This window comes from Marmota flaviventris, chromosome 17 (assembly GCF_047511675.1).
Source record: "Marmota flaviventris isolate mMarFla1 chromosome 17, mMarFla1.hap1, whole genome shotgun sequence".
Taxonomy (NCBI): Eukaryota; Metazoa; Chordata; class Mammalia; order Rodentia; family Sciuridae; genus Marmota; species Marmota flaviventris.
The window spans coordinates 40,511,806-40,764,406 of record NC_092514.1 but is presented as its reverse complement, the minus strand read 5'-3'; the positions used below and the strand labels follow the sequence as shown (position 1 = coordinate 40,764,406).

At 41.0% G+C, this 252,601-nt stretch overlaps 4 protein-coding genes and 3 pseudogenes across 25 annotated transcripts; 1 reads left to right on the top strand and 6 right to left on the bottom strand.

The window, feature by feature from the left end:
* The first annotated feature begins 9,019 nt into the window (after positions 1-9,019).
* On the top strand, positions 9,020-27,919 carry Dusp14 (dual specificity phosphatase 14). Of its 2 annotated transcripts, none has more exons than XM_027950295.2 (3): positions 9,020-9,093; positions 25,489-25,580; positions 26,626-27,919. In XM_027950295.2, exon 3 carries the CDS (start codon positions 26,717-26,719, stop codon positions 27,311-27,313), a length of 597 nt encoding a protein of 198 aa, XP_027806096.1. In that variant the 5' UTR covers positions 9,020-9,093; positions 25,489-25,580; positions 26,626-26,716; the 3' UTR covers positions 27,314-27,919. The 2 variants fall into 2 exon arrangements, with proteins under 2 accessions (XP_027806096.1, XP_071459110.1); XM_071603009.1 differs by lacking the exon at positions 9,020-9,093 and adding an exon at positions 18,015-19,174.
* Positions 23,628-23,758, bottom strand: LOC114104303 (U2 spliceosomal RNA; annotated as a pseudogene).
* Positions 27,920-28,841: 922 nt separating the features above from the next.
* On the bottom strand, positions 28,842-101,754 carry Synrg (synergin gamma). 18 transcript variants are annotated; one of them, XM_071602994.1, is made up of 23 exons: positions 101,646-101,754; positions 94,842-94,882; positions 90,118-90,239; positions 86,959-87,089; positions 86,036-86,141; positions 85,014-85,125; positions 81,527-81,829; positions 80,394-80,627; positions 78,890-78,967; positions 76,273-76,469; positions 75,257-75,505; positions 71,703-71,836; positions 68,809-68,927; positions 68,325-68,387; positions 62,441-63,388; positions 51,569-52,162; positions 49,903-50,066; positions 48,567-48,620; positions 47,976-48,072; positions 45,747-45,895; positions 34,968-35,078; positions 34,592-34,627; positions 28,842-33,067 (listed from the first exon to the last, which is right to left on the bottom strand). In XM_071602994.1, the coding sequence occupies exons 1-23, from the start codon at positions 101,720-101,722 to the stop codon at positions 32,936-32,938; spliced, it is 4,251 nt and encodes a 1,416-aa protein (XP_071459095.1). In that variant the 5' UTR covers positions 101,723-101,754; the 3' UTR covers positions 28,842-32,935. The 18 variants fall into 18 exon arrangements, with proteins under 18 accessions (XP_071459095.1, XP_071459097.1, XP_071459100.1 ...); XM_071602996.1 differs by having other exon boundaries at positions 45,792-45,895; XM_071602999.1 differs by having other exon boundaries at positions 51,569-52,027.
* Positions 41,511-41,683, bottom strand: LOC114104302 (U2 spliceosomal RNA; annotated as a pseudogene).
* On the bottom strand, positions 73,254-74,472 carry LOC114104210 (glycosaminoglycan xylosylkinase pseudogene; annotated as a pseudogene).
* Positions 101,755-104,465: 2,711 nt separating the features above from the next.
* Ddx52 (DExD-box helicase 52) lies at positions 104,466-127,202 on the bottom strand. Its single transcript, XM_027950342.2, is given in 16 exon segments — positions 104,466-104,895; positions 104,897-104,921; positions 108,070-108,162; positions 110,075-110,146; positions 110,824-110,899; positions 111,059-111,209; positions 111,322-111,444; positions 113,388-113,478; positions 114,824-115,027; positions 115,536-115,608; positions 116,930-117,041; positions 117,721-117,864; positions 119,308-119,493; positions 120,510-120,640; positions 125,827-126,025; positions 127,103-127,202. Coding segments are annotated over 16 exon segments (1,800 nt in total). The 5' UTR covers positions 127,190-127,202; the 3' UTR covers positions 104,466-104,862.
* A 35,730-nt stretch (positions 127,203-162,932) lies between these two features.
* On the bottom strand, positions 162,933-214,327 carry Hnf1b (HNF1 homeobox B). 4 transcript variants are annotated; one of them, XM_027950266.2, is made up of 9 exons: positions 213,984-214,327; positions 209,207-209,406; positions 203,938-204,202; positions 202,298-202,533; positions 183,665-183,825; positions 178,481-178,613; positions 174,599-174,793; positions 171,799-171,917; positions 163,859-163,978 (listed from the first exon to the last, which is right to left on the bottom strand). In XM_027950266.2, exons 1-9 carry the CDS (start codon positions 214,325-214,327, stop codon positions 163,958-163,960), a joined length of 1,674 nt encoding a protein of 557 aa, XP_027806067.1. In that variant the 3' UTR covers positions 163,859-163,957. The 4 variants fall into 4 exon arrangements, with proteins under 4 accessions (XP_027806070.1, XP_071460031.1, XP_027806067.1 ...); XM_027950268.3 differs by having other exon boundaries at positions 203,938-204,124; XM_071603930.1 differs by lacking the exon at positions 171,799-171,917 and having other exon boundaries at positions 162,934-163,978.
* Between the last annotated feature and the right edge of the window lie 38,274 nt (positions 214,328-252,601).

The window sequence follows — 252,601 nt, the reverse complement described above, 5'->3', positions numbered from 1 at the left end:
GCTCCCCCCACCCCATTATCACCCTTCATGTAGGGAATTTCTTGAAAACAGAAATGTTTTAAGAAATAAAAATGTAATGGATTCTGGGATGTGGAACTTATTTATTTATTGTTTTGGTACTGGGCTTGGAACCTGGGACCTTGCATGTGCTAGGCAAATACACTACCACTGAGCTACAGCCACAGCCCCACCCCACCCCCCACCCCCCACCCCCGCCGGCCTTTTTTTTTAATCAATCATTGTAATTTATTCATTAACCATTGGTTAAGCTCGCTCGCGCTCGCTCTCTCTCTCTCTCTCTCTCTCTCTTTCTTCTTTTGTGGTGCTTGGGCCACAGCCCTTTTTGAGACATGGTCTTGCTAAGTTGTCCTTGCCCAGGCTGGTCTTGACTTATCATGTTCCTCCCTTGGCCTTTTGAGTATCTGGGATCACATTGTTGTGCCTATTCCCAGTAAGAAAAGTGATTTTGAATTGGAGCTAAGATATCTTTTTTCCCTCCAGTTTCTGATGTTAGAAAGTTGTCAAAGGTGAAATAGGCAACATTCAGGGTAATTGAATAGTTTCTCCCAAAAATTATTGAAAAGGAGTGTACAAAAAGTTCAGATATGCCTTGAAGGCACTGGCTGCCAAGTATCAAGGATGGGTGGGCTGATGTGAATCTTCTGTGACTGAGGGCAGCAGTGTTCTGACCCTGATAACATAGGCATTTGCTGTTGGAGAGATGGGAAACAGCTCTTCCACTTGTTACCACCTTGTCCCATGTTAGAATCCTCTTTTTAATCAAGAGCAATCCGCAGCAGATAAAGCTACTCTGCTGGGGGATAGGAGCCAGAGCCCCCATGTACCTAAACTGCAGCCAGACAGCTGAGAGCAATGTCAACTTTTCCTTGATCCCCCCACTCCCCTCCCCCCAAAATAATAATCTTCTAGTTCTGAGTGTACACAGCTTCAGATTCAGGACACCTGTCAGATCTAAGTCAGGGCCTGGGTTTTAACTTCATGATGTAAAGCAAAAAACGCTTTTGAAAGCACAGTCTCCCAGGAGTGCCTCCGCCCCCAGCAACTGCAGAAAAGAAGGCGTCCGTCTGTGGGAGAGAAGTCTGTGGGAGAGAAGGGTGGCTATAGACGTCATTGCATCATCCAGATCCCAGCTGTGACCTGGCTCAGAGTTTTCCAGTTAAAAATAACCATGGCTAAGACTTGGGGGAAAAAAGTAAATTGTTGGGTCTCCATGGAAACTAGGAAGAGGAAAGACAAAGCATGGGATTTCCAGCACAGGTGGCAAGATTGGGGAGGATATAGGAGCCCTAAGCTTAGAAGCCCTCTGATGAAAAGGGATACCCCTAATTAGCATCCAGGATATAGCCAGACACTGCCCCAGGGCTCTGGAGACACACAATGCAGAGGGTATGTTTACATGGAAGTATGCTTCTTGAGTCTGGTGAAGAATTATTTGAGGTTACTGACTTTCTGTTACAAATTTGCTACTATTTAGCAAAGCAAGAGCAGATGGGCAACTCAGGAGGTTAGATGTTGCCTTTTAACCCATCTGGGAACCTTTGCTGCTCTACTGTCACATTCCACTTCATCATTTGCATACTCAGCGGCTTTGGATGTTATGGGTAGCATTCCATAACCACAGGGAAATCTCCAAGCTTTTGGGCTGACGTGTACATGTACTTCCCTTTTGTAGGACCAGGTTTTTCCTCTTTGGTGTGGTAGGAAGTTATGCAAAGCAGCATTAATTACATTGGGTGTCTTTAAAAGCATGTCTTTTACCTTTTATGGTGGTGTTATCATTACTACAGGTAACTAACTCTTGGGGGAGGGGAATATTTTCTTTCTTCACTCTACTTAAAAAAAATTTTTTTTAGTTGTAGATGGACACAATACCTTTATTTATTTTTATATGATTCTGACAATGGAACCCAGTGCCTCACATGTGCTACGCAAGCACTGTACCACTGAGCCACAACCTCAGCCCTCTTTGTTCTACTATTTTTTTTAAATTTATTTTTTAGTTGTAGTTGGACACAATACCTTTTATTTTGTTTATTTATTTTTATGTGGTGCTGAGGCTCAAACCCAGCACCTAGCACACTGCTGAGCCACAACCCCAGCCCTTCGTTCTACTTTTTAAAGAAGATTTTTAAAAAATATTTTTTCCTTTCAAGAAATACTAGAATACATTCTAGTTATTAAAAAAAAAAAGTACCAATGCCATGAAGGGGGGTGGGGGGCACTTAACTCCTGAGCCACATTCCCAGCCCTTTTTATTTTATATTTTGAGACAGGATTTCACTAAGTTGGTTAGAGTCTTGCTAAGTTGCTGAGGCTGGCATTAAACTTGTGATCCTTCTGCCTCAGGTTCCTGAGCTGCTAGGATTAAAGGTATGCTCCACCATGCCTGGCTTAAACACTCACTTTTGTTTTGTGTGGGGTTTTTTGGTGGTGCTACTAGGGATAGAACCCAGGGCCTTGTGCATTCAAGGCAAGCACTCTACCAACTGAGCTATATCCCTAGCCCTCTTAAACACTCACTTTTAATGAAGGGTTTATGCAAGAAATAATTGAGGAAAAAGTACGATTTTTTACTTTTGACATTACTGACATGATCAGTACGGATACATGATCTCTTGTTTACCTGCCTGGTGTGTTAGAAAAATCTGAGTACTAATCCTTGTTCTGCTATTTAGTAGTATGCAACCTTGGGCAAGTTTCTTAACCCTCCTGTCTAAAGTGTGGTTGATAATCCCTACCTGACTGGGTTTGGTGAAGATTAAATGGGATAAATAAAGCTGAGGGATGTGATCAGTGCTGGAGCATCTGCCTAGCAAGTGTGAGGCCCTGGGTTCCACTCACAAGTACTGCAAAAGAAAAAGATGAACAGTGGGGGGATAAGGTATATATCACATAAGGTATACAACACAACTGGCATCTCCCTTTCTTTCCCTTTGAGCCTTTGCTAGTTCTGTTTAACTGCATTCAGGTTGTACCACATAATTCACATCATGCTAAAGTCACATGGAAGGACACTGAAATCTGAGCCACAGAATATAAAAAGAGGCAGATGTGTATTGTGCATGGATGCTGTTTATCTTCAAATTCTCATCACTGCATCATTGCCGTAGCCCTGGTATTGAATTAAAGGTAGAAAATTTCAGAGACAGATTTCAAATTACCTAGTTATCCTTGACATGTTGTAATGTTCCCTTATGTAATGCCTAGTCCCAGAAACTTGATGTTGGTTACAGAACTATATATTATGATTGTAACTGTGTAAAGAAAACTAAAAAATCTTTCATAGAAAAAAGACAAATTCAGGTGCTAATCACTGTTTTGTTAATAAAGTGATGGTGATGCTTTTTCTCTTTTATTTTCCTTTTTTCGTTTGTAATATGACATTTATTACTAGAAAATTAATTTTATGAGAACTATGAAACTAAAAATAGAAGATTAAAGCATTTTTTCATGTAATAAAACCTAGTTAGTCCTTATATAGGTGTTCTTACATCTTCTGAAATAGCACACACCTTAGGCAAACCTCTGTAGTAGATGAAATGTATCTTAAGACTTCTGTCCTGCTAATTCTTTTATTTTTCCCACATGCATAGAGTTTTCTCCCAGGTACCCAGTGACCACTGTTCCTCTCAAACCTGTCAAAGGACAGTAGTTTTAAAAATGTTTGCTTCTGGGGCTGGGGATGTGGCTCAAGCGGTAGCGCGCTCGCCTGGCATGTGTGCGGCCCGGGTTTGATCCTCAGCACCACATACAAACAAAGATGTTGTGTCTGCCGATAACTAGAAAATAAATATTAAAAATCTCTCTCTCTCTCTCCCCCTCTCTTAAAAAAAAAAAATGTTTGCTTCTCTTAGGGTATTTGCATCTTTATAGAAATCAGTGGCATATATATATAAACTGTAATTACAGTCACTAGTGAGCACGCTTTGAAATACCTGTGAGGCACAAGACCTAATGGCTCCCTGAAATCAAACTTCTGTAGACTGGAGTGTCCTGATCACTGCTCTTATCCAATTCTGACAGGTAAATCAAAGCTGTTGCCAGGTTTTGTTTTTGTTTTTTGGTATTGAATCCAGGGGTACTGTACCACTGACATCCCCACCCCCCTTTTTAAATTTTTTTGTCGTTTTGTTTTTGTACAGGGGATTGTACCCTAAAGCTGCTTAACTACTGAGTCTCATTACCTGTAGTTAATTTTTTTTTATTTTGCTGGGTGTGGTGGCGCACACCTGTAACCCCAGTGGCTTGGGAGGCGGAGGCAGGAGGATTGCAAGTTCAAAGCCAGCCTCAGCAAGAGGCACTAAGGAATTCAGTGAGACCCTGTCTCTAAATAAAACACAAAATAGGACTGGGGATGTGGCTCAGTGGTCGGGTGCCCCTGAGTTCAATCCCCAGTACCCCAAACAAAAATTTTTTTTATTTTTTTATTTTAAGTGTATCACTAAAAGGCTTACAGCCTCGCTAAGGTGCTGATGCTGTCCTCAAACTTGGAGTATTCCTGTCTCAGCCTCCTGAGAATTTTAGGTATACACCATCACACCCAACTTTTTAAATATTTTATTTTGAGACAGGGTCTCACTAAATTCTCAGGCTGGCCTTAAACTTGCCATCCTCCTGTCTGAGCCTCTTAAGTAGCTGGGATTACAGGTGGGTGCCCTATGCTCAGTTTATTGCCAGTTTGTTAGCAAGAGGCAATTAAATGAATGGAAGATGCAACCATTCTTTCTTAGGGATCCATAAAATTGTATTCTAAGTGGCCCATTGCCCAACCAGTGAGAATATGTTCAGAAAAAAAAGACATTAGGGCTGGGGATATAGCTCAGTTGGTAGAGTGCTTTCCTCGCATGCACAACACCCTGGGTTCAATCCTCAGTACCAAAAAAAAAAAAAAAAGAAAGAAAGAAAGAAGGCATCAGAAGCTAATTGGAGAAGAAGTCTCCACTCTTTATTTGCTTACTCAAATCAATTCTCATCTAGCACAGATGCTGCAGTGTTCTAAAGAACTGTTTACTTAGTTTTAGACAGGAAGACCCAAACTCTTGCTGGGCCCAAATCATACTTTTGTAGGAGATGACCCCTAAAATAATAGACACCCATAAACTCACATATTTATATTCTAGAAAGTGCTGTCCAGACCAAGTGCAGTAGTGCATGCCTATAATCCCAGTGACTTGAGAATCTAAGGCTGGAGGATCAAAAATTTGAGGCCAGATTCAATTATTCAGTGAAAACCTCAACAATTTAGTGAGATCATGCCTCAAAAAAGTAAAGGGGCTAGGATGTAACTCAGTGATAAAGCACCTTGGGGTTCAATTCCCGGTACCAAACCAAATCAAACAAAGCTGGGCCCCATCATGCACACCTGTAGAACCAGAGGCTCGGGAGACTGAGGCAGGAGGATCGCAAGTCCAAAGCTAGCCTCAGCAATTTAGCTAGGTCCTAAAGCAACTCAGCAAGACCCTGTCTCTAAATAAAATATAAAAAAGGGCTGGAGTTTAGGGCTTCATCATGTCTTTTGGGGGGGACACAATTCAGTTAATAACAGGGAGATAATGTTTTGCTTAATTGGTGTTCAAGGTGGGTGCTCCCTATCAAATTGATAACAAACATTCATCTGTAAAAAAACATTCTCAACTTTGGTCATACATACATAGGCAGTGCTCAGATTTGGCTTGTGGGCCATAGTTTGCTGACCCCTGGTTAAGATATAGATATACAGATAGTAGAAATGATTTAAACAACAGCGGCAACAAGGGAAGAATGATAATATTTAAGGTAGTTTTTACTTGTGGGGTGGGACAAGGAAGGAGGATAGAGTGGAGAGGAATAGACAGGTGGCTTCTAGGGTGGTGGCAATATTTTATTTCTTGGTTATACCACCGTTCATTTTGTGGCTCAGTGGTTAACCGCCCCTGGGTTCAATCCCTGGTACCACCTCTCCCCACAAAAAAAAGTGTTGTCCAGTAAGATTTAAATTTGAACTGATTAAAATAGAATAAAATAACAAATTTAGTTCCTTGTTCACCCTAACTACATTTAAAGTGCTCAGTAGCTCCCTAAGGCTAGTGGGGCTACTATATTGGTACTGTATTGGACAGTGAAGATGTTGGTGGTCACATCAAGTTCTATTGGACAGTGCTAGTCTGGAATGGCATACCTTTACAGACCTTTTTTTTTTTTTTTTTTTGCAGAGACAAACATAAGTCCACACTTCCTCATCTGTAAAGACAGAAAGCACCTCCCTCCCCACAGGCATATGTACAATCATTACATGGTTATTACTTGACTTCAGCAGTTCTTCCTACTTTTCTTAATCTCTCGATCTTTAAGTCAACAGCACACTCCACATGTACTCTATTTTAGCCCATCTTCCTCCTCTTCACTGATGATGATTCTTCATGCTAGGTTTAGTTCCCATAGTCCATGAAATGCCTAACTCCTTGTCACTACTTAGAGATTGTTTTGGAAACCTATGTTAACAAACAAGCTGGAATCTGATGGGCGATATGACTCTTTGTCCTGCTGAGTCATTGAATTGGCTGAAGGAAGGACTGTAGGGAGAAAAGCTGCATACAATCATTTCTATTAGAGATTTTGCTATTTTGGTATTGGCATGTCAAAAATAAGTCACTGTATGAACTGCTGGAACAATTTGGTGCTGGGAAGATGCCTTTCCTAGGCAAGATTTGAACTCCCAGTGTTTACTCTGAATTGTATTCTGCTTTGTTCTCTCAGAAAGATTAATTTTGCCTAATTTTAAAGCTTTGATTTTTTTTTTTTTTTTGAGAAAAAGGAAAAAGGTTTAGGTTTATTGCTTTGCTAGCAAAGGAGAAACACAGGGAATTCCTGTCCCAAAAGCTGTGATTCTGCCTGTCCATAGGGATACAGTTAAAGCATCAAGTGAACCCCTATCACAAAATCAAACTCATGGCATTAAAAAAAATTGTAAGATATGAAAAATTTAGTTTCTATCAAAATAGGTTCCTGCTCTCATAATGTTAGGTTAAAAAAGTATAAATTTACTGGAATTTTAAAACAAGAAACTGACTGGGCCTCTCAGCACACGCCTGTAATCCCTGTGATTCCAGAGGTTGATGCAGGAGAATTGCAAGTTCAAAGTGAGGCTCAGCAATTTAGCAAGGCCCTGAGTAACTTAATGAGACCCTGTCTCTAAATAAAAATATTTAAAAAGGGCTGGGGATGTGGCTCAGTGGTTAAGTGACCCTGGGTTCAATACCCAATACCAAAAACAACAACTAAATAAAGGCAGAGCTGCATGTGCCCATCCACCCCTCTAATCCCAGAAATTTAGTGGCTAAGGTAAGAGGAGGATCACATGTTTGAGGCCAGCCTCAGGTAATTTAATGAGACCCTCTCTCAAAAAAAAAAAAAAAAAAAAAAATCAAAAGGGCACGGGTGTAGCTCAGTAGTATATAATACCTCTGGATTCAATTCCCAATAACACAGAAAACTGAAATAACAACAAAAAGCACCAGAGGCAGAGAAGATTTGTCAGCACAGAGAAGGCAGTGTTGTTGATGAAAGCTTGGTCCTGGTCGCCGATGCCAATCCAATAACAAGGACACCGTTTTGAGAAAAAGGAAAAAGACGGGTTATTGCTTTGCTAGCAAAGGAGAAACACAGGGGACTCCTTTCCCAAAGACTGTGGTTCTAGCTTTGATTCTTTTTATGGAGGCAAAAATAAATCTCTACCATCTAGGCCTTTTTCGCTTTCCCAGGATTATCACTAAAGTGTCTTTGATGTTATATTTTTATCCAGGAAGCAGACAAAACTTCTAGATATTCCAGCACCCACAGGATGAGTCTGAATCTGGTTGGCCAATGGCGATCAGGAAGAGCATTTAAAAAGCCTCAAAGCTTTTGCTTCAAGCTGTAGAGAAATGTAAACCCAAGCGCTGTTTATGCTCCCCCTTTAACCCCTCCCCCCAAACCTATGACTACTCGTTTGACTGTTCAGCAATTCTGATGCCAACGATTTACAACGGTGAGGAGCTGGGTCTGGTTGAGTACAGGACTGGGCATGGAGTCGGCACTCCGGTGTCTGACTCACTGCAGAGCTTGAGGAAGTCGCTCTTACCTCCCCCGTGTTGCCCCTCACCTGCTGGAGGTGGGAGGGCGGGGAGGGTTGTGCTGAAGAAAGTCCGTTTTGCATCTACTCACGCTATGGATGGGCAGACCTAAATAAAAAAGGACCCCCCCCCCCCCGCAGAGTGTCACAACAAATAAACCTTCAATGAATCCATGTGTCCAGCCTGGACTCCTGAGACCCTACCTGCCCACTCTAGCAGCACTGATGGACACTCGCGCTGGGGTGCCGGTGGTTTGGGCGTCTTGGAGCAGGCAGATCATACCTTTACCTCCGTTTGACAAGATAGCTTTCCACAACAGATACTAGAAACTGCCCACACCTGTCCAAGCAAAATTAACCCAACAGTTGCCATGAGACTTATTTTTCCTTCAACCTTCCATCCTAACTCCTGGGTTCTCCCGCGCCGCCAGGAAGGTGGGGGTGGGGAGAGAGGCGGTGATTAGTCACTCTCTGCGGTGCTCGCACCTTTTTATATTTGTATTGTTTTGTTGCCTTTAATACTCTCCCATCCAGAAAGTAGTACCCAAGTACACTACCCCTGCACCCCTTCTCAAAATCAGCTGGTGGGCAAACGCCTAAGTGGGATGGAGGGGGTCTATGTATGAGAGACAGGTGAGAAAACTACACCTGACCCCCCTAGACTGAAGCGGAGGAGCTGGGAGGAGCGGCTGACCCCTGAGTCCTAGGGCGCGACCCGCCGCAACGCTAGGCCGGGAGACTCAGCGCGCACGCGCAGCGACGGACGCCCCGCGCGTCCTCCTCGGGCTCCCCCCGCCCATACCACTCCTCCCCCGCCCCGGGTTCACCCCCTCGGGAGAGGGCGACGGGGCGCAGGGAGCGTGCGCGCGGCCCGCCCCGGGCGCGGGCGGAGAGGAGAAGGAGGGGCGCGCGCGGCTCCCAGCCCGCAGAAGCCGGGAGCCGCGCAGGAGGACGGAGCGCCAGCAGCGAGCCGCGCCGCGCCGGTAGGGGGCCCTGAGGCCCGGGGGGTGGGGGCTGTGCGGGCGGGCGGTGCGGAACTTCGCGCCTACCGGGCCCGGGTCCTGGCGAGACTAGGGACCCGGGACTCGTTCGACCCTCGTCTCTGGAAACTTTGTGCCGGCGAACCTACCTTCTCCCGGGCGGTCTGGCGTCCTGGAGGCAGTGTGGAGTGGAGAGGGGGCCCGGAGCCCTCCGCCGCGCCCCCTCCTCCCGGGACGTCGGCGCGCACCCCTGTTGCTCAGCAGCTGCCGCCGATGCGCCAGCCCAGGGACCCCGACCCTTTTCGCTATGCCACCAGCATCCTGGTCTGCTTCTCCCCTCTGACTCCTCTCGCCAGCCTCGCCATGGCCTTTCTACCTCCTCACCCCACCGTGAGCATCCACTTGCGGCGGATCTTCAGGAGCCGCGGAGGCTTTTTCCATCTTCCAAAGGTTTCTAGTGCATTGGTAGAAACAACTTGACTTTCAGCGATGCCAAGTATTCAACTTGAGTATTTTTCTGGTGTGCACGACACCAATAAATAGCTTTTAAAATTTCTCCTAAGTACCCTTGCTCCGGAGCGAAGTTGAGTTGTGTGAGGTGGGGGTGGGGGAAATGAGTGCTGTAGCCACCTTAAGTGGATTGTATAATTATATTTTATTTAGGTGGATGTTGCCAATGGTATCAGCCAGTGTTATGGTAACTGGGCATCCCGGAGGCAAGGGAAGGAGGAGTGACTTAAACATACAGTTTTACTGTGTAGGGATTTTTTTTTTTTTAACCACCTTGTACTTTCCACCCAGCAGGACCTTAAGGCATTTGGCGTGTGTTAACTCGTTAGCTGTTCATTATAGTTTATAAGAGGAAGGTGGAGAGCATTACCTTCCCGTTTTACAAATGCAAAAACGGAGGCAAAGAGCAAACTTCTGATTCTTGACTGTCCTTAGAGGAATAATGGACCGTAAGATTTAACCCAGAGTTTGCTGGAATTCCTCCCCCTAAGTAGCCACTCCGAAGTATAAATGGAACGTTGAAAAGTCTTCCCTTAAGATTGTACATTTCAATGAAAAAAGAGGCCAGTGATTAGCAGCCCCGTGAATGCTACTGCTACAAAGTTAAGTGACATCTGACAAGTCACAACTTCTCTGTTAATTTCCTGCTCTTTAAATGAAGGGAGCATAAGTACTGTATTCTTTGTAAAGTTGTGTGTGTGTAGGCTCCATTCCCTGGAGCTGAGTTTGGTTATTGTTACTTGTAGACTCATAAAGGTCCCCAGTCTGGGCTCCCTTGAGAAACACAGGGAATGAGGCACTCGCAGAATGAATTACCACCTCTTCTTCGCCAGAGACATCTTGAGAATTCACATCAGGCTGGGTGAGAGCTGCGAATTGAGAATTCCCAGGAGGAGGCAGGAAGGAGCCCTACACAGGCGGCTTGACACATGGGCCCCATTCCTGCCTCCAGCTCTGACTCACCTTCTGACGCTTGGGGGAGGAGAGATAGCTGCTTGGTATTTTTGGCTTTCCCCCATAAAACAGGAGACAGTTTCCTTCATTTCAAGCCTTAACATCAGTGTAGAAGGTGTCCCTGTTGAGTTCTCTCTGAAATCTTTCATATTGGTTGACTGCAGGTATGAATTCTGTGATGTTCTTTAATAGAATGGCATATATATATATGTGTGTGTGTGTGTGTATATATAATATCATTTAAAAAATTGGCCAGGTATACAAGTACAACAAATCCTTTAAGATCTTAGCATAAAAACTAACATTTTAAAAAGATGGGCATTAGGAAGGGAACTGTTTGATGGATTCTTTTACAATAGGGATTTTGTTCTAAGACAAGGGGGATTAAAAATATGTTTTTCCAATATCACAAGAAATGCTTTAATTATTCTCTGTGTAAAAATTGAAAGTTTACCAATAGGTTATAGCTTTCTTTTGGACATCTTTCTCAAAAGTAACTGCTGTGTCTGTCTATATTGGTTTGTGTTATCCTTCAGACTTTTCTCAGCATCTTCATAAATGTCTATTGCACAAAGTGAATATCTAGCTGAAATTAATTATTTTACAGTTGTCTGGTTCTGTTTATAGAGATTTTATTTCAGTCCAGAATAAGCAGCGTGCTTTTTTTTTTTTAGTTCTAGATGGACACACTATATTTATTTATTTATTTTTATGTGGTGCTGAGGATCCAACCCAGCACCACATAAAAATGAATAAATAAATATAGGGCCTCACACCTGTGAGGCAACCGCTCTCCCACTGAGGTACCACCCCAGCCCCAAGCAGCATGCTTTTTAAGTACAACTGATTGTAAAGTTTTATTAACCCTGATGGCATGGTGGTATTTCTGAAGGCAGTAGGTAAATGATCTCTTTATAAACAACTTCAAAGTAATTGAATCATTATGATCCTTACTTTACTCTCAGATGCAAATGAAAACTTTCCCATAAAAAGAAATCTAAGACTAGGGTGTTCATCATGTCTTTGCTTAAAGGAGGCACAAAAGGTAGTGGAAGGCCGGGAGAGTTGCTAAAGCAACAAGGTGTAAACTTACAGAGCTAACATTTAAGGTGGTAGCTTTATTATTTATGAAAGCTTCAGAGGGTGAAGACAAAGGAAAGTGTTAATGGTTGTACAGTTCAAGTAGGTAATTTCAAGAAATGAGTGAGTTAAGTTCATATCAGCAGTTTATGCACTTATGTAGGAAATATTTTTTGAACTTTTACCATGCCAAAGGTACTGTGATGAATATCAGGGTAGAAGGCAAATAAGGTCCCTGGCATTATGAAGCTGATAGGCTCATAGTAACATTCAGAGAGGAAGTATTCTTTCCAGACTGGCCAGAGTTGTAATGGTTCTGAATTTCTGGAAATCAACATTATATTTATTTAATCTTTTAAATTGTGAATTATAACATGAAGAAGAAGGAGGTATAAAACAAATGGGTAAATTGATAAATTATTTTAAAGAAAACTCAAGTGTAACTAATCATCTTGCAAGTCGAGAAGCGTCCTCTCCCTGTTCTTTCCTAAGGACAATAGGTAACCTAGCCAGTGACTACCCTGGTTTTTATGAAAAAAAATATCCTTTCTTTTCTATAGTTTTTGTCTTCTAAATAGCATAGTTGTTTTTGCTTGTTTTTCACCTCTATAAATAAAATCGAGTGAGTAGTCTTTTGGATTTTTTTCTTTTGGTTAATATATAATGCTGTAAAAAGTATATATATAATTGCTGCAGCATGCTCTTTTTAAAAATTCATCCACATTGTTGCCTGTGACTCTAACTCGTTTATTTTTGTATGACCTCCCACCAGTTGTCTATTATTGAGGGACATCTGGATTGTTTCTGATCTTGGGCAATTATGTCAGGTGTGCATATTTTTAGCTTTACTAATTGATGCTTTTTGCCCAAAGTAATTGTACCAATTTTCATTCTTGCATTGGTGTCTGCCTTGAATCTATAATCCAGTATATTTGCTGTTTAACCACAATATGCTTGCATACTTCTTAAATGAATAAATAAATGACACTTGTGTAGTCTGCAGTACGTTTATATTTACTTCTGTTTAGTTACATAGTTTGGACTAACATACTGCCCAAACCCTAGAAGTGTTTTTCCATTGTGTTTGGTTGACAGATGCCCACTAGAATCCATCCATTGGTTTTTTTTTTTTTTTTTTTTTTTTAAGATAGATGACTAGTTATAGAAAATTGAACTACGCAAAATGCAGACTGGAAATAAAAGTGTCTAGTACCTTGAAACCTTTTAAAGGTCTTGAGTGAATCCTACTTCTGGTGAATGCTTGCCTGAGCCCAGCTCTGAATATAGAACAGTGAGTGTATCGTGGGTGCAGGAGCTTGGGCCTATCCTTATTAAAAGTACCTTAGGACAGGGACTCACACATTGTGTGTATACACACATTCCCTACGGGGCAGGGGGGATAGATTATTAAATTCAGGTACTTGTCCCTTTCTTTTCCTATGAGCAGAATGTTATATACATCTGTAGGTTTTTACTAGTTGCTCTGGGGTAGGGGGAATGATGGAAGAGCCCAAAGGACCTGAGATTTATAGTTCATTTTTATTTCTTTTCTTTTCTGTGTTTATTTACATAGATCACAATTTTTTTGTTTGTTTACTAAAGTTTTTTTTTCCCCAGATCTTCCAATCATAATGTAAAAAACCACATACATATAAATTGGAATTTTTTAAGAAAAGATGATGGGAGGTGGATTAAAAAGCATTGTTGGAACCTTTTAATTTGAGTGATAAAGGAAAAGATCCTGCTCGTGTGCTTTGATATCCCCTTGGCCTTCCAGGGGCTGCCCAGGTCACTGCCAGGGACCTGCTCAAGTCACTGCTGGGCATCCCATCCAGCACACCTGGACACATGGAATTCCTGCTCATAACTTAAACTGACAGAGCAACTTCTTATCCCCTTTGGTCAGCTTTTGCATTCCCCTTGCCTGTATTGAAGTCTCAAGACTTCAGTTGATAAAAGGGCTCTTTTGAAATTCATAGTTAACTACTGGGCTGGCTTCTGCCTTTGTCCAGTTTCATCATGGATGGTCCTGGCATGTTTTCTTTTTTACTTCTTAGGTCATTAAGTTTGTGTGTACATATGATAATACTCTTTTTGTTTGGTTTTGAGGTGCTGGGGATTGAACCCAGGACCTTGAGTATACTAGGCAAATGCTCTACTACTGAGCTATACACCCCAAGCACAAGAAAACTTTTTTTTTTTTTAGGCAAAAAAGAAAACTTTTTTTTTTTGTTTGTTTGTTTTGTTTTATTTTGTTTTTGTTGGTGCTGGGGATTGAACCCAGAGCCTTGGGCATGCAAGGCAAGCACTCTACCAACTGAGCTATGTCCCCAGCTCTTTAGTTGTAGTTGGACACAATACATTTACTTTATTTTTATGTGGTGCTGAGGATTGAACCCAGTGCGCTCCGCACATGCTAGGTGAGTGCTCTACTGCTGAGCCACAACCCCATCCTCAAGAATATTCTTTTTTTTTTTTAACTAGAAAATTTTGTTCCCGTTGACTGGTAGAAATTTGTGTGGCCAAGAGAATGTGTGAAGTTCTGGCCTTTCTCAGTTGGAAGATGACCTTTCTGGAAGTTCACGAAAGCACTGGTGAAAAGAAAGGCAGGAAGAATACTGCGAATACACAAGTTACATACAAACTAGAAATAAAAAAAAATTTTTTTTTTTTTATCTTACTATGGTTTGAACCCAGGGCCTCTCATGTGCTAGGCAAGCACTCTAGTACTGAGCTGCCTCTCCATTAACTTTTTAAATTTTATTTTGAGACAGAGTGTTGCCAAATTAGGTTGGTGTTGAATTTGTTATTCTCTTATCTCAGTGCTGTGGGCCCCCTTCCCCCTTAGTAGCTGGGACTATAGTTATATGTCACTGGTGCCCAGTGAAACCAAGATTTTTAATTAAGAATTTTGCTGATGTATCTGTTGGGGCATGCTAGTATCTTTGACAGATTTTTTTCACTAAACAACTTGTTATTCTATTCCCATATGAAGAGTACTTCCATGTGCAGGCCAGAGACTGGAAGCGGATTTGGATGGACAGCTGTTCCTAGTAGTTCATTTTCTTCTATTAAAAGTAATTTTGGAAGCCAGGCTTGGTGGAGCGTGCCTGTGATCCCAGCAGCTTGGGAGACTGAGGAAAGAAAATCATAAATTCAAAGCCATCCTCACAATCGTGAGGCACTAAGCAACTTATGAGACTCTGTCTCTAAATAAAATACAAAACAGGGCTGGGGATGTGGCTCATTTGTCGAGTGCCCCTGAGTTCAATCCCTAGTACCAAAAAAAAAAAAAAGAAAAAAGAATAGTATTAATAATTAATAATTTTGGATCCTGGGACTGTTGCTCAGCTTGCCTAACATGTGCAAGACCCTTGGTTCAGTCCCTAGCACCACAAAAAAGATGGACAGGGATGGAGCTCTGGTAGAGCTCTTGGCTAACATATTGGAGATCCTTAATATTATTTTTGGAGTGTTACATGCTAGAAATACAGAATCCTAGACCTTCGTCTCCCCCTCCCCAAATTCTGATTAATTAGATCCCGAGTGGAGTCTAGGAGTCTGCAGTCTAACAAGCAGGTGATTTTGATGTAAGGCATCTTAGCACCACACTTTGAGCAATACAGTTTACTATACCATGATGGTTTTATAATGTACTAATTTCAACCAGGTTTGGTAGCCTTCTTCTGTAAAAGGCCTCCTAATAAATATTTAGCTTCTGGGCCATGGCGGTTTTTGTTGCAGCTACTTAACTCTGCCATTGTAGTCAGAAAGCAGCCGCAGTTAATATGTAACAAATGAGTGTGGCTATGTTCCAATAGAACATAATTCGTGAATGCTGAAATTTGAATTTCATGGAATTTTTATGTGCCAAAGTACTGTTCTTTTGATGTTTTTCCCCAACCAACTAGAAAATGACTAAATGATTCTTAAATCATGAGTGATACAAAAACAAGTGGTGGACCCAGGCTATTCTTGGTTGACACCTGATTGGAACAAGAATAAAGTTCAGATGCCATTGCATCCTCTTATGGAATATGAATAGCAATATAGAAAATTTTTTAACATTTAATAATACAGTCTTCTAATGGGGCCTGTGTATATGTATTTTTAATTCTTTTTAGATATACATGACAGTAGAGTGTATTTTGACATATATACATGGAATATACCTTCCCATTCTTGTGGTTGTACATGATGTGGAGTTACACTGGTCGTGTATTCATATATAAACATAGGAAAGTTATGTCCGATTCATTCTACTGCCTTCCCTATTGCCATCCCTCTCCCTTCCCTTCATTCACTTTGTCTAATCCATTGAATTTTTCTCCCTCATCTGTGTATATTATCTTTTTTACCTTTTTTTTTTTTTTTGTCTTATTTTGTTAAGACATTATTTTTTCAGGAGATTGTTAAGGCCACTGGAATAATCGGGAGCCTCTGCCTTTTGACTCAAGTTCAGCTTAAAATTCAGTTCCTCCCTTTGCTATATGTTGGTTCAGATACCCAGTTGCCTTCAGAGGGCTACTGGTCTGTTGTCTCTCAGTATGAGAGGATGTGGGGCAAGAGACTTTATTTATTTTTGGTACTCAGTGTGGAACCCAGGGGCACTCTACCACTGATCTACATCCTCGCCCTTTTTATTTTATTTATTTTTGTTATTATTATTTGTTCTACTTGTACATGACAGCAGAATGCATTTCAATTCATCATACACAAATGGAATGCAACATTTCAATTTTCTGGTTGTACACAGTGTAGATGCACCATTTGTGCAATCATACATGTACCTAGGGTAATGATGTCCATATCATTCTGCCATCTTTCGTACCCCCATAACCCCTCCCCACCCGCCCCTTTGCCCAATCCAAAGTTCCTCCATTCTTTCCATGCCCCCCACCCCCATCATAGATCAGCATCCACTAATCAGAGAAAACATTTGTCCTTTAGTTTTTTGGGATTGCCTTACTTCGCTTAGCATAATATTCTCCAATTCCATCCATTTACCTGCAAATGCCATAATTTTATTCTCTTTTAATGCTGAGTAATATTCCATTGTGTATATATACCAGTTTCTTTATCCATTCATCTATTGATGGACAGTAGTTTAGCTATAAACATTGGTGTGGCTGTATCGCTATAGTATACTGATTTTTAAGTCCTTTGGGTATATTGATTGGGTTGTTTGGTTTTTTGGTATTTAGTCTTTTGAGTTCTTTATATATAATCGTGGAGATTAGTGCTCTGAGATGCATGTGTTAAAAATTTGCTCCCATACTGTAGGCTCTCTTTTTTCCTCAATGATTGTTTCCTTTGCTGAGAAGAAGCTTTTTAGTTTGAATCCATCCCATTTCTTGATTCTCAATTTTATTTCTTGCACTTTAGGAGTCTTGTTAAGGAAGTTGGGGCCTAATCTGACATGATGAAGATTTGGACCTACTTTTTCTTCTGTTAGGCGCAGGGTCTCTGGTCTAATTCCTAGGTCTTTGATCCATTTTAGTTGAGCTTTGTACATGGTGAGAGATGGAGGTTTAATTTCATTTTGCTACATATGGACTTCCGGTTTTCCCAGCACCATTTGTTGAAGAGGCTGTCCTTTTTCTCCAATGTATGTTTTTGGTGCCTTTGTCTCATATAACTATATTCATGTGGGTTGGTATCTGTGTCTTCTATTCTGAGAAATGGTCTTGCTAAGTTGCTCAGGTTGACCTCTTAAGTTGCTATCCTCCTGCCTCAGCTTCTTGAGTTTTGGGGATTATAGGCATGTGCCACCATACCTGGCAAGACTGCACTGTTTTTATCTCATCCTGCTCAGAAATTCTTATGGGTTTAATGCTTTTGATTTTTAAAGAAAAAATGGGAAATTAATGTATCAGTATTTCATATATGTTATTAATTTAGCATAAAATCACACACAAAAAAAGTGGAATTGGACCAGGTGCATGATGAAGAAGTGCTTGTAGGGAAATGGGTGAAATTCACTGCTGGAGTGTTGAGAATTTGATATGTCCTATGAGATATCAAAGGGTAAGGTGATCAAAGGGTGATTATTAACTCAGATCTTCTCCTATGAACTTAATTCTAATTGGCAAATTCCTTTTTTGTTTTCTTTAAAATAATGAACTTTCAAGAATTGAGATATTTTTTAAAAAATGTTTTTATTTATTTTTATGCAGTGCAAGCATCAAACCCAGTGCCTCACACATGCTAGGCAAGTAAGTGCTCCTTACAAAAATATCTGAGACCTTACAAAAGTATCTGCATTTTCTGGTCCTGCTTCTCGGAGGTCACTAATAACTTTGGCAATTTTTTTGCTGATTTGTGATTTTTTTATTTTTATTTTTTTTTTTTAGGTACTTTGCCTCTCAGGATTCTGACTTATAAAAATCAAAGTTATCCAAGTGTCTATGATTCACTTTTAATTTTTACCTCTTACTCCTGTAAGATTTTAAAATACTATTTGTGTAAGTGGTTGCACAAATTGGTTTGTGGTTATCATTAAGCAAGGGTAATGTAAGTAATGTAATTGTAGACATTTGCAGGCATTTTCTTGGTTCAGTTTTATCAGATTTTTTTTTACTTAAAAATCATAGCACCAGCAGTTTAGGATTTTGGGAGATTAATTCCTAGATTATAGATAAAGCACAGACTGATCTTATGTTCCTTAATTCGTTTCTCTTTGCAATTTTTACTTGTTTTCCCCAAGGAAATGTACATTTCTGTAGTCTTTAGTTTGGTTGGTCTGTTGTGGTCAGGTTGTATGACTGATCAACCATGGACTGCTCATGGAAGGAGGGTTCTGGTCCCAGAGGGGCTACTGATTTTCTGTCTAGAGTCTGGGAAAGCCTCTTAACCTCCATTTACCTCTGATACCTCATCTGGGAGCGAAGACAGCAGAATGATACTAATCTGGGAAAAGCTCAGCAGGCTCATGTGGCTTAAAAAGGGCAGGTGCTCTAGCTTGCTTCAGGAAGTTCCTTGAGATAGTGAGGTAGATGAATGAGTGGCACTGGTCACTTTACTATGTATACAGTGACTTGGGATCTTGTTCTGTAGGTTTTGGGATGGTCCCTGAAATTCTTTCTATCAATGCTATTAGGCCTTTGGTCACCTCTTTTGAGTAGTGCAGACAGAAATGGATTGGAGAAAGCCTGATAATCTAAAGACACCTATGGTTTGAGTGTCTCTCCTAGAGGTTCATGTGCTGGAGGGTTGGTCCTTAGTGTGGTACTTTTGAAGCGGTGGAGTCTTTGAGAGGTTGGGTCTATTACAAGGTAATTGGGTCATGAGGGCATTGCCCTGGGAAGGATTAGGGATTAATGCTGGTCTTGGAGTGAATTCTCATGAGAGCAAATTTTATAAAAAGCAACACTTGACCCTTCCTGGTGTCTAGCTTCCTGTTTTGCCATGTGATTTCTCCCCCTCTCCAGTGCTCCCACCATGAGATGCCATTGTCATGTTGTCATATAGCCCCAGGAGCCCTCAACAGAGGCTGAACAGATGGAGCTGCCTAATATTGGACTTTTTGTCCTCCAAATCTGTAAGCTAAATAAATCTTTTCTGGGGAATGGGGAGAGATATGAAGAGAATGTTTTGGGATTGAATGCAGGGCCTCTTGCATGCTAGACAAGAGTTCTGCCACTGAGATAATACCCCCAGTCACCCCTGCTCCTTTTTTTTCAGTACTAGGGATTAAACTGAGGGTCTCATGAATGCTATGCAAGTGCTGTACTACTTAGTACATTCCCAGCCTATTTTGAGACAGTCTCACTAAGTTGCCCAGGTTGGCCTCAAACTTGCCATCTTCCTGCCTCAGCCTCCAGGTAGCTGGGATTATAGTCACCTGCCACTGTGCATGGTGCACCATCTCTTTAAGATAATCAAATCTAGCAGTGTTATATCTTGTTACTTTTATGTTCCCTGTTCTACTTTGTGTTGCTGTGTAACATAATCCCAGAACTCAGTGGTATAAAATAACTATCTGTATTATGCTCACAGATCCTATAGGTTAGGTCAGGAATTTGAACCTTATAGGGTGGGGACAGTTCGGTGGCCGGCCGCTTGAATGTCAGTGAAGTGTCTTTACTCACATATATCTTGGCTATCACCAGGGCTATTGATTGGATCACCCACATATGGCTTTTCCATGCATAGCTCTGTTGAGCTAATTTGGTTTTCCTCACAGCATGGCAGTTGAGTTGCAAAAGCAGATCTCAAGAGAACAAGGTAGAAAGAAGTATGTGGCATGTTAGTAAGCATCATTTCTACTGTTTTCTTTGGGCTCAGGCAGTTGGGAAGGTTTCTCCAGGTTCAAGGGCAGGAGATACCATCTAACATTGGATAGGTGGAATGTCAAGATTATACTGTAAGAACTTCATGTAGGGCAGGGCATGGAGGTACAAGCCTGTAATCCCAGTGACTTGGACTTGTCAAGTGGAAGGAAGCAGGAGGATTGCAAGTTTGAGGCTAGCCTCAGCAATTTAGTGAGACCTCAGGCAACTTAGCAAGACCCTGTCTTAGAATAAAAAATAAATAAGTAAAAGGGACTGGAAATGTAGTTTAGTGGTAAAGCACCCCTGGTTTTAATCCTCAGGACCAATAAAATGTCTTGTAGGATGGGTATTGTGTCCATCTCGGCAAATACATTTTGCAGCAGTCTGCAACAACATTTAGTATTGAACACGGCACGGATTCAGCAAACACTGTTGTATGGGTGAGTGATGAGTAATTTAAACATTTAGTTGGGCAAGGAACAAATTTAAAATTGCAATTCCAGATGTGGTACTCAAATGAATATGTGTACCTTCATCTTTAATAGTTATTGATAGTGTCTTTGCCATCCTCATTCTATTCCAACATGGAAGATACATGAATTTATCATGTGGAACTAAGTTCTTAAAATCACTGCCTTGGCATGTTTTTTTTTGTTTTTTCCTTTCTCCTGTGCTCATGATGTGGCCAGCTTGTCTCCTCCTTTGGACTGTGGCATGTTCCACATCCATCAGCTGGCTGGTATCTTACAATGATGGGCTTTTGTTAAGTTTAGCAAGTGTCATGTTAAGGGGTTAGAGTCCACTTGTGGTCATTGAGATGGGCAGGTTGGTCACCACTGCATAGGCAGTTGCTTGGTAGCTATGTGTCACACTGGGGGAGGATGTGGCTAAACAAAAATGGTACTCTTCAGTCTTTAGCTTTATGTGTATGATGTGTATTTAACTTCATGTCCAAACACTAACATATCAGTTAATTAATCTGATGGGTGGCCTTGTCTTCAAATATAAGATGTTGTGCTGCTTCAGCCAACCGCTGAGGCTTTTCAGGTGTCTGAGGACAATTGGTGAATATCTTTTACTTCATTTTACTTGGACATGAATATTAGTCAATATTTGTTTGACTTTTTTTTTTCCTATATTTTTTAGTTGTAAATTGATCATTTATTTATTTATATGCGGTGCTGAGGATAGAACCCAGAGCCTCACACATGCCAGGCAAGTGCTTTACCACTGAGCCACAACTCCAGCCCCTGAATTTTATTCTTAATGTTCTATCAGAAAGTTACTTTTCTTTAATGAAGGATTGCCACATTGTGATTTTATTTTTATTTTATAAGAGTGAATATCTTAACTCTTCCCCCAGTGGAATACATTTCTGATTTAATAATGACAGTGAATTAAAAAGTAATGTTATGACAGTACAGGCTAAAATGTTTCTTTTTTAAAAAGAATGACTTCAAGGTGTTTGTTTATTTTTTTATGCATGCCATATTGGAAGCTGAAGCAGGGGTGCTGTACCACTAAGCTACATCCTAAATCCTTTTTATTTTTGAGACAGGGTCTTGCAAAGTTGCCCAGACTGACCTTGAACTTGTGATCCTCCTGCCTCAGCCTTCTGAGTAGCTGGGGTTACAGATGTGTGCCACCATGCAGTTTGTTTTTTTAAAAAAGAATTATGCATTAATGGAAGGAGAAAATGTGATTTCGTGAGCTTTTCTCAGTATAAAATAGTGACGGTGTAAACCTCTAGTATTCTGACCCTCTGAAATTCCTAAAGCCAAAAATATTTTAGATAATTTTATATTCTCTGGCACCATTGTGACCATTTTCTGCTTGTTCAACATGAGAAGAGAAAGCAGTAAGTAGAATTTTAATTCTTTAACTGCTGATTCTAGTGGTGGTTATCTAGAGAAAGAGAAGGAAAAGTAGCCCCTGATGGCACTGGGGTGGATGCTGTGAATAGGCTGGGACCCCAGATAGCACTTCCCAGAGGCACCATCAGTGTGGATGCTGGTGCTAACCTCAGGACTGGTGCTCTTGTACCAAAGAGAGCAAGCAGCTGGTAGGTTATGGATTATTGAGATTATAGGTGGCTGGGCAGATACTAATTCTATACTTTGGTTAGCATTTAATGCTTGATGCTTATTATTCTAAGAGTTCAGCATCATTTTTAAAAAAGTATTTTTTAATTATAAACAGACACAGTAACTTTATTTTATTTATTTATGTGGTGCTGAGGATTAAACTCAGTGCCTCACACGTGCCAGGCAAGTACTCTACCACTGAGTCACAATACCAGTCCTCAGCATCATTTTGACAAGACATTTCTTATAGCTTGTTAGAAAAAAAAAATCCAAAAAGCAATAATTAAAAATCCCCCTAACCTTCTGGGGTTGGTGTAGGACAGCTCTTCCTTTCTGTGTTTAATACTACCTCACCTCCATCCTCCTGGCTAGGAAAGCATTTTTCCCTCCAAGAAGTGAATGCAGTTGAACACCTTGGAGCTGCATGGATGTTCTGTGTCCTCTGACCACCCTCATCCCGGACACCATTGTGCTGTAGCACGAGTGTCATGTTCTCTCAGAGCACCATGCCATCTTTTATCTCTCAGATATGGGCCAGACTCTCCTAATAGATCTCCTTTCTGTCTTCTGGTACACATTTACTAAGTTGATTTTGATGCAACTGTGATGTAATACCCATGGGTTTTTTTAAAGAAATTTCTTTATGATCAAGTTCTGCTAATCTTAGAAATGGACCAAACTAGGGCTTCTTGTTGTGACCATCCTGGGACTGTTCCTGGACTCCTCCTCTGCTGTGAGGAAGTCTGTCTGTGACCAAAAGGTGGCTGTGGCAGCTCTCTATTTTGGACACTAGATAAAACTGGAACACCTCCGCCCATCTGGGCCTAGTCTTTTTTCTGTAAGTAGCATTTAAACATGTTCTTAGGCAGGTACAAGACCCCTCTGTGGCACTGCAGGTGCTGACTGGTGGTGTTAGAACCCTGCAAGCTGGGTAATGAGGGCACAGCTGCCCCACACCATCCACAGAGAAGACGTGTGGTCTAGAGCTAGAAACTGAGCACCTTGGATCTTTTCCTGTCTTTTTAAAAGCTTGTCTTCTCCAAGTTGCAGTCATCTTGCTGTTTCTCACCTGGTATTGTCCAGTCTGTAAAGGGGGTCAAGAGGATCTGTCAGAGGAGCATCTGTAGTATCTGCCCTCTGAGTGCTCTCTGGCAGAAGTTGTTTTTCTGAAACTGTGGACCAGCTTTGGCATTTTAAGCAGATTTGTTGGCACCAGATTGACTAGCAGCAGCAGGGATGGAGCATCTTGTCTGTCTCACTTGGATTCTGCCCTAAGGACTCACAGTCTGTTTTCCCTGCAGCACCAAATACCCTATCACTGTTCAACGAATGAGGTAACTGAAGCAGCCAGGCTTCCAGCCCTCCATTGCACAGCCATGGTCCCTCATGAAGCCCTTTCTGCAGAAAAGGCCAGTGAGCCTGGGCACCCAGCTCAGGAGGGCAGATGACTTCCAGTCGGTATAATTATCTGGGAGGACACAGAACCAAGTCCTTCCTAATTAGAAAACCAAATAACCTACTTGAATATTTGATTAGCATCTTCCAGATTTTCTTCAGTGAGGAGAGAGTCCCCAGCAGTTTGAAGGCCTAATTTTGTGTTTGTTACCACAGTGACTTTGCTTTTTAAACTGCCAGGAAAGAGTGTTCTGCTGTAGGGAAGCATGTATTCACCTAAGTTACTGTCCTGTTCATGTTTTACACCGAACACACCTTTCCTGATAAGAACAGATACTACACTTGATCTTAGCCAAAAGGCCGAGAAGCGATAACACACCTTTCCTTATGTGACTACCTCCTTGTGCCTCCTCATGATGCAGTTTTACCTGCAGCCCTGGTTGTACCCCTGTGCATGAATTAGTCATCTGGTGAGGGCCCCCACAGAGGGGTGTAACCTTGGGTGAGCCAGCACTGATACTAGGAGCTGTCAGATACAGCACTCTTATGCCTCAGTCTTGAATAGGGGATCTTGCAGCGCCCCACCCCAGCTACTTCTGCAGTTGTTCTCAGTGTGTGTCACTAGCCAGTAGCTTCAGCATTACCTGGGTATTGCAGATTCTTGAGCCCCACTCTGGATGTACTGGATCAGATTGGGGCAGGGCCCAATGATCCATGTTTTAACAAGCCCTCCAGGTGATTTTGATAGTTTGAAGACTGCATTATAATGATATAACCATGTTTTGATATTTTTTTTTTAAATCTTTGGGGCCTAATGTGTGCTAGTAAGCACACTACTGCTGAGCTAAGCTCCAGCCCTTCAGGTTTTCTTTTAACCTATTGTTTTTTTGAGGCGGGATCTAGAGTCTAGAAAATGCAAACTGTAGTAACAAATAACTGATCAAAAGTTGCTTGAAAATGAGGGAAAGGGTAAGGGAGTGAATTATAAAGGAATATGAACTTGGGGGGGATTGTTTTGAGGTCACAGTGTCTTGAGTATATCTATATGTCAAAACTCAGCAAGTTGATTAAATCACACAGCTGTCTGTTATTTACACCTCCACAATGCTATAAAAAAATTTAAAGTGATACTTACCTGGGAAAGGCAAGGGACCAAGTGAGAAGAACACATTTTTTATGATGTTCACAGGTTCTCATCATATTGTTACATAAATGAGTAAAATAAGAAGGCTAACATGAAAACAAAATGGAATTTGCTCTCCTGAACACCATCATTGCTTGCAGCTGGCATTGGTGGCTAAAGCCCTGCTGCCTGTGAAACTGTCCTCAGTGCCGTGTTCAAAGACAACACTCCTGGCCATTCCCCTCCTCCCCCATCTTAGATCTCCCTGTATTGTCCTCCACTGTTAGTCACATGTCTGCTCATCTTTCCTTGCATCTTGCATAGCCTTTCTGCCCGATGTGGTATCCAGCCCAGATCCTCACTCTCCTGGGTTAGTTGAGGGTACCAGGAAGAAACTGGATCAATTTTGCATCTTTTACAGACCTAGTGAAAGGGGCATTCTGCAGTGTTTTACATTTCATTGATATGGTCTCTGAATTATTGTATTAAACATTTATACACCACGGTTACTAATAAAAAGCTGAGACTTAGGTTGACTTTTTCTTTTTTTTTTTTTTTTAGTACTGGGGATGGAACCCAGGGGTCCTTTACTGCTGAGTTACATTCCCAGCTCATATGTTGAGACAGTCTTGCTATTTGCTGAGGCTGATGTCAAACTTGTGATCCTCCTGCCTCAGCCTTCCAAGCAGCTGGGATTATAGGCTTGCACCATTGCACCTGGCTTTAGATTGATATTTCTTAGCAGTGCATTCTTTGGATGCAATATTTAGGAGGACTTCTGCTTCCTAAATTTATTCCAGTCAAACTAGATTTAGTAGTAAAAACCCAGGGGGAATTTTTCCCCCTCAATATGGGGATTGAACCCAAGACCTCACGCATACTAAGCTAACCCTTTACCACTGAGCTCCATTCCTAGCCCCAGGGGAAATTCTGTGAACTTCCTGACAGGCTGTGTCCTTGCTTCCTTGTCTTCCTGCAGATCTGAATTTTATCCACTGTAATCAGCACTGCTCACCTAAGAATTTCTGGATCCAGACCAAGGGCTCCAGCATTTACAGGATTCTGCAGCAAGTGAGTGGCCGCAGCATTACCTCTGTAGAACCTGGGGATATTGAGCACTATAGTCTTCCTGTGGTATCTAGGTGTGCATGATATACTTCCCAGTGGGCAGACTATAAAGCATTGTGACTTTGCAATGAGAGAAACTGATACACCCAAAATCTCAAGAAACTAATAGTTTTCTTTTCTGTGATTATTAATACTCTTTATAGTAAGCATGTACTCATGAGAGTGAACTATATTAATTTTAGTTCCAATATATTTGAAGCCAATAGGATTCACTTGAGAGCTTAGAATTGGCCGAGGAAGGTAGTTACCATTTAGCTCTACCCAGGATCAGGTCAGGTCAGGTCAGGTCAGACGCCCATTTAATTTATAGGAATGAACTTTTAAGACCATGGCCTTCAGATTGCCTAGGATTTTTTCCATGGAAATGCCACAGCACATTACCCAAATTTAATTGGATTTCCAATGTGTTCATGTGTCACAAATATGATAGGAAATAGTTGTTTTTAATAATAAAGGAATGAGGTGATCTGGCTTTTCTGTTTTGATCCAATTCAGTATCTTTTTAGTCTATAAAGGTGGATCACTAAATACTTAATCTAATGTGAGGTCCATTTTTGCTTTTGTAAGATCTCTGGGTCTGGAATTAGATTTAGGAAAATACAGCCACCATAGCTGCGGGAGTAGGCAAAGTATGAGAACATGACTATCGGGAGATGAAAATTTCTGATTTCTAATCAACGTGGAATGCCATTCCCTTTAGTAGGGGCAGGGCCCTGCAAGATGGTTCTTCAGGAACTAGTTGGGCCTGTTTCTTCTGTCTTTAACTTTTCTGAAAATAGGATGACTAGTTCCACTTAGAGCTGAGTTTTATGTTGATTTTACATATTGGGGTCTTAGGCTACCTGTTAATCAATAGAAAATGATTTTTCTTCATTCTATTATAGAAAATAATTTCTCACCCTTTCCCCTTCCTACTTCACGAAACACTGCAGAAGGCTGTGATACATCAATAGCTTTTGAAGTACTGACAGATACCTGTATTTTGCAGGAAGGATATTGTGACTTAGGATTCCCTGGTGGAAGACAACCACACACTCTGGTCTTACCCCAACGATGCAAGTGTGACTGCTGGCATCTTCATGAGCTCCAGAGGTCACAGCACACTACCACGGACTCTCATGGCTCCTCGGATGATTTCCGAGGGAGATGTAGGAGGCATTGCTCAAATCACCTCCTCTCTCTTCCTGGGCAGAGGCAGTGTGGCCTCCAACCGGCACCTCCTCCAGGCTCGTGGCATCACCTGCATTGTTAATGCTACCATTGAGATCCCCAATTTCAACTGGCCCCAATTTGAATACGTCAAAGTGCCTCTGGCTGACATGCCTCATGCCCCCATCGGACTGTACTTTGACACTGTGGCTGACAAGATCCACAGTGTGAGCAGGAAGCATGGGGCTACCTTGGTGCACTGTGCTGCAGGGGTGAGCCGCTCGGCCACTCTCTGCATTGCCTACCTGATGAAGTTCCACAACGTGTGCCTGCTGGAGGCGTACAACTGGGTGAAAGCCCGGAGGCCTGTTATACGGCCCAACGTGGGCTTCTGGAGGCAGCTGATAGACTACGAGCGACAGCTCTTTGGGAAGTCTACAGTTAAGATGGTACAGACACCTTACGGCATAGTTCCAGATGTTTACGAGAAAGAGTCCCGACACCTGATGCCTTACTGGGGGATTTAATGCCACCAAAGCCTGCATCGGCAGCCCCCGAGCAGTACCAGCGTCTGCTACACACTGTCTGCTCCCCTCTTCATCTTTCTTTTCAAATTGTTGACTTTTGGTTCCCCCTTAAAAGAATTTTTAAATTGGGTGTGAAGTTTATTTTAAGAGAGAGGGAGGGGACATAGGGGAATGCATTTGTTGCTAGTAACATTTTTAAAACTAGCATTTTGAAATAGTGTTTATGAAAATCTTTAACTGGCTTTTAATCATTTTTAACAATTTGAACAGTTTAATAAGCTGTTTGGTTCTGCTTTTGGCACCGTGGCAGGTGCAGGAACAACTCAGTGCAAACATCACTATGGGTCCTGACCAACCCTTTAAACAGGCTTTGCCCATGGCTGCCCACCAAACAGATGCTTAGAGAAGACTGATACCAGCTTCAGTCTCTACTGGATTAGCTCTCTTTCCTTTCTCATTATTTAGTGACTCTGTAAGTTAAAATAACACTAACCTTTATTATTTAGTTGATAACTACAATGAAATCTGCTGCAAAAACCCTCTTGAAATCAATGTGCCCAGGATTATATTAGCATTATTTTTAATAAATATATCTGCTTAACAGAACTTTTACTAATTTGGGGGTGTGTATGTATGTGCATGTGTTGACAGTGGAAGATGATATCCAATAACTGCTAACCTATGGCTCTAATGACAACTATGAACACTGCTTGAAATAGACCTCCCAGTCATGTCAGTGTTACACGTCCTTGTGGAAGGCAGACATTAATATTCATGTTGGAACAGTGGAAGGTTTTTGTACTAGGGATTTACCTAGGATGCTTTACCTTTGGGTCAACCTAAATTACTTAGGGCCTAAGTTGCTGAGGCTAGCCTCAAACTGTGTTCCCTCCTGCCTCAGCCTCTCAAGTCATGGCTAGAGTGTTATGTTCTGATAAATGATATGGTTTTCTCTTTTCTCTTGGTATATGGAATGCACCAAAGTATCGAGTCCTTCATCAAAGAAATCAGTTTTGTTTTGTTTTTTCCCCGGTACCCAGGATTGAACTCGGGGGCATCTGACCTGACCTAAGCCACATCACCAGCCCTTTTTTTTTTTTTTTTTTTTTTTTGTGTGTGTGTGTGTGTGTGAAGTGTGAATGGACCTTTATTTTGTGGTGCTGAGAATTGAACCCAGTGCCTCACACATGCTAGGTAAGCACTCTACCACTGAGCCACATCCCCAGCCCTATTGTATTTTATTTAAAGACAGGGTCTCACCGAGTTCTTTAGTCCTCACTTTTGCTGAGGCTGGCTTTGAACTCATGATCCTGCTTTAACTTCCTTAGCCACTGGTGTTACAGGTGTGCATCACCATGCCCAGCTAAAGAAATCAGTTCTTAACAGTCAAGCAGACACATACCTTCTGTTAACACAAAAATGCTCTAAACCAAACCTTAAGTATAAATGATAAACAAATAATGGCCTCCTTTAACCTTAGGTGTGTCACTCAGTTTCCTGCTCCCAATAAATTCGACAACACAATCCATGAGAGTTGGGATAGAAGTTTAATGACCAGGTTGCCCCTTGTTTTGAATGAGAGAGTCATCCAGAAATCTGTACCACACAGCAGGAAAGTCCCATCACTGCCTCATTTTACTTGGTCTGTTTTGGCAGGAAGCCACTGACAGGCCAGCAGGTAGGCACATGTTTAGACAAAAAAGTCAAAGATAAAATCTCCTGATTTCACCTGCTTTGTGGCAATGGTTTTCCATCTAAAAATCCTACCTTATTTTATACCATTTGCCCACTCTTATAAAAGTACATCATTCTTGCCTAAACAGGAAAATTAAAGTTTATATGGAGATTCAAAGGAACACAAATGTAACATTAGCACATGATCAAAGACAAAATCCAGGGATTGAGTCTATTAGGAAGCCCAGTTTGAGAACTGATAGTCTTTGAGTAACAGCTCAAAAATAATCATTGTACTATGAGGAAAACAGCTGGTCACAGGTATTATTAAAGAAAATTTCCTGTAGAAATCCTAGCAAACTCCACTACTGAGCTGTGAGAAAGAAAGAAAGCTTTCTTTGCGTTCTCAAAGCCTGATAACCTAAGTGCTTTGGCCGTAATTCATTCTGCTTGCTTTGCATGTGCTATTGGGGATTAAACCCAGGGGTGTTCTCCCTTTGAGCTGCCTCTCAGCCTTTTTTATTTTGAGACGGTCTCACTGAGTTTCACAGGCTGGTCCTGAACTTGGAGTCCTGCCTCCGCCTCCAGAGAAGCTAGGGTTACAGGTGTGTGCCTCCACACCTGTTAGAAAAGACCAAAAGACTAGTAGCTTGAGATTTTTCTACAGTTGGCTTTTCTGTTAGAGAAGCTTAACACATGCTTAATTCAGAACAAACCCTGACAATATTTTAGAGATCAATCTTTATAATGTCTAAACATGGCAGTTAGGGCAATTGTTTATTAAAATGTAAGCAAAAGGAAAAAGCCATACCATCTTTTAAAATACAGGACCAAATTCCACATCACACCCAACTCATTTCACTATGGATGTGCAGCACTAGTTAATATGGCCACCACTACAAAATAATGAGATGCACCCCCATAAATGCTTTTTCAAAAAAAAAAAAAAAAACCCACTTTCTTACACATCAACATGAAGAATGGACTTAAGTAAAAATTTTGATATATTTTGTTAGAAAGGTATTTGTAAAGTGGCATTTTTCACCCTAGGGCTATTTAAGATTTTTTTTTTTTTCAGCTTGACCTAAGGGCTTTTCAATATTTTTTTTGGCCCATACTTCTCCAAAGAAATACTCCCCAACCTAAACAAAATAGGCTAAACTCATCCTGCCCTGCATTCTAACATTTGCCAGAATGGTCTACAACAGACTATAATGCTCCCTTCTAAATGGCAAATATCTTTGAAAATGTCAGTTTATTAGCTGTTCACACAAAGTAACGTGGTTGACCTAGAAGGTATAAAGGGGAATTTTCATAGTGGTCCCAGTACAGAGCAAGCATTTCAAACGTATAGGTTATATAGCTCCTCATAATCTTTTTATAGCTTTAGGAACATGCTAATTAAATAGGAAAGTAGAACATATCTTTAAACAAATCAGACCAAAAAACAAAACACCCAAAGTGCCCACAATATGTGTATATATACAAAATATTCAAATAATTTAGAATATGCAACCCATATATAATGTTAACTAGTAACCATAGGAAAAACATGGAAACTGTCCTAGTATACCTTGTACTTTTTCTATCTCAAGCGTGTCCAGACAAAAGTTAAATTACACAATAAGCCATAGAAATTTTAAAGCTAAAATGCAATGCCAAAAAGAAAAGTGCTTATTAATCACCATTCAAGCAGCGGGGTGAAGCTGCCCGACACAATACACAGTATGGAAATAAGTAACCTTGGTTACTGTTTCCAAGGACACTGGGCTCTTGGCTAACAGGAGCCGAGGTGAGGCTGAATGCAAAGATGAGTCATTTTAACAAACATGTACAAAGAAAAATCAGCCTGATGGTATTCCACACTTAGCGAATCCTTATTGGTGGCAGATAACTAAACACTTCAAGTATTAAAGCAGATATTAAAAGTAGTGAACACTTTTCATAACAAAAGGTTTTTGTTGACATCTACTGAATTTTCTTCTGGCACCTCCCAAAGAGTCACTGAACCTATCACACTTGATAAACACAGCTGTGATTATATGCAGGAATTTAATCTGATGCATTCTGGAGTCAATCTAGGAAGGGAAACCAATCTAGTGAACAGGTACTTTAAAAAATATCATTGACATAGGCCACTGTGTCCATACAGCCTTCTCCCCAAAGTACTTCAGCAATATAAATTCCATCAAACTGGGAAACATTCTTGCTAAGGTAGATTCTATTATGGAGTCTGCAAGACAGTTAAGCCTGCGTGTTATTTTAGTGCCATAATGAAAACTGTTGCAGTCCAGGATGAAGTGGGGCAGAGACCTCAGGAAGTCTGCTAAACACCAGCTCACCTGTCCCGTTACAAACACCACACTCACCTTGCAAAGGCAGAAGGCTCTAGGTGACAATTCAGACAGCCATCTCAGTTATAAATAGCTGGAGATGGCGTCATTCAGAGCAAATGAGAAAAACAGACTTATCTCATCAACACTTCTCTGTGCACCCTGTATACAGTAGGGTAAAGCAGAAGCCACATCAACAGCTGTTTAAAATGTTCTACGACTTTCTTAAAGAATATGTAAAAGGTGTAAGATGAAACAGCACAATTCCTCCAAGTTTTGTCCCAAAAAGAGAAAACAATTATGTAAAAACAGCAGATATCCAGACAAAAAAATGCAACCTTCTCAAAGTTTACAAATAAAAAACAAGCCTAGGTCAGAAAGCCTAAGTCATACAAAGTGAAACATACTAGATTCAAAATGTCTTCATGGAGCACAAAAGCAACAGAGAAATGTGTGTCCTAGATTGGTCCATTCTTCCTAGAAATAACAGCCTTTAACATTTGGCTCTGGGTCCTCTGATTTTATGCATTCGGTATAAGCGGCAAAGAAAATCTTACACCAGAGAACATGAGCCTCTTCCTTCTAAAATTTAGTGAGGTTGATGAACAGTTTCCTTCCATGCTTCTACGGCATGTATCTCTACCATAAATAGACACGTATCTTACTATCCTGTTCACTAGGCTGGGAGTTCCTCTCTCACCCTGAGTTAATTTTCAGATCTCTCACAGATATGCAGTGCTGGCCCCTATGCAGTCATCTTTGGAAATGTGGAGAGATGCCACTGCAGAGAGATTTTGTTTCAGCCTTTCCAGATCTTGTCTGGAAAAATAACTAGCCTTTTTGTGGGGCAAAAAATGGTTTTCAATGAAGGCTTCAAAGGGGAAGCATATTTATCCTGATGGGCCTCTGTCAGAAGTGGATGCTCCTCTCCACTGCAAAGGACTCAGGCATGTTTTGGGAAAGAGTTTTCTTGAAAGGTGACAAGGGTCAGAGGTTCAGTTGTGACAACAAAGATGGTACATCTGCCTTCACTGCCTGCTACTGTCCAATGGAGATGAGCAAAGTTTTTTTCTTTAAGAACATAGAGTATCAGTTTAATCACAATTTCCAGTTTATTCATTACAGATATTTACAAACCAAGTGCAGAGAAATGCGTTCTACTTCACAGGACCACGTGTTCTAGATATAAAATAAGCACTGGCTTGAACAGTCCTGCCAATACCAGTACACAATAATAAGTTATTTTTCTTCAAATGTTGAATTCTTCACAGTTTCAGTACTGCAGCAGCAAAACATTCTTTAAAGAAAACTGTGGTCCATATTTTCAAATATCTTTAAGAGAACTAGAAATAAGTGCGTGAACTTCTGTTGTCACATGTGGTTTAGGTAGGCAATTTTATCTCAAATCCAAGAGACTGGCAGTAGGAATCAGAGATCAAAGGTGGTGTATAGGAATGACGGGGAACTTCTATTGCGTTTTCTTTACCTCTTGGGGAATTCATAGATCCATGCAGGTGAACCTTGCAGTACTCATATTCTGTTTATTGACCCTGTCACCCTCAGAGGTGTGACAGAAAAAACACAAAAACAAAACAGTGCTTCCTAAAGGACCTTTTCAGAGCAAGTCAGGCAGGATGAGACCAGGAGGCTTTGGTTCAACACAGTTGATCCAGAAGTTTGCACAGCTGGCGTGATACTGGTGCCCTCCGTAGGCCAGCTTGAAACTGTCTGTTTCTGAGTTGAACGCCTGCCGGAAACAGAGATGTGGGGCAAGTCAGGTGTTTTCTGCTCTCAAGTGCTTATTAGCAACCAACACATACACCTCACCAGGTGTCACAGAGGCTGAGGCCTGAATGGCACACACACAAAAGCTGAGAAAGTAGCTATGGGAATTCAAGTAACAAAGTTGTTTACTGCTAATTAAAGGTAGAAAAATTGTTACTATTCAACCTAGTTTCAGCAAAAGAAGGCCAAGTCTTTCCTAGAAAAGGCAGACAGAGGCTGTGGGGATTGGGGAGAGATCATGACACGGAACTAAAATTGCCAACGGCCACAGATAATTGCCATCCCTTATTGTGCTGAAGGATGCCCTCTAATTGTAACCCCTTAAAATTCTGTGGCTGATTACAGTCCATTTATGGCAGAAAAATTATAGGAGAGTTAGAAAAGAATCAACAACTCTTAGGTCTAATGCCAATAGGAACAGTCCCTCTTATTTGCAGTTCTGCATTCTGCAGTTTCCGTTATCCACAGTGAACTGTGGTTCCACAAAATGAACACCCATCCTCACTCTTTTGAGAGAGCGAAACCACATTCACCTGACTTATTATAGTGTATTGCTATAATTATTTTGTTATTGTAACCATTCTCTTACATTAAACTTTATCATAGGTATGTGCATATAGAAAAAAACATGGCATATGTTGGGCTCAGTACTATCTGAGGTTTCAGGTATCCCCTGGGTGTCTTGGAACATATTCCTTTAGAACAAGGGGAGACTACTGTAGTTAAAAAGTCCCAACAGGTATAGGGGTTATAAAAAATAATGAACTTCAGGGCTGGGGATGTGGCTCAAGCAGTAGCGCACTCGCCTGGCATGCGTGTGGCCCGGGTTCGATCCTCAGTACCACATACAAACAAAGATGTTGTGTCCACCAAAAACTAAAAAATAAATATTAAAAATTCTCTCTCTCTCTCTCTCTCTCTCTCTCTCTCTCTCTCTCTCTCTCTCTCTCTCCCACCCCCCCTCTCTTTCTCTCAAAAAAAAAAAAATAATGAACTTCAAACTCACAAGACTTATTTCCAGATTAGTGATTTCTAAAGGTAGGTTATAGTCAACTGGGGAAAAGTAGTACCAACCTGGACCACTCCCTGTGATTAGTTTCCTAAAATGCTAAAAGTAAGTAAATAAAACTCTAAAACCCATGGATTTGTTTTTGTCTGTTAACAGTTAATTCCTGAAGCTCTCTGATCTTATTCTGTGTGTCATACAACTTCCAGTCTTCCAGAAGTTGCTCATTCTGTTACCCTGTTCACTGCAGAGAAAAATAGCTATAACACCAGAAGCCAATTATGAGACACAAGCATGCAAACAAGACAGCAGTGGTCCACACAGATATGTTAGTTGATTCAATCAAACATTATGGGAACAGAGATGACTCAGTAAAGGATCATGATTGGAACGGTCCAGGATGGCAACAGAATCGTCTGTTTGCCTTCCACACTCAAAATTAAGATGGACACGCTAAGATAATGTGTAACTGGTTCATACTTTTTTAGGATGTTCTTCTGCAGGCTTCTCTTCTTTCTGAAATAATGTTGAAACCATAAAGTCAAAAAAAAAAAAAAACCCCAAAACAGGGCTTCTTGCCTCCACATAAATCCTCATAGGAAACCTTTCCTCTTTTCCACCCCAGGGTGCAATGCAGACAGCATGCTTATTAGAAAGGGAAGGACCACATCTGCTCCTTCAACAGCACCCCCGACTGCCCTTGGAAAGAAAGGTATTCCCTATTACCTTGGCTTTCACGATTTTTTCAAATCCCCACCTGTAGTCACAAACCTTGCACTGAAGCATGCTACATGACGCTGTCACCCAGGTCAAGTTAGGGAAGCACTCTGCCCTCTTTGGAAGGCATATGACTTACCCGGCTCCTAGAATCCACATTTAAGAGGCACACCCCACAAGCAAGTTCCTGAGCATTTTTAATCCCAGGTCGCAGCATACAAGAAGAAAAATCCAGGGAATTTTCATCTGGCTGTAAGTGACAAGACAAATGGGTAAGAGTCCAGCAATTTCAAGTGTTGTTTGCTTCACTCCCTGATCATTCATCCTCCGGAGGTCTGGCAACAAATTAAGCCAAGTCTCTAATACCACCAATATCATCATAGTTTTTTTTTTCCCCAAGCACTTGCCAAATACCTGCTATATTCTAGGTAGTAGGGATGCCACCATGAGTAAAAAAATGCTCCCTGTACTTTGAGGACTCATGGTCTACAGAGGGGTCAGGTGGGTATCAGGCAATTCAGGGTCATAATTATAGCCAGTGCTTACTCAGAGGCAAGCACTGAGGGAGGGGCACCTCGCTCAACCTCAGGAGAAGGAGCCTGAGGTCAGGAAAAGCTTCTTGGAACTTGGAATCATCTTGGCCGAGTACAGACGGATGTGTTAGGTGAGGTAGGGGAGCAAAGGGTATTAAATGTATGATAAGTGGCACAAGGCAAAGGCCTCTAAGCATGGATGTGGGCAAGAAGCTAGAGGGTGGGGGTCATGCTTATTAAAGGCGGGAGGAAGTGAGGCTAGAACACGAAGGGCCTTCAAAGGGATGTAAGGAGCACTCTAACCAGATCACAGCAGGATCATGTATCATGGCCAGATCCTTCTCTCTGCATGGTAGGCAATGAGTTGGGGGTGGCCACCCTCAAGGTATAGCCTGTTAGAAGGCTGCTGTGGCAATCCAGGGGACATACTAAAGGTTAGAGCTATGGCAGCAACAGTGGGGAAGAGAAGAGAATGGACACATGGAAAAGCTTTGAAGGCAGTGGAATCAAGGACTGAGCGATCTGTTGGATGTGAGAGGAGGATCAGGCTTGGAAGTAGAGGGTGGGAGAAGAGTTCAGTTTGGTACAGCTGAGCTGAAGCTGGAGTTGCTGTGGGACAGCTAAGGTCAGGTGCTCTGTGTGCAGGTGGCTGGCTGGCTGGGCCTAGTCCTGAGAATGAGATTTGAAAAGTCAGCAGCTAGAGGTCAGTAGTCCAAGATCTGAAAGTCAAGCCTTGCTTGCACTAGGCATTATGCTTTTTTTTTTTTTCCTTTTGGTACCAGTGATTGAACTCAAGGGCACTTGACCACTGAGCCCCACCCCCAGCCCTATTTTGTATTTTATTTAGAAACAGGGTCTCACTGAGTTGCTAAGTGCCTCACCATTGCTGAGGCTGGCTTTGAACTTGCAATCCTCCTGTCTTAGCCTCCAGAGCTGCTGGGATTACAGGCATGTGCCCCACACCCAGCTATTATGCTCACTCTTTATAGGCCTTATCTAATGCACTCCTCCAAAATAAATCTATGAAATATGGAATATAATACAGTGTTTAAAAGGGCAAGGTCTCTATTTTGGAAAGTTGTCAATTTCTTTCCTTTTTTGGTACTCAGGATTGAACCCAGGGGCTCTTAACCCCTGAGCTGCCTCCCTAGCCATTCTTATTTTTTTGAGGCTGGACTTGAATTTGAGTTCCTCTTGCCTTAGCCTCCTGACCCTTTGGGATTACAGGCATGCGCCACCACACCCAGTTAGAAGTGTTGGACTCTTAATGTGAAGAAGTTTGGTTCTTTTAAATATTTTTTTAGATGTTGATAGACCTTTATTTTATTCATTTATTTATATGAAGTACTGACAATCTAACCCTCACGCATGCTAGGCAAGTACTCTACCACTGAGCCACAACCCAAGTCCTGAAGAAGTTTTTAAAATATCTAAAGCAATTTATTTTCTGGCATTTTAGGCTAGATAATCCTTTGTTGCAGGGACTCTGCCCTGCCCGGTAGGGTGTTCAGCAGCATCCTTGGCTTCCTTAGAAGCAAAATCGTCCCATTCCCTGCCATCAAGAACTGATCTTCCAAAAAGAAAATAGCATGCATACAAACACTCACAATTTACTATAAACTTAACTGCCATAAAGGGTGTGCAGCAAATAGTTTACAAATAATAAAATATATAATCATCTTTATTGTAAATTCCATCAGTCAATTGATTCTCATGGAATGTTTTCTTTGATTTTGCCAACTCTTGGATTCATAGTCATTCTTTGGTTACTTTCACAAATGTGTAGTTTTGAAATAAATACTGGTTGATATCTTCATGTTAAAAAGACTAAGACTAAAGTGAAACAACAAAGACATTATCTCAGAACTTCACTCGTCTGTCAAAGACTGAGTAACTTCTTTGCTGAACATTGGGGAATATTTTCTCAACTTTGTTGTATTCACAATACAATCCCTATAGACACAGCACGCTTAAATTTAATGCACGTTAATATTTTTTTTTTCTTTTTTTGGTACAAGGATTGAACCCAGAGGTGCCTAACCCCTAAGCCATATCCCCAGCCATTTTTATTTGTTGAGACAGGGTCTTATGAAATTGCTTAGGGTCTTGCTAAATTGCTGAGGCTGTCCTTGAACTTGTGATCTTCCTGCCTCAGCCTCCCAAACCTCTGGGATTACAGGCATGCACCACCACACTGGGCTTCTCGGACACCATTTTAAATCTAAATAATCAGCAAAAAAATAAAGCAAGACCTGATATAAAGCATTTGCAGGTTTCCATGATACAAATACTCCCACTATGGCTGATTTCAAGCTTTTAAAAGTGATGTCAATGAACAAGGAATTGGGAAGAGATGTACAATCATATCATTACCTAGTATCTGCATCATGTTATACAATATTCTATGGTGACTAACTGTCTTGGTTTGTGGAAGACTGTTCTGGTTTTAGCACTGAAGAAATCCTTAGTCCTGAGCAAACAGAGACAGTTGGTTGTCCTATGACGAACACAAATAACCCACAAAGCTAGATAATGGTAAGATATAATAAAAGAACTAGAGAGTCTTGAGTATTTGTCCTTTTTTTTTTTTTTTTTTTTGTATTTTTTAACCTCTGTTCCTACTTTTTAACTGCAAATTTATATAATTTTAATAATGGCTGTGTTTAACAAACCGACTTTAAAAATTCCTGAAAATTTAACAATCAGTTCTTATAAGCTGGGAAGAGTTGGCTCCAACACACCACTGCAATGGGAGGAAACTCTCTATAGGAGGTGGTGAGATTATCAGTAGCATATAAATGGCAGTGGCCTTGAGAACTGATCAAGGGCAGCAAACTGCAGTGGTGGGAGTCCCTGTACCAGCAGTGGGTCAAGCATGCTGTGAGAAGGAAAATGGCTGCACATATCTGGGCTGGCTGTCTGATGAGCCTGACTGAAGGGAGGGAGTCAGGCACACAGGGATTAGCAGGTGGGAAAGGAAGTGAAGACAGACAGGAGTTGAAAGGAACAAAGTAAATGGTCCAGGCAGTGTCCTGTCCTAAGAACCAAGAACAAGGGCAGTGCAGGTGGAGTGTGGGGAGAGTGGAGGCTTGCCAGCTTGGCTGGGCTCAGAAAGTCAGCTGTCTGAACTGAGGACTGCAGACGCACTGCAGTCTGACATGGGAACACAGTCCCCAGGGATCATGCACGCAGGTGAAGCCAGTAAGTGGACACAAGGGCCCTAAGTCCAAATAGTCAAGGACCTGGGAACCTGGCACGGTGTTGGTTTATCCTCATGGACACTGAGGTGATCCGGGATGATGGCAAACTCCTACCAAAGTAGTAGCTACATTTTCTGAAGTTACTCTAGGTTGAACCACAGAGAGTTACCAGACTCTTTTTGAACAACAAAGGAAAGCTGTATTATATACTTTTAGTTTTCTTCCCTAGAGAAAAAAAAAAGCAGCTTCTTCCTAGAAAAAATGTGTGAACTACATATCATATTTCTCCATCCCTTTCTATTCTGAAATAACAAAGTATTAAGTAGTTTCACAAATTGTTCTTAAACTCCAGGTAGGGCAGGAAAAATGTGTGTGTGTGTGTGTGTGTGTGTGTGTGTGGTATTTCAATTATATACAGAGGATTCTGCAATAAACTCACATGGCCTTAGCCAAGTCAGAGGATAAATTTTCTTTTCTCCCTTTCCTTTTTTAGTGTAATCATGGGCACTTTGGTCAAATGTTGAGCAACTGGTACTGTTACTTGTTTGTTCTCCAGTTCTATCATCTGCAAATGATAATAATTTCACTTGCGCTAGCTTACTTCCTTAGTCGGTGTTGAGACTCTCAGAGATATTGAAAAATGTACTTTGAAGGATTCGATTCCCAGCACCACACCAAAAACATGCAACCAAACAACAACAGACCAAAAAATAAAACTGCTCTGGAAAGTAAAAAATAGTCTAAATGATTATCACAATCATTCACTTTGATAAACTAAAGCTTTCCAAAGAAGTTAAAAATACATTACCATCTCCATCATCTACATTACAGACATTCATCATCTTACTGAATCAGGACTATTTGAGAAATAATTAGAATCTGGGAAAACTGTGAATTTGAAATCAAATTAATAAAAGCCCTTTAATATCTGTTTACTGAGGGCATTAGAAAAGTGGAGGAAAAGGTCATACTGTAATCTCCAATGAAAATCATAAGGCTCTGCATAAATTACCCTGTGATCAAATTAATCTTTCAAATGACAAAATTAACCTTCCTAAATACACCTCTATAAGCAGGGGATTATTGTAGTGTATGTAGCAGTTTGACACCAATCAGTAGCTGAAGTTATGCTTTCAACAGGCCACCATGATTATTTACTTTAATTAGAAGATGTTTCATGTATTTAGCAAGGATTTTTTAAAAACATATTATATATGACCTGCTTATACTGACAAGTCCCAGAGTTAGACTGAGATACACAGTATTGAATCCTTAGCTAGTAATGACCTGCTAAAATGGTGTCCAAGAAAATCATTATTAAGGAAGAAGAGTTTGGTGGTAATTAGTATTCCTTACCAATATTCTCAGTCTCCTTTTCTGGAAAAGTGATACCCTGATCTTCTCTGTTTCCTTGAAATTAGTCATGGCCATGTAACTTGCCATGGTCAACAGACCATAAGTCACATGTATCACCTCTGAAAGGATGCCTGTAAGACCAATGTGCTATTTGTCAGGTTAGGTCCTAGACCCTTCCTCTATTTCACATGGTGGAGGTTCTGTCTACCTGGGTCTCTGAGTGAGAAGAACATGGCATAGAGCCCCCTTGAACTTGAGATGAACACACAGCATGAGCAAGAAAAAAAAGTGTGGTAGTAGTATATTGCTAAGATTGGCAAGGGGGTGTTTGTTACTGCAGCATAACCTGGTCTAAGTTGACAGATATGAAGAATGATCTACACACGTTTCAAAAGCAATTCTAGACTTTTGGATATTGGTTTCATTACAAGGTTTTGTGTAATACTCTCCTAGTCTTCTGTGACAAACTAGTGCAAATTTAAAGGCTTAAGACATAAATTTACCCTCTTACAGTTCTGGAGGTCAAAGTCTAAGATGGCTTGGAAGAGCTGCCTTCCTTCTGGAAGTTTTAGGGAAGAATCTCTTTCTTTGCCTTTTCTAGCTTCTAGAAACTGCCTGTGCATTCTTTGGCTCCAGGTCCCATCTCCAAAACCAGTAGGGATAACACCTGCCAATTTCTCTCTGCTTTTGTTGTTACATGACTTTTTCCTTCCTCTTACTCTCCTACCTTCCTCCTATAAAGATGCTTAGGATGACACTAGGCCCAACCAGATAATCCAGGATCATTTCCCCACCTGAAGCTACTTAACTTATCGCCATCTGCAAAGTTACTATTTCTAGTAACATCTTCACAGGTATCAGGGATGGGGGCATTTTTGTGGGGCCATTATTCTGTCTACCACTGCCACCTACTGTCAGCTGAGGATTGCCATACAGAGACATGGTAAAGATGTTTTCTCTAAAACACTGCACATACTGGCAAGAGAAAAAAATGCGATCATTAAACTGTTCTCTTGATATGCCACAGCAATCGGAAATGAATCTGAAATTCACTGCTTAGTTTACACTGAAAGGCATTGTCAAACAAACAGCCTGTATCATACTCACGATAGCAGTGAGATCAAAGAGGCTGAGTGATTTCTAGTTGACTACAGGTCTGAGGAAAACAGTCCTTTCTCTTCTTGTAGATTTTATATGGCAAAATTGATTGGTTTTGTTTTCCAGGACTGAAGTTTTTTTGTTCCAAACCTACTGAACTTCAACCCACACCCATGAGATAAAAGCTTAGGTAACTTTTTTCTTTTGTATCAGTTCCTTCTTGGTCTGGGTGCTCAGAGGGGAAAATGCTTCTACCAAGGGGGAGTCTTAGTTCAAGGGCAGAGGAAATATTTAAGGGAAGCAGGGGTTGGGGGAGGGGTACAAGCACCTTTTTGTCTCATCAACATCCAGTTTAAATACCAAGGAGTCCCAATTTGAAATTTAAGACTCTGTACCCTGCTTTCCTTAGCCAAGAATCCCTACCTACTGTGAAGCACACTATACCTGGGACTTTTTTCCATTTCTTTTTTTTAAATTTTTTTGATGTTCCCTTGAAGGGGTTGCACCATTTCTGTAGGTACTATGATATTAGATGGATGTGTGGAGCTGGGTCCTTCCTACTCCATCTCCCTCCTCCAAAAATCCATTTAACATTTTGTTCTTGGACAGAGGATATATCATATATTAAACTGTAATAAATAGATACTACACTTGATCTTAGAAGCAACCTAGGGGACTTTTTCAGTGGAAGAAAACAGTGCAGTGAAGATTTTTTTTTTTTTTTTGCACTGGGGAATTGAATCCTGTTTATGCTAAACACATGCTCTACCACTGAGCTCCACCCTGGCCCCGCTGCAGCTGTCTTTCAAAGGGAACAGTCCCATGTAATCTTCACAGCAGAAACAAGTCTACTTCAGCATCTTGCAAGCTAGAAATAACATAGCAGGAAGAAATAATTTCAAAACGATGTGGATTCAAATCTCAGATTTGTCAGTTTCAGTCAGGTTTTATCTTCTCTGAGCCCTAATTTCTTCACCTGTAAAAATAGGGTTTAGGGGGGGCAGGGGATATAGCTCAGTTGGCAAAGTGCTTGCCTTGCATGCACAAGGCCCTGAATTCAATCCCCAGCACCACACACACACACACACACACACACACACACACAAAAAGGGTTTATGCTAATGACCTTTAGGGTTGTTACCAGGATTAAATGTGAATGGATGTAAAGATCATAGCACAATACCCAGCAGGTCTAGGTACAGAACAAATGGCAACTCTTTGCTGCTAGCAGTATTAAATTCAAAGCACCTCACCATGGCAGTGTGGTCCATGAGGAGCTTATTTACCTAAAATGAAGAAATGGTATAAAGAGCAAAAAGTTTCCTATACAACCTCCATGAGGATGCTGTAAGAAACTATTGAATGAAACCTATTATTTTATTAATTGAAAGGGTATTTTTTGAAGATAATGTTGGTTACATTAGTTTTCTTTTGTTGCTGTTGTTTCTGGAAGTTTTCTCCTAATGAGAATTCACAAAAAAAATTACTTTCTGATATTAGTGCCAGCAGTAATTATGCTGCTTCTGAGTATTAAGTTATGAACGCAGTGAATCATGGAACTGGCCATGTCTTATAAAATCCTAGAACACATAATGTTACTGTACAGCTCACCAATAATAAATACAAACACTTTAAGCACATATTTTTGTACAATTAACTTCATTCTTGGTTTTACCTTCCCTATTTGTTTTCCTTTTGTTTCATTTTTCCTTTTCATTTCCTTTATCCATTTACTAAAACAAAAAAGTCCCATCAAACATTGTATCAGAATACCAATAAAGAAATAAAAGACACAATCCTGTTTTTAAGGAATTGACAAGCTAGGGGGCAAATGACAAGAAAACACACAATTATCAATAAGCACAGTAAATGCTATGAGAATTGAGAGAAATGTGCTAAGGACACACACAGGAAAAGCTCTTGGAACACCTTTTGGGGAAAGGCAGCCAAACAGTGAGGCAAATGCAGTCCAACAACAGAAAGATCTTCATTGGGCTAAGAAATCTGAACTTGATCCTGAAGACCATGGCGAGCTCACGACAGGATTTTAAATTGGATTTAAATGGCATGATCAGATCTGCATCTTGGAAAGAACAGTCTAGTAATGGTATAGAGAAGAGATTGAAATGGAATTTAAAAATGGAATCATCACTCTAACTATAAGGTCAGAAGTTCAGTAGTGACAAGGGCCTGAATGATTTAATACTTAAAAAAAGATTTTCCACTTTCATTATATTTTCCAGCTCTTGTTAATTTGTAGGAACACTATGATTTTTTAATTTATTTTTATGGTACTGGGGGGTTGAACCACTGAGCTATATCACTAGCCCTTTTTATTTCTTGAGATAGTCTCATTAAGTTGCCCAGGCTGGCCTTGAACTTGTGATCCTCCTGCCTCAGCTCCCCAGTTAGGTGGGATGGCAAGAGTGTACCACAAAGCCCAGCTGGAATGCTGTGAGTTTTTGTTAACTTATACATTTAACCTCTAGAAGAATTCCATATTACCAAATGAACATACTTTCATATCTTTTTTCCAAATGTTTGCATTCCATTTCTTATTGTATTATCTAGGAGAGTTATCTGTTTTTTTTTAAATACCCAAGTTGTACAATTTTAGGTTATAAATTGAAAAATCATTCTAAAGAACAAAATAGGGATTTTGGAAACTATGTAAACTCTTTAATAACTTAATATTGTAATCCAGAAGCAACATAACAATGGTGAGAAGATTTGCTATTTAATACATGTTGTTGGGACAACTGGGTTCTTAGTTCAAAGCAGTAAGAATTGCTTCCTACCACAGCTGCAAGCTGCAATCCTTTTCAGATGGGTCACAAAGTTAAATATAAAAAAAAGAAAAAAAATAGCATATTTATTCCAGCTGTAGAAGGAAGATAACTTTCTAACTATTGTGAAATAAAGAATATCCTAAGAGACAAACTGAATAAGTATGAATACATAAGCATAAAATACTTTTGCACAATGAAATTAAAAAGGTGACAGTAATAAAGGAGGAAAAAAACTGATAAAAGTTTACTAGCCTATATATATGTATATAAATCTATCACAAATATGAAATGTGTAAGGTCAATAACCAATATATTTTCTCAGTTTATACATGATGGAAATAAAAACAGCAAATTATTATTTTGCAAAGCCTCTTACGAAATTAAATGCTATCTGGAAAATCATCTAAAAAAATGCAACAGCAGCTATAAATGCTGCATGCATATACACATGCAGCCCCACACTCTGGCCTCTTAAATGCACTTCGAGGAAATTTATCACAAAAAAAACTAATCATTTGTTTATTTGGAACAGAACTACTCATAACAGGAAAAAATGAAAATAACTCAAGAATCTAAGAAAGGTAGTAAACTATAAGACAGCAACATGACATTTATCTATCATATAGCTTTTTAGAAGGACACATATGAGGACATAAATAATTAGAAGTGCAAAGGGAGGAATTCAAACCAATGCTTTTTTGCAAAATTTGAATATATGTATGTGATTTAAGAAGGATGTAGATAGAGGAAATGTCCTCTACCCCCTTTTAAATTTTTCCTAATTAGTTATACATGACAACAGAATGCATTTCATTTCATTGTACACAAATGGAGCACAATTTTTCATTTCTCTGGTTGTACACAATGTAGAGTCGCACTATTTGTGCAAACATACATATGGCTAGGGTAATGATGTCCTTCTCATTTTACCACCTTTCCTACCTCCATACCCCCCCTTCCTTCCCCTCCCTCCCCTTTGCCCAATCCAAAGTTCCTCCATTCTTCCCATACCCCCTCCCCCATTATGGATCAACATCCACTTATCAGAACATTTCAGCCTTTGTTTTTTTGGGATTGGCTTACTTTGCTTAGCACAATATTTTCAAACTCCACCCATTTACCTAAAAATGCCATAATTTTATTCATTTTTAATGCTGAGTAATATTCCACTGTGTATATATACCACAGCTTCTTTATCCATTCATCTAATTGAAGGGCATCTAGGTTGGTTCCACTGTTTAGCTATTGTGAATTGAGCTGCAATGAACATTGGTGTGACTACATCACTGTAGTATGCTGATTTTAAGTCCTTTGGGTATAAACCAAGGAGTGAGATAGCTGGGTCAAATGATGGTTCTATTCCAAGTTTTCTAAGTAATTTCCATACTGCTTTCCAGAGTGGTTACACCATTTTGCTGTGCCACCAGCAATGTATGAGTGTATCTTTTCCCCATATCCTCGCCAACACTTACTGTTGCTTGTATTCTTTTTTTTTTTTTTTAGTTGTATATGGACACAATACCTTTATTTATTTACTTTATTTTTATTTTTATTTGGTGCCAGGAATCGAACCCAGTCCCTCACACATGCTAGGCAAGCACTCTACCACTTAGCCATAGCCCAGGCCCTGTTGCTTGTATTCTTGATAACTGCCATTCTGACTGGAGTGAGATGAAATCTTAGAGTAGTTTTGATTTGCATTTCTCTAATTACTAGATGTCCTTTACTCTCATTTTATCTAGGTACAGTGGGCTCTGAAGCTATCCCAAAGTCCACCCAGCACCACTCAACTGCCCACACAAACATTCTTTCCTCCTTTAACATGAGGGATCCAGTGGGCACCTTCATCCTCCTGTAAGTGCCAGCATAGGAATATATTTGCTGCTGTGCAACATAGGTTTCTGGAAAGAAAAGCAACTACTGAATTGTTCACCAGGCTTACTGTGAGTGTGGCGAGGGACATGAAGCCCATGAGGTTATTCCATACTTTATCAATGTCCTTCAGCAACTGCTGCAGTTTCTCACTGCACACCGCAGTGGCTTTTATTCCCAGCTCCACGCGCTTGGTTACTCTGTACACTTCAACAACACCTGACCGGCAAGAGAAGAGAGAGTTAAGAGTTGCAAGTGCAGAAAAAGACATGAGCAAGATAGGGCAGCACTGCTACTTGCTGGCACACTGGCTGGAATTAAGGAATGTATCTAGACAGAGGGGAGCCTACTATTCTTAGGGACCAATCTACCTCTCAATGCTGCAGGACAGTTTACTGGTAAAAACAGACACTCTAGGGTGACACTGCTTGGGTTCGTCTTTATTCTGTCCTTTACTAGGCATGTAACCTTGAGCAAGTCACATAAACTGCTTTCTGCCTCAGTTTCCTCATCTGTAAAGTTGGGATAATAATGATACCTCTTCCAAGGATGGTTGAAAGGATGAAATGAGTTAATGTTCTAAACTAAGGCCTAGAATAGTGCCTGGAGAACAACACGCATTAGGCAAGTTATTAGCTTTTTTTTTCCCCTTCCAGGTTTATGAGTTTCTGTTTGAATCTAGGAAATCCCATTAAATTGACTGAAAATAGGAATAATAAAAGTTTAAAAGAATCTAAATGTTAATATCATCATAGAGTAATTAAAGAAATATCTCACTCCTCTGAATCCTCAAGGATTTACAAACTCACTGGCTTCACGTATCTTTTATACACTTAATAGATGCAGAATGGTTCTTTTCCTTCTAACCCTGCATTGGGCTGAAATCTTCAAGTAAGGATGAGAGGTACCAAATACCTCCACATTCTAAAGACAGCTACCAGGAATACCCGGACTCCTACAACGTGACAGTCACTAGATAGATTATCCCAGCCTCTAAGTGAATGCTGGAGAATCCGGGGTGGGGGGAGGGCACAGCCTTGTGTACAGCACTATGGCTTTTCCTCTTCTTTCCCCAAGGGAAAGGGAGAAATTATGTCTATCCTAAAAAGTGAGTGGGCTTTTAAGAGAATCTTCCACTACTAGAGGGAAAGACAGGTACCCCGTTTCCTGGTGGATATCTGCTAATGCAGTAGAATTGTGTCTATCTGAACAGGAAAAAGGGAACTAGAGCGAGGTGTCAAGAGTCTGGCAGAGACTCCAGCCCTTCACTATCTACTTGTCCAGCAAATCCTTTGAGTGACTTCCATGTGTCGGGTACTAGATGAAGTGTTGGGGGCACAGCAGTGAACAAAACATACCCAAATCCCTGCCTTCATGGAGGTTCATCCTAGCAAAGGGAGACAGACAGTAAAACAAGGATAAGTAAAATATATAAGATATTAAAGGTGACAGGATTAGGTTCGATCCCCAGCACCACAGGGGGAAAAGATGGATAAAGCTAAGGAGAAAACCAAGCAGAGAGGGGCACAGGGAAAGGAGTGCTAGGGGCAGGAGAAGAGATACCATTTTGAGAAAGAATACAGAGAAACCTCAGTGAGAAGGTGACATTTAAGTGAAGATTTGAAAATGATTATTAGGCTAGTACATGTGGCCCTGGCCACAGATCAGGTATGAACTTGGGGAGGGGAGGAACACTGAACTGGACAGAGACTGAGGTTTCAAGTTGGGTTGGAATGTTTAATAGTTGAAAATGACCAGGAAGTTAAGGAAATCTGTTTATGCCATTAAGGGGTAAGAAGGAAGAACCTATTGAGTATAGTAAGGAACTGATAAGAAATATATTTTTTCAATATGGGAGATTGAACCAGGGGGTGCTTTACCCTTGAGCTACTCCCCCAGTTTTATTTTGAGACAGATTCTCACTAAGTTGCCCAGCTGGAGCCTTGAACTTGTGATCCTCCTGCCTTAGCCTCCCAAGTTCCTGGGATTATAGGCATGCACCAATGCGCCTGGCTAATAATTTCACTTTAATGCCTCATTAATACAAACTCTTGGGTAAACTAGTTAAGTAGGTATAATTTATATTGCTTTTATATATATATAAAACAAAGACTTAAAACTTGGCCCTAGAGTCAAAGTTACTGCCTATGAATTAAGTGTCTTATATTCAAATGCAGATGCCACTTAGTGAAGTTGTATATGGCTTGAGAGATCCAGCTTCAAAATACTTAACATAAGCAAAAACCGATAATAATGCATTGTCATGATTTCAAATAAGTAAAATACAAAACGAAGATACCTAATAAATATTCCATGCCTTGAGCTGACTGAATAACTTCTGTGCAAACAGCACTACTACTAATTCCATTTAAGGTGTCATTTGCCTTCTTAATGACCTACAAGAAATGAAATCACATTACATTATGTAACCAAAAAAGGTCACTGCAAAACAAATTTATTATTAGTAGAAAACCCAACCAGGAAGTGTGAAAAACCATGACTGACTGGCATATTATACACTGAAACAAATCTGAGAATTTAAGTTTAATCTTAAAGAAACCATCCTCCATTACATTGGCAGAAAAAAGATTGAGGTTCTTTAGTTTAAATCTTATTTTGATTTAGGCAGAGATAATGATATCACTTTGTTATTTCTCAAACATAGTGACAGTCAAAGAGACAGCTGACAGGTGAGCCAGCGTTTTTAATAATTTTTGCCATATGAACATGAAGGAAGTCTTCCTTATGACCTATGACTTTCACAATCTAAGGGCCATAGGAGTAAGGCTCCCCTCAAGTTTTCCTCTGTTGGTTCAAAGGAACCAAGAAGAAGGCAAAATGATACAAAAGAACACTTATGTTTGTTTGAACACAAAGGTGACATACTCACATCCAGGGCACTCCCTAGGCATCTCTGCCATTCATACGCGTATCTCTCATTTTCCTGTGAATTTTGGTAGAAAGAACTAGGTTATAAGGCAAGCCTAGGATCCTGTAATTAATAACTTCTGTCAAAAAAAAGAGCTTTTAAGACTTTTTATAAAAATCATTTTTGTAAAAGCAGTTTACCCGTGTGTGTGTGTGTATTTGTTTTTTTTTTATTCTAGTCCTGGTGATTGAACCAGAGTGTTCTACAACTGAGCTATGTTCTCAGCCCTTTTTATTTATTTATTTTTAACTTTTTAAAAATATTTATTTTGGGGCTGGGGATATGGCTCAAGTAGTGGTGCGCTTACCTGGCATGCGTGAGGCACTGGGTTCGATTCTCAGCACCACATAAAAATAAAATATTGTGTCAACCTAAAGCTAAAAAATAAATATTTAAAAAATATTTATTTCTTTTAGTTGTATACAATATCTTTGTTTTTATTTATTTATTTTTATGTGCTGCTGAGGATCGAACCCAGTGCCTCACGTGTGCTAGGCAAGTGCTCTACCACTGAGCCACAACCCCAGGCCCTGAAGCAAATTTCTGAGGCTGGCCTTGAATATGTCAACCTTCTGCCTCAGCCTCCCCAGTTGCTGGTATACAGACATGTGCCACTGCATCTAACAATAATTATTTTAAATTATTAATAAATGTAACTTCCGAGCACATGACTTGTGAATCTGAGGTAAATGTTTAATAGCAGCTTCCCTCTACAAATGCTGCCTCATTTGTTTTAGTAACAGTGTAGGCCTTTTTCAAAGGTACTCACCTTGGAGGTTTCTAGTGTGAGAGTTCATGTCAAATCACTGACTTCCACTTCAGTCACAGTGCTGTGTGAGAGTGTGTGTGTGTGTGTGTGTGTGTGTGTGTATGTAGCAAAGAGAGTTAAGTGTGTTGGTCATAGGAGGAAGATAGCATGAGACTAAGAAGCAGTAAACAGAAGACTCAGAATATTTCCCTTCTCTCCTCTATTTTGACATTTTAAAATTCAGTAGGATGATATATAACTATGAACTCAAAATTTAAGTCCCAAGAATTTTCCTCCTTGTAAAGTCCCCCAAATAATTTCAGTTTTAGGGTCTCTGACTATTTCCAGTGGATGCTACATCTAGGAGGTATTTCATCCAGGCAGGGCCATGTTCCAGTGTCTCACTTTAATTATGTATTTTATGTGTGGTGCCTTGTGTCTTTCTCCCCCTCATATTCCTAGGTGAAAGCTGAAAGGACTCTTTTCCTGGAGTTCTTAGGGCTCAGCTACTCTTTTATTTGTTCCTCTGCAGAAAACTACCCCACTCACCTCCACCTCTCCGGTCAGATCTTTGTACTTATCACGAATAACAGGCAGAGCAGGCTTCTCACTCAGAGTATTGGAACGGTCTCTGAAAGGTTGCTCCAGGGCTGGAGAAGGAGAGGACCGGCTTATTTCTTTATCACCAAGGCTCAAGCTCCTCTTGTGTGATCCTGGGAGAAGTGGATGGTACAGTTGGACCTTTTGATTACTCAGTTTAGCTCAAGCAGAGGCTCCTGCCTGTTGACAGGACTCTCCTTTTCAGATGGTTATGTCATGAGGCATTTAGAAAAACAATCTCATTTATTCTTTCTAGAAAGCTACTTGTCAGATCCCTTTTACTGTTTTTTCTTGCTTGGTTTCCCTGCACTGGTTTTCTTCCTTACTCTGATCTATTGTAGCTCTTCTATAACTCTAAGTGCAGAATCATCAGAGTCTAGAGGACAGCAGTGCATTTCTAAATATCAGTGCACATGAGCTGTGCTGCTTTTCCACTTACTGGTCATGGATTTGTACCTGAGCTCCTACATGCTCTCTCAATCCCTGAAGTCAAAGATCTCATTAGGATGGGATTAAAGCAGAAGAGGCAAATTTGAATGTCATCTGAAACAGGCAAGCAGTGTGAGGCAGAAAGTGGGGGGACAATCACAAATTGGGAGAATGAACCCCACTTATGGGGGGTAATGCTAATCACCTACGGCTGATTGTCAAGACATGGGAATGCAGGCCTAGTTTTGCCAGATAATATGACTTTTCAAGAAAAGCTAGAAATAGAGATTGTGAAATCTCATAATTTTTAAATATTGGCAATTGCTTCCTACTTTATGGATCAACCAAAACAGATCTGCAAATTAAAGGCAGATCCACAGCCACCATACTGAAGTTTCTGGATTAAAAGACACTGTAGCCAGGGAACAAGAGCAAAGCTAACTTGTCCACAAGTGAAGCAAATCCATTTCTCTAGCTATTTTAAACAGCTTACCACTTCAGGGGCTGAGACTGTGGTTCAGTGGTAGAGTGCTCGCCTGGCATGTGTGAGGCACTGGGTTTGATTCTCAGCACCGTATATAATAAAATAAAAGTCTATCAACAACTTAAAAAAAAAAAATATATATATATATATATATATATATATATATATATATATATATATATATATATTTTTTTTTTTTTTTTTTAATTAAAGAAAAAAAACCCAGCATACCACTTCATTAATGAACAACAGATACTTGTGTTTCATACAAAAGTGGTTAAAATATTCTAACAATAATGTCAATTCAGTTTCAGGGAAAACTTTATTAGAGCTATCATAATTGACCCTGATGTCAAAAGTTGGAAAATCTATTTCTTGCTAAACCCAAAACTTTCTTTTTCTTTTCTCTCTTTTTTTTAAAAATTATTTTTTGATATGGGGGATTGAACCCAGGGGTACTTCACCACTAAGCTACATCCCCAGCCCTTTCTTTATTTTTTGTTTTTAGACAGGGTCTCACTAGGTTGCTTAAGGGCCTTACTAGTTGCTAAGTCTGATCTCGAACTTGGGATCTTCCTGCCTCAGGAGGGATTATAGGTGTGCTCGACCACACCTGGTAGAACACTTTTTTCTAAGAAAGGTTATCTAAACATCTCAGTGGAATAAACCCACAATAATAAAATCTACCTTGAAGTTACTTACCTTGAACAGAAAGGTCAAAGGTTGCCAGCTCACTTTTGATCATTTCTTCACTGGATTTCATTTTGCTTTGCGAATTGGCTACTAAAAAGTCAAATTTGCTGATTTTGGGCTTTTCACTTTGAAACTCTCCAAAGTCATCTGAACATTCTTTGGGGGTTTCATGAGAGGTGCCACTGGAAGCTGGGCTTGAACATGTGGCCTCTTGGCTCTGTTCAGCTATAGATAGGTCTTGTCTTATAAAATTTTTATAGTCCCCACTTTCGTATTCCTTTTGCTCACTGCTCTGGGGAATCATGTCTTTAAAACTGGCAAAAGCTGGGAAGGTAGTTTCTGGAAGAGCATCTTCACTTGCAAAAGTCGTTACTTTGGAGACAGAGGTCATGGTGATGTTTTCAGAACTGCCAAATGATGTCTCTTTCTTTTGAAGAATTGAGGCAGCTGAGGAGGATCCACTTCCTGCTGAGAGGACAAATGGAGAGAGTTTTCTGCCCTGAGATGCATCATCCCTGTCTGACCAGTCATAGCTTGTAAGGGTGCTCATTGTAAAAGTGCTACTGTAGCTCCCAAAAGCAGCATATTTTAAGTCCTCTATATCTGAAAGGGAAATAAGACCCCACAATTAGAGGCAAACTCACAATTTGGGCAAAATGCCCTGAACTCTGCAGAAGCAAAATGCCTAGCACATTTGACTAGTTTTCTACTATGTTGAAGAATAACTAAATTTAGAGCTTCTACTAAAGGAGTTGGGCTGTAATATCTGATCTGATCTTATAAAAAAAAAACCTGCAATAGTTTTGAGTTGGTATTTACATTTAGTTTAAAGGGATCACTTTGTCTGGCTATAAAAATTACTAAAAATGATGAGAGGTTCATCTATCAGGGTACATACTGTTGAATATAAGATTAAAGTAATTTAATACATTGTCTATTTCCTTATAAACTTTAAAATGTATAACATATTCCCTGCTTCCTCTGGACTTTGTTGGAAAATATTCCCCGAAGACATGGTCATATAAAATGTACATGGCAAACTGGTTAAAAGTTAACAGTTTCTCAAAACGAAAGTGAAAGTAGTGTCACCTCACTTTAATAAATTAGGAATTTCTGTCTCAGGTAAGGCCAAATATGAGATTTGAATTAAGCAATTACTTACCTAATTGTTATTTTGGTCAATGTGGACGTCATATTGCTGTGGTAGATTATGAGAAAAGAAAAATCAATCTAATCTACTTTGGCCCTTAAAAAATGGAATCAAAGGTCTGGGTTCTATTGGGCTCCCATGTCAGCTTTAGTTATGTAGCTACTCCCCCCATCCCTCCAACCATTGAAAAAAAAGAGAAAAAAGAAAAAAAAAATGATTTGGGGCATTAAGACTTATTATATGAAACATTCTTAATACGTGTTTAAATAATTTAAGAGGAGCATAAGTAACAGAAAGAATGTAGGATTTTTTTTTTTTAAATTTAGAGAGACCTGAGTTCAACTCTGTCACCTACTTACTTGTGGGTCACTAAGCAAATCACTTCACATTTCTGAATCTTGGTTTGCTGATCTTTCAAATTAGGAGAAAACCATGTACTTGGACAGACTGTGTCCAGGATGACCAACTGTGATAATGTGTGTGGAAGGCCAGCGCAGGGCCTGGCGAGCAATACATAACAGCTAGTGGTTGTTCAGCATAGCTGCCACCACTCAATTTGGCATTTAGTTACTAGTTTATGGCCTAAGATGAAATTATTTCAAACTAAAAAGTAAAAGTCAATTTATCATGTTAGGGAAAATTTCTTGCTGTTTCTAAAAGCACAATCAGCTGAGGCTGAACATGGCTGGTGTGGAAAAGCCACTTTCACAGCCGTGCTGTCCAAATCTGTCAGGCTGAGCAGTGCTGGGTTTCATTTTAGACACGGGTTCAAGGCAAGCTAAATGCCCCTCTGAAAACCACGTATGTGATTTTCAAGGAAAATGTTCGAAAGTTTTGTGACCCAGATTTTCACAATTAAGTCAAAACACTGGGTCATTTCTTTTACAACAAATCTATTTTACAAGGTGAAGGGCTCCTAACATTTCCCAAACTCTCCTACAGCTCTTTTAAGGAAAAGGTACAAAATTAATAATAAAAGTACTAGAAAAAGTCAACCAGTGAGCTGGGATTGTGGCTCAGTGGTAGAGCACTCACATAGCATGTGTGAGGCACTCGGTTCGATTCTCAGCACTGCAGACAAATAAATAAAAATAAAGGACCATCAACAACTTAAAAAAATAATTACTAAAAAACATCAACCAGTGATAAAAAAATAGGTATTTTTAAATTGTGTAATGCAAATGGTACCCTTCAAATATGACTTATTAAGCAGAAGGAAAAAATATTCAGGCAAAAAATGTAGGGGCTGGGGATGTGGCTCAAGCGGTAGCACGCTCGCCTGGCATGCGTGAGGCCCGGGTTCGATCCTCAGCACCACATACAAAACAAAGATGTTGTGTCCGCCGAAAAACTAAAAAAATAAAAAAAAAAATAAATAAATAAAATGTATAGTTTATAATGAATGAAATGAGCCTTTAGACAAAATGCTTTCCTAGTGTCTTGCTATAGTGATTTTCTCCCACTTATTTAAAGAAGTCAGAAAGTACCCAGACTCAAATGAGGTGAAATTCAATCAGGAGGCAGATACAATTAAACCTGTCTAGTCTTCAAGGGATTCAGCAGAATGTTTCATAGTACAGATTTTTAAATTGTTATTGTTATTGTCATTATTATTAGAGCCTACCAGAAAGTTCTTTGGGGGGAACTATATGAGGAACAGCTTTTAGAATTTCATCTATTAACATAGGAAGCAATTTTTCTAGAGACCAAAGGTAAATTTAACAAACACGACTCCAGTTCAAACACTGCAACCAAGTTGCTATGGTAATAAAAAAGATCATTTTGTGTAATTATGTGACAAGAAGATTTTTCTTTTTCTTTTTTTTTTTTTAATTAGAAATGACTAAAAAAAAAAGAAAGAAAGAAAAGAAATGATTCATCAGATTAGAGGCTTTATAAGCAACAGGGACTACCTTAGCTGAAGAACCTTTAAGTATTTTTATAACTATATAGGTCTTTAATAAATCTTATTTTTTAAAAAGTGACATGCATATAACATTTTGCCTTCTGGGGCAACTCACAAAAATAAGCAAATAAGGGCTAGAGGTATAGGCTCAGTGGTAGAGTGCTTACCTAGCATTTGTGAGGGCCTGGGTTTGATGCCTACCACCAAAAAAGAAGAGACTAAAAAACCAAATGAAAGACTGAAAAGGAAATATAAAAGATTCACTAAAGTCAAGCCTCAAAGTTGAGTTTTAAATTTACTTTTGATTAAATATACTGGCTACAATGGGGTCAAAAAGTAATTCACTAAGGTGTAAATCCTTTGAACAAATAAGTACTAAACTGAACATTATATAAGCGATACAAGACAGAACATTGACATAACACTTATCTTTAACCTTTAGCATTTATCAACAATATGGTAGTATTTCCTGGCATAATGAATACTTATAAACCATTTTCTAAGAAAAATGTGATACATCAGTTCATTGAAGGTAGATAAAAGAAAAAAAAATTCCTCATTTCCTGTGTTATTAGTCCTACAGTTTCTAAGCAGTCCTGCTATACATTATTATTGTATAATGGCTTTAAAAATATTAGAGATTATGTAAAGCTTACACTATAAGTGCTAGAAACCTTGTCTGGAAAAATGATGTGGAACAACCCACACTTTATTTTGTAATCACTGAAATTACTATAGATGGGTTTTCAATTTGATAGCTGAATTCTGAAAATTGTCAAGAGAAAAAGGAGAAAAGAAAATGGAGAATGAATGCCACAAAATGAACAGAGAATCACTACTGTATTTCCAATTCTCCTGGAGGAGAACTGCCAGGCTGCACTAGGTTGAGCCGCAATTGCACACAGATAATACATCAAATTGTGTGCTTTAATACAACTATTTGTTTGCAGCCAGGAAAGTCCTCTTACAAAGGGTAAAGGAATAAACTATACAATCTGCTTTCCATCATGGATCTCAAATCAAGACATAGATTTCTTGTGCATTCTGGCAAGTAACCCTATCAGTCTCTTCTGTAACCTCTATTCAAATCCTTTTTGAATGGAGGTTGTACATGAAAACAAGGTATTTCCAAGAACGTGAGCTGGCACTATAGGACACAGAAGGCAGTCCTATGGACATTTTCTAAAGTTGTGAACACAGGCCTGGGGGATTAAGAGTTACTAGCTTTTGAGGAAGGAATTTAGAGAAAGAAGAAAGACAGCACATGCTCAAATTCCACTATTTTTGAAGGGATTTTTTTTAATAGCAATAACAATGTTCATTGGACTAAGGAAGAAACATCTTTTAACTTCCCATACTGATTTAATTCAGATTTCACCAAATGCAAATTATGAAATATTTATATATTTCAGTTTCTCTTTACTCCTGGCTCTATTCTACCCTAGAAAATATTCTGCATAATTGTAAAACTTGGTCTCAGTGTGTCCTGTTAAGTCTCTTCTGCAACACCCAGATTTATACACTTAAGATCATTTTCTTTCAAATTTTTAGCAGCACATGTAATAATTAAAACATAATGCATTTATACAAGGTTTTTTGAAACCAAGTATTATTCAACTTGCTCTGGAAAACACCCAGACAGATGTTGCAGAAGAAAACTGGGAACGAAAAAAATCATAGTACAAGTGTGACAAGCTATCAAATTCTGCTGTATAACTGCCTTCCAGTATTGTCTAATCTGCATGAAAACCTCCAATTCTTTCTTGGTGCTGACTTCTGTAACACTATGGTTTAAATTATATGCACACCCTCTATAAGCACCTTTAGGTTTCTACATCAGTGTTTTAAGTTCAGTAAAGAAAAATGGCGGGGCTGGGGTTGTGGCTCAGTGGTAGAGTACTTGCCTAGCAAGCATGAGGCACTGGGTTCGATCATCAGCACCACATAAAAATAAAATAAAGAAAAGTAAATAAAGATAAAATAAGATGTTTAAAAAAAAGAAGAAGAAGAAGAGAAAAATGGCAGTCCTGTAGATATTTTAAGTCAGAGAAGGTTAAAAGGCCAAGGAATACTATCAAGATACACAGTGGGATTGTCCGTGATCATCAATAAAAATCTTACCAATATGATACCAATTAAAGCTGGGTGTGGTAGCACACACCTATAATTTCACAGGGGTTTATAGGGAGATTGAAGCAGGAGGATTGCAAGTTTAAGGCCAGCCTCCGCAATTTAGTGATACCCTGTTCAAAATAAAAACATAAGAAGAGCTGATGTAGGTCAGTGGTAGAGTGACCCTGTGTCTAGTCACCAGTACTAAAAAAGAACACAGAAGATGGCAGTTCAAATTGAGTTTTTGGGCCATGCAAGTGAGAGGGCAACACTTAGGAGATCCTTCTGTGTATACAACCTTCTTATGCTCTCAAAAGTTATTGAGCCAACACTTCCCAAAATAACTTATAAAAAGTACTCAGTGCAAAAATATGGAAGGAGCCAAAAGCAACTCTTTTTTTTTTTTTTTGCGGGGGATGGGGGAGACTGGGGATTGAACTCAGGAATGCTCAACCACTGAGCCACATCCTCAGCCCTATTTTGTATTTTATTTAGAGACAGGGTCTCACTGAGTTGCTTAGCACCTTGCTATTGCTGAGGCTGGCTTTGAACTTGCGATCCTCCTGCCTCAGCCTCCCAAGCTGCTGGGATTAGAGGTGTGTGCCACTGCACCAGCAAAATCAACTCTTTATAAAAATTAAAATAATTCAGACTGGGAGTGTAGCTCAGTGGTAAAGCACATGCCCAGCACACACAAGGCCCTGGGTTCAATCGTCGGCATGGCAGTGAATAAATAAATATCTCTAGTTGCAATGGTGCACACCTATAGTACCAGCTACTTGGGAGACTGAGGACTATTTGAGCCTAGGAGTTCAAGACCAGCCTGGGCAACATAATGAGACTGGATCAAGTAAAACAAATAAATTTCAGAAAAAGAATAAAATAATTTCATTCTTTGAATTATTTTAGGATTGAACACATTTCTTTGATATTGTGTTTCCTTCCTGTTCACTTGCTATGTCTAAAAATCAGGGATTTTACATGAACAATAAAGTGACTGCAGAACATAAATACATTTGTATAATTTCTTAAGCACTGATACAGAAGTCAAGCATTAACCCACCATATCTTACTTGGCACTGTATAGAATTCTTCAAGTTTTTAATTGCCCCAAATTTTTACATCATTGTAGTACATTATTAAAACTGCCTCCCTTAAAAGTAATATTCTACTTAGGAAAAATTAACTGTTAAATGCGTGAATGTATGCTTCACAGTTATAGTCAGTTACTTCTGCTCAGAAAGAAGTTAAAACGAAGCAGTCCCAAATGACCCACCCTAAAACTGGAGAATTCCACTGACAGAGAAATTCCTCAAAGCCACCCTGAAATAGGTATCTGGTACATGGCATGGGAAACTCCTACATCAATAGATGAAGACTACACTTAAAGTCATTTTCTGGACTGGGTTGTGGCTCAGTGGCAGAGCACTTGCCTAGCATGTGCGAGGCACTGGGTTTGATTCTCAGCACCATGTATCAATAAATAAAATAAAGGTCCATTGACAACTTAAAAAAAAAAAGAGATCATTTTCTTTCAAATTTTAATCATGTAATAATTAAAACATAATGCATTTATACAAGGTTTTTTGAAACCAAGTATTATTCAACTTGCTCTTGGAAACACTATTTTCAATGGCAGGCCTAGCTTTTCTTATTTAAAGCCTAACAAGCAACTTTTGTCTTTCTCAAGTGGCATATTTCAGATACGACAATGATCTCTCAGAAATCCAACTCAGAATCCTCATCTTCAGTGGTTTCATTTCCTTTCTTCTTCAAATTCTAAAAAAGAACAAAGAACTAAAAACCTCAAAACACATGAATAGAGTTTAAATCACTGAAATAACTCTTTTGACCAAGTTTTTATTTGGTTTGGGTGTCTGACATGAAAAACAATACTATTAACAAGGTTTATCACTATTATTATATCCTAAAATGCTGAAAAATTTTCTATTTATCCTATTCATTGCTAACTTTCATTTGCCTTTCTAGAAATGATTTTCTTAAAAATGAAAAAAGCTTAAAGATTACTTTGTCTGATATATCCCCTAATTTTTTTTTTTTTGGTGGTGCTGAGGATTTGGTGGTGCCTTGTGCACGTAAGGCAAGCACTCTACCAACTGAACTATATCTCCAGCCCCTTCCCTAAAGTTGTTTTAAAAATCTGTTTGATGTACTATGAGTGAAAAAAGGGTCCCACTTCACAATATATTCTGAAGTTGGAAAGAAAGATAATGCCCTGTCATTAGAGGGTGAAGTACCTAGTTTCACACTTAAGAATCAAACTCAGTTCTGAGGGCTTCCTTGTATCAACCATGAATATTTCTAGTACATAGATTGGCAATTGAAATCCTGTTTAGATTTATGGTACTCAGTCCATCTCAATACCATTTGATGATTTTAAATCAAGCTTATGTTGGGCTGAGGATGCAGCTTAGTGGTAGAGTGTTTATCTAGCATGTGTGAGGCCCTTCGATAGATCTCCATCACAAGAAGAAAAAAAGTTAATTTAAGCTTATAAATATCTAGTTATTTAACATCAGTGTCTTTTTTCCCAACACTTAATTCTTACATTCTCTTTCTCACCTTCCCTTTGTCTCACAATGTAACTCCTAGTAGACAGGTGCTCTGCTAGAATATACTCCAGTTTCATGTAGTAAAGAAAAATTTCTCTTTCCCTATTATATAGTGTAAGGTTTAAACTTTTTAAAACAAGTTTTAATGTGTGTGTATGATATATAAGATACATGAAAAAACATGTAAAACATAATTAAATAAATATAAAATATTTATAATATATACTATATATATATGATCTATATGACTGGCCCCCAATGCTGGGAATCTAACCCAGGGCCTAAGCAAGTGCTCTACCACTGAACTACATCCCTAGCCCTATAGTTATATCTAAACCCAATGCCATATTAAGAACATACATCAATGTTATTTATAAGGGGCAAAGGCTAAAATGTACCAGTATTCTTTAGGAGACATATGTTTGCGGAAACAAAACAAAAGGGAAAAATGGTCTAATCTCAAGGGATATTGCTGCTTTAAACTTGATACCAGCCAGGTATTTCTTTGGTCTAACCCTAAAAAAATACAAATTACACACATCCCCACACTTTCAAAATATGCCAAAGAATTATTTATTAACACAGGACTTACAGATCACAAAAGATAGTGGTACAGAAGAGCTGGAAAAGAAGTCATCAGAATAAGCATGCAGATCAGTATTTGCAGAGGAATATACTAAAGCAAGTTCAAGAAGGCACATTCACACAGAAAATGTCTAAATTGAAAAAAAAGACATTAGAAAAGCGGCCAAAAAAAATTAAGGCGCTGATTAAAATACAAAGATTTTCAATGTCAAAGAAGAGCTACTTTACAGGTAGGTAGCTACAGAAGTCTTACTAACCCTTTGAGGATGTCACAAATAAGAGTAAGCTCTTGCTGCCAACAAAACCCAATGATCTTAATGACTGAACATCAAGATGCTTCAATGCCAGAGAGATTAAATTTAGTGGGGGAAAGAAGCAGCCTAGTTGAAATTATATGCAGCAAGGGCTCAAAGGGTTAAATGTAATAATATGCAGAGAAATCAGGCAATGTTATTAGTATTATCTACCTTCCATACAAAGAATTATAGCAGGAGTTAAAAAGAGACAGTATCCCCTTCAGAGTTAAGTTAGGGTTTCTAAATAGAATTAAGGTCCACAGTTCAATCTACTAGGTTTTATTCACGTCATCAGCCCCCTTTTAATTTCTCCAATAGGATGTACCCTTAACCCTCACACTAAGAGAGCAGGAGATACTGTGGTGAATAGAAGAATAAAACCACATCACATTGAAGAAAGCTCTGCCATTTACCCTCTCTGATATATTTATGTAGCAAACTTGCTCAACAACAGTACAGACATCCTTGGTCAGACATCAACCCTTTTAACAACCGCTCTAAAGGGATACTGCACCTTTCCAACAGGAGGTTTACAGATCAATGGGTGGAAACAATCTGCTTTTCAGAGTATCCTCACACTAAAGAGAGGTGGCTTGAACATGACAGGTTCCAATCTGGGAATGTTCCAAACATACATAAAGAACATGAGCACAGATTATTTTAACAGGTTCATCGGAAGAAGCTCAATCAAAAACCCAACCTCCCCTCCCCAAATAAAAAGAGGGAGGAGAAGACACCCCAAACCCAGATTAGACTCGTTTCATAAAGACATCTAGCTTGGCACTGTGAAAGAATATAGATTCATTTTCAGAAAAATAGCTTCTAATTATAACTCCAGAGTCTAAAGGCTAGTAGTATACATGTTATGAGCTTTTGAAATGAAAGTCAAATATTGTTGTTTAGAAAACAGAGCACTTTGCAACCAACTGCTGTGGCTCAAGCAGCTCATACAAAAGAGAAAACCAAAATCACCCTACCAAACAAACAGCAGCAAGGAAAAAAAAAATGAAAAAGAAAAAGAAAACTTGCAAGAAAAGTACCAAAAACTCAACAAAAATGAAAGAAAAATAGCCAAGGGCACAAGGAGCTCTTCAGACAGCCCACTGCACTGGCAAAATACCTTCGCAAGTAGCAACACTAGACATAAGGTCTCTGCTAACTTGCTCCCAATTCAGCACCCAGCTTAAGAAAACCTCCAACATTTCAATAACAGGTACAATTTTGTTTTCTGACTTAGCAATCTGATATATGCAAAAGCTATAGTACTTTACAATTTCTGCCTGAACCTGTAAACTTGGAAGTTGTCTTACGTGTCTCTCTCAGGTTAAAGGAAAAACAAACCCTTCATTTGCCGAATACATTTTCCAGAATACAGTAATACTGAGATGTTCTCATTATTAAAGGCCACAAAATAGGTTTATCTTATTATATACATATCAAAAAAACAAAACAAAAACTAGGACACTTGGGAATCTAGTTTTTATGATATGAAGTTGGACTAGAGAATAAACTGCTACATGTAATTCCACACAGAATTTAAAGAGGGTTCCATAATAATAATGTTTTCAAATATTCTATCAGAAAATCAGTAGTCACCTGATCCTAGCATCTACACATTTGTTAAAACTTAATACTTCCAGTAATAGAGCTCACACTGAAAACAGTACCTGGATTTCACTAACACAGGCCCTCCTCCTTGCCAGACAGTGCCACACAGACATCCATAAATAAGCTCTTTCCCTCTTCTTCTCTTGAAAGGTTGTGGCACACTGAAGTATAACTCATTAGAATTTTTTTTTTTAATTTCCTTAGGCTAATAAGAGTCAGTTTCTGTAAATCAAACAGAATACTACATTGGCAGCTTCTAAATATACCCAAAGAAGAAAAAAGGAGAGGAAAACACTGATTTCGCTCACAGAAATGAAGACTGCTGACACTGCAAAAACCTATAAAATTTCTGGCAATGTAGGGTTCATTTAGCAGTGGGTTTTTATGTGCCTCTGATGCCAAGAGAGTATTGGATTTCAAAAATAAAAATATTTTAGCTATCCAATCTAGTTTCAGAGTAATCACAGTATCCATATATTCAAGGATCCATAGAATCAAATTTAACACTGCTTCCAGGAGACTGGCAACAAGGAGGCTAATTATCAGAAATTCATGAAGGGCCAGAGCCTCACTCTTCTGTAAATCAACACCCACAGAATCACTTTTGAGATCTACGTTACCATCACCAGAGCAATCTCACCAATTCCTCACCTGCAGCAGGAGGATGCTGGCCACTAACTGTTGGTAAATCCAAAGAGCTATCAGACATGACATGCTTAAGATCTCCTCCCACATCAGCCAATTTCATGTCAAACTGAACAGAGAGTGCATCTTCAGAGTCCTCCTTGCCAACGCTGCTGCCACCAATGGACGGGAGATCCAAGGACTTCACTGAAGCAGAGTCTTCTTTGGTGTGTCTGAAAGCCACTGCTTTCTCTCCCAGGGATTTGTCGGAGTTCATGGAAGAAAATTTACTGGAGTGGAAGTCAGCAAAATCATCATCACTTTTTCCAGAAGGAGTGTTATCTTTTAATTCTTCCACACCTAGTCCAGCTCCTTCTAGAGAAAGCTGTTTGAAGACATCGTACTTGGTGGATAAAGCAGGTGGGTTTTGCGCACTCTTCACTGTGCAGCCCGTGTTGCTGGTTAGAGGAACAGGACTAGCTTCCTCCTTAAGGACATTGTATTTGTCTTCTGCCTTTTGCTCAGATGGAATAGAGCTATTACTGAAAGCCATAAAATCTGCGAAGTCATCCTGCTCCCCAATAGATGCTGGACTAGAATATTCCCCAAAAAGGTTGAATTCTCCAAAATCATCAGCCAAACTAGAAGTTTTAGTTGATGCCAGTGCTGTCATCGTTGTGCCTGAACCTGCTGGCTGAGGTCGTGTGGAAACAGGTTTTGATGTGCTAAATGCAGCTGAAAAAGACAAGGGCTTCTCGCTGCTGCAATTAACTGAAGAAAACATATCTAGGTCTGCCAAGTTCAGAGGATTTTTCATGTGTGTTTGCTGTTTCTGTTGTACAGTTCCTGAGGAGAAGGGTGCTGGAAAAGTTTTATCTTTTGTGGGTGGCTCTAGTGGTGATATACTATCTGCTGTTTTAAAATCGGTGAAACCATCATCAGTTCCTGCAGATCTGAATTCTGCAAAGCTCTCTCCTGAAAGAAAAAACACCGACAAATAAACAAGAATGCTAAACTGAAAACCACATAGGGCACAGCATATTAAACTGCAAGTATAACTTTATAGGGTTCCCCCCACTGGTTTGATGTTAATCATAGTTTGAACTCTATCAAACTGTGTATTTGTTTCCACACCGAAGCCTAGTGATGAGGAAGTAGGCACTGTTCTCAGAGACTTTTTCTTGCTTTGGCCAGCCAGGTGAGCATTCAACAGAACAGAAATAGGCACTGGAGGTTCCTGAGAGAGGCATATTGAAATAGTAGCCCTTTAAAGATAAAACATGTTACACGGTTAAAAAAAAAAAAAAAAAAATTCCCCAGAGGTATCAGCAAAGTATTAAGAGCAATCCTGCATCTAATATTCAGGTCATACAACACTTTGAACAACTGGACATCTTTAGAATCATTAGAAGCTGGGGATGTAGAACAGTGGTATACCTTGTATAGCAAGCACAAGGTCCTGGGTTCAATGCATAGCACCAAAGCGGGGGGCGGGGGGATACTATGTGATCTTGCTCAAGTATAAAGAGGCATTATTAATTTGAGGAAAACTGTGGTGAAAATTTTTGAAAAGGTAGCTAGTTATTTGCCAAAGAGTCTGGCACATTTTAAAGCAGCTCCTCCCCATACTCTCTAACAAATAAATTGAATCTCACAGAAAAAAATCTGTGATCCAGTGACCTTTCTTGAAATCAGCCATCTCACTGTACTTATGAACACTTATTCTTAACAATGGGCCCATGAGTCTTAATAGGGTCTCTATTCATTATTTCTTATATTAATGTTATCATTCACAGGTATGATGTTAGGATACAGATGATCTCAGTTTTCTAAAAGCACCTCAAGGTCTACCATAAAATCCACTAGGAAACACCAGGTAATGAAAATCAGAGATAAGCTAAATATGAATATAGAAATTCCAACCAGTATTTTTACTGTCATTTCTGGAGGTTTACAAATTAAAATAACAAACTTTAATTTCCTTACCTAATTTTTAAATATCCTATTTTTCCCCCAAAACCGAGACACAGAAGCATATGAACTGTAAAATATTTTAAAAACCAAATCCAATTCTTAAAAGTGGCATATAAAATGTAGGCTTTAAATATATTCTTAACACAATATATACTTTGATATATCAAATGAAAATAATAGAAGCTGATTTTTCCTTCTAACATGTTATTCAACTTACTAGCGAAATTCATCAACACAAATCTGTTTAATATTAGGAAAATTTTAGAAACAGGAACAGCATTCAGATTTTCTGTAATTTTTTTAAGATATACCATTAATAAAACTCAAGTCAATTTCACAAATTGACAGGAGACACAGATAAAACTTACAAAAATCACCTCAGAATTTTAGACAAGCATATCACTGATTATATTTGTGTTATTTCTATAAAAGAAAAGGTAATGACCACCAATTTTCTCACAGCTTAAATTTTTGATGTGTTGCTCTGATTATTTGTGAAATTGACAAGTTTTGCTTGGTTATTTTTATAAAGAAATCACCACAACAAACTAAACTTACTGATGAATTGTAAACTTTTCCATCAGAAATGGAAGCCGGGTGAAGGTTAAAAGAAAATAAAAATGGGTGGATTTATAAATTCAAAACAAAGGAAAATTTTCTGGCAAATAAATTAATTGCAATATTTGGAGTTTGCATATTAAATGGCACACTGAACATTATTCTGTAGGTAGCTTTTGGGTTAACTTGTGAATTAAGTTTTCCTCTCTAATTTGTTACTTTAGGGCCCTAAAAATCTCAAAAAAGAACACTTTTGTTAAAACTTCAATAAGAAGTGTCCCTTCTATATACAGGACATTTTCTTCATCTATATCAATTCATGGCTCTAATTGCACAGGTAGAAATAAGGAAATACAAAACCGTCATTTATTAACATAAGAAATTCACAATTCTAATGTAATTCTCTAAGATTCTTTATAAATTCCAAGACACTAATATACTTTGTTGAAGTTAAACCATATAACTATATAAAAAAAGATAGCAAGCAAACAAAAATGACAACAATTTGGGACTTTGTTAAGGTCTGAAAAAGCAGGACTAAGGTTCTGCTTACATTTTGGTGGCACTGCTGTATTTCCCTATTGTCTTTAAAAGGAATAACATATATATCATGATCATTAACACCAAATTACCCAAAGAACCTAGATGTTTTAAATCAGTGGTCTTTAATCCAAACTTGCCTTGGCTCAAGAGCTGAAGAAAGCACTGCTAGGAGTAAATGAAACATGTCAAAAGTTCCTCTAGGGTTCATCTTTATACTCCTAGTACCTAATACAGACACTAAGGAAGAAATAGTTGTTACACCCTAAATGCTTGGACAAACACAAGGAAATACCTCTGGAACCTAGGAGCTATAAGGGATTGGATATTCTTCTAAGAAGTGGCTTTAACTTTTTGTATGTACTGGGGATTGAACCCAGGGATACTTTACTACTGGGCTTCATTCTCAGTCCTTTTCATTTTCTATTGCGATAGAGTCTCACTAAATTGCTGAGGCGGGCCTTGAACTTGTGGTTCTCCTGTCTCTGCCTCCCAAGTCCCTGGGATAACAGGCATGTGCCATTGTGCCTGGCTGGCTTTCCCCTTTTAGAGATGTTCAAACAGTATAGCATGTACCGTATCTACCTTACTGCTATAAAATCTTCCCATCCCAAACAGAAGGGTAGAAATAAGTAATTGATGAAGGATGTCCCAAGTTTGAGCATTTAGTATATAAAGGTAGAATATGGCACTGTTTCTAAAAGGAAATATATATGCCTCATTAGAGCATATATATTCCATAACATACACAGTTAAATTGTAGAGGACACAATTTGACCTATAGATTACCTAAACTCTACATATACATCATGTATATCACAGGATTTAGCCACAAATATTAGCTTTCAGTTTTTACATGTGGTTCTCAAATGATCATTCTATATTCTCTTTTTACTCTTTTTTAAGCCTTTCTATCAGAGATAGTAGAGACACATGCATATAACCTCTTCTCTCATCTTTCTCATTAATTCATAGACAACTTTGAAAATTTTGAGTAGTGATGACTGAGTCAAACACAAGCCAAGGACAGTAACTGACCTCCCCTTCTTCCGTTATGAGTGAGAGGACAACTAAATTTTATTGTTATATTTGATTTTTTGCAGTGCTGGGGATGGAACACAGGGCCTCATGCATGCCAGACAAGTGCTCTAATACTGAGCTACATCACCAGCCCAGAATAATTAAATATTGATGTTAGCATCCATAGAAATAGCCATTGGGCACTGTTCAGCTACTGCTTCTGTTTGAAATGATGCTGTGTTCTGATTGTGGCCTCAGATGCTAGAAATGCTCCCCTTTCTTCCACGGAGCTCTCACCATTCAAACATGGCAGATTTAGCAAACAGTAGTTACGCCGAGCCTTGCTTACCTGCACTTGGTCCTCTTTATATGAACCCAATAAAAATCTTAAATGATTTTTAGCTCATGTTCTTGAAGAGTAGTAAGTACTTAGAACTGTGCTACTATGAAAAGAAATCTTAAGAGACATTTCTTTAGCAAAGCTGACATACCATACTTTGGGCCCTCTGTGAGAAAAGTAGATTAAGTCTCAATGCCTTCTAATTATATCCTCTTGCGTTATAGATGCACTATATCACACCTCTGTGAATGTAAAATATCTTGTATCTACTTTATGATATATAATAGTGACTGCTTTATCACAGTTTTTTTTTTTTTTTTTGGGGGGGGGCGGCTATTGGGGATTGAACTCAGGGGTATTTTTACCACTAAGATATATCCCAGCCCTTTTTATCTTTTATTATGAGACAGGGTTTTACTAAGTTGCTGAGGGCCTCACTAAGCTGCTGAGGCAGGCCTCAAAATTGCAATCCTTCTGCCTCAGCCTCCCAAGTCAGAGGTACACCACTGAGCTTAACTTCAGAGCTGTTTTTAATAAAGGTATTCTAGAATGTTTTCTTTCCAGATGATGATTTAGAAATTAATGTACACACATGGGTGTGCACACATACGTACAGTGCCAGGTACTACAAAAGTAACAGGGAAAAAACCTTGAAAAGTAAAAGACTGGTGGATACCTTTTGCACAGTCCACATGCACTTTGAACAGTTCAAGTCTTCTCGAACATAACCATAAACTAAAGTGGTCACAGCTGACCTTTTGAGACAGGATTCCAACTTGGCTTGCAGACTTCCAGTGAAAGAGAATATACTGTCTTCAGATGAAAGAGCAGTGATTTGAGCTTTGCTCTTAATTTTAGAAAAGAATTCCCAATAACTGAACCACATTTGCCTCTTTTAATTTTTTTTTTTTTAATCTTTTTTTTCCCTTAGAGATTGAACCCAGGGGCACTTAATCACTGAGTCACATCCTTACCCTACCTCCCCCTTTTTTAAAAAAATATTTTTTAGTTGTGGATGGACAAATACCTTTATTTTATTTAGAGATAGGGTCTTGCTGAGTTGCTTAGGGCTTTGCTAAGTTGCTGAGGCTGGCTTTGAACTCATATGACTTTCCTGCCTCAGCTTCCTAAGCTGCTGGGATTACAGGTATGCACCACTGTGTCCACCTTTAATTTTCAAAACCACAACATTGAAAGGAATGTCCCTCTTCCACAAGATAATTCCTTACCCATACTCTATCAAAACATTTATTAAACGTGGTAGATAGTCATTGAAGGTTTCTGAATTAAAATATTTCTAGCTTAAATATCTATCCCCAAAATCACTACTACACCATATTGTTCTACCTAGCCAGTTTTTTTTCCTCCAAAACATACATACAATAATGTTCAGAAGTGAGAAATGTTACTGAAAGAAACATCAAAATTCTCTTCATCAACAATAGAAACAATATATCCTTTAGGGATTCAAAAACTTACCTAAAGATTTACTCTCTGATGTCTGTTCCAGTTCTCTGAAAGCACTATACTTATCACCAGGCTCTATAATAGAAAGACAGTAGCTCAATTATGGAAAGAAAACTTGAGATTACATCTCAAGGAAATAAGGCAGATTGGGTTAACCAAATATACTTAACACGTGATGCAAGCATTTTACATATGTGTATATATACACACATTTGCATCCATACATGTATGTTTACACATATGTAAAATACTTGTATCGTACATTATAAATATATACGTACGCATACATACGTGTGTGGGTTTGTGTGTGTATTTTTTCGGTGTTGTAGATAGGACCCAAGGGCTTATACATGCTAGGCAAGCTAGGCAAGCACTCTACCACTGAGCCACATCATAACCCACATTTTATATGTTTAACATAAAAGGTCACCATTTAAAGATTCATATAATTTAAATGTTACATTCAAAGATTCATGAATTTACAAACTATTTTTACCTCCAAATGGAACAGTATTTTCAGAGGACTTGTCAGCAGCAATTCCTTTAAATACTGCATATTTATCCGTTGAAACCATTGTTTTAGTTCCAGGTACTGGCATCAACAGAGATGGAGTACTAAAAGGAAAAAAGAAAATGTCTTAATGACCAGAACATTCAATCCTTCCCTTGTTATCAAATAGGAGCTTAGAATTAAAATGGCAAGCAAATTACCTAGTTACAACTCATGGCTCTCTGCTTTAAAAGCCAGAAACTATATATACATACCACAAATGACTAAAAATAATGTTTTTCTTGAAAAAAAAAAAAAAACACAATTTTTCTTGATTAACTGAAGAGGGGTCAAATCTACATTGAACATCTAAGCATCTCTTTAAAGCATAATAATGATTTGAATGGCAAGGGAAATAGATTATTAAAGAATAGCCATCTTCCACAATGTTTACTTAAGGTCCATAAATCTATGAAAGTCAACTGCTCAAAATAAGTATACCTAATATCTTAAAATAAATTCTGTTAAGCTCAATATAAATTATTCTCTAAAAGAGATTCAGAGTGCAGAGGTGGAATAGTTAAGATATAAATCTATTTATGAAATGTTGTTTAAGCCAACATATAAATTGTTCTTCTTTTGATCATACTGCACTGCTTTCTGGCAGAAGTTCATACATCTGATAAGCAGCAGCAGAGTTAATACAATTTGCATTTTTACAAGGATCACATCAGCAGTTCCAGAAGCTATCTTTGTGGCAAAACAACAATCACTTCAAAATTAGATAAAGATACTTCTGCCTGTGGTCGTATTTTTCCCTGGCTGGAAAAATAATGTAATGAGTAGTATCTGGGTGGGTAATTCTTGGAAGGCTTAAACATATACTATAAAAGCACTGCTTTTTTCCCCCCTTATCAGACTCGGGCAGCTCCCTGGAAGAACAACCTTTACATATGAATGACTACATTCTACCACCAGTTTGTGTCATTCAATACCACACATGCAAGGTATATAAATGGATTTCTATTGAATTCTTTGCCCTAGGGCAAAAATCTTTCCACAGTCATTTAAATCTTCTTATCAGTGGCCTACAAGCAAGGTAAAAACCAGGCTTTTGCTCATGCATGCTAATAGGGGTCCACAGTGCTTTAGGACTTAGTGCCATCAAATATTAAAATTTCACATCACTACCAAACAGCTGCTACATATCTGATCTTGAAAAATATAATGGGCTATCATCTATACTTTAGGTGGATTTTTAAGTTTCATAAGTAATTAAACTACAGCTCACTGCACAGAATGTTACATAGGAATAAAAGTAATTAGTGTCTTAAAAAAAACCCCACAAAGTTGGATGATCTATTTGTTTTTCATGATCCTCCAATTTTAGCTATGGTCATTTAAAGCTCATCAGTAAAATCTTTCTACTAATTGTGATATTTAATTGAATATATTTTAAAACTATATCCACATAATTGGAAAAAAAAGAGGATCATCAGGGTAATGAAGTACTGCTGATTGAAATCAACAAAATAAAATTCTAGCCAAGAAGGGTTTGACTCAGACTATAATTTTGTGCATGCTGCAAATGAATGTTTCATTTCAGTTCTTTCTCTGAAGTTATTAAAAAGACTAATCACCATGAGCATGTTTATGCCAGTTATATATAGTAGTTATTATCTGTCTTAAACATGAAAACAGTTCTACTTTCTTTTTAAATATTGTTTTTGTTATAGTTGGACACAATACCTTTATTTTACTTACTTATTTTTATGCGATGCTGAGGATCACCCCAGTGCTTCACATGTGCTAGGCTAGCACTTTACCACTGAGCCACAACCCCAGCCCCCTTCTACTCTTTAACTCTAATGAAAGTATTCAAGTGAGAGAGAAACATTGTTTTAAAATTTAAGAACCTGCATTCCATTGGATGGTAAAGCTAAAAATTTGGCCCTGAAAAACCTGTTTTGCTTTTTCTTTAGTGAATCCATTTGTTGTGTAATCACTCTACCTGGTTGTGGTACATAGCTTCACTTAGTTGCTCACTCTACTAAATACAAACATCTAAAAGAAATATTTTGATCTCTACAAAATAAAACAAACTGATGAACCCCAGATCTTAATCTTTTTGAATTTTTCTATCATCAATGCCCCGTGTCTGCTTTGTTGATTATTCTAGGCCCTCTAGTGCCTGGCACACAGTATGTTCTGAATGGTCAGTTGTCTTCCAAAAGTCTTGTCTTAGCAGAAGGCTCAATTGCTCTCTCTCCTCTGACTCTGATATCCAGTTCAACATGGAGTTGAACCAGGTCCTCAGGTAGAAACTGTTCAGTGTCTAACTCTAAGCTCTAGGATATCTCTCATAATCTCACACCAGGATTATCGCCACAGGTGAAGGGATATCATACAGCAGCTGAAAATCCCTCTCACTGTGCCACTTTTTTTTTTTTTTTTTAAGTTGTAGATGAACACAATACCTTTATTGTAAGCGCTCTACCACTGAACTGAGCTACAACCCCAGCCCTCATTCTGCCACTTCTTATTCCTAAGATGCTCTATGAATCATAAGGCTTCCCATAACTGGGGCTGCTCTTAACTAAGAACATTTTCTGACTGATTAACATTTTCTATCCCAGTCTACTTCTAACACTTTAATGACTTTTTACATTTTTTAAGACAAATAATGTCCATTTCCTATGTAAAAATACTGCCAAAGTGGTTGCTAAAGTTTAAGGTGGACAAAGAGCAGTGAAGTTCAAAGAGTAAAAGTATGAATAAAGAAGGAATAATCAAGTAAAGTATTAGAGCAAGTCACCTTAGCTGTTCTTACTTAGGCTTGCTATTGTGGATGCCTCTTTAATGATGAAATACAATGTTAAATATATTCAGCTCCTTTTTACCTGTTTCCATGTTGGGAATTGCTTGGTTTTGAAGAAGTAGGTACCTCTTGGAAATCAGTGAATGAGTCATCAAGGGATCCTGACTTAGAAGCATCTTGAAAATCCTGGAAGTCATCTTCTTCTGGCTTTCCCACCTAGATTTAGAAAGGACATTTAAATAGAAAGCATCACATTGATAAAATAAGTAAACAACAAATCTCCAATTGTCAACCTCAAAAAATGTGATTTAAATTTCCCAATTTATAGAAAGAAGACCAGTAGAGTAGAGAAAGGGGATTAGGGAGAGAGGGGGCAGGAGAAGTACTCAAAAATGGAATTGAAAAAAATCTTGTTATGTGCATGTATGGACATGTTATAATGAATTCCACTATTATTTATAATTATAATGCACCAACTTTAAAAAATCAAAAAAAAAATTCTGTATTTATAACTACCTAATTTTAGAAGAGCACTTTGTGTGTGTGTTTGTGGTGTTAGGGATCACATGTTAGGCAAAGCACTCTACCAATGAACTATACCTCTAGCTCAGTAGAATACATTTTAGATATAACATCAACTCAAGTGCTTAAGGCAGGAATCCTATTTTGTATTTTTAGATACTTTCTAGTATAAATGGTAGAAGATTGACCAAAAAAGCTAATCTATACATTTTTTTAAAAAGCCTAATCATGGGGCTGGGGTTGTGGCTCAGTGGTGAAGCACTTGACTGGCATGTGAGAGGCACTGGATTTGATTCTCAGTACCACATATAAATAAGTGAATAAAATAAAGGTCCATCAACATCTAAAAAAATAGCCTAATCAAACTTATTTGGGTTACTGAGAGGCTGTCATCTTTAAAATACATTTTATGCATATTTTAAATTATAATAGTGATGCAAATATGGCATAACCTGTCACATAAATTTATAAAGTAAACTGTAAACACTGGATCCTCAGCATACATTCCAGTAAAAAGTACTGTTAGAAGTCCTTTTATTTTATAGAACAATAGGCTTATATGGTTCTATACTTTTTTTAAAAAAAAAGTAATTATATAACACAGACAACCTTCCATGCATATCTTTCATTTACTTTTAAATAATATTTAACTTGAGGCAGTAAGCTTTCAAATTAGACTAGTCTTGGTAAAAAAGATACAAGAGATCGTATAGTATTTCCACAAAATTCACAGGTGTGGAAAAAGGACTGCAAAGTTCACCTCAAAACACACACTCTGGAAGCAATCCCAGCATTCACTTATCCAAATGTCACACCTGTTTGTCCTTTGGTATGAGAACACAGACTGACCAATGCTGATGACCATTGCTAGAAATGAGCAACTGCCGAGGACGCTGGAAGGTGTTTCTGCAGGATCATCCAAGCTCTTAACACTTGTGGTCTTTGCTTTAGCTTCCACTACAGCAAACAACAAAGACACTGAAGGCCACCCTGTCCTCTACCACCAGAACCTGCTGCTGGCCACTTCCAAAGCCGTCTCATACCATTTGGAATTGATTGTGCTGTTTCTCTATCTTTGAAAAAATAAGTTTCACTTATTTTCTGTTGAAAGTTACAAGTGAGACAGAGGCATCCTGTCTTCTACCAGCACAGTGTCCATCCCAAACTGGTCAGTGCACTGCTTCACGGTGGCTAGTACATTCAGGAGCCACTGGTCCACAGCGTCCAGGTGAGGATCAGAGAGCATGGGGGAGACGGGCTCATGGGCCATGGCAGATTTTAAGGCAGACTTTAGCACTCCATTCTTTAGGTAGTTCAGTCTGTTGGTAGGTAGAAACCCTAATGACGCAGCACTGATAGAAAGGGGTGAGGATATTTCTCTCATCCAGCAAGGGGTTCCTAGAGCTTCTGGCATTATCAAGAAGGATAAGCATACTAGTGACTTCACCATCTTGAAAGCTCTCATAGTGATTGGCATTGCCAATCAGGTAATCAAAGACAGAGGTGTCAATGATGTCCAAGAGGCGTGGGTCTGAGTCATATGGGGACGTTTTCTTCACAGTAACACAGTAGCTCTCATCATACTCCCACCTGGCCAATTTGCCTTCTTGGTAAGTCCTGCTCCAGGAGTGTCAGTGTTTCTGCAGAGGCCACACATCTGGAAGCCAAAGTGTGACAGATCCCTCCATTGTGTCTCCATCTTCACAAACTGGCTCTGTTTCTCGGCAGTAGTAGCATTTCCCACAGAAACAAGTATTGTTTCCTACAGCTAGGAAGGTGCTCAACAGCTGCTCCGTAGCAACAGGCTTGATCTCTGTCCGTAGATTAACAAACTGCCAACCACCAAGGAGGCTTGGCAGAAACCCCGAATCCTGTCTAAATGAAAGGCTGCTACCTCTGCATTGTGTCTATCATAACCAGCATATGGCTCCCCTTCCACCACATAGTCTCGCCTACACCGCTTAGGTTTGAAGACAACTTTCTGTCCTCCTTCAAGTATCAGTAAGGCTTTCAGCTCTGTCCCTTTATAACCTACATCGGCTTTAATGATTTTCTTGGTGGCCATGGCATGCATGATTGCTCCCAGCTCTGGTGTCTCTTCAGGGAACACTTTTCAGGGTACCACCCCCTGGGCTGCAATCTCCCTGGTGACTCCAAGGTGTGGTCCAGCTTGGGTGCCAGCTCCACCCGCAAGCCATCATTCGGTGAAAAGCCCTCTGGTCCTCCTGGTTGGCAGCTGATGTATCTAAGTTGTCTATCAGGAAAACTTTGGTGAAGATAAAGATGACAAGGAGTATTGCTAAGAGCATGACTCGCTGCTTAAGTTTCATGGTGACCCTTTTCTTCCTCCCCTAACCCACTCTCTCACTTATTAAGGAGAGCAGGTGGTGATGGTCAGCAAGGAGATTCCATGATTACACACACTAGTCCATTTCTTCACTGGAGTGCCTCCTGTCAATTCCTGTCAAGCCCTACGCTCACTCCATGGTCGCCCGCACCGCCGTGCGGTGAAGTGCAGTGAAGTGCGTGCAGTGTGGCCTGGCTGTCCCCACCGGGGAGGGGCAGCACACGCAGCTCTCACTGCCCACAGCCGCCGCCAGCACTGTGGCTCCTTGGACAGTCAACTTTTCTATTGTTTTATTCTAACAATATTATAACAAATATCCCTTTACTCATAACTCAAAAAACCCTTGTAATATCAGTGACTTGACAGGAGGATCTCAAGTTCAAGGCCAGTGTCAGTAACTTAATGAGACTTTCAGTAACTTAGCAAGACAATGTCTCAAAATAAAAAGGACTAGAGATGTAGCCCAGTGGTAAAGCACCCCAGGTTCGATCCCCTGTACCAAAAACAAGTGAACAAGGGCTGGGGTTGTGGCTCAGTGGTAGAGTGCTTATCTAGCATGTGTGAGGCACTGGGTTCGACTCTCAGCAGCACATATAAAAACAGACCTCAACAATAAAAAAAATTTTTAAAAAAAAGTGAACAAGCAAAACAAAACTCAAACATCTTAATGCTTAATAAATTTCCTCGTGGTTTTAAATAATGAAAAGTTAAAACCTGTCTAGATGCACTTTCTGTGATTATTTGGAATACACAGCTTCTTCACTTACCTGATTTGCTGAGTAAGTTGGCATGAAGCTACTAGGAGCGGGGGCTGCAGCTCCACCCACTGGTCCAACAAGGTTAATACCCATGACTGGCTGTCCAAGGCTGAGGGGCATGGAGCCAGCAGGGCCTGCAGGTAGCACAGTTGGTTGACTCACCGGGGTAGGCAGTGTCATAGGAAAACCACTTAAAGTTGGAATAGGAGCAGCTGGGAACTGATTTAAAGTATCAGGACTCAGGGCAGGAACACCCCTCTATATGGAACAGGAGGAAAAGGGACACATTTTAGGGGATTACAAACCACAATTTATATACGGTAAAGAGAGACCTAAAGGTAAAACCTGAAGTCTTGGGCTGGGGTTGTGGCTCAGTAGTAGATCACTTGCCTAGCAAGTGTGAGGCACTGGTTTGATCCTCAGCACCACATAAAAATAAATATTGTGTTCATCTACAACAACAACAACAACAACAACAAAAAACCCCTGAAGTCTTCATATTGCTTTCACTCTCTTTTTCTGATTCCCAAAACTCATGAATTTGATACAAGAAAATAAGTAACAAGGGCAATGTAAACCTAATATTCAGCAAAAAAGTGGCTAACACCTATCAATTCCAATATTTTCCCTTTCTGACAAGTTCAGTTAATTTGCTATCATCAAATAATTTTAAATGATTTTATAAGAAAAACTGTTACCACACTTAGACTACTTTATCTGTACCAAAGGAATTTTGTAAAAAGACTTTGAAGGACAGAGAGAGTAATCTGTCCACCTATTACCAACTTTCAAGTTTAAAAGGAATAGAGTGAGGCCAGAGAATATTCATACATTACATAGTCCTTAAACAAAAGATTATGCTAATATGTGCACCACATGAACTGAACATTTTTGAAGTATTGTACATTAAAAGTGATCTACATTTTGGTGTACAAGGAGTTCTACAAAGACAGTTAAAAAGGATTAATATTCTTTCAATTTATATTTACAAGTTTATTTGAGCTATCTTAAGAAACATCACCTACCTGTGTTACTGCTATCATGGCGAGAACAGTATAAAGTTCTTCTTTAGTAAGTTTGCCAGGTGTAGTTCGATTAGCTAAGGCCCATATCTGTCCAAGAGTTTCCCTGGGAAGTCCAGATGACATCAGAATGGGATAAAGTTTAGCAGTATCTATTCCAGTTGGAGTCATTGTGGTTTCTAAAATTTTCTTATAGGCATCTAGTAGAGGAAAAAACAGATTATAAATGTAAACATATTGTAAGTGGTCAATCCTTTTTTTGTCATTGTTGGTGTACAATAATAATCTTAAATCAAACTGTTTTAATAGAATTGAAGCCACATCAGGGTCTGAATAGCTATCAAGAAATTCAAGTGGGACTATCTAACAACTAGGGTATGGAGCTCAGAGAAATGAGGCTTGGTCCTAATGCTAAAAATTTAGGGCTAAAGGTAACAAAACATCTCATAATTTAGTAGAAGACTGTAACGATGTTTTTGTATTTTTCTGGATAAAAACAACATACAAAGATGAATGTGCTATAAGCAGATGCTTTGGACTTTAAAAAAGAAGAATCTGTAAGTGATGCTGGTGGAAACAGTTTAAACATAGCAATTGGAAAAAAGAATAACACCAACACCACCTTTCTCCTGGCCCAGTGAATCAGAGGCTATGAAAGAAACACCACTGGAGAAGATGCTCTGGAAATACAGCCTTCAAGGAAAAATCCAGTTGTAGTTAAAGTGATAAAACAGAACCAGTGTTTGAAAAAAGGGAGAGACTGCTGATGAGTTTTTCACAATCACATGGGTTTTTCAAAGGACAAAGTAGAAAAGGCCTTTAGAGATAGGGTGACCAATCAAGGATAAAGAATACCAACACTGGCCAGGTGTGGTGGTACACACCTATAATCCCAGTGACTTCAGAGACCAAGGTAGGAGGATTGCAAGTTTGAGGCCAGCCTCAGAAACTTACAGCAACTTAGCAAGGCCCTAAGCTACTTAGTAAGATTCTGTCTCAAAATAAAAAAGAAATAAGGGCTCAGTGGTTAGCAGCCTGGGGTTGGATCCCCAGTATCAAAAAAAAAAAAAAGGCAATATTACATGGGACATACTAACACTAAACAATTATTTGCTGTATATCTGAAATTCAAATTTAACCAGGCATCCTGTATGTTGTATGTTAAATCTGGCAGGCCTAGTTAGAGGAATTGATGGAAATGAAGGTCAGTAGGGCTAAGAGAGGCAGAGAAAAATGTTTAAAACAAAAACTTTACACCTAGGATCATAAATATGAATATGGGGGGCTGGGACTATAGTGGAAGAGCGCTTGCCTTGCATATTTTGCACTGGGTTTGATACTCAGCACCACATAAAAATATACAAATAAAAGAAAGGCATGCTGTCCATCTACAACAACAACAAAAATTTTTTTTCGAAAAATGGATATGGATTACAAGTTAGTAGATTGGCAATAAAACCACATATTTTGGGGCTGGGGTTGTGGCTCAGTGGCATAGTACTTGCCTAGCATGTGTGAGACACTGGGTTCGATCCTCAGCACCACGTTAAAAAATAAACAAAATTAAGGTATCATCTACAATTAAAAAAAAAAAAAACACATTTTAACTAAGAAAGTATGTGTATATGTTTGGAAGGAGGAGGAAAAAAGAAATAAGCTGGCAGAAAATGGATAAAACTAAAAAATATTCAAAATCTCATTGCTTTTTGGGGGGAAGGCTTAAAGAAAGAGGAAGAGAAAAAGACACAAAATGGATAGTTGAAAGAAAACTTATTATTTTTATGTAAAATTGAGACCCCATTTTTAAAATAATTAACCTTTTAATTTTTGATTATGTCATTGTAATATAGACATTACCAAATTTCTTGCAAAAAGAAGTTCAGCTACAGAACTCTTGCATGATTTTATTTAATCAAATGAAGAACAACTTTAGCCAACCCAGAAAACTTAAGATCTAATGAAAGCTATCTTTAGCTTTCAAGGTGTTGGAAAAATAAAGTAAATTCACAAGTTACAGTATATTAGGATTAACATATGCTGCTGTAATAGTCATTAATTTATGCATATCAGTCATGGCTAAAAATGACCATTTCCTTATTTCAATTGAGTACTACTACAACATGCACTTTAGTAGGCCTTTTTTTTTTTTTTTTAATGCTAAGCAGTAATAATACACAAAAAGGAAAAAGTAAACAGCAATATAAAAGAGATGCCACCTGGTCTTTTACTTCATATAGTATCACATAACAAAGAATATTTAAAAATATTACCTAATCACTGAGAATTCAGAATATAACATTAAACATATTCGTATAGTTCTTGGTAAGTTATTGATAACCTCTGAAATAAATATTTGACAATGTCTTTGAAAGATAACTAAAGAAAGATTTTAGAAATAAAAGTATATTATAGTCAATAAAATATTAAAAAGCAAAATATTTCTCTTTCATTTATATAATTACTCTATCAGTCTGAAACACTTGATCTACTGAATTTTCTATACTCTTTCTGGAAAAAAAAAGAGAAAAGTGACAACTCCTTCTGCATATTTTGCAAATACTTACAACTACATCTATGATATTTAAAGCAAAATATTCAGATGGTAAAGAGGCTTTTTTACCTGGGACCAAACTCTCATTGTAAATCCAAGGAGGCATTCTGGGCTGAACAGGATCCTGTGAAGGAAACACTCCCACACCTAGAAAATAAGGAACATTAATGTATATAATGGTCCATGAGAAGGTGGGAAAATGACATTGAGTGATGACTTTTTATAAAGAACACTGTCTGGAGACACTAGAAAAAAGTCACCAATACAACTGAAGTATTTAGTTTCTTTTGTTTTTTCTTTTCTTTTTTGTACTGGGGATGGAACCCAGGGGCACTCTATCGCTGAGCTGAATAGCCCCAGCCCTTTTCATTTTTAGACAGGATCTCATTAAGTTGCTAAGGCTAGTCTTAAACTTGCAATCCTCCTGTCTCAGCCTCCCAAGTCACTGGGATTACAAGCATGCACCACTGTGTCCAGCAAGTGTTTGGTTTCTAACCAACTCTTACACAGAAACTGCGTCCTAAAGAGTAAATTAAAGAAAAGCTAACATGTACTGAATCAATATTCTAAATCATGAGGCTTGAACCATTTCATATTTTTATAACTTAAAGGAAAAAATGATTGATGATAGTTTAAAATCATATATGTAAAAATTTAATTGCCTAAGTTTACTTGCAGCTTTTTATAACATGACTTTTTTTTTTTTTTTTAATGATTACTGATGATTGAACCTAGGGGCTCCCTGCCAAGGATCCCTTCTTGTTTACTGAAACAAGGTCTTGTTAAGTTGTTCAAGCGCATCTTAAATTTGCAATCCTTCTGTTTCAGCCTCCTAAGTAGCTGGGATTATAGGTGAATGCCACTGTGCCCAACCTGATTTTTTAAAACCTGAATACAACATTGCTGCATTAGATTAGATATATAGGATTTAGAGATATTCATACTATTCAATAAAGTATCCTCTAAAAGTCTGCTTTCAGGGCTGCCACATTCTAATTTATCTCTGAAGATTAAATGAAAGAAATTTTAATTTCTGTGTTTATGTGTGTGTGTGTGTGTGTGTGTGTGTGTGTGTGTGTATGTGCACGTACTGGGGATGGACTGAACTCAAGGCATTGTGCATGCTAGTCAAGTGCTCTACTACTGAGTTATATCCCCAGCCTCCAAATTTAGATCTTTTAGGCAGCAATGCATATAATTTCAAGTAACACAAAACTATATTTTCATTGGTGACTTTTCCAGTTCCAACTCTTTGATCTTTGTGGAAGAACAGAAATTGTAAAGGGAAAAAAGGAGAATTTCTGTCAGACAAAAGGAAAGGAAATTTTAACAGGAATGATTCAGATTAAGAAAACTGGTTATCAAAATCATTTTTTGAAAAGGAATAATACAATGTGTTGAAAGAATTCAGAGCAAAAACTTAGGGGTTAATTGAAGAAAGGACTGCATTAAATATATTTTAAGCAAACTTTTAATTGGCAAAATCAAGCAGCATTCATTTTAAGATTAATGCTTAAGGTGTTAGCAGCTGAGCGACATTTGGTTAAACAATTTTCTTGCTTTGTGAGCTCACCACTTTCGTCAATTGACAGGTTTTGGTCTGAAGTCTTTTCTGCCTCTGTAGTGGTGGTACCACTTATATATCCATCTACAGCACCCCCGTTATTGGCTGTTAAACTGGAATGGTTCTTACTGGAACCTGGGCCTACAGCTTTGTGCCCAACTTCAGAAGTATTTAATTTAATTTGTTCCTGCTCAGGTGTACTTATATCACAAGATATTAGGAGCTTCTCCTCCAAGGAAGGGCCTAAACAAACAGCATGAAGGATTATTTGTACAGACCTGCATATTTCTCATCTTTTCAATCATCCCTTTCCACCCCAATATTCTAAAGGGAAAACCCTGCCACATACAAAGTAAACTTAGACATAATTCAATAGCCACCCATTTGTGTGGGACTTGAGAGACTAGAGATTTTAGAAAACTTAAACATAGTTATCTAATCTGATTCTCAAGAATTCTGAGATAGTAGGTAAACAGTGTAGCAGAAGCCACTACTTAGAAATCTGGCAACCTACAAGACATAGACACTTTCACTAACTACTGGGAAGGTCTCAAGCTGGGAGCATCATCTCCAGGTCTGTTTTCCTATCTGTCAAATGAGAAAGTCTGGACTAAGTACAAGCTTGCCAAGATTCCTCCCAATACTATACCATTTCAAAACAGAGTGCGTAGCTACCCCCTTTATTTCATAGGTGATAAAAACTGAGGTACAAACTGCTTAAAGACTTGTCTAAGGACAAACTGATAGTAAATGAACAAACATCCCAAGCCTCTGCCTCCAGTGCTGTCACTGAACCAGAAAGAGCACTTTCTAAAGGAGTGTTCCCAAGCTCATGATCTTAAGACAATGATATTGATGATTTTCCCAAACAAAAGAGTAATGCTAAGAAATGAACTTGTTTTTAAAGTTTTAAGGTGGTTTAAACTTTTTCTACTTTAGTAGCAAAATGTTTTAAATTACTTTTCTGGCATGTGAAGACACTAGAACTAAAAATCAAGACTCTTATTTTAGTGAATTTCAACAGTACTCACAGATTTGTGTACATGTCTCTTTGCCAACACCACTGTATCATTATACGATAACAGAAACAAATTATCCTAGAATAGTTTAAGAATATTTTCATTAATACTGCTAGGAGTTACCTGCTTTCTGCACATTGTGTGAGGCTGAAGCAGTAGAGAAAAAAGGAATTTGCCCAGGGACACCATGTAAGGCAAAAGACACTGGAATCTGACCTGGAGGGAGAGGCTGTGCCCCGGCCTTCTGAGTAAGCAACTGGGCAAGTGGGGTGGTGGGATGTAAAGACTGAAAGGGCTGGGCTGCGGAAGAAGGCCCACATGTGGGAACTTCAACCGGCCCCTGCATAAAGTCACTGAATTCTTCTTCATCAAGAAAGGCAGGTGATGGGGAGACAGTTTTAGTAGAATGAGATGAGGTGGGACAATCTGCAAAATGGAAAATGGCAATGAAATGCACAGATATGAAAATCCACAGAAAAAGAAATTAAGGTGTAGTACAATTCCAAAAGAATACAATGAAATATGAATAGTGGAGGTGAATAAAAAATAACAAGTAGTAACAGTCAAGTGGAACTATACAACACATGCAAAACACTTTGATGTCTATGCACAATTTGTCTTTTTAAAAGGAAGTTTTATAGCTAACTTGCATTTTGTTCAAAAATGGAAAAAAATTAAAACTCAAAATCTCCTTCTTTCATTAGGTGAGTACTAATTGCTTTTGCTTAACCAAGACCACTAATAAATTTACATCAAAGTGGTAAATACTTTTGAAATCCAAATGATCTATTTATCTGGATAATATTCCTTCAAACCAATGTATATCATATATCAGAAAAAACCTACCTATACCCTGCCAAAAACATTCTGATGTTTACATTTTGTTATTTAGAAAGAAATTCAGTAATAATCACATAATACAAACTTGTAATTTTTATATCATGCCTGATCTATACTTTGCAAAGATCACATTTCAGTAAAATGATCATATGAGAAATTAATATTACAGAAGCCAAGAACACTAAACACATTATTAAGGTGATATTTCCTTAAATATCACCTTAAAAAGCATTAAAACTTAGATACCACAAAGTGTTGAATGAAACAACAGTCAACTTAGAAAGTAAACTTTGAGGTCTATATTTAAAAGATCTTTGAAACTAAAGGACAAAAACATTACTGTGGCTTTTTATCACTAAATGTGCCATTTCAATTTAGGGAATAAATCAGCTCTACAGGGGCTACATTTAACCTAACGCTCATAAATAATACTATTTTAATGTTGCTTCACCTTTTTTTTTTTTCTGGTACCAGGGATTGAATCCAAGAGCACTTAATAAATGAGCCACATCTTCAGCCCTTTTTTAAAAATTTTATTTAAAGACAGGGTCTCGCTAAGTTGCCTAGGGCTTTGCTAATTTGCTGAGCCTGGCTTTGAATTTATAATCCTCCTGCCTCAGCCTACTGAGCCACTGGGATTATAGGCGTGCGCCACAGTGCCCAGCAGTTGCTTCATATTTTTAAACATTTTTAGGAAATATTTTAATTTTTACTACATATTAAAGCAATTACTTATATATAATCTTTTTTTTAAATGGCTCTCATCTGAAATATGGGGACATTAAATGATTACGCCCTCTCTTTAGGGTCAATTTGGAAGCACTGAAGGTTCTATTAAAGATGCAAAATGAATTTATAAAATTACTGCCATACATAACTAATTTTGTCTAAAAAAGAAAAAAAGCCACACATTGAATCCCAGTCCTCCCAACAATGGTTATCAAGAATATGGATTTAGATTCTCAATTTAGGTTCTCAGCTACTTTGAATATTTTTTAAATGTACCCTAGCTATTTACTAGCAATATGCATTGAAGGCTAAACCAGTATTTCTTTGCATTTGGTTGCAATTATGTTAATTACTGTAGATATTTTGGCTCATAAAATCGGGCAGCTATGTATATTATTAATAAGAATTATTAAAAGTTTCATAATATAGTTAGTATATTCAATATTTTAAGTTAAAAAGTCTATGGGGAAAAAAATTAAAAGAGGCTTTGGTGTTAAACTCTTGGAACTCTTCTTATATACTTTAGTCCTAGTTTTAAAACCCTAACTTGAGAAGTTTTGGAATCTCCCTGGGCTTGCTTCTGAATACACTTTTTCCAGAGAATTAGAAATTGTAAATGGCAAATATGTTGACAGAATCAAGAGATTTGAACAGCAAAACACCAATTTATTACTTAACAATGAGCCTTCCTCTTTGTCAATACTTTTTGTTAAAACTATAGCTGGATGCTGAAAATGGCATTTTATATGGACAGCACATTGTTAACCGAACAACTATCATTCCTCTCTGCCTGCCCTTCTTTTATCTAAGATCAGTGCCATGTCCAGTTTTTAGTATTAATTTCTGATGTCTTTTTTGTTTCAGTGCTAGGCCAAGGTCTATTTCTAAATTACTTCTTACTGATAATATTTGGCTTTTTAAGTTATGGTTGCCTTTGTGAATCTCAATCTGACTGCTAATATCTATCCTCTTTTGAATCTTGGTGTATAAGTTTATATAGGGATATATTTTTGCAATGGAATTTAGGCACATACTCTAACCCATGAAATTAGAAGAACAGAGTAAAAGCTGTCCCAGAAAACCAAGAATTGAAAGCAATGCTGATATCAGAATATTCTCTCCGGATATCCCATATAAGAGGTACCATAATATAAGGGGTTAAGATAAAATTTAATAATCCTTAACACTTTAAAATAATACTTCCTTGGTTGGCTGAATGGTTTTATGAAAACTATTAATGATATGTTATTTTTGAAAATTAGCAGATGTCAAAGTATTGTATTTTTTAATACAATATTGTAAAAGGCTGTGATGACAGTTATGCACAGAAAAGACTCATTTCAACTGCTAAATGTTCAAAGCAATAACAAAAAACCAAAAGCATCTTTTTAACCTGCTCTAAATAGGTTCTTTTTTGCTTATCTAATGATAAAAACTACAGAGAAATTTACTAAAGAAATCTTTCATAAGGAGTATCATTAAATTCATGACTTTTAAAAAAATGGAGCATTTGAAGAATTTGCAATCTGCAACACTGAACATAAAATCTGAACTAGCTCATAAAAAGTAAAATTATATAGTAAAACAATGAGGATGAAAGTGTAAACTTTATTACTTTTGCTTTGAGTGAATAGATTTTGTAGTGTTAACATATTCATTTATATACAAAAGATCTGATTTACAATAAAATTGTCATATTGACATTTATTAGAAGACAAAGAGGTTTTTATTCCTCCCAAGACAGTTGTTATCTAGACTGGATCCCTTAAGCCACTGTAAAGTTTTCTTCCTTTCTTTTTTCTTTTCTTTCTTTTTGGCAGTGCTAGGGATCAAATTGAGGGCCTCGCAAATGGTAGATTAACTCTCTGCTACTGAGCTACATTTCCAGCCCAAGGCAGCGTGGACATTAAAACATCCACATCTGTACTTAGTTTGAAGGCAAAGTCTAGCATTCGCTTCACACATACATAATAGTTAATTAAACACAGAGGGACTCAAAGTTTTTTCCAAGAAAGAAAATGTTAATGCTTCTTAAAACTACCTGGTTTCTTGGGGTGCGATGCTGGAGTAGGATGCATCTTAGCATCTCTGGAAAACCCATCTAAGTTTCCTTTTATGGCTTCCAAAGCATCATCTCTACTCTTCTCTCCTGTCTAAGAGACAACAAATGTACGTTATTTCTTCACTTATCTCTCTTTGCCTAAATCCTCCAAGATTAAAGGAAAAAACACAGATATTAGTCTATTTTCAATATTCTTTTTAAAAAATATTTATTTTTTAGTTGTAGTCGGACACAATACCTTTATTTCACTTATTTATTTTTATGTGGTGCTGAGGATCAAACCAAGGGTCTCGCGTGTGCGAGGCAAGCGCTCTACCACTGAGCCACAACCCCAGCCCCTATTTTCAATATTCTTAATACCTATTTCTGATAACAAATTCTCCAAGTCAGAAAGACACTGATATGTTCATAAAACAAAGGCATAAAATGACATTCCACAGAATATAAAAATATTAAAGGCCCATTCATAAATGCTTTAGGATAGTGCTCTTAGATATTAAGTGTTCTGTGAGGTCCTAACAGAAACCCATTTCATATCACTAAGATATATGATTGGTCCCATTGGTATCCCTGCCTAGAAGAAAATCGGTCCCATTGGTATCCCTGCCTAGAAGAAACAGACAAAGGCTTAAAAAATATATATTCTTTCCTTTTAATTATCACAAAGAAAAATGTAACCTGCACAAATTCTTTAACATTTACCAATATTTATTTAACATTACTAAGATTAATACTTCCTAAGCTAAAAAGATTAGAAACATTACCAAGGTAGTAAGAGAGAATTGAGAAGATAATGACTGAAATTCTATTCTTATCAACAAGAGCATATTTACAGAAAAAGAGAAATCCTTTACTTTAGGATTTAGGTAAATTGAAGTGGAAGGAATCAATCAGAGCTTCAGCTTGAGTTGGTGCCTCAGTGACAAAATCCACCAAACAGGTGAGAAGAGACACATTCGAGATGTGTATGTCTGGGGAGGGAGAAATGGTAAATATATTACCTTAGGTTTCACACTACTCAAAAGTCTGAGCTTTTGCTTTTGCTCTTCAAACTGGCGCCTTTTTCTTTCTTCTTCTAGGAGTTTTTGCTGCTGTTCAAATCGTTTTCTGAAGGAAAAACAATCTAATAAATATCCATCTTTGGGATTATTAACTATGTTACAGTCAGATTTTTATTTTTGTACCAGGGATTGAACCCAGGGGCGCTTAACCACTGAGCCACATCCCCAAACCTTTTTATTTTTAGAGACAGGGTCTCAGCTAAATTGCTGAGGCTGGTTTTGAACTTGCAATCCTCCTGCCTCAGCCTCCCAAGCCACTGGGATCACAGGCATGTGCCACTGTGCCCAGCTTATAATCAGATTTTTACTAACAATTGTAGCAACATCATATATCTAGAAATATAATTTTCACTCCTAATTATATCTAATTTTTCTATGACAATGTTTGCTCACTATATTTGTTCTAAAACATTTGAAATGAATCTAAAAATGGCTTAAATTATGTCTATATGTATTTGATTTAATTTGCACCTTTGCATATAAAAGTAATCTCTCGAACTAGAGGTAGATAAACATAAAACCATGTGCTCTGCATATGAAAAAGAAACTTCCTTCAGAAGGCAGCACTAGAGTAGAAAGAGAATCAAGGGCCTGCATCTGGGCTCGGGCTTTGCTAGTAATTATAAACTGGACTAATGCATCATTTCATTTCTTTGGACTTCACTTCCCATACATATAAATCAAAAGGCTTGAACTAGAAGAGCTCTAAAGTCCCTTTTGACTCCAAATGTCTAATAAAAGTATTTTGAGATGTTTCAAAAGTAACTTTACTGCTTCAACTATGCTCTACAGAACATCTGACAATTTATAAAAAAGCTGCTATTATGTATCTTTGTTATCCTTGAATCCTGGAGGTCTCTTACTGCTGCTCTTCAGCAAACTGCTTCTGCATGTCTGGAGTGTACTGTGGACCTGGAGGACGCATGCCCAGGAATGGTGCTTGTCCTAGGTAAGGCATTCCCGCTGCTGGCATCGGTCCCATTGGTATCCCTGCCTAGAAGAAACAGACAAAAGCTTAAAAAATATATATTCTTTCCTTTTAATTATCACAAAGAAAAATGTAACCTGCACAAATTCTTTAACATTTACTAACAATTATTTAACATTACTAAACTTAAAATATACTCCAAGATTCAAAGCAGTAGGCTAAAAATGGAAAGCATCTCTATTCCCTTCAGTGTCTCAGAGGTGACCACTGCTAATTGTGTGTGTAAAATCCTTCAGGGAGGATATGGAAGCCCCTACACAGTTGTATTCCTGAGAGTTTATTAATCCACACATTTTGAGATGAGGTATCTCATCATACTTATCTCCGTATTTCCAGTATTAGATAAGAGCCTGAAATACGGTAGTAATTCTACAAATAAAATTAAACCTGATTTCCCAATATTTATGATAATATTTTGATGTTCATTATCACAGGCCTGATATCCAAACTTTTATAGAAAAATGTATTTAATCAATAGATGATGATGTATCAATGCAACAGTAAAACGTTTACTAAAGTGTCAGAAGTAAGAGTACAATAACATAACAAGTAATCACAAAATCTAATATTAAAAATTATGGTGACGATGATAATAATGGCTAATTTTCACTGAGTGAAAACTCTTTCTACTTCTTAATCTTCTCCCTTTTTGCCCTAACTGAAACATGGCTTTCTCTGAAGTCCTCTCATTTGGAGATTGCTGCTTCTGCACTTCTGTAAATGGGAAATATTCCTTCTTGACTCTTCTAAACCTTTCCTCCTCTTTAAAAAGTTGAATACAAGGGCTGGGGTTGTGGCTCAGTGGTAGAGTGCTTGCCTAACGTGAGGAACTGAGTTCGATTCTCAGCACTGCATGTAAATGTATAAAAAAATAAAGACCCATCAACAATTAAAAAAACTTATTAAAAAAGTTTTTATAGTAAGTGATGAAGTCAGATGGCAGGGAATTAAAATGTATTCAACTTTTATCTTCCATTCTACCCATAAACTGCTGGAGGTGATGTCAACATTCATATAGATGACTCATCTAACACTGTGGCCTTTCAGGTCTCTGATCTCCTCACCTCAGTCATGTCCAACATACCATTCTATTTTCCCATTTCATGATCATATCCTTGATTAATCAGCATCAATAATATCATCTTCAAATTCTTGATTTTAAGCAGCCCAATATTTGACCATCTCCTATCCTTTCAGTTCACCTACAACCACCAATTCTCTTCTCATTAACACTCACCATCTGTTAATTTTCCCACATTTCCCACTATCCTTCATCTTCATCATCATGGCCTCACTTTTCTTCTTGCTCAGCTTAGAATCCAAGGTTTGATACTAAATGGCTTTTAAAACAGCCTAAACTCCCTTAATTGTCAATTTCTTACTATGGTTTCCTAGTTTCTCTATGATGTGTCTGCATCTGAGGACTTGGGGGTGGTACCAGAGATTGAACCCAGGGGCACTTAACTACTGAATCACATCCCCAGGTGATGTGAGACAGGTCTCACTAAATTGCTTAGGGTCTCACTAAGTTGCTGAGGCTGGCTTTGAACTTGAGATCCCCTGCCTCAGCCTCCCTACTTGCTGGATTACAGGCGTGCACCACTCCACCCAGAATGCTTGAGAGGATTTCATTTTGCCTGCATTCTAGACAGCTTCTCCTGACCTATTGTCAGTTCACTAATTCTTTCTTTAGCCATTTCTAAATTTGCTATTAAACTATTCATAGAACTCTTCTTTTGGTTAATGTATTTTTCAATTCCAAAATTTTTAAATATGTTATCAGTTTTTATAATTTGAGTCTCCTGCCAACATTTTTCACTTCAGATTTTATTTCTTAGATCACAGAAAATGCAGTTCCACAGTCTATTCTGCTACTTCCAATAATTCACATTTTCATCATTTTTAGAGTACTTGCTAAGCATGCTTAAGGACCTGTCAGGCCCCTGCACTGGGGATGGGGGGTAAAGATGGTGTGTGCGTGTACTCCCAGTGACATAGGAGGCCTCAGCCCAGGAGTTCAAGGCCAGTATGGGCAACATAGCAAGACCTCAGACCCTGTCTTAAAAAAAAAAAAAGTAACCTTGGGGCTGGGGTTGTGGCTCAGAGGTAGAGCGCTTGCCTATCATGCATGAGGCACTGGGTTTGATCCTCAGCACCACATAAAAATAAAATAAAGATATTGTGTCCACTTACAACTAAAACATAAACATTAAAAAAAAAAGTAACCTTTGTTTTTACAGTACTGGGGATTGAACCCAGGGCCTGCATATGCTGGGCAAGAGTTCTATCACTGAGCTTCATTCCCAGCCCTGTTTATTTATTTAAGAGAGGGTCTTCCAGGCTGTCCTTGAACTTGCTAGTCTCTTGCCTCAGTTTTCTGAGTAGCTGGAATTATAGGTGTGTGCCACCAAACCTGGCCAAAAGGTTAACTATTTCTAAATATATTGGTAAGCTCTTAAAAATACAGTTCTTTGACGAGTAGAATAGAAGAAGGGGATGAGGGGAAGGGAGGGGAGGGAAAGGGGAGGTATTGGAAATAAAATTGATCAAATTATATGGTTTTATTGTGTGCATATATGAATATATTATAATAAATCCCACTGTTATGTGTAATTATAACAGCCATGAAGACGAATGAAATTATGTCATTTACAGTAAAATGGATGGAACTTGAGAACATTATGTTGAGCAAAACACACCAAACTCAAAGTCAAGGTTGTATGTTTTCTCTCACATGTTGAGGGTAGACAGGCAAAAGGAAAAGCAAGTGTGTATGTGTGGAATCTCACAAAAATCAAAGAGATCGGCAGAGTAAAAGAAAGGGGAGGGAGGAGGAGAGGGAAAGGGGAAATAGTGAGAAATGATATAGGCCAAATTATATTGTTATATTATGTGCATGTACAAATATATGACAACAAATCCCACTGTTACGTATACTTATAATGCACCAATAAAACAAAAAAACAGCTCTTGGTGTGCTTGCATCTAACAAAAAACAATAACTTTATAAATAATCAACCAAAGAGGCAAGTACCTGCATAGCAATGGGTCCTTGGGACATTTGGGAGCTGTAATTCATTCCCATCATGCCTTGCATATTAGGCTGCATGACAGAGACCATAGGGAATCCTTGTTGCTGCATTGGCATCAGGCCTGCTGGAAAACACCAAGGCAAAACTAAAGTCAAGATGTTTTAAAGTTTATTTTCTTAAATACTTGTTAATTAGAAGACTACACAGTACAGTGGGAAAAGCACAGGTTCCTAATTAGACAGACATGAATATGAATTCCAATTCCATCATTTACCTAGTTGTGTGTATAACCTATAAAACCTGATCAGTATAATGAAGATAACAATATCTGTTCCACAGAATTTGTATGCATATTAAAAAATGGACAGTATGGGCTCGTTGTAGTATTTCTACCTCCTGGTATTCATATGCTTGCATCATTCCCTCCCACAATGAACTAGTCCAACCAATTGGATATTGTGGAAACAGCAGTATGTAACTCCCAAGGCTAGTTGTCAAAAGACACTGTAGCTTCCTCCTATAAGCAAGCTACTACTGTGTCATGGGAATGCTCAAGCTGTCCTACAGAGAATCCATGTGGTGTTGAACTGAGGCCTCCTGCCAAAAGGAAGGTGAGCGTTTGCCACCTATGTGAATGAGCATCCTGGAAACAGATCATCCAGCTCCATGAAACCTTCAGACTACTACAGTTCTGGCTGCCATCTTTACCACAATCTCATGAGAGGCCTCACGCCAGAATCCCTAATAAAGTTACTCAGATTCCTAACCTACAGGCACATAGTTTTGAGGTAATTTGTTGTGCAGCAGCAGATAGCTAATACAGTAACAGTTAAGAGCATAAGCTCTGGAAGCCAACTAGAAGTGTCACTTACTAGCTTTGGGACCTTGGGCAATTTGCTTAAATTCTTTCTATGTCTTATTTTCTCATATGCAAAACTGTATAATACTTAAAAAGAAATTTTGTTGTTCATCCTTTTCTTAGGTGATATTATTATAACGTTTATCACAAAACAGCCTTTGATGTGCAAACTCTAAAGGCAGAGACAGGAAAACTACTGTGAAAGTATGATTTAGACTATTATCTCCCAAACTTTTCCAATGAAGCATTTCCAAGATCAGAAGAAAATAAAAATATATCCCTTTGGGGATTTAAATAAATACTAAATGCCTAATGTTAAGGCACAGTTAACATATGCTTGGTGTATAACATTGAACAAAACAAAATCCCTATATAGCTTGAGTATACATTTCACTCTAAGTTTGCATTTACCACAATACAGTCGTGTTGGTTCTACTAGGTGGTTTTTTCTTTCATTTTTTAAAAATATATACTTTTTAGTTTTTTTTTAGGTGGACACAATATCTTTATTTTATTTTTATGTGGTGCTGAGGATCGAACCCAGTGCCTCACGCATGCCAGGCGAGTGTGCTACCACTTGAGCCACATCCCCCAACCCGGTTTTTTCTTTTAACCAAATTTTCAATTTAAAAAGTAAAGGGGTTGTGGCTCAGTGGTACAGTGCTTGCCTAGCATGTGTAAGGCACTGGGTTCAATCCCTAGCACCACGTAAAAAAACTAACAAAATAAAGGTATTGTGTCCATATTCTAAAAATATTCTTAAGAAGAGTAAAGGTCTAGTAAAGGTTATCAATTTGCTATTATTATTATTATTTTTAATGCTTTTGGTATTAGGTATCTAACCCGGGGTGCTTTACCATTGAGCCACATCACCAGTCCTTTTTAATTTTTATTTTTAGACAGGGCCTCACTCAGTTGCTGAGTCTGGCCTCAAACTTACAACCCTCCTGTCTCAGCCTCCTGGGTCAGGGAGATTAAAGGAGTACACCACTGTGTCTGGTTTACCAAAGTTATTTATACATAGCTTAATTTCAGAAGCATGAACATCTACATTTGTAGGTAATAACTATTAGAGACAGAGTAGTCCTTTATTCAGTGGATCATTCATTCAGATATTTAAGGGACTACTCTATGTCAGGCACAATTCTAGAAACACAGCAATGAACAAATCAGATCTACACATTCATGGAACTTATATTGTAACTGGAGGAGACAGATAATAATAAAAAAAATCCAAAAAACCTATGTATCAGGCAGGTAGTGGTAAGACTAAAGAAAAAAATAAAGCAGAGGAAGGGGGAAGAGGAGAGTCAGAGAATGGAGTGGCTGCTCCTTCACACAGAATAGTCAGAACAAGTTTCCTCAACAGGGTAACATTTTTTTTTAATTTTTATTTTTTTTCCCAGAATCACCACATTTTATTTTTTCTGCACAATTAAAGCCCAAATATATGAAATGCATGCTGAAAGGTCACAGTTAATTAGTCACAATTCTTGGACCTAGATATCATCATTTTGTCCTGTCCAGCCTTCTTTAAGGAGTGGGATTTTGATTTATTGTTTATAATTTAAGAAATAAAATTCATAGAATTCTCTTTGGAGAAATTCAATCTGAAGTTATAAAGAGCCCCTTTATAGTAGAATCGCATTGCATCATTTTGGAAAAGTGAGAGCATATGTTTGAAGAATATGTAATATGTAAGAAGCTCACTTAATGGTCTCTTTTCCCTACTATCTTGATTTTCTTTCTTTTTTTTTAATTTTTATTGTTGGTTGTTCAAAACATTACATAGTTCATGACATATCATATTTCACACTTTGATTCAAGTGCGTTATGAACTCCCATTTTTACCCCGTATACAGATTGCAGAATCACATCGGTTACACATCCTCTAATTTACATATTGCCATACTAGTGTCTGTTGTATTCTGCTGCCTTTCCTATCCTCTACTATCCCCCCTCCCCTCCCCTCCCCTCCCCTCTTCTCTCTCTACCCCATCTACTGTAATTCATTTCTCCCCCTTGTTTTTTTTTTTCCCCTTTCCCCTCACATCCTCTTGTATGTAATTTTGTATAACCATGAGGGTCTCCTTCCATTTCCATGCAATTTCCCTTCTCTCTCCCTTTCCCTCCCACCTCTCATCCCTGTTTAATGTTAATCTTCTTCTCATGCTCTTCCTCCCTACTCTGTTCACAGGGTAACATTTGAGCAAAGACCTGAGGAAAGGGAGTAAGCCATGCAGCTATTAAAAGGAATATTTCAAAACAGAGGAACATCGAGTGCAAAGATCTGAGGTGTCATGGAGAATTAGAATGAACAGATTAAATACAGTCATAGTAAGATATTTTCCTCCTATCTTTTGACCTGGAAGTTTTACGAATTTTAATTAATTTTATTTTTGAATGGGTAACTCAGGTGTTTGATATCACATTTAAAAGAATAAAAGTGAGAAATAAGTCTTCTCTCCCAGCTTCTGTTGAGGTACACATGATCTTGTAGCCACCCCTGCTGGTTTCTTGTGCTTTTAAAAACCATTTGTGCATAATTTAAAGTATTTGAGTGATCAAAAAGCCCATTGCAACATATTTTATTTAAAAAAAACAAAAACAAAAAAACCTCCCAAACCATTACAAATTTAGAAGAAATAAATATCAGGAAATCTTTGGAATCTCTTCTTGTTCAGTTTCTTTGATCCATATATAGATTTTTACTTGCAAGTTTGTGAAAATACAAAATAATAAACCACACATGATAATGAACACGTAACTCGGTAATACCTACTTAAGGAACAAAAGGTCTCAAACCATTTGATCTAAATCTTGGACACATTTTAATAGAGGTACCTTCAATAATGTATAAATGTGAACACAATGAAAAGAATACAACTGACCCCTGGAAAATTTTACCTGTAACTCAATCTTCACCACTGATTATAAACAGAGACAAAGTCAGAATGAGCTACTGACCACCTGCTACTGAGTTGCTCTTTATCTTTCATCTCTTTTGGTGATCTGGAAGTCTCTGTTTCCCTAGCGAATCTACCACAACCAGTCAACACTGGAGAGCCAGTTTTCAGAAGCAGCTTGACATGGGAGAGATGGAAACAGGAATATATTGGAGTGGAAGAAGTGAGCAGAAAGAAGAGAAGGGTAGAGACATTTATCTCTCAATGTTGTGTCCCTGTTGCACAGCAGCAGGAGTCAAGATTATATCCCTTCACTACTATTTCCTTGAAGACAGAGCTAGAATTGATATTAGTGGGCCCTGGTTCTAAAACCAGAGGGAGCACATCTAGGAGAGAAATTTCTAGGAATAAAACTGAGACTTGAATACTTTAAACTATATATCTTTTACATACAAGATCTTATACTGAACTAAAGAGGTTCTTTTATTCATTGAACAAACATCTATAGGAAACCTACTACATACTATCAGCACATTGGGTGCTGGAGATACTGATGAACACAAGACAGATGTAGCTCTGACTGTATGGCACTAACAGTCTTCTATTTAGAAAACTAAATAGAAGGAGGAAAATATCTTTAAGAGAATTACAGATCATTTCAATTTTATTTCCTTTTCTTAATAGTCTTGCCTTGAAGTCTCCTTCATCTATGAGATGAAAAATCAATCTCTTGACATAATGATTAAGTAAGTTTGGTAGAAATGAGGAGTGTTCCTTATTACTTCCCAATTTAAACAATTTTGAAAAATCTTAGAGTAAGTTATCTTAGAGGTTCAATAATATAAGAAAACTTTACTCTATTTGGAAGCAATACAACTTATTTTCTACTTTGCTATTTTATCCCTAGTTTCAAAAATATAATAACAAAAAACAAAAGTTAAAAACTCAAGCTTTCACATACCTTGGGGGGCTCTTATTCCACCTGCAACAGGAAACATGAAGCTGAAAACAGAATACAAATACATCATAATCATCATATATACAAAGATTTCAAACAAACATGAACGTCTTTACATGAATGAAAGAATCACAGGCAGGGCCTGGTGTTTGTTCAGCAACACAATACTGAATTGCTCAACATTAATATACATATAAGAAAACTCCATAGGATGCATGAGCATCAGCACGTTAGTATAGAGCGAAAAAATTTTAAAAAGACAAAGACCTGAAACTAGTCCTGGCTTTGTCACTTGGTGACTTCCCTGGATTCCATCCCTAAAATGAGAAGGTTGGATTAGTTTCAACTTGGTGAACATTTATTGAGTGTCTACTACAACAAAGTACTGACATAGCTCGTGATCTTGAAGACGCTGATGCAGGCAAATAATTATATCACTGGATAAATGTGCTAACTGCTATAAGCAAAATATTCATAGGGGTGAGAAGAGAAAGATTAATTTTAATGGGTTACATCTTGGAAAGTTTTATGGAATTAGCTTTTGAGCTAAATCTTAAATAGAAAGAGAGGCACACTACATAGCCTGGGCAAAAGATCTGAGACCAGAAATGCAGGGATATTCAGCAAAATAACTATAATATAAATATAAAATATAAAATAAATATAAAATATATATATTTTAAAATATAATATATATATTTCAAAATAAATATAAAATATATGATTATAAAGCAACCAGATTATAAAGGGTCTTTAAAGTGTTTAATGTTGATTTTAATATTATATATTTCCAGTGGGTTCTTTTGTGGTTATGTCTTCATTTTAGTCATTTTTAAGTGTATAATTCAGTAGCATTAAGGGCATTTAAATGTTGTACCACTATCCTTTTCTAGAACTTTTTTTCCTCTCAAATAGAAACACACCCATTGAAAAAATGAATCCTCACTGATTCATCCTTTCGCAGCCCACTCCTGGTAACTACTATTCCACTTTTTGTCTCTATGAATTTGCCAATTCCAGGCACCACACATAAATGGCATCATATAATATTTGCTCTTTTGTTTATTTTACTTAGGGAAACATTTTCAAGGTTCATCTATATTGTACCACTTTATTAAAATTTCTGTCCTTTTTATGCCTAAATAACACACCACGTATGTAGTTAGCACATTTTATTTATCCAATGATTTCTTGATGAATACTCAGGTTCTTTCTACCTTTTGGCTGATGTGAAGAATGCTGCCATGTGTAAGTATCTTTGAATCCCTCTTTCAATTCTTTTGGCTACATATTAGGAGTGAAATTGCTAAGTCATATAATAATTCTCTATGTATTTTTTGAGAAACCACCAAACTTTTTCACAGCAGCTGCATCATTTCACCAGCAATGCATGGGGTTCCAATTTCTCTACATCCTCCACAATACTTCTTATTTCCTGTTTTTTGTTTTACATGAGAGCCATCCTAATGGGTGTGAAGTAGTATCTACTGGTGGTTTTTATGTGATTTTCCTAATGTCAGAGATTTTTTTTATATTTATTTTTTAGTTTTTGGCGGACACAACATCTTTGTTTGTATGTGGTGCTGAGGATGGAACCCAGCACCCCGTGCATGCCAGGCGAGCCCGCTACCGCTTGAGCCACATCCCCAAGCCCATGTCAGAGATTTTTAAGAAGATTGATCAGAAATGTGCTTTAGGCTACTCTGTTAACAGAATATGGCAGAGAAGAAGTAAAAAGAATTAGCTAAGAATCCCATTCCCCTCCCCCCCCACACACACAGGGTCTCAACTGTGTTGCCCAGGCTGGACTTGAAGTCCTGGATCAAGTGATCCTCCCATTTTAGCCTCCTAAGTAGCTGGGATCACAAGAGCACACCACTGTGCCCAATTTCCATTATAATAAGAGATGGAAAGGTTCATAATTAAAGTAGCAGGGATAGGAAAGAAGTAGAGAGTAAAAGATATTTAAAAGGAAGAATCAACAGGATCTGGCAGCTACCAGGACAGAGAACAGCATTGGAAAAGGAGAGGGAGCAGATGCTGCTGAGACACCGAGTGAGTCTAGGAAACTGCAAGGATGAGGATGCTGTTTGCTGGAAACAGGAACCTGTCATGGGTAGATTTGGGGAGAAAGGTGGGAGGAATGCCTTCACAAGGAGCAATCTAGCTAGCAATCAGAAAAGTAACTCAGGCTCAGGAGAATGATCCAGATAAGTCTAAGGAGGATTTTTCAAATGAAGATTAAAAACAACAGCAAAATCTGACTGCAATTGAAATGTTCCTACCTAGTGAGAAGATGACAATTAATGACAATCTTGGGAGAATTCTCACAGTGAAAACTGAGAAGGGAATGGTCACTGAGAATCAAAGGAGCTGCTTATAACTGAGGAAGAACCGTATTTCAGAAGAAAGTAGCTACCAATGTTTAGTATTATAAAAAAGGTGGTCAGAATGAGGATTAAGAAAAAGAAAAAAAATCACTGCTTTGAAAATGATCATCTTTGGGCAGTTTTAATAAAGGAAAAGGAAGACATTGCTGAGAAGACAAAAAGATATACTTAGCGATTGTAAAACAAGGTTTCCGAAGGAATGGAATTAACATAGCAAGGCAGCAAAAGAGGTCTGCTTTGAAAAGGAAGGGGCACTTCATTCTTTGAGATTAGAGGAAAAAACAAAGAAGAGAAACTCTTGAGTGGGAAAAGTTCTTAATTTTGGAGTCACAACTCTGAAGAAGCAATTTCTAGATAGTATTTAGAGAATCTAGTGAAATCCAGGATTGGGACATGTCAAATTTATTAACCCTTGCACTTTGCTATTATAAAGCCCTCTTCCCCAAGAAAAAGGTTATAAACTAAACTCTGTTTAAGACTGTGGAAAGATGCGTAATATGACTGCTAGCTAGGCATCCATCTAGTTGTTACTTACAGCCTTGTAGATCATTGGGATCATAAGCAAATTCTGCTGCTTACAAGCAGGCCTGAGCTGAGCGAGGCCTGAAGAATGAATAGCTTTTTTGAACTATAATAGCTAAATAATGTGCTAAATGGATAAAAGGTTTAAACTGAAGGTGAAATATAGTGGTACTCTGTTTTTAGAGAAATCACTCATATACTAAGATTGATAAAATTTGGGCACAATGAGTGCATTTAAGTAATCAAACTGTCAAAAATTTTTCAAAATTATCTTTAAAGATAAAATTACCAGTGTGGCTTAGTGGCTCAGTAAATACTGGAAACACTTGAGTTATTCTCCTTTTTCTTCTGGCTCTGCCATAAGGTAATTGTTAAGCTCTGTGCAATCCCTTCACCACTATCTGCCTTCCCCTCTGTCAGAAGAGGACACAGAACTGAAAGTCTGCCAAAGTTCCAACTATGACAAGCACACAGATAATAATGTTACCTACCGATGCATAAAGGTTATTTCAAAAAATAAAACAGAGATAAAAACAAATTTAAGAGCGCTACTGATAGTGTCTTATTTTAGTAAAAACTTAGCAAACTGAACTGCCTCAAGATCCATGTGCCATTCACATGATTTTCTGAATCTTTATCTAATATAGACTATATACTCTAATGTCAATATGCATAAAGACTGGATAAGCCAGCAGCTAAGTAAGACTATAATTCAGCAAAAGCTTGGCAAAAAACTAGGGAGCAGGATGACCTACAATTTGATTTCCAAGGTAAAAGCACTAATTCATGTATTGCTAATGTCCCAGTGGGAAAGAGACCTGTGAGTTTTGTCTCATTCCTATCTCCTTCATCTTTCCTTTTCTTTCGGATACCTCTGTTGGTAACCTAGATTCCCTCCTATCCTCATTTCTCAGGCCTGGACTCCTTAAGATTTCCTAATGGATTGCCACACCTCCAGACTTTGTGGTTTCTAATTCATCTAAAGCAGCATAGGAGAGATGTGTATTCCTAATGGACCATTTAATAATGACTCCTTTAGGAAGATGCACATCTGGGGTTAAAACTATGTAATGATTGCCTGGGAAAACTGAATTCCCTTAGTTTAGCTTCAAGGCCTTCTCCAGTTTGAGCACAACTTCTCTTTTGCAGTTTTCTTTCACAAAATTCTTCTCTCCACTCAGGACCACAGCCCATCTGGCACTGCAGGAGTGTTGTTCACATTGTTCTGTAAGTGTTAATCTCTTGATCCCTTCCTCTTTCTCCAACTGAGAGGCGCAGCTGAAACAAAACAGCTTTATTTTCAATACAGGTGGAATCCTCAAATATTTACCAAAAAAATTTTTATGTGCCCAAATGGGCCAGAAATGGTGGAAGATAGAATGTAAGCCCTCAAAGAGTATACAAGACCAGGAAAAAACAGAAGAGCTCACAAATTAGAATATCCCCAAAGGATGTGATCTCTTTGTTTTCCTTTCCTTAGTGCTACAATTATTTTATATACTTTCCTAGGATAGGAACCTTGTCTTGGATATCTTTTAAATTCATCAAAACCAGTACCTTACACACATAGGTATTCAATGACTAGCAGTTGAACAATTACACTAATCCAGATCTTCAACTCTTTTGCTGCCTTACTTCATTAAAAAAAAAAAAAAACAACAACAACAAAAAAAACACTATACTTCTCCATTCTTGGGTAAATTTTGCCCTTTATACATTATCTACCATTTATTCTAAAGTCATCCTTTCAGGATACCGATCAAAAGCAGATGATTGTTAAAGTTGGAAAATGCCACTGGTTTTTACTTAGGTTTTTGGAATAGAGAGACATTCTAAGAAATATGATCGTTTCTAATTCATAAATATTCCCCATTAAAATCTTAGGGGGACAAGGGGAGGGGTTTAGAGAGGTTGCTTGTTTCTTTTTCATAAAACATAGTTAGGTATGCCCCTTACCATTGCCCTCTAAAAAAACATAATGTTCTTTACTGAGCACATAGCTTCTCGATTCAGAAAGTTTCCAATATATGTAGCAAACTTGCCATAGAGTTTTTGAGAATGCAGACATTACTATGTTTACAGTACAGTATATTTTTTTAAATGAGTCATTCTAATTTCTATCAAAATTCAGGCCACAGTTAAAAAAAAAAAGATCTGTATCCTTGGATCAATGATATTAAAATACTATAAACCAAAATTAAAAACACAACAAAACAAAATAATCCTCTTAACTTCCTGCACATGAGATCCTTTCCAAATAATTTTTTTAAAAACTGAAATTTGGGCCAGATACGGTGGTGCACACCTGCAATCCCAGCAACTAGGAAGACTGAGGCAGCAGAATCACAAGTTCAAAGTCAGCCTCGAGACCCTGGCCCAAAATAAAAAATAAAAAGGGCTGGGGATGTGGATCAGTGGTTAAGTACACCTGGATTTAATATCTAGTACCACTTCCCCCCCCTGGCAAAAAAATAAAAATAAATATTTAGGCCTAGAACATGAAATTCTTTTGATATTTTCCAGAACTTGGTGCTATTAATCATATACTGCCTTTTTGCTGCCTTTCTTGATTAAAAAAAAAAAAAATTATACTTCTCAAGTCTTGGGCAAATTTTGCCCTTTATAAATTATCTACCATTTATTCTAAAGTCATCCTTTCAGGATACCAATCAAAAGGAGACTAATGTTAGAGCTGGTCAAATTAATGTCACAAACATTTTAGAAACTGTCATCATACATAAAAATAAATAGATTAAATTTTTCTTTAGAACTTGATTTATACCAAGTATTCACAAAAAGCTCTAATGAAACAAAGAAGAAAACAAAAGAAGAAGCAAAAAGTTTTATATTTGAAGTCAAAGATGTCTGCAGAGGAAATGAAAAATGGGGCTGCACACAGGTGGTTTCATCAGAGACTGCTTTTCCCCCCTAGCATACAGTAAGCACCTGCAAGAGGGGATAATATTAAAAGGCCTCACTTTGTAGTGTTCATGACTTCAGAAACTATATGTAAAAACCGAATACTTTATTTTCCAAGACAATTTAGGTTATTAAAGATAAAAAGCTAATTTTACTTACAAACGTGTGTGTAGTAATGTGTTAGTTAATAAAACTAACTCAGACCAGGTAATTGTACCTCTCCCCTTACAGTTCTGGGTATAAGAACTGCAGCCATCTATTACCTGAAACATGACAATAGACAGATTTTTAAAGGGCTAAGTCAAAGTCTGGAAGCTTTGTTCTAATAAATGCATAACTGCTGTTTAACAATGAATTTTGTTTATAAATGCCTTTTTGAAAAGGAGACACATGAGTCTTATAGTTAATCTTCAAGAGCACTATTTCAAGCCAATCACTAATTCAAAGGTCTTCAGATTTTCCTGATTGTCGTGTGTCAAGAAAATAAACAAAAAGGAGGACAAGACACAGTAAAGGGAGAAAAGACAAATGGAAAACACACACTCTCGGCAACAGCTTTGTGTTCAGATTTTTCAAAGCCTGCCCTACAACATCTTGGTCAGCCCAGGAAAGCCCTGTAAAAGGGAAGACCCCGGTCACTTCAGATGCAGAGGGACTGGAGGCGAGGAGTCGGGGTTCCTGGTGGCCCAACCCGCCGAGCGGACCCTTCCTTTCTCTGCCTCCCCTCCCCGCACCCGAGCTCGCGCTCGCTCTCCCGCGATGTCCCAGGCTGCGATGCCCCTGAGCCTGGGACACTAGCGCCAGGCGCCGCGTCCCTGGAGACGACCCTTTTCCCGCAGCCCAGCAGAAAGGAAAGGGGTCGGAGCTGGCGAAAACCGCCATAACCGCCAAGCACTCCTCGCTCCGGCGAGGCCAGCACCGCTGGGCGGCGGTCTGTGGGGTGCCCGTCGGCCCCCACCCAGCTCTTCACACCCACCTGCCTCCCCCGGCGGCCCCCGCGCCAGGTCCCGCGGTCCCGCCGCCGCCAGCTCCGGCTCCCGGCCGCAGCGCCATCTTGCTCCGGGGCCGCCGCCGTGCCAGCAGCTGTCAGCTCAAGACAGCCACTTCCGGGGCAAACGCCAGGCCCCACCTCGCCGCGGCCTGGCGACGAGGCGGGGCCGCGTGACACCCCCTTCCCCCGCCCGCCCTCGGGGAGGTGCGGCAGCCCTCGTCACTTGGCCTGGCGCCGCCGGGAGGCCTCCAGGTGCAAAGCTGGCTCTGGGCAGGCCGGGCTCCCCTCCGAGGGAGCTGATTCATCCTCCGGGAGGCCGGCAGCTAGGGCCCAGCTGACTCGGTCTTTCGCGTTTGCTAACCTGCAATTCCATTAGTGGAAAGCAGGTCGAATCGTAATTCTGAAACTGGATGATAGGTACACGGATTTCATTGTTACTTTGCACATAAAGAATAGATGAAGGAGGGCACGCATGAGGTACCGGGCTCGATCCTCAGCAACTCATAAAGTAAAATAAAGATATTGTGTCCACCAAAAACTAAAAAAATATATAAAAAAAAAAAAAGAAGAAGAATATATGGAGGGCTGGGGTTGCGGCTCAGAGGTAGAGCGCTCGCCTAGCATGCCTCAGCACCACATAAAGTAAAAGAGTGGATGAATCCCGGCTGGCCCTTTGATAGCTTCACAGTGCTGACCACTGATGAGCTCTCTCTCCCTGATACTCAGCAGTTTCCTTTCAGCATTCGAGACACCTAATGTATTTAAAATTTACTTTAGTAAAAAACCAAAAGCACAAATAAAAAACCAAAACCAATCCACATAAAAAACCTCCAAGGTGCACAAGTCTTGTATTTGAGTCTACCATGGTGCCACTTAGTAGTGCCCTCCTGACCTCCACCCCATTCTTGCAGGCAGAGGCAGCAATGGTGTTTGGAAAGCAGTTAATTGCTCTAAATATATTTGGGAATGTTTTTCCTGTCATTTCCCCCTCCCTAAACAAACTACTAATCTGTAAAGTTTTTAAGCCCTTGAGTAATAGATTTATTGGGCACAAACCACTAGTCAGGAACTTTAGGTGCATTTACAAGTCCGGTGTACCTGTGGAAAAAAAAATTATTTTAAAAAGTTAACATACCCTGATCATACAGCTATAGCAGTATGACCAGAATTCAAACCCAGGTCAGTTTGATTCCAGTCCTTGCTGCTTTTAACTAGGGGCAGCTATTCAATTTTTATGTATTGTCTTTTCACTAAATTTCACTCCTCCCCTTCCTTGGACAATGGTGAAATTTATAGCTACAACTGATATAAAGGAGTTAAAATCCAGTATTAATCTATCAACAAACCAATTTGATACAGATTTCTAAAGACACTTTGTGGACTGGATGTTTGCAAAGGAGGGTATACTTAAAAATGAGTATAGATCGAGGATTGCAGATGTGATCTCTGTGTCTGGTACACTTTGTTCCTCTTCACTGCCTATTAATTTCTGAATCTGCAGGACTCAACTCAGATGCCAGCCTTCCAAGGCATTCCCAATCTGGGTTAGATGGCCCCTGATTATGCTTCAGCATCATGGCCTTACATCTAACAAAGCATTTGCCACACTATTTGTTCTTTCACTTATCTCCTTCAGTAATTTTAAGAGTAGGGATTGTGCTATGCAGCCAATCTTAATGTTTGCTGAAGGTATATTAGTTATGAGTTTAACTGTATGTCTTGAGACATAGAGTTTCATAAATGAAAAAAATTGAAGCTCTAAGAAAAAACATTCAAAGTCATACAGTTCACAAATGGCTTTGGACCAACACACCTACCTTCAGAATATAGAATCAGGACCTCTTTGCAAGAACAAACAAACATAAAATAATATGCTATCAGTATTTTTTGCATCCTGTGGCAATAGGTCCCATTTAAATAAATTCCAATGAATAATTCTGCCCCATGTAAAACATTCAAGACGGCGTTAACCTGTGTTGACTCTAGAATAAAAGGCTGAATGAGTAAATTTAAAAGTTGCTGATAACTTTTTATAACCAAGTCATTCTAAGATGTCACTCTAAGTGCCATACTTGTGGGGTTTTTTTTAATTCCACTGTACAAAAAAACTAGTTATTGAAAAATATCTGCTCATAGCAAATAGCCTCATTCACTATGTGATCATGATCCTTTATCTCTGACAGAGACTTGCTTACTCAATATATGAAGGGGCATCAGGCCTCAGGAAAGATAAGCTGTAGGAGAATGAAACCAGAGCATATCAAGTAACAACATTCTTCCTTATTGGGATAAACTTAATGGGTTCAAGCAAACCGATATTAAATGGAAAAGAGCATGATTAAATGATGGAGAATGAATTAAAGGGAGAGGCTGATCATAATCTTGCCATTGCAACATTACAACAGCTAAATATAAGCTACCTTACTAATGAGGTGTAAGAATACTAAGGGTACTTAAACTGAGCACAACTTCAAATCCTAAGAAACTTGAATAACCAGCCACAGAATAAGCATCTCTTTAGTGTGACCCACATCACAAAAGATCATCAAGAAACTGAGAAATATTGGGGCTAGGGTTGTAGCTCAGTGGTAGAGCACTTGCCTACAATGTGTGAGGCACTGGGTTTGATCCTCAGCACCATATAAATATAAGCAAATAAAATAAAAGTATTGTGCCATCTACAACTAAAAGCATTTTTAAAAAAATTAATATTAGTAGAACAATAGTTTTCTTTTTGGTAGATAATCTGTGCTGCCTCCCATCCACCCCACCCCCAGTCCCCCAAAAAAGCATGTGGAAGGGGCATTCAATCTCAAGGCTTTATTTTAAAATTTAATTCCAGATGCCTCTTTATAGCATACATCACACTTTCCTTCAAACTTGAAGGGAAAAATCCGTAAGAGTTCACCACATTTGGATGTTATTTTTTAGCATAAACTTTTGTTCTTCTATAAGAAGTATCTCTCTGGATTCAAACCACAAAAATAACAATGAATGTTACATTCATTGTGTGATTTTAACCTACAAATTAAAATTAAAACTGCATTGATAGTTTATGATCATTTTTCAGTCACATGTAGTTGTAGTTGATTTCAAATGTTTGGTAGAGGTGATATTAAAACTTGAAGTATTCCAAGAAAACACCATTCATGCTGATATCATATAATTATATTTCTGGGTTAGTCTTTTACAAAGTCTCTTTTTAACTTTTATCTTCAAGAGCTACCTTCTTTTTTGCTGTTCTGACTGGTGACCTTTTTCCTATGAAAAGGAAAGAGAAATTCAATCAGAAATTCTATATATATTGACTTTCCATAACTCTGAGGGTTTAATAAACACTGAAACTTGCTGAATATCAAAATATAAGAGGCACAGGAACACAAAGATGCATTAAACATGGTCTCTGCCCTATAGAAAATCATTATCACATAGAGGAGACAGAAACATCACAACAAACTATACTAGTACAGTCTTTGATCACTTTCATACTTATAAGAAAGACGGATTCTAATACTAACTTAATAATAGAAGTTCACATTGATTCACTGCTTATTAAATACTAGACACTGTTACAAAGTATTTTACATGCATTAACTCAGGTAATCTTACTAACAACTTAGAAGATTCCATTATCCTCATTTTATAGATACAGAAAATGAGACAGAGTGGTAAAGTAACTTTCCAATTATTTTACACTAGTAATAAATGTCAGATATGAACTCCAACAATCTGATACTCTGGCCTAGTAACTGATGAATGTCATTAACTAAATGGTAACACAGCAAAAGGAAAAATTTTTGAAAAAACGTTTGCATACTATATTATAGTAATACAAAGTTCTATAGTATATATTAACTTATCCAATCTTCCAAGGCTGAGCAACACAGTTTGTATTATTTTTATTATTGGTACTAGGGATTGAACCCAGGGGCACTTAACCACTGAGCCACATCCCTAGCCCTTTATTGTATTTTATTTAGAGTCAGGATCTCACTGAGTTGCTTAGGGCCTTAACTAAGTAGCTGAGGCTGACTTTGAACTCACGATCCTCCTGCCTCTGCCTTCCTAAGGCATTAGGATCATAGGTATGCCACTGCTCCTGGCCAGCGTTTGAATTATTTATATAATTATTTCCACTATATATAGGAGTAAAAAAAATTTGGGTGAAGTGACTTGCACAAAGTCACAAAGGAAAGTAGGTATTCGAATGAGTTTTCTGGCTCCAAATTCAGTTTTTCCCTCTATTACACCAGATGGAGGGCTGAGGATACAGCTCAGTTGGCAGAGTGCTTGCCTTGCATGCACAATGCCCCAGGTTCAATCCCCAGCACCACAGAAACAAAACAAAACAAAAAAACAGAAAGTCCTGGGTCTAATCCCAATTACCATATAAAGAGCATACACCAGGTGGAGTTTATAGTGCCTAGGTAACAAGATTCAGGTTTGTAGCCCACTGGGGAAGCTGGGCTAAAGGCATGAACTTAAGTTACCAGTCCCTGTGAGGTAATGCATGCCTGTACTCCAGGTTACTTAGAGGGCAGAGGCAGGAGGATTCCAAGTTCAAGGTCAGCCTTGGAAACTTAGCAAGACCCTATCTCAAAATAAGGACTGAGGAGGTAGCTCAGTGGCTCAATGGTACAGTGCCCCTGGGTTCAATCTCCAGTACTACAAAAAACAAAACAAGAATTATCAACAGAGCTATGTGTTAGAGCTACAGGCATGGAAGAGATCATTAATAGAACATCTACAGTGGAAAGGTAAGCAAGAACCAGATCAGATTGGGTCTTGTTTGTATGCTGCATTAAGAAATATGGTCTTCAAATGTATGAATTGCCAGATCATTGTAATGTCATGGTAGCTAATAAAAAATAAATAAAATAAAATAAAAAAAAAAGAAAGAAATATTGTCTTTAGGGCTGGGGTTATATCTGCAGCCCTATACCCACTTTAATAAACAGTGGTAGAGAGCTTGCCTGGCAAGTGTGAGGCACTAGGATCAATCCTCAGCACCACATAAAAATAAATAAATAAATAAAGGTATTGTGCCCATCTAAAACTGAAAATAACTAAAATTTAAAAGAATAGAAAAGAAATAAGGTCTTTAATAAGGAAGTGGAAAGAAAACCAAAGCAGGTGATATGACAAGATTTATACCAAGTATCATCAAAGTCTTTGGGCAGCTATTTTAATAACCCCTAGAGTATAAATGCTACAGACATAAAAATATTTAAGGTGTAATTATTTAAAATGCTAATGTAGCTTATTAAAATTTGATATAGCCACTATCTTATGCTCCAGCTGATTTTTTCAGTTTTCATAAACACTGGTCAGTTGCTGCTCAGTGCCTTCAAAGATTGCATATGTAATCCTAACTTTGAGATCATACAAAGAATAAGGTTTGTAACATTTCTGATATGACTACTTTCCTCTATACATAATAAAGAAATTATTAGAATCAAGCAATTTTATTAGAGCATATATCAACCTATTACTGGAACTTGAAGACTGCCACTTTTCTTAAATAGTAGAAAGAGTAAGACTGTTCATTATTTTGGCCTACTACTACCAAAACATGTACAATACAAATTCTATGCTTTAAGGAAAATAAAAAAGAACACTAGACTAAGTTCCTATAAAATATATCCATGTAATACTTTTTAGAGCTTACAATATGCTTCAGCAAAAACCTAGGATTATATTGAAATTCTACCCAGAATATAAAGCTGGTCCTAACTATTGGCTTCAGTTGCACACTGTGATGCAGACTGTGTGGAGATGGTGGGCAATACCATTCTAATTCGAAGTGAAATGAACCCATTAAGAAAAAAAATTATTTAGTTGTAAATGAACACACAGTATCTTAATTTATTTTTATGTGGTACTGAGGATTGAACCCAATGCCTCACACACCACTGAGCTAACTACACAAAGTACAACCTTAGTCCCCCATATTTTCTTTTCTTTTTTTGGCACTGGGGATTGAACCCAGGGGCACTTACACATGGAACTACATGCCCAGACATTTTATTTTTTATTTTGAGACAGGGTCTTGCTAATTTGCTTAGGGTCTCACTAAGTTACTGAAGCTGGCTTTGAACTCCTGCCTCAGCCTCCCAAGTTTCTGGGATTACATGCCTATGTGCCACCACATCTGGCTTGAATCCGTATTTTCAAATATGGAAAAACCCAGGTCATTAATGTACATATATAGAAAAAAAATTCAACATCAAATCATCTTACTTCCCAAATCACAGGCAACCTGAGATATTATTTTTATCACATTTTATAATGGACCATAGACTATTAATTCTACCTCTAAAACTGTATCTTACAGAAAAATAATGCCTACCCTAACTATATGATTGAGTCAAACAGCAGCTTTTTTTTTTTTTTAACCATATATACTTACCGTTTGTCTTTAGATTTCTCTAAAAAATATTTTGGAGTTGTACTAATACTTTCCCTTTCCAGTGGTTTCTTAATCATCTTTTTCTTTTGTTTGCTGAAAGTTACAATGTGGGAAAGGAAATAAATTAAGTGCAACTTCATTCAGAAAAACAACAGCTAACATTCATTTTGATTCTTGATCACAAAATTCATTTTTAAACTACTTACAGGTTTAAGGTGGGCTACATCCACTTTAATAAACTAGCATTTACAGAGTATCTCAAAGGTATGATATATTGAACTCGACTTTTTAAAAAGGCACTGATTAAAATAGGCAACTTTATACCCTTTATCAACAAGCATTAGAATCTGATTTTGGTCAGTTAACTGTTTTATATGATTTTATGAACTAAAATAACTCTAAGTATACTTCACTCACATTGAATAATTTTTTAAAAGTCTGAATAGTTAAAATTTCAAGGATGAGAAAACTGGCAAGGAAAGAAAACAGCATTTACAAGTATTTAGAAGCAATGTTTTTATCTTAAATGTCCTAAATGCAGTACTATTAGAACTATAATGTCAAGAGATGGCACAAATCAATATGGTAGGAAAATAGCCTTGAAGACATGTGTACACCCATGTTCACAGCAGCTAAAATGTAGAAACAACCAAAGTGTGCACCAACAGATGAATGGATAAATAAAATGTGGTACATGCATACAGTGGAATACTATTCAGCCTTAAAAAGGAAGGGAATTTTGATTATATTGTATAGGGGAACTTTGAGGAAATTAAAATTATGGTAGATGAAATAAGCCTATCACAAAAAGATAAGTACTGTATGATTCTATTTAGAGTAGTCAAAATCAGAGAAACATAATAGAATGGTAGATGCTGGGGCCTAAGGATGGGAAAATGGGGAGTTACTGTGTAATGGATATAGAATTGCAGTTTTTTAAGAGGAAAAGAATTGTGGAGATGGATGGTGGTAATGCCTACATAACATAATGAATGTATTTAACATCGGTGAACTGTACACTAAATGGTTAAGATGGTAAATTTTAATGTGTATGTATGAGTATGCAACAATGAATCCCACTAATATGTATAATTATAATGCTCCAATAAAAAATTTTTAAAGATGATAAATTTGGGGGCTGGGTAGTAGCTCAGTGGTAGAGAAAGAACCTGCCTAGCATGTATGAGGCACTGAGTTTGATTCTCAGCACTACATAAAAAAATAAATTAAATAAAGTAAAGGTATTTTGTCCATTTACAACTGGAAAAAAAAAGTGATAAAATTTTATTATGTAGTTTACCCCATACTCAAAAAATAATAAAATAAGGGCTGGAAGTGTAGCTTAGGGGTAAGAGTGCTTGCCAATCATTAATGAGGCCTTGGTTTTGATCCCAGGTACCACAAAATACTTTAATTAATTAATTAAAAATTAATTTTTAAAAAACCCCACACAATAAAAAAACTGAATGTTGAGCAAGAAACAAAGTAAAAGGACATATCTAGTTTGACACCATTTACAGGAGATCCCTGACAAGGATGGGTTGACTTGCAATTTTTAAAGCTTTATGATAATGCTAAAATGACACACATTCAGTAGAATCTATATTTTGAATTTTAACTATTCCTGACTAGCACTATGCAGTACAATATTCTCTTCCAATGCTGGTGGCAGCAGAAAACCAAAGCTCCCAGGAAACTACTCAATCATGAGGTAAACAACTGATACTCTACAGAGTTGCTAAGCTATGATGTTCCGTAGGGGAGTAGATTAAATGCATTTTTGACTTACAATCTTTTCAACTTATAGTGGGTTTATCAGGATGTAACCCCACTGAAAGTCAAGGAGCATCTATGTATAAGATCAAAACCACTTAAAACTAAACAATATACTGTTTGAAGATATATACTTATATTATGAAATAAATAAAAAGCAAGAAAACAAAAAAAAAACAAAAAGTAACAATGTATATGCAAACAGAAAGAGAAGGTAAATTCAAGATTATACCTTAGTAGCTTCTGGAAACCTTTTATGTACTCTGGTACTGGACATCCAGCCTGCTGTATAACATTGGCAACACTGAAAAGGAACCCCATAAACATAAACCTGTATCTTGTCAAAGTACAACATAAAAGGAACTATAACTACACAAAGTACTCCAGTAGAGTGTTCTAATATACAAAAATGTGGATTACTGAGAAAACCATCTACTGGACTGAAATCATGTAATGATGAAGAACTTTAGATAGCAACCATTTTAACATTAATCAAGCCCTAAAAAACTACTAGGCCAAATCATAGAGGAAACACTGAATGAAGCCAGTATCATGCTTAAATTTATTAAGTGGTAGTGTTTACTATGGAGTTGCATTAAACTTTTCACATATAGTAACTTATTCACTCCTCACAAGAACCCTAAATACTATTATTATCCCTATTTCGTAGATAGAAAACTATGTTTTACACTATGTTGGGGTTGCTAAGGAGACCTCAGGTGGATCCAAAGCTGTTGGAATACACCCCCTATATAAGCATATGTGAAAGGCGCTCAAAGCAATACTATTTCCAAGTTCTAATAATAGAAGGAAAGATAAGACTGTTCATTTTTCCTTTTTCCATAGCTAAAATTTAGCTGCTTAACACCATTAGCAGAATTTGGGACATAGCTATTTTGTAGTTATCTGTTAAAAAAAATACATACAAAAATAATGAGACAATTTTGCCAATTGGATACTAAGGTACTTTTCCTAATTTACCTTCTTAATAATGGTTTATCATCTTCAGTGAAAAATGTAATGGCTTTCCCTTTATGCCCTGCTCTTCCAGTTCGACCTAAGAGAAATCAGACCATAAAAATTTTTTTTGGAAGTTTCAAAGGGACTCTCGAGGTTCACATAAAAAGTGATGGGTTTTCATAGCATTAAAAAGTGAGTATTTCTAAAGGATAGATGAGTGGGCAGCACAGAGGAAGAAAAAATAAAGAGAACTTACCTATCCTGTGGATATATTCTACTGAGCTGGTTGGAAAGTCATAATTGATCACCAAATTCACACCTTTAAAATCAATCCCTCTTGCAAGCAAGGCTGTACAAATAAGAACCCAGATTTTTCCTGCTCTAAAGCTGTGGACTGTATTATCTCTCTGTTTAAGAAAATATATATTAAATGCTGTATTACCAAGCTAGAAATGAAAAATGGGCACTTCATAAATTTAATGCCAGTATTTCTTTAAGGTTTTGAAAGTACACATTTACCTGTTGTTGTGTTCTTTCTGCATGAATAACATCCACATTAATACCCTCATATATGAGCTCATGAAAAAGTTCTTTAGCCCTTTCAATGGACTGAACAAAAACAAGAACAGGTGGACTGAAACCCTTTTAAAAGAACAAAAGCAAAAGTTAGTACACATAACTCATAAGGAATAATACAACCAGACATATATCATAATATGATTTTAGTTCACAAAAGAACCAAATTCAATTTATTGTACTTTCACGGCCAAATGCCTCAGGCCAGTGGTCTAAATCTGCCTTCATCTTCCTCACCATCCATTCTCTACAATGAGCTCTTTCCACTTAATTTGAACTATATTATTCATCATGCTAATTCAAATAAACTTATCAATTACTTTTTAGTCACAATACTGGATGTCCATTCTGAAACAATCATTTCTTGGGTTATATGCCTCAGAATTTCGATTCTGCTTGTAATGTAAAAACTTGTTTCTTTAATTGTTATCTTAGTCTTTGGTTCTAAGTTCTAATATAATTTCTATCTTATTATATAAAATCTCAGTATCAACCTCTAAGCAGATTATTTTTATATTTATATCATTGAACCATTGAACCCTGCCTCTTTCAAATCCAAGTTTCTGTATCTTCAAATGCCCATATTAGTACTTCTTAGCCTTTTTATTTTGGTTTACACACTCCTTTTGGCATCTAATGAAAGTGATGAGGCTTTCTAACTGGCAACCACTTATTCACACAATCTGACATACAATTCACAGACTTCCCAAAGTTCATACATTGCTAAAAAAAAAAAAACAACCAAGAATCTCTGCTGTATTATGTCTATATGATTATCTTTGAAAACCTTAAAATTTCCTTGTGGCAAGTGATACCTTTAAGAATGTTGATAAAATGAACACATATAGAATTTATTATGTGCCAAGCACCATTTTAAGTACTATGTTTATATTAACTCAAATACTATTAATAGTTCTATGAGGTAGACATTATTATCCCACCTTACAGATGAAGAAACTGGAACAGAGGGGAGTTAAATTGCATCAAAGTACAATGTTGGAGCTATAATCTTAATCCAGGTAGTCTGGCTCCAGAGTTCATGCTCTTAACCTCTAAAGCATACCACTTATATCATTGACAATTACTTACAAACACCTTATCAGCTGCCACACTTGTTTATTTTCTCCTTATCTCTGCTCAGTCTAATTTAACGGCCTAGTAATTATTTTCCTCACTTTCTGCCTTTTTCTTTACACCCCATCTTACATACTATGGTTTGACTAATTTTCCTTAAAAATTATGTGGCCACATTCTTCAGAAATGTCCAGGGGTCTCTCTCAACCTGACCCTAACTTCACTGTCCAACCTAATCCTTAACGTCCCACCATACACCCTGCCTTAGATGTGTAACCTCTTCATTAGTCTCCAAACATATAGTATGCACCGCCACCTCTTCAAGTTTTATTCAGGCTGCTCTCTGAGCTGGGAACACTTTCCCCCTCCACCATTTGTCCTATAGACCCTCTTTCAGGGCTCTGATTAGCAGGATACCTTGTATAAGACTTTCTCCAACCAAATGAGCTTACCCCAATAGTCCATTATGACCTTTGGATGCTTTTGCTTTTTATGGCATTTTATCACAAACTATATTATATAAGTATACTTAACGTTATCCCTTAATTAAGACAAAATTTCAGGGTGCAGAATTTATATTTCTTTTTGCTTAGTATATATGACCCACAGTACTTAACTTTTTAAACTATGGCTTCTACTCGGCACTTATCAAAGGTACGACAAAAGAAACCCCCACTCCGTGTCTAACTCATTCTACAATGCCCCAGTTCTTCTGTAACGAACCAACAGAAGGATGTGGGGATGAATGGGACATATACACAGAGGGGAAAAATATGCTTTTAACAGCATCAGGTGGGTCTTCTCCTAGCCAACTCTGAGGCAGGAGAGACAGACTCACCACCACTGGACCACTAAGTAAGTGGCAGTATGATGATGAGGTATTGTGGAGCCTCCCACCAGGTAAGACTTGGTAAACCTTACCAAAACCCACATACCTTTTTAACAAGTTCTCTCATGGCCAAAAGTTTTCCAGTCTCAGACCCAACAAAGAGAAGTTCTTGTTCTACTGTCTCTACTGCAGAATTCCTGAGGAGAAAATATATCTAGTAGTTCATGAGAGCCACTTTTTGCTTTCCCCGGTGAACTCTAAAATAATAATCAACAATTTTACACAGAACTCCATAAAATCAACTTTTCTACCGTCAACATAAGTAAATATTTATACTTTAATTTGAAAGTAGAATTGTTATTTTAAAATGTTTTGTTCTAATTATAAAAATGTTATCTTTTGAGGAAATTTTTTAGGAAATATTCAAGTTATATAAGCCAGGCATAGTGGTACATGTCTATAATCCCAGCTACCCTAGAGGCTAAGGTTGGAGGATCACGAGTTTGAGCCCAGCCTGGGCAACATGGCATATCTCCATCTCAAAACAAAACAAAACATACAACAACCACAAAATAACAATATATATTATAAAAAAATAAATAAATTACCTACAATTCTACCATTTTAGAATGAATTTTTATGTTTTATTGTATTCTAGTCACAATTTTCATGTGATTATTTGTTAAAAATTCTAAATATAAAATTACTGGGTAAAATAATGAGAACATTTTTAAGGTTGTTATTCTATATGGCTAAACTTTCTTCTTAATGATTAGAGGTAGGCTATATATACAATGACGATTAGAGGGAGAGGTATTAAAGCTTTATTTTTTCCCATTCTGTTGTCTGCCTTTAAATTATACTTATGGTAAATTGGCTCTGCTTTCTTTTTATGAATTTTAAGTTTAAAGCAGACAGTATATTCTTTATTGTCCCATTTTGCTTCTTTTTTTGGTGGGGTCGGGGGGATGGAGTCTCACTATGTTGCCCAGGTTGGCCTTGAACTCCTAAGCTCAAGTGATCTTCCTAACTCAACCTCACCTCCCAAGTAGTTAAAACTACAGGTGCACACCACTACATCCAGTTTTCTCTTCCATTTAATATGATGTCACAAGAAATTTTTTAATATAGCTAGTCTTTATATTTATTGTTTCATTGTTGTACAATATTCTGTTTGGTCACAGTATAATTTCCCTGTACTGCTTTCTACCACGATACATTTTTTTAATATAAAATGCTCTCCTAAATTAACTTCTGCCTCCCTTCTTCCTTCCTTTTTTCTTTTTTGGTGCTATGGATTAAAGCCAGGGCTTCACACATGATAGGCTCTACCACTGAGCTACAATCCCAGACCCTACCAAATTATTTTTAAAAAGGAATTATAAATCAATCAATTATGACTTAACAACAACAACAAAAATTTCTTTAAGTAAAACTCTTTTATGTAAGACTCTCGTGCCAAACAAGCTATCTCCTTGAGTCTAAGAATCACGTGTATTTGAAAATAAATCAGTGGGATAATGTGCAACAACAATTAGTTACCTTGCTCCAATGGATATAGTAATAATATTGTCCAAGTTGAGTCTGCACCACTGTTCAACATCATATGCAAAGGTTGCACTGAACATAGCTCTTCTGACCTTGTGGGATGTGCAGGCCAGGAAAATGAAAGCCAGTTGGTCTCTAAACCCAGTTTTGCCATCTTCAAACAGTTTGTCTGATTCATCTACTACCAGCCACTCAACACTAAGAAATAACAGAACAATTTGTAAACATTAAAACTATAAGATCCAAGACACTTCATTAAACTGTGGGGACACATGAGGAAGTCAAACCATGATTCTGCTTTTCAGATCCACTTTATCATGTTAGAAAAAGGTATCATACCAGAAAAAGATATATAAGAAAAATAAGCATGAAAAATGTAAAAATGTAAAATAAACCTAACTCAACAAACCTATTAGGTTCAAAGATGAGGTTCCATTACAACAGAGTTTTGCATAAATCTCACGAACTTCATCATTTTTGCTGAAAGATAAGCAAAGGTCTAGGGCAATCAAAATGCTTATCAAAATGTTCTTCCAGACTAGATAGTTATTTTCTCTATGAGTTTAACGAAAACTATTATTGTCTACATCAACATTGATTTAAGTTAGCAGATAAGCTCCAAAGGGAAGTAATACAAGTAATTGAGAATAAAATATAACCAACTAATGAAAAACACACAAGAAGGACATTAAAATATTATCTGTACCTTGTTAGGTCTATTCCTGGTGGATCTTGCTTCAATAAATAGATGAGTCGATTTGGAGTAGTCACAAGAATATCTACAGGAAACAAATGGTAAAAATTGCAAAAAATAAGTCACATCACCTTTGTGTGTGTATGTGTGGGGGGCAGGGGATGGGGTGTAGTACTGGGGCCTGAACCCAGGGGTGCTTTTCATTTTGAGTCAGGGTCTTGCTAAGTTGTTGAGGCTAGCCTAGGACTCAGGAGCTTCTGGCCTTAGCTTCTTGAATCACTGGGATCACAGGCCCGCACCAACACTGGCTAGGTATATCCCTCTTTAAAGAAATTAAGCCTTCTGAATCTCAAATCAATAACGTTTCATTGGAAGGGGACAGAAAAGTTACTGACATAAAAGTTCTTCCTTATTAGAAAGCCAATAAACATTTTTTTTTCCATGATAGCATAAACTACTGTATCTCTTTTATTTATTTGGACAGTCTTCTCAACTTCTAAGAGACAAGAATAATATACAATCCAACAATTTGATTTTCAAACCACCCCCCAACACACACACACACAAATACCTTTTTTTAAAAAAAATATTTATTTTTTTAGTTGAAGTTGGACACAATACCTTTATTTTATTCATTTATTTTTATGTGGTGCTGAGGATTGAACCCAGGGTTTTGCACGTGCGAGGAGCGCGCTCTACTGCTAAGCCACAACCCCAGCCCTGTAAAATTCTTTCTTTAAATGAAATTTTACTCAGAACTTAAAGATGAAAGACAAAATCTGATTATCTGGCTGCTGTAAGGACAAGGAGGTAATCCATTCTTACCTGCAAGAGTATTTTCATGGCAGATTAAAAATCAGTACTATAAAGCAGGGTTTCTCAGCCTCAGCACTGTTAACATTTTAGGTCTGATAACTTTTTTTTTTAATTTTTTAATATTTATTTTTCTTTAGTTTTTGGCGGACACAACATCTTTATTTGTATGTGGTGCTGAGGATCAAACCCAGCGCTGCGCGCATGCCAGGCCAGCGCGCTACCGCTTGAGCCACATCCCCAGCCCTCAGATAACTCTTTTGTAGAGGGCAATCTTGAGTATTATAAAATATTTAACAATATCCCTGGCCTCTACCCACTATTAGCTATTAGATTCCCTTCCAGTTGCAACAATTAAAAATGTCTACAGATATTCACAAATGTCCCCAAGGTGAACAGAGATAGGCAAAATCATCTCACCATTGGTATATATTTATATTGCCATTGAGTGGAATAGGGAGGACATCTCTTTAGTTTCTTTAAAAATAACACTAATTACATACATGGCTTTTAACAACTCTTATGTGGTAATTAGGATATTTACAACTTCCAAATCCCTTGCTTGCTCTATATCCCAAGCATGAATTTCTTACCAAACTTCTTAGATGATTTAGGTCCAAATTTCTTGGCTGCTACTGCTGCTTTGTGTATCATGTGTATCCTGAATCCTGTTCCCTCAGAGATTTTAATTAACTCTCGATGAATCTAAAACATAAAATGATAAAGAGATGAGGTGCTACTTGGACAGGGTGGATATGCTTTACATTATTAATAAATTTATCAACTCATGAATACCTCAAATTAAACCTATAATAATGTGATTAACCTAGCATATTAGCATTTTAGAACTTCAAGACCAAAGAGGATTCAGTGGTTTTTTCCAAGACCTAATAAACTAGTTTCAAGAGATAAAACTAATATTCCTTCAATCTGTTAACATATTGTTCTTTTTAGAATACAGAGTATTATGAGACTATTTCATACTTTGTATGTGTCTTATATTAAGCAAATTGATAGGGTGGAACAGCTCATAGTTTTACTTTCTCAAAAACTAAGATAAGGTTTCATTTTTTCTAAGTAGAAAAATAAAATTTTAGAAATATATCACAGGAGCTTTTCAATTTCAAGCATCTTAAAACATTTACTTCTTCAAAGTATAAATGATAAAATCATCATGTTTTAGAAAATTATAAGAAGTCTTAAAAGACTGGTCCATATGCAGTAATATACAGAACACTCTATACAGAATATTTGACTATGACAAAATACATGGGTCTTATTATTTTTTTTAATGGGCCTTATTCTTTTGAGATCCTTTTAATTAACCTTGCTAAAATCAATGAAGCAAACACAAATGCATTCACTCAAAAGCTGTAAGTCATACCTGGCTGGCAAGTTCTCGTGTTGGGGATATAATTAGGGCTCTGAAGCCTTTATTTGCAGGTTGTTTCAGCTGCATTAAAATGGGAATGCTAAAAGCTAAAGTCTTCCCAGATCCTGTTGGAGCAGAAGCCAGAAGTTCCCGACCCTGAAAATGTAAAATAAGTACAAGGAAAAGTACATAAAAATTCCAGAGCCTGATCAAATTATTCTATCAGTCATAAAAACAACAAAATTAAATTAAATTATCCAGTTGTTCAAGTCCTATTCACTTTCCTATCTTTTCCCATATTTGCTTTTCTATCACTCTCCATTCTTGTTATCACCACCCCAATAGTCTCTGAGCATTGGTGTTTAAGTCCATTTGAGTGAGTGGACAATGCAAACAACTAAAATCCAAAGAGAATTACATTCACTATTTCCAATTTTTCTTCCCCACTGGACTTTTTTATAAAAGCAAAATCACAGAATCAACTTACTATCCTGACATCTGTACTGCTCAATCCTTAAGGAGGATTCTGTTAAATAATTAGGTTAGAAATCAAAAGTGGCAATGACCTGACAGAGGAACTTATAAGTCACAATGCATTATTGAAATTCACTAAACTGTGCACTTAAAATCTATGCATTTTATTATACATGTATTTAAGTAATCAAAAGTATGAAGAAAGAAACTAAGTTGGGTTATGTACAAGAATTTTAGAAGGCATTTGTTTCTGAAATAGCTTCTGGACATTAAAAACCCAATTAACAATGTAAAGATAAACATACTCCCTATCCTCAGAAGATTCAAATGTTGCAAGAAAAAGAACAAGCACTCTCTCTACTTCCTGGCTGCCATGAGCTAAGTAGCTTTCCTCAGCCATGCCCCTTCAGCCACGATGCTCCACCCCACCTTGAGCCCAGAGCATTGGAGTCAGCTAACCATGGACTGAACCTCTGAAACCTGCTTAAGTTGTTTTTCAGGAAAAGCTTCCAAAACCCACTCAAGGATGGTATGAAACCAGCTTTTCAAGAATGGATGTGCATAGGAGAAGGCAGGTCACCCAGCCCTTTGAAGTTTTAAGCTCAAAATCCCCCATCAGATGATGATACCCTCTGCCAAACAAATGTGAACTGTGAAGAAGCATGATAATTATCTATACTGGTGCAAAAGAACCCTAAAAATTTCCCTTCTTACCATCCCACTAACAATCAGTATCTCCCTTCTCCCTTCCTTTTAATTTCCTCCAATACTAGCTAATCAGGGAGGCAGATCTGAGCTTCTGGTCTCTTAGCCCAGTGACACACACTTATCTTTTTCTTTTTGAAAACACACACACATACAGAAGAAAAAGAACACACTAAAACCATGGAGAATCGAGGTTGGGCTGAAGAGGCAAAGGGTACTGATAAAGGAAAAAGATCACATCTAACTATAGTGATCAGGACAAGTTTTACGGAGGCACAGGCATTTAAGATGGACCTTAAAATCAAGTGAAGGATTTTAACAGGGCAGATAAGGCAGAAAGGATTTCAAGGAGAGAGGGAAGAAAATGAGCAAACACACAGAGAAAGGAACGTTACAGGCATCTTAGACCTTCATACTCACATGCAGCATAACTGGAATAGCTTGCATTTGAATTGGTGTAGGTGTTTGGAAGCCTGCATCTAGAATGTTCTGAAGCAATCGAGAATTTATTTTATATTCCTGCTCCAGCTGCTGAAATGTAGTAATTGGGTCAGGAAGATCGGTTCCTTGGATATGAATCTTGTGTTTATTCCGGAAGAAGTTTATCTGAAAAGTAAAGCAAAGGGGCCACCATTGATATTGTCAAATAAATACATTCTCAGATACTGTAAAACAACAGTAACTGTTTCTGGGATAAGCTTCAGCAACACATGAAACTTTCTGATTAAATCCAAGTCCCAAAGCAACATAGATGGTAAGTATATTTCATAGACAGAAGACCTTCCTAATAAAAGTACCTATGCTTTCTTCTTATTAATGTGTTACTGCCATAGTCATACTTATATTCTTACATAACTTCTACAAGGTAAGCACTGAATCCATCTATTTTCTTTATAGTATACAAATGCCAATGTTTTTCAATAAAATGCTTTTTACAACTCTATTTAAAAAAACTCTATTTATTAAAACTGAATGCCAAAAGTGGAGTTTAGAGGTATTTATTTGGTATGTGTCCTCATTCTCTGTCTCAGAGACAGCCAAATTCTAGTTTCTGTAGTGAAGCAGGCTGCAGTGATCCCTATAGTTAGCTAGCTATATACACATCTCTATCAGCAACATGGCAAGTGTATAGCAGACACAATAATGATATATTTGATGTTTCTTCTATATCCTACTTCCCTTATTCTGTCCCTACAGAACAAGTTTCTCAAGAATTCTAACCTCCTAATCCCTGTCTGAGGAAATCTTTCTAAATCAGTGAACTCAATATAGAAAGAGAGCCAAATTTTGTTTATCAAACAGGGTTAAGAAATTTGAGAAATTTAATTCTAAAAATACTAGTAATCTTAAAATTTGAGCAGGTCAAGAATTGCTGAACACACATATCTATACCTATCTAAATAGAAAATCTTCAATTATAACTTTAAGCTTTTAAGTTTTTCCACAACAGTACAAATATCTATTTGCTTTAATTTATCATTAAAGTAAAACCTAAACCTAAAAAAATATAATTATTCTTCGATCTTAACATTCACTTTTACTAAAAGAAATAACCCAAGTTTAGTGAAAAAGTTCCTGCCTCAGAAAAACATAAACTTTAAGGGCTAAGACATTTTTCTAACCTTTTCCTTTCTGAGATGTTCCAACTTTCCCGAAGTTAGTTTATTCTCTCCTTTAACTTTTTTATCTTCAATCTTTGCTTCCACAGATGATACCCACTGTATACTATTATCATCTTCTTGAGAAATAATTTCTAAAACACATTTTTAAAATTAAAAGATTTTAAGTACAACGGTCTTAGAGGTAGCAAACAGGCCATACTTTCACCTGAACAAGAAAAAATAACAGCTGTGCAGCTAGGTAAGAGAAAGTAATAGGCAAGTTGTGTTGATAATCAGAGCTCTGAAGCTCACTCTCTTTTCTTTGTTGGTTGTTTCAGCTGCATAATATGTGAGATGACTGCATACTTGAAAAGAGGGAATTCATTGAAAAAAATTACATGATCAGTAAGGCAATCAGCTTCTTTATATCCAACAACCAGCTAGAAAGAGGATAAAAGAAAGATTTTCACTTACAATAACAATGAACACAACAAAATACTTAGGACTACTCAATATTGTAAAGAGAGCAATTCTCCATGTATCTATAAATAACACAGGTTTAATTAAAAAGTAGATAGGATTGTTTTGGTGACTGGACTACATGACTACCATTAACATGGGGGAACAAATAACGTAATAGTAATGTAAGAGAAACCTCAAAAACTTTAGGAATAATGAGCAACATATCCCACTGGAATTTTATTTTAAAAATATTTTTTAGTTGTAGATGAATACAACATCTCTTTTATTTATTTATTCTTATGCAGTGCTGAGGGTGGAACCCAGTGCCTCATGTATGCTAGGCGAGTGTTCTACCACTGAAACACAGCCCCAGCCCTCCACTGGAATATTTGTTTTTCCACTCCACTGAACTTAAGTGACATACAATAAACTGCATATATTTTAAAGTGTATTTTGGGATTGGGAATGTAGCTCAGTGACAGAGTGCTTGCCTAGCATGCATGAGGCCCTGGATTCAATCCCCAGCACTATACACATATAAGCATATAATTTGATGGGTTTTGACATAAATTAATTAAGCACTCAGCACATTCATGGTTACTTTCATCAGCCCCAAATTTTCCTCATGGCCTCCTGTAATCCACTGCTCCATCCCTAGACAACTTCCAATTTAATTCCTGTCACTACAGATTAGTTTGCCATTTTTAGAATTTTATATAGTTGGAATCATGTAGGTACTAATTTTAGTCTCGCTTATTTTATTTGGGATGGTTATTTTGAGATTCATCTATGTTAAAGAAGGTATCACTAACTTAACATGTTATTATTAGGTAGTATTCCATTACACGGACATACAATTTGTTTATTCTTCCTCTGCTGAAGGACATATGGATCATTTCCAAAGTTTGGGACTATTACAAATGAAGCTGCTATGAACATTTGTATACAAGTCTTCCTGAGGACACTTTTTTCCTTTCTCTTGGGTAAATATCTATGAATGGAATAGCTGTGTCATATGATAGGTACACGTTTAACTTAAAAAAAAAAAAATCCCTGTTTTACAAAGTATTGTATTGTTTTATTAGCAACAGTGTGAGAGTTTATTTCTGTACATTCTTGCCTACATTTGGTATAGTCTGTCTTTTATTTCAGCTATTCTAATGGGTATGCATTAGTATTGCATTTCATTTAAATTTGCCTGATAACTAATGATTTTGGATATTCATCTTTTATATACTTATTGCTACGGGGATATAATCTTTGATTAGTGAATACAAGTTTTTTGTTTGATATACATGTTGCAAATATTTTACTCCCTATGGCTTGACTTTTCATTTTCTTAATGCCCTCTATTGATGAGCAAAAATGTTTAATGTCCAATGTATTGATTTTTGCTTTATGGTTTGTGCTTTGGGTGTTCTAAGAAACCTCCACATACCTCAAGGTAACAAAGATAGTTTTCCTATTTTCTTCTAGAATCTATCTTCTATAGATTTTGCATTTCAATCTGAGTTGTTTCAAGTTAACTTTTGCATATAGTCTGAAATAAGGGATGACATCAACTTTTCGCCATACCAATCCTACAAAATTTGTCAAAAAGACTTTCCTTTCCCAATTGAATTGCCTTAGCACCTTTGTTGAAATCTACTCTGTTTGATCTATTTATTTCTTTGGTAATATCAACTACCTTGATTTGTAGTCAGTTAATTTTATATTAAGTCCTGAAATGAGATAGGGTTAAGTCTTCCAACTTTATCTTTTTAAAAACTACATTGGTTATATGAAGTCTTTTGATAATTTCTACAAAAAAGTGCTGCAATTTTAATTGAGACTATACTAATTCTATAGATAACTTCAGGGAGAAAATAGTTTCCCAGTCAAAAACATGATATGCCTTGCTGCTCTACTGGATTTTTATTTTCTTTTTCAAATATATTATAAGGTCACAGTGATAAAATCGAGCCGATATGGGTATACAAACACAGAAATACCAATGGAAGAGGAACAAAGCCTAGTATAGACCTGAATATTAATTAAAGTTGAATACAACAAAAGATGTATTAAAATACAATAGGGAAAATATAGATTATCAAGTACTCTATCACAGGATCAAAGATTTCAATACAACAAAATGAAACTACAAACAAGAAAGCAAGAGAGAATTAAAAAAATAATAAACTTAAATGTCAGAACTCCCCCTACCCCTGCCCAAGACATAAAGGAGAAGATAACTTTAACCTATAAAATGGAGGAAAAAAAAATAATAATAAAGGGCACATGAAAAACTGGAAACACATTAACATATTAGTTTTAATAAATTGATAAATGAATGAATAACCTGGCACAAAAAAGGCCAAAATACATGAAGAGAAAATTTATAGAAAAAGAAAATTCTCATATATTGCTGGTGTCTCTCATGATAAATAATTTTTTAAAAGTATACTCCTGGGGCTGAGGTTGTGGCTCAGTGGTAGAGCGCTCACCTAGCACATGCAAGGCACTGGGTTTGATCCTCAGCACCACATAAAAAAATAAATGAATAAAATAAAGGTATTGTGTCCAACTACGACTAAAAAAATTTTTTAAAAAAGTATATTCTTTACAAGACAGTTGGCATTAACATACCCAAATCATTACCAATTCGTAAGATCTTGAATTTTCCAATTAAAAATACATATATGCACAGGTTGTGTGGTAGACTCCTGTAATTCCAACAACTTGGGAGAGTGAGGGAGGAGGATCACAAGTTTGAGGCCAGCCTGGGAAACTTGACGAGACTATGCCTCAAAATAAAAAATAAATAGAGGACTGAAGGGGCTGGGTTGTGGCTTAGCAATACAGTTCTCACCTAACACATGTGGGGCACTGGGTTCAATCCTCAGCACCACATATAAATAAATAAAATAAAGGTATTGTGTCCACCTACAATTAAAAAAAGAGGACTGGGGATATAGTTCAGTGGTAAAGTACCCTGGGTTTAATCCCCAGTACTGCTATATAAATAAAACAAAATTTTAAAAATAGTTATATGTCTATATATTTTATCATACATCAATGTTCTATATATATTTGATGCTAAATGGTTCTAGTATCTACTTGTATTTCTGGCTACCTAACATTTAAAAACTTTTCCCAAGTTTACTGCATGTTTTTCTTATTAATAGTGGGGAAAGGTTTTATCAAACCTCCTTGCAGCACTGCAATGACTACAAAATGACACTTACATGGTAACAGCAATTTTCTGAAAATACAATAAATATCTATCACAAGGGAACTTGCCAAATCAATTATGGGCCAACCCTACAATGTATATATAATAGGATACTACACTGTGTTACTCTAAACAAAATGGTATACTTCCTACTGACAAAATGTTTCTGATGAATAATTCTATAATTTAAAATAAATATAATTGTTATAAGAATTTACTGGATGATATACTCACATATACACATAAAGTAGAACATTTCTGGTAACACTGCAACAACAAAAATGTAGAAGTGACCTAAATATCCATCACAAAGGAACCTGTTAGATTCTGTTGGGTGAGATACTGGGGAATGAACCCAAGGCCTCACACATGCTAAGCGTGTGCTCTATCACTAAGCTACAACCCCAATCCCTTAAATCAGTTCTTAAGTCAACTATGGAATGCACAATGAGATACTGTGCTGTGTTAAAAATGAACAAAGAGGACATTTCCTACTGATTCCAAACAATTTCCAAGATACTTTTTTTTTTTTTTTTTTTTAAAGGCTGGTCACCATGGCATGCACCTGTAACTGGGGAGGCTAAAGCAAGAAGAGTGAGAGTTCAAGACCAGACTGGACAACATACAGACTGTCCCCACAAAAAAACAAAAAACTAGGGGGGTAGGAGGGAGGGAGGTTCACATTACAATTTATATATAGACTATTCATGTTTATAGACTATATCAACATGTAAATAGAAGATTCATATTTTTAAGGAATACAAAAATATATATGGATAAAATATCTCTAGAAATACATAAAAGAAATTGATTAGCAGTGGTTACCCCCAGAGAAATACAGGACTGGAGATAAAGAGTGAGAAGAAAATTTACTTAAGTTATACAACTTAAGTATCTACTTAAAAAAAAAAAAAAACAGTACAGGGCCAGGAAACAATAGATATAACAGAAAAAGAAAAATACTCCTACAGTATGATACAGAGGGTGGAAATCCTATGAAAAAATAGGTAAAGAGTAAGACCTCCCAAGTCAGAAATTTTGAAATGTAAATGTCCAGTAAAGCATATGAAAAGATGCTGAACCCCACCAGTAATCAAGAAAATATAAATAAAAAAGTTTCATTCATTAGATTGGCAAAAACTTTAATCCAGTAATATTCAGCATTGACAAAGGTGTGGGAAATCATTTTGTAATGTATGTTGAAAGGAGTGTAAATACCCTTTCACCAAGTGCTTCCACTTTGGGGATATTATTCTACAGAAATAAAAGCACATATGCAAAAGCATATATGTATGAATACCTTTACTATAATCTTTATCATAGCAACTACATGGAAACAACCTGAATGTCAACAACTGAAGAATGGTTATATATTGTTTGACTTATAAGCATACATCTTTAGTTTGTGTGTGTGTGTTGCTGAGGATTGAATCCAAGGCCTCAAGCACGCTAGGCTAGCACTTTACCACTGAGCTATATCCCCAGGCATTTTTATTTTGAGAGGATCTCACCAAGTTCCCCAGGTTAGTTTCCAACTTTCAATCCTCCTGCCTCAGCCTCCTGAGTATCTGGATTACAGGTGTGAGTCACCCCACCCAGCTAGTATGTACTATATTATAACTGAAAACAATTCAATAGAAAAAAACATTGAAATCCAACACTAACCTGAAATCAGCTTCCTCCTCTTTTTCTTGTTTGGCTCCCTCTTCTTTTCAGTTAGGCCCTCTTCTTTTTTCTCTTCATTTTGGAGTTCCTGGTGTGTTTGTGATACTTCACAATCACCTAAGACAGACTTCTTGTTTCCAAAGAAGTCCAGTCCCTGCATCGCTTCTGAAGAATCAAAGTCATATTTCCTTTTCCCTACCTAAAACCCCCCAAAAAATTTAAATGAAACCTGACAGAATAGTATTGTTTTCATCCAAGAAGGATTTGCAATAAGAACATAAAACAAATGACTTCCCAACTTTTTTAATCTTTCACCAAATATTTGTGGAGCTGATGAGTATGTTTGGGCAAAAGGAATCTAAAAAGACCCCTTTTTTTGACTTTATAATAGTAACAATAATCATAATAACATGAACTCTTACATATATTTACTCTATGTCAAGCAGATTTCTAAGCATTTTATATATATTAAATTACTTCATTCTCACAGTAACTCTATGTACAGCAAAAAAGAGCAGTATTACAGATGCAAAAAGCAAGGCATTAGGAAGTAACTTGACCAAGGTCTAGAAACTATTAAATGGCATTTGAACCCAATACATATTGCTCAAGAACAAATACAGATCCAGCATTTGGACCCAGAACATGTGGCTGAAGAACTACAGTAAACTGCAATCAAAAGAAACACATGTTGCACGGGGCGGGGGTGAGGTGGAAGTTTGGGGTGGTGTCTCTATTCCCTTATAGAGAGGTTGACATTCAAGTTTTTCCACACTGGACCCCAAATGATTTCTCTCAATTGTCACTACTTTCCCTATGTAAGATCTCTTATTCCTAACTTGCTCTTCTCATTGGTCACTTAACGTGCCGCGGGTTGGAGCAATTAAAAGAACCACGTCCGATACAGCTATATGCATATCAAGCCAAACCTGGTCGACTATAATGGAAAAAAAAATATTTCTGAAATTCCTTTCCACCCGTTTTGGGAAAAGTTCCTTTTAAAAGGAATTCCGATTTTGTTTTGAATAAGAAGTAGGGAAAGAGTTTCTGCATCAGGATCAACCAAGTCTACCAAAGGCTCTAAAAAGATTCATTCGGAAGCTAGCATTGGCTAGGCCTGCGAGTAAGCTGAATTCCCAAAAGGAAAAATGCCCCATGGAAGGGCAGGGCCAGAACACGGGGTCTCCCGAGTGCGTTGGCTCCCTCCGAAGCCGGTTTATTCTCACACTCCTGTTTCTTCTCAGTCACTCCGGCCTCGGTCCCCTACGCACAGTACCTGGAATCGAGCTGCGTCTGCTGAGAAGCGTTTCACGTCGAATTTGGCTCCCGCACCTAGACGGCGAAAGAGATCGTGGACATCCATCTTTACCCAGAAAGCTTCGCGAGCTCATTGCGTCTGCGCAGTCGACTTCCTTTTCCGGACGGCCTTGCTTCCGGCGGAAGTGCCTCGGGGAAGGAGCCTGCCTGTGATTGTGGGCTGGGTGGTATAATCGTCGCGTAGTCCGTCTCTACTTATAAATTCCCTCAAAAAAATGTTAGTATCTTCTTATGCCCAGGCCCTGTTTAGATTTTTTAGGGAAAGTCTGGTGAAAAACGTCTCAAGATTCCTGTCCTAAGAGAGCTTACATTATACTGTTAACAAATTAATAAGACAACCTAATTTTGGTTATAGTTTACTACAGTTTTCCTCTATAGTCTACCAGGTTTGGCTTGATATGCATATAGCTGTATTGGACGTTAATTTCGTAACCAGATCATGATAAAGAATTTGGATTTTAATGTAAACATGCTAGGAAACTATTGAAAATTTCTATATAGAGAGCAACATGATTTAGTTTTATCATTTTATTTTTTATTTTATTCATTGCATTTGTATTATATAAAATTGCTTACTTCAGTATTGCCTCTCTTCTGGAAGTCATGAACTCAGGGATCTGTTTGCTTCTGTGTTCTGCCTCCAGTTTCTATGCACTTTCCCATCCAACTACTAACCAGGCTTGATTCTGCTTAGCTTCCAAGATCAGGTGCATTCAGGGTGGTACATCTATAGATAGTTCCTGTGTGCTCTCAAAAAAAAATATTAGAGAAATGAATAAGTGAATGCTTGTAAAAAGATTACTCTGGCTATTTGGAGAATGAACCATAAAAGGGCCAAGAGTAGAAACAAACTAGTAAAAATATGAGTGATGGTGGTAACTTGTTCTATGATAATATCTGTGTAAATGGATAGATTTTGGTTATAGTTAAGTGCGTAGAACTTAATGTAACTATTGAATTTCATGTAGAGGTGAGGGAAAAGGAGGAATCAAAGATCATCCCTAGGCTTTTGGCTGGATATATGATGTGCCATTTACTGAGCTAAGAAAGACTAAAGAAAAACAATTTTTGGTGGAGTTAAGAAATAAATGGGTGGAATTGTTAATTTTTGCACATAGTAAGCTGTCTAGTTGATTATAGTGAAAACATTCAGCCAGGTAAGTAGTTGGTTCTATAAGCTTGAAGCTCAGGAAGAAAGATCAGGAGTGGAAAAATAAATTTGGGAGTCAACATATAAATGGTACAATGGAGTCACATCCTACAATCATTTAACTTCTTAAAATTTAGTTGTATTCATCAAATAGTGTGAGTGATTCCCTTACATCTGAGGAAAGCAGGTGTGAGTGGGTGTGAGGTGAGAGAACAGCAAACCTGCTGTTCCCTAGGGTGGATTCAGTCCCTGAATCACTCTTACAGCAGAAATACCTTGCTATTCCAAGTATGTCTACTCCCTAAAAATAGGAATTTTCCAAGCACATTATTTATAAACAATAGATAAGTAGAAACAATTTGCTTGTTAAAAACAGTTTGTTTCAACATAGAGGAAAAAAATCAATTGTTCAGGCTTATTAGGAAATGGACTGTTGATCTTCAATTTGGCATGTAAATATGACCACAGCCATGTATATAATCAAGATGCATGAAATCATAACCACTGTACTTTATGGGTAATTAAAAGAATTTTTAAGAAAAAAATCAATTCATGAGATTTTTTTTCTTCATGAACTAATTTATAACCCTATCCCTGTACAAGTAGTGACAAGCTTATATCCAAAAGCATGAATATGAATGTGGTCACTGAAAAAGTGTAAGAAAAAGGAACCCAGAACTGACCCTTCTGGTGCTCCAACATTTTGAGATCAGGTAGAGGAGGACATGTCTGTGTTACTTCTGAATCCCAAATGAGATCATGCACAGTTTTTTCTTCCTCCCAAGCAACAGTGGGAGCAACTTTTTGGAGGGTTTGCTCACCTCCCAATGGATCCATTGCAAAAATTTAACCCAACCTCGACCCAGGAGTCTTTTCCGATGTCTGAAAATGAAGAAAATTCAGTGGACTCTCATCTGGTCAGTTCAGAAATGCTAGTAAAGAAACTTCATGACTTGACTCTGTATCCTTGTGCTAAATGGCCGTCCCCTCTGCCAGAAGGTCCACGCCAACCACTGGACAGGAGAGAGAGGGTCTTACGGGAGGTCAGAAAGGGCTTTCCCAACAGGCTGCGAGGAGTCCGGACATTGTTATCTGCACGGAAAGAGCTTGTGGAAAAATGGAGATATCTCCTAAGTCTTCAAAAACAAGAAAGAGACAACAATCTTAAGGAAGTTCAGAGTGAATCACGAAGTGTACCATTCAAATGTACCTGCAGTTTTTGCGTATATCATGGATGGGATCCTTCTGAGAATGCTAGAATAGGGTATGATTAGGACACAGAGTCAATATAGGCATAAATTGTACTTGTTCTTCATGATGGTAATTTAAGGCACACTTTTCTATGCTTAGACTGCATACCAATGATTTTGAATAGCTTATGTATGAGTTCTGTGATGTCTTTATTCTTTTGCATCCTTTTTATCTTTTTTTTTTTTTTTTTTTGGTGTTAGGGATCCCTTCATGCCTTAATGCCAGTAATTTATAAGGAATCTGAGCAGTTAAAATGTGCATAAATGATTTCAATATACTTTAGTTTTACTTTTCTGTTTGACTCAAAGAAGTACCAATAGGTCTTAAGTCTTCCTGGAGATTTTAAAAGCCTGAAATCTGAAATAAAACTCAGGAACTGGAAGAGGTGTAAAGAGAATATTGGATAGTTTGATTAGAGTGTAATAATTAGACTGGATAATTAGATTTTCTGGTTTTCAAAAATTTGAATTGCAATGAAAAGAAATTTTGATGTGCTGTTTTAATTTTCAGTAGCAAATAAATGTATATATAGAGAAAAAAAAATGAGATCATGCTTCTCTGCTTAAAAATTGTTTGATTCTGTGTGGTCCATTGAATGTGGTCTGAGTTCCTATAATTTATATGGAAGGTCCTATGGGGTGGTTCTGAAACTTTTTTGTGCTTCATAATTGTGATGCTTCCTTGAGTAACTTCAGATTGGGTTCAGCTCTCAGCCCTATCACTTATCTGCTATGAGACCTTGGACAAGTCACTTATCCTTGCTAAAGTTCAGTTTTCTCATCTTACTTCAGCTTTGTTTCTTCTAACTCTCAATTTGTACATATTTTTCTTTCTTTTTGGAATATTCTTTCTCCCTTTCTTCATTGGCAAACTCCTTATATTTTTCAAAACCCAATTTACATGTCTTATTATACTGAATGTCTCCTGCCTGACACAATTCATCTTTCTTTGAGTTTTCATGTCACTTTCTAAGTACATCTATTTTAGCTCTTTTCCTGTTACATAGTAATTTTATTTCCACATTTGTCTACAGACTTTGAGCTTTTCAGGGGCTAGGCCTGCGTTTCATTTAATTGTTTTCTTAGTGTGGAGTCTGTTTCATAGTAAGTGGCCAGTAAATTTTGTTGAATTAATGAAGTGAGATAAAGACTCTGACACTGAAAACCTTGTGAATTTAGGAATAGATCTATATGTCTTTTGCTTGGTGCTTTGTAATACATTTTGGTTAAGTGAATGAATGGAAGCTGTCAGACTTATACCATTTCTTGCCTTAACAAAGTGCAGCTGAGTCATCAAGAGACCATTTCCTCTTGGGGACAAAAACAAAACTATTTAAAAGCATCATCAATAAAAGTGGTGAGGAAATTGAATCATGGTTTTGTGTAACTGGAATTTCTCCAAAAACTAGTATGGTCTGACTGGTAGACACACATGGTTTCTCAACTGTAGCAAGTGAGAACATAAAGTCTGTATAACACTGCAGTGCTGGCTAGCTTGGCCTAGCTTGTTATTATGAACAGAATGAACACTCCTTGCCCAAAAAGTGTGTTTTTTTCTCCTCTACTTCCTGCCTGTCATTCAACAAACTTTTGGTGGTGTTTTTACAGCACGTCCATCATAGACAAGGGCCTAATTCAACAATGAATTAGTCAAGAGTCCTTGCTCTCAAGCAGCTTAGAGTCTACTAGGGATAAAGAGCTGTTTTCCAACAAAGCAAGAAAATTCACTAGGTCCAGCAGTATAAGTTACAGGAAGTAAGGGAGTAGTCACTCTGTAGTGGCAGAATGGGCTGGGTTTGTGGGAAGCTAGGAAAGGCTCTGAAGATACAGTTGACAAAGCTTTAAAAAAAAATAAGATGTTAACCAATAGTCAAAGCACTTAAATAGAACAGCAGTAATGAATGTAAGGATGCAGAAACAGCCTGTTGTGTCTGAGAATCTGCTAGTGATTCAACAAAGCTGGTGACAAGAATGCAGCAAGAGTAGAGCTGGACAGGTGGGTAGGGACTCGCCCATGAAGGGCCTGTGTACTGAGGCTCTGAGAGATGTTCAAGGATGTTAAGCCAGTGATATCAACACTTTGTAATTTTAAAAGAGCACAGCAACATGGAAGGGAGGCAAGTCCAGAATCAAGAAGTCCAGAAGAATAGTACAGTAGCAGTCTAGTGAGGAAAGAAGGCAGGAGCATTGGGAAGTGGAGAAAGGAGCAGGCCTAAGTCACATTAAGGACATAATGTGATTGGATGTAGGAGGACAAAGGGACGAGAAACTAAAATTACTTCCAGGTCTCCAATTTAGGTGATGGAATGAGGGTGGGTCTGTTCATGGGGAATGTAGGTAGAAAAGATATGAAGTTTATATTATGTGAGGACAGTAAAATAAGCTTAATTCTGAATAGGTTGAGTTTGGGATTTCTGTGACATACTCCAATGCAGTTTCTGATGGTCATTTGGAAAAAGGAATTACTATTTCTTTCCAAAGGGAGCTAGAAACTTCTGAACCATAGCTTTGGGGCTATAATTAAAATCTAAGCCAAGAAGAGGATGATTGGCTGTGGGTAATAAAGTGAGACAAAAACCTCACTTTGTGTGGGGCTGAGTTTTTTTTTAATATTTATTTTTTAGTTTTAAGTGGACACAGTGTCTTTATTTTTTTATGTGGTGCTGAGAATCAAACCCAGTGCCTCACGCATGCTAGGCAAGCATGCTACCACTTGAGCCACATCCCCGGCCCAGGGCTGAGTTTTAAATTTCAAATTCTCAAGATACATCAGTACTCTAGTACTTAAGAGACCCAATCAAGTGCTTAAGAAATTCAAATTATTCTATGTCTTTTTAAAGACTTTTTCTTTTTTTGCCATCAAAAGCCAATGGAGTGTACTTTGCAGTCTTTACTGTAAGTAAAATCAATGTAAATGTTACTGTTCAGCTTTGTAGTGAGGACAGAGTTCAAGGAAATATCGCCAACACCAAAGCTGACCTCAGGGTGGCACTCCAATCTTGTCTGAAAAAGAACTCTGGACTCATCTTACTGATACTGTGTACACAGACCAAATGGAAGTAAGGAGTTGACATGAACTCTGGGTCCATAGACCACAGTTTACTTAGCAGAGAAATTAAGTGCATAAATATATTTTTTTGTTTGCAAATCAGCTTGGATTGGCAATGAGGTATATGATGTGGCAGAATGTCTCCACTCCCCCTGCCCCCCCAAAATTTCATCAGGGTTCAAAACTAACCAAAACAACATTTTCATTGTTATTAACAGCTGCCAGGTATCCATGTGTGTCACGTAGAATTCCAGGTGCTTTTCAGATCATATGCACTCATTGAACTGCCACAACAGCTCTGTGAGGTTGGCGTTATTCCCGGTTTTTATATAGGTGGTAAGTAGCCATGCTGGATTTTAAATCTGATTTGCATGATATCAGAGCTCCAGCTCTAAAAAAAGGTTGTATTGCTTCATGTTGTTGATGCCAAGATCAAAGTAGTAGCTAATGAAACTTGATGTTCTCCTGTATAGGCTGCATTAAGTGGTTTAAATGATACCATACTTAAAGAGATCTAGTGAGGATCCCTCTTGTGAATTTAAGGCATCTTCATAAAACTTTGTCACGTATGAGAAATGGGATATTTACATAGTCCCAAAATATGTCCCACAAAGTATTTATTAATTACAAAGAGAAAAATAATCAATTTACAGTGGAGAAACCTGGCAGACACCATGTGAAGGATATGATCAAAGCGTATACAAATAAGGCAAACATGGTAAAGTATTTGGGCCATAAAGAGATTCTTTTGTTTTTACAGTAGAAAAGACAAAGGGACAAGGGAGGATTTGTTGACATAATTGGAATAGAGGACTGATTCCTATCTTTGATCTCGGTCTGTAATATCCCACGTTGCCCAGAGATGTCCAAATGAAACATGAACCTTTCTAAGGGGTGGAGAATTATTGGTGAATCCTACACTCTGTATGAGGGACGCCTCCCCGAAAGAAGACACAAATAATAAAACCCCAAAATGATGTTATTGTACTGAGCATAGACTGTGTGTTTGTGTAGGGGGTTAGTTATCTTTGCTCCTAGAATGTTTAATCAAGAGTGTCAAATCATAATTATAAAGCATTTTTTAAATGCCTTACCAACATCAAAGCCACCAAGCTTCTCTGTATCTCTAGCGGTTAGTATCAGCATTTTGTATATTCTCAGACTGAGATAATTACCAATCTGCCTATTTTTTTTAAAAGAACTATTCTTTTATTGAGAAGGAGATGATGTCTGGAGAAGCTTTTTGTTCCACATGTCCTTGTTTGCATGATTTACAGTATAATTAACCAGCCTGGAGCAACAGCAGACTGGCTCCATTCACTATTCATCATGTTTCCAGCAACTTCAGATCAACAGCTCTGCTGGGAGGAAATGCCTTCTCCTTAGAGATGCAAAAATATTATGTCCCTGATTATTCCCACAGGCAGAATGTGATCTATTCGTACATATCACTGTGTCTCAGATATAAAGGATCTCCCACCTCCATTATTTTTGTTCAGCATTTATTACTCTTGGAGCTGATATATAATTAAACAAACACGAAATCTAAATCTACTTAGGAAGAGTTTTGTTATTCAATTGCATACCATCAGCAGAACATATTTGTTAAGGTATGTTTGTGCAGTATAAAAAACATACAAAGTCTGGTGACTCAAAAATCTAGAACAGAATCATCTTTCTGGACAAATATGTACTGAAAATAATCACAAAATAACTTTAAATCTATTAAAACTTTATTTAGTATCTAAAAACATTTCAAATGAGTTTATTTTGGGTCTACTAATCCTTCTTGGAATTTACCCTGGACATATACCTTCAGCAATATGAAAATACATGCACGTGAGTTTATTTATTGTAGCACTGTTTGTATGTAAAATAGTGGATATGTTCTAATTGTTCATATAGAGAAGAGTGGTTGAATAAAATATGCTACAAGCAAATCAGAAGAGTAGTATACATCTGTAAAAAGGAATAAGGAAGATATCTGTGAACCAACAGGGAATGATTTCTAGGACAATTTGTTTAGTGAAAAAAGCAAAGTATAAAAGAGTATCTATAATATACTATTTTGGGGGGTAAGAAAAAAATGGAAGTAAGAAAATATACATATGTCCACTTTTTTGGCCAAGAAGAAAAAAGGAAAGACAAATCAGAAATTAATGAGATAAGTGACCCAGAAGAGGTGGGTGAGAATGAGGTAAAAAGGATAAAGGGTCTAGAGACTGCGTGGAAGGAATGGGAAGTGATATTTGACAGGGTTTCACTATGTTGTCTAAGCTGATCTTGAACTCCTGGGTTCAAATGATCTTCCTGCCGCAGACTCCTGAGTCACTGGAACCATAGGTATGTGCCACTGTTCCTGGCATATGGGTATTTCTTTTGTACGGTTCTACTTTCTGGAAACCTATTAATGTTCATATGCTACAAAAAGCAAAACAAAACAACAACAACAACCCCCTCCAAATTTGGGGAAAATCCTAAAATGGAAGACAATCAAATCAACCTAACAGTTTTAAATGAACAATCTAATCACACTAAAAAGCAGGTATGTATATGGTAGGGCACTGACACACCCAAGGAGCTCTGGAAAACAATTTTCAATTATTTATTTGCAGTATTGGGGATTAAACCCAGGGCCTCAAGTATGCTAGGTTGGTACCCTAGTGCTGAGCTACACCCCTAGCCCTTTTAAAATTTTATTTTGATACCAGGTCTCACTTGCCCAGACTGGTCTCAACTTGCAATCTTCCTGCCTCTGCTGCTCAGTTAGCTAGGATTACAGGCGTGTTCCACTGTGCCAACTAGAATACAATTTTTTAAATTATATACTTTCAGTATAAAGAAACAAAGAACCATAAGTGAATATTTAATTTTAGTTTGTTTTCCCATAATAGTGGATTTTCTTTCTATACTTTTATTTCTTTGTGTGTGTGTGTGTGTGTGTTTGTGTGTGTGTGTGTGTTTGGTAGTGATTCTAAAACTATTTTCTGTATATTTTGGGATTGAACAAATAAGTAAATATTTTATGAATAATGGGGTTTTAGTTTCCTCATTGAGAGAGAGTTACAAATATGGAAAGAAATGGATCCTGAATCCTGCAGTGTTGTGCTAGAACTGGAAAGGAAAAAAAAAAAAGGATTGGACGGGACACTACAAACTTATGGTTTTTAGTATAGATAAACATGAATGTGTGTGTTTCTGCTTCTTGAGAAAGATAAGAAGCAATGATGTCCCAGGATCAGTGAGCATACCCACGTAGATCTTAGTTTCTAAATTATTTGCTATTAAAAAGAAGCAGAGATTCTTAAATTGGCTGATTATAGGGGTAGGACTGGGAAAATACAATATGAATCTTGAGCATGTTATTAAGCTAGTAAATTAGAAAGTGCTCAAAAAATATGGGACACGTCAAAATGAACAAGCGTCATTCTGAAGGGTTTCTTGCTGGCCAAGTCTGGGGTAATTACACATAAAAATAAATAATAAACATAATGCACCATATCCCATTGAATAAAATATATAAACATAAGTAAAAAAATAAGAAAATAAATGTGGAAGAAAGGCAAGTGAGTCTCAGTAGACCATCAAGTAATAAATGTAAAAGGAATGATGGAATCAGAATCACTACTTGGCAACCATGGTAGTAGTGATAACTGAGTTATCAATGAATGATAAAATGGGTGGGTGAAGTCTGGATTAGAGACAGAATATTTACATAGTCACAAAATATGTTCCTAGAAACTATTTATAAATCATAAAGAGAAAAATTGTAAATTTAGAGTGGAGACATCTGTCAGACACTATGTTAATGAAATGATCAAAATATATTTGATAAAACAAATGTAAAATATCAGTATTTAAGAAATCTGGATAAGGTATATGTGGGACTTTTTTGTACATTTTACAACTTTTCCATAAGTCTAAAGTTATATCAAAATCAAAAATTAAGAAGAAAAAAGTAAGCACTTCTGAGCTCAGTTATTAGCTGAGTTATGTTAAGCTATAACAAGACAAAGGCTGTATCAGTATATATAAAAAGTTAGTTCTCCCACCTCCTTAGTAGAGCAGCTATGGAAACCCAGAGTTGGGGGGTGGAGCCTGGAAACAGGTCAAAGTATCATTAAATTTTTCTGAGAACACAATAAAAAACATGTTTTGTTTTTGAAATGACATAAACTTATTGCAAAAGAGTTTTTGATAGCTATTTTTAAAACTCTTTTATGTATCAGCAACTGTTCTGATAGTTAAACAGTATCAGAAGACTTAAAAATCAAAGAAATGAAAAATAAAGAAATGAAGTGACTTTTGTTCTCTTTCTAGATGGTAACTTTAAGTAGAAACTTCTAAGAATGATGGGGGTTTAAAGTTTTATTGTTACTCATATAGACATGTGCTAAAATTCTTTTGTTCTTCCACATCGAATGAGTGTAGGATTGTTGAAGAGAACTGTCCTAGGTAATGAGGTGGTAAAATACCTTGATTGCTACAACAAGGTGCCTGATACTATTCTATATACTTAATTTTTTTTTTTAGTTTTTGATGCACACAATATCTTTATTTTATTTATTTATTTTTATGTGGTGCAGAGGATCGAACACAGTGCCTCATGCATGTGAGGCAAGCGCTCAAACACTGAGCTACAGCCCCAGCCTCTCTCTATACTTTTTGTGGAGGTTTTTTTTTTATATATATCTTTGGAAAAGTATACAATGCTATTTTTTTCTTTAAATATTTTTAGTTGTAGATAGACACAGTACCTTTATTTTATTTATTTATTTTTATGTGGTGCTAAGGATCAAATCCTGTGTCTCACATGTGTTAGGCAAGCACTCTACCACTAAACTACAACTCCAGCCAGCTATTTGTGTGTTAATTCATTTAATCTCATTTCAACCCTAAGTTGTCGTATTATTACATTCAGTTTACAGTTGAGAAATCCTAGGTTCCCAAACTTTCTTGATTAACTGTGCTTATGGTGTCTCAGTCATTTTCTTTCTTTCTTTTTTTTTTTTTGGGAGGCGGGGCCAGGATTGAATTTAGGGTCACTGAACCATATCCCAGCCCTATTTTGTATTTATGTAGAGACAGGGTCTTACTAAGTTGCTTAGCATCTCACTTTTGCTGAGGCTGGCTTTGAACTCATGATCCCCCTGTCTTAGTGTTCTGAGCCTGTGGCATTACAGGCGTGTGCCACTGCGCCCTGCTCAGTCATTTTTTAATAGCAACTCAGGCTAAAAAAAATACCTAATGATTCCATTTACTAAATTGTTAGGTCCAAATATTTTAACATATATTTATGACATCACAACTTAGTAGTCACTTGAAAAATAATAGATATAATTTAAAAGAAAAATAAGTATTTAAATTTCATTTTGAAATAAGTACACTTACCTGGTGATGGGATGTATGAGTATGTTGGGTGTGGCACAATCTTTCAGACTTTGAGCTCAAGTTGGGCAGCGCATGTTCATTTTCTACTCTGCATTGGTTTTCACAGTACTTGCCTTTCATCTTGGCAATTGCACAAATCTCAGCTTTGTAAAGATCTGACATTATCAAAAGGATAACATAATAGCCAGGCATGGTAGCAGACACCTGTAATCCCTGCAGCTTGGGAGGCTGAGGCAGGAGGATTCAAAGTCAGCCTCAGCAACTTAGTGAGGTCCTAAGCAACTCAGCAAGACCCTGTTTCTAAATAAAATATTTAAAAAGGCTGGGGATGTGGCTCAGTGGCTAAGTACCCCTGGGTTCAATCTCCAGTACAGAAGAGATCTACCTCAGACTAGTAATTTATATGATTTCTCACAGATGTTGAGTATCACTGTGTTGCCCTTAAAGTTTTAAAATCTACATTGCTAGTTGGGCATGGTGGCTCACACATGTAATCCCAGTGGCTCAGGAGTCTGAGGCAGGAGGATCACAAGTTCGAGGCCAACCTCAGCAACTTAGCAAGGCCCTAAACAATTTAGCAAGATCCTATCTCAAAATAAACAATAAAAAGGGCTAAGGATGTGGCTCAGTAGTTAAGTGCCCCTGGTTTCAATCTCCAGTACCAAAATAAAATAAAATAAAAGTTGCAGAATATGTAATGACTTATTGCTGAACCATGGTTCTACCACAGAATTGTTAGTTTGGAGGACAAAATTCTTGAGAAAAAAATAAAAACTAGGTTGTCATAATTAGTGTGAATGCTAGCAAATTATATGAGGATATACTATTTTAAAAATCTAGCTCTCCTTGTGCCTTTTTAATGCATGCCTTTTGTTTTATCTAATTGCTTTGGGATAGACTTCTATTTTACAGACAACAAGAGAGAAAAAGAATCATTTGGAATGAACAATAAAATATTAACATCATATAGGTCAAAGGTAAAAGGTTGCATTTAAGGAGTGGGAAGCTAGAACAACAGTACATGACAATATTTCAGCTGATAATATATGCAATAAAAATATTTTATGCCAACAACTGCCTGGGGTGAACTTATATAACTTTGTAGGTTAAATTTAATCTCTTAAATTTATTACTTGAAAAATTGAATGTTCTGAACTAGTATTTAAGGGAGATCAATTGCTTTACAAAAGAATATTACCTGAGATTCTTTAGTACATTTAACGTAAAGTATGGTTCACTGAAATTGAGATGTATGCCCAATTTTTGACCATGTTATTTTATAAAATGTCTCTTTGTTGTTTTATGTTGTTTTGAGTCTCCTCAAACATTCATCTGCTAATTGTTTACAAAGGAAAAATGAGATGTAGAGAGAAGCAGTGAGTTTATTCAGTATCACACAGTAGGAACTTAGAAGGTATCATCTACTCTTCTGAGTTATAAAAATTCATGTTATCAGTATCAAACAGCTATAGTTATTTCACAATAAGGCAATAGTATATAATAATAAATAAAATCAAAAGTGGCCATTTTTACATGATCTGATGCTAGACTCAGCATATGTGATTGTTGCTGAAAAAAACCTATCAGTTCTACTGACCACTGATAAAGTTGGTACTGGCAGCACATACAGCATCCCACGTGTGATGTGGTTGAAATAGGTTTAATAACAGATGGAAGGAGACACTTTTGTTTTACTCCTATGTCTCTGATTTGTTTAATGTCAAGTTACATCAGTGGCATGAAGAATCAAGAACACTTCACCCTGGGACTTGGTGCTTAACTAAGTCATAGAGTGCTTGCCAGTATGAATGAGGTCCTCGATCCATCCCCAGCACCCTTTTTCACTCACTTTCCATCATTGTTTGGATAGTAAATTGAGCCACAGAGCTGGGATTCCTAGAGCATTAAGTACAAAAACTCAGGTATCTTTGCAAACTTACTCTGCAACCTAGGCTGGAAGACCGAGATCATATTTTCCCTAGGGCTGCTGTTATTTAAATTACAGAGCAATTACTGAGCTTCCCCTGGCATGCCCATTAGATGCATGTTGCTCCCTTTCTTTTCACTGCTCAGATTGAGTATCTGGGTCCCAGAGAAAAGCAGGAAAATCCTAATGGAGAGGTGGTCTATTTTAGATATGAATACTAGAAGTGCCCTGAACAGTTGTCTTCAGGGCTGTAAATCACGATTTACTATCCGAAGTTGCATTTCAATATCACATGACTTAGCTGCAGAAAGAGGATGGGGAGGAATGTGAAAAGATTTGGATAACAAAGAACCATAAATCATCTCTGGTACAGTGGCCCCCATCACTCAGCCTGTGGGCTTTGTCAGAGGAGCTTCAGGGAGAAAGATGAGAGGGAAAGGGGTCTTTAAGCTTTGGGGCTGCAGCAATCTCAAGTCCCTTCAGAGAGATTGTTTACTTACTCATTTTGGAAATATCTGTCAAGAGCCTACTATGTGCCAGGCACCATTCTGGAGCTCTTAGGGTAGGAGGAGAAAGGGGAAGGAGGTAGCACCAGGTGAGTAAGATACAGTACCTGCCTTACTGTTTATTAGGCATGTCCATGACAAGAAGCTGGCTTCATTAGCACCACCACAGGTACATAACAAAGGTGTGCCTAACTTTATTAAACAAATGTATTTCTGAGCCTTTATGGCATTAAAATAAATTTTCATCAAGTGAGTTTCTGTTTTCCATAAAGCTGTCCCTGTTATCATCAATTGGAATGAATTTCTTCTGTCCCTCTGTTTCTGTTACCCTTTCTTTGCGTGTATACCATCTTCCTGGGTAGGTCTTTTTGAGGCAATTGTCATGGAGTAGGAAGTGGAAAGATCATGGGCTCTGGAGTCAAACAGGTTCAAATTAGAATCCCAGTTATTTCCTCAACTTCTAATCCTTTTCCTTCTCTGTAAAATGGGGATCATAGTTCCTATTTACTAGGATTTTGTGAGGATTAAATGAAATAAGGCATGTCAGTGTCCAGAAAAATGCCCAGAATAAGTAAGCATTCAGTTGTTCGTCATTGATATTATGTGCTTTAAAGATGATCATTTCACAGGGAAGGAAACCAAAGCTCATAAAGGTTAATTAGCTTCAGTACTTTAAGTCGGAGGAAGCAGAGCTCTGGACTTAAGAACTCAGGAGTCGCACATGCCTTGTTCACGTTCCTTTCTGCCCTTTACCTTTTATATAACCCTAAGCCAATAACAATTTCATTTCTCTTGGCCTTCATTCCTTTATGTGTAAAATGAAGATGAAAATCGATCATAACATCTAACACACTGCTTATTATGAGGATGAAGTGAGGATGTGTATAAAGTGCTCGGCACATAGGACACACTCAAAAAATGGGAGTCACTATTATTACCAGAAGACACCCACTTGACAAGTGGCAGGTCTTGGATTTAAGCCCAGTGGGTCTGATGCCAAAGCACTTTCCTTTTCTGATAAAAGGGGACCACCAACTCCTTTTCTCTCCAAGCTGGCACTCCAAAGAATTAGCTAATGCTATCAACACTTGAAAGGCTTTTCTTTCAAGTATAGTAAAATTAATGAGTAGATTTCTTTTCTTCTTTGGATGATTGCTTTAATATTTGTACACAAATATATACTCACCCATAGTCTTGAACTAGCTTTTCCCCCTCAATCAACAGACTATATATGCATATATATATTTACATATGTATGTGTGCATGTGTTTCCCACCTCACAGAGAACTAGCCAACATCTTAAATGAACATACTGATGATGTCACCCGCGTGGACTTTTCAAAACACTTGTTTTTCAAAGAAGTCATAATCCCAGGGAAAGCATTCCAGGACATTCTTGCAGAAGGATCGATGCTTGTTTGTGGAATGAAACCCAAGTGGAAAGGGAAAGCAGAGCTTGCTTTCTTCCTCCCAGCAAGCCCTGCCTTGGAGTACTGACCCTCCCCAACCCCAGGAGGGGCAAGAGCAGTAGGGTCAAGGAGTGGTGATCAGGTTAGCAACAAGGGCAACAGAGGGAGGAGACAAAAGAGCAAAAATGGAAGCTGCTGGCCCAGTGCCTGAGCATGTCTCTTTACTGAAAGAGAATGGCAGGACAACAGCTCAAACGCAGAGAGAGGAGGGTGGAAGGGATGAAGACAGCTAATAGATGAGGTGGCCCAGCAGGGGTCAGAGGTCATAAGGGCACCGCAGTGAACTAATTGGCCACTCTGCATATTCACTTTCTGCTTCTAGCCTACAGCTGGGTCCAGAGAGGAAAGTGTAGGACAACGCTGGCTTTATTTATGTTTGCCCCAGATTTAAGGCCAAATCAACTGGTGTATAGCAACTGAAACTGAAAAAGGTGACAGGAACCCTCTTTGCTCCTTTCAGAACATCTAACCAGGGGCAGCTATCTGTGAGGGTAATATTAAAGATTCTACTTCTTTCATTCATTCATCCAAGCATTCATCCATCATCCTCATTATCATCTCCACATACTAATTAGATGCCCACAGAAATGTGGGTGAGGCACACTCCAGATAGAGGAGGATGATTGACAACTTTAGCTTGGAACATAGATCCCCAAAGTTAGACTTGGGCCTTGTAACTGTCTAGTTCAGCTCTCTTGTTTCCTACTTAGGGATATGAGAAAAGCAGTTTGTTTGAGCTCACAGAGAAAGTAATAGAAGAGGAATCAGAACTCAGCTTTTCTCCCAGGACAAAGTTGTTTTATTTTATTTAATTTATTTTTTGTTTTTTCCTATAAAACACTTCTCAGAATCATATTGACTTTGAAAACTTGTGCAGAATGCTATGGCTAACAGCTCAGCCTCTGGGTCAGACACCCTGGGCTAGAAAGCTATCCACTATCTCTGTGACCTTAACATAGTTACTTAATCTTTGGAAGTGCCTCACTGTTGCCGGGGCTGGCTTTGGACTCTCAATTCTCCTGCCTCAACCTCCCAGCCACTGGGATTACAGGCCTGTGCCACTGTGCCTGGCTTATCTGGCTTCTTTTGTTAAACATGTTTTTGAGAAAAGATTCATTCATATTGTTGCAGATACAACAGTAGTTTTTCCTTTTTATTCAGTTCTGTGAGGAATAAATGCTTATTGATAAAGGCACTCAGTCTATGGTATTTTTTTTTGGTAGCAACCTGACCTGAGACAGAACAACCTGTGACTTCCCAGCTGTTCCCACTTCTAGGCTGGATCTAGCTTTCTTAGGTTTATTGGGTCAGTAGCTTTCAAAATTTTGTTGCTATACACTTCTCTCTCTTTCTCTTTAGTCATTATGAGTTTATGATTTTCATAAAAATAATCACTAAAATATGAGGTCTTTAGAAGAGAAAGCTATATGTACGATCTGCTATTTTCCTAGGAATCTCTCTAGTGATTTTTTTGTTTTTGTTTTGTACAACTGGGGGCTCTTTACCACTGAGCCACATCCCCAGCCTTGTATTTTTTATTTTTTGAGACAGGTCTCATTACGTTGCTGAGACTGGCCTCAAACTTGCGTCCTTCTGACTAAGGCCTCGGAGTCACTGGGATTGTAGGTGTGCACCTCCACATCCAGCTCCCTTTTGTGGTTTGAAGTTGTAATTCTTTAAATAGTGGTGAGGCCAAGTATTTTTAAAAGATACATTTTTTGGCCATTGGTTTTGCTTTCCTGTTCATATTCTTTTCACATTTTTCTCTTATTTATTTACTAGCACTCCTTTTTATTAAAGTTTAAAATTTAGGAATTGTTTATTTCTGGAATTTGAAATTTAATGTTTCTGAACTGCAGTTGACCATAGGTAACTCAAGCTATGGAAAGCAAAACCACAGATCAAGGCGGGGCTACTTATATCTCAGGTATGACTTCAAAGCCCAATCTTAACTATAGAACTGAAGTGTCTGCTTCTCCTCTCCCCAATTTGACATAGCTTCAGCATTTGCAAGAACATTAACAGTAATAGATACACCATGATTTATTTCCCTATTCTCCCATTATTAGTTAGATATGTATGTGAACTGCTGTTATAAATAACTCCATTTTATATGTATGTGTATGTATATATTATTATTGAAGATGATTGAACCCAGGGTTTCACATATGCTAAACACATGCTTTACCACTGGGCCATAACCTCCATCCCATAATTTATTTTTTAAATCTGTCCCTATTTGTTTTTTTGTTTTTGTGGGGCTGAGAACACATGTTAGGCAAACACTCTACTACTGAGCTACTTCCCCAGTCTTGTTTCTACTTTGGACAATCACCTTATTGCCAAAATTTATTTAAAAATAAGTAGGGAAAATGGGCTTGCACATACAAAACTTATGAGTAGCAGATAAATATTTCAATGCAGCTTTTATCTACATTTCTTACTTTTTTTTGGAGATAGGCTAGCCTTGAACTTGAAATCTTCCTGGCTCAGCCTCCTGGGTAGCATGCACCACTCTATCTGGCTTTCTTTCATACAGAATGAACAGTTATTGGTTGGGGTTGTGGCTCAGTGGTAGAGCACTCACTTACCATGTGTGAGGCACTGGGTTCTATTCTCAGCACCTCATGTTAATTAATTAATCAAAGGTCCATTGACAACTAAAAAAAAATTAAAAAGAAAAAGCATGAACAATTACAGGGCTAAAGATGTAGCTCAGTGGTAGAACACTCTTGCCCAGCATGCTGGCTCTGAGTTCAATCCCCAGTGCTGCAAAAACAAACAAAAACAATTACAAACATAGGCCGAAAGGGAACAAAGGGATTACTCAAATACCACAGGGACAGCCAAAAACCACATTTGAAGACAAGCTTATGTTTCTCAACTTTAGCAGGCAGAAGGAATAGGGGGAAAAAAATAAATAAAAGTGAGGCCACCACAGAATAGCTAGGTTTTATGAGAGATTACACATCATATATCAATGGTCTTGCCAATAATGATTCCCATCTGTAATCAACACTTCCAAAACTGAAAGTTATATATATGTATGTATGCATATATGTGTAAATATGAATTATATAATACAAATATTTTGCCTGTTCTTTAATTTCTAAAGCATACTCACTCATTCAGACAGTGACTGAAATACATAGAAACATTTTTTTTACGACAGGCCAGAATATCTACATTATCTCAACTATAAAAAAAGAAATCAGGTCCAAAATAGTGTTAAGGGACTTCCTTAACAAAATAACTACAAAATTAAGTGTATATATTTTTAAATCCCTTCATTCTCATTTCATTCTTTTGGCTAAATTTTATAAAGATAATATCTGCTTTTATGTTTTCCATTCATATTAAAGGTATCACTACCCAGTCACTCAAGCCAAACCTCCTTGTCCTTTACCAGCCCCACTCCTGTAATCATCAAGTGATAACAAGCCATCTTCTTAAATTTCTTAGGAACTTATCTCTTCATTAGAGCTCCCTCTTGCCAGTCCATTTCTTCATGAGTCTGGCATGTGAGATTTTAATTGCTCTGTCACAGTTTTCTCCTCTTGAGTCAGTGTTGACAGCTCCAGGCCTGTTTGCTTTTGTAGTTCTTGTATCATGGTCATAGTCTTATTCAAAGTAGCATAAGTGTGACTCTTAGTCTCTTTCTGCTCAACAACATCTGGTTTATTTATTTATTTATTTATTTATTTTTTAAAGAGAGAGAGGGAGAGAATTTTAATATTTATTTTTTAGTTTTCGGCAGACACAACATCTTTGTTTGTATGTGGTGCTGAGGATCGAACCCGGGCCGCACGCATGCCAGGCGAGCGCGCTACCTCTTGAGCCACATCCTCAGCCCACAACATCTGGTTTAAAACATGCATATAGAGCTGGGGTTGTGGCTCAAGTGATAGAGTGCTTGCCTAGCATGCATGAGGCACTGGGTTTGATCCTCAGCACCACATAAAGATAAAATAAGGATACTGTGTCCACCTAAAACTAAAAAGTAAATACTTAAAAAAAAAGTGCATATAAAGACTTTATCACTGATAGTTCCTTTAAGACTGTAACTGGATTTTTCATCAGTGTGAGCTTATTGACCTCCGCCTCCATGTTGACTAGTTGACCTAGCACTCCTTTTATAATTTGGAACTTAACCATTTTTTAGTAATACTCATTGTAAAGATTTCCTCCTATTTGGTGGTTTGACTTTGAAGTTTGTTTGTGGTGACTTTTTTCCATTTTAATGTAGTTAGCATATTTAATAATGTATTGAATTTTTGTTTAAATACAGTGAAATTTATTCTTTCTGATATTGTACTTTTTGGATCTTATCTAAGAAATCCTACCCTACCTGAGGGGAACAAAACTATTCTCCAAATTTTTCTTTTAGAGCACTAAATTTTTCATGCCATGCTATCTGTACATATAAGCCATATGAAGTAGGATTCTAATTTTATTTTCTTATATTGATAATCAGGAGTTCTAGCACCATTTATTAAACTGTCCATCCTTTCTCTGGTGATCTGTGATGCCATCTCTGTAATAACATTAATTTCTATTTTATTTTATTGGGGTAAGAACACGTAACATGAGATCTACCTTTTGAACAAAATTTTAAGTGTACAATATATTATATTGACTGTAGGTACAATGTTGTACTGCAGATATCAAGGGCTTATTCATCTTGCTTGAGTGAATGAAACTGTATGCCTGTTGATTATGACTACCCGTTTGTAGTATGTAGTTTATATGAATGACCACATTGTGAATGAATGGGACCTATGTGACAGTGTAGCAGCATTGGAAGATACTGGTTCTTGATATTCTCTTAAGGAGAAAAGTTGCCTTCAAATTTGAACCTGGAAAGTCACTGAAATAACTGAAAAAGAATCACACTATAAGATTGTTTAGATTTTTGGTACATGCATTAAGAATTGTTTATAAAGTGAAATGTCTGTGTACCGATCCTCAATGCGACCAATAAAATATCGATTATAAAACAAAAAAAATCCATTCCTTTTACCCGTTTTTACTATAGCGCTTGGGAGCTCTCTAGGTCAGGATGAGGTCTGTGGGGAAGCAACCAGAATAGTGGTAGCATCTATTCTGGGGTAGTGTCTATAGTTTGGTGGCTGCCAACAGGTTACAGGAAATATCTGCTTGGTCAGGGGGCAGGGATGAGGTTAGTAGGACTGCTGTTCCAAGACAGGATGAAACACTGTCCTCGAATTTTAGAACACTGGTACTGTGGAATTTTTGCTGTAGAGTTGAAATTAAATGTTTTACATGAAACCAAAAATGTCATGATTTCTTTTTAAACCTTAATTGATGATGGAAGAGTCACAGGTAGGGAAGGAGCATCAGGAGAAAAAAGCTCTGTTCAGCTTAGCTCTAGACCCCCTCGTTTAGGAATTTAGTAGGATTGCCTTTTGCCCTTCACTGGACTAGCACAAATCAACTTCAGGGGATGTCTTTGAGACTGAAATTCTAGTTACCCAATCTCCCTCGCCCCTGTCCTTCTCACAAATCCACACTTGCTGATGCATCAAGATGCCCTCACCCCAACAAGTCCTCATATTCACCCTGTATAGTATCTACAAGGACAGTGTTGGGTGTATCTAGTACTGGAAATGTAATAAGTTACAAACATGCATGTGCTACTGTGTGCTGCCCATTGTTCTAGGTACTTTATATACATTCATTCATTTCATTCTATCCACAGTTCTTTGGGTAGATACTATTGTAATCTTTGTTTTACAGATAATTAAGAAACCAAGGCACAGAGATTAATGCTTACTGAAAGTTACAAGTGACAGAGTGTGATTGGACCCCTGATAGTCCAGCTCTACCATCTGGGCTCTTAACCACTGTGCTACACTTTCTCTCTATGCTGGAAAGGGAATAGCATTGGGCATGTGCAGTCTGCAGCCCTGGACCTGGGTTACTGCCTAAGAGCTATTTTTTTTTTTTTTTTTTTTTACAAATTATTTCACCTTATAATCACCAAGAGTATTACTTTCTTTCATTGTTGTTTTGTTTTCAGGACTAGAAAATTGAACATTATGCTCAGCTTTCTTTCTTTTTTTAAGTCTCACTAAGTTACCCAACCTGGTCTCAAACTCATGATCATCCTGTTTCAGCCTCCCAAATAGATGGAATCACAGATGTGTGCCAGTATGCCTGGTAAAGAACTTTACTTTCTTAAGGCAGGATCTTCCAGAAGATTTTAAACCTTTACAGATGAAGACATACAATATTCTCAGGAAAATAATGTTCTCGGGGTCATATAGAGAATAAGTGGCAGCTTTGGGTGATCTTTGGGTCCATATACCTCTCCCTACCCTACACTGCATCTGTTACAGGGCCTTGTCTTCATAAAGAGCAGGGACACTCTCCATACTGTTTTTTTGCATGGGGTGGAGAATGCACAGGGGCTCTTCTATACGGAAAAATCATTATTGTAACTATTACTCCCAAATCCTGTGGAAGGTCTGATTGGTTGCAGGATGCTGCAATTGGGAGCACTTTTCAAATCTCAAAGTGAGTCCCAAAAGGATGTGTGTTGCAGAAGTAAGCTGAAGGGAAACTAAGGCTCCAGCCCTGAGAGAGGTTCCTCTGACTCTTGAGCTGACAGGTTGTACTGCTTTCCTATACTGTTCTTTGGCCCTTGCTTTTAGATCAAGCATAAATATTTGCTTTCAGAATGAGTCAAGGGTGTAGTTCTGAGAGCTCCAAGTGGTGGTGATAGGGATCACTGGGATATGCACACTCCTGTGCAGACACACAAATATGACACACATATTTCTGGCATAGACAAGCATCACACCATCACATTTGTGATGAGAGGTCCCTGCACACAAAGAGGAGCAAAAAGTGCCTGGTGTTGTGGTCTCCATTCCTAGTGCATGGATGTGGCCAGTCATGCCCTGCTTTGGGGTGGGACTGTGGAGGAGCCTATCTTCTCTATCCTGAGACCTGATCAGTCTTTTTTTTTTTTTTTTTTTTTTGGTACTAGGAATTGAACTCAGCAACACTTTACCACTGAGCTACATCCCCAGTCCTTTTAAATGTTTTTTTTTGTTGTTGTTGTTTGTTTGTTTAAAAAGGGTATCACTAAGTTGCTTAAGGTATCACTAAGTTTTGAAGCTGACCTCAAACTTGTGATCCTCCTGCCTTAGCCTCTAGGGTCACTGGGATTTCAGGTGTGTGCCACTGCACCGAGTTGAGAAAGTCTTTATAGAGTTGTGGGGACACAATTCCTATTAGGCCTGCTCAACACATTCCACTGGTCTTAGATCAACCATGCAGGCTGGCAGGAATACCCACTTCAGAGCCTGAGCAGGATTCCATGCATAGGTGGGCCTCCTGGCCAGTAGTTGTCTAGCAATGATGCCAGGGATGCTTTCTTAGGTCAAAAGGGAAAGCATTGTTGCTGCCCTGTGTTCCCTAAGCATTGTTGTTCCTCAGGCAAACAAGCTGCTGGCTTTGAAGTCACAGGGGGGATTTGCTCAGGCTGGAGTTGGGAGTCTGAGGGAGAGGACTGGGAACCTCCCCCAGCCTTGCTGTGTTTGTTAACTCCGCCCTGCCTGCCCAGGCCTGGTGCGTTTGATGTCTCTGGAGAAGCAGGAGGTGAGAGGTACACCCTGGGGGTCCTCCAAGGACATCTCCCAAATCCTGCTGAGCCAGCAGTCCCACCTAGGAGCAGGACATATACTAGGTCCACATCCTGAAGGGCTGATGACAGGCCTGCTGTGGAAAGAACACTTGATCCCTTCCTTCAAGTGGTCTGCAGGGTATGATCCAGGGCACAAGGGGGGTTTGCTGCTTGCCTTGGATACTGCTTTTATTTAGGCAGCATCAGGTGAGAGTCAGGGGAAGACCTGAAGGAAGAAAGAGGCATCCAGAGGCAGCACTGGGGCCTTCAGGAGCCAAGGACAAGTATATGTGCTTTGCCTTGAGGTTGACTCACTCTCTTCTCCCTTCTTACCCTCCATCCGTTGCCTCCCTGACTCCAGCACGAGGCCCCACCCCTTTTCTTCCAAGCCAAAGCAGCATGGGCAAACAACTTGCCATTTCCCAGGGACAGCTCTGCTGAATTCCTGCCTCCAAAGCTTTAGATTATAACCAGAGATACTGCCACCTGCCTTCTACCCACAACCAATAAAATGAACTGGAGAGAAGTCCTGTAGGGGCCGGGGAGAAATTCTGTGAGAGGAGGGACCTAAGTGAGATCGTGTTCTCATGAGGCTGGCTCCTTGGGCTTGCTCCAGGATTTCACCATGTTCCAAAGCATGGTGACTGGACACAGGAATGGGACAAGTAAAACCTTATTATTAACCAGTTCAAAGTCCCATACGACAGTGAGCCATGAACAGCTCTACTACCTCTCTTTCTTCTCTCTCTCTCTCTCTCTCTCTCTCTCTCTTTCTCTCTTTCTTCTGCCATATCCTACCCTGCACATGGTTACTAGATTCTCACCCCCATCCCCTCTCTCCAGCTTTCCCTATCTATTTATTCCCCTTACCCAGACATGTTGCAATTGAGAAAGAGCTTGTTTATGATAAGACCTTGAAATCTGGAGTATAAATCCTGCTTAGGATGACTGCCTATCTCTGTGCTAATGCTTGTGGTGCCAAAAGGAGGCTCACCTGGTTGTGACCCATTCACTCTTACTGCCTGGAGCTCCTCGCTCCTCCTCTGCAAATACAGGACAATGGGCAAATAAGAGTTACCTGTCTCAACAGGTGTTAGCTGGGCCTCACTTTCCTACAGGGTGATGGGGAGGTCACCCTCAGCCCACCCACTCTGGGCATTCCTGTGATTGTGAAAACCCACCTTCAAAGTTGACCCTTCCTCTGCCCCCCATGACTTCAGCCACCTTGATGGCTTCTGGGTCCACCCACTATTAGGAGGCAGGACCTGCACTGTTTGGAAGGCCCTGGTGTTATCCCTTTTATTTTTGGACATGCCTCTGTTGTGGTACTTATACAATGGGCACTGGGTCATGTCCACTACACTGGGCATTTTCTGCATTAGTCTTCTCTACTAAGCTATAAGTTTCTTGAGGGAAGGAATATTTTTTTCCTTGCTTTCATTTTTTTTTTTTTTAAATTTTTGGCAGCTCTGGGGATTAGACCCAGGACATCATACACAGGAGGCAAGTGCTCTACCACTGAGCCACATCCCCAGCCCCAAACTATTTCCTATTCTTATGCCCAGTGTAGACAGCACAGAATATAAATATTTGTTACGACTAGGTGAATGCAGTTGTCTCATATACCAGCAAATATTTATTGAGGGTATCTTATGTGTAGTGACTTCACTAAGAAGTAGGGGCACAGTGATTAATGAGACACCGTTCCCACTCTAAGGGGCTTGTGCTGGAATCAAGGAGGTGTAGGGAAATTTCTCTTGCCTGGGGGCCCTGAGGGCCCTGGGGACCCTAGGGAACCTGCTTTGACAAATTGGAAATCTGCGGTCTTAAGAAAGTTTGCCCAGGGGCTGAGGATGTGCCTCAAGCAGTAGCGTGCTCGCCTGGCATGTGTGCAGCCCGGGTTCGACCCTCAGCACCACGTACAAACAAAGATGTTGTGTCCACCGAAAAACTAAAAATAAATAAATAAATATTAAAAAAAAACCCCTTTTTTTTTAAAAAAAAGAAAGTTTGCCCAGAAGGAACTTAGAGATTACCAGATGCCCCAGACCCAGGTAGATACCCATTCACCCTCAACCTCAGTACATTCCAGAATTGCCCTGTTAACTCACCAACCTGCTGCAGGTCTAGCTGCTCCCTGTGATTTTAGTATCCTCTCAAAAATGTGGATCAAAGTTTTTTCTTGTGTCTCTACTTGGAAAAATTTTTTTCAGCCCATTAGCCCTGGGACAAAAAGAAGTGAAATTTGTCCCCACTGGGCCCCAGCTGGAGCTGCATTTGAGAGCTGTGCCCATGCTGCCCTGTGCCCTGTGGATTCAGTATCAGAGCTGCCTCTGACCTCAGGAGGAAGGAAGGAGGAGACTGTTGCATCTGCCCAGAACTCAGTTCATCCCCATACATGTTTATGGAGTGTCTCACCTGTGCCAAATGCTGTCATGGCCAACTGAAGCAGAGAGAATAAGAACAGAGGCATACACGGGACTCGTATCTGAGAACCTGGGAGAAGAACAAGTTGATCTCTTGGAACCAAGGGTCAGACCAGGTGATAGAGAAGTTGTTGCAGTACCAATGTCATTGTTGCATGAAGGGGACCTTTACTGCATGGGATGAGGTTCAGCAACACGCATGGACAGTGCCCTGTATGCACAGTATTCCCTGCATGGTTCTCTCTGGAATTTCTTGATTGAAGTACCACTAGTGGCAGAGAAGCAGGGATGAGTGTTTCTCAAAGGGGTCTGGAATTTAGAGCACTGCAAACAGGAAATTTCTTTGAAGCTTCATATTTTATCTTAAAATGCATTTAAATTATGTTTCCTACCACAATGTATGAACTTGCTTTTATATATAAATGCAGTTAAGACAGGTGTTGGTGGTGCGCACCTATAATCCCAATGATTTAGAGGCTGAGGCAGGAGGATAGTAAGTTCAAGGCCAGTCTTGGCAACTTAGGAAGACCCTAAGCCCTTCTCTTTTAGTGAGATCTTGTTTCAAAATTAAAAAATAAAAAGGACTGAGGATGTGGTTCAGTGGTTAGGCACCCCTGGGTTCCATTCCAGGTACCAGAAGCTGAGCTGTTTCTCCTGTGGCTTAATAAACTTGCCTTTTAGGATAGAGGGCCCAGATACATGTACCGCATTTCAGAGAGCCACCCCAGTGTGGGCCTCTAATACAGTAGCACAGCTCTTGCCCTTGATCCCAAATTACTCCTCCAAATTTGTCCTATGCCACCCTGGCCACACACTCCTCCAGTCTGATAACTGAATGATTGTCCCTCTACTTCTAGGCTTATCCTGGTCCCTCTAGAAGGGTTTAGAGTTTATGGATCCTGCAATCCTATTTCCCAAGTATCTGGGTCAGTGGCTCTAAACATTTTTCCAAGCCAAGTGTAGTGGTGCACACCTGCAATCCCAGCTTCTAAGGAGGCCGAGCAGGAAGATCACTTGAGGTAAGAGTTTGAGGCCAGTCTGAGTAACACAGGAAGATCCTGTCTTTACAGTTTTTCAGAGAAAAAGAGCAGGGCAGGGGTAGCAGTGAGTTTGGGACCCCGAGGGGAGTTTAAAACTAATAATCTGGACTAGGGATTGTCCTTGTATGACCTTTGGGATAATGCCCCACTTTGATTTTCCTGACAGGACTGCTTTATCTGTTCAAGGAAACTAGAAATCCAGACTGCCTGCTTATCTGATGATGTAGAAGTAAGGCCTTCCAAAGTCCATAGTAGGTTTGTTATGGAGTCACTATATCAGCGTTTTTCACATTTTTAAAAGAAATGCAACCCAGTTATTGATTGATTGATGCTCTCATGCCCATGCTTATTCACTCAGCAAATCTTTTTAGAGAACTTACTATGTAGCGGACACTGTGTGAGGTGCTGATGAGAGGGTGGGGAGCCAGAATGGCGTAGTCTGAGTGCCCTTAGAGCTGGCAAATGGGCATTGAATCAAACAGCCTCTAGGGAATCAAACCAAACAAGCCCAGGTGGGGTAAGCCCAGGGTTTTCTGTCGATAATTTTCCTGCCTCTGGGTGTTCTGCCTGTGTAAAGATACAGCTGGTAGGTCTCAGACTAAATCAGAGGTAATGAAGAATTGTCTGTGATCTCTCATATGAAGGTTGAAAAATCATAAAATGAAATTCTCCTCCAAGCCCCTCCACCTGCTCCACGGCCACAGAGACCATCATCAAACCCTGCGCATAAACACTTGAGAATGAGGAAATCCATTGCTTCATTTCATTCTCACCTTAGAACTAGGAGGTTAGTGACCTGGTGCTGCCCATTGCACAGATCAAGAACCCAAGATCTAAGAGAAGTGAGGCAGCCTGCCAAAGCCCAGGGCCAGGCCAGGACTGAGATGAGGTTTGCGAATGAGACGGGAGGGAGTGGGCCCAGGGCATGACTTTTTTTTGCTACCAGAGATTGAACCCAAGGGTACTGAGCCACATCCCCAGCCCCACCCCATCCCACCTTTTTTTAATGTACTAGGGATTGAACTCAGGGGCACTTGCCCACTGAGCCACATTCCCCACTCTATTTTTTTGTGTTTTATTTAGAGACAGGGTCTCACTGAGTTGCTTAGTGCCTTGTTTTTGCTGAGGCTGGCTTTGAATTTATAATCCTCCTGTCTCAGCCTCCTGAGCTGCTGGGATTACAGGTATTCACCACTGCGCCTGCCTCCCCAGCACTTTTTTATTTTATTTTTTAATCTTTGCACACCTTTATCAGCACTGCAAATGCAAGGCCTCAAAAATTTGGGTTAAGTCTCAGAATTGTTCCCCACAGAAATTGTTTCCCCACGGTAAAAGGTGAAAGAGTTATATGATCTGAAGAGAAACCAGACTATCCCTAGCTCTTTTTAAAAAATGTTTTATTAGAGACAGGGTTTCACTAAATTGCTCGGGTCCTCACTAAATTGCTGTGGCTGGGCTTGAACTTGTGATCCTCTTTCCTCAGCCTCAGGAGTTGCTGGGATTACAAGTGTGGGCCACCACACCTGGCCAGGGTGTGACTCTTGATTCTTCTCAACAGTGCTGGGCAGGCAGCCGCCAATGACTTGCTAGACAGACCCCCATGGATCTGGAGACTCTAACCGCTGCCCTTTATCTCTCCTCCGGATGGTGCACACAGATTGGATGGCTCTAGGCAGCAAGATCTCTGGACTCTAGAACACAGCTAAGGACGTGCACAGCTGGTGGGACAATGGAAACACGGGCTTTGAAACATATTCAAACAAACCACACTCCACACCCTCCTCTGCCAAAACTGACCAATGACCCCAGAACTGGGACTGGATTGTTCCTGAGAAACCTGGCATGGCTTTGGCAATTGCCTGACAAAGGATTGCAGCTCTTTGCCACCATTCATCTTTAGAGTATCTTCATCTAAGCCTTTACTGCCATAAAGGAAAAGTCAGCTGCATTTGGAGTGAGTGGGATTGTTCAGCTAGTCATGTTTAGAGTCACCTTTCTATGACATTAAGATCTCGAGGAGAGTCACTGGAAAGTCTGTGAGGCCGGCTAATTCCACTGCAAGTGAGGAATGTGTTTATTCTTCCAAGGGGCAAAGATCCCCCACTCAAAGTGACGCTGCTGCATTGTGTAACCAGGAACACGGGTTGTTGCTGATGTAAACAAATAGCCAGGGCAGAGCTGCCAGGAGCCTGGGTCTCCTTTTCCCAGAGGTGTTTCTTATGAATGGTTGTGCCCAGTGAAGCAATTTCCTGCCTTCTAAACTTCTGCCTACTAAACCACATCTCCTATCTATCACTGCCTGGCTCTGGGTCATAAAGCAATTCACCCCAAGCCAATCAGAGCCTGGGCAGAAGTCCTTGAGTAACAGGAAAATTACCCTCCACCTGCAGACACTTTGCAAGCTAGTGGCTTTGCAGTTTCTGAACGTAAATATCACGTGCCTTACCCCATGGCCTACCTCTGCTCATGGGAGATGTGGGGCCCACAGATTTGTTTCTCAGTCCCTGGTTCACTCTGTCCAGGTACTGGCTGGCTAGTGACCCATTACCTTGACCTGGGTACCCTACAGCCTGAAGAATATTTTTCACTGTGTCAGATACTAATTTATAGGGCCAGAGCCAGGGAAGTTCAGACAGGGTCCCAGGCATGCAGACCTGGTGGACAAAATCAGTGAGGACAGAAGAAAAAATTGGACGAAAACAATTCCAGGAACTCTTTGATTTAGACAGTCATTTTGAACTTGTGGCTCTTTCATCTGGAATGCCTTCTCCACCCACCCCTAACCCCTAATCTGCCTGGTTAACTGTCACTCCTTCTTCATGACAGCATTCATGTATCTACCAAGGAAGCTTCTCTGATTTCCACCCAAGCAGAATTTCCTCTGTTGTTCTACCACTATACTTTCTAACACATATATATTGTATTGAAATCACTTGCTAATTTGTTTGTCTCCCCAGCTGGGCTGGGATCCTCTTCAGGGCACTTTAGAATCTCCAGCTACCACCACAGTTCCTGGCCCAAAGTTGGTGTGTAAAAGAGGTACTTTTGAATAAGAAAAACTTTCCTGTTCCACACTAGGTGCTTTGCTTATTGAAAGTGAATGAAGTTTGAAGATCTAGTTAAGCTGGTAAATAAGGCATAACAGAGGATCTCTGCCTTAAAGTAGTTTGTAATCTGAAATCTGATGAATGGTAGGCATATTTACAAATGGGGTATAGAGATTGGACCTATGGATAGATGGAAGTGGTTTTTAATTTTTCCTCCTTTCTTTGGGTGTCAACTTCGAAGCTGAATTGAATTAGAGAAGAGGCCTGTTTCTCATTTAGCTCTTTCGATCCTTTTAACTTTCACTTGTAGGAAAGCATTAAACAAGCTGCAGGTCTAACTCTCCAGAGTCCTCATGAGCTATAAAGTTCCACCCTGAATAGTCGTTTTTTTTTTTTTTTTTTTTTTTCCTCTCTGCTTTCTCTTCATCCCCATCTACAAAAGTAGTACCAATGACTCACTCGTTTCTTTGAATCTCAGGGGTGCTCAGAGAACAGTGGGGGTAGTGGTGGGGATAGGTGTGTACTTGGGTCATTGTCCAAACATAAACTGGTGAAGTCCATAACGTGCATACATATATTCATTAAGAAAAACAATTACTGGGTGCTTCATATATGCCAAGTGCCAGATGGGGACAGACCAGCAAATAAAACGCTGTGTCCCTGCTCTAACAGAACTTACATTCTAGAAGAGGGAGACATTTGATGACCAAAGGAGGGAGACCATCTTGCTATATCATGTTGTCCTCCTCGTAGGGCTAGATCACATTTACCAGGCACTTTCTCATGTACAAGGCAAAGGACTTTATGCATTTTTTTCTCATTTAATCCCCAGCCAACCCCATTTTCAGAGATGTTAAGAAGGCTTCCAGCTGGGCGAGGTGGTGCACATCTGTAATCCCAGTAACTCGGGAGATTGAAGTAGGAGGATCACAAATTCAAAGTCAGCCTCAGCAATTTAGCAAGGCCCTAAGCAACTTCGTGAGACCCTGTCTCTAAATAAAACACAAAATGGGCTGGGGAAGTGTCTCAGTGGTTGAGTGCCCTGAGTTTAATCCCTGGTACCAAAAAAAAAAAAAAAAAAAAAGCCAACTATCATATGGCTTGTAGGTGGTAGAGTCAGGATTTGAACTCAGATTCGAATGACTCCCTAGCTGAGCTCTTAACCACAACTCTTTATGGCAGCAGTAAATATTTACTAAATGGACAAATGAGTAGATGAATGGTTAACCCTAATTACGGTGGCAGCCTGTGGTTTTGTCACCGCGATACAAACATGAGCAACATGTTTAAGTTTATCATTTACTTATTGATTCGGGTTGTCCCAAATCATGGCTCCTGTTAAGATTTTTTATAAAGATTAAGGAACAAGTATCTTTCTTGTTACTAGCTATGTTACCTGGACAAGACAAGACAAGCTATTTTATAAAAATAATGATGAATTAGAATGGAAAGGGCTATAAAAAAATAAACGATCACCTTGTCTTTCTGGGTTTGAATTTCTGAGTTGGCTGTAAAGTCTCTGTACTAGGCTGAGCAATGACCCCCTAGAAGTATCAGGTCCTACTCCCTTGAACCTGCAAACGTTACCTTAAAAGGAAAAAGGGTCTTTGCAGAGGTGTTTAAGGAAGAGAATTCCACAGAACACAGGCGAGAACTAAATACAATCTCATGTATTCTTATAAAAGGGAGGAAGAGAAAGGTTTGACACAGAAGAGAAAGCAAAATGACCACACAGGCAGAGATTGGAATTATGTGGCCAAAGGCCAAGGAATGCTGACAGCTACTAAAAATATTCTCCTTTTGAGCCTTGAGAGGAAGTATAATCCAACTGACAACCTGATTTGGGCCCAGCAATGATAATTTTGGATTTGCGGCTTCCAGAACTGGGAGAGAACACATATATTGTTGTAAGCCACCAAATTTTTGGTCATTTGGTCATTTGTTTTGTTTTTGGTACCAGGAATTGAATCCAGGGCTGCTTAACCACTGAGTCCTCTCCACTCCTTTTTATGTTTTATTTTGTGACAGGGTCTCGATAAATCCTTAGGCCTCACTAAGTTGCTGAGGTTGGCCTTGAACTTGCAATCCTCTGGCCTCAACCTTCTGAGGCACTGGTATTAATAGGTGTGCACCACGGCACTCATTTGGTCATTTATTATAGCAGCTAAAGGGATATAATGGAGTCTCTGTCTCTCTCTCTCTTTTTTATATTTATTTTTTAGTTGTAGTTGGACACAATATCTTTATTTATTTATTTTTATGTGGTGCTGAGGACGGAACCCAGGGCCTTGCCTGTGCTAGGCAAGTGCTCCACCGCTGAGCCACAACCCCAGTCTCAACTACCAGTGCACCCCCACCTCCCCTCTCCTCTTTCTCTTTTTTTTTCCCTAGTATGTATTAACACCCAACACATTGGTTTATTTAGTACGTATTTAGTATATTGCTATTCAGTTATTGCTGACTCCTTCCCAGTAGAATGTAAGCTCCATGAAGAAGTGACCTTTCAAAAGCTGCATTTCTTTCCATGCTTAGAAGAGGAAGTAGCACATAGCTTCAGTAAACATTTGTTGAGTGAATGTCATGTTACTGGAGAACCTGACATCTTATAGATTCAGTAATCAGTCATCACAGCATGATGTACTGCAGGGCATTCCCTAAGGTGCCACTCTAGAGAATAACCAAGCTAGAGCCCATGCTCAGTTAACAGTTTTTCATTTCCTACTTTCTATTTCCTACTTTGTTTAGAGCCCAAACCAACCCTGAAATTAGTTTTGATGCCTCTTGTTATGACTTGGGATATGAGATATTCCCCAAATCTCCTGTTAATGCAGGAATGTTCAGAGGTAAAATGATTAGACTATGGGAGCTGGAACCCAATCAGTCCATTCCAGTTTAAATGGACTACTGGGCTGGGTGGTTACTCTGGGCCAGCAGGGTGTGGTCAGAGGAGGTGGATCACGGGGGGGGGGGGGGGGGGGGGGCTTGGAATGGTTTATCTTCCCTTTGGACCCCTCCCCTTTTTCTGCTTTCTGGCTGCCACAAGGTGAGCAGCTTCCCTCTGCTATACCCTTCCACCATGATGCTCTGCCTCATCTTGGGTGGGCCCAGAGCAATGGACTTGGCCGACCATGAACTAAACCTGTGAAACTGTGAACCAAAGAGAGGGGAGTAATGAAAACTTACCTTATTGCCACAAAGTTGTTCTTGCTGAGTGTTTTGGTTACAGCAATGAAAATTAACCTTCCTTCTTTCTTCATGTTTAAGCCATCAGGAAATCCTGGTATCTTCAAATACTCTTATCACCTCTATTACCTAGGTCTGGGGATGTAGCTCAGTGTTACATTGCCCTGGGTTCAATCCCCAGGACCAAGACAAAACAAAACCAAACCTTGAAAAAACAGCTTTATCTGTTTATCCCTTTCATAATTTATTTGGATTAACAATCTATCAGTTTATTAAGGATGTCAAGACAATAGAGTACAGGAAAGAAATCTTCCTTTTGGGATTACAACAGTGTATATCTGATGAGAAAATAAAATAGGTGCAAAGGAAATATCTCGTATTTGTGTTGTGTGATCTGTTGACATAAATGTACACATAAGGCCACAAGAAACTTGCTTTGATGATTCCTGCCTTTGATATTGCTTGCTCCATGTTTGCTTTGCTTGGTCTCCATTAGAAAGTGTTTCTTCTATATACATACACCCAGGAAAAAGAAAGTTCATCCCAGTGTGTGCAAAGTCCTGCACACCCGAGATTCATTTATAAAATAGTCATGTTGTAAATCTCAGCAGGCAATCCAGTATTTGCCTAGCCACAATGACCTCTGCACCCAAGAGGGAAGGAGGTAGGGGAAGGGAGCAGGAGAGAGGAAGGGAGGGAGGGAAGGCAGAATCTTATAGGCACTTGGTTCAGCTCATTGCAATTTCTCATAAGTATTCAGCCTATGTGATGGGTAAGAAGTATAAATGCATGTCTTATTCCATTGCACCATCCATTTCTGACAATTGCCATTTTTTCCAGAGTAGTTATTGATGGGCATTTGTTTGAATTCATTCCTAATTCAAAGGGGACCCAAGGGCCCTGTTCATCCTTGGGCAAAAATTAGCTTCTGCCTTTTCCAGAACTTAACCTTCCTGGCTCCCCATATTCTAAACCAACCTTTGTAGGAGCAGGAAGCCAGTTTTAGCCCTAGCTTCAGGGTATGCTCTATGGCCCTCTACTCCTCATGCTGTGTCTTCTTCTTTCCCTGAGGAAGACAAGGCCTCACCCCAGTCAAGCCTCTCCCCTATCCTTGGGCCTCTCTGACTTAGCTTTGTTTGCCATAGAAACAAACAAAAGCATTTTACCAATTATTGGCAGTTTTCTTTACCAAAGCATCAAACTGGTGATGAGGTTATCTGGAAATATTGCCCAAGCCCAGAAGACTCCATGAAGGGGTGCTCTGGGATGAGAGAGTCCTCACTAACACGTGGTACTCATGGTACAGCCAGAATTCTAAGTATTTAACATGTATTCACTTTTTAACTCCTCAATGGTCTTTTTTTTAAATTTTTTTTAATTGTCAATGGATGTTTGTTTTTATTTGTTTATATGTGGTGCTAAGAATTGAACCCAGTGCCTCATACATGCTAGGCAAGTGCTCTACCATTGTTCTAAGACCCCAGCCCACTTCAAGGGACTTTAAGAAGTAGGTACTAGTATTACCATCCCAATTGTACACAGGGACCAGAAAGGTTAAGTGGTAGGGTTGTTGATTCTAATCAAGGCATTCTGGCTCCAAAAAGAATATCAAAGGACTGCCCCCAACTGTGGGCCAGGAGCTCAGACTCCTTGACTGTCTGCATTGTATTCTTATCTACCTGAATTCAGCAGTGAACAGGGTGTTTATCTGTGTCTTTGGAGGGAATACCCCACAACTGTTTGGCATGAACCAATTTAATATGATTTAAAGTAGGTTTTTCATTACTGATTTCATTTCCTATCCATGGATGTTTGAAGGAAGTCTGACTCCCCCAGTGCTCACCCTAGAACATGACAGCGGGTCCTGGAACATCTATCTGTCTGTTAGCCTGGACTCAGTGTGTACAGACAGACACAGGACCCCCCATGTCTGGACAGAGTGGATACCCTTTCCTCTCTTTCAGTTAATTGATTGGTTTAGAAAGCTGCTGCTATGAGGCTACAGGTTGAGGCAGGGATGCTGCTTAGCAAAGGCTCTGGGTTCAAACCTCAGCACCACAAAGAAACCAAAACCAAAACGAAAACCTGCTGAATTTTCTAGGGATTCTCAATTGCCAGGGTCATCTTTTTACATGTCTTGGTTCAAATAGGGTTTGGTTAGGAAAAATCCCCACAGACTTCTATGACCTTCTGGGCTGTGAAGATTATTACACCAATGAAAGTTCTAGTTCTAAAATCTGCTAAATGTAGACACTTGTTGTTCCTGCAACAATGTGATCCAGATATGGGGTTCTAATATGGGGTTCTAGGCTAGGGCTGATGCCTATATTCCCTTCCTCTTCCTGGAACTTGAGATGTTTTTTTGGATCATCTCAGTTCGTAAAATGGGTCTTGTCATCTTTCCACATAGAGTGCTTGGTGCTGTGCTTGGCCATGTCCTTAACCCTTTTTAACCCCACCCATGAACTTTCTCTCAATCACTTCATCCCAGGGGACCGAGGAACCAATGGAGGCCAGTATTCCATACCCATAAGTATGGAATATCAAAGGACTGCCTCCAACTGTGGGCCAGGAGCTCAGACTCCTTGACTGTCTGCATCGTATTCTTATCTACCTGAATTCAGCACTGAACAGGGTGTTTATTCCTTTGGAGGGAATACCTTACAACTGTTTGGCATGAAACAATTTAATAGGATTTAAGGTAGGTTTTCATTACTGATTTCATTTCCTATCCATGGATGTTCAAAGGTAGTCTGCCTGCCTGCCTGCCTGCTGTAGGTATTTCACTTCACTGGATTTTTTTTTCTGGTACCCAGAATTAAACCCAGGGGCAATTAACCACTGAGTCACATCCTAGCCCTTTTTATTTTTTATTTTGAGACAGGATGGCTAAGTTACCTAGGGCCTCACTAAGATGCTGAGGTTGGCTTTGTATCTGCGATCCTCCTGCCTCAGCCTCTTGAGTCTCTGGGATTATAGGAGTGTGCCATCATGTCTGGCTCCATTGGGATTTTGAAAAACCTGTCCTTCAGCGCCTGGTCAGGCCTGGTCAGCACAGTCTCCTTGCTCATACCTTCCTGGGAAATGTACCCTTAGAAGTAGAGAAAGCACAGGCCAGCAGGCCCAGTTATGCAGAAAAGGAGACAGCAAAGGAACGCGCCCCTCCCCCTTATCTTGGAGTTGGGTTCTTGGTAGTCAAGTCCTTGCTGAGCGTCTCCAGCCCTTTGGCTTTTCACCTTTTGGACTATTTGTGTTCATCAGCATCCTCACTTGGGGAGAGGATCTGGGTAAGTGGTGACATCCACAGGAGCCCGTTCTCCTAGTCCCTGGCAGCCCTACAGAAGGAAGAGAAGGTGGGAAGGCTGGCTGGAATGAATGCTTAAAAGGAGGCTGGAACAAGTTACCCACTGCATTTTCAGTCTTCCTGCCTTTTGCCTGTTTCTATGCCCCCGAGAACCGGCTCCACAGCTTTGCCTCTGTGAGCTGCAGGGAAGGCGGCCATGCTGGCTCCTGCTCCAGCCAGACCCCTTCACAGGAGGCAGACTGGGGGAACCAAAGCTCCCCTACTTTGAATAGCAGGCAAGGTGATGCAAAGACTCCAGGGATAGGACAGCAGGAGCAGGCTCCTCCACATTCCAGGGGACACAGGCTTCGATCCCTAGGGTAAGTGGAAAACCCCAAGGAGACCAGGGCCAGAGGCTCTGGGTGGAACCATGGCAGGGGAGGTGTCTGAGACAGAAATATGAGACTCTGGGCAGTGATAAAATAAACTGTTTTAATAGGAGGCTTCCTGAGATGGCCACTTTTTTTTCTTTCTTCTTCTTCTTCTTTTTTTTTTTTTTTTTGTTATCAGCCAGTCAGTGTCCCTGCCCTGAGGTTTCTTGGGTGTGCCCTGGCTGAACTCCTGGCCCCACTGGAAGCCAGGATGTCACTCTGACATCTCCAGCCCCTCCAGGCATCCGGAGGTGTGTGTCTTAACATTGGGAGATGGATGTTAGCTGGTGGTCAGTCCAAAGGATGCTGTCCTTCTGTGTGTCCAGGCCAGAGGGAGGTGGGTGAAGGGCTTCACTTCCCATTTGGGGTGTTTCTCCATGGGGAAGAGAGAGGTGGCAAATCACTTTTGAAAGTTCAGCTCTGACCTTTACAAAGAAAACTAATAGGCACTTTAGTATTATATACAGGGTAGAGGGAGACGATGCGGAGGGGAAATTGCACTTAATTACAGTAGTTTATAGTTTACACCCATTGGACAAATTTACTTCTTTAAAAGAAATCTCGAGATCATTTGGGCTGGGGGTGGGGAGAGGGATTTGCTGATATTTACAGTGGGTTTGGCTCAGTTCAACAGTGCGTGTCCTCCTCTCCTTGTTTCAGTAACAGATTCAAGTTTTCGCATCAGTTTGTTCAATGAAGGGTCACAACACGGGCTCTACCGTTTTCCCTCTGCCTCCTGCGCGGTTTCGTATGGCCCACCTCTAGGATGGACAGGAGCACTCGACATCTTGGGAGAGGCATCATGACAATACTGCATAGAAGGGAAGCTGGGCTTCAGGCTGCGCCTCCCGAGAGCGGATTGTCTGAGGTGCCAGCAGGATGTCAGCTAAGCAGGGACCTCTCACAGGTGCTTGTCAGGTCACTGGGCTTTTCCATGACAGCTGCCCAAAGGGTGACGGTGTAGAAAACAGAGTCCTTGTTGCTGTGCACCAAGTAAGTGATATGTGGGCATCACCAGGCTTGCAGTGGACACTGCAGAGAGAGAGGAGAGAGAGCTCAGCTGTGTGCATTAGGCAGGGACATTAGTTTGGCTTCTCCAAGGGAGCTGACACCTGGCTTAGCTGGAGAGAGCTGGGGGTAGGGGACTGGGCATCTAGGGGCTAGGCAGTTCTACATGTTGGTTCTGAAGCACACTTCCTTGGAGCTGGCTTTTCTGGCCACTTCAGTGGAGAGAAGTAAATTTCTGGGGACCTTGTAATAGTCCTAACATGCTGACCTTAACCCTGAAATTGAGCTCCTCTTTTTGTGAGAGTGGTATTTATACAGCACTCAGGCCAGTGGCAAAGGCAATTGGGTGGGTTGCCTCTTATGGAAGTGTTTCTTCCTAAGATCTCTAAGCACAGGGGTGCCCTAGATCACTGCTTCTCAAACTTTAATGGCCCTACCAGTACAGAAAGCCCATTAGAACATAGACTCTGGTTCTATTCTGATTCTCAGACCGGGTGGGCCTAGGAATCTGCATTTCTAAGAATTTCCCAGGCTGTTCCCATGCGCTGATCTACGTGGAGCAGCGAGGCCATAAGGCATGTGAGAAAATGACCCCTTACTCAAACTTTCCATCCAGGAAGGAACTTTAGAAATTGCAAAGTGCTTTCTCAAGATTTGTTACTATTAGGACAAGAAACTTGAAGGACTAGGGAAAGGATTCAAGGGATGAAGCCTCTGATGCTATGCTTCTTGGGGGCTGGAAAAGGAGACCCCAGAATGGTTGGAGCAGCCCTCTGAGAGGAGTTACTCCACCTGTGTGGGGCAGCTCCCCCTTCCAGAGCACTGGACCTCTTTTAATTAAACTGTTTGGCAACATCCTCCTCTCCTTTTCCTTTTCTATTTCTTCCTCCTCTTTCACTTTTATTGGCATCCAGGGTTCTGCCTTTTGGCTTAGTGGCTTATTCTCTCAAGACTCCCTGCCCACAGCGCACATGTGCATACACACACACACACACACACACACACACATATCTACCACAACTACCAGAGGCCTATCATTCCATTATTATCTCATAAATCAGTGTTCCTAACCACAACCCCATATGGGGTTACCATTTTTGTCTACTTTACAGATTAGAAAAACAAGGCTTAAAGAGAGCTAATGATTATGAAAATAGGAGAGTGTGCAGAGACTCAAATGGGTTTGGGATGATCTCCCAATGTGAGATTTTGTGTGTGTGTGTGTGTGTGTGTGTGTGTGCTGGGGATTGAACCCAGGGCCTTTGCATGCAAGGCAAGCACTCTACCAACTGAGCTATATACCTCCAGTCCCAGTGTGAGATCTTTATGGGACTAGGAGTCTTTTATTTACTTATGCTGTGCTTTGGCCAAGTTACTCCCTCTCTGCCTCAATTTCTTCCCATATAAATGAAGGCTATGGTGGGTTTGGATGGGTTGATATAGCTGAAGTCCTCTAAATGGTGCTTGGCACAATCCTGCACAGGGGGCTTCTCTCCATGCTGCTCTTGAGGGCTCTTAGAGTGGGCCTGAGTTGTGCATTCATGTAAGGAGACAGGTTTCTGTCCCTCCTACATTCTTGAGGGCGTGGTCAGGGTTCTCTTCATACCCTTTGCCTTCTCTTTCTCCCTTTGCCCACCCCCACTCTTGAGTTTCTTTACTTCCCACTATCAGCCTTTTTCCAAATTTCAGATTTCAGGTAGAGGAGAGGGAAAATGGCTTGTGACCCTGCAGGTTTCAATAGAAGAGCAAACAAGAAGGGCAGATAAGGAGACGCCAGTGAGATTCTATGACCTGTCATTAGGGATGGGCTTCCCAGCTATCAAATGTTTGCTCAAATAATAAAATGGTGGCAGAGCCCTAAATGTTGTCAAAGGAACTAGAGTTATTTGCCCCCTTCAGAGTCTAAACACAAACATCTGATAAGGGGTGCACTGTGGTCCCTTAGTACTAGAGGCCCAGCATACCCAGCCCCCCAGGAGCCTCCCCATAAGATCCCTGAGTGACTATCCATCTGGGATGGGGTAGCAGTGGCCCTCATCTTGAGAAGGTTCATTGCATGATGGTAACAGCTACACAGACTGTGGTCCTTCCTTGTGCCGGGAGCCACACTCAGGGCTTCATACACATTCTTGCAATTATTTCTTCCATCGTGGGCTGGGGGTGTTGCCCAAGGGTAGAATACTAGTCCAGCATGATTGAGCCCTAGGCTTGATTCCCAACATTGCAAAGTAGTTCTCCCATCAACCCTCTGAAGTAGGTGCTTGCCATTCATTCACTGGACACATTGTTGGGTGCCCGCCATGGACTTGCACTTTTAGGGGTAAGGCGATGCAGCTGTGGACAAGGTCTACCCACAACCTCACAGAGTTTCTGTTCTAATGGGAGTTTTGAATGACAAACAAGTAAATGTAAATACATATCTTCCTATATAATCAACTTTAAATGGAGATAAGTACTTTGTAGGAAAATAAGCACGATTGAGTGCCTCTGAGTTCAATCCATGGTACCCTCCTCAGCCCCCCAAAAAGAGAGAGATCACTCTGGCTACTGATGGGGCCTCTAAGGGGATTAGTTGGAGACAAGGAGTGCCTGAACTAGGACTAGAATAGTACCAATGGGAATGGCGGGAAGTGGCCAGATTTAGGATGCATTCTGAAGGATTCCCAGCAACACTTGTTGATGGACCAGATGTGTGGCATAGAGAAAAGAATCAACAGTATTCTCAGGTATCTTACGTAAACAAATGGTACAATTTTTGGAAATGGAGAAGCCCAAGGAGGAAGAAATTTGGGTGGGGACCAATAGGGGTAAAATGGAGAGTTCTTATTTTAGGTATGTTCAGTTTGAGAGGCATATCAGATATATTTGGCATGTTCATGTCCCTGTCAAAGGTATTGCATTTGTCAAGGGGCCCTCTGTGGGCAGAACTGAATTAAGGAACTGTCAGTGTGTGCACTTGATCCAAAGTTATGGGATTGGAGGACACTCAGGTGTGGGTATAGACAAGAAAAGGCTGAAGAAAGAGCCCTGTTCTCTCCAACACATGAGTTGCTAGTTAAGGAGATGAGAAGGGGCTGTAGGAGGAGAACCAGAAAGATGGCACCCTAAAATCCAGGGAAAAGGAGGGCAGTGAACAGCTGTGTCAAAGGTATTGAAAAGTAACTGCTGGACTTAGCAACATGGCAGTGTGAGCGCGCAGTACACAGGGGAACACGGGGTCAAAAGCCAGTCTGCAGTGGGCTCTAGAGAGAATGGAGGGTGAGGAAGGAGAGAAGGCTAACACAGATAACCCACTTCTATCATTATTAACTTATAAGTGTTGCTCTATTAATTGAAAGTAAAAACTATAATTCCAATTTTACAGAGGTACAGCCCAAAGAGATTGTAAGTACCTGTGCCCAGATTCTCACGACAGCCAAGCTCGTGCTCCTAACGATTATATAAGACCATCTCCTTCTATCTTCCATGTGGCAACAGAGACAAAAATGCCCTTTGTCATTTAAAAACCTCCTTCCCAAGCTCTGGAAATCCTCAGGGTCACCATGTCGGGAATCCGAGTGTGACCCAGCTTCCACGAACTGGCTGTTTCCTTTGGGCCAGGCACCAAGTGACATGTGTTACAAGTCCTCTTACAACCAGTCCTTTCAATGATCCCATGAGAGAGGTGTCATTCCCTTCATTTTATAGGTGAGGTTCGGAGAGGCTAACCCATTTCCCTGAGGTCACACAAGTAGAAAGTGATAGAATTTGGAGCCTGGATCTGCTTAACTCTGGGGCTGGTGCCTAGCCCTCAGACCATCGTGCCCCGCCCCGCCCGCAGTGAAGAGAGTTGGGAGAGAGGGTACAGCCACAGAGGTTTTATGGTGAGGCTGCCCACCTCTTTCTTGTCAGCACCCCTGACTAGTGACTGCTCTGGGGGCCTCTCTTGCCCTCCCTATAAAGTAGGAAGTGAAGCAGTGGGGTAGAGAAAGTTGTGGAAACAAGAGTCGGCTTACAGCCTGCCCACACTTGTCCTAACCAAGGTCAGTACTTGCTGCGGTCTTATTTCCAGACCAGTGGGGCATTGTTATGCAAGAGCTCAGGCACAAACCCACTCAGAAAGCAACTTGCCAGCACCCACGACTTGAGGAGGAGGGGGAGACATATGCTCTGGGAAGGACAGATGGCAGTAGCTGCAGAAGGATTCTTGGCAGAAGAAAGTGCCAGCCTGGGGTTCCTGAAACGTGATCCCCAAGGCCCCTGAGGCATGCCTGTCTTCACAACAGGAAGTACTGGGGTCAGACAGACAAAAGTTCACAGACTGGTTTTCGCCTTATACTTGCATAATCTTGGGTCTTGAGTATGGGTGCTTAAAAATGGACATTGGAAAGTGAATGTTGTTAATGGATTTGGAATGAGAAGTCCAACTCTGGAATTTATCATCTGTGTAAACTTGTCCAGAACCCTCCCCATCTCAGAACCTCAATTTTCTGCTCTGTAAATCAGGCATACAAATATTTACTCTGCAGGATGAGTAGGGGGTTAGCCAGACAAGGTAAGATAGAAAAGTGCCTGGAGGGATGCTTAGAAAGTGGAAGGTATTCAAAATATACTAATTCAGAATCCATCCACCCATCCATCCACCCATCCACCCACCCATCCATCCATCCATCCATCCATCCATCATCCATCATCCATCCATATTTACTGAATATCTACTTTAGCCCAGGCAGTTAGGTGAACACAAAGGGCTTGGGTGCTTTGAGTAGTCCTTGGACTACTTGCTGTTTTTCCAGGAGCTGGTGGAGAGGGGACCTGTGTGTCAGCAGAATGGGAAACAGGGATCAGGAGCTCAGGTCCAGGATCTGGGTTACTGTCAGAACTCCTCTGACCACGTAGACCAGGCACTGAGTGCAATATTGAAGGCATCGGCACAAGGGAAGACACCAGTCTTCAGAAAGGATCTCAGACAGGAGAGGAATTGGGAAGGAGCTCCACTTTGAATATTTTGTGAGATGGGAATAGGATTTCCTCCCATTTATACATGAGGAAATTGAGTCTTACACTGGGCAATTAACTGCCCAAGGTCACATAGCAGACTTAGGTCTCTCAGCTTTTCCTACCACTGCACATGCCTCTAAAATAGCATTGCCCAGAGTGTGTCCCTGTGACCTGAGCACAGTGCACACTAACGACCCACTTCTACACTCAAGTGAAATGTTCCAAGAAGCCCTGCCTGAGGTGTTTAACTATGTTTAATCCAGAAGTTCTCCCAACACATTTTTAACAAGAAGAACTTCTCTCCCCTCACCTCATATGCCTCCTGACACTTAGCAATGGTTTTAAAATCCCTCTTGGAAAAAAAATAGTTTAAAAAAAAAGAAAAATTGCTACCAGGACTCTTTGGCAACTCACTTGTGACTTTTTGCCCTAGGAACAGAGTTTGTAAAAACTGTCTTCACCTTGGATATTTTGTGCTGTCCGGAGGTAGCACTTGAACCTCATTTTATTTCATTCTGCTTTTCTATTCTTCCTTGTCCTTTGGTTTGAAAGAAGAAATTTATCTGATTGGAACTTAGCTTAATTTTTTACTTTGGTTCCTTACCACCACAGACAACAGAACAAGTAACAATTACCATGGAATTTTAGAGGGATATTGGGTTGGGTGTGGTGGCACACACCTGTAATCCCAATGACTTGGGAGGCTGAGGAAGGAGGATTGCAAGTTCGAGGCCAGTCTCAGCAATTTAGCAAGCCCCCATTAAGCATCTTGGAGAAACCCTGTTTCAAAATAGAACATTAAAAGGGCTAGGGATATGGCTCAGTGGAAGAGCTGCACTGGGTTCAACAGGGCAGGTTAAAAAAAAAAAGAAAATAAAAAGATGAGTATTGGAAGGCAAATGTTGTTTAAATGGAAAGAGTCCAGGATTTGGAGTCAAAGACCAAAGTCCAGAGGTCATGCTCTAGAATTTACAATCTGTGTGTGACCTTGGGCAGGTCACACTCTGTCTCTGAGCTTTGGTTTCTTTGTACTTAGATTGCAATAAAAAGAAAATGATGATATGGTGGTCATGAGAAATATAAACTATAAAGTTCTACATGAGGGTTTTTTTTCCTCCTTACTGAGTATAATAATCATCTTCATAATTGCAAAACGAGTCTCTTGCCAGACTCCTGAACTATCTGAGGATGCAGAGACAAGTTCATAGTACATTAACAGGCGGCTCACACAATGTCAAGGTTGGCTGGCTACTGTGTCCAATAGAGGAGAGAAGCCACTTGGGCGCTGGTAGCAGCATGTTGGGGAGCATCTTAAAGCATTCTGATTAAGAGACCATTTCCTGGATTCATAGGACTCGTTTCAACAAGCAAGCATCAAAGTCAACTTGGGAAAGACAGGAATAATTAATCACGGTCCTGTCTAGGGCTGACCAAGTGGCAGATGGATTGATAAACCTTTCAAAGGGGAAGGTATTCCCAAGGAGGGCTGCTGTGCCTGGCTGCCCTCCTGATTGAGATTTGTGAGCACAGATAAATGTTTTCCCTGCTCACTACAAAGAGTGGGAAATTGCACGGGAGTCGAAGGGCAGGGCAACGGGGTGGGGTGGGGGTTGTCCTTTCATCTTCTATTGGGTGAGAGAAGAGTGGCAAAGCAGGTCCCACACCCCTCTCCCTCCACCCCCAATGCCAGAGCCCAGCTGCCCAGGCCATGTGTCTATTTCAGCACTTAAGATGTGCCAGGCACTTAATCTACGAGACCTCACTGAATCCTTGGAACAAGAGGATGTTACAATCATCATCATTTTAAAGATGAAGACTGAAGGCTCAGGGAGGTCAAGTTCACAGGAGTAGTTAATGGCAGAATGAGAAATAGAACCCACCTGCTCCACTTCACTCTAGGCCTAGAAGATGGGGGCACTGTAAAGAGCAAGGACTGCTGAGCCCATGAAAGAATCTCAGAAGCACAAGGTAGTGGATGAGGTATGATTTGCAGGGCTCAGATGGAAAAAGACCATCAACTAGACAATCCTGCAGAGCCCTCTGACATGAAGTTCAAGGTTGTCGCCTCCTTATCTAGTAATCAATAAAGGCCAAACAGTTCCCACACTTCTCAGACCCCAGGTACTAAAAGGCCTTATTGTGTTACTCTGGACTCATCATCTGTGTGCAGACATGGCGTCTTGTTTTTTAACCCACAGGGCCCTGCTGCAGTCCATATATCTGAGCTGCAGCCATGAGCCTTGCTGTTGGTTGCTTGTCTTTACTAGTCGTCTCCTCTGTGGGGAAGTGGCAATTACTCATCAACTGGAGCAGTGACTAAGCCTCTGGATTCCCCACTTTTAGCACACCAGGAAGTAGATTCTAAGTTTCTCAATAAAACACCAACTGAATGCAGACCCCTGAAATGGCCACACTGTCTACTGGGGGAGTCTCCATGGGATGGCAGAATCGGGTCATTCCCTGGAGCTTCCAGTGTCTGTGTCTAACGTGGATCCTGGCCTGGGGGGATGAGCTTCAGGATTCCTGATGCACCACACACCTTCCCCACTGACCACTTTTGCAAAGTAAGAAACTCAACAAATGATCTGACCATCTCCCGAGTCCTGCATGGAAACACCTTTTCTATGACCCTCTGCCATTCCATTGCAGAGTGCTCAATCTCAAGGCCTAATGGCTCTGTGTGATTCAGGCTCCAGTGACCTGGCAAACTTCAGTCCTCATTTAGTGCTCTTGTTAGGGATGCTGGGGGAGCATAAGCCCCTTTGGCCTGTGACCTCAGAAATTCTTTTAGCAAGTAACTAAAGGAGCCTCGGAAGTGGCTGAATCCGCACCGCCCCATGCCTGCCCCATCCCGCAGGCATTACCTGTTTACTGGAAGACATGTTGGTGAGTGTACTGATGCTGCTGGTGTCTGTGACCACCATCGCAGATGGAAACCGGGAGGTGTGGGAATACTGGGGGGGCTCCTGCTTGTGTGCATACACTGCAGAGAGAGGGAAAACAAAATCAAAGTGTAGATGTAGTTACATATGCAGCTACATACTTCCACATTCCATGGTATAGCTCCTGTTTCCCTGGGCAGATAAAAGAGGGTTATGGTTATGTTTGGAAAGAATGCAATGTGGCAAAGACCTGGCTCCTTCATTGAGTTATATAACCTCAGTTTCCTCACCTGTAAAATGGTGCTGATAGCTATTGTAGGTGAGGAGATATCACGAACAGCCTTGCACAGTGTCTTGTATACAGTAGTACTTTGGAACACTTCTGTTCCTCTGACTTTCGATAAAATAATAGGTGCCTGGCTATCAGCAAGTGATCCTTAATTATTTGTGGCACAACTAAGATTTTAAGTCAAAAAATGTTCTAGCCAGGTACATTGGCAGGAGGATCACAGTTTGAGTCCAGCCTCAGCAACTCAGTGAAACTCTGTCTCAAAATAAAATAATAAAAAGGCCTGGCAATGTAGCTCAGTGGGAAATGTAGCTCAGTTCTCAAAAAAGAAAAAAAATTCTAAGTAGCCAGCCAACATGAAGTACACGGCCAAGCACAGGTTTGTTCTTTCAGCCATGACTCAAAACACCAGGTCTTCTGCCAGAGTTGTAGACTGATTGACAACTGCAATTAGACACATGTACAATTAATTGTATTATTCTGGGCTATTCTAGTTGGCACTGAAATGATGTCATAGCCTTATGACATCATAGACATAGAAAGGATAAACCAAAGGAGACCAGATTCAAATAAATCTTTCAGGAGCATGTGACTCAACGTTCTGTTTTACCAGTACTTGTCTACCACATCTGGAACATTTTGATTCAGGTTAGTTATCAATAAGAATAATCTAGGGGGGAGGGAAGAATAGAAGTTCATTGGATTAGACAAAGGGGGATGAAGGGAAGGGAGGGAGGATGAGAATAGGAAAGACAGTAGAATGAATCAGACATAACTTTCCTATGTTCATATAGGAACACACGACCAGTAAAACTATACCACATACAACTGCAAGAATGGGATACTAGTTAGAATAAGTTATACTCCCTGTCGGTATAATATGTCAAAATACACTCTACTGTCATGAATATCTAAAAATAACAAATACAAGTTTTTAAAAAAGAATAAATTCCAGGTCACATGATCAACTAATGAAAACATGCAGATGCTTGGCTATAAGGGAGGGACAAGCCTGTTGTCAGAACACGGAGCCTACCAAGGAGTCCTCCAGTGGGGAATGGGGGTGAAGGTCACATGCTGCCTCAATTTGCCCTTCTTATGCAGGGAGGTTGTTGTGTTCTCTCTTTGTGGCTAGCCAGGCCTGTTGGGCCTCAGCAACCCACAGGTCACCGATGACCACTCTGACTGTCCCAGGCTTGGCCATGAAAGGAGCCTGCCCAGACAAGGAAGGGGGTAGGAGCAAAGAAGGAGCATATCACCTAGCTCTGGGGGAGAGAAGTGAGCCACTTGTGGTCTGAGACTCTGCTACAGGATGTGGCAGATTTTTAGAAGTCACGAATATGTGATTGGAATGTGAGATGGTGCCCAGAAACCAGCTCTGCTGGCCCAAGTAGGGACTGAGCCCTGAGGATAGAAGGCTGAACTTGGCTGTTCTCTTTCAGACCTACAGCTTTGTTCAGGAGTTTCCAGGGGAAAAACTCAAATCCCCTTTTCCATCCTTGCCCTCTGAGAGTCCCTTAGTAAGCAATCACTTGCAGTTCTAATACTCTTTATGCTTAGTAGACTCTTTATGCAATTCATCCCTATTTTTATTTAATTTGCATAACCACCCTATAAAGCATACTATTCCCATTTTATCCAGGGAGAAACAGAATCGGCATAGGTAAGTAATCTGCCAGTTGCTGCACAGCTGTTAAGAGTCAGAGCCAGGATTCAAATCCAGGTCTGTCTGACTTAGGATGAGTCTACACTGGACACTTTCCTGGTATTTCTGAAGCAGGGACACCATCCATTCTTTCATGACTCCTCCCAAACTCAGAGTTCAGGAGCCATAGGCAGACCTGGAGGCCTGGAGGCCTGACTGTCTCAGGATGGAAAACAGAGATAGGCAAACTTAGGGGAGGTATAGAAACTGGATGTGGGGTCTCCTCTGTGTGAAGGGTATAAACTCTGACACTCATTTGGGTTGGTGTGCAGGTAATAGTTTCCACCTATGTTTGTGTTTTTTTGATTAGAAATATCTAGGACCTATAAATTGAGAGTGTAGGGACTCCAGAAGATTCTTTTATTTCAGAGAGACAAACAAGATACACATTATATGCTTCCTCGAATTATTTGGTAATGGCTGCTTGGAATCTTGGATTGAAGAGCCTAAGTTGAGCCTCCCTGGGAAAGTGCCACAGCTGATCAGTGGTACCTTTCCCACAGGTACTGGAATGAGAAATTGTGCTGTGTGTTCCACATCCCATCTCCAACTCCCCTTTACATGGAGGCCTAAGCTGTTCTTCACACACCTGCCCCTGGGAATCTTGTGGGTAGGTAAGAGGACTAAAAAAGGAAGAGCAAGACATGACAAAGAGTTGTGCTTGATAAATCATTTTGATTGATTATGGGTAAGGAAAAGTGACCAAGCCAATAACCTTCCAAGAAAGTCACCACCCAAAGAGGAAAGTGATCGGGGTGCCTCCTCCCCCATCACTCTTGTGTCCTTACTGTGTGAGTTCTGCAGCTGAGTCACAGCAGCCATAAAAGGTTGCTGGGCCATGTGGCTGCCGGGGCTCTGTTGCATGAGGGGCTGCTGGTGAGGGCTGTGCAGCTGCTGGGAGAACTGGACGGGCTGCAGGGCTGCCAGGCTGCTGGCCACACTGTTGATGACTGGGACGCTCTGTGCTTGGGAGGTGTTGAGGCCTGTGGGGGCAAGAGAGAAAGGTCAGAGATGGCTTCAGGGATGAGAAGAGGTGACCACATGACAACCATCATTGACAGAACTCCTGCTCAATGTATGCAGGATGAGCCTGTTAGGTAAGAGACTGCATGGGAGGCGACTTTGTAGACAAGGAAGCTGAGACTTGGAGAGATGATTTTCCTTGTTCAAATTCCACAGTGGGTTGTGGTATGAAGACATTCATGAAAACAATCTGACTGGAGCTGGAGAAACTCCCAAAATCCTGTGAAACTCCCCAACTCAGCTCCCTTGAGGTTACCAGAAACCCGGGAAAGCTGACTCTACTTGCCTGCTCCCACCCACGCTGGACTGTGAAAAAAATGCTTGTCTTGGTGCCCTTGGCAGAGTTATAGGTGTTCATTCTAGGTCATGGATTATTGCCCAGATTTGTCTTTCCAGTAGAGGGCAGTGGTGTGTAGGGACCCACATTTTGATTCAAAACAAAATAAAGGTCTGAAGACCCTATATAGCAGACTATGCAAAGACCCAGAGGGAAGTCAAGTGACAACTCTCTTGATTATAGCAGAGCCGGAGGAAAGCACTGGAACTCAGTGGGTCTATGAAATAAGTATATCATAACTGTCTGCACAGGGCTTGTGGTATCAAAAGTTCCAGGTTTGGGAAGGAGGAAGTAGTAAGTCAAAGGTCAGCCCTCACAGTGGCAGTGGATCTTGCCATCTTTCTGTTCTGGGGGTATGAGGGCCTCTGTGGCTTGGGATTGTATCTATATCCTGAGACCTCTTTTAGGACCTGGAGTAGGACTAGGTCCCCTGGTATGCACTCTGTAGCTTACTCCCTGGGCAGGACTCTGGGGAAGACACCTGAGGCAGGGCTGGAGTGGGGACAAGAGAAGACACACAAACCTTTTTCTTGGATTAAAGTTCCTTTGTTCATGCTTTCATCGAAGTAAGGGGAAGAATGGGATTGAAGAAAGAAATCCAGAAAGAAGATCTAGATTCAGGAAGGACACCTAGAGAGCCTTTCCTGAATCAGAGATGGTTTCATAAGTAGCCTTGTGGAAAGTCCTCCGTGGAGATAGCACAAAGTCCTCAACAATTGCTTACTCACAGAGCTTTAGCTGATATTGTTATCAGAAACCTAAAAGCTAAGACCCCTGAACAGAAAGGAAGGGGGAGTAATCTTCCTCTTGACTCTCCTGGGTGGAGGTGGGGGTAGGACCCTCTGATCATCATCAGAATAGCACCATCTCCAATTGACTGGGGAGGGGTCGGTTTCTCCCCAAGCCAGCCTATCACCTGAAACTCTGATATCTTTTTTCACTATGCCACCCCCTACTTGTGGTCTCAGTCTCCTAGGAAGCCCCACAGATTGGCTATTTTTCCAGGAGTCCATGGTCACTGCTCTTGTGGGAGGAAATCTCTGGCCAGAAAAAGCAAATTCATCTGTTTACTATGGTTGATATTTGAGGGCATAGTTCTAAAACTTTCCTGAGCTTCAGAGCCTTTTGGGGGCACTCTTTTAAGAAATATACCTTCCAGGAGTTGGAGAAGTAGGTCAATGGTACAGCACTTGCTTAGCATGTGTGAGGCGCCCCCCACCCCCCCGCCAGAACTGCAAAAGGAAAAAAAAAACGGGGAAAAAAAAAGAAATATACATTCCTGAGCCCTGCCCAAGCTTAATGACTCAGAACCTTCAGAGGTGGGGCCTAGGAATCTTATTTTCCACAGAGTCTGCGATCCTGATGTGCCTTAGTTCCAGGATGGAGAGCCTCTGATGTCATTCTAGTTCCTGCAGTGTGACTCTTGATATTTTCATCCATTTTCTGGGCACAGATTCCTGCTTAAGCAGCTTCTGCTGGAAGCAGTCCAGTGAACGAATAGAGAATGAGGAGTTGGCATGGACAGATCCTGTATCCTGAGTCCTCTTATCCCCAGACACAGCCTCCGTACGCAACAACATTTGAGTCTTGGCTCAATGAGAATTTCTGCAACTGGCTCTTCATCTGATACTCCTTGGGGTGGGACCATTGTGTCTCTGCAGAAGTCTGCAGCTGATCCTCGCCATTCTTCACACTGAGTGCCCCAAGTACACATGCACACCCACCCATCTAATGTACCTTCCAGTGCTGCCCACCTGCTATCAGAGGCCACTGTGGGAAGACAGAGAAGTATGGCAGAGGAGATTTAGAAGAACAAAATTGAAAAATATGCAATGGCTCTATAGAAAACTTTAGTTCAGATTGTACCCAAAATAATATATACAACTGTGTATGTCAGCCAAAGCCTGACATGGGAAGAAGGAAGGCAAGTGGAACACTGGTGTATTATTTTGGTTATAGAAGTATGGAAGTGCCTATCTTACCCATGGGTTTTTTTTAGTTTAATCTTTTAGAGGGCAAGCAAGCTGGTTTCAGGTATCCTATCTCATTCTCAATCCAAACCCTGCTATTAATTAGGTTATCATTGTCCACACACATACCAGAGGGTTTGTGAAAAGAGAGTAAATTTTAAATAATTTTTTAGTTTGCAAGTTTTCTAAAGGCTTCTCCATTCCCATTCTCCTTCTGCATAAATCAATGCAGAATGTGTTAATTTCCCAGCAGTCAAACTCAGTCAATAAATCTATGTGCCTCCAGTGGGCCCAGCCCTGTTCTGCCCTCAAATGACACGTAAGTCATTCCCTTAGGAAGTGATCCCAGTTCCGAGTGATCCTAAAATCTGAGAGCCAGTTTAGGGAGAGATGAGGGAAGGAAAGAAAAATTCAGGAAGCAAACAAAGAGGTGGTTCACACGGACAATAGACACAAGAATGGCCAAGAGGACACAGGGCAATACAGAGTGAAGTAAAAGATGACCAATGTGTCACCCTTAGATCTCTCCTGAGTCATCTCAGAATACTTCTGAGGGTCACCATGGTGGTTTTGAGAATCAGTGACTTGCCCTGAGTTGTCCCAGTGAGTCTACGAATACACAGAACACTTGTCAACATGAAAACTCTTCAGAGATATCCACAGCCACAGCCTGCTTCTGGCTTCCTATGGGCTGGAATGGCCGGTCTGTGATGGGAAGCAGCCTGTATTGGAACGGGAGCCTCCTGGTGCTGAAAGGAACTGGTACATTTCTCTGTCTTTAGGCATGTGCCTAAATTACCTATTTCTCCTTAAAGTTTCCAAAGCTCAGACACACTGTGACAGTGTCCCTCTGGATCCTCCCCATGTATTTTCACCTTTAGTTATAAAGAGGTCTTGGCTCCACATAAAATTTCCTATTCAGAAGGAAACCCAACATGTCTTGCTCCATCCTCACCAACACAAAGAACTGCCTGAAAAATATGCCACATACATAAGCTGTGACATTATACATATTTATGCTTTATAGATTTACAAGCATGTCTGCATTCACTGCCATTTGATGGCTTCAACAACTCACTTTATAGATGAGGAAATTGAACCTCATAAAGTGCAATGATTTGACCTGTGCCGTCCAGCTAGTGATCAGGATTCAAATCCATTCCAAAATTTTCCTCTCACTTTGAACTAAACAATATGAATATTGTTAAGGAGAGAGAAAAGGAACTAAAGAAGTTAGATACAAAGCGGAGTGACTATGGTCCTTTTTAAAAATCATGTTGATTTGCTTCCCATTTTTCTTCTCCCTGGCCCCAAGTGTTCTGACCAAGAAGAGAACTTACTTTGTGCAATGGCCATGACTCCGGACAGGGGGGTCATGATGAGGTTTTGAGATTGCTGGGGATTGTGGTGGGACAGGCTGTGGATGTTCGTCAAGGTGCTGACGGGGGGCAAACCTCCTCCTGAGACTGCTATCTGCTGGAGAGGATAAACAAGAGTAACATGAGTGCAACTGGAAATACCGAGGGCAGTTTCCAGAATGACAGGACTTAGCAATTCCTTGGCACAGCTAACTCGCTAATTCATCCATTCACTCAATGAGTATGAAGCACCTACTGTGGGACAAATACTCTAGGGGCTGAGAATAGGGCAGCAAGTAAAACCGGCAAGGCTGCTGCCCTAGTGGGGCTTGCATTTGTTGATCGTCTTTGCACGTTACCTTTGCTTCAGAAATCCTGCTTATGTGTCCCCAGGTCATTTTGTATGCACCCTCTGTTCTGCCTTCTGCCTTCTACATTATGGGTGTAGAGACACAACTATGAAAAACATAGCTCAAGAAATGCCCTGGGGTTTCCTGGAGAGAGTATTTAGGAACCAGGCAGGAGCACAGGGAAACTGTCCCTGAGTCCTGCTCATGGGTTAACTCACAGACCCCACTACAATCCCAGGAGGATACTTCTGTCCTTCCCATTTCATGGATGAAAAATCGAGATTCAGAGTAGATATTTATTTTGCTTAAGATTCTCTAACTAGTAAACAGCACCCCTTTTATTCAAGCCCAGGTCTGTCTGACCCTAAAGCCCAAGTTCTTATCTGTTATGTGGGGCACCCCTCCCCCTCCCCCCATAATTGTTACTAAGGATTGGGGGAGCTAAAACATTATTGGATAATTCTGGGTTTTTTTTCTCCTCCCAACTCTTCACTATACATTTTTTTCTTCCTTCCTTTCTTCCTTCCCTCCTGTCAAGCGGCTAATATTGTAATGACAAGCTACTAAGCAAGCTCCCCATTTTGTTTCTCCATTATATTCTGATGACAGATTAGTAAGGAAAATCTACTCTGATTCTTGGGTGTTTACTTTAATCTCAGCCACTTAATTGAATCCTTTTACTTGTTCCTACCAATATTTTTCCCTCATATATTTTTTTTCCAAGTGTATAATTGCATCACAAGCACAAAATGTTAACAGAGAGGGCTGGGGTTGTAGCTCTAGTGGTAGAGCATTTGCCTAGCATCTGTGAGGCACTGGGTTCAATCCTCAGCACCATATAAAAATAAATAAATAAGTAAAAAAAGAAAGAAAGAAAGGCATTGTTTCATCTACAAGTAAAACAACAACAACAACAACAAAAAGAAAAAAGCAATAAAAAATGTTAACAGAGGCTCTTGCTTGCTAGAACAAACGCGTCTACATGTCTGTCGGTTAGAACTTCCTGAAAAGTATTAATCAAAAACAACTGTAATAGGTGTGCTTGTTTTGATCCTGATGTTATCAGATATGTTTTTAATGTTCCCATTAATTATAATTAGAATGGAGTTATCAGTTTAACACACACACTTTTTTCACGATAGTTTGCTATTTATAGTTTTAAAATAATTTCTAAATTTGTTATTAGGAAAGGACTGTTTCCCCTCATTCTGAACAAGCTCAGATGTTGTGAAGAGCATCAGGAACCCTGGGAGATGCTTTAGGGTTAGGATACATCATGTGTCTGAGCAATTTAGCTTCCCTTCTTCCTTCTTTTTCTACCCAGAGCTCTTCAGATTATGGGTCTCAAATCAGTGCTCGGGTAAGACGCTATCTCTGGCCCTGCCCTTCTGGTCAAATCCATAGTTTCCAAGGTTAATTTTAAAAAAGAATGAAAAAACCCAAACAGGTTTGTTTGTGTTTTTAAAATGAGCATCCAGAAATGAGTTAGAAGTCACATGACCAAGAAGGAATTCCAACCACATCAAACAGGAGAGAACCAGCCTGTTTGCTGGACTTGTTTTCAAAATGTCAGAGTCATAAAAAAAAAAAAAAAAAATTGGTAACCTGCTCTTAGACTCAATCTCTTGGGTAATATAGTCCATTGGAGAAAGTCAATGAAGTGACAGTCATCTTACTGCTATTTCAACATTTGGTTTAGATGGTGCAACAGATGAGTGGATGCCAATGATTAAAAACAATTTAAATATGTATAGCTTTAGAGCTTGTTAATTGCTTTCACTTGTTGTTCTCAATAGATAGTGACCCAGGCATTATTATTATTATTGTTCCTGCCTTACAGATCAAGAAACAGATCCCCAGAAGAGTTGAGACTAATTCTATGTCACCTGATAAGTAAGAGAGGAAGCCAGAATTCAAACCTAGTTTTGCTGGAGTTTGAATCCTTTCCACTCACTATTGTTTGGGTAACCTTGGACAAGTTACTTCTTCTTACTCTAAAAGGTGACTACTACTTTTCATTTGCTCAAAGACTGAGAGAAGCCAGAGAACTGCCAAGGATATCATGGTGACCCTAACATGACAATTTGGAGAGCTGAGTTATATAATGCTGCCAATGACAGTCCTTTCCCTGAGCCAATTTCTTCACATGCCTACCACCTATGTGGGTGGTATTATTACCCCTATTTTGTAGACAAGGAATTGAGGTTTAGAGAAGTTAAGAAATGTGCCCAAGTGGGTAGAATGGGGTTGAAAGTAGATAATCTGCCTCTCGGGCCTGACCTTTTCAACCTTGGGCCATATTGCCTTGATACTGTGAAAGTAAACTTAAAAAAAAAAAAAACATACACTGGATACTTTCAAGTTCAACACACACAGATTTCAACCCTAAACCTGGCCAGCTTTTTGTCAGTGCATATCATTTTGGTAAGAAGGTGTGGGGGGCCAACAATGCAAAAGAAAGTCAAATAGATCACATTATTTCTAAAACCGATCCCTGGGGGCAGATTTGAAAGGCGTGTCCTATTGAAAGTTAGCACACAGAAACTGTCATTCCTAGAACAGAGCTGTAAGCAATCTTTGCACCAACCCTATGATGTAGGCCCTTTTATCCCACATTTAACAGATGAAGAAACTGAGGTTAAGCACTTTTCCACCCTTCTGCTGGTACATGAGAGACAAGACTTGGACATGTGGGTCCCCTTACCTGTGTTCCTTTTAAACCATATTCTACTCTTGCTTTGGTGGGCCAAGATCTGTGATGGACTTGTTATATATTAACAGGGAACAGGCTCTTGATTTGGGGTGTCCAGTGATAGTGACATAGCATAAGAGCCAGAGTGCTGGAGACAGGGGAAAATCTGGTCCCTGCCAACAAGCTTCCAGATGTTTGCTAACAGTGTGGAGCGCTATCTTAGTCAATCATCAATCCAATAATACACTGCCCAGTGGGGCACCATGGAACAGAAAGGGAAGAAAAAGTGTCTGCAGGCTGCATTTGGAGCAGCCTGGACCTGGGCGAGGCAGCTGGACTCTTAGAAGGAAGAGTGGAGAGTGGGAGAGCTCCAAGGGAAACCCCAAGGACTTTTAAGCTGTAAGAGCCAAGACTTGCTTTTTTTTTTTTTTTTCTTTTGGTGGTGCTGGGGATTGATGGAGCCCCAGGCTTCTCACCACCAAGCAAGCGCTATACCCCAGAACTGCATCCCCAGCCTGGGCCTTGGAAAGAGTTTATCCACTGAAAAGTGAAGACCTCTTCCTTTTTCTAGGGAAGCCTGGGTAATGCTTAACTCTAATTTGTTTGGGTCTTGACGTGACTCTTGAGAAATCATAAAGACTTTCCCGTGTCTCTCATGAGGTGGCCAACACGAATTGTTCTTCAGGAAGAAGGATCTTTCTTAAGGGATGGGGGAAGGGCAAGAGAGCTGCAAAATGTCTCCCACTTGGGTGTCCTTTCCTTTTTTGGTTTGCAAGGATCCCATCCCCTCCCCACTGCCCTTCACCAGGGAGACCAGCTCAGGTCCCTTGAAACTGGAGTTGGCTGGGCCAGCTCTCCCCCAGAAACTACACTTTGTTTTTCCTCCAGGGAGCTGGGACTTGGTCACCTGTGACTCACTATTCCTGTGTTGCCTACACAGCACCCACGTCAAGGTCTAAAATGGCATCTGCTCCCTGTTGCCCTCTCCCCATTCAGGCCCCCACTGGCCTCCAGGTCAGATGCCTTGCGGGAATGTGTGCAGCTCCACCTCCCCCGGGGAAGTCAGGAACCTGCAGCTCCTCCCTCCCCGAAACACAGAGCATGACCCAAAGAATAGAGTTTTCCACTTCCTACTCTCACTAGTGTCGAAATACCTCTGTTGTCTCACAAGTTGCTCTCCCCTGCCCTGTGTTGCCACAGGATTAGAACCTTGAAAAATTCAAATTATCCATTCCTTTATCAAGTAGGCTGGCTGAACTTACATCTGGGTGTGGGGCTCTGGGTCTAGTTATAGAAAATTTCATTTAATGAGAATAACATCAACCTTAACATAACAGAAACACTGCCACTTATTAAATCTAGACTGTGTTGAATGCTGTTGCTAAATATTGCACGTGTTGTTATGCTCCCCACAACAACCCTATTGCTATCGCCCCCATTTTATAGATGAGGAAAAGAGACTGAAGGTATAATTCAGTTAACCTGCCCAAGGCTACGCCACTATTAAGTGCTGGAACTAAATGCAGGTAATTGTAACTTCAAAGTCCGCCTTTCTTGCTCCAAGTGACCGCCCCACCCCACCTGCCATTTTGTGCTTCCATCTTCATGGACACGACATGCGTGTCCTTCAGAATCTCAGTTCCAGAAACTTCTTCCATCTCCTGCTATTCACTAAATCCTGATTTGCCAATGATTCTTCTCACCAGTACCAAGGAGGTTGCTAAAGAGAGGGCTTGTTTCAAAGTGAGGTGCTTTCTGGGTTAAAACACTGGCTTTGGAGGCCTTGGAGGGGAGGGATGAATGAACATTTTATCAACACAAATGTCATTGGCAGCCCCAAAACAAACAGCGTCCCACCCGGCTTGCTCCTTTATGAGGCATTCAATCAATAAAATGAGAGCAGAGCTCTGTCAGATTTATTGGCTAGGTTCAAACCGAACACCTCTTCTACCCGCCAAAGGCTAGGTCACCAGCTCTACCTTTCCGTTCCAGCTCTGGACAGCCCCCATTTTCCCCTGTGGGGTTACAATGGTTCATTGTTTGAGGCAGGCCTTGTGAGAAGTTGTGTTTGTTTTGCCTCTTATCTTATCAGCTCCAGAGCTACAATAGCCCAGGTGTACTCACCATTTTACCATCAGGTGAGAGGAGATTGTGGCCGGGGTCCAGGCTGGCTGGGGAGACTTGCTGTAAAACTGACTGGCTGGTCACCATGGCACTGTTGCCATGGTGACTGATTGTTGAAGAGGAAGTGACCTCATTGCTTCCCTGCTGGCTGTAGCGTACTCCTGCAAAACAACAACAGACCCAATAGGGAACATTAGTGTCACCAGGGGCCCTAGAATACTGACTCAGCTCCCCTTGTTTTCAGGGGTGGATGACAAGATGCCTTTTCCTCTCCTGTACACACACACACACACACACACACACACACACACACACATCTACCAGTTGTCTTTGGAACAAGAATAGCATGCCTCTACTTTAATTCTAGAATGTAAGCTCCATGAGAATAGGATGTATACCCAGAGTCTTGCTACTTGGTAGCCATCTGTAAACTTCTGCTGAATGAATCAAAGACTGAATCAAAGAATGAATCCTGCTTGTTATTGCTTTAGCATAGTTTTTTTGTTTTGTTTGGATTTGGAGGCTGAGATCAGCCTTCTCATCCTGGCTGGAATATTTCTTCTATTCTTCAATATACCTTCTAGAAATGCTTTCCTGGTGTCTTTTGGCTATATGGAATTGCAAAGTATGAGTAGACCATTTGGCAAAGAAGAGGCACTTGTCCAGTGACCTCTATAGGAGCCACAGCTCAGGCATTGGTCTCTGTCTACCACTTTTTGGCTGAGACCTAGAGACCAGGGGACACAGGAAGAGCAGGGAATGGATGGGGTTATAATTAGTCATCTTTGGCCCTGGATCCCACATTCCTTTGATGGGTCCCCTTTGTCTGACTTCCAGGGCCCAGGGAAAGGTGTGTCTGCAGAGGTGAGGCAGGCAACACACATGGGCAGGAGGTGAACGCTTAGGAAACCACGGGAGAGTCAAGCGTATCTAACCCTCACTGCTCTGACCCTCCTTAGGAATCAAAAAGGAGGTCTGCTCTCAGGAAAGGGCAAGTGCTGGACAGAGACCAGGCAACTGAAGGAAGCTGAAGAACAAAGAACCCAGGGCCAGTTTGCAGAAGAAAGTCCTGCTTGAAGTCTCCATAAAATAGCCAAGGACAAGGTTGGGGGGTCCTTGAGGGCATCTCTCCTCCAATGTCTCCCTCCTAGACAATGTACTTTGTATTTTGCTTTCGATTTGACGAAAAGGTTTGGGAGGCGGGGTCCTGTCTTGCAAGGGAGGGAGACCAAATGCTTTAGGCTTGGAATCATTTGAAGAAGCGGGCCGACTCTTAGGCCATCCTTTTCCTTGCCCAGTGTTCCAAGATGAACCATCCCTGTATACAAATTCTGTGGCTGTTGACCCTGCCCTGCCTTCTGCCCCAAGCAGAGTCCCACCTTCCAGGGGAGGCTACTGAGTCCCCTCTGGCAAACTGTCATAGCCAGTAGCCTTGATCTAAAACTTAAGAAGAGACTCAAGCCAGTTTTCCCTGGATCCTCCTAAGGATATGACCCAAGGCTATTTTGACCTAGAGTTTAAGAGGACTAGGGCAAAAAAACATAAACAAATGCTAAAGCAGGTTCTAACCTTCTAGAGCAACTTGTTTGACTAGGAAGTGGCTTGATGCTTTGCTCTGCAGGCTTTTCCTATTGTTTTTTTCCCCCCTCATCCTTCAATTCAAAGGCTGCTATGGGGGTGAGTTTGGCACTGGAATGGCTTCTGGTCCAGGGCACTACACTTTTTTACCCCCCTAAGAACAGGAGCCCTGAAGTTAAAAGAGGAAAGACCTCTATCTCTCCACATCAACAGACCCGGCCCAGTCCTGTCTGTCTTCTTCTGTACCTGTCTGCAGTCCTCTAAGGACTCACCACCTTCGACTCCATCCCATTGGATTAAATTGGGTCCTTTTTCTCCACTTACACTGGCCACCCAGTTACCAGCAGGATTTGCCAACAGTTCAAAGAGTCATAGATAGAAAAAGAAAGAAATGTGAACCTCGTGAACACTGAAGATTTCCAATCCATAAAAAGACAGATTTTCTGGCAAGAAGGGTCAGTGGGAAGACTGTAGGTTCTGGAACTAGACCAACTCAGGTTCAAATCTTGCCTTTGCTCTTAATCACACATGTGTGTGATCATAGGAACATTGCTTTCCCTCTCCGTGTCTTAGCTTCCTTTCCTAAAATGAAGAGAATACTGCCTTAACAGAACTATTAAAATAAAATTTTTTAGATGTTGATGGACTTTTGTTTTCTTTCTTTATTTTACATGTGGTTCTGAGAATCGAACCCAGTGCCTCTCATAGGCTAGGCAAGTGCTCTACCACTGAGCCACAACACCCCCCACCCCCACGAACAGGGATATTTTGGGATTAGAGATAACATTTCTACAGCTCCTAGCTTAATCTCCAATTCATGGCAACTGGGGGTAGGGATGCTGGGGGGAGAGAATGGATAGACCTGACATTTGTCCTAAGAATCTAGAATTCTAGACAACATGGGGGCAGATTCTAAATAGTGAATGCAACTGTCTCCCCCACGGATCGTGCTTAGGCAGAACCACTGATGTCCTGCCCTGGAAGCAACTTGGGAGGAGGCCTGGCCTCTGCCCTGTTGTTCTTTTCTCTCAGAGGAACTGGAATTCACTGTGTTTCTCTCCTGACTCCCTGACCAGCTATTTACCTCCCCAAGATGCTCTGCTTCCGAGAGAATGGTGATAACGCTGGGAGTCAGGTGTGCGTTCACCTCCCAGCCTGTCCCCGTCATCGATTTGGTCTCAAGTCAAACAGTCTCTGGATTTAGCCTATTTAATTTGGCTGAAGGAAAATGGTCAGTCCTCTCATGATCAAATATGGGTCAGAGTGAGGCTTCTCCCCTGCCACCATCTACACAATTATTTATTTAAAAATAATTAACCAAGGATATCTAGAGGAAACAAAAGCCTTCTTTAGAAGGGAGCATGGCAGGAGAGAGTCCAGAGCCATTTGTTAAGAGTCCAGGCAGCTCGGCCAAGGCTGCTTCAGTCTACATACTTTTTCTTCCCCAGTGGAATTTTGTTACACAAGCTACACAACCTGGGAGCGGCTCTGGGAGACTGATGTGCCTCTGAACCTTCATTTGAAAATTTCTGGCTCAGGGATAGAGTCTTGGCTGGGAGTTAGGGGGATCCCTGTGTGGATCACAGCTTTGCCACTTGTTCTGTGGGTAAGCTCCAGCTTCCTCACCTACAAGCCAAGGGAATGCCCACTGCAGGAAGGGGGCCACTGTCACTGCAGTATGGTGGGAGATACGTGGTGGGGGCAGTAGAGGGGCTGCTCCTCAACTCCAGATCTACCTGCATCCTTTTCTACTGATGCTCCTCTTACAGGGATTTGGACCCTCACTGGACTCTGAAAGTGCGGCTGCACCCAGCCAGCCATCTTTTTCTTAGGGTGACGTAATGGAAATAGGTGCTCATTACAGGAAGGAGAAGCCAAGTAAAGTTTCACAAATTCAGAAGAACACTTGAAATGAGAATAAAAGTGGAGTGCACAGTGGAGCCAGGTGACCTGGGTTTAAATCCTGGCTCCATCATGTAATAGCTATGTGACCTTGGGAAGGTTATTTAGCCTTCCTGAGCTTCAGTTTCATTACTGTCAACAACATGCACCCATGAGATGAACTGGGAAGAAGACAGAATTAATGGATGTGAAAGCACCCAGGCCATACTTGGCATACAATTGTTGCTGAAAACACAACAGATCCTCCTACTGTCAGATTGTCTTTAAGACACTTTTTGGAATGCTGGGATCACAAAAGCTTACTGAGTGCCTGTCATGCAGGCACGTTGCTAAGAAGGGGAATGCCTCTTCCCTTCACCACGGCAAGCTCTGAAATTGAAGATATGACAGGGCTCTGGACCAGCCTTGACTTGCCAAAAATGCCAGGTAATCAGCCACAGAGCACCCGAAGGAAAAATGACCATGCCAGAGGGTGGCCTACACCCTTCATTCCCTCACTCAAGCCTCTAATTGACCATGTCCCCAGTGAACCACAGCAAGTGTGTCCAGAATGAAAAGGCATCCTGGGTGGAGTAGAGAGACTTTCCTGAGGCACTGCTGAGGTCATCCACTTTCCCCTCAGCCTCAGCTCCATGGGGGTTGGGTGGTTGCTAAATTCCTAATAGCATAGGGGACAGACCCAGATTGTCCAGTTTCTATCCAATATGACTGATCAGAAGTGTCAAAAGCACAGACCAAGCCTATGGTTCCAAAGAGCCAGCTTTCCCTGCATTGCCCTCCTGGGCCAGTACACATCTCTAGGATGTCCTTCACCCCACTATGGCCTGGGATTTCTTTCTAAAACAAAACCATACCAAGTCGCTGCTCTGCTTAGAAATCTAAAACGGGTGAAATCGGGACTTCACAACTTGTCTTATGTGCATCATCTCTTGCCACATCCCATACAGCCAAGAGAGATCACCGGCCCCGCTTCAAATAGCCCTGCCTGCCCTGCCTCTGTGCTTTGCTTACACTCTTTGCTCTGCCTGAAAAGCTCTTCCCTTCTCCACGTCTCATCCTAGAGAGGACTAACTGTCGGCTCTCTGGGAAGCCCTTCTTGATTGGTCCTGGTGATTGTCTGCTCCATCCTTTGTATTTACTTGTGCTGGTGATTCGTCCCCCAGGACTGTGTTATCCTGAACCCTGATGTGTTTATTCCCCTTTCCTTAAAGGAGGAGAATGGCTTTTACTCCTTGCCTCATCCTCAGCCTCACACAGCACCTGCGCTGTGATTATCTACTGAATGAAGGAATGAGACCCCAGCTTGCTTTGAGAACCCAGGTCCCAGAACAAGGGGCATCGCTTCTAGCAGGAGAAAATATGATCAGTTCTAATGTAGCAATTGTATTAAAAGTGTGAATCTGTTTCAATCCGTTGTTGTTTTAGGGAATACTTTGAGAGTCACGTGAAATTCATTCAAAAAACACCAAGTAAATTCAGAAATTTGCATCCAGATGAATGGGGCCGTGTAGGACTAAACCAAATCCACCTTTGTGTGCATGCGTGTGCAAACACACACACGCACACATACATCCTGAACATCTGCGAGCCATCTCAGTCACTCTGAGATGAATGTTGCCACAAGCTACATTCATGACCATCAAGAGTAACAACATGGGGCTAGGGATATAGCTCAGTTGGTAGAGTGCTTGCCTTACATGCACAAGGCCCTGGGTTCAATCCCTAGCACCCCCTCTCCCCCCAAAAAGAGTAACAGTGTTCTTCTGATTTCAGACATCCCTCTGTCTCTGACACCCATTTCCTTAAGCAAACATCAGGAGTTTTTCAAGCTCAAGTACATATTTATGGCTGCATAGCATTTATGTACTTCTTAACTATCAGGTGTAAAACTCTGCTAAAGTTTTTATTGGATTCTTATCTTTTTAAAATGTGTCACTGATAAAGTTTTCAAAAATTGTGCCTTTAAACTTTATTTTTCCAACAGTGCTGTGGTTTTCCTTAGCAAAGCATGGTGATTTTTAGGTTATATAGAACCGACTGTGCACATGTATTCAAAGACAGACACAACTGTCTTACAGGAGGACCCCAGGGAGCAGATGCTCAGGGTGTCATTAACCATAGAAACCTGTACTTCAGGGTTTATAACTGTAGCTCATAGAGCCCTAGATATATGATTCTCTAAGATCTTGGAAAAATGGTTGCAATCCTTATTCCACAATTCCAGAGATCAACAAGACACCTCTTGACACTTTAAATCAGTTCTCTCTCTCTCAAAGATGTGATGATTCTGGGTCAGCCAATCTGTAAAATGGGCCTACAGATTTCCTCTCCTCAGATGCTAGAATGATGAATAATATCAAAGAAGCTCTGGATTCTGCTGAGAGACAAAATGTTAGGCTAATCAAAGAGCAACATCAGCCAGGATCTCACATCCAGAATTGTTCTTTTATAAGAAGAGAGGAGGAAGTACGGACTCTCCTGCAATGTGGGGGCTCAGATTGTCCTCAAGTGGTCCTTGGCACTGAAGCCTGGGGGTTCCCTTCATTGAAGTCTGCCAGCTGCACCCAGAACCTGGTGGGATGCCTTTCCCCCTTGACATTTCAAGCCAACCTCCCATCCCTGATAATGCAGGAATGTTCCTCTGGCTGGTGGACCTCTGCCAACAAGTGAGCGTCCCCGCCACCAACAGAGTAAACATTACTCAACTGGCCAGGGCTCTATCACACACATTCTTCCCCTGTGTTCCTAACCTCATGCAGAGTGTGGCCCAGCCCCATTGGGTCTGGAAACTGGGAATTTAAACTCAGGCAGGAGAGAGCATGTGAAGGAGAAACTCTCCCAAAAGGAAATGTCCATGTCCATAAATTATGTGCAGACAGCTGTCTTTCCCACGAAACCACAACTTTGTGTAGGGGAGAGAAGGGGGGGCAGGGGTTAGGCTAGTCTTGATGGCCTTTTACTGTGTGCTGATAACTCTAACCTCCCCCTACTCCAAGCACGAGTTGCTTCTCTTGAGGGCATCGGCAGAGAGACAAATGATCCAGTCTGGTGAACTTGTGAGACACTCATCTGAGGCTAGAAGAATGTGAACAAATTCCCTGGCTTGAAACCCAGGAACCCTAGAAATGAAAGCTTTCAAATGAATTCGCATTGCTGCCTCGGTTTCCTCCTTTGTAATAGCACTTTTTGCCAATTCTTAATAATATTTCCTTCTAAGGAAAAAGATTAATGTTTGCAAAGAGTTTAGGAGATTAAAAATCTGAGAGCCTAGGAGGAAAAAAAGCTGGTGCGAGATGAAAGCAATTTAAACACTGGGCTAGTTTCCATTCCAGATCCTAAGGTGGCTTAGGTAGGAGCCCAATTCATAAGAGAAGAAACACAGACAGACCCGTGGGGACGGTAAACATTCTTGACTCAAGGAGTAAAAAGTTGAGTGACACTTCAGGGAAGCCCACAAACTGGTTTTCTTATAAAAAAAATCAAAGCAAATGTAACCAAGAAAAAAAAAAATCTTCCACTAAAAACATCTTGGCTGAGATCAGGAGCTAGAAGTGCCCCGTGCACCTGAAAACATCACACAGGGAGGAGGCAGAAGAACAACAGAAACCTCGAGTGTCTTCCCACTGGGTCTACCTGAGGTGCCCCGCCTCGTCCTTGCTGCATTTGGCAGGCAAACATCAGGCAGCTTGCAATGATCACTTCAGCCTGGAGATGGCTGCTCCAGGCCCTTGAGAATTTGAGCAGTCTTCATCCTTGTGAGTATTTCCCACTGTCTGCTTCTCAATGTGTCACAGATGCCCACTTGGCAGAGTGAATAGCTGAGGCTCAGAGAGGACAAGGTCATTTCCACTGCCTTTTCTCAGGGGACACTCAGCAAGTCTGTTATTTTGAACTTGACACTTTCCCCCCTTCCCCATAAGCCCCACATCAGTTTTAGATAAGTGGAGCCACCCATCATGACCCACTAATAGTTTGAACTGATTTTATAGATTTGTTCCTTGGCTGCACCCTTCAAGGGAATGTAGGCCCCATGAGGGCAGGACCTTGTCTGTTTTCTCCTTAGCACCTTGGCCAGCCTGTGCCAGGCCCTCAAATATGTGTTGAATGAACAAATTAGGAATGAATGACCTATGCTTCAAATCTGATGGAGGGCTCCCACCTCCCTCAACTTGGCTTGGAGGAGTTGAGTGGTGGAGAAGCTACAGTGGTATACATCTGTCCTCTCAAACTCCTGGTTTTTCTGTGGTTAGGAGAGGCAAATATTTTTTTGAGGAGGAAGAATGGGAGAAAGAAAGGAGAGATTAAAATACAATCAAAATTGGAGAAATAGTACTGTCAGTTTTGAGTGATTTCATGTCTGAAGGCACCAGAGAGGTCCATCAAGGGTGAGTGTGATGTGTTGTGTTAGAACCCATTTTGGGGGTCCATTAGGTTGATTTCAGAAGTAAGGAGTCAAGTCATCTAATGGGGATTTATTATGGCAACCTGAGTAACTTAAATGCCTTTTTCTGCAAAAAAAAAAAAAAAAAAAAAAAAAAAAAAACTGGGGCAAAATTAAGAAGGCTTAACCATGGGTGTTGTTAGGTGTAAAGACTGTGGGGACAGACAGTGACCTGCTGCAGTCTGGCTCCTGGGGTCTGGTCTTTTCTGAGGCTGCCTTTGCAGGCAGGGATAATATGGCTGCAACAAAGGCTCCTAGGCTTGGCTGTTGAGGAGAATGGTGATGCTCCTAGTGGGAGTGGGCAATGGGAGAAAGGCTATAAAGCTATCAGCAGACTGAGCCACTGGGTGTCCATACAAAGTAAGGTCCTATAAACAGACATCTGTATTGTGACTGAAGGGCTAATAAAATTGCCTTAGAAAAGAGAGATTTTCCACTGCAACCCATTCAGAAGCAATATCCTACTGGGAGGTGATACCCAGAGAGAAGGTCCTTTGAGGCCTGGCAAGTGTCAGAGCTGCCTCATTATGTGGGTTTGCCTGGCCAGACCCCAGCCTCTTCATCACCATCACCATCAGCAGCATCATCAGCATCATCATCATGACAGATAGCCACTGATCACCCAGCAGGCTTGTGGATGCTAGCCCCAAGGAGTACCAGGTGTTGGGTACAAAGACCTTGGAAGGTGGATAATGACTAGTTTCCCTTCAGCTGGGAGAACAGAAACACCAGTCAAGTGCTCAGGGAGCACCGTCAGAGAATTGATGTCTGCCCAGAGCCAGGCACTTTGGCTTCTGTCTCTCCAGATGGTTTCCACTCAGTGGAAACTCAGAAAGAGTAGTTCTCAGTCTCTTCTTGCCCTGGGGCTACTGGTAACAGATTATAAAAGGAACTTAACTGGGAGAACATTAAACTAACTAGTAGAATGAAACTAAATGGATTGACTAAACTAGCAAACTAGACTAGAGGAAATTAAGCTTCTGGAACATTAGGGAGAAAGTCATATTATATTCTTTGAAAACTTCCTGGTAGCATTAATGGTGATATTATTTTGTGAACTGTATACTTTAGGTAAACAGTGTTAATAGGGGTGAAGCTGGTTGACAGCTGGTTGTCTTTTGAAAAGGGAAGAGATTAAACTTGCAAAATAGAGCATTTATGCATCATGCTTTTGGACAGAAAGCTCTCTGACAGATATCTTCATTCCACAAATATGTGGAGCATCTGCTATGTGCCAGGCCTGGCTGAAGAAATCCAGCTTTGGCTTTGATGTCAGTATAACCCACAATTCTCCCACCCAGAAAGCACACAGTGAGGTAGGTGTTTACAAACTCCAGGGGCCTTCTTCACGGTAAGAATAAGGCTTATTTGTTTTTGGTTTTCTTTGGCAGGTAGGGATGCAAACCCTATAATTCACCTGGCAGTAGGATTCTAGACAGCAAAGAGGATGGGCTGTTCATTTCTATTTCCATCTATAAAACACCTAGAGATAAATGAAGCACTAACTTGGTGTCCAGTGTGTAAACTGATGTCACATAAAAAGGAGATGTTGTTTAGAGGGCTTCCACCCTTGCTGAACAAGGACTTGCTCGGATTTCACTATCAACCCAGTTCAGCAGATGTTGACCTTGTGGTAGACAGGGCCAAAAAGCATGGGCACGCAGGCTGCCACTCAGGGGCCTTGAAAGTGTTAACCTCCAGCAGTTATAGATGTCTCATTTATACCCAGTATAAATCTGTTTATTGTGACTGGCCCCACCCGATATGCTGGTGCTTGTAAAGCTCTAATGATCCCTAATAAAGGTGGAAGGCTTCTAACAGCACACAGTTCCTGAACTGGGGACAGAATGAGAGAGTGAGGGAGAGAAGGAGGAGGGAGGCAGATGATGAGCTCAATTCTAAAGTACCACAATGGCAAACCTCCCTCTGCACTTCATGCATCAGAGCTGTGGGCCCCAAGTCTAGAAGCTACACACAATCTCCAAAATAACCCATCAGAGAAGAAAGGTCCTCATGCAACACCTTCATTTGCCAGAATCCTCAAGAAGTCATAGGATTTGCCCAAGGTCACCCCTGCTCATTAGTGGCTCTGGTCTCCTGAATCCTCATTCAGGGCTTTTGATTCCAGCTGCCTCTCCTCTCCCACTTGAGCAAGGCACTATGAGGGTTATTGTCAACTCCTTCCAGAACTTTCCTGCTCTCTCTAGACTAGTAATCCTGGCTGTGCATCCAACTCTCAAGACATTTGTTGCAACTTCCTATGCTGAAACAACCAATTCTGATCCTAAAGTAGGCGGGTGGAACTTTTAAGAGTTCCCTGGATGACCTTTATGTGGTCTGGGAGAGACTTGAGAATCACAGATCTTGACAATACTTGGTTTTCATGGTTTCTGATATCTCAAATGACAAAGTACATGGGAAGGAAAATCCTTCCAGAGTGAAACTGCAAAACCACATTCTTGCCAAGAACCCAGTGCTATCCACAGCCCCTCCCTGCTCTCAACACCCCAAAGGTTCCTGAGTCAGCCTTACTGCTCACCAAGGGCATCCAACCTTCCTTGTCAGGCACTGTGCTTGGCTCTAGGTGTGTTTTATCATATTTAAGCCTTACAACAGCCCTTAGAAGATAGGTGTCATGATTCCTATTTCCTAGACAAAGAAACTGAGGCGCAAAAATGCTAAAGAACTTGTTCAAGATGACACTGTCAGATAACGGCAGAAGCACAATTCAAGCCAAGTCTATTTTGAATGCTACTCCTGGCTTCCTGGATGCACATGCTCAGTCTGATCTTGAAAGAGGCAACCTGTGAGCAGCTCATCCCAGGTCATACAGACATCCCGGGTCACTAAATGCTAAAGACCATGTCCATTGTGTTCCCCCAACATGCAGAGTATGACTCCTGAGAGGACTCAGCTCTTGATCTCCCAAAAGTGTTAGAAAGGTGGCGGCCTCCCTTGCTGATTGACTGCTTGGTGGCTGAAGTCACACAAGTGTGCTATTGCTGAGGCTGCTGAGTCAGTGCAGAGGGTAAGGCAAAGCATGCTACAGGGTGAAGCAAGTGGCTTCCAGAACATGAGCCCTCAGGAGCTTCTGAGGTTTCCTGGGCTCATTGCAGGTCTATATTCACCTCCTCTTCTTACAGCTCCTTTGCCTGAAGTTTGAGGGAACTTCCCTTCTAAGAACAAAGAGCACTAAGCTCTTCAGAGGTGGCCTCCACCAGGAAAGAACCACACCCCCTCTAATTGGCAGGTTCCCAGGGCTAATTACTAACAAGCAATACACATAAGTGGGGTACTCACACCTCCATCCATTCACAGAGGAAAATTCCCTATTAGGTATAGGAAATTCATGGTCATCTTATGAACCTGACCTCCTGCTCCATGTTTGTGAGCCCTCACCCCCAATGCCAATTCATGACCCTTTCCAACTTCCTTTTACTCTGTCTTGTATTTGCACTAAAGGCCTCATGACCCTGGATATGCCTTATGGTATCACAGAGCAGTTCTCTCAGGAGGAGTGGGAAATTGCCAAGGTGCTACAAGAAGCTAGGCACAGTCTGTTGCAAACACCAAGATGAGTATCTAGTTGGAAATACTCAAGTTCCATAAAAATCCAGATTGAAAACTAGGGATGCAGCTCTGTGTGAGGTGCTAGCCTGCCATGTTCAAGGCTGTGGCTTCAATCTTCAGCATCATCAAAAACAAAAAACAAAAACAAAACAAAACAACAACAACAAAAAAAAAAAACCAGGATTGAATGAAATCTTGAAGAGAGATGGGGAAAGGGAAAAACCCCAAATAACAAAACAAAACATGAGCCTCAGCAAGAAATGATAATAGCTATCATCTATGATGGTCTGCTATGTCTGGGGTACTTTACATATACATATACACATGCTTCATCCTATTAATCCTTTCAGCATGTGCCCAGGTAGGTATTCCCACTTTATACATCAATAAACTGAGTCACAGAGATTTTGGAGACTTGTCCAGGGTCACACAGAAGTAGCCAAAGTAAGGTTGGATTTCAGGTCTGCCTCCATAGCTCACGAATTTGCCATGCCTACTGTATTTTTTAAGAGTCTTTCCCCAGAGTATCTTCAGTGCATATTAAATGTCAGAGTTGGTGATCATTTGGCAATGGTAGGCTGGGAGACAAAGGGAGCTTAGTTGTTAATTGCGTACCTCCAAGATACTCACTACTAAAAGTGTGGACCCTGGAACACCCTCTTCAACAGCACCAAGATGCAGAAACTCAGACCTCACCCAATACCTACAGAATCAAAATCTGCATTTGAACACATGCCCATTTGATAAGCAATGCATTGTAACACTGTGGGTTAAACTTGACTGCACACTGGGCTCACCTGGAAAATTTCAACAACTACTGATGCCTAGTCCTACTCCCCAGAGACTGTGATTTCACAGGGCTGGGTTGCAACCTGGGTACTGGGACTTTTAGAAGCTCCCCAAGTGGTTCTAAAGATTGTCAAAGTGTATGAACCATTGTCCCAGAGTGGGCATGTGTTGGGGGGGGGCGGGGAGGGTGTCAGCAAACTGATAGTCTGCTGGTCAAAGCAGCCTGTTTTTATATGATGCATAAGCTAAGAATGGTTTTTCCATTTTTAAATGGATGAAAAAAAATCAAAAGAAGAATGTATCATGACAGATGAAAACTACATGCAATTCAAATTTCAGCTCCACAAAGTTGTACTAGAAGACAGCCACACTCATTTTTTTACATACAGTCTGTGGCTGCTTTTGTGCCACAAAGTCAGCTGAGTGGCTGTGACAGAGATAGCATGGCTTGAAAAGTCTAAAATATTTACTTTATGGCTCTTTCCAAAGAAGTTTGCTGATCCCTATTCTAGAGTACTTGTGAACAGCCAGGATAATTACCAGGATTGAGAGCTTCACTGGACTTTATTTTATATGGGGGATATGTTTTATATGTAACTATATATTTACACACACATGCATGTGTGTACATTATGTACACATTTATATACATATGTGTACACACACACATATTCCCTCTCCTTCCTCATTTGTGTTTTTACTTCCCTTTGAAAAGTGAGTGGAGGCAAAAGGCCAGATCTTGTGCCTTCCCATTAAGCAGGTGGCTTCAAAGGCTTGCACAGATCTCTGCCTCTCTCTGCACCTCTAGTGCTTAATTCTCTCTAAGTTCCTGTCACTTCCCATCACACCTTTTACAAACAGGTCCTAAGAGCACTTCTGCCATAAGCTGCAGGCTGGAGCTCTGTGCTTGCAGGAAGTTTCCTTCCTCCTCAGAGCAGACTGGGGTTGGTAAGAAGTCCTTGAATCCTCTAAGGATCCTTCAGGGGGATTAGACATGGCCAGTGGGGTTGCCTTCAGTGATAGGAGTCCAGTATCTGCCGGCTTCTGTACAGAGGTCAGAGCTCCACCAGCCCGGCAGCCTGGCTTCTTTGTATGCAGACCAGGGATAGTCCCCTATCAGGGGAGGCTGACAGCAGAATACATTGAAAGCTGGGCCTCTTAATCTCATTAATATCCCGATTGTCTTCTCCAATCTAGTGGGAGCCAATGGGGTGGCACCCGCAAGATAAAATGACCTTGGAATTCAAGAGATAAAATGGCAATCAGATAAAGTCCCTTAGCCGGAAAACACTGAAGCCATGTCCACCATGGAACCCCAAGTCAATATGAAAGTGTCTCCTACAGCAGCATGACCCACGACAGGATGTGTCCCTCTTCCAAACTAAAATAATCTGCAACTTAGGGACAATGGGTCTCATTTACTCTGAGAACCTTTGCTGCTGAATGAATATTTTTACAACTACCCTCATAAACTCCCTCCCCTTGTCTGCTGTCCAGGGAGGGGGCGGAGCTCCCAGAGGTGAGCTGGAGTGCCTGCACTGTCTCAGAGGCCCCATTAAGTTGTTAAGACATTTAGTGCCCCAGACAGGCCCGAATGCAAGGGCAGTTCAAATCTCCACACATGTGGGGATGAGCTGTGGAAGAGGGGGCTTCAATTTCTTCCCACAGAATCCCCCAGGGGCAACAGTTGGGGAGGAAATAGTAAACTAGCCAGGCTGGGGATCCCTACCATCTCTTTGGCCATATTCTCCCACAGCCCCTGTCATTCAAAGCAAAGAAAGATGGGCGGTGTATAACAGCTCAACACCTGCCTCCACCACTTACTAACTCTCTGAACTTGGGGAATTACACCCTAATCATCTTACTTCCCTTGAGTGCGAAATAGGGATACCAGTGCAGATAGTCTCTGCCCTTCAAGGCTGTGTGAAGCTTAAATAAGATGATGCATGTAGGTGCTCAGCCAGGGCCTGGTACCCAGGAAGCACTCAATCAACACTAGCTGATGGAATTCTTTACCATCTTGCCACTGGGTGCTTTTGAGGCTTCCCTGGGTCCTGTATATTTCTGTGTTAGGGAGGACAACAGCATCCTCACAGGCAACCTGGCCCAGAGTCAGGGTTGTCTAAGACCCAAGGTCAGATTCCTGCAGGTCACTTGAGAGGAGGTATGAAGGAGGACGAGGGGAGGCAGGCACTGTTTTGCAAGTTCTGATTTCAAATCAGGGAAGTCAAGTTGGTTGGGCTGGGAATGGGACAAATAGAGGTCAAAGGGAGGGAGAAGCAGCTGCAGAAACACCATCTCCTCTTAGGAAAAGAGGCTGAGACTCAGGATACCTCAGAGCTACCCTGGAGAGGTTCTGTCTTTTCCCTGTGCCTCATTTTCTTTCCAGGAGAATGGGCCCTCACCTCTCTACCCAAAGGTGAGGATAGGATGTATGGGTGAGTGAAGGATGATGATTTGTCCCACCCTTGTCTCCTTGAGGCAGTGGCCAGGTGACTTATCTGGGGACTGGAGCGAAATGTACAGTGAGCAAGGACACCCCAGATCATGCAGCAGATATTGCGGTTTGGGCCAAGGCTAGCCCAGCCTCCATCCCACCCCAACTTCCTCCTCCTCCTCCTCCTTCTCCTCAAGCCAATCAATACCAGCACCAGTCTCCAACCAGTCCTTTTTCTTGCCGCCGCCCTGCCCTCTGACCTTTTGGGGGCCTTTCTCTTGATTCAGCTCCAGAATGGAGGTAGAGGCCATCACTCCGAGCCTGCTCAATGGCCTCAGAATAGGCTGTCATGGGGCCTATAACCAGGGACAGCTCCTGCTGGCGAGAGCTGGGATGAGGGGGAAGCAGATAAAGGCCTTCCAGGCTCAAGATAAATGGCTGCCTGCAGCCTGCTACAGTAACTTCAGGCCCCCAAGAAGAGTAGACAAAGGGTGCCCCTGTGACACTCCCTGGAAAGATGAAGGCCCATCAGCGGCAGCCAGGCTGGTTCAAAGCCCCAACTTAATTGTCAATTAAGCATGCATAAGGGAGACAAAGCCATGACAACCCCTGGCTGCATGCTGGTGTGTGATTGTAAAGCCGAGGAGGGCCAACGCTGAAAACAGCTGATTCTGCTGACAATGTGTTTGTAGGGCACCTTGTAACCAATCAGCCGCTGACAGAGGCAAAGTGCTCCTCCTGCCACCCCTATTGTGCCGGACATTCCAGGACCAGGGTCACACTGTGGTCATCTTGGGCAAGTGGGCCACAAGGCAGTAAGCGTGGCTGGGAAAGAAGGGCTCAGTAAGGGAAAGGATGCTCTGCCTCCCTAGGGGAAAGGTTTGTCTCCCGGCTCAGGTGCTAGTGTTTGCAGAGGAGACAGGGTGGGGAGTCAGGGGCATGAGACTGGGGGACTTGTTTCCCCCACCCAGCTCAGCCTTAGAGCTTGCTAATACTGACTCTGGGTGTTGGTCTTGCCTCAGGAACACAGAGTTCTTTTGGGATTCTGCATTCAGTTTATGTTTGGGGCTTAGTTAGAGATCATGCCCTAGCTGTGGGCACTGCCAAAGCCTTCTCTGAGAGCTGGGCTCCAACCTGCTGGCCACCTACCCTGGGTCTATTACCCAGGAGCCCCATCGCAGCTCATGTGCCATCCTGGCAGCCTGACATGGGGACACAGTGCTCTGATCCTGCACCATAGGCACTAGCATGGCAGTTGCCTCTGCTTCCAGTCCAGGGGCAGGATATATCTCATACATCTCGTTATTAGAAATAATGTCTCAGAGTATGAAAGTAAAAAAAAAAAAAAAGAGTTCTGCTGCCTGTCATTCTTTCTATGACTGCTTGTTTAACTTTCTAGGAGTGATGACAAAAATTGTGTGGTCTTTTGGGGAAGGTGGTGTTCACACACTTGAAAACATTTAATCCTCATGCGGACTGTGAAGTACTACTTCTCTATTTTAAAGAGAGGAAACTCAGAGAAGTTACGTGAATTAGCCACATTCATAACCTGAGATTCAAAATTATACCTAGAGAATCCAGTCCCTGGACTGGGGAAAATGACTCTTGTGATAAGCCCTAAGTAAGAATTATGGCAGAGGAGAAGCAGCCATTGAAAATAGGAACAAAGTCCCAAAAATGCTGCTCCAGAAATAGCTGGAGGCTAGGTACGGTAGCACAAGCCTATAATCCCAGCGGCTCGGAAGGTTGAGGCAGGAGGACTGTGAGTTCAAAGCCAGCCTCAGCAAAAGCAAGGTGCTGAGCAACTCAGTGAGACCCTGTCTGTAAATAAAATACAAAATAGGGCTGGGGAGGTGGCTCAGTGGTTGAGTGCTCCTGAGTTCAATCCCTGGTATCCAAAAGAAAAGAAAAGAAATAGCAATAGGATTTTGTTCCCCTAGAAAGAATCAGGAAGCCACCAAAGATAATACTGATCCCCAGCTGGTTGTGGGGGTGCCATGCTGGTGTGATATCTTCCCTATGAACAAGTTCTGAGAGGGCAGGGCTGTGAGTTCCTGGCATTGCTGTGGGGACATGGTAACGTGTGTGTTAAAGGGAAAGTATAGCATGAGGATCCGCAGACCTAAGATCCAGTCCTTGTTTGCTCTCATTGCTTGGTGGCTTGTCAAATCACTACCTCTTTCTGGGCCTCGGTTTCTCTCTTTTAAGTCCCTCTTGTTTCTATCATTCCATGATTTATATAAAAGGTCCAGACTTCTGGGAAATCCCAGAGAATCAGATTCCCATCCATGGGGTATCCAGGCTGTGTTTCCTGCACACCTCCATCCCCCCATTCTGCTTCCAGTACCTGCTCTCTGTCCCTCCAGCCCTAGTTCTCCGTATCTCTCCTCAGGATACAGAAAGCCTAAGCTAACGACCCTATGGTGACCTCAGCACAACCCCAGCTTGTCAAAAAGCTGCTGGCCTTTGTTTGGCTTGCAGGCTCCCTGACTTTGGTGTGGAGATCACAGGTCCCAGCACAATGGCCATTGTCTTCTCAACAATGCTCCTCGCCCCAGCCACGCCCCCTGCAGCTCCCAGGCAGCCCTGTGGATCACCATAGTGGGCAAGTACTCCCATCCCTCTCCATGCAGGCCACACGCCATCTACCTGCCCTTTGAACCCTGCTTTAAACTGCCTTAAAGAGGCTAAGTTTCTTTGCCATGAGGCTGGCATTTTCCTGAGGGCTTCCCTGCCTCTCAAGAATAACCCACTTTCTTCTTCTGTATACTTGAGCCCTTCCTTTCTGTGGAAGCAGGAGCCAGAGAAACTCCAGATGAGGCTCCTATTTCACGCTGAGAACTATCAGGTTCCCAGAGACCACTGAAGAGTCCACGCTATGGGTGTGGCACGCTCAGAACAAATGTTTGCATACTGCATATACTGCCTAGGTGGTGACTCTGAACCTGTCCTGGTGACATGGTCACCCCAACTCTTGGGTCAGATCTCAGTTCTTAAGCCTTTCCCATCAGAAGGCAACTAGCAAGCAAGAGAAGGAACAGGTTTCAGAACCATCTGAGTTACAATGAGTTGCTGGCTTCCCTTCACAAGACTTCACCAAGAGAAGTAGGCTGTGCCACACTTGGTCAACATGTGTACCAAACAGACCCAAATAAGCACATCAATTCTGGGAAGCCAGCTTTCCTGGAAGAATTAAGGTGCAGAAGTACTGAACCCCTAGCTTGTGTCCAAGATAGCACTCACAGTATAGGGGTGCTTACCATACCATAGGCTGTAAGGTTCCACTCTGACAAACCCAAACCCCACAGCACGGACATCTTAATCCAGGCCTGGGCCTGGCACACCGTAGGAAGTCTGTCAGTTTGGGCCAACTCATCACTGAATAGATTTCAAGTGACTGACTCTGCCCTAACCATGATGGAGATTAAAAGCCTATAAGCAGAGGCTGCCACTAAGAGGTCCTTCCCTAAAAGCCACTGGGCTTCTCCTGCTGGAGCTAGAGAGAGTTCCAGTGTAGGACACGACCGGGGATGGCAGAGGGTATCTAGGATGCCATCCTCCATCACAGGGATTGGTGATGCACGTCTGCAAACCCTCTGCCTGCAGTTTGGACCTGATACCAACAATGCAGCCTTTGGGGGGCAGAATCTGACCAGCTGAGTCAGTGGCCACACAGGGAGAAGAACGGGAATGGCAAATCGAGCAAAGGACTATCCCTTACACCCAAAGCTTGATAAGGGTTTGGAAGAAATCCAAACAGAGCCACACACCCTTTTCACAAGAATATTCTGGCAATGGGAGTCTAAAGGCCATCCTCAAAATTTACTTCTTGGGAAAAAAATCTTGAACAAGATAAGACCAGTGGGGAAGACCAGGATGGTGAGGTCCGGTGCAGTGAGGCCCAAACCCTGCTTACCTGGCAGCTTGTTTGGAGGAGACGTGCTGGGTTGGTGGTGGGGGGAGCTGTGCGTGAGCAGGGGGTTCAGGCTGTGCGTCTGATTGGAGCTATAGGCATCCATGGCCAGCTTCTGCCGGAACGCCTCCTCCTTCCTACGGTTTGCAAACCAGTTGTAGACACGGACCTCAGTGACCAAGTTGGAGCCCAGGCCATGGGCTTTAGAGGGGGAGACGCCTCGCTGCAAACATTCTGCCCTGGAATGAACAGAGTGGGGATGGTGAGAATGGAGGGGGTGGGAGGAAGGAGGGTTCCTAGTGTTTGCCAGACATACAACTGTAGGAGTCTTGGTTAGGAGTGTGCAGAGGTGGATGGCTGAGTGGGGAGCTGGGAAAACCCTGTCCTGAAAAAAGGTAGATCCATGTAGTTATCTGATAGGATGACCAGGGGGAGGCCTTAGCACACACAGAGTAGGCTGTGCTGCCCCGGAAAGCAGGGGCTTGAGTCTTTGGTGTGGCTCTTAATGAGAAGGGAGCTAGTTCAGGGAGGGGGGCCATGTAAGGTTTCCTGACACCTCCTTGTTCTGCCATTCTTCCCATGACACAAAACGCAAAGTCCCTTGGTGGCTCTGACTAAGTCTCTTCATAGAACTATGAGAGAACTTCTGGGCTTTTAGGGTTTGGACACCCCAAAAGGGTGTCAGGAAAGTCAGATTCCTTATTCATACCCAAGAACTTCCTGCAGAGGGAAGATTGGGCGGGATATAAAGGAGAGCAGCTGGAGATGGCCAGTCTCTAGTTTTATTAGTGATGATTAAACCCCAAACCCAGGTGTGAGTAATATTTTTATATACCACTAGATGCCAGGGGAATTCTCAGCAGCACTGAGGAACCGGTGGCATGCACAGGTCCATTTCTCTGCCTCCCTACTTCCAGCCTGGGCTTCCTGGCCTCATCCTACCATTGCCAAAGCCAACCCAGCCCAGGGACAAAGAAAGGGCCCACAGGCCCTGGCCAGAGTCAAGAGAAGCTGTTTTAGAAAGTCAGTACTGGAGCCAGGGCGACTAGGGCAGGGATGAAACAAAAAGATATTCCAAGGATTTCTATAAGTTCTTTCTTAAAAATACACATAGTTATTAAGACACACAAAAAAAGAACTCTATTAGAGTCAATGTAGGCAGAGTGGAAAGAACACGTCCGACTAATTCTTAGGCTCCGGCCAAGTTTCCTTTTGGACCAATGGGTATACAACAACTGGTAGAGGCCAGAGACGGAATCTGTGGCTCAGAAATAGTTTTGCCCTGGCCTGTAAAAAGGTCAAAGAAACATTTTTTTTTCACTTCACTGGCATCATATTTTATACCAGAATTCTCCAGCGTATCTTCTAGAATAAGAATTGATGGGAGTGTTGGAAAGTATTTCATAGAAGATGCCACGTGGGTTTCTTGGCTGGAGGACTTCTCAGAGCTATTCATATATTAACATATGTTGTGACTCTATAAGTATCCAGATGATGTTTCTCAAACTTATTTCTCAATACATTGAAATGGGGGTTCTGGGAAATCCCGCTTAGCCACACTTCTCTGGACCATCAGGGTCTCAATATCCCAGGACTGAGGGGGATGGATCTTGGGTCCACAGGTGGGCTTCTGGTGGGGTTACCTGTTGCACTCCTCCACTAAGGCCTCCCTCTCTTCCTTGCTGGGGTTCTTTTGCCGGTCGTAGGCCTGGTACAAGATTTGCTGGGACGCGGGCCCCCATTTGAACCGGTTGCGTCGCATCTTCTTGTTGGTGGGCTCAGAGCAGGCGTCGTCGGACTGCCCAGGCCCCTGGCTCTGTTGACTGAACTCTGGAAAGAGAAACAGCAGCTGATCCTGACTGCTTTTGTCTGTCATATTTCCAGAGCTCTGGACTGTCTGGTTGAACTCTGAAAAGAGAAAGGAGTAGATTTGATAGGGCCGGTAGCCTTCACCCAGCAGACAGACAGACGGACGGACAGACAGACGGACGGACGGACAAAGACCCCATAATTCCTCTCCCTTCTGCTTTGCAAGCTGCTGTGACTCCACGTGGGGCTCCTGAGGGGAGGCCTCGAGCCAGGCCGCTCACTACCCACCTCAGTTGCTCCAGCAAAACCACTCGGTTCCTTTTTTCCCTGAAGGAGATCAAACGTAGCCAGCCATTGTTTTGAGATTAATTTTTTTCCTTTGGTTCCCTGGCCCTCCCACAGGAAGCAACACTCTGCATCCTGAACTCTTGTATATGGATGGCAAGGGGTTGAACCCAGCCCAGTCTCAGGCCCAGGGGGAAACTGCTCAAAGGTGCAATTTACACTGACATAACACATTCAGAGACTGCAGATAGCTCTCCCCACCTTTCCTGTCTCCTCACATATCCTAGGCATTTGCATTCTATAAGTTCTTGGAAAAATACCAAGCCCAAAACCTTTTAAATGATGCTTTGAAATAAACATTCCTGGAGCTTTGTATTAAGAAGAGAAGATGCACTTTAGATTTCAAGTGTAATTTCAAAAGCAAAGGTATGTGTGTGCATGTACGTGTACATGTGGGTGCCAGGGGTCAATTTAAGACAAACCAAGATGGAAAAGTCTTACAGATTTGCTAATAAATCTAAAAGACGGCAAGTGCAGAGACTGAAATACAGGACCTTTCTAGGAATGAGGTTCAACGAGTTGGAGAAAGATATACACAGATGGAATGGTGTTCCCTGTCTGCTTCCAGGGTCCAGGCATACATATTTTTGTTGAGTGAATGAAAAAGATGGCAATTTGGTTCAGATTATGAAATTTTATATTCACTTTATGACAGCTTAAATAAGATTCGATATCTACTTTATTAAAGAGGTTTATGATGTCCTCTTCCTCGCTTCTGCATGAAGCAGAGTTCATCAGGGGTAATTGATTCCTTTTTACAGATGAATAGACATAGAGGCCAAGCACTCTGTTGAGCAAGGACATATAATAAATTCATTTTTTAGCTCCTGATCCCCATGTTCTGGACCTTGATGTTTTTCTTTCTCAATTCCGAGTAACTCCTGCAGGTCTCAGAGCATTGGTGGCCACAACCTCCAGAGCCCTATGGTAATGACTCAATGTACCACCATTTCTTTTTTCAGTACTGGAGAATGAACCTAGAGGCCTTCTGCCACTGAACTACACCCTCAGCCCTTTTTAAATTTTGAGACAGGATCTCACTAGGTTGTGCTGACCTGCCTTGAACTTGTGGTCCTTCTGTCTCACTCTCCTGAGTCGCTGGGATTACAGGCTTGTGATACCACACCTGGCTGTGCCATCATTTTAAAATGTTCTCTTTCCTGTTCCTCTGGACAACTGGACCCCAAATCCTTAAGGTTCAAAGATCACTACTTCATAGCTGAACCCCCTCTACTAGGAGGACCCCCTTCCCAGTGTGGTCCTTCAGTCCACTTTCCTCCAGCAGTTGTGAACTCATTGCCTAAGAATCCATTTCCATCCCAGGGAAACAGTGGACTTCTAACCAACCTGGACCCAGTATCCCAGCTGCAGGTGGGTCGGCCTTGGCTTAAGCAGTAGCCAGATCATGAACTCTCCCCCTGGCAGATGGACTGAACTATCACTGGTGCCTTTGATTTGGGGCTCACCCACTTTTGGATGATTCTCAGGCCATCTTAGGACGGTTTTCTCTGGTGCCCAACAATGCCCTTAGAGATCTAAAATAGTCTCTGGTAAATTTAGAAGGAAGAAGTCACTGACTCCTTGTGATAATGTGGTATACCAGATGAGTTGCTTAACTTCCTGGTCACTCGGCCTCCCCACTTACGGAATGGGACTGGGCTGAAAGCCAAAGGGGCACTAAACAGTCTTTAAGAACATTAACCCCTGGTCAGGACAACGATGATGACCCAAATTCCTATGGTGGTCATACTTTCCAAAGTGCTTTCACGCTGCTTGTGTTATTTGGTCTTCACGGCGCTCTCTGTGTGCAATTGCCTAAGGGATGATCAAAAAGGGGAAAGAGAAGTTGCCTGCACAAGACCAGGGTGTCTGCTCCATATTTTCTCTCCTTTCTGTGGTCTGGCAAAGCACCTGTTGAGTCACTCTTGAGACATAGCCAAAGCCCATGTAGATAATCCCAAGGACCTGGGATCAATGTAAGGTTTTTCATTTGAAGCGAACAGATGTTGTCATGGTTGACATGTAGTGAGCTATTTCTATGGTGAGGTTTTGTACAACATCTTCTCACTGTATCCCTTCATCCCACCCACTGTCACAGCACTCTCTGTGAGAATTCTTACTCTTTCCATTTTACAGATGAAGAAACTGAGGTTCAGAGTGGGTAAACAACTTGTCCCAAATCACATGAGCGAGGGGCAGGGACCAAGATGCAAACTCAGCCTGGAAACTCTAGGGCTTCTAACCACCAGTTTATAAATCATATATGGCTAAAAAGAAAACCTAAATAATACACCCCCAAACTCCTCAAGTCTGATTTCTGTGCAGGTGATAAAACTGACTTCGGAAGCTTTGTCTGTGGTGGGAGAGACACAGCCTCCACTAGTGTGGGGGCTGCCTCAGTCACCTGCCCTCAGGAGGCTGCAGCCTGAATGGTGTTTGGCCCAGAGCATGCCTGGATCAGCTAGGGGGATTTGCCTGCATGTGCAAGATCTACTGACCTCAGGGGCTTGAGGAACTAGATTCCCACTAGATTGCCTTCCAGCCACCTCCAATCCCCTATTTCCTTTTGGATTCATTGGGAGGGGGAGGGAGGTAGAAAATGTTCTTTGCCCATAAAATTAACTTAGAGAGGTTGGTTTAAGCAATCTCTTTATAGGCTTGGGGGGTAGTTTAGACAAGGAGACTCTGTGTGCAGACAGGCCCATGAATATTACCATTTATTAGTTTTGATTTTTTTATGAAAATCTGTTCTCATGTACCATCTTTTTTAAAAAAAATTTTCCCTCTCTCTCTCTTTCCACTCACTCCGTTCACTTGTGTTCTTCTTTTATTCATCTCCCTTCCTAATTCTGATCCCATGCTATGTGTCTTGCCTTCATCCTTCAAGATTTGATTCAAATGTCACCTCCACTAGGAAGCCCTCCATGATGTCTCCAGGTGATTTAGTAATTTCCCTGCTGCCCCTTGTGTACACCTTTATAACAGCTCTTAGAGAGCAGCTGTCATTATTTACCCAAACACCTCAACTCCCTCAGTGGATTGTAAGTCCCTGCAGAAAAGGACCTGTGTGTCCACAGCCTGGCATAGTGTTGGGCACATATTAGGTGTGTGTATGATATTAACAGAGGAAAGAAATGTTTCTTAAGCTTTATGTCTCCTGTGACTTAAAAACAATAACAATGACAACAAAAAGTCCCTTGCAAACACTACCATCAGCTTTTGTAAATCATTCCTTCTCGAGCATCTTAAGAATTTGGAACCTCTGCCATTTTAGAAGGCCCAGCCACCCTTTCCTGCCCCCTTGTCCTTTCTGAAGGAAACTCCCAGTGAACACAGAGAGGCAGCAAACCAGAGATGGTGCAGAATGGGCCCCCAACAGTTCTCGGGCCTCTGGAGACTGTGGCTCCTGAGATTTTTCTTGGACTTTGTAAGAACTATTGAGTTGCTTCATGTCAGGAACACAAATTCTTCCAGAGCTAGTCATCGTGGATGGGGGTCAACCCATAGTTTAAAAGGCCTCCCCTGCCAAGCCACAAATGGTTCTCAATTGGCTTCTTCCCATCACTCCATGTAATGCTTCCAACAAGAGAGCAAATCACCATGCACATGAGATAAATACCTAGAACCTTTCCTTCCACAGTGAAGGGCTTTCCAGCAGACACTGAGATCACAAAGACGGTCACCATTACTTCAGAGCAGTGTGTAGCATAAAAAAACTAGTGATTTTTCAAAGTGACTATCCAGCAAGGGGGCGAGGGAGAATGCCCTACCCAGAAAGCGGTGGAAATAAACATCTTGACAAGGAGATACAGCCATGGCCCAGAGAATGGTGTGCTGCGAGAGACAAGTGTCAAAAAATTTTCCTAGGAGTAGTCCAGGTCAAACTCTATGAAAGTATGATGTCAAGGTTACTGTCCTAAAATTAAAAGACAATGTGCTATTTGTACCCCCGTCATTCCAACGCAGTGCAAGCTTCCCTAGAATTTAAACCAAAGACCTTCCTTCCAGTATCATTCCATAAAAGAAATATTGAGACAGAAAGAAAATCTGGGGATAAGGGTGGGAATAACATGAATGGATGGGTCAAAGTTCCAAGCATAGAAACTTTTATTGTGCCCTTCCTCAGTCATAAGTATAATCTTCATTAGACAGTCACCAGCTGAGGTCCCCAAACTACTGATGTTTGTAAATGTGCATAAGTACTTTAAATTGCTTCAGGATTCAATCCTACTACTCCCCCTCCCAAAGAACAGGGTCAGGTTCTGCAAATATTTATCTACACAAACACCTTTACTTTTAAATACTTTTTCCAGCAGGGAGGAAAAGAATAGTTATTATGAATGATTGGGAGTTATTGACAGCTATGAAATATCTTCTCTGGAAACTCTGGCCTGGGGCCATATATCAATGGGGGATGCTGGGTGTACTTGGTAGAAGATATTCCACTCTTTTATCATTTGGTGTCAAAGAAAAGGAAATTGGAAAGAAGGACCAAATTATTCAAGGTACAAGGCACACGGTGAAGGACCTGTCAGAGCAACTAGCTGGATGGTAAGGGGCTGGGAGAGATGAAAATGATACAAGTGAACCCACTGTGTTATCAACTATGAAGGTCAAATGCACCTGCCATCTTCCTTATATTTGCCAAGTGCTCACGATGGATCTCATGATGAAGGGGAAACCGAGGCAGCCCACAGAAGTCAGAGTGAGGACACAGATCACTCCAGATTGAGGCAGAGGCAGGCAAAGAACACTTACGTCGGAGGATCTCCCGTTGCTTCCTGACGTACCAGGTATACAGGGCGGCTCGCTTCTGGGTCTTCATAGGGGTGCCCTTGTTGAGGTGCTGAGAGAGGTGTGATTGGTTCAGACCGGTGATGTCAACCACTTCCCTCTGGGGGATGTTGTGTTGCTGCATGTAGCCTTTGATCATTTTGGCAGCCCTCCAAGGGTCCTCACTAGACAGACAAGCAGATGGTTAGGGTGCTGTGGGAGATGTCTGGGAAGAAATATGCTCTTGCTAGGGCTCTACCTACACTCTATACAAAACCTGTCTTCATGGCCTTCTCCACCTGTTCAAGCTACAACCTTGAGAGAGGTGTGAGGTTAAATCAAATCTAATCAGAAGAGGAGCTACAGGCCCCTGAACGGTACACTCTTTTCCTTCTGATGTTAGCAGAGAACAGATGACTGCTCATTTTCAGGAAAGAGCAAGGACCACCAGCACTCTCTCTCATTAAGCAGAAAGCAAACTCATGTTTTATTGTGCTTTCTCTCATTTTTCTGTAATTCAAGAGACTTAAAAAGTGAGAGGCCCACTAGGAAGCTTGAGGTGGGGCGGGCTGATCCTACAATGATAGGAGATCGTGTCAGTTTCTAAATTCACTTAATTTCTGTCTAAACCTCCTTCTAGAAGTCGGTCTTGGTCTCTTATGAAATAGGCGTGGATTGTAAGGGTCCAGCTCCTGAGGAGCAAGGAGGACTTCTTAGCCAAATATCAAATAACTTTCAGAGTTTTGGAAAAAATTTCACAAAATACCATGATTGAAGAATCACACCACTTGCAAGGCAAGCAAAGTTAAAAAAAAAAAAAATTATCCACAGCTGCACTTCCCAAATAAAACAATGGGAAGGAATGATTTCAATTTTGGAGTAAAACATTAATGATCCCAAGTGCCATGCTTTCCTGTATTTTTACATTTCTCTTCTGAGAGGGGAAGGGAACCTGGAAGGTAATGTTTCTCACAAATTTCAAGCCTGAGCTAGGAATGTAGTCATACATTTCATTTCTCATAAACATAAGTGTGCAAAAAACTCGTATTTGACTTTGAGGTTTATTTATTTAAAATGTTTTCAAAATAAAATAAAATATTTTCAACTTTTCTAATATATTTTCTTGTTTATTGAATAGAAGATGTAAAAAAGAGAAGATAATGCAGAAAATTATTCAAGAAGCAACTAATTCACATAGGTAATTTTTAAAAATGCAGCTACACAGTTAACTTAAAAATTCCTTTAGTATATGTTGATATATATATACATATCCTTTTGAGAGGACATAAAAATAAAGGGAAAAATTAGTTTCAGATGAATCTACAAAAATAGGAGTTAAAGCAGAGGCCAAAATAGATACACTACTGTAATGCATAATCATTGGTGCCTCTATGTCAAATAAATCTTGTTTAATGAATTAAAAGATCTCCAGTCATCAAATGGAAATATTTTATAAGCATTTGCATAGTTGTGATTATTTTAGCAAGACCTTGATATTAAATATATGAGAATCCAGGCTTTGAAAGAGATGTTTCTGAGAAATGCAAACTTTCAGATTAATTATATATTAGTTAATAACGAATTTCTCAAGTATTTACCAAAGAATTTCCAAAGACTACAACATAATGAAGAAACAAGAACAAAAACAAATAAAATGAGTTCCAGTTTCAAACGTGGAGAATTCACTTTGAGTAAGAGAAAAACAAGGTAATAAGCAAAATTTTGGACACTCATGTAAAACATCAGAGATCACTTAAAAACTTATTTCTGGCGAATATTTCCACAGATATTTTTAGGGTGGAAAACATTTTCAGCAGACAGGTACAATAGCTTCAAAACTTAGGGGAAAAAATATTTGGGTTTTAAAAGTTAATACTGTATCGCTTTAACAGATTCTTTTGGCTGTTTTCCTTTTGTTTAAATTTCTTTACCTGTGCTCATTTTTGCGTGCCTAAGAAATCTATCGAAATAGCCTAACGTTCTAACAAGTGCGAATGTTTCTGTGAAAAGAGGGAATTAGCTCAACGATCGAGATGATTAGATAAATAATAGTATTTCAAAGCTCACAATAAACCTTATAAACTGAGGCCCAACCTTTAAGCACGAATTAAAAGACTAGAGTTGGGGGTAAGATGGCGTAGTTATTATACCTTTACACCTCTCTGAGCCGAGAATTCACGTGCATTCACTGGGAAGAGCTCAGAGAGCTGGTTACTTTTTTAATTTTATTTGAAAAATAGAGCTCACTTTCAGGTGTTCCGCACCCGGATAAATGCTCTGTTCCCTAGGAGCGCTCACTCGCAGCCATTGTGTTCCAAGCGCAGGTGTCAAACGCCAGACCCGGCGCCCGCTTTGTCCGCGCGACACACCTCTCAAACAATGGCTTTGTTGCCCAGGAGCAGAAAAGACCTGGGGGGCCCCACTCCTGGTCGCCAAGCTTTCGTTCAGAAGCCCAGACTCCATTTCCTAGCCAGCACCCGATTTCCCTAACGCAGCCCGCTCGGCTGGGACCCGGGGACGGGGGAAGCGCGCAGTCCCCAACCTTTCCTTTCTGGCCTATCTCCTTTGTGGAGCGTCCAAGCTCCCCAAGCATCCAACCGCTCCCCCAAAGTGATCTTTTCTTTTCCTTCTTCTTCTTCTTTTTTTTTTCCGCCTTAGATAACAGGGTGGGAGGAAAAAATGCATTCGCCTGGCTCTCTGGAGCCAACTGTGCAATCACCTGGGAACCGCTAGCAATTTCTTGAAAAATTGCTTTAATAAAATCGGCCACTCCCGGGGGCTGTGGAGAGAAAGGCAGCGCTCGCCTGGGAAAGGGAGGCAAGCCTCGGGGTCTGTCCTGCGTCCCTACCTCAGCGAGAATCTCGGCCTCCCTAGCCCTCCTCCCCAACCCACTTTGGGGAGGAAAGCGGGCTGAGTCCCACGACCCCGGACCGGGCCTTGGCTCTCGGTCGGCAGGGCCCTGCTGGTGTCCGCGGCCTTGGAGTTCCGCGGGCTGCTGCAGAGATCAAGCCGCGCTGCTGCGGCGCTGGGGCGGCGCCGAGGCCTGGGGGGGCGCGCCCCGCAGCGCTGTGCGTGTGTCCTGGGGAGCAAGCCCGCGTCGGCGTTTTTATTTCCTTCCCTTTCTAAGCCGCGTTTACAACTTCACCAATGAATAACCCGCCTCTCGTTTCAACCTAATCACGGCTCTTTGTGTATCTTTCTGTTGATGATTTATAGAAATAAATTAATAACACCCCAACTCCACGTGCTACAGTTTATGTTACATCTCAGCCGCGTCCAGCCCCAAAAGAGACCGCGTGCGGAGGGGCGCCCCAGTTCTCCTCTGGTTTCCCCTGTTCCTCCGGGAGCCACGATAAGCAGCGGCCGCCTGAGGCCGGGCACAAACGGCCTAGGTCGGGATGGCAGGCGGCGGCAGCCGGGTTGGTCCACCAGGCCCTAAACACCTTCTGATCGCTCTGGCGCCCCAGACTCTCCAAGGGTCTCCTCCTTTGTCTCAACCTTCTCGACTCGCACCTTCCTACTCCCTAACCCGGGTCGGGGAGAAATTACCACCAAGCGGGGAAAAGGCGAGGGAAGAACCTCCAGTCTACAAATTATAGCAAAACACTTTTTTTTTTTTTTTTTGAGGGGGATCTGGAAGTCCCCTGGATAGCCTTGGTTAGAGGGCAAGTCGCCAGATTCTCAGCGCACAAATTCAAATGCAAGTTCATATCCCACCCCAAACTGGCGTTGCGGGAGTGCGACCGAGGCCGCTTGAGTCCGGGCGCGATTTCTGCACTGGCCCCTGAAACCTTGGAACCCGCCGTGGCGGTTAAGTGTCTGAGGCCAAGCAAGGGGTTTCTTCCTAAAGCTGAGTGGCCGGGGAGCGACGTGCAATCTAAGGGAACCGCTTGGCTCCTTGGATAATTAGTAACTAGCTGTCAAAGCGTAGGCCGGTTGGGGAAGACCAGCAAACGACCCCGGGCCTCCGGAGAGACCTCCAACCTGCCTGACTTCTCCTAGGGGCAGAACTGGTGGCGAGATGTGTGCAAGCCCTGCTTTCTCTGATTGAGACCAAATCTTTGTGAAAGGGGTCTTATCTGAATTTACCCCACCCCATCTCGGCTTGCTTAGATTTGTGGTTTCTTATGCCCAGTGCGGGTCCAGTCTCATTCTACAAGCAAAAGTTCCCCTTTACAAATCTAAACAGGCGTGGGGATTCGAGAAAATCCCGACCCTTGCATAGTTGCTGTGGAGGGGACTGCCCACCAGAGAGCTGGCCTCCCAGATCCTAGCTCCAGTGCTGCCAGTCCCTTGGTAAAGAATGGCAGATCGCTGCTCTTCCAGAGGCCGGCCTGGCCGAGCCGGGGGGGAAAAATGAGTGGCCTGAGGTTTGTGGGGTCCCAAGCCTCTGCTCCTGAGAAAATCACTGCATCTACCTGCACCTTCAGTTTCAGGGTCAAACCTCCAGTCAAAAGGTTTCATACCTTGGGTTCTTTCAGGCCGAGTCCCAGTCCCACTGGGAAGGCCCGTGGGTCTTTCCACTCTAGCCTGGGGGCCAAGAGAGATGAAGCCTTTGGCCCTAGGGTCACCTGGCTAAGGGACTGGGAAGGGTCCAGGTGTTGGAAGAGAATCGGAGCATCCACGGGGGGGGGGGGGCGGTTTCTCTGGTAGAAAACCGACGGACAGAGTGGTCGACTCAGGCTCCTTCAAAGCACCAGGCACCAGGAGCCGGGGACGCCAGGGACGCTGGCAGGTACTCTGCACCTAGGTTGCTGCCTACCTGAGCATTCGGTCCACCTCTGCCCGCTGCTCCGCTGCTTCCTCGGTGTTGAGAGCCTGCAGCTCCTTGAGGATGGGAGGGGTGTCATAGTCGTCACCGTCTTCGGAGCCCTCGTCCCCGGACAAGCGGCCCTTGGTGTGACCGTTGGTGAGGGTATGGAAGACCGGCTTGGTGTCCGGATCTGTCCCGCTTCCAGGGGACAGGGGCAGCGTCTCCAGTTTCACCCCAAAGCTTGGAGATGGCAGCAACTCCTCCAAGGCCTGGATCAGCACCTCCTTGGTGACCCCGGAGCTCAGCAGGGCGTTCAGGAGTTCTTGCTGGAGCGATGTGAGCTTGGACACCATTTTCCAAGGACGGAAAAGAAGGGGGTTAGGGGGTGGGTGGGTGCAAGTGAGGAGGGTGGAGGGGAGTTCCACAAGCAAGCCCCAAGTTCTGGAACCCCTCCACCCTTCAGCCTCCAGACACCTGTTACTCCCCCGGGGTCCCGGAGTCTCCTCTGAGAGGAGTCAGAAAACTTCTAACTTGCCATGATCGCCACCATTAGGCCATATAAGATATGCAAATTAGTGGGAAGGGCCCAGCTTTCGGCAAGATGCAAATGGTGGTGGGGAGGGGGGGAAGCGAGAGAGAGGGAGAGACTCAGGGGCAGTCGTGGGGAGCCGGAGACCTGGACCAGGAGCTCGGTTTGCCAGAGCCCATTGTACTCACGCTGGGGGTCTGAAGACCTTCTTTTACTGGTTCTGTTTATCAGCCACACTTTAGTTGACCTTTGGACTTGTTAAACAAGTGGCCTGCAGCCTAGGCGCGGGGGCTTTTCCACTGGCGCCAGGCTCGGCTTCAGCCCAGAAAGAAGAAACTGAGCTTCGGGGGTTTCAGGTGAGAGCTGGATAAAGTTGGGGGACCCTTGGAAGAAGTGGATGGAGAGGATGCGAAGAGTACACAGCCTCCGCGATCTCTGGTGGTTTACCAGGAGAGCCAGCTGGTGGAGGAGGAACTGACCCCTTGGGAATGGGCGCAGAGACCCGGGGGAAGTGGAGTGGCTTTAGGTCGGGGGGAGCGTGCCCCGGAGCGACCCCATTTATTTCTACCTCTGTTACTGCTCTCCAGGCCCCAGGCCCTCACCGGCCGGGTTTGGCCGTTTGGATTTGTAGGACTGCCGGCCAGGACAACGTAGGGAAGGGGTGAAGGAAGCCGGGAGGAGGCTTGGAAAGCGGCACGGACTAATTTATGGCCAAGAGGGAGTAGCCAAAATGGAGCTTCCCCAGCAGCAGGCGCCCAGCCTGGTCAGGCCTCGGGGGAGCTGGATGCGTGGGTGGTGCTGCCTGTTTAAAAGCGAAATATCAAAGTGCCTCGGCTTTGGAGGCAAAAATAGGACTGTGGGGACTCCTTTCTAGTAGTGAAAGCAAAGCTCGGCCTGCCGCTGGATGGACAGATGGAGCAGCGTTTTCTCCCCATCCACTCATTTCTGGTTTGTTCTGTTCCAGGACAACCTCGGTGCCCGGGGCCAGAGACGCTCTCTGCAAATGCAAGGTCATTGTGGCAGCATGCCAAGTAGAGAAGGCACCCACAAGCCACTGAAAGAAGTTTTTTTCCACCCAGGCCTGGCCAGGAAGGAAGCCAACGGCCTTTCATTATTACAGGAGTTTCTGCCACATCTCCCTGAAAGGCTGAGGGGGAAAAGAGGGCCAAAGTAAGGGCTCCCAAATCTACAGGCTAGGACCTGACTTGCAGAAGAACAGGGGAGGGGCTTCTTATAATCCCACCTACCCTGGGAGCTTCAGTTTCCTGTCTGTGAAAAGGGATACCAATAGCTAAGGTGCAGGGCAACTGTGCCATTGAATGAGACCACCTGTGTAAACCCTTGGTCTAACAATGGTGCTCACACTTTCCTGACTGGGAAGGCAGGAGGCCTGTTCCCAATAGTAAAATCTAGCCCTTCTGGAAGCTTAGAGTTCTCAGAATCAGGGACTTGCAGTGCTGGGTTTGGAGCAGCAAGGACATTAGGGACAAAAATTCAGAATCAGCAGGAAATTTGCAAAGAAACTTCTAAATACAGTCTCCTACCTCTCCCTCCTTTGAGACAAGTAGGAGGAAATTAGGCTTGGGCTAGGGATAGAGAAGAATTTCAGGATGAGGGGAAGGGTCCACCCGCTTTCATCTGCTAGGTACAGGCTCAGATCTGGGAAGGCTGGTGATGTGAGTGACCAAGGACAAGCTGTTAGGGAGCTAGGATGCCACTTTCAAATACAGGCTGGGCTACAGGTGCTTGGGTTTCTGTACTGGGAGTCAGAAAGAAGAGAAAAGCTTGTATACATGGAACCCTGAAGAAGGTTTATCCCTATCTCTGACCTTTCTCTGAGAAAAGGGGTAAGAAATTTATAGACATCAGGGCCTTTCATGTCATCTCCTTGTCTTCTAGTTTGTTGTGACATATGGCATATTCTTGAAATTCTTTCCACCCAGTAAAACTTTCTCTGCCTCCCCAACTCCCTTTAAGCGGGATAATGAAGTGGTCAAAGTAAATGTCCCTGGAGAGCAATCGTTTTTTTCTGTTTTTTACAATCATGACAGAATCATCAAGTTTTTGTGTTAACCTGGGAAACCCCATTGAAAAGCCAGTCATCACTTCCCTTTGACAGCACAGCTTTGTATTTCCAACTGCTGTGTGCTCCATCAGACTGCCAGCCAGGCCTCCTTCTCTCTCAAAATTCAGGTGCCTGCAAACCCGAACCCCAGTCACCTTAGCTGGATGCACAGGAAGTTGCACACAAAGTATAGGGAGAACTTCCTCTGAGTGTCCAGGTCTGTCTTCCAGGTAATCTGGCTACTCATATCTAGCAACTTCCCGCAGTCCTCTTGCCCACACCCACCTTGTATATGCCCCTTGGTGCAGTGTAGGTGCTCACCAAGGCATCACGTCTAGAGATCTGTAAAGATTCAATACCTATTCCTTCCTATGGAGATTTAAAAAGAAAAGTATAAATATGACAGCAAATAGTTCTTCAGGATTCAGGTTGTAGATGCTAATTAAATGAGCTATCTCCTGAAACCCTTGTGAAACTTCCCTCCTATAGAGGAAGACACAGTATGATTTGAATAATCTCTGCTTATGTTTCACATGGTATAATGTAGTGATAGACTCAGATAGTGACTCCAAAATAAGACATGGGAGAGTCTAAGGAGGTTGCTTGTAGCCACTGGAGTAAGTTAGTGGAAGGGCTGGGACTGGGGCTCAGGACTTCAGTGCAGGACTTTAGGGTGAAAGAGGAGGGTCTATGGCTTTCACTGTTTTGGGAGAAGGAAAGTTGAAAGGGAGATTCTATGGGAGTGAGGTGGAGGATACACAGAAAGAACTTTGGAGTCAAAGATACCTACACATGCAAAAGGATAATGATTCTGTAATACGTTTTTCAATATGCCTTTATTTTATTTATTTATTTATATGTGGTGCTGAGGATTGAACCCAGCACCTCGCACTGCTGAGCCACAACCTCAGCCCTGTGTTGTGTTTTTTTAAAGATGAAATGAATTAACAACTGCATGCTCCTGGATTATGGCAGGCTTTCACATATTCAGAAAAAAGAGATATACCATGAAAACATGCTAAGTGAGGCAACTGACCTCTTTGGTTCCAGATTTCTTTCTTTTTTTCTTTTTGTTTGTTTTTGGTACCAGGGATTGAACCCAGAGATGATTAACTTCTGAGCCACATCCCCATCCCTTTTTAATTTTTATTTTGAGACAGGGTCTTGCTTGCTTGCTTAGGGCTTTGCTAAATTTCTGAGGCTGGCCTTGAACTTGCAATCATCCTGTCTCAGCCTTCCAAGTTTCTGGGATTTCAGCATGGTTTGCCACTGTGCCAGGCCTCCCAGATTGTTTTCTTAAGAGTTACCAAATTTAGAGGAACCATATTAGGTTCTTTTACCAAATAATAAATTTGTAGTTCAAATCCCAAGGTTTTCTATGGGAGATGGAATTCCTAGTGTAAAATCATTTAAAATCTAGTTAGTGGGTTATTCTATGAAATTTTTGACTAAATGAACAGATGATTGTCTCTGAATGATCCTGCTAAGGATGACTTTTGTTCCTTATTTATTCAGATTTTCCCAACTGTCAGCAAGGAAACTATAGTCTAAAAATAACTTTCCCAGACACAAAAGTGTCTATGCTACGTGATTCCATTTATATGAATTTAAAAAGTAGGAACATTAACCCATAGAGGTAGAAGTTTCTGGGGTGGTAAAAGATTCTGTGTGTGTGTGTGTGTGTGTGTGTGTGTTAATATTTATTTTTTAGTTTTTTAGGTGGACACAACATCTCTATTTGTATGTGGTGCTGAGGATGGAATCGAGTGCTCTACCACTTGAGCCACAACCCCAGCCCAAGATTCTGTGTTTTGATCAGGGGGTGTTTTGATCAGGATAGTGGATACATCATCAGGTTACACCTGCAGGATTTGTGCATATTGCCATTATGTATGTTTGCAATATGTAAATTATAATTCAGTAAAAAAATAAAGCCAATTTCAAAGTATAAAATGTAAACAGTGGGAGTCACCTCCTTATCCTCTTCAAGTGTTTACAGGTAATGTGTGGCCCCTCCAGGATCTCTTCTGTTCACCAAGTATAGTCCCTCATCTTTAAAATATATAGACTAACATATTCTAGGAGTGGGCAAACTTCTTCCATAAAGGAATAGATAGTAAATATTTTAGGTTTTGTGAGCCACACAATCTTTGTCACAACTACTGAACTCTGCTGCTACAGACAATACAAACAAGAATATGTGCGACTATGTTCTAATAAAACTTTATTTGAAAAAAATATTTGGCTGGCTGGATTTGACCCATGGACCACAGTTCATCAACTCATGCAGGTCAAAATCTGTTGAGCTGAAAGCAACCTTAGAAGTCATCTCACTTGAATTCTTCATGATGAGGAAGCAGATTTCTCATTTGGGAGGAGAAATTACTTTTTCAAGAAATATGACCTGGAGCCCAGCATGGTGACACATGCCTGTAATCTCAGTGACTCGGAGGAGGCGAAGGAGGCAGGACGATCATGAGTTCGGCCCTAAGCAACTCAGTGAGACCTTGTCTCCTCTAGTAAAATATAGAAAAGGGCTGGGGGTGTGACTCAGGGGTTAAGCGTCCCTGGGTTCAATCCCTGGTACCAAAAAAAAAAAAAAAAAAAAAAAAAAAAGAAAAGAAACATGACATGGAGCACTAAGGAAATCCTGGCTTTGTAGTCAGGTTGATCAGCTGCTGTCTGGGGATAAGGAGCATGACTTTGGGCACGTTACTTTATTTCTTTCGGTCTTTATATTATGACCTTGTACAAATCTTGACAACAGTGGAATTTATGCTTCATGTGGTGGTTGGAAGAATGAATTGAAGTGACACAGAGAAACACTTTGTATGGGGCTGGCACCGCAGAGCACAAATCAAGTGCTTGGTCGGTTACAGTGCCTGGCTCAGGGGCCCTCTCCCTTCCACCCCCCCCCCTTCCTTCTAAAATGCACAGCTGACAGGGTAACACTACCAAGTGTTCAGTGTGGAACGCCTTTGGAGAGTGCTGTAAGAGAATAGCAAATTAGGTGCAGAAAGGTTCCAAATCCCACCAATCCCAGTCACTGGTTTTCTTTTTAGAAATTCCTTCCAGGCCTGAGCTTTTACTTCCCAAACATGCTGCGAATAGGTCAGCCTTGCCAGGGAAACTCCTAAGGGTAGAGGCAATTTATCTTTTTTTGATTCAACAATGCACATATTTCTGCTGGGTCATTTTTTAGAAATAAGGTGTTCCCAGGAGCTTGTAAAAGATTAAATTAAAAACCAGTGAGCTGGTATGATATTAAACTAATAAATACTACACTTAATGTCAAGAGGCTTCACTCCAGAACAATAACCTACTCCTCCTTTTCATTCTGCAACACCCTTGAAAAACAAGGTTGACAGTGGGCCCAGCACACACAGTAGGGGCTCTGTGAATAAATGTGGGTCCAGCACATAGTAGGAATTTTATGAATGTTTATTAGATAGACGATATGGGCTAGGCTGTAGCGATTAGGGGAAAAAAAGCCATAATCTTTATTAAAAGTTCTTGGAATCTGGTTTTTTGTTTGTTTTATTTTTTTTTTAACCAGGGATTGAGCCTAGGGATGCTTTCCACTGAGGCACATCCCCAGCACTTTTTTAATATTTTGAGTCAGCGTCTCACTGAGTTGCTTAGGGCCTCACTAAGTTGCTGAGGCTAGCTTTGAACTCACAATCCTCCTGCCTCAGCCTCCCAAGACACTGTGTTTACACCTAATTTGGAATCAGTTTCCACATGAATATTCAGATAAGTGTAACTGATGTGCTTTCTTGCCCCTTTCCCTCCTCACAAACCTTCAGGGTAGGAAGTGTCATATGAGGAAATAGAAGTTCCAGAAGAGTAAGGACTGGCACAAAAACACAAATGGTTGGGATTGGAGCCTTCGACTTGGGCTGAGGGCCCCCAATCTCTTGTTAAGAAGTGCCTCACATCTGCATTTTCATACCTTTCGAGCCTTCTACCTAGTCAAACAGAGGAGACACCCATAAGTACCCTGCTTGGTCAGCACAGAGAGGAATCTGATACAGACAAAGAGACCTCAAGATCTTTCCCATCAAAGGAGGCACCTGACATGTGGAGAATCCTAATATTTACACAGTGGTTTGTGACATACAAAGAGCTTTCTCCTTTCATTGAATCCTCCAAAGAGTCCCATGAAGAAGGTAAGGCAGGTATTACTATCCACAATTAACAGATGAGGCAACCGAGGCTCAGAGAGGAAGAATGACCTCTGATGGTTCCAGGATCACCACCTCCTGACCTTTTGCATCTAAAATCCGTGTTTTCCCCACGATGTTGGTTGGGTCATGGTAATATTGGCACAAAGCAGCCCAGGTACAGGCCTAAGACACAATAAGACACTCTAATTTCCACTCCCCAGGTCATGCTTGGGTGAGAGAGAAGCTCTTTTCTCTTGGACCTCGTCCCCATCACCCCACTCCTCCTTATGAAAAGGTGCCCAGAAAGAGCCCACTCTAGAGTTAGGAACCTCCACCCACTTAATATTACCTTGTGTCTCCCCCACTGATGTCTTCTCTCCTCCAGTCCAAGGGTTAGAACAGTAGACTGTGCCCCAGCTCTGTGTGGTGTGCCTGTTCAGGAGTGCTATCCAGGCCTTGGGCACAAGAGTGGCCCCCTCAGCTTCACACTAAGAGATGACCAAGGTATCCTTTTATGCCCTGGTGACCAGACACAGGCTGCATACAGGGATGCTGAGGCAATAGCCAAGATTTATTGAGCATGCACTATGTGCTGGGCCCTGTGGGGGGTTTCTGGCCCTGCTGGGATGAACGAGCTCAATTCCTGCTCTAAAGGAGTTGGTTAGATGAGGGGAGATACAGACACGTGTGCACTTACCTCTCTTGCTAGATAGAACCGAGTAGGCTTTGTAGTAAGTGATGTGCTAATTGCCTTACATAGCATCTCATTCGCTCCTCGTGATTGTCCATGAGACAGGATTTTTTTCCCAACATTCTAGTTTTCATAGCTGATGCTCAGAGAGCTCGTTGCTGCTCATCCTGAGATTCAAATACAAATATTTTCTATACCAGCCAAGAGAGAGGTGCCACAGGGATGTCAGGAGTCTGATCTGCTTCTGAAATCTGCCTCTGCTGCTTCCTAAACGTAACCTCGGGCAAGTTGCTGCTCTGAACCATGGTTTCTTCATCTGTAAAAAGGAAGACAGTCTAGAAATTGGCAGGACAGATAACATGCAAGGCCCCTGGCACACTTAATAAATAGGAGCAAATCTTAATAGAAATAGAGGGACCAACCAAGTTCTTTGGGAGCCCAGGGCCCTTGAAGGGTAAGTAGAATTTTTTTGTTGAGGAAAAATCAGAGAGCATTTTAGACTGAAAGAATAGCTGAGCAAAAGCTATTCCATGTGGGTGGAGGGCAAGCTGGGCTGTGTGGACTATTGAGGGATCTTACTGGCAATGACGTTAGAAAGCAGAGTCGGGGCTGATGGCGACAGATGTTCAATGCCAGGCCTAGAGCTCTGAACTTGTCTCCTTAGGTCAGGAGGAATCATCTCTGAAAGTTTTCAAGGAGGTGTATACCATTATTTAACTTAATTTTTCAAAAGAATACTTATAACATCAATGACTATAGGGTGCCTGTTTATTGGGTGCTTATATCCACTGCTAAGATTTACAGCATTTTATTTGATCCTTAAATTACCTGAAGTTACTCTTATTGTCTGCATTTTACAACACAGAGTGAAATGATTAACTGGTTAAACACTACCTGACTTTTCATCTTTGGGATGTCTGCATTCAGATTGTGTGTAGGCAATTGATTAAAACTTTCTGTGTCTCGGTGTTCCTATCTTTAAAATGGGAATAGAGATCGAATCTATCTAACAGGGAAGTTGTAAAGAATAAATGAGTAAATATGAAAATCAATTAGAAGATAAGCTGACAATAAGCTCTTCATGATTTCTAGCTATGAGGATGGTGACTTCCCCAAGAGGCATAGTTAGAGAGAAAGTGACCCTGTGGTTTTTTTGGTGGAGACCCCACTGGTGGAGACTCTTGCATTCTGCAGACAGGATGTGGGGGAAGGTCTGTTAGTAGGTCAGGAGCAGTTTAAAAAGAACAGAAGTTTGAGCACCTCATTTCTATGATTTGCATTAATTATGACATGCATGTACCCTCGTAGTAATATTCTATGTGTATTATAAAACTAATAAAAAGAGGGCATTAACATAGATATGAAAACTAGACCTAAGGTTTTCCTTCTTTCTTTCCATGTATCATCTTGTGCACCCCCACCCGGAGACCCCTATTCTCAAGGATAAAAGTACTACATTTTATTTTATTTTTAGATTAAAAAAAAAACCTGGTTAGAAGTAGCAGATAGCTGTCTCTCGCGAATTTTTTAAGGTTCAGAAAAAAAAAATAAGGGGAAATTGATTAGAGGTGTAGGATGAGGGCAAGGGGAAAAGGAAGACAAGAAGAGGAAGAGAATGAGAGAGATAAGAGAAACAAGCTTTTGTAAAGGGTGAGAGATAAAAGGGAGGGAGAGAAGAAAGGAAAAAGAAATAAGTAAAAGGAAAGAAGAAAGACAGGAGGGGGAGGGAGGGAGGGAGGGAGAGAGGGAGATAGAGGCAGAAGGTGAGAGTGAAGTGTCTCCAGATGCCACCGAGTCTGGTGGTGCCTGTGTCTCCAGCCGGCCTTTGCTCTGGACCCCTGTATGCTGGAGAAATGTTCTGTCACAGTCTATAGGCTGGACCTTGGCCTCTTTCCACACGTTCAGAACCAGCGGCTAATGAAGTGGCTGTGGCTTTTTGGTCCATGTCTCTTAGCCTATAGCGGGTTCCCCTCCTAGGCCTCTCTTCCCGTGGTGTCCCGAGTGATGTAGAGCCTGACCTTTTCCCATCACCGTCCTGCACACCTCATTAACTTCTCCTTGCAGCTGGAGGTGGCCATGATGGAGCAGAAGAACTGCCAAGTTCTTCAGAGAGCGGAGCTGTGCCTGGTTTCCCAGAAGCTCCTGACCCAGAGTTCTCCCCTGCAGGGCATGGGAGGTGACCTGGTTTACTGAGCCTTCAGAGGAAGTGGAGAAAATCGTGTTCCAAGGTCTTAGAGAACCCTGAGCACTATTTTCTTTTTAGATCCTTGCTATTAAAAGAAAAGACTGAGAGCTGAGGCTAGGGGCTTCAATGTAGACCAAATCAAAGGTTGCAAAATAAAGTAGTACCCAAATATGATAAAAAAATAACACAAAATAAAAACGAAAGCGATATTTAACACTTCAAAATTTTTATTTTGCATTTGAACCAGACCTGGACCAAGAGGCACGGTGATATTGGTTGTTATTGGATGAATGAATGGTGACTTTTCACAATGATCTCATGAAAAGTGGGCAGGGGCTAGGATTGTGGCTCAGCCGTAGAGCGCTCGCCTAGCACGGGCGGGACCCGGGTTCGATCCTCAGCACCACATAAAAATAAAGGCATTCATTGTGTTGTGTCCCTCTACACCTAAAAAATAAATATTAAAAAAAAAAAAAGAAAAGTGGGCAGGGACTTCATGGAACTAAGGACAACAAGAAGTGAAGGGCCGAAGGTCATGCAGAGAGTGAGTGGCGCTAACTCCTGTCCCCTGCGGTCATCCGGGCACTGCTTCCATGAGTCCTTTGGTTTCCTGAGGGAAGATCTGTCACTTGCCTGGGTGTTCTGGTGAAGTCATTCCTTTAGAACAGCGGAGTTTAGTTCAAATACCCTGAGCACCCACAAAAAGATAGACCCGGTGTTGGGTGTGAGGTGGGTTGCAAACCACAAAGCTGGCCCCTGCCTCTGGAAACACACAACCTGACAGGCACCCTCCAGAACTGTGACAGCTGCGGTGACCTGCAAGCCAGTTGTTTTTATCATTTGTTTCCTTGTCTCCTTGATGAATATTTTTCTAATCTATATAAGCATTCACCTAAAGAAAAAAGACATTTGTTTTTTTAAGTTACAAAACTAACAAACATAGAAGAGACGTTGACACATCCTTGTTTATAGCAACTTCATCCACAATAGCCAAAATGTGGAAGCCACCCTGATGTTCATTTTCTGAAGAAAGGATGAACAAGATGTGGCCTACACACGCATTGGAATATTACTCAGCTTTACAGGGAGTGAAATTCCCACACATGCTACAACACAGATGCACTGTAAGAGCATTATGCTAAGTGAAATAAATCCAAAAGGACAAACATTCTAAGATCCTACTCAGATTGGGGTAAGGCAAGGCAAAGTTACCCAAGTTTCTAATCTCTGGTTCCTGGCTACGTTTTTTTTTGGTATAGAGTTGAATGACTATTGCCAAGATTTCATATGCCTTTCTTCCTTTCCTTGAAGAAATCTTTAGTGCTCCTGCCAGATGTGTGGGTAGATCATGCTTTCCTTTTTTTTTTTCTCTGCCACGGTTGGGAAACTTATATAAACCATCTCATAATTCTGCAGCAAAAAATTCTTTTTCCATTTAATCCAATTCCAAAGTCTTTCTCCTGCCCCTTACTAAAATTACAATGTCGTCCATGCAACCTGGGCCCGAACAAGAGGCACACAATTTTTTGAAGTTTAAAAGTTATTTTTAAGACAACACTTACTACTGGGGAGAATTTCTTCTGTGTCTTGGAAAAGATGTACACACACGCACACACACAAACCTTCCCAACTTTCAATGAATTGTATAAATAACAAGTATGACTTTAATCATGAAAGTGGGCCACTTTTTAGGTTGTCTTTAAGGTTTTTTCTAAAAAACTATCTCTGGGAGGCCAGTTTTGGTTTTGTTTTTCCTCCCGATCCCTGCTGACTGACCAAGGCCTTCAAGCTGTTTACACGGGAGAGCTTTAGATATGGTTATTTGTATGGCATTGTATCAAGGCCTTCAAATATTTGCCGGGAGGTTTGGTGGAAAATGTCTAGACCAGGGTAAACACTGCAGGCCCCAGAGGAATCCCAGCAGCTCAAGCGACCATTCAAGAACCCTGCTCTATCCTGTGGTCATCACAAGGAAACCCTCTGGACTTTTGTCAGCTAGATGAACCCATCCAAGTGTCCAAGTCCACAAAAGATCTTGATCTCACTAAGATCAGTTCCTTCATTCTGTGTCTCGGAGAGATAGATGGGAAAGCCATTGACCCAAGAGTCTAGGGCTTTAATACCAACCCTAGATCTGCTACTTGCTGGGTCACTTTGGCAAGTGAATGGTTCTCTCTGGGCTCTGATTTTCTTAGTTTTAATTGAAGATGGTTGAGCAAAATGATCTCTGAGATTCCTTTCTTGGATAGTTTGTCTGTACCTTAAGTGAATCTCAGGTAGTTGTGGAATCAAGTCTGCAGCAGAAGGCACCAAAGAAAAGTTAATATGAAGAGTCTCATTTCGGGGTTGGGGATATGGCTCAAGGGGTAGCGTGCTCGCCTGGCATGCCTGCGGCCCAGGTTCCATCCTCAGCACCACATACAAACAAAGATGTTGTGTCCGCCGATAACTAAAAAATAAATATTAAAAAATTCTCTCTCTCTTTCACTCTCTCTTTAAAAAAAAAAAAAAGGGAATTATAAAAGAGTCTCATTTCAGGAAAGCTTGATTGCATGTTTAAACCTCATTATATTTCCAGCTCCTAGAAGTTTCCCAGGAGTTCATAATCTCTTGGAGTATGTAGGATGACTGCAGGCAAATGGATGATAAATCCTTTATTGATAATACGTTATAGCCCATGATGAAATAACATCACCTGTGTTTCCAGACTTGGAGGCCACCCTAAGTTTTTGTATAGGTGACCACACACTTCAAATAAATACACCATAATAAACCAGTTACTTTTATGTCTGATAAGAACTATAACATATTGACCTCCTACTGTATACTGAAACCTTTGCTAGATGATCTAAAAACCTTGAGAAGCCCCAGGGCAATCTTGTGAGGTAGACAGTGGTGTCTCCATTTGACACATGAAGGAACCAGATTCTAAGAGGCTGAGAAACATGCTCAATATCATGAAGCTCTTAAGAGTTTCCAAACTCAGCTTTTTTGTTTTCGACTTTGTTTTGTTCCGGAGCCTGGTCTTTCCCTGGACATCCCGCCTCTGGGTGTGATGGTCTGCATTTTTCCAAAGCCTGTTAATACACCCAGAGTTTGAAGTTGAGTAGGTGGATGCACAGAGGGTGTAAGGGCTGAAGAAGGAGGCGTGGGACTTGAAGCCAGGCGTCCCACCAGAACACCAGGGCTTTTCCTGATTTTGCCACCATGCTCATGCCACATGCTTTGGCTGACACAGTTTTGTTTGTTTGTGGTGCTGGGGATCCAACCCAGGGACTCTGTCACATCCTCAGCCCTGCTGACCTGGTTTTGTAAAATGTTTGGACGCCCCGTGGGGCAGACGGGCCAACCCACTCCTGGCCCATTCTTTATATACAGCTTCCTATTTTCTTCTTCACATACCTGCTTCTCCTGCCATCTCTCCTATAAGGGGCTATTACATCTTTCCACATGTTCGTGCCTCCAAACAAGGACTCATGCTTTTCTCTTATACCTTTATCAACTTCTCTCGGTGCCTTCTTCAAGATAAATGCAGGATCTGCCCACTTCTTGGCACCTCCATTGGCGTCCCCTCAGGCCCGTCTTTCCTATCTTCACATCTCATCCTTCAGTTTCTTCTCTCGAGCCTCGCAGTCTATTCTCCCCAGAGGGATCCTGTTAATTCAAAAGTCAGATCATGCTCTTCTCTGCTGATAAATACTCCAATGGCTTCCCACCTCACTCAGCGCAAAAGCCCTATGTGGGGGCTTCACTGACTTCAGCCACATGGCCTTCTTGATATTCTTAGACCACTCCAGACCCATTCCTGCCCCAAGGCCTTTGCACTTGCTGTTTCCCTGCCCTGGGACTCTCTTCCCCAGATATCTGCATGGCTTGTTTCTCACCTCTCTCAAGTCTCTACTAATTTGTCATCTTCTCAGTGAGGATTTTCCTGCTTACCCAGCTTATCTCCTACTTGATGTCCCTTAGTCCCTGGCCTTTTTTTTTTGTCATCTCTTGACAAACTATGTATTGAACCAATTAATTTTGTTTGTCATTTGTCTCCCCAACTGGAATGTAAGCCCCACAAAGGCAGGGGTTATTTGGGGGGAGAAGAGCCTGCAGTTCATTCACTGCTGTAACTCTAACACCTGGTGCTTTGGTGCTTAGTAGCTATCCACAATTTTTTTTTTGGTAATGAGGATTGAACCCAGGGGCACTTAATCACTGACCCACATCCCCAGCCCCTCCCCTTTTTTTGGTGGTGCTGGGGATCGAAACCAGGGCCTTGTGCATGCGAGGCAAGTACTCTACCAATTGAGCTATATCCCCAGCCCCTCCCCAGCCCTTTAAAAAAATTTTAGTTTGAAACTGGGTCTCACGAAGTTGCTTAGGGCCTTGCTAAGTTGCTGAGGCTAGCTTTGAACTCATGGTCCTCCTGCCTTGGCCTCCAGAGCTGCTGGGATTATAGGCGTGCACCACCAGGCCTGGCCACAAGTGAATTTTATGAATGAATGATGAATGAAACTACCTTGTTCCCTGACAGGTGCCTATCTCAGCCCTGAAGCGCCTCATCTCTTCCTGATCTGCAGAGCAGATCATTTTTATCTCAGTCACATGATCACTCTTCCCAACCATGGTACCACCCCTCATTCATCACAGCTCTTCACCTGAGCCCAGTTTCCACCTAAGAAGTTCCCCCCACAGCCAAAAGCTTGTGTGATGAGCTGTGGTTGAGCTCATCCTGTAATCTATGAATTAACAGGGACTTTCATGCAGGCACCATCCCCACTCCCCCTTAAGCCCCTGCCCTCACAGACCACCCACACTCAGCCTTAGGAGTTCGTCAGCAGTGGAGGTCAACCGTTCAGCTTATTGAATATTAATTATTCAAATGCATCTTGTTGTACGGGAAATTTTCAACCAGCAATGAAATGAAGGTGAATTGGGATGAACAGAAAGCCTGCAAATGACCTTACGGGGCAAATGACCTCGAAAGATCCCCCAAGTTTCTGGGTTGAAGAGAGCATAGAAGCACAATGTGAAATTTGCAAAGGAGTCATGTATCCAAGTTTCTTCATGAGCTATTGAATAATTGAATTGTCCTTCACAATTTCTTTAGGGAAAATGTTGTTGATCCAAAAAGAAGCGTGGTAGGCTGGGGTTGTGGCTCAGCAGTGGAGCGCTTGCCTAGCATGTGCGAGGCCCTGGGTTCTATCCTCAGCACCACATAAAAATAAATAAACAAAATAAAGGTATTGTGTCCAACTACAACTAAAAAATAAATATTAGAAAAAATAAAAGAAGCGTGATCTTGCAGTGGAGGAAATAGCCCCATGGAGAGGGTTGGTGATTGTCCAGAGACAGCGGCACCACAATCAGTTCTTCTCTTTGTATCAAGGAATGTTCACCTGTGTCTTACCTGAAATGTCTCAGATAGTCTGTGGCGGGGTATGTCATCATGGAAGTTCCCACCACTGAGAACAAGAAAGAGAAGTGAAACTCACCCACTCTGCTCCAACCCCAAACAGTGTTGAGTCAAGGTGAGAGCAGAACACACAGAACTGGGAAGAAGTTCAGAAGTGACATTGGTGCCCCAGCGGAAATGGTCCTTAGAGGTCATCCAGAGCAACCTTTGAGGTCGTCGGCACTTGGGTAGTTTGAGGGGTAGAGAGAACACCTGACTCTGGAGCCCCAGACACATCGGGAGCTAGTGACCCGGAAGGAGCCAGAATTCTCCCAGCTGGAGTCTCCACAAGGTGGTATGTCCAGGGCCCTCAGTAAAGCTGGGGGAGGTGTAATCCCACCTGTAATCCCACCTACTTGGAGGCCAAGGCAGGAGGATTGCCAGTCCAAGGCCAGCCTGGGCAACTTAGAGAGACCCTGTCTCAGAATAAAATGAAAGAGCCTGGGATGTGGCTCAGTGATGTGACCCTGGGTTCAATCCCCCACAGTGAAAGAAAAACAATGACAGCAGCAACACAAAAAAGCCCTCAGTGACATGCTGGTATCACACCCTCGTGTTCCAGATGAGAAAACAGAGACTCAGAAGGTAGAAAGAGCAGTGAGGCCAAGGAAGACTTAGGAGGCCAAAGAATATACTTAAAAATGGACCTTCGTCCCTTTGGCTTCTCTTGAGTTTACTTAAGCAGGGCCTTTGGTTCTTTTTCTTGGAGTAACTTATACATTGATTTCGTCTAGTCCCTCAGGAAGTGGCCCTTGTGAACTTGAACAAATGCCTAAATTCACTGAACCAAGTTAGTTTCTTGTACTGTCCCTTCTGTTCCATGCCAGTTTTCTGTGCAGAATGAGGGTCAGTGGGGGACAGAGGTGCAATGAACTCCCCCAGAGCCACAGCTTAGCAGTAAAGAAAAGAGGACCCTTTGACCCAGGACAGCCGCCTCAAAGCAGACTATCCCAGTGACCGTGACACACAGCAGGTACTCAGCAATCCTGTGTGGGACTCCCCCTTAGCTGCCATCCTGGGACCCTCATATGGAGTTATGCTTGAAATTGTGCAAAAGTCAAGACACATGCCTGTGATTTTTTTCAGGGGTTGAACTCAGGGGTGCTCAACCACTGAGCCACATTCCCCACATTCCCTATTTTGTATTTTATTTAGAGACGGGGTCTCATTGAGTTGCTTAGCTTCACCATTGCTGAGGCTGGCTTTGAACTCGAGATCCTCCTGCCTCAGCCTCCCAAGCCGCTGAAATTATAGGCATGTGCCACAGCACCCGGCTCATGCCTGAGATTTTTACTCTTACCCTGGAGGGCCTTGACATCTCACCAGGAAGCCAGATCTGTCACACAGGACACATGATGGACAAAATTCAAGACCCTTCCCTGTAAGACTCTGTGACATTAGTAGGATTGCAAGGAGGGGATGTAGAAGCAGCCTCTCTTCATCATCATGACAATGTAATAACAACAATATAACAACAACAACAACAACAACAACAACTGCCTTTCTTTGAGCAGTTACTGTGGTTACTCCTGGGAACATGCTAAGCACGTCACAGGTATTGTCTCATTTAATCTTCAAAATGACCCTATCAGGTTGGCACCCATATGATCTCCTTGCCCAAGGTCATATACCTCTCGGCAAAGAGCCAGAATTTGAACCCAGGCTCTTCTTACTCTAAAGCTGTGTGTTGAGTGTTGACCCCCAGCCCATGCTCAGCCTCTGCCCTACCCCGGCCTCTGTGGGTACATGGTTTCTTCAATTTAGGACTCCATCTATTAAGTTTTCTCTCCTCATGCTCTGGTCACCACGTTCTGGACCAGATCAGGAGTTCTCAGGAACAGCCTCCACAGAACAGAGTCTAGATGAATGGAAGAGAAAGGGGAATCCCTCAGTCTCTGGGCCAGCTTGCTTCCACCCCACTGCAAATGAAGGACGCAAGTGAAGCCTGCCCCGACATCATCAGTTGAGTTGGAAAACTTGAGAACCTGCTATTCCCACTTTGCATATGTCACACATGCTTTCCCGTGGCTGACCTTGCTTTCCTGACATCTGTCTTAAGCGCTAGGGATAAATCATTTCTGAAGCTCGGGTTGACAACTCTCCTTGATTGATCAGGAGACTCCCAGTTCCTGAAGGAATCATTTCCCCCCCCCCAGGACTGGTTAGACATTACTGCTCCCCCTTGTGGCCCTGATGGGGAATTGCAGCTTTCCTGCTCAAAATGACTGCAGGGCTCCCAGCATAGAAATTGCAATTTCATCGTGCTCCCTGGGGATGGATTCTAACCCAGGTCCCACTTCAATTCTCATTCCATCCTCTCCCAGAGTGGAAGAATGTAAACTGACACGCCAACTTGATTCCTTCAAGTCAGCACCATCCATTGAAAGTAAGATCCCCCTGGTATCACTCCTGCTACCACTAACAACTACTACCAAAGACTTACTGTGTGCCTGGCTCAGGGTATTTTACGTATATTAGCTCATTTAATCCCTACAACCATCCTTGAAGTTAGAAAGAATATCATCCCTGTCTTTCAGATAAGATAATGAAGACTTGGAAAATCCTGTGAATTGTCAGGGTTCACACTGCTGGTAAGAGGTGAAGTGGGATATGAATCCAAACTGTCGGGTGCCAGAGCCCCGTGCACTTCACCACAATGTTAAATGGCCTTCCCGTGGGAGAACTGACAATGGCTTTGGTGTAAGGGAGACTTGGAATCCACACTTAGTGAGGTCATCAGGCAAGTTAGTGTTAGTCTTATCTGGGTTTTTTCGCTTGCATGTAGCGGTTCTTTTGAGGATTAAATGATATGATGTCTATAAAACATGTAATAGCTGGGTTCAATCCCCAGCATAGCAAACAAAGCAAAACCAAACTAGATCAAAACAGAAACTAAACCAAAATAAATCAAAAACAGAAACTAAACCAAAATAAATCAAAACCAAAAACCAAGCAAACATAACAGAAAGACTACACACAGTCTACCCTGGCTCCTGTGGAGCCTAAGAGACATTCTATTTTGTGACTTTCCTCCCCCAGCCAATAATGCGTCCTTGAAGGATGAGCCACTCCCCACTGAGGCCACACAAACTCCTCATTAATCACTCAAGTATTTATTCATACAATCACTGATTGAGCACCTATTATATGCTAAGCATAGTGCTTGGGCCTGGGGATAAGGAAAGCAGATTTGGTCACTGTCCTTGTGGAGGGGACCCTCCTGGAGTTTTCTCCAGGAAGAAATGGGCAGTCAAAGCACCCAGCACCTGGTGCATTTGGAAAGGGAGGTGAAACAAGGACATCAATGACTAGACCCAATGAAGATTGGACAGGTGATGAGTACTGTAATCCCAGCCACTGAGGAGGCTGAGGCAGGAGAAATGGAAGCTTCAGGCCAGGCTAGCAATTTAGAGATACCCTGTCTCAACTATTATTATTATTAGTAGTAGTATTTGGATTCCTGGGATGAAACCAAAGGGAGCTTAACCTCTAAGCCACATCTTCAACCATTTTTTTCTTTTTATGTTTTATTTTGAGACAGGGTCTCATGAGGTTGCTTGCAGCCTCACTAAGTTGAGGCTGACTTTGAACCTTTGATCCTCCTGCCTCAGCCTCCCAAGCCGTTGGGATTACAGGCATGCGCTACCACCCCTGGCATCCTGTCTCAAAAGTATAAAAAATTATTTAAAAATAAATGTCTAAGAGATAGAGGAATGGATTGTCAAAAGAGAGAAAGCTCCCATCAAAAGAAAGAGAAACCCCATTGGTAGACAGATCAAGCTAAGTGTGGTGGTGCCTTATCAGTGGGAAGCCATTGACCCTCCTGCTCGTACTTTACAACTTAGTACTTCTGATAACTAGTTATTTTCTCAAAGAAGCTTCATGAGAGAGGGCGAGCCCTGGATTTTAGAGGTTCTTCTAGAACTGGTAACCAAGTAAAAGAGCTCCCAGGTTAGCCAAAGGCTGTGCTGGACTCCAGTTCTCACCACTGAGAGAGGGGTCCCCATTTCACACACAAAAATGTTGAAGTTCAAGGACACTCAGTGACTTCCTCAGTTACTGAATGCAGAAATCTAAATGCGAAACTGGATTCACTGTGTTCCAAAGGCTGCATTTGATCACAGGCCATGTTACCTCTTTCTTATACTGAAAAGGCAGGAGGCCCAGTGAACTTTCACTCAGGCCTGATCACGCGGGTGGGGGGCTGTGTCCTCCACGTGAAGGAGGCAGCACCTAATGTCACCTAATGTTGAGAGAAACAGACCAAACAAAGAGCTTCTGTGTGGCAATGTGGGAGCGGGCAGAGCACAGGTGGATCTGAGCCTGAATCTCTGTTGGGCAAGTTTTTAATCCTCTTTGAGCCTCAGTTTCCTCATCTGTAAACCAGTAGCATCTATCATCAGGCTGTATACTAAATCCATAGGGTTGTCTTAAATCAGTTAGTACAGGAGGAGCTCCCCTAGGGACAGATATACAGTAAGCACTCAATGCATGTTGATAACTATCAATATCTTTTTTGCTAGGAGAAGGGCCTATGGCATTTAAGGTTCTTTTCTTCTAGAGTCTGACAGAATCTTGGCCATGGTGCCCCTAACCTGTACATTCAAGTGGGTGTTTCATGAGCTTTTGAATCTTTATAAGGTTCTATTTTTGCAATTTCATGCAGTGCTTCAGTGCCTTGGAAGTGTCAGCTTCTGACCTGTCAGTTGGCCAGGCACTTCCCCTAGTCACCGGTTGGTTTTCTCCTGAGGGTTGAGGTGGTTTGGTTCTCTCCCCCTCTCCTCCGCCATTTGCATTGTGATGCAATTATCCTAACATCCTCTTACCTCGACTGAAAAAGACCTACCAGGGATTCCCTCCTGGGTGCTCAGCAACCTCCAGGGGAACTTGTGGTTTCAGCAAGGTGCAGACATCACGAAACCGAAACCGAGAGAGAAGAACCAGCAGGGTGGAGAAGTTACTCAAAGGTAGGAGAGAGAGAAACATTCACGTGCTTGTGTTAAGCTCAAGTCAGTGGGCAGATCAATCTTTTTTCTTCTTTCTCTCTTTTTTTTTTTTTTTTTTTTGATACTGGGGATTGAACTCAGGGCACGCAACCACTGAGCCACATCTCCAGTCCTTTTTTATATTTTATTTAGAGGCAGAGTCTCACTAAGTTGCTGAGGCTGCCTTTGAACTCATGATCCTACTGCCTCAGCTTCCTGAACTGCTGAGATTACAGACTTGCACCTGGCCTCTCTCTCTTTTTAACGCTTGTTCTTAAGACACTGGTGTAACAACATTTAAGGAAATACAAATAGAATAAATCCCCTTCTCTTTCCCTGGCCACCAAATGTTTCTCTATGATTTCCCTCTGTGATCATCTTCAGTTTAAAAAAAAAAAAAAAAAAAAAAAATATATATATATATATATATATATATATATAATATGCATATATAATATATAAAAAATATATATTGTTAATTGATATCAGAGACTGAATCCAGGGGTGCTTTACCATTGATCCACATTCCCAGCCCTTTTTATTTCTTATTTTGAGACAGGGTCTCCAAATGTTGCTTAGAGCCCTGCTAAGTTGCTGAGGCTGACCTTGAACTTGCAATTCTCCTGCCTCAGCCTCCCAAACACTAAGATTATAGGCGTGCACAACCATGCCTGGCTTTTAAAGATGGCAATTCTAATCATAGTAGGTTTCATTTGGGCTCCTTCCCTCTTCCCAAATGATATTTCAGGAAGGCTATTTGGACATTGTTGCACCTTCTGCATGCTCGTCATAGAAGACTCACTTTTCCAGGGTCTTGGTCCCAAGCAACCACTGAGATGAGTGGAACAGGCAGGTATGCAGGGATATCACAGTCACAAAGCCTCAGGTTCCAGCCTTGCTTTTGCCACTGACTACACATGTGACCTTGACTTGGTTACTGCCTTGTGCTTCAAGCCTCAGTTTGCACATCTGTGAAGCCAGGGTAAAGCGAGGTGGCAGAGCTGCTGGGAGGTTGAGAGGTGCTAAGTATATAAAGAACTGGCCCAGAATTTCTCCAGCAAATGGTGGCTGTTATAGAGATGTGATATCAGTCACCTTGTTGATGGGTTGTTGGGTAGTTCTCAGGAGTATCATAGTGAACGTCTTTTACAACTTTTCTTCTCCTTTTGTTTAATAATAACTTCCCAGGAATAAGATTATTTAGTCCAAGGAGATGAACTTTTTTTTTTTTTTTTAAGGAAAAGGAGAAAGAAGTTTTATTGCTTTGTTAGCAAAAGAGAAATACAGGAGACTAGAGTCCAGAGACGCTGATCCTGCCCATCAGGGGGAACAGGGTGTTTTTTCGTTTTTTGTTTTATTTTGTTTTTTAAAGATGCTTCAAAAGCTACATCCTAGGTGTTCTCTGTCCGGAGTTCTGTTCACTTGTTAATTTGGGGGATAGTCATTTCTTAGATCTCCTGGTGCCATTCCTTCTGGTGTCTGAATTACTTTGTTCTTGCATACAGACATTTCTGTGGGTTTGGATATGCATTGCCAATTTGCTTTCTGGAAAAAGAATGCAAATTCACCCAGTCATTGCCAAAGTAACTGATTTGTGATCCTAAGCTCCCGGCCAAGGAAAGTGTGGGACTAGTACTGCTAGCATTATAGTTCAGTATTAAGCATGTTCTTTAGGATCCAAGATCCAGCAGTTTGCATAGTCAGGGATTTGAAGACACTATGGAAATAAAGGAACTGAGGCAGGGTAGACTTCCAGAGCAGCTAAAGGAAGACATTCACCCTCTGGGTATACTCCATCGGGGCTCAAGTACTTGATGGGAAAACATGACTCTTCCCAGATTTATTTCTGGCTTAAAGACTAAAATGAAATTTCTGCCTAGAACTTGCATTTACAGTCAACTCTTTCTCTTTATTCACTGCTTCTCCCCCACCTGCCTTGGGAATTTATTAAATTGTTAAAAACAGTTCCTCTACTCATCTAATCTTGCTTTTTAAACACATTGAAGCTTGCTTTTTATAACACATGGTTGGTTTGTGTATCTCATTTAGCCAATCAGTAAACTCTGGAGCACAGATTCCATTTTCTTATTTGGGAGGCTGTGGAGGTCAGTGCTGTGGTATTTTCATATATATTGTGTGGGGTTTTTGTTTGTTTGTTTCCAGGATTGAACAACTCAGGGACACTTGACCACTGAGCCGCATTCCCCAGCCCTATTTTGTATTTTATTTAGAGACAGGGTCTCACTGAGTTGCTTAGTGCCTGGCTTTTGCTGAGGCTGGCTTTGAACTCATGATCCTCCTGCCTCAGCCTCCGGAGCCACTGGGATTACAGGCATGTGCCGCTGTGTCTGGCTACACTGTATGTTTCATCTCACATCTCGGCAGTGGAGTGAAGCAAACACTGAGTTAGGACTGGCCTGACCTGGGATGCAGGGACTGGATCTCTCATTACCTCACAATGTGAGGGTGGCAAATCCCTACTCCTTTCCCAAATTCTGATGCTTTCCATCAGCCGTGGTGACCATGTGGTTGGTGATTGTTGGTTTGCAGCTCTTGAGCTTTGATGAATCTGTTCTGAAGTTCTGGTGACAATACGCCAAGGGGATTCTAATAAAAGAATCCATCTCCACATTAAAAAAAAAAAAAAAAAGCTTCTAAAATACCCTATGGGTAATTGCAGGTAAGGCATCCCTTCCCCTTGCCGGGCCTGAGTTGATTTAGACAACTGCTCGGGTCCCTTGCCCTATGAAAAGCTGTCCCTTGCCCTCACCCCATGCTAAAGTCAAGGGTTGTTATAATTCTGCTGCACTGACCACTGTTCTGCTCTGACCTTGCACTTGGGTACCTGTGGATTTTATTGTCTTCCTCTGTCCATCTTCTAGAAAGCAAAGATTAAATATTCAGAGTTGGGGAGCTGGGCCCCCATCAACACAATTTGTATGGCCTTCAGGAGGACTTCTTTCTCATGTTTATTCTCTTTCTCAGTCTATTTCAAAGAACCATTTGGGGAGCTCATGGTCAAATTGGGTGTGTGCATCCCACTGGGGACCAGTGCAGGCCCCAGCACCTGTGCAGCTCTGGGCTCTCAGGGGACTCCATCTGAGTTTCTCTAGTAGGAAGTGACTGTGATCTAAAGGCCCTAGATACTGTTTCTAGGTCACATTCATTGCCAGTAAGAGAAAAATACCCAGGGCGATCTACTTAAATGTACGAAAAGTTAGTATTTGTTTTTCCTCATTAAGAAAAAGTAACACCACCACCAGGTGCATGGTTTCAGAGTAGCACAGTGAAGGTCTGACACTAAGCAGTGCCAGCCACAGGCATGAAGATTCCTAGGCAGATGGCCAGCCCTTGTCCTTGCAATTCCCCCTCTCCCAACACCATTCCAAGAATTCAGGCATTCACAGCCTTTCCAGGGTAGATTCCCCAGGGCAGGTGGGCATGGAGGGGCCGGGGAAACTGAAGCATGGGCCAATGTAATCTGATTAAGTGATCTGGTCCAGTTATGGCCCCAAATGCTGTAGCATCATTTGTGGGTACGTGAGAGGATGGATTCCCCCAGGCCATGATTGCAGGAGACTGCCTTGAGGATGCAGAAATAGCATTGTTCTGGAATCTTCCGGTTAATGAAACAAACTGACATGAGCTGATATAAAAATATAGATTAAGTAAAACAACAACTTGTTTTCTTTTTTCCAAATACATCATTGAACTAGAAAGAAAAAAAGAAAGAGAGGTCTCAGATTCAGATTTGATCTGGGTGCTGGAAAGTAAATTTTTGGTACCCAGTGAAGGCATACAAGAGAAACTTTGAGAGCAGAGAGAAATGGGAATATGGAGTGGGTTCCAGGGGTTACCATGCTAAAGAATGGTAACTGGAAAATTGCCTACCAGCCTAGGGAATTTACAAAGAGCACAATACCCACTGGGATTCTGGGTGGAAAAATAGACATTCATGCAAAACTGTAAGCCCCACCTACCTATAACATGTAGGTGTGAAGTCTGGATTAAGATATACTCAGATGGGGCTGTTTATGGAACTAGTTTAAATTAACAAAATCACTAATACCATTCAAGAGGCCTGTGTGAAACTGCACAAAAGATAATCCCTATGGAAGATGAGCCCACAATAACAGTTATAAACTAGGCTGGGTGTAGCTCAGTGGTAGAGCAAATTCTTAGCAAGGTCTGGATTCAATGCCCAGCACCACAAAAGAAAATAAAAAGTTACAAACTTTAATGAGAAACAAGCACCCAAAGGAGAGTTAACAGAAACAACAAATAGTATTAGTGTCCACAAACTTCAAATAATAGAACATTCTGAAAGAGATTACAAAGTGCATGTTTAAAATATTTAGAGAGGTAAAAACAGGCCAAGAATGAAATAGTAAATAAGAATAAATATATCTACAAAGGTTAATTTTTGTGTTGGTGGTGTTAGGGATTGAACCCAGGGCCTCACGCATGCCAGGCAAGTACTCTACCACTGAATTACAAGCTTTTTTTTTAAGAAAAAAAAATCTTATTTTGAGATAGAGTTGCTGAGGCTGGCCTTAAACTTGATCCCCCTGCCTCAGCCCTGCTCCCACTCAAGTGGCAAGCACCTCTGCACCCAGATTCCAACATACTTTTAATAGATATCCTTAGAGATTGCCTATAGAAAATGTACAGAGTGCAATATTGAAAAAAATATCTTGGCTTCTAAAATTGAAAAAATTATGAGACCTTAGGTGAAAGTAGTATATCAAGACCCATTAAGCTATATACTTAAATATATCATAATGAAGCTGATGAAACACCTGAGAGAGAGAGAAAGAGAGAGAGAGAAGCTACTACAGATAAATACAAACACATTAGTTATACAGGAATCTGTTAGACTGACAGAAGATCTCTTATCAACAACCCAAAGTTCCAGAACACAGTGGAAGTAATCTTTAAAGTGCAAAAGAATAATTATCAATGTAGAAATTTGTACCCAGCTAAGATATTATTCTAGAGCCATGGGGAAATAATGATATTTTCATGCAAAGTGTTTTTTTGTTACAAACTCTCAATGAATGATCTAATGAAAGATGCACTAATGAAATATACATCTAATGAAAGATGCACTTCAGGAAGAAGGGAATTAAACTTAGAGGGAAGGAATAGTTTTTCAAGAAGCAAGATGCAAAAATAAAATAAAATAAAGCATTTTATTAAATGTATATGCTAGTGGTTGGGGTCTGGCTCAGTGGTAGAGTATCTGCCTAGCTTGTGCCAGGACCTGGTTCTATTTCCAGCACCACACAACACACACACACACAAAAGACAAAAAACCAACAAAATGAAACAAAAGATACTCCCCCAAATAACAAAAAAGCAAACAACAACAGCAACAGGAAAAAAAAAATCCTGCTCTATCTAAGTCATCATTGACTATAAAATTTTACAATTTAGCAGGTATAAAAATAAGATGGAACTAAAAGTTTTGGGATACAATAGGGACTTGGGAAGGACTCAAGTATTCTAAGGTTTTTATATTCTGAGGAAAGAGGATGAACATACTAATTAACTTTAGACTCATCAAGACAGATCTTTATATTAAAATGTCAAGGGCTCCTATTAAAAAAATAGAAATAGAATGTAAGACTTCCAAGTGGAAGGAAAATAAAATAGGATCACTTTGCTAGAAGGGAGGGTAGGAGGAGGAGGGAGAGAAAGAGGAAGAGGAAGAAGGAGGAGGAGGAAGAGGAGGGGAAGAGGCACAGAATAAAATTATAGAAACAAGTCCACAAATATCACTAACTGCAAATATCTAATTGGATGAAACTAAATTTCTGAGCTCACACTTGATACCAGGCACTGTACTATGTACTGAGGATACAAAAATAGATGAATGATAACTTCTGACTTCAGGAAGTTCGTGGTCTAGTAGGGGGTAGGTCGGCGTGGGGATGGGGACAAGCAAAGCAATGATGATGATGGCCAAGTGTCATGACAGCACTGTGAGTCTGAGATGAGGGACATCTAACAGCCCACGGAGGGTCAGATATGGATTTCCAACTGTGCATCCTGAGGGATGGGCAAGAAGACAAAAAAAGATAGGAAGGGTGTCCCAGACAAGGGTGACAGCTTGTGCACACGCATGGAACATGGCACATCCTGGTCCCAATCTTCTTTTGTTAAGGATGAGGGACTCGAAGTTCAGAAAAGGAAAGGAGACCGTTGTAAGGTCACCTGGCTAATCAGTAGCAGGGCTAGGATCTGTGCCCAAGACTCCCATCTCCTTCACACCCTGCTTCTTACTCTGGACCACAGGGCCCTCGGTTTGCAGCAGGAGGTGCGGTGAGACTCCAGCCTTTGAAAATGAGCTTCGAGGGTGCGGAGGTGGGATCTGCCTCTGGCCTCTCCCAGGCTGGAGCAGAGCCAGGAGCGGGGCAGTTTCCAGGACTGAGCTGCCCAGCTCACCCCAAGGAAGCCTCGGCCTCCAGCCTCAGCACCGACGCTGGGTTTAATCATTAACTCCAAGTTCACAGGGCTGGAGCTGGAATGCACAGGAGCCAGGGAGCCAAGAAAACGATGATGGTAGAGGTGGGAAGGAACCAAAGTTTAGAATGGGCTTTTTATGTTTGTTTGTTTCTGAATGGATCTATACTCTGGACTCAGGAATAAGGGCTCTTGCTGTTACTCTCAATTTTGTTGGGGTTCACACAACATTTTGTTAGCTTGATTTCAGGACTTCCCTTCGATGTCCAGAGCAGATTGTGATCTGCTAGAGCCCTCTCTCTGTAGGGTAAGTAGCTGTCCATCGATTGATCCTACTAAATTCATCCAATGAACTTACCCTGCTTCCCAGGGAGGGAAGGACTCTGGTTTTCATTCTGTCATCCTTGGTCCCTGAAGCCTGAAACATGGTTGGTGCTCATTGAGTAAATGAGATCCTAACTTTGCCTGAAGGTATTCTAAAGCACACGTCACACACACACACCCTTTTTTATTTTTAAAAATTAAAAGAAATGTAAACTGATTATGGTTTTTAAAATTTATTTATTTATTTATTCATTTATTTTTGTCTGGTGCTGAGGATTGAACCCAGGGCCTCACACCTGCAAGGCAAATACTCTACCACTAAGCTACAGCTCCAATCCCACTGATTGTGTTTTAAAAGCTCAACAGAAGTTCACAAACCTCTTGAGATACTCTGTGGTATCATAAAATATAGAGTCATGATGAGGTCCCCTGGTCTAAAAGAGATGGAATATTCTTAAAGAGTATACTATTCTCTACTTTATCCCGCTCCACCCCCCCCACCTTTGGATGCCCACAGAGCTTATTTAAGGTGGCTTTGGCATTCCCAGGAGAGAGAGATACCATTCAAGCATGAGGCAACATTTTATTGAGGAAACCCAAGCCCCACAGAGGGCAAATTCCACTGGCATAATAAAGGTAACTGCCCCTTATAATTTCTTTTTTTTTTTTAATTTTTTTTTTTTGGATTTTTTAATGTTTATTTTTAGTTTTCGGCAGACACAACATCTTTGTTTGTATGTGGTGCTGAGGATCGAACCCGGGCCACACGCATGCCAGGCGAGCGCGCTACCGCTTGAGCCACACCCCCAGCCCTGCCCCTTATAATTTCTGAAATCTGTAGCCTGCAACTGGAAAGACTGTTAGCAATAGTGGTGGTAAGTTTGGGAGTGCATCTTAAAATGGACTTCTGGATTCCATAGAAGAAAACTTCAAATTGGAGCTGAGTGTAGTGGCACATGCCTATCATCCCAGCAACCTGGGAGTCTGAGGCTGGAGGATTGCAAGTTTGAGGCCAGCCAGGAAAGATTAGTGAGATCCCGTCTCAAAATAAAAATTACACCTGGGGATGGAGCTCAGTGGTAAGTGTCCCTGGATTCAATCTCCAGTACCACACACACAAAAGAAAAAGAAGGAGAAGGAGAAGGAGAAAAGAAAAGAAAACAGAAAACTTCTATTTGGAAGGTGAGGAGGAGCAGGTGGGCAGGGGGCATCAATGCCTCTGCCTCTTGCTGGTGAGCCCATTTTCTAATCTGTAGAGAAAGTCGTGTCTTTTTCACAAGGTACTTGTAAGGATTCGGCATGACAGCATAAAGCAGCTAGGAGATGCTCTATCACAATGCAAATATCTTCTCTTTCTCAAAAGTAGGAATCCTGGGCCTCTGAAGAGCCAGAGATGTGGAGATATATTCTGCTCTTAGAAATCACATGAGTGGTGCCCAGTGATTCAGAGCCCCATCTGGAAGGGAAAGAATCACTCTATCCATACTGGCTTAAAATGTGAACATTTGCTTATACTGTTGGTATAGCTGGTGCTGGAGGATGCTGGCAGAACAAACTTCCCTTGCAGGAATAGTTGCTCTCCTGGAAAAGCCAGCTCGCCTGGTTGGAGCTGAGCCAAAATGGTCGACTCTCACCCTGGCAAATTCTACATCATCCCATGGTCCCAAACATCACGGAAACTGGCTAATGTCAGGGAAATTTTCATTTGCAGGTTGGTGGTATATTCAACCAGTTTGCATTCATCTCATTTTAACACCTGTAGTTCTCAGAGTTCTGTACGTCTTTAAGGTCCTGGCACTTGGTGTTTGTTATGTTAGGAGATGTATCACTCCAGGGAGGATCCCAGGCTTGGATTCCTCTAGCTACCCACCCACTGTCAGTCTCAGCACCAATTTAGAGCAAATTGCTTTTGCGAAGGATCAGAAGACTGAGCTGTTCTGGACATGTGATTTCTTTCCCTTTTCCTTTTTAATCTTTCTCCCCAGCCCTAAAAACTAAGATGAAATGAGAAGTCAATTGCCAAGGGAGATCCTCTCCTGGGGCAAATTTCCTGTCTTTGCTTATGGGCACGGAGACCCTGAGGGGAGAGGCCAGTTGCAGGGCACTCTCCCAGAACCAGCCCTGGGGTGACAGGTGCAGGCAGGATGGATTTGTGCATGGGTGGGGGCAGGGAATGAAAAAAAAGAGGAGGAGGAGGAGGAAGAAGAAGAAAGACCATGTAAGGGAACCCAAGAGCTTCCCCTCTTCCTCCACCCCACCCAAACCCGAAACTGTCTTCTCCACCAAGCCAGAGAGAAAGAGAGAGAGTGGGAGAAAGAGATGGGGAGGGAGAAATCAAAGAAAATTGCAAAAGTCAATGGCCTGGAACGAGAGGCAGCTCAGCAACTGCAGTGTGACTTTGATTCCCCTATCATAACCCTGAATTAAAAATTCAGGCAATTATCTGCATGGCTTCCTTCTGATTAGAACGAGCCAGAGCCTCATTAATGCGCTGGCACAGAGGAAAGCCATTAGGGTCTGTGAAATGGAATGTTTCTCTGAGAACAGGTTCCGCTTGATGTAGAATACCCAGCAAAAAGAAATTTCACACATTTTTGAGCTCAGAGTCACAGGACGGCACCCTGCTTTGGGGCTACAGTCTGCGCCTCAGTTGTCCCCTCTCGGCAGACTCTGGGTGAAAGCCACCTTTGTTTCCCAGCCTCCCTCTGCCACCTCTACCCACGGCTGTCATGTGGAAGAAAGTTGAGGGAGTCGAGGGGCTGCCCCCTTGCTTGGTCTTAAGACATGGAGTCAGCCTGGAGGCTCAGCCTCAAAGCCTCTGAGCCACGAGGAGCACGGGAACTTCCTGGGAATTTATTGTCCTTTTTTTGCTAGAAGAACTAGAAACAAACTTGTTGAGGATAGTGAAGGCTCTAGACTTCAGAAAAGATCAAAGTATCTGCATATTCCCAGCCATCTTGGTTCCTTCTTGACTCTTGTGGTGACTTGGGCATCTTAGAGTGTTCACATAGGATCTGGTCAAATTAAGCCAGAAGTGTGGGTTTGTTGCTTAAAGAGAGGATAAAGGATTGGGGATAAAGAAGGCATTATTTATTTATGGTCCAGGGTTCCCTTTATCTATCCCTTATTCTGTAGGCTCTGAGCTTCCAGAAATGCAAATCTACTGCCCAATGCCTACGTGGGTAAGCATTCCTACAGCATAGGACCTTTGGATACTCTCATGTACCCAGCTATGGGTCTTCAAGGAGTAGCTTTCTTCCTTTGAATTACTCATAGGGGAACCAAGAGCAGTTTCCCAATTACCTTTGAAGTCCTAGTAAGTTTATCTTCGGGGAGAGTTGAGCTTCACCCTACTTTGTCTGGATTTCCTTCAAGCCAGCAGGAGGGATTTGAGTTCCCTCATTTCAGATAGCTCAAACTTCCTCTCATACAGAGATTCTCAGGACACCAAACATTAATCCTTGGAATAAACTGCATCAATAGTCTCTTTAAGAGAAAAAACAATCTTCTATGGCAAGAATTGAAAAATGGGGAAAGAATTCTTTTTGGAGGAAGAGAGCTAGTTATAGTCAATAGGATGCCAACCAGGAAAATGTTATCCTTCCGACTGAGTCATCGTTCTTCTTCTGGCACACCTGCTTTGTAAGAATGAGGGCCAAGCACCTGTGCAATACTGCAAATACAGTGAGACCGTGGTTAATGTTCCCGAGTCAATGTATTACTAAAATAATTTATATCAACAGCGCCCCCTACCGCACATGAGCAAAACAGGGCACCCTGTAGTAGGGTTTTCAGAAGTGTTTTCAGTCACCTCCCACATTAGAAGGGTACATTCCTGATCACCAGGGAGGTATTTATGAAACATGTTTTCAATGCTGCAGAAGGTTTCATGGGTGAAGACTCCTAGAGTTTACCTCACCCTCCAACACAAACAAGATGCTTGGTGGTTCACCCATGCTGCTTTGAGGGCTCTGAGCACCCCTGCTCTCTAACACTTTGCTGGACCAACCCTCAAAAGTTGGATGCTCTTGAGAATCACTTGTGGCTTCAGATGGCAGGGGCTGAGCTCAAGTCTTGAGTGGGTGGTAGTTGTCTCCCTGGGCTCACCAGCTGGGATGAGAGTAATAGGACCCATCAAAGGTCAGGAATGTGGGTCTTCTAAAGAGGGCTGCTCCTCCACGGCTCCACAGAAGACGTCTTCTTTCCACCATCTGAAATGGTCAAATCCCAGCCTTTGATACCTTACCACCTTTAAATATATAATCTCTCTTTCTGTTCTCATCATTCTTTTCTTCCCAAGATAACTCTGTTTCTACCTTTGCAACTTGGCCTTCCTTATTCACTCAACAAAAAGTTTTCTTTAGATTTATTTTTCACAGTGGTAGATGGACATCATACCTTTATTTTATTTATTTTCATATGCAGTTCTAAGGATCGAACCCAGAGCCTCACACATGCTAGGTGAGCACTCTGCCACTGAGCCACAACCCCAGCCCCAATAAAATTTTTCGAGCAATTATTATGTGCTCAAGATGTTGTTCTAGGGACAGGGGCACCGAATGAAAAGCAGATGAAGCTCCTGTTCTCATGGAGTGAACACTGGGGACACAGAAGACAGCAAGACAAATGAGTAGGCCGGTATGCTTGGGGCCTGATGCAGTGAATGAATACGGCTGGGCATGGTGGTAGTGATGGTGGAGGCTGGGCTGCCTCTTTTCCAATTCGGCATGGCAGTCTATCCTCCTCCTCTCCTTCAGAAATGGGGCTGCCTCTTCCACTAAACATCTCCCACTACTTTCTCCCCATCTTTGATGTTCCCTTCAGCTCATCTCTGCTTAATCTCCATTTTACAAAAATATACAATCATGTCTTTAATTCTGATCTCCTTGAGGACTAGGGCCCATCCTCTGCTTCTCTGGTTTGCCTCCAGAGTGGAGGGGAAGGGAACAGCATTTCTTCTGTGCTAGAAACATGATACGCTACTTCATTTAATCCCCACAAAACTGCTGCAGATTCTGTATTATTGTCCCATTTTGTAAATGAGCAATGTGAGGCTCAATTTATCCAGGGATATGCAGTGTGAAGTGGCAGAACTGGGATTTGAACCCTGGTCTATTTGGCATCAGAGCCTATACTTTTCCCACAGGTGAGTGTACATTAAAGTTGTCAATGTATAATGAGTATGAGGAAGAGATGAGCTCTGTTTCTCAGAGGACAACCATGCAAAAGAAGTGGTTAAACTACCCCCTCCAGCAGGACGCGGTGGCACATCCTTGTAATCCCAGGGGTTCAGGAGGCTAAGGCAGGAGGATCACGAGTTCAAAGCCAGCCTCAGCAAAATTAAGGCACTAAGCAACTCAGTGAGACCCTGTCTCTAAATAAAATACAAAATAAGGCTAGGAATGTGGCTCAGTATTTGAGTGCCCCTGAGTGCAATCCCCAGTATCCCCACTCAAAAAAATACCCACCCCCTTGCTGGATTATAAATCCTTTCCTTGTACTAACCAGGTGATCATAGGCACTTCACTCTCCCCTTCCTGGGGCTCATCATCCCTGTTTGTAAACCAAGATTAGAACAGATGATCTCTCAGCTCTTTCCTGACATTCCAAGGAATATAATCTGCTAAGGTTAGAAGTGGGTGGCAAAGTAATTTTCCTGCATCAAAGGTCTAAATCTGATTTTTTTTTTTTTGGTACTAAGGATTAAACCCAGGGGCACTCTACCACTGATCTACATCCCCAAGCCCTTTTATTTTTTTTTAAGATAGCATCTTACTGGGCTGAGGTTGTAGCTCAGCGGTACAGCGCTTGCCTCTCACATGTGAGGCCCTGGGTTCAATCCTCAGCACCACATAAAAATAAATAAAAATAAAGGTATTGTGTCCATCTGTAACTAAAAAAAATTTTTTTAAAGGGTCTTACTAAATTGATAAGGGTCTCACTAAATTTCTGAGGATGAACTCAAATTTGTGTCCTTTTTTTGGGGGGCGGGTGCAAGGGATTGAACTCAAGGGCACTCAACCATTGGGCCACATTCCTAACCCTATTTTGTATTTTATTTGGAGACAGGGTCTCATTGAGTTGCTTAGTGCCTCACTTTTGCTGAGGCTGGCTTTGAACTCATGATCTCAGCCTCCCAAGCTGCTGGGATTATAGGCATGTGCCACCGTGCCTGGTCTTGCACAGGACGAGACAGCAGGGCTCTAGGCTTGAGAGCAGATAGAAGTAGGAAAGTGTTGGACATGAAGTTTCCCTCTGGCAGTATGGTGCAGGTAGTAGAATGAATGTCCACCTTCCTAGGAAGGTGTGGGAGTAGAGTCACCAGACCTGAAGGGTGCCCTAAAATTGGAGCAAGTGGGCTGGGTACAGTGGCATATGCCCATAATTCCAGTGGCTCAGGAGGCTGAGGCAGGAGGATTGAGAGTTCAAAGCCAGCCTCAGCAAATTAGCAAGGCCCTAAACAACTCAGGAAGACCCTGTCTCAAAATAAAAAATAAAAAAAGAGGGCTGGGGATGTGCCTCAGTGGTTAAGCTCATCTGAGTTCAATCTCCGATACAAAAAAAAAAAAAAAGATTGGGAGCAAGGGGAAATGCAACCAGGAGGAGGTGGTACCCCAGGACCAGGATGCAGAGTGGAGGTCTTGAGGCAGGAAGTGGTGGCAGGTGGCCAGAATGGAAACTCTGCTTCATTCACTGCTCAATCCTGCAGCTAGGTCAGGAGACGGGCAGTTAATGAACGGTTGGTAAATAAACGCCATTAGGTGGGCAGCTCTAGAATGAGGTCTTTGGTTTCAGATCTCAGCTCTGCCTCTTATTAGCTATATAATGCTTGGGTAAATCTCTCACCTTTTCTATGCCTCATCTATAAAGTAGGAATTAAAATAGTACAGATCAATACTGATCTGAGTTTAAAAAAAGAGAGAGAGAGAGAGAGAGAGAGAGCAAATACAGACGTAGCACTTTGTATCTGGCCCAGCAGAAGTTCTCCATAAATATTTGCTTTTAGCAGTAGGAGATGACACTGCCCAGACCCTGACCCTGCACCCCACTGCATTAAGTAATCCCTCATCAATCCCTCCAAAACTAGCTATTAACCCTGAAGAAAATATGGGGGGGGAGACTCCAGAATTGATTAAGATCAACTTCGTATCACCTCAGTACAGTGGAGACTCCTAACAGAATATACTAAGAGCTTTTTAAAAAGAAACATTTACTTTTCTTGCAAAATCAATTTTGTTTGCTGATATCCATTTTTGAGAACAGTACAAGGGAAATCGGGTGTCCCCGGGAGAGCCTTTCTAGCATTTTAAGTGAAAGAGCTTCGTCCCTAGCAGGCATACTCACACACAGAACAACTTGTTTCTCACCATGCTTGTCTTTCTAGAAAACCACATTCCTCCAGGTGAGTTATCACTTGCAAGTCTTCTAATAGAACTCCACTTTAAGGTGAAGAGGGAGGAGGTAAGCAGATCTCTGTCCTTCCCCCTTCTCTTACTCCTTCCCCCGCAAAGACTTCTGGGCTGTCCTGAGGAAGTTCAGTACAGAGAGTTTGATTTCTTGTTAGGATTTGCTCTCCTGAAGGTGAGTGATAATGTTTATATATTCTCTTGCTGTAGTTGTTGTTGTTAAATGACCATCTGGATTTACCTGGCTTCCCACTTATCTAAATGCCAATTGGACAACCAGCTAACCTATTTGCCTGGGATTGACCCCATGTAAACACTCAAAACTCCACATCCTGGGAAACCTGTTGTTCCTGGACAAACAAAAAATGCCCCAGGGGTCCTGGATAAACCCTAAAATGCCAATGACAAATCCCGTAGACTCCTTAGTCCAAGGGCTCACTGGGAGTTTTTTGATGGAAAATGAAATTTATTCCTTGGAAATCAGAAAAGCTCACCAGTTAGGGAGGAAGGACTAAAGGATTCCTCTCAATGCATGTCCCACTCTGCACAGATTGGCCGGCCTGGCTCTGAAGCCCCTGCATGGGACCATACCCACTGCCAGGAAATGCCTTACTTGACAATGAGGAAATGGGAGGACAGGGTCAAGGAGGGTCGCGTGATAAACCTATCACATCCGTTCCAAGAGACTCTCTTGCTTTGAAGTCAGTTTCATTGGACCCCACAAGCCCCAGTGGGATGCACCAGGCCTTCACTTCACCCCGCCTGCCTGCCTGCACAGAGCCCTGGGATTTGTCCCCTTGCAAAGAAGTTCTTCTCTGGACACACGGCCGTTCAAACCTGTGTGCCCCTTTCCTTCAGTGTCCTGACACTTTGTGGTGTCCTCAGACCTCGCAAATTGGCTTGCTGCTCACAAAAGGAGTTTCTGGTCACTGAGAATGCGGCATGGCCTATTCTACACCTCTTGGGTGAGTGGGAGGGCCTAGCTGAGCTGTGGACTGGGACCCATTGAGGCTAGATGGAGTCTCTCCACCACATCCTCACTTCTGTCCCTGGGCCTCAGTGTGGCCATAGCAGAGAAGAAAGCTCCTTAGCCTGTCTTTTTCTGAAAGCCACAGTAGGGATTCCATTCAGACCTAGGGGTCAGAAAAATTTCCTTAGCCCATAGAAGGGTACAATAAACAGGCCTTGGTCAAATCATTTGTGGAGCCGAGTATAAAATGAAAATCTAGGGTCCTGGCCGGGGCTAGGGAAGCCAGTGTCTCTTTCCACAGACCCACTGTACCAGCCTACAGTGGATGGGCAGCCCCCAGGGATTGCGAGCTCTGTGACAGGATGTGCTTGGCACCTGAATCAGGGGTGGGTGGAAGGCCCCCTGCCAAGTCTGTAGTCTAGTGCCAGCCAGGGTTAGGGACAGCTACCACCTTGCCCCTAGACACCGTGGTATGTGTACCTGACCTCTACCCCACCTGGGTCTATACCCCTGTTCCTGCAGAGAGGGAAGGCAAAATTCTGCCATCCCTCTGCTAGTGTGATCCAGTCACCCCTGGAGCCAGGGTGGGCTAAGAAAGGGAAGCCTGGACAGGAGGAGGCCACCAGGGGTCAGAGGAACAGGCAACCAAGAACCTGTACAAGGAGGCGGGGAGGCAGCAGGAAGCAGAACCTTCAGTGAAATGATCTCTAAGCTCCTGGAGCATGCTCCGTTGATCTGTCAGATGCCACTTAGAAAACAAATTCAGAAAAATATTAAGCATTTTGAATGGCAGACTCATAGTATTGGGACTTCTAAGCACAGAGCCTTGTATGACGGTGCCAATTACAGACACAAGAAACTAGCCCTGACAATGGGAATGTGCAGCTAACTATGCTTCTGCGTTCTCTTTTGCCTCTGGCAAGCTCAGAGCCAAAGTCAATGGCCTTTTTTTCTTTTTTTTTTTTTGCAGGGTGAAGGGGGTGGGCGCAGGGATTGAGCTTAGGGGCACTCGACCACTGAGCCACACCCCCAGCCCTATTTTATATTTTATTTAGAGATAGGGTCTCACTGAGTTGCTTAATGCCTTACTTTTGCTGAGGCTGGCTTTGAACTCACAATCCTCCTGCTTCAGCCTCCCCAGACGCTGGGATTACAGGAAATGGCTTGTTTGTAATCACTGTGGAAGACCTGAGATTTGTGTGGCACATGTCAACTTTACTCTTGATCTTCAGCTCTCTCAGCATTTTGCTAGTTTTGACTTCTCCTTCTCATTTTCATATGCTATAAGGATATTCATTTGTCCCTTGATATCAGCAGGGACTGATTCCAGTCTCCTCCAAGGATATAAAAATCTGCAATGCTTAAGTCCCTCATATAAAATGGGATGATGTTTGCAAATCACATGTGTACATCCTTTCATATATTTTAAATTGTCCCTAAAGTGCTTCAAATATCTGACACGGTGCATAATTCAAATGGATAGTACTGGGAATGTAGCAATTTCAAGTTTTGCTTTGTGGAACTTTCTGGCATTTTTTCCAAATATTTTCAACCCATGGTTGGTTGAATCCTCATATACAGAATCACAGGGAGGGCAGACTGAAATATTATAAATAGCTTCAAATAAATAGTATAAATATTTTATCAAATGAGGCAGGTTATAAATTAAGAAAGAAAATATTTTCCTCTAAACCCTGACTTTGATCCTCAATTGAAACAGACTTTTTTGGTGATGCTAGTACAGCTGGAGTACGTGCACTCCACGGCTCCTCTGTTGCACTAAATGTTTGAAAATGCAGTATGAAGTATGTGATTGATCCACTGGCAGCAAAATGTGTGTGAGGCTGGTTTCCAGGGGTGACAGTTTTTCACGGAGTCTAAGTGGAAACAGCTGACCAGTCTCCACTTCAAAAGCACTAAGCAGTTCCCATACTAGTTATCTGTTGCTGCGTCACAAATGACCACAGTTGAAAACAACCCACATTTATAGCATTCAAGGGTCAGGAATCCAGGAACAGGTCAGTGCAGGGTGGTTTGGGCTCAGACTCCCTCACGAGGTTGCTGGTAAGGTGCTCTTAGGGCTGCAGACATCGGAAGGCCCAACTAAAGCTGGCAGGTTGTGATGGCTTCTTACATGGCTGTTGGCTGGAGGCCTCAGTTCCTCACAATGAGGGCCTCTCTCCAGGCTGCCTGAGCACCCTCATGGCATGTTAGACAGCTTCCCCCAAAGTGAGTGATCCAAGAAAACAGCAAAAATGAAGCCACAGTGCAGTTGCTGCCATTGTCTTCATGTTCTGCTTGTCGGGAGCGAATCATTCAATCCAGCCTGCATGGAAGGCCATGAGTTAGAGTCTGCCTTCTGGGAGGAAGAGTGTCAAAGGGTTTGTGGAAATGTTTTAAAACCAGTTTCCCAGCAGATTAAGTGGTTGGGCCTGAGTTGCAGTTCCACAAAAGTTCATGGTAATAATAGCATAGCAGGAAAAGCCGGGACTTTGGGTCAAATCTGAGTTTGAAATCAAGTTTTGCTCTTTGCCAGTTTATGGAATCTGGAGCAAAAACAATCATCTCTGAACTTTAGTTTCTTCATCTGTAAAATGAAGATGATAATAGCAGTTCTTTCATAGAGTTATTATAATATTTAAATGAGATGACCCATACAGGGTCAGGTCTAACTTGTATGGGACCTGATGCTTTTACAATTTGATCAAGCTTTCTTTTAAAATAAGGAATACAAAAATGCAGGTTAGGCACAAGATAAACATTTATTTATAAGAAATGGCAAAAATAATACACGTTAAAAACAAATGCCATGAATACCACAAAATCCGGAGAAGTGAGAAGCTTTAAACATTAGCCACTTGAGCCTATCACTCTAAGATACTTTCTTTTCTATCCTTTGACTACATACTTTTAGTGGTGGAAGAGGGTACCAGGGAATTGAACTCAAGGGCACTTGACCAAGGATCCATATCCCCAGCCCTATTTTTTTTTTTAATTTTATTTAGAGACAGGTTCTGAGTTGCTTAGCGCCTCGCTTTTGCTGAGGCTGGCTTTGAACTTGCAATCCTCCTGCCTTAGCCTCCTGAGCTGCTGGGATTACAGGTGTGTGCCACCGTACCTGGCTCCAATTTCGGTTTTGATCATTGAGAGCTGCTTGTTCAGCTTCACAACTTATTGTTCACAATGTCATGCACACCTTGAGGGTTGTCAAATTTGAGAACACCTTTATAAGGTAGTGATATCCATTATCCATGTCCATAGGAGGGGCCTAGGTAGGAGAGGAGCTTTAAGCTCCAGCTCTCTTGCAAATTCTCCTCTGAAAGGAGGTAAGGTACAGCACTGGTTGAGTGCCCCTGAGTTCACTGGCCCAGCATGTAGTAGGTGCTAAGGAAATG

What these genes read in the sequence shown, in the direction of transcription:
- Dusp14 (XM_027950295.2), top strand. Translation starts at nt 26,717, where the DNA reads ATGAGCTCCAGAGGTCACAGCACACTACCACGGACTCTCATGGCTCCT.
- Synrg (XM_071602994.1), bottom strand. Translation starts at nt 101,722, where the DNA reads ATGGCGCTGCGGCCGGGAGCCGGAGCTGGCGGCGGCGGGACCGCGGGA. An exon ending in CAGTTTGCTGAAGAGCAGCA is followed by an intron (nt 86,142 to 86,958) that starts GTAAGAGACCTC and finishes TTTTTCCTTCAG; the next exon opens with AAAACGATTTGAACAGCAGC. An exon ending in ATCGCACCCCAAGAAACCAG is followed by an intron (nt 81,830 to 85,013) that starts GTAGTTTTAAGA and finishes TCCATTTTGCAG; the next exon opens with ATTGTCCCACCTCATCTCAT.
- Hnf1b (XM_027950266.2), bottom strand. Translation starts at nt 214,327, where the DNA reads ATGGTGTCCAAGCTCACATCGCTCCAGCAAGAACTCCTGAACGCCCTG. An exon ending in GCAACGGGAGATCCTCCGAC is followed by an intron (nt 204,203 to 209,206) that starts GTAAGTGTTCTT and finishes TTCTCTTTTCAG; the next exon opens with AGTTCAACCAGACAGTCCAG. An exon ending in ACATGTCTTCCAGTAAACAG is followed by an intron (nt 163,979 to 171,798) that starts GTAATGCCTGCG and finishes CTCTCTCTGCAG; the next exon opens with TGTCCACTGCAAGCCTGGTG.